We start from the raw sequence: 288358 nt of genomic DNA, 5'->3' as shown, positions 1-288358 counted from the left end.
CATTATAGTAGTTATATTCTTAAACATAAGAGCAGTATTATAGTAGTTATATTCTTGTATATAGGAGCAGTATGATAGTAGTTATATTCTTAAACATAAGAGCAGTATTATATACACTATAGCAAACTGTATTTCCTGCTATAGTTGCGCTTCTTTATGTCCTGTATGACAAACCAAAGAACCAAAGTGTCACAAACTTTCAGCTATGAGAAGTGATAGGGTTATAGTATAGGGTTGCAGCTTGTCAGTATAAATGTTCTTATTCACTTACAGAAAGCTAAACTATTGACACTGATAAGGAACTGAAGAACAAAATCAATTTGAAAGTTGTTCAGCTTATCTTTTTAAAATACATATATTTTAGTTAGGAAAGACTGGGAAAGCCCTGCTATTAGCCTAAAGAGAAACAAATCGCTGATCTCAGGGAGACCAGCCAAACAACAACACTGCCGGCTGCTAGTGAAATCGCTCAATGCAGTGAAGTCCTAGGTGCATTGCCCCCTGGGAAACATGAATATGCAGTGTTGTTGTTTGGCTGGTCAGCGATCTGTTTCTCTTGTGGCTCTACTAGGCATTGCTCCCACCTAGCCAAAATCCTGCTCCACACTGATGAGGGGCAACACCCTGAAACAGCTGTATGTGGATGGATACCTGGCTTTGGTTTTTCCCTTGTCATTACATTGACTTATAGGGCCACTTAATATAGTGGTTTTGGTGGTTTCCCTACAGGAGCCACCCCTTGGCTGGGTCCTTTCCGGAGGGATATCTGGCTACTCATGTGTTTCGAGACTCTTTGTTGAGGCTCTATGGGCTCTTCTTTTGCATATTCAGCTATTAGCCTGTCACTGCCTCTTCCAAAGGTGATGTATAAGTGCAATATATGATAGTTTGCATTCATGAGTCTAGTGCTGAGTACTGCCAGCATTCGTCCTCTCAGGGGGTATGGTATCTTGATACTGTTCATCCAAAGCCTCCTGATTCATGAATTTAATGAGAACTACATTGAAGGCTGGCACAAGGAGAAGAATGCATTGAGCAGGTACAATGATTATGGTAAATCATTAGGTTCTTAGAGAAGACAGACTTCCCATAGAAGCTTGCAATCTAATGGAAAAGAGATTTATATGTAATTGCAATTAGTTGATCCTTGAAGTTTTTGATATTCTTCAGCTCGGTTTCTCAGGGGGAGAGCAGCAATTTCCTCAGATACAAAGCGTCTGACCATATTATCCATCTGCAAGGCTGGAAAATGTCCCCAAGATCTAGAAAGGCAAGAAAACAAGAAATGTCAATGGTGCATTTGTCCCGTTGACCCAATCCTCGGGGACGCCGCTCAGAATGTTATTATAATCCCTAGTTTCTGAATTTTATGTTTGACAAAAGCTGCAGAGGAGTGAAGGCTACAGGCCTGGGGCTCAATGCAGAGACTGGCTGGCTGCAATAACAACCAGCTTTCCACTGACCCTGAATGGTAATGTTATCCAGAGTTATACCACTCCCGCTGCTATTTTGCATACATGTCAGTACTCACTGTGGATCAGCTGAAAACCAGTAATGTTCAGTATATACTGCACCTTATAAAGAAATAAATAGAGTTGCCAAACGGCACTGTGTGGCTCAAGGCTCAGATAGGGTGCTCTGCCCCACGGTTCCAGACCCAGGTCCCGAAGGTAACTCAAAGAAGAAGGCAAGAGGCGGCACTCCAAGATTATAGTGAACAAAACGTGGTTTAGATTTATTCACCCAGTATGCAACGTTTCAATCTACTCAATGAGATCTTTGTCAAGCACAGAAGTGAGCAGTAAGGGGCTGGTATATAACACACCGTAGGACAGCCCACTAATAAAGTGACATCATATCAATCAATAATACATAATAGTAAAAAATACATAAAAATGTGATATAAAGTGATGACCTTAACCATGTGTTATGTGCACATAATACAGGATATAGTGATATTGACCGATCATCCATACAATATTCCGATCCTTCATAAAATAGTCCATACTTTTAAGCAATGGTTTCATTGTTAGTGGAGGGGGCCGGACTCACCAGCATAATAACAAACCGCTGCTCCCTCACGTTGTCTTTCGCCGTCGCTGGCTCGTTTGTACACAAGTCGACTGCGCATGTGTGAAGGAGCGCACCAATGGGGGAATTGTAGGAGTGGCATGGCGTCCGATAGACAAATCATAATGTACCGTAATGGTATAGAGTCCAATGGACCAATCACAGTCTGAGTGCGTCATGAGGTGTAGCGGACCAATCAGGATAGTCATAGGCGGTCCATAGCTTTAAGCGTCCATAGAGTAAGTAGCGCTTGCGTTCAAGCGGCACACCATCCCTCGCCGCCATCTTTGATGTTGGCGAGACAACCGGGCTGCGCAAGATCAGTCGTCTCACCTATGTGGTATCCAAGATTCTTGCGCCTGCGTCCCGTGCTCCGTCTCTGCGCCATCTTTGACATGGGAAGATAGCCCATACTCACTTCTGACAGCATCATCACAATTACCCGGGGGTCCAAGGTACTCTATCTCAGGGTCCTTCTCAGCCAACCCGGGCTGGTTGATCCTCTGGCACTCGGCTCCGCCATATTAAGAGGTCTTCCACAAAGAATTATGAATTATTAACCACATGATCCGCATCTTGTAAGGGAATATCCACGTATATAGTCGTCCTCTATAGAAATGAATATCGGTCGCCACGGCACTCCAAAGTCCCCACTTAAATAAAAGGATAGTAAAAAACTATATAATGGTGAGTCGTTGGCCAAACTCCATTAGCAAATCTAGAAAAAAGGAAAAACAACATAAAATAAATACCAGATCATAAATATCGGTCTCACTATGTGTCATAAGTGAATATACAGAAAAAGTTTTTTATAAAAATATACACACAAAAAAATCTCTTTCAAAGAGAATCTCTTATCTTCTCATTTCATTTTCTATCACATTCCTGTACCACTTTAAAGGGCAGAACATTAAGGAGGGTTCGGGCAAGGTCTACATAAATGCCTTTAGTGAAAAATCAATATTTAAACCAACAGGTTGTAATGAATTCAGCTTAGCTATCCAATAGGCTTCTCTTTGTTTAAGCAACCTCTGGCGGTCCCCGCCTCGTCTAGGTGGGGCAATCCTGTCAATGATACAAAATTTTAATTGTTTAACCGTGTGTCCACACTCTTTAAAGTGTCGTGGTACAGGTAATTCAAGTTTCTCAGTGCGAATTGACGACTTATGGTTATTCAGCCTGATTCTACATTCAGTAGTGGTTTCCCCTACATAAATCCGTGGGCATGGGCACTGTAGTATGTAGATAACGTGGTCCGATTTGCAAGTCAGATGGTATTTGAGTCTATATGGTCTCTGTGTAATTGGGTGAATGTACGTGTCACCTTTCAACATCAGTGAACAATTGTCACACCCCAAACAAGGGAAACTACCAGGTTTCAACTCTGATGGGAGGTCTGTCTTTGTGCGGTAGTTGTCAGCATGTACTATTTTATCACGTATACTAGGGGCTCTTCTGTAAGAGAACAACGGAGGAGATTTAAACAGTACTACATTGGAATGAAATTTGGTGATAATGTCCCAGTGTTTTCTAATGATGCCAGAGATCTGTGGGCTGAGTGCATTGTAGGTTGAAATGAAAGGTATCCTGCTTTGTGGACTATCTTTCCTACTTAATGTGTCCTCCAGATTCAACCGTTTTACATCAGTTATGCTTCTCTTAACCAGTTTAGATGGATAACCCCTACTCTGGAATCTCTGACCCATCTCATACAGTCTCCTCTCCAATGTATTTGGATCCTCAACAATCCTTTTAACACGGAGAAGTTGGCTACGAGGTAGGGATTCCACCATCCTTCTCGGGTGTAAGCTATCAAAGCGTAATAAATTGTTCCTGTCGGTTGGTTTCAAGTAAATGTCAGTGCACAACTTACCACCTTTCACATATACCCAAGTGTCCAAAAATTGTACCACCTTATAAAGTGTTATGCTGGGTTTACACGGAACGATAATTCGCCCAATCGAACGATTAACGATTTTGAAGCAACAATTTGTTTTTTATAACGATCGGAGAAAAATCGTTAGAAGATTCGTAAGAAAAATCGTTACTGTGATCGTTTTTAAGATCGTTTAAGCCCATCTTTTACATAGGGAGAATCTTTGAAAGACTGTTTACGCGAATATTTAGCGAACGACGGACGACAATTTGAGAACATGTTCAAAGATCAAAATAACCGATTTTTCGCTCATCGCTTGATTTACACGGAATGATTATCGCTGAAATGCGATAGTTATAGCGAAAATTCGAATGATAATCGTTCCGTGTAAACCCAGCATTATACTTCTGAGTAATAATCACACAATTTATGTCCCCTAGGGCGTCTATTGGGCAATCATCTGCCAAGTGTCTATACAAGTGCATCTAAATAAGTGAAACTGCCATGTGCCGGGTCTAGCTATGCGGTGCTGTGGCTGCTAGGTGGATGTCGGGTCACTTGGGCACTTGTCAACAGAGAGGATGGCCCAAGTGTAGGTGCAGGTGTGACAAAAATAGGACAGAGTCCAGTACTTAACCAGATGAACAGTTTACTTGAACTCTTCAGTGCAATACAATATAGTGGAAAAAGTGTTAGGTAATTAGAAGTAGTTGTACAGAGAAGAGAGTAGGGATGCGTCTTGGGGGCCTTGTCCAGATAGTAGTGGACTCTGCCGGGATGGTGTTTAGTAGAGGGATAAGTTGAAGAGTGATGCCTTGTACTCGTACTTGTACGTTTAGATGAATGTGCTATCTGACCGTCCTCTGCCCGAACCAATTCACGGAGTGCCAGGTTGGGTAGTATGAGCCTCAGGCCTTTACAACTGAGCTGTCAGGACTGTACGCTGGCGCTCCTCGGTTCGTCTTGCTTGTTATACCATGGCAGCTTGAGGGTTAACCTGCTGCTGTGCAGGTGAGCTGTGTAGAGGATCAGGAGCCGGTCCAGTTCAGCTGCTGGACTGAGTTCCTGATCCTCCATAAATAGTGTGTAAGCCCAGCAGACAGTGCTGGCTATTAGTGTTCCTGCTAGGCTAAGCGTATTCTTGCTGTGACTTGTAGTTCTCCTGACCTTTTTGCTGTTCTTTGACTTCTCTATCTGCCGCCTGCCTTGACTTTTCTGCTTGACTTTTGACTCTTCCTTTGCCTGACTATTTTGTACCTTTGCTAGCCGCCATTGCTGACCCAGACTGTTAACCCTGAATTATTGTGTGTGCTTGTCTGTTCTTGTTTTGTGTTTTTCACTTGTTACAGAGCAGGGACTGCTTTCGTGGTTGTATGCAGCCGCCTAGGGCTGTCCATGGCAAGTAGGCAGGGACAGTGGGTGGGAACAGCAGGGGCTCACTGACTGTGTGTATCTGCCTTACTGCCCTTGCCACCGTCCAGTGCTAAGATGGGCGTAGCAGACTTTCTAAGACTTCTCAGAAGAGACGTCCGCAGACAGTAAGATACACCAGATTTTCTGCTATTTGTCCTACTGAGGTCAGTAACTAGTGGTGGTTACTGAAGAGGGATTCCAGGCGTGGACAAGGTTTCCTCAGAGGACGGCCACCCTTACCAAGGGTTTAGCACTGCATACTAAAGCTGGTTACTTGCATAAGAATCTGTTAAGTCTCTGTGGCCCCGACAAGGGTCCTGGTCCTGGGCCAGGCCCGGCTTCACTGCAGCAGGAACTCTCTCAGTCTGTCTCTTTCTCATAAGCTCACCAACAAAGATCTGAAGACAAAAGACCTCCAACCAGGAACTAACCTCCCTTTTATAGGGGTAACTAAACTGTGTTATGACCAGGCCCAGATTGGTAATCTGGCGGACCGGGCAAATGCCCGCTGGGCCGCCAAGATTACCAATCTGTGGGCTGCTGGTTCCGCTGCACACTTGCACCAGCTGCCCTCTGCAGCCGTTGTGAACAGCGCGGACGGCCGCCGCGCTATTCACACGGCTGTTCTGCCAACACTAAGGGGCCGTTCCGCCCCTTTAAAATCCCCCTTTGCGTAGCAGACGTGCCGCACGAACGAGCAGCGCGTCTGTTACAGCCCACCCCTGCCGGCTGACGTCACTTCTGGGATGCGCCGCAGAGGATGCAGGACTGCAGAGCAGAGGACGCCGCCGGGAGCCAGGAAAGGAAGGAGACGCTGCTGCGGGGGATGTGAAAGGTGAATATGTTTTCTTTTTCTTTTTTTCTTTCTCCACACTGGTGCTGCACATTGTGTATAAGGGTATTACAAGGGGAGTATGGAATCTTTATGGGGATGTTACAATGGATGGGGGGCTATTCTATATGTGCATATAACAAAGGGGGGGTATTCTATATGGGCATATAACAAAGTTGGGGTATTCTATATGGGCATATAACAAAGAGGGGGATATTCTATATGGGCATATAACAAAGGGGGGGTATTCTATATGGGCATATAACAAAGAGGGGGATATTCTATATGGGCATATAACAAAGGGGGGGCTATTCTATATGGGCATATAACAAAGGGGGGGCTATTCTATATGGGCATATAAGAATAGGGGGGACTATTCTATATGGACATATAAGAAAGGGGGGGCTATTCTTAACCTTTTCAAGCAAAAGTCAGTAAATTTACTGACCTGCTTCAGATGCTCACTGTTTAGACAAACAGTGACCGGAAGCTGCAACTAAACTTTCAGCTGATAGCTGACAGTTTAGTGTAACTGCCACTGGACCCCCAAAGGGTCCAGCATCGGCGATTGCTGGCTTTGGTGGATCAGTAACGGTAATTGGTTTTGTAAAAAACACATAGGATTACATTGGAATCTTTGGAAAGAAAATGCAAATTTTAACTTTTCACTCTTACTTTGCAGTTATTCCTGTGAAATGCAGAAAGGGTTAAATAACTAAATGAATGTAAATTTAAATACTTGAAAGAGTGAAGATTTTAAAATGGGTTGAATTGTGGGGGTTTTTTTTATACAGGCCACTAAAATATACTCCAAAACTGAACTGGTGCCTAAAGAATTTCTGAGTTTGAAATTTTCGCGAACATTTTGAAAATTCCTACTAAACATTTACGACCTCTAACATCCCAAATAAGTAAAAGCATGTTCACCAAATGCTTTTAAAATAAAGTAGACATGTTATAGATATGAATTAATAAATAATGAATGTAGTATTACTATTTTCCTTATTGGCAGAGACTTTCAAATGTAGAGAATGCGCTTTTTTTTTTTACATTTTTAACAACATTTTGGAGTTATTCACAAAAAAATTCTAAAGCTATCAACTCAAATTTACCACTAACATAAAGTAGAATATGTCACAAAAAAAGAATCTTGGAATCAGAAGGATTGGTAAAAGCATTCCCAAGTTATTGATGAATAAAGTGACACAGGTCATATTCATAAAATTTGCCTTGGTCCTGAAAGGGTTAATGGGCATAGAACAAAGGGGGGGCTATTCTATATAGACATATAACAAAGGGGGAGGACTATTCTATATGGACATATAACAAAAGGGGGACTATTCTATATGGACATACACTCACAGGCCACTTTATTAGGTACACCTGTCCAACTGCACGTTACCACTTAATTTCTAATCAGCCAATCACATGGCGGCAACTCAGTGCATTTAGGCATGTAGACAAGACAATCTCCTGCAGTTCAAACCGAGCATCAGTATGGGGAAGAAAGGTGATTTGAGTGCCTTTGAACGTGGCATGGTTGTTGGTGCCAGAAGGGCTGGTCTGAGTATTTCAGAAACTGCTGATCTACTGGGATTTTCACGCACAACCATCTCTAGGGTTTACAGAGAATGGTCCGAAAAAGAAAAAACATCCAGTGAGCGGCAGTTCTGTGGGCGGAAATGCCTTGTTGATGCCAGAGGTCTGAGGAGAATGGGCAGACTGGTTTGAGCTGATAGAAAGGCAACAGTGACTCAAATAGCCAACCGTTACAACCAAGGTAGGCAGAAGAGCATATCTGAACGCACAGTACGTCCAACTTTGAGGCAGATGGGCTACAGCAGCAGAAGACCACCCGTTACTAGCATGGTGTACCTAATAAAGTGGCCGGTGAGTGTATAACAAAGGGGGGGCTATTCTATATGGGCATATAAGAATAGGGAGGACTATTCTATATGGACATATAAGAAAGGGTGGGGCTATTCTATATGGGCATATTACAAAGGGGGGAATATTCTATATGGGCATATAACAAAGGGGGAGGACTATTCTATATCGGCATATTACAAAGTGTGGGGGGAATATTATATATGAGGATATTACAAAGAAGAAACTATTCTATATGAGCATCTTACAAATGGGGGGGGGGAACTATTCTATATGGGCATATTACAAAAGGGGGACTATTCTATATGGACATATAACAAAAGGGGGACTATTCTATATGGACATATAACAAAGGGGGGGGGTATTCTATATGGACATATAACAAAGGGTGGGGCTATTCTATATGGGCATATTACAAAGGGGGGAATATTCCATATGGGCATATAGCAAAGGGGGAGGACTATTCTATATCGGCATATTACAAAGTGTGGGGGGAATATTATATATGAGGATATTACAAAGAAGAAACTATTCTATATGGGCATATTACAAAGGGGGGGACTATTCTATTTCGGAATGTTACAAAAGGGGGGCTATTATATATGAAGATATTACAAAGTAGGTTGGGGACTTTTTTTTTTATAAAGGGATGTTACAAAGAAGGACCCTTTGTACGGTAATGTTACAAAGAGGCCTATACTTTATGATGAGGTTACAAAGGGGGGACTACTATTTGGAGGCACAAACTGGGCCTAACTACATATATGGGGGCACAGAGGGTGCAAGGTTACTGAGTGAAGCAATACTCTTGGGGAGTTTTTATATAGATATGGATGATGCTGGAGCAAGGGGCCTAAAATGTTTGTCCGGTAGATCCTGCAGAGAGGAGTCATTGACAGAGAAGTCTTCATGATGGCCGAGCTAGAAAAAGCGACCAACTTCAGCAAAAATGTCAGTTGCAATTCATGAAGAGAAGAAGAGAAGACGCTTTCTGTGAGTATGTGGCTGTAATTGCACCATAATCGCTCCATTTACATTCATTTTTTTCATTACCAGCTTAAGTTTTACAGTGACAGTCGCAGCACTGCCATGTGTGTCACTCAGTCAGAGCAGGAAGGGGCGGGGCAGGAGGTGACACTTCCGCTGGTAATGAAATGGAGGATTATAAAAGTTTGCACTGGACTAAAGGTCCTGCCACTCACAGATTCCCTTTAAGGGCACGTACATACCTAATCTGTTGCGGATTTGGTGCTGCATAAATATGCAACATCAAATCCACAGCAGATTATGTTGTATCTTTATTTTTATGCCTTGATGGTGGGAGTTCACATATTTAAATAGTGAGGAACATGGTCAATTGAAGAAGAATTCGCTACAGAATGTCTAGTACACTGCTATCTTTAATATACCGGCGAGAATATGTTATATGTGGGCTGCGGGCTAAGTGCCAGGGCTGATTTTATGTCCCAGTCTGGCCCTGGTTGTGACTGATGGGGTTGTGGAGAGTGGAGAAGTGTAATAGGTGGGGAAACTGAGGGAAAGCACCTGCACATGTAATACGACAAAACAGAACATGTGACAAACAACAGTTACCCATTACACCATCAGCTGTGCTTCACACATAACATACAATAATAGAGAAAGTTATACATAGTTGGGAAAATACATATAACATCTCTTTCATACCTTTGTCGGTTAGGGGCTAAGTATAAGGGGAGGGATCAGGTCTCAGGAGGGGGGTGGGAAAATGGGAAGGAAAGGGGAAAGTACTCACAAGGGGTTGGGGGAGTGCAGTGTCCCAGAACATGCAGACTACTACTCCTATTATGGCCATTTCTCTTGCTGTGTCAATGCCTGTTCTGTTAAGTGTTTGCACTGCAACTGCTGCTGGTTTTCCCCTAGTATTCTCTGGTATTGTGCATTCTCATGTGTATTCTCATGTATTCCTGTGTATTATTACAGTGTACAGTGGTATGCAAGGCTGTTGATCACGTGACCTGTAACCATGGTTCCTCCAATGGCCGACTAGCTCTGGCCAGGAGCAACCATGTGACCTCCCACTTCCTGCTGACAAGTGAGTCTTCCCCCTGCTTCCAAGCACGGAGGATGTGTGTCGTCCCTCTCCTGCCTCAGAGGAGTTGGGCTTCTTCTCTGCAGCTCCCACTTCACCACTAGAAGTGTGGATCAGGTGCTCTGCAGTATTCAAGTCTTCGGCTGTATCTGCCTGCTCAAGTGTCCGGAGTCTTCTCTCTCATCTGGGTGTCATTCCGTTATCTCTCCTCATCGCTACAAGGAGACACAGCAAGTATTATTCTCAAGCTAATCCACCCAGCAATGCTATTTCTCTCATACTCCTACTCCCATCATCCGGCACGTATTCTCACAGCCTATGCAGCACCACTCCTGCTTTATTTGTCAAAGCTGCTATATACCCGGTTGCATCCGGACAGAACTGTTGCTACTAGTTACCTCATCTATAATAAAACCGCTGTTACTGAACCCTGGCATTGGTGTCCACTAATTGGTGCCCTGACTAGGTGCAGCGAAGAATCGCATGCCCGTCATCACCCGCAGATTCCACAGACCGGCCCTACAGCTGTGCTGCCCTCAGGCCTATACCGTGACAAGTATAACCCCTGCAGCTGCCCCGGTCATTGCCGCTCATAACACCAGCACTGCGGAAGTGGCCCCCAGGGGCCAGGGCATCGCATTTTTGGCGTCACGAACAGGATACAGACTGTGTTGTGCCAACTGTCAGTGTCCCCAGAACTGTACTGCTAATCCCCCCAGAGGCTTTGCTATTGCCGCGCTGCGGCCTGCTAAGGGGTCAAGTCAGCCGGTGACGCACTGTCTTCACGCGCGCGCGCGCTCCGCCCCGGCCCTGCAGTATCCAAGCCTCTGTTGCAGGAGGGAAGGAGATTGTGCCCGGACCGCCGGAAGTGTTGATGCTGACTTCCGCCCTATTCCTCTCCGGTCCCGGACACCCTGCCTATCGGTGCCTGCTGTTCCCGCAAGCTCTCCTCGCTCCTACTTTCTTCCAGGCGCCTTACACCAGAACCCCTCGTCATGTCCACCGGCCATCACAGTGACTCTGACGGGTCCGGCAGTTCGCCGACGGCCCGAAGAAGGCTTCCCGCGGCTCCCGTTGCTATGGCTACCGCAGCGGTCCCATTCTTCATTGGGCCCAACAATCTTCCCAGTTATAAAGGAGAACCCCACACGTTGGCTGATTTCAAGGAAAAAATTTCCCGCACCCTTGAACTTGTCTCACTCTCTCCCACTCAGCAGGTGCAGTTGCTGCTAGGACAACTTGAGGGTCCCGCTGCCGAGGAGGTGCGGTCATGGCCAGCTACGGAGAAAGCTAATGTACAACAGATCCTGACCCGGCTGAGTAAAGAATTTGAGGTACAGTCACCCACGGAGGTCCGCCTTAAGTTTTATGACCGACGACAAAGGCCAGGTGAGACCCTCAGAGACTATGCACTAGCACTCCAATCTGCCTACCGGGCCCTGAGACAGGTTGATACCATAGACCCCTCAGCTGTGGAGAGTATGATCACTGACCGCTTCATAGAGGGGGTGGACTCTAGACTCATCCAGAGCCAACTGCGTATGCTAGCTGCCCAAAACCCTACAATGCCTTTCCTGGACTTCAAGACTCTGGCTCTGAGGGTGGTTGGCATTGACAATCCCTGTGCCGGCTGTACTCCAGATTCGGATTGCCCGGATCCGGTGGGACCTATACCCCCACCTCCAGTGCCCACTATGGTTCCACCAGTTTCCGCTATACAAGCTGCCCAACAGTCTATCCCGGCTAATTCACCAGCGATCCCTGCTCTCCTTACGCAAGTGGTTGACTCTCTCTGCCAAGCCCTAAGGGGGCTACAAGGGGCCTATCCAACACCTCCACCACCACAGGACCCCTGCCCTGAGTATTCAGTTCCCGATCGGCCTCCTCCACCGAGACTTAGATCCCCTGAGCGCCCCTATTGCCGCCACTGTAGGCGACATGGACACTACCGCTCTCAGTGCTATCAGTTAAACGGGCTACCCCTGGGTCCGAGGGCCAACACTCAGGAGGTCGAGATCCAGGCCCGCAGGAAGCACAGTGGTTCTCAAGGTTCCTCTCACAATGCCCGCATGTGACTCTCTGGGTGGACGGAGTCCCCCTGGAGGCTCTGGTAGATACAGGTTCCCAGGTTACCACTATCCCGAGGCATGTGTTTGAAGAACATTGGGATCTGAGAACCCTAGGTCCAGTTGAGAAATACCGTCTGAAACTTATTGCTAGTAATGGTCGTCCTATTGTGCAACTAGGTTACTGGGAACCCACTGTCTGCATAGGGAAGCGGGAGCTAGCGCGTCAGGGTATCATTGTTACTGAGGCTCAGGGAGATAGTGGGACCGTGGTATTAGGCATGAATATTATCCGCCATGTATTCACTGAAGTGTTGGATGCCTTGAATGCCTCTATGTCTTGTGCTATGTCTCCTCAGTACAGGCAAGCCGTTCAGAAGACCATAAAGGTGCTCGCCGCTCAGCGGAAATTTGCCAATCCTCGAGGAGAAATCTGCCGTGTCCGCACTAGAGATGCTCGTCTGATCACCATCCCAGCTAACAGTGAGTTCCTCATCTGGTGCAGGGTCCGTCCAGGCCTCAACAATGCTGATTATGTGGCCCTTCTGGATGCTATTGAAATTGAGGGGCAACCTCTTGTCAGGGCCGCTAGGAGCCTGGTGACCGTCTCCAATGGTCAGGTCCCTGTCCGTCTGGTGAACCTTGGAGACTCCTCAGCTGACCTACCCAAGTTCACCACCGTGGCCATGTTATACCAACTCGATCCTGAGGACATCATCTGTGAGGAGACCATCGCCTATCAGAGTTCCATCCGTGGCACTCAAAGGGACTCAAACAGGGCTCTCACCCCTTGGTGGGATGAACTCCATATTGGCGATGCCAATACCCCACTTGAATACCTCCACGGCATCCTCAAGGTGGCCAAAAGGTATCACGAGGCCTTCAGCAAACACTCCCTCGATTTCGGGAAGACCAACCTGGTCCAGCATCGGATCAACACTGGGGACCATCTGCCTATCAAAGAGAAACATCGGCCAATCCCTCCTGCCAGCTATCAGCAGGTCAAGAAACTGCTCAAGGAGATGAAAGACTCTAACGTTATCCAAGAGAGTCAGAGTCCGTGGGCTGCCCCTATTGTCCTCGTGAGGAAGAAAGACGGTAACATCCGGTTCTGCGTGGACTATAGGAAGATAAACACAATCACCCACAAGGATGCCTATCCTTTGCCCCGGATCGAAGAGTCTATTGCTGCTTTGGGGTCAGCCGCCTACTTCTCCACCTTGGACCTCACCAGTGGGTACTGGCAGGTGCCCATGGCACCCGAAGACCGTGAGAAGACGGCCTTCACCACCCCCATGGGACTATTCGAATTCACCAGCATGCCCTTCGGTCTGTGCAACGCCCCCGCTACCTTCCAGCGGTTGATGGAAAGGTGTCTCGGCCATCTCAACTTTCAGAGTGTCCTGCTCTACCTAGATGATGTGATTGTCTATTCACGTACCTACGAAGATCACGTCCATCATCTGGCTGAAGTGTTCCAGGTCCTAATCGATCACGGCCTGAAAATCAAGCCTTCCAAGTGCCACCTTCTCAAACCCCAAGTGAACTATCTGGGGCACGTTGTGAGTGCTGAGGGGATACGACCCGATCCAGAGAAGATCTCGGCTGTGGAACACTGGGATACCCCTAAGACCGTCAAGGAGGTGAGAAGCTTTCTGGGATTTGCCGGCTATTACCGCCGCTTCATGCCCCACTTTGCCCAAGTGGCCGAGCCCCTCAATGAGTTACTCCGGGGTTGCCCTCGAGAAAGCTACAACCGACGACTCCCCGTCGAGTGGTCCGAACGGCAGGAGGTTGCTTTTCAAACCCTGAAACGCCTGTTGACCACTCCTCCTATCCTGGCCTACCCGGACTATAACCTTCCTTTCCGGCTTTACACAGACGCCAGCTTCCAAGGCCTGGGAGCTGTGCTGTCCCAGGTTCAAGATGGCCAAGAGAGAGTCGTAGCTTATGCCAGCCGGAGTCTTCGGGGTGCTGAAAAGAACGATAACAATTATAGCTCCTTCAAGTTGGAGTTACTAGCCCTAGTGTGGGCCGTCACTGAAAAGTTCAAGGACTACCTGGCTGCCACCCCTGTTACCATCTATACGGATAACAACCCGTTGGCGCATCTCAACACTGCTCGGCTGGGCGCCCTGGAGCAGCGGTGGGCTTCTCGACTGGCCAATTTCCAGTTTGAAATTAAGTACCGCAGTGGCAAGGCTAATGTCAATGCAGACCTTCTGTCCCGACTATCCAAGGGCGAAGAGGCCCCAGAGGACAGCGATTGGGAAGACGTAGAAATGCCTCCCTTCTATCAAAGGTTCGCTACCCAGAGTGCTATTGATGTAGCCGGGCCTGAAACGCCTTCGCCTCCACCTAGGGCCCCGCAAGACTTGGCCAGGTGGCAGACCATCCAGGAAGAGTCCCGTGTCCTGGGGGAGATCTATGACTACCTCTCTACTGGTCGGGTCCCCATGCGGATAAAGAGGCCCTATCCTGATGTCGAGCTAAGGCGACTCTGGAGGCAAAGAAAGAGGCTCTTCTTACAGAAGGGACTGATCCTGCGGAACTCTCTTGATCCGGTCTCTGGGGAGAGGTGCCACCAGATCCTCATTCCCCGACGAGACGCTAAGATGGTGCTAGATGCCTACCATGACCGGTCCGGTCATTTCGGGGTACACAAGACGTAGGCCACTATCCGACAGCGGTTCTACTGGATCGGGATGAGGGCTGACATCGAGAACTGGTGTGCTGAGTGCCCTGCCTGTAATATCTCCAAAGCTGGGGGAAGAGAAGTCAGGGCCCCTTTGCATCCAATCACCTCCCACCGGCCGAATCAGCTAGTCGCCCTGGACCATGTGAAGCTAGCCCCTACAAGATGCGGGTATACCTACGCCCTCACCATGGTTGACCACTACTCCAAGTGGGTAGTCGTGGTACCTGTCAGGGACTTGACCGCCAAGACCACTGCTCTTACTTTTTACAAGGAGTATGTAAAGCACTATGGGTGCCCAGAGTCTCTGCTGACGGACCGGGGTCCGGCCTTCGAGTCGCAACTTTTCCAGGAGCTGTGTGCCTACCATGAATGTAAGAAGCTCCGCACCACGGCCTATCACCCTCAAGGGAATGGTCTGTGTGAAAAAGTTAACCAGGTCTTTATCAACATGCTCCGAACGGCTTCAGTGACCAAGAGAGTAGAGTGGCCCCACTTGTTGGATGAACTAGTGGAGATCTATAACAATACCACTCATTGTTCCACTGGCTACTCCCCGTTCTACCTGATGTTCGGCCGCCAAGGCCAACTTCCTCAGGACCGTGCTCTTGGAGTCCAAGCTCCTGACACCTTCAACCCCCTACCTGAAACGGACTGGGTTCGGGAACATCAGAGGAGAATCCAGGATGCCCGGGAAATTGTTGACCGGAGGATGGGGGAGGCTCAGCAGCGCCAAGAGGATGCCTACAACCTAAGGGCGAATGCCACACCACTACAAGTGGGGGATAAAGTTTGGCTAAAGAAATATCATCGCTCTCACAAACTTGAAAGCCTTTGGGAGCCTGAGCCCTATGTCATCTCCTCTATCCCTTACCCAGAGACTGATGTGTATGAAGTCAAAAAGCCTGGGCTAGCCCCACAGACGGTGCATCGGAATAGGATAAAACGTTGCACTAAGGAGGACCTACAGGGCCTTACAGCACCGTGTCCGGTACCTGCATCCACGCCTCCGGCTCCCCCAGCAGCTCCAGCTAAACCTCTCTCTCTGGAAGAAATGTTCCAAGTTGAACCGTTCCTCATGGCCGTAGGCTATCCAGCGTTCCCTGTACCCGTTTCAGCGGTTTCTCCACTTCCAATTGTGCCTCCAACGACTCCATCTTTACAACCAGACACTGGGGGTGATCTTCCACCGGTACCTGCACCAATCACTGTTGAAGAGGATCCTCCGCTGAGACGGTCTGAGCGCTCTACCAGAGGAATTCCTCCACTTCGCTACAGAGACCAGAGCCCTTAAACTGTTTCTGTTGTCTAACTGTTTTGTTCCAGTTCCTGCAACGTTCAAGGTTCGTGCCTGGTCCTCCTGACCAAGTTCCCTGTACTAACCAGCCATGAGCTGATGGACACTTACAATAACAAAAGGTTCTTTAGTGCCTGTCCCAGAGCCTTTTACATGGACGATGTCTAATTGCCTAAAAGAGACTCTACCTAACAGAGACACTTAATCCATTCCTTCCTAATGCACTTTCCTGTGATTGTGTGTTCCACACAGGGTATTATTGCATTTATTTCATTATTGCACTTTTCCTACCATTGCATTCCAGTATTATCGAAGTCTTTGTATTTCCTCCTCTGAGTAAGCACAAGGTTACATAGATTGCCTCAGAGTAGAGCGCCTCTTTTGTAAAACAGTATATTTTCCAGTGTCTAAGTCAGATAGCTCCTCCTCTGAGTAAGAGAAGTCAGGTTACATATACCTCAGAGAAAGTCCAGTTTATGTAGGAGTGTATTTTCTCATCCAGTCTCAGTATTGTGTATTATTATCGTATCTATAGCTGGAAAGATTTAGTTGAGCCAGTTTGTATTCAGATTTTTTCTCAGATTTTCATTCAGATTTTTCTCAGATTTTCATTCAGATTTCTCTCAGATTTTCATTCAGATTCATGTGAACCAGTTCTCCTCAAGACCTCGCAGTATTTGTTGTCTTTTGTGTTTCCCTTCCTTGTGTTTCCAGTATTTGTTCGCTTCTGTCTTGTTCCAACACAGTAGTTATCACACATAGTCTTACCTAATATTCACACTGGTCCATACATATCGCACCTTGGATACCTTTTCGTGTGTTTGGCCTGTGGAGTGCTTGTGTGTGTGATTGAGTGGTATGAAAGGGAGCTCCCCATGTATGTTTGCTTTTATTATTTTGTTCTTTTCTCTTCCAGGTATCCAAGACACTACTCAGACACGCCAAGGTAGTACACAGGTCTTCACAGTTCTCTTTTCCAGTAGGGTAACGCATTTAACAGAAAACCTACTGTCTAACTGGCTGGAATATTGAGGGTCCCCCGCCAGCAGTTAAGTTGTCCTGGCTTACACGTCAGATGGTTCACGCACTAGCTACCTGGTCGCCAGAGTACGTTAGGCACCCCTAGGTGAAGTCCTGCCACTAGGGTTTCTCATTCTCTCTCTCTTCTCACCTGTGCCTTGGGCGTGGGAAACACACACCTCATCACACTCTCATCATTCATTCCTGTTGTTTGATTGTCCAGTCTATTCATGTTTGCTGCCTTCTAGATTCGCCGAGGTCGGCTCAAATTTGCTAGGGAGGTATGCAGTGTCCCAGAACATGCAGACTACTACTCCTATTATGGCCATTTCTCTTGCTGTGTCAATGCCTGTTCTGGTAAGTGTTTGCACTGCAACTGCTGCTGGTTTTCCCCTAGTATTCTCTGGTATTGTGCATTCTCATGTGTATTCTCATGTATTCCTGTGTATTATTACAGTGTACAGTGGTATGCAAGGCTGTTGATCACGTGACCTGTAACCATGGTTCCTCCAATGGCCGACTAGCTCTGGCCAGGAGCAACCATGTGACCTCCCACTTCCTGCTGACAAGTGAGTCTTCCCCCTGCTTCCAAGCACGGAGGATGTGTGTCGTCCCTCTCCTGCCTCAGAGGAGTTGGGCTTCTTCTCTGCAGCTCCCACTTCACCACTAGAAGTGTGGATCAGGTGCTCTGCAGTATTCAAGTCTTCGGCTGTATCTGCCTGCTCAAGTGTCCGGAGTCTTCTCTCTCATCTGGGTGTCATTCCGTTATCTCTCCTCATCGCTACAAGGAGACACAGCAAGTATTATTCTCAAGCTAATCCACCCAGCAATGCTATTTCTCTCATACTCCTACTCCCATCATCCGGCACGTATTCTCACAGCCTATGCAGCACCACTCCTGCTTTATTTGTCAAAGCTGCTATATACCCGGTTGCATCCGGACAGAACTGTTGCTACTAGTTACCTCATCTATAATAAAACCGCTGTTACTGAACCCTGGCATTGGTGTCCACTAATTGGTGCCCTGACTAGGTGCAGCGAAGAATCGCATGCCCGTCATCACCCGCAGATTCCACAGACCGGCCCTACAGCTGTGCTGCCCTCAGGCCTATACCGTGACAAGTATAACCCCTGCAGCTGCCCCGGTCATTGCCCGCTCATAACACCAGCACTGCGGAAGTGGCCCCCAGGGGCCAGGGCATCGCAGGAGCCTATAAGGTAGAGTCGGAGGTGGATCTTCAATTTCCCACCGGACCTGTTTCAGCCCACCCATGTTCACTCAGTTGACAAAATAGTGGTGAGGGTCAGAGCTTGCTGTACTACTTTGTCATGACAGGCTGTGGTAGAGAAGTCTAGCAGGGCACTCCAAAAGTCATTTTGGTAACAGGGGGCCAATTAGAGGCTTGCTATCCCCCCCTCGTTTATTGGTGGATATGAAGGAAGAATAATGTGTTGTTTCCAACGGGATAGGTCCCAGGGAACAGGGGAGTGATTGGCAGAGCCGTCTGATGTTATTTGTCAGCCCCTCGAGACGGTGAGCTCCAGACATCCCTGTATGTTCAATGGTGATTACTGTTATATGCTGTTGTAATGATATACTGTTAAGCACTGTTAAAAGGCTGTTGTGGCCATTATTCCACTGTCAATCGGAGTCGTGGTATCTTGGAATAGCATGTGGGAGTTAACTGGGAAAGGATGGGGAAGGTTGGCTTATTTAAAGGGGAGAGTGGTAGCTGTAGAGACATCAGCAATACCCAAAGTCAAGAGTCATTACAAACAGAGTGAACTTTTTATTGTATTTAGTTCTGTTAATGTTGATGATTATGGTCTACAGCGTAGGAACAACCAAAAATCAATCATTCCCAGAAAATTAGAATAATTAACCCCAAACATCTGCAAAGGCTTCCTAAGTGTTTAAAAAGGTCCCTTAAGGCTATAGCAATTGTCCGCAGAAACATGTCCATGCACGAACAATGTTCTGAGAAGTGGATCTTGGAGCTCCCAGCATCATGACTAATTATGATGCCAGGAGCTCTGATACTGTTTGAAAGTTAATGCTAGCATACTGACACAGCCGTGTGGCTATGTCGGTACACTAGTGCAAACTTTTAAGCAGTATCGGAGCTCCCAATACATCTGCGAATGTTGTTGACACAATCAACAAAGAGGGTAAAAGACCCAAAAGGTCATTGCTAAAGAAGCTGGCTGTTCACAGAGTGCTGGATCAATGTATATAAATGGAAAGTTGGAAAAAGTATGGTAGAAAAAGGTGCACAAGCAACCAGTAAACCGCAGCCTTGATAGGATTTTTAAGAAAAGGCCATTTTAAAAATTTGGGGGAGATTCACAAGGGATGGACTGCTGCTGGAGTTAGTGCTTCAAGAGCCGCAACACACAGACCTATCCAGGACATGGGCTACAAGGGTTGTGTTCCATGTGTCAAGCCAGAAGCGTCTTACCTGGGCCAAGGAGAGAAAGAAATTGACTGCAGCTCAGTGGCCGTTCAGTGACCACCACCCCCGCAGGCGTGCACAGTCAGGGAAGGGATTTTGCATTTCTCTCCCCTTTCTGGGCAGCTGGCACTCCCCTTTAAAAGACCCATGTGACCTAAGTCAGCAGAGCATATACCTGTGCTCACATGACAGTACCTCCATGTTTTTCCCATTCTGTCTGCAGCAGTTTTGTGAGTGTAATACCATATCCATACTTGTGTTGTTTGGGGGCAGCCTTCTCCGCCGATGGTGCTGGCTGAGACTTTTGGGGGGGCACTTTGGGTTTGGTCCTGTGACATGGGGGTTGCAGGGCCATTCCATGGCCTCCCTTCCCTGCATGTGCACGCTTTGCGGGGGTAGCGGTCACTGACCGACACGGTGTGGAGTTAGCGTAGGGACCGGTGTGAACCAGGAGACCTGCACGTTGGTACACGGGGCGATATAGCTTGATTAATTCATATTCAAACATCCTGAAGTTGGTATTTTTAAAATAGGCTTAGCAGCATTAGTATCAGCCATAGGTTTGATGTGCAGCCGCTCCTCTCTCTCCGTGTCGGATTCTGCATTTCTTTCCCCTTTCTGGGCAGCTGGCACTCCCCTTTATAAGACCCATGTGACCTAAGTAAGCAGAGCATATACCTGTGCTCACATGACAGTACCTCCATGTTTTTCCCATTCTGTCTTCAGCAGTTTTGGTGAGTGTAATACCATATCCATACTTGTGTTGTTTGGGGGCAGCCTTCCCCGCTGGTGGTGCTGGCTGGGACTTTTGGAGGGGCACTTTGGGTTTGGTCCTGTGACATGGGGGTTGCAGGGCCATTCCATGGCCTCCCTTCCCTGCATGTGCACGCTTTGCGGGGGTGGCGGTCACTGACCGACAAGGTTTGAGTTAGCGTAGGGACCCGTGTGAACCAGGAGACCTGCATGTTGGTACACGGGGGGATATGGCTTGATCAATTCATATTCCAACATCCTGAAGTTGGTATTTTTAAATTAGGCTTAGCAGCATTAGTATCAGCCATAGGTTTGATGTGCAGCCGCTCCTCTCTCTCCTTGTCGGATTATAGTAGATATTCTTGTATATAGGAGCAGTATTAAAGTAGTTATATTCTTGTATATAGGAGCAGTATAATAGTACTTATATTCTTGTACATAGGATCAGTATTATAGTAGTTATATTCTTGTATATAGGAGCAGTATTATAGTAGTTATATTCTTGTATATAGGAGCAGTATTATAGTAGTTATATTCTTGTATATAGGAGCAGTATTATAGTAGTTATATTCTTGTATATAGGAGCAGTATTATAGTAGTTATTCAACTGGGGAGGAAGATCTGAGTTAGCACCAAAGTCCAATGTCATGTCATGTGTACCCACGAGCTAGGATATGTAGGGTGAGGATAGTCGGCTTACGGTGTGCAGCATAGGGGTGCAAAGCTATAACAAAGTATACGGGTAATCCAGAAAAGGAGACAAAGTGCTCCTATATAAATACTGCTCCTATATACAAGAATATAACTACTATAATACAGAAAAGGAGACAAAGAAGCTTGCACTCACCAAAAACCGCTGTGGTATAAGTCCGTTTTATTTCGTCTAGATAGACAAGAGTGGGGAGGGGAAGTGAAAGTAGGGGCGTCCAGTGGCTACAGCCGTTTCACGTGACCAGGCCAGAAGAGGCGTGATTAGTCACGTTAAACGGCTGTAGCCACTGGACGCCCTGCTTTCACTTCCCCTCCCCACTCTTGTCTATCTAGACGAAATAAAACTGACTTATACCGCAGCGGTTTTTGGTGAGTGCAAGCTTCTTTGTCTCCTTTTCTGGATTATAGTAGTTATATTCTTGTATATAGGAGCAGTATTATAGTAGTTATATTCTTGTACTGTATATAGGAGCAGTATTATAGTAGTTATATTCTTGTATATAGGAGGCAGTATTATAGTAGTTATATTCTTGTACATAGGAGGCAGTATTAAAGTAGTCATATTCTTGTAATCATTGAATAGCGGCCGCACAAGCCTGACAAGTCACACAATGGTGCATAAAGCTCCGGGTTAATTTGGGATGCGGGCACACACTGATGCGCCCACATCCCAATTCAGCAGAAATGAACATCATCGGTCCGGTACTGATGATCTTCAGAAACACCGGCCGTTCTGTGATCCAGCCGGATCATAGCCTTAAAGGGAATCTGTCTGGTCTTTACCAAGTAGAGCTTCAGACAGGTGTGGCACTTCAGCTTCCAAGGAAAAACACAATTTTATAACTTTGCAAATGGCCATCAGCATCACTACCACCTATCTGCCTGTGTTTGAAGCTCTGTACCTGGTATGGACCTGACAGATTCCCTTTAACATCAACTGCTCTATGTTAAAGGATTTATCTGATGTCTAAAAAGTTTTTAAATATTGCTGCCCTCTTGGTAAACGTAAAATGTGTCATGCTTACCTTTTTTAGCAGAGCTGCAGTCATTGGGGGACACCGGAGAGGCCACATTAAAACACAGGGGGAGCACAGAGAGGTAAGCATGACACGTTTATTATATATATATATATTTGGATGTGACTGGTGGAAAAGATACTGTATTGGCAAATCCCAAATGAGATACAGATAGGAAACAGCCACAGAACAAACATGTGACCTTAATGCAAATCAGAGGAAATGCGGACAGGACAGATTCCCACCAGAGAAGTTTTGCTTACTAGGATCAAATTATTCTGTGAGGAACCATTACTGAGAGATAAAAGAGGAGAGAAGCACAGTGAGAGCAGCTGTCCCTTCTCTCCTCACACCTATGAAGTGCATTGTACAGGGCAACAAGAAGCACAAGGGAAAACTACACCCTGAGGCTGCGTTCACACTACGTATATTTCAGTCAGTATATGTATATTTCAGTCAGTATATTTCAGTCAGTATTGCAACCAAAACCAGGAGTGGATTAAAAACACAGAAAGGATCTGTTCACACAATGTTGAAATTGAGTGGATAGCCGCCATTTAATGGCAAATATTTGCTGTTATTTTAGAACAACGGCTGTTATATTGTAATAATGGCAGTTATTTACTGTTATATGGCGGCCATCCACTCAATTTCACCATTGTGTGAACAGATCCTTTCTGTGTTTTTAATCCACTCCTGGTTTTGGTTGCAATACTGACTGAAATATACGTAGTGTGAATGCAGCCTAAGGCCTCATTCACACCTTCTGTAAATTTACTGCGGATCTTTAATTATGGACAAATTTGGGTGATTCACACTATCCATAGTTTTAGGTATCCACCATCCGCATAGGACATGTCCTAATATATGCCATAATTGCAGCACGGAATCACCTAATTTTTACAGAAGAACCGTCTGTTATATCTGCAAAAAGTACAGATCTGGTCTCATGTGACCAGAACCCCTCCCTCCATACATTTAGGGGTCTCCCATGGGCCTTTTAGCAAACTCAAAATGAGACTTCTTATTCTTAGGTGTAAGTAAAAGCTTTTTTTCTGTCCATTCTTCCATGAAGTCCAGCTCTATGGGGTGTAGGGGATATTTCGGTGGCATAGACAGATCCTTTAGTCTCTGCTCTATGGAGTGTACCCTTATTGTGGTAGTATGGACAGATCCTCCTGTCTCTCCTCTATGGCATGTACGGTTATTGTGGTGGTATGGACAGATCCTCCAGTCTCTGCTCTATGAAGTGTACGGATATTGTGGTGGTATGGATGGATCCTCCAGTGTCTGCTCTATGGTGTGTACGATTATTGTGGAAGTATGGACAGATCCTCCAGTCTCTGCTCTATGGAGTGTACAGGTTATTGTGGTGGTATGGACAGATCCTCCAGTCTCTGCTCTATGGAGAGTACAGGTTATAGTGGTGGTATGGACAGATCCTCCAGTCTCTCCTCTATGGAGTGTACGGTTATTGAGATGGTATGGATAGATCCTCCAGTCTCTGCTCTATGGAGTGTACGGTTATTGAGATGGTATGGATAGATCCTCCAGTCTCTGCTCTATGGAGTGTACAGGTTATTGTGATGGTATGGACAGATACTCCAGTCTCTGCTCTATGGAGTGTACAGGTTATTGTGGTGGTATGGACAGATCCTCCAGTCTCTGCTCTATGGAGAGTACAGGTTATAGTGGTGGTATGGACAGATCCTCCAGTCTCTCCTCTATGGAGTGTACGGTTATTGAGATGGTATGGATAGATCCTCCAGTCTCTGCTCTATGGAGTGTACGGTTATTGAGATGGTATGGATAGATCCTCCAGTCTCTGCTCTATGGAGTGTACAGGTTATTGTGATGGTATGGACAGATACTCCAGTCTCTGCTCTATGGGGTGTACGGTTATTGTGATGGTATGGACAGATCCTCCAGTCTCTGCTCTATGGAGTGTACAGGTTATTGTGATGGTATGGACAGATACTCCAGTCTCTGCTCTATGGCATGTACGGTTATTGTGGTGGTATGGACAGATCCTCCAGTCTCTGCTCTATGGAGTGTATGGGTTATTGTGACGGTATGGACAGATCCTCCAGTCTCTGCTCTATGGTGTGTACAGGTTATTGTGATGGTATGGACAGATACTCCAGTCTCTGCTCTATGGGGTGTACGGTTATTGTGATGGTATGGACAGATCCTCCAGTCTCTGCTCTATGGAGAGTACAGGTTATAGTGGTGGTATGGACAGATCCTCCAGTCTCTCCTCTATGGAGTGTACGGTTATTGAGATGGTATGGATAGATCCTCCAGTCTCTGCTCTATGGAGTGTACAGGTTATTGTGGTGGTATGGACAGATCCTCCAGTCTCTGCTCTGTGAAGTGTACAGGTTATTGTGGTGTTATGGACAGAATCAGTATCTGCTTGGAAACTCTACAGCTCCTTCAGGGTTACCTTTGGTCTCCAAATGGTATGGCCTAACATTAGTAATAGGTGGCACAGCAGAACCTTTGTGTGACTGTGCCCCTAATAAGGACAGTATCTGTAAATCTAGCACTGGCCCAAGAAACATCAATAAGACTTTCCATGACAGTAAATGGATTTTTAACAAAGCAAAGATTTTTTGTAAGCTGAAGAATAAATTCCATGATGCCCCCATGCTCATGAGGCTGGGTTGTTCCATCACTTCATGAAGATGCACGACGGTGGATGATGATGAGTAATAATCTTAGCTCTGGGTGATTCCTGTAATAAGATGAGGCTACAGGCATAATCCCATCTCTTGAGAACCAAGGTGTTTCCTTGTGCTGCTGCCACCGCGGGGAGATGATTCCATGGAAAGATACCTTCCGTGGGGGGCAAGTCACCGAGGAGGAAGAAGAGGGAATGATGTAACCTCCAGCAGTTTACTAAACACAAGATGTTTACATCACTTAATAACTGGATTCACACTATGGGTCATACGGAGAATATTGTTACAACTTTCACACAACTCGAAAATGTCAGTTTTCCATAGCAAAGTTTCTATCCTTTTATGTGATCTTAAGGTTGTTTGCCCTGGGAAAGACTTCATGTTAAAGTCTACCTGTTTTTTAAAAGACATTTACAAATCTACCTAATATTCTTAGATTAACCCTTTAAGGTGATGGCTGATGTTAGTAATGTCACTTCTGTCATTGAGGCCCTAACAGCCCCCCTATTTCTTTCAGGAATCAGAACCAGATCTGAGCTGCTTGCCAGTACAACACGCACAGGTACTTCCTCCCTTATTTCTGTGTCCAATCACAGCACATACTCCTCTCTGCTATGCAATGACACAGTGCTGGAGAAAGTGCAGTGGAAGTTTAAATGTGGGGAGAGATTGGATTACTGATGCACTGGGGTTGCAAGGTGCTGTGTGAGCAGAAAAAAAAGAAACACCAGCACAGCAACAAGTTAATCTAAGCACTGAGCCGATGAGAAACTAAAGGAAGGTGGGTAGTGGAGATTACACTGCAGAACTGTGGACATACACTAGTATTTTCACAAGGGACAGCTGCCCTCAGTTTTATGGGTGGAGAGAGATAAGTGGAAAGCCTTGATTTACCTTTGAGGAACAGTGTGGGTCACCATCAGCTGGCAGACTGACTCAGCTTGCAAGTGCTTAGCCCAAGTTTGCCCCACCCATTTCCTTTAATCTGTCCTGCTCTGTTACTAAAGACACATTTTTTCTGACAACAAGAAGTAAACATCAGATTGCAGAGATGGGAGACACCTAGTGGTCAAGACTTTTCAGCTGCATCTGGGGTAAGAAATTATGTTGGGATATTAATGTGATTCACAAATATGTCATTAATCACACAGGCGATCACATAGAGGGAAGGTGCGTGACCATTTAAGCCTGGCACCTATCAACTGTAATCTGTTAATAAACTGTGTATCTATGGGTGTTCATGGGTGAGGACATAGGGCTTGGCGGACACAGGTACACTGCTAGACGGACTAGGCTCAAGGCCCACATACCAACAAAGCTGGACCCGAAATAAGTTTAAAGACACAGGTACACAATTATGCTTTAAGTAAGCTTTGCCTAGTAACAGGTATTGGATTTGATGCATCATGGGATCTTAAATTGTCAGTGTCATTCTGGGTAAAGAATGTAACTTTATGCGTTTAAAAGAGTTATGCTTTACGAAAGGATATTACATGGTGGCGTTAGTTACCATGACGACTATGTAACAAGTACACTGTTTCCATAGTAACTTAGGCAACTATGTTAAATGGAACAAAACTGATCTGGTGATCTGAGGTTTCAAGCCGCAGATTCCTGGATAGAAGAAATTATACAAGTGATCGCCCTGAGGATGGGAGCAACCAGGGGACCAGGGGATGGGGCCTGAATCAACGAAGTAAGAGTCTCATGTAACAGATCATCCCCACAACCCGTAACAGTTTCATCTACAGACCCCTGATTACAATGCCATCTACAGACCCCCCCATAACAGTGTCATCTACAGACCCCCCCATAACAGTGTCATCTACATATCCCCCCATAACAGTGTCATCTACACATCCCCCATAACAGTGTCATCTACACATCCCCATAAGTGTCTTCTACAGATCCCCAATAACAGTGTCATCTACAGATCCCCCATTACAGTGTCATTTACACATATACAGATCCCCCATAACAGTGTAATCTACACATCCCTCATAACAGTGTTATCTACAGATCCCCTATAACAGTGTCATCTACACATCCTCCATAATGGTGTCATCTACAGATCCCCCATAACAGTGTCATTTACAGACCACCCCATTACAATGTTATCTACAGACCCCCCCATAACAGTGTCATCTACAGATCGCCCATAATGGTGTCATCTATACAGTTACTGGAACACCACGGATAGTGTTTTAACAGCATTTAAATGCCCCTGTCAAGTCTGACTGGCATTTAAAAGGTTAAATAGCTGGCGCAAACAATCAATTCGCATTGACTATTATTAGTCGTGGTCCAGGCTACTCCCTCTTAACGGCATATTGTCATACATTTACATCATATGACGTTAAGAGGTTAATCCCTATTTTGCATTTTACTGTATGAAATGGGTATTTGATCACTGACCAACCAGCAGGGATTCTCTCTCTCACAGACCTGGTAGTTTTTATTTAAAGGAATTATCCAAATATATAAAATTGTGGGGCGCTGAATCTAACATTGCAAATTATATGGGATTGTAATGTGGTGTAGTAATATCTGCAGTATTTGCGTGCAGCCATATGGCACTCACCCCCTGAAGTGATGGAAATGCAGCCACATCCATACTACTCCGTCTCACACTCCTCCTCTCCCAGGAACCCATGATCTCTGTTTCCTAAATGGGCCTGGCTTGCTATGGCTTGTAATAGAAAGTCAGGTTCCCCGCTGATGTCACTGCTCTCAAGGAGATGCGCTGTGTGGAGAGGGCAGTTACCAGAATGTGGCGTAGGCAGCCTGGAGTGCTGGGAGCTGCAGTTTCCTGGTGGCGCCCAATACGGGGAGAAGATACAGCTAAAGAAAAAGTTTACACTGGCCAATGGAGCAGCAGGAAAAGTCCATTTCTGGCACAGACATACAGTATAAGCTGGGTTCACACTATGTATATTTCAGTCAGTATTGTGGTCCTCATATTGCAACCAAAACCAGGAGTGGATTAAAAACACAGAAAGGATCTGTTCACACAATGGTGAAATTGAGTGGATGGCCGCCATTTAATGGCAAATATTTGCTGTTATTTTAAAACAACGGCTGTTGTAATGAAATAATGGCAGTGATTTACTGTTATATGGCGGCCATCCACTCAATTTCACCATTGTGTGAACAGATCCTTTCTGTGTTTTTAATCCACTCCTGGTTTTGGTTGCAATATGAGGACCACAATACTGACTGAAATATACGTAGTGTGAACCCAGCCTAATTAAAGGGTTGGTTAGTGCATCAGTGTGCCTTTGGAATATCTTTTATTTTTTCAGATAACCCCTTTAAGAAGCTCCTCCTACTCTGATTACCTGTATTAGCATCTTAAGGACAGAGCCAATTTTCGTTTTTTTCTCCTTGTGTTTAAAAAACCATAGCACTTGCATTTTTTTCACCTAGAAACCCACATGAGCCCTTTTGTTTTGCATCACTAATTGTAGTTTGCAACGGCAGACTTAATTTTTGCATAAAATATGCTGCGAAACCCGAAAAAAAATTATATGTGCGGTAAAATTGAAAAAAAAAACTATTCTTTTTCTTTGAGGGGGCTTCGTTTTTACGCCTTCATCCTATGGAAAAACTGACATGTTATATATGTTCCTCAAGTCGGTACGATTAAAACGATTTTCAACTTGCATAACTTTCTATATTATTTGATGGCTTTTAAAAAAATAAAACTTTCTACAGAAAAAAAAAAAGTTCCTTAAAATTGCTCTGTTACCATGCTTATACCGCTTTTATCCTTTGGTTTATAGGGATGTGTGTCATTTTTTGCGCCATGATGTGTTCTTTCTATCGGTACCTTGATTGCGTATATGCGACTTTCTGATCGCTTTCATTACAATTTGTCTGGATTTGATGCGACCAAAAATATAAATAATAATAAAATAAATAATAAAAATGTGATAAATTAATAGTTCGCGTGATTACACACGCGGCGATACCAAACATGTTTATTTATTTATTAATTTATTTTTATTTATAAAATGGGAAAAGGGGGGTGATTCTGACGTTTATTAGGGGAGGGTTTTTTTTTTTATTAATGAAAACACTTTTTTTTATAACACATCCACAGTAATTAGAAGTCCCCCTGGGACTTCTCCCCCCTCATGCACATCAGGCGATCTCCGGGCGGTCTGTGAGGAGGGAGACATACTTGTGCTGGACCCCTGGCGGCCACGACCCGGGAATGGTGAGTTGCTGCGCAGGGAAGGCGGGCTCAGTTCAGGACATGCTCTAATGGCAGCACAGGATCTTTTCTTCACATTCTGAACGGGCCAATAATTTACTTTGGCGGGCCAACTGCATAGTAATCAGAGATTTCTTAGGCGGGCCAAAAAAAATGGCTCTGCGGGCCAGATTTGGCCCACGGGCCAGAGTTTGACATGTCTGCTCTTCATCATCATCATCTTTCTCTTCTCTATCATCCTCCTTACCATCATCCTCGACTTCTATAAACTTCATCACTGTCATAATAATCATCACGTTACAGATCCACTACCCTTAGGATCAAATATCCCAAATGAATATAACCCCTTGATTTTTCTCCCCCAGTTTAGGGCTCTGGCACTGTTCTCTGGTATCAGCCGATGCTGTGTAACATTTATTAATCTCAATAAGATTTTGATCATTCTAGTAGGCTATGCCCCCGAATGGTATGATATAGTATGTTTTTGACCCACAATTAAAAAAAAACATAAAAGATTGTTGGCAGAAGGAAAACACCTGATCCTGCTAGTCTAATGGTGCGTTTACACAGGCAGATTTATCTGACCAATTTTGGAAGCCAAAGTCAGGAATGAACTTGAAAAGACAGGCAATCTCAGTCTTTCCTTTATGACCTGCACCCTGTTTATAGTCTGTTCCTGGCTTTGGCTTAAAAAATTTGTCAGATAAATCTCTCTGTGTAAACGCACCATAACCTGTTAGTAGTTGCCTCATCCATCTGTTCGATCCCCACCGGGCAGGTCTCTGTAGTCAGGAGGCAATGTCACAGATAACCACATGGTGGCAGCAGAGATTCAGCAGTACATATAACATTTTCTCCAGCATCTGTACCTTATAATAGCTCAGCAACATTGCATGAGGAGTTCTGCATGACACAGGAGAGGCTTAGATACATGGTAAAGCGGGCAGTATCTGGTCATGTAACAGGTTTAGATACATAGTCAGCAGGTAGTATCACACATGGTTTAGATAACAAGGTAGTAGAGATAGTAAACCAACAGTCTAAGATACACAACTCAGTAGACAATATCACACATGACAGTATTACAAATAATAGGCTTAGATACACAACTCAGCAAACAGTATCACACATGACAGGATTGCAAATGATAAGGCTAGGATAAACCATCTCAGCAGACAGCATCACACCTGATGGTCTATAATACAGTGGCTCAACAGACAGTATAACACATGGTGAGCTTAGATACCTGACTGGGCATACTGTATCACAGAAGACAATCTTAGATGCAACACTTCCAAAGAGCACTATATCAGAGGGTTGTCCAGAACTGTGGTAATAAATAAGTGTCATGATGTAATGCTACAATGTCACCACCAGATGGCTCTGTCACTCAGCTTATAATATTGAGCAGACTCTCCGGACTATGTCAGTAATTTGAAATGTCGCCCTATTTTTGTATTTCTGAGGAAACCATAAAGTTGACAAAAATTTCACTGGAAAATGACAAATTATTCTAGGCTTAAGTTCCAGTAAAAAACATAAATTTTGTAATAAATAAAAAAAATAAAATCGGTAATAAACTAGACTGAAAGAGATCTGCCCTGAACAGAGTACTGAGTAATACCACCGTATAGTGACTGCATGATACCTCCATATAGTGAGTGAATAATATCGTCATATAATTAGGTTTACGCACTGATTATCATTATCATGCTGTTTTTAAAAAAATACTTTGTTTGAAAATGTTAATGAGATTAAGCCATCAATGTACCCCCTAATACCTCCCCTGCCCACCCATTACCACTCCCTCTCCCTTCTCCCTGCTTTTTGTATCTTTCCCTCTGTTCTTTTCCCTCTTATTCCCTTGCTCCCTCTTATTTCGCTCTCTCCCACTTCTTCCCTTCCTCTGAGTCTCCTATCAGTCCCACTCTCCTATACCCTCTCAATTTCCCTTCAAAGCCCTCTAGTATTCTCTCTCACGGCCTTGCTTCCCCTCATTCTTCCTATGCTTCTTCCCTCACAAAGTTTTTACCCTCTTTTCTTTCTCTCTGCTTTTCTTTCTCTTCCTTTCTTGCTCCCTCTAGTACTCTTCTTCTCCTGCCCCCCTTGTACTATCTTCCTTTCTTGTTCCCTCTAGTACTCTTCTTCTCCTGCCCCCCTTGTACTCTCTTCCTTTCTTGCGCCCTATAGTACTCTTCTTCTCCTGCCCCCCTTGTACTCTCTTCCTTTCTTGCTCCCTCTAGTACTCTTCTTCTCCTGCCCCCCTTGTACTCTCTTCCTTTCTTGCGCCCTATAGTACTCTTCTTCTCCTGTTCCCCTTGTACTCTCTTCCTTTCTTGCGCCCTATAGTACTCTTCTTCTCCTGCCCCCCTTGTACTCTCTTCCTTTCTTGCGCCCTATAGTACTTTCATTTTCCTGCCCCATAGTAGTCTCTTCTTTACCTGCTCTCTCTAGTACTCTCTCTTTCTTCCTCCCTCTAGTACTCTCTCTTCTTTCCCTGCTCTCTCTATTACTCTTTCTTCCTTCTTTTCTTCCTTCCCTGTTCCCTCTAGTACTCTCTTTCTTTCATGCTCCATCTAGTAATCTCTTAATTACCTGCTCCCTCTAGTACTCTCTGTCCCTTCCCTGCTCTCTCTAGTACTCTCTCTTCCTTCCCTGTTCCCTCTAGTAATCTCTTTCTTTAATGCTCCATCTAGGACTCTCTTCATTACCTGCTCCCTCTAGTACTCTCTCTTCCTTCCCTGTTCCCTTTAGTACTCTTTTTTTCCAGCTCCATCATAGTCTCTCTTCCTGCCCCGCTCCCTCTCGTACTCTCTTGCTTTCCTGCTCCCTCTCATACTCTCTACCTTCCCTGCTCCCTCCAGTACTCTCTCTTTCTACCTTCCCTGCTCCCTCTAGTACTCTCTCTTTCTATCTTCCCTGCTCCTTCTAGTACTCCTTGTCTCTCTTCCTTTGCTGCTTCCTTTCTTACATGGCCCAATGCAGCTCTGAAAATATGCGCTGATCAGCGTTATTGGCACTCATTTGCAGAGTCTTCACAAAGCTCAACCAATCATGTGTCCGCTCTGCACAAACGAACATGGTTCATACAGTCTATTAACTTCATCTTAGTCGGTCACATATGCCTGTTTACATGTCCTCTCATGCTCCTTCTCCCATCCCTAACTCTTTATACTCTCTCCCCTTCCCACCTCCTTTTATACTCTCTCTCTACCACCTCTAATGATCTCTCTACTTTCCCCACCTCCACTCATAATTTGTTTTCCCTAGTCATCTCCTCTCATACTCTCTCCCCTTCCCACCTCCTATCATACTCTCTCTATACCTTCCCCACTTCCTCAGATGCTCACTCTCTCTCTTTTCTCACTTCCTCTGATCTCTTTTCTCTACCTATCTCCTTTCAAACTGACTCTCCCCTTCCCACCCCTCTCATACTCTCTCCCCTTCCCATCTCCTCTCATACTGTCTCACTCCCTCCCCCACCCTGATCCCATCAGACGAGCTCCAATCAGTGAGATCAGCGCATGTTTGAAGACTTCACAAGACTTAATGATCAATTGCAAAGATTATTTGTGCAGCCATTCAATCAAATGCTTTGTTATGGGCCGCACATCCCTGTCTAGACAGCCAATACCGATAATTTATAAGTCTGCACAAAACAGTCAATCAGCCAACAAACAAGCATTTCATCGTCTGACTGCGGCAGTGACATAGACAGTGAAATGTCTCATACAGAAGACCTCAGACCCTCGCCCCCATCCGTGTATGATCTGTGAGGGGGAATTATGATACCATATACTGCAATGTTCTGGTTGCAATTTTTGTAATAATTTGAGTCTTTACAATTTTGCACCACTAGCAGCACTTTTTGTAAATGTGGGTGGGACATGACACGATGGGTGTGGCCTCCCAGGGCCCAACAGGTTATAGGTTCCACCTCACAATGTCTTAGTTTGTGGTTTGTCGCACTTTACTCCACCAAAGTTTTCATTAGGTCCAATATATGAAGCGCAAATCTTAATAAATTCCCGCGGTGCGTTTAAGGGCTCACTGGACTTTATTGAGGAACCGGAAAACCACAGGTAAAAGCGAGATCACTGCAGTTCTATCAACATTTCCTCAAATTGAAGCTTAATGAAAAATAAACACAATCACAGTCAATTATTCCACCACCACCACCACCACCACCTTCTTCTCTATCCGTCCTTGTTGTGTAGGGGACGGCAAGGAGCGTTACATCCCGATTACCTCACCGGGCCCGATTACGGGGTGCAACAATCTGAGGAGTACGACATCTGTCGTTGCGGGGGGGATCTATGTCACAATTTACCTCAGAGACTAAAATAGAAAGGAAAGAAATAAAATCACAGCAAGAAATAACGTGTTTCCAGAAATAGCAGCGTCTCATCATCAGCCAGCGAGCAGGAGGTGGAAAAACTGAGCAGGAACGCTACGGTTAACCCCATCTGTGCTGTACGCTACCAGCTCCAGGATTACCTGGGATTAATGCTATAGATTCATCAGTGGTTACTGGTGCGTCATCCAACCGTTCTGTGCTGTGTATAGCTCTGCTCATCCTGCGCTCCCTGGTTCCTATAGAGAATACTATAACTAGGGTGAATACAGACACACACTGCAGATTTATTTATACAGAAAGCTGAGTTACAGCTACTCCATGATAGATTAAACACACTCCCATACCTACAAATAGAATGCTTTAATAATGGAATCATTTTGGCTTAAAGGGGTTCTCCAGAAAAACATGGCCACTTTCTTCCAGAGACAGCACCAATCTTGTCTCCAGTCCAGGTGTGGTTTGTAATTAGGCTTCATTCACTTTAATGGAACTGAGTTGCAAAACCTGCACCCAAACTGGAGACAAGAGTCATGTTGTATCTGGAAGAAAGTGGCCGTGTTTTTCTAAAGCGGAATAACCCCTTTAAGACTGCATTCACACGTCCCGTAAAATTGTCCGTGACCACGGACAATTTTTGGAACTATTCAAACAAATTCAGCCGTTTACATGATCTGTGCTGCGACCCCCACCGCAAAATAGTAGTACATGTCCTAGTGAGGATTGCGGCACGGATCCCCCCACCACCCGGCAGAGATGACAGGAGCAAAGAAGACAACTACTCGCCTACTCCCCCTGTGCTGGTGAACATGTGAGCAGGCCAGCACGGAGGGAGTAGGCGAGTAGTTGTCTTCTGCGCTGCTGTCATCTCTGCTGCTGGGCAGCGCTAGGGCTGCATTTTGGGGAATCCATGCCACGATCTTCCTGTGGTCATCGCGGCACAGACTGTGGCACAGATCAAAATTATTCACTGGCCACACATTATGGATTATTTATAGGAGTGAGATGCTAGAGTTTATAGACTAACAGCTATAGGCACTCTAAGCTCCGCCCATACTGCAGCCACTCCTCCTGACACTGCATGTTACTGTCTTACTGTATAGGCCACCAACCTCATAGTAACATAGTAAATAAGGTTGAAAGAGTCCATCAGGTTCAACCTAGGAAAACCGTACTGTGTTGATCCAGGGGAAGGCAACCCCCCCACGAGGCAGACGACAATAGCCCCACCACAGGGAAAAAACTCCCCCCCCCCCCCGACTCCAATGGCAACCAGAATAATCCCTGGATCAACGTATCACTGGAAACCTAATGCCCATAACTTGTAATATTATATTTTTCAAGAAAAGCATCCAGGCCTCCATTGAACTTATTTAATGAATCGGCCATGACAACATCATGTGGCAGAGAGTTCCACAGTCTTACCGCTCGTACAGTAAAGAACCCGCGTTGATGCTGATGGTGAAATCTTCTTTCCTCTAGACGTAGAGGATGTCCCCTTGTCATGGTTACAGACCTAGGAGTAAAAAGGTCCATTCATATATTTGTACATTGTGATCAGATCGCCCCTAAGACGTCTTTTTTCTAGCGTAAATAACCCCAAGCTTGATAACCTGTCCTGGTACTGTAACCCACCCATTCCCTTAATGACCTTTGTTGCCCTCCTCTGCACGTGCTCCAGTTCAGCTGTGTCCTTCTTATATACCGGTGCCCAAAACTGTACACAGTAATCCATATGTGGTCTGACCAGTGATTTATAAAGAGGCAAAACTATGCTCATATCTTTAGCATCTATACCTCTTTTGATGCATCCTATGATGTTATTAGCCTTGGCAGCTGCTGCCTGGCACTGATCACTAAAGTTGAGTTTACTGTCCACCAATACCCCCAGGTCCTTTTCGGAAGTAGTTTTACCCAGTGTTTTATTATTTAGCACATAACTCTACTCATTATTTCTACGGCTCAAATGCATAACTTTACATTTATCCACATTAAACTTCATTTGCCATTTCACCGCCCAAGCCTCTAGCTTCTCCAAATCCCTCTGTAATATGATATTATCCTCATACTACTCATCCTATAGAGGTCAGGCTCAGTTCACACTGCTGTCCGTGACCCCCTGATGGGAAGTGATTCTGCAGTGTACGGGAGGAAACAGTCAGCATTACAACATACTTCCCACCAAAGATTCTTAAGAAACAGTCCTGTAAATCTAAATGTCACCAGGATGTTTATTGAGAATATTCACACCATCTTCTTTATATGAATTACTCCCCATGGACACAGTGGGGGAGATTTATCAAACATGGTGTAAAGTGAAACTGGCAAAGTTGCCCCTAGCACCCAATCAGATTCCACCTTTCATTCCTCACAGACTCTTTGGAAAATGGAAGGTGGAATCTGATTGGTTGCTAGGGGCAACTGAGCCAGTTTCACTTTACACCATGTTTGATAAATCTCCCCCAGGGTGCTTAAATAGGATTTACAGTTTGTTCAGCAGGTATGATGGATAAATCTAACTATATTCTTTAGCTATATTTTTTGGGGGGTACAGCTTACACCCACCACACCCAGGCGTCCGCCAGTTCATCCAACCAGAACTTTGCCATACAACCCTATTACTATATACTGATCTGTAATTGATCTTAAAGGGAACCTGTCACCCCCCCCCCCCTGTGCCGGGACAGAGCCCAGACGACCCCCCGGTAGAGACCCTTATACTTACCCCGGAAAACAAAGTCCCGCTCCTGGAGCCGCTCCCGCTGCCGAGTCCGATACCCATAGAAAATGAACGGAGCTGTCATTGTCTATGGGCATCGGACTCATCTCTGACGCGCGCACGCCGGGCTTCCGACGGTAATATCTCGGCAGAGGGAGCGGCTCCAGGAGCGGGACTTCGTTTTCCAAGTAAGTATAAGGGTCTCTAGCGGGGGGTTGGCCGGGCTCTGCCCTGGCACAGGGGGGTTGACAGGTTCCCTTTAATGTATGACCAGTATCTCCTGAGCGCCTCCTACAGGTGGCTGCAGACAGAGAGACTTTTATCTCTTACCTCTTGTACCTTTCATTTCTATGTTTAAAAATGTAATCCAAATAGATAGAAAAATATTTGTGAACTGGGCCAAACATACAAGGCCTTTCCATTAACCCTTTATGAACATATATGACAAAAACTAAAGGAAATAGAATAACATGAAACAAAAACTTTTCCTACAAGTCCCTGGCTTTATACCTTGCATTTGCCTGTGAAATTCCCAGCTCTTTGGCGTCTGGCTCCATGACGTTCTTATGTAACCAAAGAGGATTATGGGAAGTAACTAAACACTTCCAGACACTTACTTAACCCCCATCACAAGGCGAACCAAGACCACCACCAGCTCCAGGACAATCCAAAAGACTCACATCCAAGTGCAATATACTTCAGTCCCAGTAGATGACGTCAGCACCTACAGTAATGGAGGTCAACAGCCCATAAACATGAGCCCACAGGGTTACCCACATCCTCCACTGATGACATCAGCAACGGTCACATGCCAGATACACCCAGGGAGGAAACTTGGCGGCTTCACTCTACTCTATTTATGCCAGTGTCTACAGAACAGCTACATGTAACAAGAAAGTGAGAAACTGATGGCTGCAAATACTGGAACCATCTGTATAATGAGATAAATCCCAGAGATTCCTGAGTGTATTCCCTAGAATATATAATAAATCTGCCAACAAAGAAAGATTAGTGCACACCTATATAATACCCCAATAACCCAGAATCTGAGAGATGCATATTGTACAGCTGTTGACTAGTTATCTTTGTCATACTCTGAATGTGAGCCAGTATTATATTCTAGTACATGGGAGCAGTATCATAGTAGTTATATTCTTGTACATAGGAGCAGTTTTATAGTAGTAATATTCTTGTACAGTATATAGGGGGCAGTATTATAGTAGTTATATTCTTGTACAAAGGAGCAGTTTTATAGTAGTTATATTCTTGTATATAGGAGCAGTATTATATTAGTTATATTCTTGTATATAGGGGGCAGTATTATAGTAGTTATATTCTTGTATATAGGAGCAGTATTATAGTAGTTATATTCTTGTATACAGGAGCAGTTTTATAGTAGTTATATTCTTGTATATAGGAGCAGTATTATAGTAGTTATATTCTTGTATATAGGGGCAGTATTGTAGTAGTTATATTCTTGTACATAGGAGCAGTATTATAGTAGTTATATTCATCTATATAGGAGCAGTATTATGGTAGTTATATTCTAGTACATGGGAGCAATATTATAGTAGTTATATTCTTGTATATAGGAGGCAGTATTACAGTAGTTGTATTCTTGTATATAGGAGCAGTATTATAGTAGTTATATTCGTCTATATAGGGGACAGTATTATAGCAGTTATATTCCTGTCTTGGGAGGAAGTATTATAGTAATTATATTCTTGTATATAGGAGCAGTATTATAGTAGATATATTTTAGTACATAGAGAGCAGTATTATAGTATTTATATTCTTGTATATAGGAGCAGTATTATAGCAGTTATATTTCTGTCATAGGAGGCAGTATTATAGTAGTCATATGCTTGTACATAGGGGACAGTATTATACTATTTATATTCTTGTATATAGGAGCAGTATTATAGTAGTTATACTCGACATGAAGAGAAAGGAACAGCTGCACATCCCATCTATGGCTGATACTAGTGCCGCTAGGCCTATTTTAAAATTCAACACCAGGGTGTCTCTATATAATTTGATCAAACCATAATAGCCCCGTGTACCACGTGCAGGTCCCCTGGTTCACGCGGGTCCCTACGCTAACTCCACACCGTGTCGGTCAGCGACCGCAGACCCTGCGAAGCGTGCACATGCAGGGAAGGGAGGCCATGGAATGTCATAGGACCAAACCCAAAATGCCCCACCAGAACCCGGCCATAGAGGGGCTATGCGTTGTTTGTTTTTATAAGCACACTCCTTTACCCTAAATATAATATAGAGATAGAATATACTCTGTGATAGCTAGTAGTCTGCAGCTACGTAGCTAGGAGAAATACCCTAAGTGGGATTCACTTAGAACAGGGTTTATAGGAGTGCGTACTTTTTAACTGCACCTTAGATTATATATTTTAGTTTGAGCCAATAAAAGTTATATTTTATTAGTGGGAATCCAGTCCGATGTGGTTTGGGCTTTTGGCCCTTCATTTTTGGATATGGGTATAATTCCATCGGTATGGATTCCTTTTAGGCACATATGGGGTTAGTTATTATTTTAAAATTCAACACCAGGGTGTCAGCCATAGATGGGATATGCAGCCGTTCCTTTTATCTCCATGTCGTGTATTATAGTAGTTATATTTTAGTACATAGGGGCAGTATTATGGTATTTATATTCTTGTATATAGGGGGCAGTATTATAGTAGTTATATTCTTGTATATAGGGGGCAGTATTATAGTAGTTATGCAGCACTTAGAAAAAGAAAACCAGCACCAAGGAGCTATTGTATCTGCGGTATGGAGATGGATACGTCACAGGTAGGAAGTCTATGTACGAAGGTGCCACAATCCAGCGGTGCTTGTAATAGAGACAAAGTATATCCAATGGTACAATGGTAGAAATGTAATCCCGCACTTATCGGGTCTAGTGAAAAAAGGCAGTCCTTTACTGTATCTTCATACAAACAGCGGGGAGGGGATGGAATAGGGTGCTCAGCGTGCCTCTGGCGGCGACAGCCGTTTCTGGCTACTACAGCCTATCTTCTAGCCTAAGAGTACGCTCCCTGCAGGCGGAAGGGGTGTGAAGTTGGGACAAGATAGGTGCAGGTGACATAATTAGCATAAAAACAAGTACATTAGTACAAAATACAAAAAACCTTACAGAAAGACAATAAGATTGTTTCTTTTGCTCAAACCCAGCGGTCCCAGCGGAGAGCGCATGCGCGTGGAGTCCAGGGCGTACGCGTCCTGCTGAGCTCCGAAGTCCCACCAGCCTCTGCTGCGCTTACCAGCGATTACTCGCTCTGGACCGGCTCCTCTTCTCCCCAGGCAGCTGTGCGACAGTCCGGGGAAGCGTATGGCGTCCAAATCGGCCAGAAGGGGCAAGGGTCTCGGCCACACAGTGGCATCACAAATAGCTGCGCAGCGACGGCCCTCCCCACAGCAGGCTCTGAAAGGCTCCATCTTAGCTCAGCGCGCAGCCTCACAGGCTTCTCCCAGGAGTAGTGCGGCATCACAGGCTTCTCCCAGGAAGGAGGTAACACCAGCCCGGTCTCCCATGGCATCCTCCCACCCCAGATCCCCCAGCCCTACATCTGATTTATTTGGGGAACAGGGCACACAGGGCTCATCCTTGGATAAAGTAATGGCGGACATAGCCCTCAGTCAGTCTAGTTCAGATTTTGCACTTAGCCAGCCCAGCCCACAGCAACAAGAAGGGGATGGATTTAACATGGAGGACAGAGACTCTGAACTTATGGCAGACTATTCCCCTGATAAAGTTCTCCTGTCCAGATTTTCATTACTTTTACAACAAGAATTGGGGAAAGCCTGTTCTAAGATTACTGCTGACTTGAAATCCGACTTCCAGGAACTGGGTGTACGTTTGGATGCAATGGAGTCTAAAATAGATGCCACTGTGAATACAGTTAATCAGCATTCATCTTGTTTTGCAAAACTTTATGATCAGCTTGATAAGGTGTATGCAAAGATAGAAGACCTTAAAAATAGGTCTCGCTGCAAAAAATTTCGTATTAGAGGCTTGCCTGAGACTGTTGCAGATCTGGAGGAAATGGTTAAAGAACTCTTTCATCTCCTTATTCCTAAAGGCTATTAAGATTTGGATAGGGTTCACCGGGCTCTGACTGCGCCTAGGGCTGATGGCCTGCCGAGAGACATTGTGGTCAAACCTCACTACTATATGGCAAAGGAGAAATTGCTGAGAGCAGCACGAGATAATCCGGAATTGCTGCTTCGTGAGACCCCCATCCAGATATATGCTGATCTGGCACCCAACACGATTAAAAAACGACGCACATTGAAACCTTTATTACAAATTCTACAGAAAAAGGATATTCGCTATAGATGGGCCTTCCCCTTTCGTTTGGTCTTCAACAGCTTTGCATCTCTGCATGAAGGAGAATCCGTCTTCGTTTCCCTGGGATTTCTGACAAAGGATCCCCCAAGGCTCTCCACCAAGCTCTTCGTCTGCTACCGATTGGAGGAAAAGGCCTCCTCTTTCTCCACTGTGGAAAGGGATGTCAAGATCGTCCCCTAAGTGATGGTTTGATCACACCTTACTTAGTGCGAGATATGCACTGGACTGCTGCTGTGATAATACTGTTTATGTTTTCTAATGTTTTTTATTTTCCTTGATTTATTTTCCTTAAAGGGTTAGTGCGGCGTTAAAGGGGTATTCCCCCCAAGGGCTAAAAAAATGAAATGCTCCCAAACCTAGCTGGTCTTACTTACCAAGCCCCCCTTAGTATTTTGAGCCGTCTCCCATCTTTCTAGCTGCTTCCGTTCCTGAGTTACAAGTTTTTCTAAAAGACGTTCTATATTCAAGATAGGAAACTACATTTCCCATCATGCAATGCTTCTGCCTGATGATGGCGATGTAGCAGAGCTGAGATGGCAATGTAGCAGAACTGAGATGGCAATGTAGCAGAGCTGAGAGAGAAATGTAGCAGAGCTGAGAGAGAGATGTAGCAGAGCTGAGATGGCAATGTAGCAGAGCTGAGATGGCAATGTAGCAGAGCTGAGAGAGAGATGTAGCAGAGCTGAGATGGCAATGTAGCAGAGCTGAGATGGCAATGTAGCAGAGCTGAGAGAGAGATGTAGCAGAGCTGAGATGGCAATGTAGCAGAGCTGAGATGGCAATGTAGCAGAGCTGAGAGAGAGATGTAGCAGAGCTGAGATGGCAATGTAGCAGAGCTGAGATGGCTATGTAGCAGAGCTGAGATGGCAATGTAGCAGAGCTGAGAGGAAGATGTAGCAGAGCTGAGATGGCAATGTAGCAGAGCTGAGATGGCAATGTAGCAGAGCTGAGATGGCAATGTAGCAGAGCTGAGAGAGAGATGTAGCAGAGCTGAGAGAGAGATGTAGCAGAGCTCAGAGGGGGTGCGGATGTCGAGTGGCCCGGCGCTCTACTTGGGGGGGGCTACAGTCACCGGGTGAGCTGCGTGGGGGTGGGGGGGTTTGAGCCGATTTATATTGGTCGGGCCGCCAGGAGATCACGCGGGGGGGCTGTGCTCACCGGGTTAGTTGTGGGCAGGTGGCTGAGCGCCGGCTGCGGTGGGCTCTACAATGGGGGGGACGGGGGGACCGCGGGCAGACAGACAAGAGATCGTTCTGGGGGACGGGGGGAACTTCGCTCACCGGGCGGCTGGCGGCTGCAGGGCCGGGTGGAAGATCGTGCACCTGGGGGCTGGATACGGGGCTGCTGGATACCGGGTGAGCTCTGAGCGGGGGGCGGGCGGCACTGGGAGATCGGGCGGGGGGGCTGCGCTCACTGGGTTAGTTGTGGGCAGGTGGGTGAGCGCTGGCTGCCGTGGGCTCTACAATGGGGGGACGAGGGGACCGCGGGTGGACGGACACGGACAAGAGATCGTGCTGGGGGAAGGGGGGAACTTCGCTCACCGGGCGGGTGGCGGCTGCAGGGCCGGGTGGAAGATCGTGCACCTGGGGGCTGGATACGGGGCTGCTGGATATCGGGTGAGCTCTGAGCGGGGGGCGGGCGGCACTGGGAGATCGAGCGGGGGGGCTGCGCTCACTGGGTTAGTTGTGGGCAGGTGGGTGAGCGCTGGCTGCAGTGGGCTCTACAATGGGGGGACGAGGGGACCGCGGGTGGACGGACACGGACAAGAGATCGTGCTGGGGGAAGGGGGGAACTTCGCTCACTGGGCGGGTGGTGGCTGCGGGGCCGGGCGGAAGATCGTGCACCTGGGGGCTGGATACGGGGCTGCTGGATACCGGGTGAGCCCTGAGCGGGGGGCGGGCGGCACCGGGAGATCTCGCGGTGGCTGCACTCACAGGACTTCCAGGGCGAGCGGGGGGGGGGGGGGGCGAACGCCGCCAAAGGATCGCAGTGGGGGAGGGGGGCTGCACTGACCAGGTGAGCTGTGGCCGGGTGGTGATGGGGGTCAGCTGCAGAGCCCAGAGATCGGGAGGTGGTGCAGCTGCACACTCACGGATGAGCTCCGGGCAGTTGGGGGGGTCATGTGGCTGGGCGGACGGCCACCGGAGATCACAGGGGGCTCGCGGTCAGCCACCGGAGCGTGGGGGATACAGGTTGTGGGGCAGATGAGCTCCAGGGATGAAGGGGGCACACAGTGGGGTGAGCTTGGGGGGGGGTACTCTCTGCTATCAGAGAGGGTGACAGTGCTCAGCAGCAGCAGCTGCTGTCACTGTGTCAGTGTCCTTCCTCTCTTCAGTGTGCTGGGTAGAAGCGCTAACCCAGCCCATTGAAGAGACTGAGGACACGTGATGCCGTCTCGGAGGGTGCGGGCCAGGAGCAGGGAGCGTGTCGGAGTGGACTGAGAGCTGATGATTCTATGCAATCCGTGGGGGTGGATGTACCTAGATAACAGCAAAACTGTGCAGAATCCGTAATAAATTTATATTGGAAAGATGGAAAGCTACGGGTGGGCAACGTATTAATGCAAAAATAATTTTGGGGGGAATACCCCTTTAAACAATTATTCACTAAGTAACACACATTACAAAGTTATACAACTTTACTGGGTTCACACTACGTATATTTCAGTCAGTATTGTGGTCCTCATATTGCAACCAAAACCAGGAGTGGATTAAAAATACAGAAAGGCTCTGTTCACACAATGTTGAAATTGAGTGGATAGCCGCCATTTAATGGCAAATATTTGCTGTTATTTTAGAACAACGGCTGTTATATTGAAATAATGGCCGTTATTTACTGTTATATTGCGGCCATCCACTCAATTTCAACATTGTGTGGACAGAGCCTTTCTGTGTTTTTAATCCACTCCTGGTTTTGGTTGCAATATGAGGACCACAATACTGACTGAAATATACGTAGTGTGAACCCAGCGCTTGGTTCACACACAGTATATTTCAGGCAGTATGTGGTCCTCATGTCAGGTCCTCATAGCAACCAAAACCAGGAGTGGATTGAAAACACAGAAAGGCTCTGTTCACACAATGTTGAAATTGAGTGGATGGCCGCCATATAACAGTAAATAACTTCCATTATTTCAATATAACAGCCATTGTTTTAAAATAACAGCAAATATTTGCCATTGAATGACGGCCATCCACTCAATTACAACATTATGTGAACAGAGCCTTTCTGTGTTTTCAATCCACTCCTTGTTTTGGTTGCTATACAGCCTCAAATATACGTAGTGTGAACATAGCCTTAAATGCATACAAACTCAATACAACACATATAAAACAGCAAGAGAATAATTACCAGATCTTATGTACACCCAGCTCCGTTCGAGACACACGTGCAGCTGCATTGGCGTCTTCCCGATGCTAGTGCGCATGCGTGCGATCAAACCAATCGTAGAGCAACCAGCTGACACGGTCTCGGTCATGTGACCGTTGCCAAGACAGCACGGACGCTCTCCACGGCAAAGGAGGGGGGGGGGGGAGAGCAATCAAAAAAGTAAAAACAATATCAAAACGCCTTCATATTGCCCATGGGATTTCATTGTCAGCAGTCCAGTCCAGTTTTGAACTTTTCGCTCGAACTTTGTAATGTAAGTTATTTTAGTGAATGGCCCCCATTCCCCGTGTTCCCCCCACCCACGCCACCCCCGGAAGTGTAGTACTCTATACTCACCTGATCTGTGTCGAACCCTGTCCGCCATGTTGTGACAATGATGTAATCTTTGGGCGGTCGGCCGAACCGCTCTAACCGTCCCTCGTGCCGGCTCTCTCTGCTGCGTCATCAGCTGCTCAGCGCGATTGGCTGAGCACAGTTATGCTCAGCCAATCGCGGCAGAGCAGCTGATGACACAGCACGCGTCATCAGCTGCTCAGCCGCGATTGGCTGAGCACAGTTATGCTCAGCCAATCGCAGCTGGGCAGCTGATGACCCGGCCGGCACGAGGGACGGTCGGAGCGGTTCGGACAGCCGCCCAAAGATTACATCATTGTCGCAAGATGGCGGACAGTGGTCGACACGGATCAGGTGAGCATAGAGTACTACACTTCCGGGTATAGCGTGGGTGGGGGGAAACACGGGGAAGGGGGCCATTCACTAACATAACATGCATTACAAAGTTGTATAACTTTGTAATCTGTGTTATTTAGTGAATAATTGTTTAGCGCCGCACTACTCCTTTAATGATAGGAGCCCGGCCTCATAAAAGCTCCTGTGAGCTGGTGGGGTTTTGCCCTTGTGCTCTCCCTTACCTTCAGAGTTTGCTTCCCTAATTATGGGGTGGCGATCTCTTAAGGTCCTGTCATGGGGGAATTGGTCCCTTGAAGTGTTTTTCTCTACATCTTTTCCTTTCTTTTCCTTCTTTCTCTCTCTTTCCTTTTGTTTGTTCCTTTGTCCCTCGCTCCTCCTTATTTTGGCCCTAAGAGTGTTTCGGTTTGAACATTATGGCGTCCCATAGATCTGAGCTTAAAGGGGTGCTCCAGCGTGGGGGAACTTTTTTGGGGGGCCCGGGGAGGAGGTGGCTGAAATAAAAGACGTCCACTTACCTCCCCGATTCCAGCGGTGGGTCCCGCATCATGGCACTCTGGTGCCCGGTTCCCGGCCGCTTCCGGGTGTCTGACGCCGCCCGAGACGCTACTTCTCAGGGCCGCTCAGCCACTCATTGAAGGAGGCGGGAGGCGGACTTCAAACGGATGCCGCCTCCTTCACTGAGTGGCTGAGCGGCCCTGAGACGTAGCGTCTCGGGCGGCGTCAGACACGCGGAAACAGCCGGGCACCGGAGCGCCGTGATGTGGGACCCGCCGCTGGAACCGGGGAGGTAAGTGGACGTCTTTTATTTCAGCCACCTCCTCCCCAGTCCCCCCCAAAAAGTGCCCCCACGCTGGAGCACCCCTTTAAGGTGATTACGCACAATGTCCAGGGCCTGAATAGCCAATTAAGAGAAAAAAAGCGTTTCTGTTGTATCACTCTATGAAGGCTGATGTAGTTTTCTTGCAAGAACTTCATTTTTCTGTGCAATCTGCTCCAAAATTTATGCATAAACATTTTCCTGTGTTCTTTCTAGCTCTGGTGGACGAGAAAAAGAAAGGAGTGGGCATCTTTTTCTCCAAATCGGTTGACTTTACGTTGTCCGGTTCTCACAGTGATCCCGAAGGACGTTACCTATTACTGATGGGTACTTTACAAGGTGTCTCTTTCTTATCTTACCCAACACGGGACAGGTACAATTTTTCCAAAACATGCTCAAATCGTTAGCACCTCACTTTATGGGTCATTTGATTTTTGCTGGTGACTCCAATTTGGCCTTGGATGCTTCTCTGGACAAAAAACCTGGAGAACTTTCCAAATCCAGAGCCCCATCTAAACTAGGCCTGTTGCTGGCCAAATTGTTTCATGCATATGATTTGATTGATGCCTGGCGGGCAGCGAACCCAACTGCTAAAGACTACTCATACTTCTCTGTAGCTCATTCATCCTACTCTCACATAGACCACGTACTTCTCTCCTCGCAGCTCTCCTTTAATCTCTCTAAGGCTACTATTTCCGTCTCATGATCCGGTCTCGGTGGTGCTAAATCCCTTTTGGGTAGCTCCTGCATTCTTGCCTTGGAGATTAAATGAGACCTTATTGACCAACCCGATTTCTTGCGCGGAGGTTCTTACTGGCCTTCAAGATTACTTGGCTATCAATTTGCCCCAAGATACCTTTCCAGCTGTCAATTGGGAGGCCCATAAGGCCGCGATCAGGGGTACGCTCATTAAGTTAGCTTCAAGAATAAAAAAAGACAGAGATGCCACCCTGAAGTTAAAAACCGTAGAATATGAACGACTGACCCCCCTGCATAAAAAAACCATGTGCCCTACTACGAGTAAGCAGGGCCGTATTTACCACTAGGCACCCGTGATCCGGTGCCTAGGGCAGCACCTTGTTTTTATTTTTTTAGTTTCCCTCCTCCTGTTCAGACTTGCCAGTAAATCTGGTGTCTTTTCCAGGGGGGTGGGGGGGTATGGTGGTATTGGTCAGGTCTGATATCGCCAATAGGTGCGTGAAGATGGGGCGTCTTCAGGTTTAGTGCCTAGGGCAGCAGCAGCTGTTAATACAGCCCTGCGAGTAAGGTTGTAAATGTACATAGGAGCAGTTTGATGTGAGCTCCATTATCTATGTGTGTAAACAGGCTGCAGCGCACATCTGCCATTGCTGATCTCTCTGTTCTTATGAATGGGCTGAGGCTATTCTAAGCACTGTGTGATGTCATGGAAACACTGGTACCTGCATCCCACACAGTGCAGCTGGGAGCTCAGGATTATTTCCCGGAGTAAAACCAATCTGAGAGAATCCATTGACCTTGTGCCAGAGGTGTCGGTGGTGTCATTGAGAAGTACATATAGAACCAAAAGTACCAGGATAAATTATAGTTTGTGACAAACCCAAGCAGTGCTACATCTCATAAACTCAGCTCTGCTACATTTGTTGCTGCCTTATGTTTTTAGTCACAACTGCCTTCTGTCAATGGGAATTTGGGGAGGATCCCACATGTAGCTCTCAGATCTCACTGTTGCCGACTGATGCAGATGAATTACTAAATTACACCAAGGCTCCCTAGCATCTCAATCCATTGCAGAAATACTCTGTGCTGCTGTGGACAATGCTTCTTCTCACACTGGATCCTTATACTTGTAGTCATATGAGCAATGATTAGTACCCCCTGCAGTACTCTTATCTCCTGAAATACTCTGTGCTGCTGAGTAGATTCTGATTCTCTCATTATATATTTATCAGAAGACTATCACGTTCTTCCCCTCAAATACTCTGTGCGGCCAAGAAAATACTGCTCCATCAGTCTGTGACCTGCCATAAGATGACCAAATTATCCTCCTGAAATACTCTGTGCTGCTAAGAGGACCTTGCTTCTTCCATTACGTACCTATCAGGCTGTAACTTCTCCATAATCAGTACTTATTTCCCCCTTAAGTTCTCTGTGCTGTTGTATGCACCTTCTACTTTTATACAACCCTCAGCCTGGGACCTCTCACCACACTCGTCTACTGAAATACTCTGTGCTGCTTGGAGGACAATGCTTTTCCCATTATGTAACTATCGATCAGTAACCTCCCATAATATCATCAAATTTTTTGCTGAAGTACTCTGTGCTGCTGGGAGGACCCTACTCTGCAAAGCTGCAACCTTCCGCAAGATCAGCAGATCAGATAACAGGGGCACGGCTTTAATTTACCGTAATGACAAGCTGTATACCTGTAGTGCATATCCCTGCATCTATTATTCGTGATACACAAATTTAAAATTCTCAAAGTTCTCCAAAGTGTGAAAATAGGTTGTGGCCCCCAGCTGTGACTGACAGGTGGTGGCTTCCAGGTATGGTTGACAGGTGTTGGCCCCTAGCAGCAGACCTGCCCTTTATTACATGGATATAAATCAATGTTTTCCCATTAATTAAGTGTAATACCCCCTTTAGACTATAGTTGTCACTGTTGCCCTTGTCTATCCCAGTTTTCAGAGATCTGTTTCTCCTCAAGAACCATCAAAAAGTAGGCTAGCTTCAGGCATATTGCTATATCCATGTACATGTTACATATGGTAATTCCTATGTTTTCCCTTATATTCAAGCACTTCTTTATGTTGACAACAGTCATGCAGATTTTACAAGCACTGAATGGATGAACAAGAAAATTTTCGGTCTGTTCCTACGAGACTTCATCAATCCACACGAAAATCTGTGTGATTTCTGCTTCAATATCCACATCTAACTTTGAAAATCGACCCTGATTTCAGAAGCGGATTCAGCGTCTTATTTTTAGCTTGAAAATCAGGAATATAAATACAAGAAGAAGAGCATGAAGAGCAGCCTGTTGACTGTTTCTTCCATTGCGCAGATCCAAAAAAGTCATGGTGCGTTTACACAGATTTATCTGACAGATTTTGAAAGCCAAAACCAGGAATGGATTTGAAAAGAGGTGATATCTCAGTCTTTCCTTTATGACATGTTCTCTGTTTATAGTCTATTCCTGGCTTTGGCTTAAAAAATCTGTGAGATAAATCTCTCTGTGTAAACGCACCATAAGCGAAAACATATATAAAAAAAAAAGATAACAAACTTGATTACTAGATACTAGAATGTTTTTTTTTATATATAATTCTTGGATACGAAGCCCCTATGCAACCAGCGAGGACTTTTTGCAAAGATCATGAAGTCAACTACAACTACAAAGATAAAACGACAGAATTTTGTAGCATTGGGGTTGATCTGTTTCTTCACCTTTTTTTCAGCAGTTTTCCTCTGTGGGGTATGTGAAATTTCATGTAACCCTGTTCTATGCAGTGCCAGATTACTGGGCACCATACTGTATATACAGATAGATAACGTGCTGGAGTTTGAAGGGTTAAAGTTGAGGTTTACACTTTTCCACAGCCCCCGTATAGTATTGCGGCCTGAAGCCGTCATCATTGCTCAGGTTCTTCATTGTGAAACATAAAATGTGATGAAGCAGAAAGAACGAGAAAGAAGGGGGGAATATGCCGGAAAGGTCACCCCCCCCCCCCCCATACGTCAGAGGACGGAGCCCACGAGCTGACTGTTACCACATGCTCCACTATGAGGGAACTGGATGTGCGCTCACTCCATTTACCTTCTCCTTTACTCGCTGTATTCCGTTGAGTGACGTCACAGCTTTGCTGGATCACTTCTCACTTTATGCAGGAGGTGACATCAGATGATGCAAATATCAAGGAAGCGATGAGTCAGCAGCGAGCGCCCATCCCAAGATGAATTCAGCTGTAAGAATGAAAAAAAGACAAATGAGACTAAAGAAAAATATTAAAAGAACACTGAATGAAAAATTACTTTTTTAACCCTTTGGTGACAATTGCCGTACATAGCGTAAGAGTTATTGGGAAAATATGGCGCAGGCTCAGAACATGCATCAAAATTTCAAGCGGAGTCCGCACCTGTCAATTCTTTGGGCAGACACTGGATTGAGCTTCAGAATATCATTGAGTCTATGAGACAGGCGGAACCTCAAATTGCAGTGCTATTTCCGTAGTGAAAAACATACACTTGTGCTGGAACAGAATTGTAGGGAGCTGTTGGGTTGTTTCAGGAGCCGAACCTAGTGACTAGATGCCATGATTATACTCCTATTATACCCTGCCATAGTAGGCTGTGATAGCAGGTCAATGAAAACAGAGGACACAACAATCACTAGTAACCTCTTCCCTCTCCAATGATTTTAATTTTTTCACCCCATTTTTCCCCTCCTTCTTTTACGCTTGATAACGCTTGTATTTTTCTATTAACAGAACCAGATGAGTTGTAGATTTTTAGAGCTTCCTCGATAGAGAATTGCACAAGATAAACAATGGTTGCTCATTTTTAATATAGCTTTATTCATTATTGAGTAATTGACAAGTTTCTTACTGTTACAACCATTGACATGTCGCAGAGGTTAACCAACGAGTAGCGGACAGACATTGTGTTGATGTCTGGTAAACGCAGTACCTGGATCATTGCGGCAGACTTCAAAGCAAGATACCCTACGAGACCACCCATCTCTCATGCCACAGTTAGCAAACTGCTCGCCAAATATTATGCTACTGGTTCGGTGTTTGATAAGCCTAAATCTGGATGTATGAAAACTGTCACCAATGACCAAACATCAGTGGCTGTCCTGGCAGCATTTACCAAGAGCCCACAGCGAAGCACTCGATGTGTGACCAATACCACCATACTGTGACTGGATAACATCTTCATTCCAGACCTGACCAATATTACCATATCCCCCACCCCCCCCTTAAAAAAGACAGCAGATTTACTGCCAAGTCTGGATGGGAGGTGGGAGAATAAGAAAATAAAAACAAAAAAAAGTTCTTTCCTTCCCTCTGCCCCCTGGTGTTGACCCCCTGTAGGGTGCTGCCCTAAGCATCTGATCACGAGTGTCTAGTGGTAAATACAGCCCTGCCTGTGGTAGAATTTCTTCTGTGGTATTGCTCTTGGTGTGTCAAGAGTGGGAGAAGAGAATTACTTTGACAATTCAACACAATGGGCAGCACTTTGAGCACACCCTTTAGTGGGTTACTGTCATTGCTCCATGTCACAAACGTGTCAATAAATCGATAATGAATAAAGCTACAATATAAATGAGCACACCATTGTTTTCTTTGTGCAATTCTTTATGTGTTTGATGTGTTACATGACCCCCTTCCCATTAAAAAAAGGGAATCCAAAATGACGGCTTTGCAGATGACCTGTCATGTAACCACAGCTTATGGAGGATTAAATGATGGGCATCGGACTGCTCTCCTGTGGCGGCCACAGCCATAATGTATTGAGCAGGGCTGAGCTCCTGAGCCTGCTGCATACCTCCTCACCTGACGTGATATGTGTATGGAGCAAATGTCAGGAAGGAGTTAAAGGGGTATTCTCACATCCCCTATCCACAGGTGTAAAATAATAGGGGGGCCGAGTGCTGCCCCCCTGCAATCTCTTGAGTCAGCATACGCTTAATATACATCAATATTGCAATGTCTTGTACAAGCGATCGGTTATCTTCTGGTGTGACGAGAAAACTAATTTAAAGTTTTTAAAAATCAATTAAAAAAAAGAAAAGTTATAGAATTATATTAATATGGTATAGCAGTGTGCAGAAATATCCAAAACTATTCAAATGTGATCTTATAGATTTCAAGAGGTGAACGCCATAAATGGGAGGGAGAAAAACTACAAAAACATGGAAAAAATTGTCAAAATTCTCATCTACTCCGAAGCTAATAAGAATATTCTCGGTCCAATGAAAAGCCCACATCTCTCACTATGATAACCTGCCATGACCTGCAGACATTTTCACCTCTCCCAAAACGCACTTGTTTTCCCTCTTCTCTCTTCCCTCTTGCTCATCTCTTACCTGCAGTTCCCTAAAGCCGCTAGAGGGTAGAGACGTCAGAGATCACCGCCATTTTTCTGTAGACCAGACTCGTATTCTCAGGCTCTGAGAGCTTTGACCCGGAAGTAAAGAGCAGAGAAGTCGGAAGTGACCCGGTGGTGTCTCCTGTCCTTGTGCTGCAGTCGGGATATGCTGAGATGTTTCTCACCTGTGTGAACTGTAAGTGTAATGAGAGGGGGAATGATGTGGGGGCATTAGTAGGGTTATTAGCTAGCTAGTGGGGTATTAGTTTGGTGAGGGGGGATTCAGTGGTGTGTAAGGATGTTAGTGGGATATTAGTGGTCTGTAAGGGTGTATGTAGGGTATTAGTGAGATGTAAGGGTGTATGTGGGGTATTAGTGAGATGTAAGGGTGTATGTGGGATATTAGTGAGATGTAAGGGTGTATGTGGGGTATTAGTGAGATGTAAGGGTGTATGTGGGGTATTAGTGAGATGTAAGGGTGTATGTGGGGTATTAGTGAGATGTAAGGGTGTATGTGGGGTATTAGTGAGATGTAAGGGTGTATGTGGGGTATTAGTGAGATGTAAGGGTGTATGTGGGGTATTAGTGAGATGTAAGGGTGTATGTGGGGTATTAGTGAGGGTGTATGTGGGGTATTAGTGAGATGTAAGGGTGTATGTGGGGTATTAGTGAGATGTAAGGGTGTATGTGGGGTATTAGTGAGGGTGTATGTGGGGTATTAGTGAGATGTAAGGGTGTATGTGGGGTATTAGTGAGATGTGAGGGTGTATGTGGGGTATTAGTGAGATGTGAGGGTGTATGTGGGGTATTAGTGAGATGTGAGGGTGTATGTGGGGTATTAGTGAGATGTGAGGGTGTATGTGGGGTATTAGTGAGATGTGAGGGTGTATGTGGGGTATTAGTGAGATGTAAGGGTGTATGTGGGGTATTAGTGAGATGTAAGGGTGTATGTGGGGTATTAGTGAGATGTAAGGGTGTATGTGGGGTATTAGTGAGATGTAAGGGTGTATGTGGGGTATTAGTGAGATGTAAGGGTGTATGTGGGGTATTAGTGAGATGTGAGGGTGTATGTAGGGTATTAGTGAGATGTAAGGGTGTATGTGGGGTATTAGTGAGATGTAAGGGTGTATGTGGGGTATTAGTGAGATGTGTATGTGGGGTATTAGTGAGGGTGTATGTGGGGTATTAGTGAGATGTAAGGGTGTATGTGGGGTATTAGTGAGATGTAAGGGTGTATGTGGGGTATTAGTGAGATGTAAGGGTGTATGTGGGGTATTAGTGAGGGTGTATGTGGGGTATTAGTGAGATGTAAGGGTGTATGTGGGGTATTAGTGAGATGTAAGGGTGTATGTGGGGTATTAGTGAGATGTAAGGGTGTATGTGGGGTATTAGTGAGATGTAAGGGTGTATGTGGGGTATTAGTGAGATGTAAGGGTGTATGTGGGGTATTAGTGAGATGTAAGGGTGTATGTGGGGTATTAGTGAGATGTAAGGGTGTATGTGGGGTATTAGTGAGATGTAAGGGTGTATGTGGGGTATTAGTGAGATGTAAGGGTGTATGTGGGGTATTAGTGAGATGTAAGGGTGTATGTGGGGTATTAGTGGGCTGTAAGGGTGTATGTGGGGTATTAGTGAGATGTGAGGCTGTAAAGGTGTATGTGGGGTATTAGTGAGATGTAAGGCTGTAAGCGGGGTATTGCTGGGATGTGGGGGTATTATTGTGCAGTCACTTGGGGTATTATATGCTATAGTCATGTTGGGGGCTGGTCACTAACTTACCTGTTGGTAGTAGTAATGTGTAGGCAGCAGTGAGGTTGGGTATGTGAGCCCCTGTGCAGGGTATATGGGACCCTTGTGCTGTAGCTGTGTTCTATATTAACTCTTTTTGTACTTTGTTTTGCAGTTGCCAAGGGAAAATCCAAGTAAGTAGAATCCTGTCCGCACATCTGTCCTTCTATAGCCTTAGTATGGACGATCCCTGGTGCAGCTGACTGATCTGTATAAAAGTCCCATCATCTCCATAGATGAGTGCAGTGACCCCCGATGTCATTATGGTGGGCATCAGTCTGCTACCATGATGATACCAAGCACTCAGTATATCCTGTAATTGTATGGAGAATGTGGCAGTAAGGATTGGTGGTCACTATCTTTCTGGTGCAGAGCAGAGCCCCCTCTGGAATTCTCATGTATCAGATATTCATGGGATTTACAACGGATGTTCCATAAATACCCACGATAGGAAATGATAATAATAATAATTTTTATTTATATAGTGCCAACAGATTCCGCAGCACTTAACAATTCTGGGGTACATACATACACAAAAAATAGACATTACAGAAAGATACATATAACTATCCGTACATGAGGAGTGAGGTCCCTGTTCGCATGCATGAGCTTACACACTATCAGGAGGGGGTGCGAGACAAAATGGCAGAGGGGCAAAGTGCTTCATTGTTCTTATGGTCCGGCCATCTTTATAAATAAGGCAGTGCAGGTAAGGGTGGATGAACCTGTCACCAGCCAATGCCTGCATGCACAGGTCTAAGTGCTTAAATGCTTGGTGTGTGTGTGTGTGTGGCGGAGGTAGGTGTGTGTGTGTGTGTGTGTGTGTGGGGGGGGGGGTTTGAGGGTAGCGGTCAAATTTAGGGAACCTGGTAAGCCTGCTTGAAAAGATGAGTTTTGAGGGCATGTTTAAAACTTTGTGTATTGGAGGTGAGTCTGACAGTCTTGGGTAATGCATTCCATAGAACTGGTGCAGCTCGGGTGAAGTCCTGGAGACAGGAAAAGTCCTTTATTCAACATATCACGTTATACAGATACACCAGCAGAATAGTGAGTGCAGCTCTGGAGTATTGTACAGGGTGTAACTCAGGATCAGTAATGTAATCTACATACACAGTGACTCCACCAGCAGAATAGTGAGTGCAGCTCTGGAGTATAATACAGGATGCAACTCCAGATCAGTACCGGATATGTAATGTAAAATCTGTACATAGTGACCCCACTAGCATAATAGTGAGTGCAGCTCTGGAGTATAATACGGGATGTAAATCAGGAGCAGTACAGGATATGTAATGTATGTACACAGTGACCCCACCAGCAGAACTGTGAGTGCAGCTCTGGAATATAATACAGGATGTAACTCGGGATCAGTAATCTATCTATACAGCGACTGATTTGTGCTTTATCATCTCCTCTCCTGTGTTTTCGGGCAGGGTGCTCTTGGTACAGATGATCAGTGCAGCTGGAACTGGTTATAGCTTTAACACTCGAAGGAATAAACTAAAAGACAAGCTCGTCCTGAGGAAATATGACCCTATTGGTGAGTTTATTTCCTATTTTTATTTATTTGGGGGGGGGATTTCCTTCTTTGGGGTATATTCGCACATAACATATACTTTAGATTACACACAAAGAAATTTCAGTCACTGGACAGTGCATACAATTATATAACGAAGTCTTTAGGGCCCTATTCCACCGGACGATTATTGTTCCTATTATTGTTAAATCGTTCGAATCTACACGATAATCGTTTGGTTGAAATGCAGTTAACGATTAACGACCGAACGAGAAATCGTTGATCGCTTTATAAGGCCTGGACCTATTTTTATCGTTGCTCGTTCGCAAATAGGTCGCATTGACTAAGACATCGTTTGGTCATTTGCAATAGATACGAACGCAATAGCGAAGAAAAACAATTGCAATTACGATCATAAGTAACGATTATCGTTCCATGGAAATGAGTGAACGTTTTCAAGTCTTTCGCAATAGCGGTCGTTTGAGATCGTTAACGATTATGCAAACGATAATCGTCTGGTGGAATAGGGCCCTTAGGGCCCTATTCCACCGGACGATTATCGTTAGCATAATCGTTAACGATTAACGATCTCAAACGACCGCTATTGCGAAAGACCTGAAAACGTTCACTCATTTCCATGGAATGATAATCGTTACTTATGATCGTAATTGCGATCGTTTCTTCTTCCGTATTTATTCGCTATTGCGTTCGTATCTATTGCGAACGACCAAACGATGTCTTATTCAATGCGAACGATTTGCGAACGAGCAACGATAAAAATAGGTCCAGGTCTTATAAAGCGATCAACGATTTCTCGTTCGGTCGTTAATCATTTCTGCATTTCAACCGAACGATTATCGTTTAGATTCGAACGATTTAACGATAATCTGAACGATAATCGTCTGGTGGAATAGGGCCCTTAGACTTGTTGTTGGTTACACATTACCAGGTTATCCACCGTGTATATGTTAAGTGTGAACATACATTTCTAAGGGATCTAGTACTTTCATAAAACTACAGCAGGAACTGACTGTGGTCTTCATCAATAAGATTCTGGTTGTTGGTAACAGCAAGCCAGCGATTTTATCAGCCAGACGGCCATGACCTCATGTTCTGCCTCTAAGGACAGGGGTAACATCCGGAGTCAGGTCTTGGCCTAATAGCATCACTGCATAATCCTTACACTCTTTATTTCTTTCTTACAGTAAAACAACATGTCCTGTTCCATGAAAAGAGGAAAATCCGCAGCATCTAGTGACTGCACTGTAAATGGATGAGTGAAGGGACTCATGGAGGGGGAGGGGCACACTCAGGTGGAGGATGTGTGAGGAGGTGCTACTGGAACATTGCTGAGGACAGGCGGCGATATCCTGTGACTGGGGACCCAGGGCTGCTGTACTGAGCGTGGATCATGATCTTGTAGAAACTGAAAGATACTCGCTGAAAATCCATCAGTGAAAGTTCTGTATTTCGTCTGCAGTTCGTCCTCAATAAAGGAAATGTTTCTACTTTTTTTGTACAGACGTTCCAGGAAATCGTTCTTTTGAAACGTCTTGAGAGTAGGGCTCTGGGTGACTACATATATCTTTCAGTATATTTTAGGCTTGAGGTCATAGGTGTCATGCAATGGTATTACTGTCATTGCATGACACAGTGATGCTGCAATTTACCTAGGCTTGTGAAAACTGTCAGACTGTGGCTACAGGATGGTTTCTACGTTATAACAGCTTTGTGCCTAATGCCTGGGCCATGTTCACACACTGTCAGGATTTGGGCATGAACCCTTCTCTTAAATCCTGACAGTATCTGCTACTTTTCCACCAGCAATGCATGTGAATGGAGTATTGTATGTTTCAGTCACATGCTCTGGAATGTATAATGACATGACACATGCTACTCAGTGGTATCTGCCATACACGATGGTCCCTGTTATGAAAGTATACACAGTACTGCATACATTATTGTACCATGTCCTGCACGATGGAATAGCACAGAACACTGCTGTAATCTGTCCAGCAACCCCTGATGTAAATCCCCCAAACGAAGGCGAAAACAACGCCTATATTGAGGTTCTATGCATACGTTTACCCGGTAGACAGATGCCATCTTATATGCACTGGACTTTTTAAACACCTCCATATTATATGATTGAGAGATACAGTGATAGAAAAGCTTCTGCTTCTCTACATAACGATGGTTCCATCTATGAGCAGTTTTGGGTACGCTTCAATAAAAAATAAAGACAGAAATCCCAGGTGTCAGATCATTTAATCTTAAGTTATACACAGATGTGTCCAAGAAGCTGAGATATGAGCTGCTGTATGAAGAATCTTCACTTGGAGGGCTGCTAAAAAACTGAGCGTCTCTGTGAGGGAATTTATATTGTGATCCCAATGGGACTTATGTGAATGATGCAGTCTCTGCACTGTGTACTTATTATACTGATATGTGGTGTAATACTCAGTATGGCCTTATGGTGTCACTATTACTCCCTCTATATTCTAGGGAAGAAAAGTTTACGTTCCACTATTGTTGTCACCTAGCTTTTCTTGGATTCTCAATGGATTTACTGCAATGATATGATACTTGGCAGGTTTGCAGTCAGTACTGACGACCATATTGTTCACTTTTATTGTATGTTCTTCGGGTCGTGTCAGGGCACCACATTATGGTGGGTTTTATGAGCTTCCTTACATCAGTGTCTGGCGCTTGGTGTGGCTCTCCCGGGATGGCTTCCTTCATGAGAAGATATCCTGAGGAAGGTCCTTCCTATAGGGATAGGATGTCTGTGTCCCCGCAGCCTGGACACTCACTGACGCAATGTGGTTTGACCTCTTCACCATTTCTTCTATGTTGAGCTGAGGATAATGCGCTATGAAGAACGCCAGTGCCCCAATAAAGCTGTCCCCGGCGCCCTAAGAGGAAAGAGACAAAAGGTGTTATCACTGCCAGGGCAATGGAGGGACTGTCTGCTGCCATACAAAGAGGGATAAAAAGCGGCAACCCTGCCCCTGGATACCAGAAACAACATCTATGGCATCTCCCTGACTCCAATTCTGAGCCCCTACTGTACCTACCCGGCCCCAGCTTTCTGATGTCCTCAGTAACTAAAGTTAAATCATGAAAACGTCTGTAACTTTCTAATATATTGTGCATTTCAATTCCTCACCATTTTTACAATCTCTGCTGGTTTTCAGTGAATGGGAACATTTAACCACATACATTCATATGGGAGTATATGTGGCCCTCTTGTTTATAATGGAAACACACCCTGTAGTTCACACTGTACATTTTTTCCACTATGCAGAAAATAAATCGGTGACGTCACTTACTGATGTCTGGGTGGAAAATGTGTTGGGTAACAAAGATGTGAATCGTTCCAGTAGAAGTGGCCTTATCCACAGCGCCACCCTTGTCCTCAGGTTGTGTTCGGTATTACAACTGTGCTTCATTAAATTCAATGGAACAGAGCTGCAATACCACACCTAACCTGATGACAAGAGTGGTGCTGTTTCTGGGAGAAAGAAGCTGTGGTTTTATAAGTCTAAATAAACCTGCTTTATCCCAATAAAAGTGTCACTCTTGTCATCAGATTGGGTGTGGTATTGCAGCTCAGCATCATTAAAATGAATACAGCCCAGTTGTAATACCAAACATGACCCAAGGAAGGGTTTGGTGCCGTTTGTGGATAAAGGAAGCTTAAGGCTATGTTCCCACACAGTATTTTGCAACCAAAACCAGGAGTGGATTGAAAACAGAAGGGCTATGCTCGCACACTTTAAATTTAGTGAATGGCCGCCATTTAATGGCAAATAATTGCTGTTATTATAAAACAACGGCTGTTATCCAGGATTAGAAAAACACAGCAGCTTTCTCCCTAAAACAGCACCACCCCTGTTCTCAGGTGGTATCTGGTATTGCTGTTAAATATGCACTAGCCAAAAAGACAGAAATGGCTGCACATTGCACCCATGGCTGACATGAAAGCTTATTCAGCTACATTTAAAACCAACATCAGAAGTTAGTATATAATTTGGCCAAACCATATTGCCTCATGTACCACGTGCAGGTCTTCTGATACACGAGTCCCTAGCCAAAAAACATCACTTTGCTGTTTGGGGGCGACCTTCTCCACCGGCGGTGCAGGCCGGGTTCTGGTGTGGTGTTTTTGGGTCTGGTCCTGTGGCATGGGGGTTGCAGGGCCGTCCCATGGCCCCCGTTCCCTGACTGTGCACGCCTGCGGGGTTGGTAGCCACTGACTGGCACGGTGTGGACTTAGTGTAGGGACCCATGTGTATCAGATACTTGCACGATGGTACATGGGGCAGTATGGCTTGATCAATTCATACACAAAATTCTGATGTGTTTTTATTTAGCCTAGGGGCACTAGTATCAGCCATAGGTGTGAGGTGCAGCGCTCTTTTTCTTCCCTGAACCGCTGGTATTGCTGTTAGAAGTGAATGAAGCTGAGTTGTAACTCAACCTGAAGACAAGGGTGGAGCTGTTTTGGAAGAAAGCAGCCATGTTTTTCTAATCCTGGATAACCTCTATAAACTTAGTGCTTCTTTGGCTTCCACAATCTAACTGGAGTAATTTTTTTGCTATAATTCATTACAAACTTGTCATAAATTATGGTAATGTGCTGCGCCATGTGAAGCCCTGCCCCCTCTTGCTACGCTCATATTTTTAGGGAAACGTTTACATAAAGCCTAACTGCAAAGAAAACCAGCATATATGGTTCAGTAAATTACCTACAAAATTGTCCATCTTATTAGTGTAGGATGAGGAGGTGCGTCATTCACATGGATAAACTGTCCCTTTAAATATTGCAGGATGGCATTGCATTTTGCGGAAATATTTTAGCTTCTATATTTTGGCCTGGTTGATTCCTGCCGGCCGCCTCTCACGTCCCTGTGATCCTGTTATTCTGACCTCTGAGAGTCGTAGATGGAAAATGACCCAGGTGAGAGGGTAATAACAGGATCTGGGAGCCGTGTCCAGTTCTATCATTAGTATGCACACATATTTTATAAATAGCTGGGAGGCTTGTTCCCGCCTGTCAGTGAATGTCCGTCTAGACCTCCTGCTATGGTTCCACCTTGGAGGCGCACATTTTCCACCAGCCGTGCCATGCCCCCTGGTCTCTGTTGTTGAGCATGGTTTCCTCTTGGCAGCATCATCACTTGCTGAGGTTGGCGTGTTCCTCGCTTTTCTGCTGTGTGATCACTGATTCCTAATCTAATCTGCACTGAAAATTGTCATTGTCTTCTAAGTCGTCAGCCATTGTGCCGTCTATATCCCACCGGGAAATGCGTCTCTATTACCATAAAATAGAACAATGCAGATCCGGATAAGAACAGGCTAGAACCACTAGAGGGGGCTGTTTGCACCTGGGCCCTTAGGGAACCTGTCTGTGCCAAAGTCAGAGGAAGAGCTGGTACAGCGGTTGCATCAAGGTCCAGGAGGATTATCTAAAACCATGGTCCCCAACCTGTGGTGAAACTACAATTCCCATCATGCCCTGTGGCTGTCAAGGCATGCTAGAAATTATAGCTTTGCTTCAGCTGGAGAACCATAGGTTGGGAATCATTGATCTACATATAATCTAAAAATCATCAGCTCTTCCCTTAAGTGTGTCTGGACATGCTGGGAGTTGTAGTTTTCCAATAACCAAGTGCCCTTTAAGGGCAGACATGGCCTATCAGCCAGTTCTGTGGGGTCTTCACATGGTTTGATAAGACTTAGGGTGGGCAGTCCACAGGTGGTCGCCCCTTGTGGGAACCCGAATGTTTCCCTTATTGCTGCCAGTGATCTAATCCTGAGTCACCCTGAGAGTCAGGGTCGGCCATTAACCCCTGCATTCCTATCTCATGACAAAGCAGTCTTAATAATCCCCAGTACGAGGTCTATTCACCATCTCAGGGGAAGATCAAAGCCCCTCGTCCACAGTCACATTCTTTCCCAAAACTCTGCACGGCTTGTGGTTCAGGGAATAGGGGTGAGGGATAAGGTCATGGCTAGAGTTAACCAAAAACACTCTGCTATGTACACATCTGCAGGGCAAATGTGCAGGTACAGCAGCTCGACACAAGAGCTGACACTTCACATGCCAGGATGTGGATGGAGGAGGCTTGTATTCATAGCTATGCAGTGATGAGTCCGGATCTATGTGAACCATGTGTCACCTCCACACCAAGACTGGTGTATAGGAGATTAGGGCCAGTTGTCTCTTTCCCACCAGTCCATCTCTGGAATATTTCATAGACGTCGAATGCATCTGCTCAGCCCGGCCCTGATCATCTCCTTCCTGGACTCCTGTAACCTGCAGCACACAGCGCACATTATCTGCTGATTTTTCTATAATCAGTTATGGATTATTTTGGCAAATTTACTACAAAATCTGCAGACCCAATATAATCACTATAGTTCTTCCATGATTCCAGGTACCCCACCGGTCTCTATACATCTGGCCTCCAGCATTCTTTCACCCTGCAGGTTCCATTCCTATACAGAGCATATTCTGCTGCACTATACTGTGAGAGATGTAATTGTTTTTTTTTCTGCCTAACATCAGAGGTGTACATGGCCTGGTGTACACTACATCTCCCCCAATACATAACAATATAGCTGTATAGACACCGAGCCTGCAAGGAGCACCGCGGAGATGTAAAATCCAGCAGCTAGATAACAGGTAAGTGGCAGAATTATGAATGCAGCTCTACAGCATCAGTATTTGATAGAAATGAAGAGTAACTATTACCAAAGCCTGTCATCTCCCTGGGGGCCTGCACAACACCATGTCCTCCACAGGCCGATATCATTAATGGTTTACAATGAGTAAGTTATTATCGGACTCCTGGCTCAGCTCACGGGGTGACTAATCTGACCAAAAAGTAACTGATCGTTCATAAATGTATCCATGATGTGGATTAAAGAGGCGCTCTGCTTAATATCTCCTCCAGTAATCAGCCAAGATCACTACAGAAACCAGGCAGCTGGCATTCAATTCCCCTACAGTGCCTCCGAGGGCTAAATAAGGCATTACATGCTGGGCCCTCCAGATTGAGATGCTCTTTGTAGCTGTTCTCTGCTCTGTATGACAGATAAGGTTCAAGATGAGGGGTTTCCTAAACCAGATAGCCCCACTATTAGGCCTATGCCCAGCCACACATGGGTCTGCTATCAGGATGCTGACTCTTAAAGGGACACGCATTGTATCTGCACTTTATGATCTGTATAAGATTAGATGCATGCTGGGTGAATGGAACTGAATGTAGTGCACATGTCTATACATATACAGAGCAGGCAGAAGCAACTTCCCTGGCAGGTCCCTGTCTTGTGGCCGCTGTCTCACTTCTTACTCATCGCACCTCCCTGGCTTCATATCATTCCTGGGGGGAGAAAATAATCTGTGAAATGATGAGTCAAATGGTGGGAATTCTGCAATGTGCGTCCGTGCCCAGCTCAGCATCATCTGCCTCACAACCACCAGGGCCTGGAGGTAACGTATCTGATGGATAAGAGCCAGGAGAATGCTGAATGGGCGGAAGTTTCTCATTTATGATTAAAATAGAGGATGAAAATGGATTCTGTTTCCTATTTACTTACATTATTAAAAATAAATGTGTAAAGGTTGTTTCTTGCTGTATGCAATAGATATGCTGTTATGGTATTACTGGTATTACTGGAGGTTACTGGTTCTCATTGAGAAGATCCAACAGGTGTAAGGCAATGATTTTTTGGGGAAAAAAGTATGCAAATTAGCTCTCCAACAGTAGGAAGAAAATGTATCAGTGTCACACCTATAGGTGGCAGTAGAGGGACAGGTTTCTACTTCCTTCAGGAGTGAAGCAGATTTACACATGTCCTTCCTGGATAAAACTGTTCTTACAATAATAATCACAAATGCTGTAAAATCACAGATATCAGGTTCCCGGAAACAATCGTCAAGAAAATAATTTGGCTGCTACGAACATCAAGGATATTTTGTCATTAGGAGTCACTGGTAACCCCCCCCCCCCCCCTCCTAAGAAAAAAAATCACCATAAAAAAATAATACTGAAAAATATCACAAGCAGGATACAAATAATGAAAAAAAAATTGCTGAAAATAAACAAACAGACTGTGGAATGAGAAAAAAAGTAGTTTTTTTTAAACTTGAGCATCAAAAATAAAAATCAGTGATAAAAATGAGGTGGAATAATAATAATAATAATAATTAAAGAACTAATAGAAAAAAAACAATATAAATCAGCATTTCTTCATTGGAAAAAAAGCACTGCAGACGCTACGGTTGCAAAAGAATTAACTTAACACATTCTTACAAATAAAAGTCTGTGGAGCTAAAATGGCGCCACGTTTGTCGTAAGTTGTATGTAGTTTTAAAGCTCAGCTTTATTCACTGCAAAAAAAAAAAAAAAGCGAAGAGTTGCAATACTAGATGCAGCCTGTAGACAACTGTTGCGCTGTTTTGATAGAAAGAAATCATGTTTGTGTAAACCTGTACAACCATTTTAAGTGCTACACACTGCGCAGTGCTGGATGTGGGTAACCATAAGTTATAATTACAGGATATACCCTGATATGATCGGTCACTACATCTCTCTCCGGTAGTGGACGTGTCATCAGGGGAGACTATCCAGGACACAGATGCATTAATGTACTGAAGAATTAACCCTTTCTACATGATAGCTCGGCTGTGTGGCCCATGTTGCTGTGACCACAGGCTGCGTCCTGTGAGGCCTCCTACTAGATTTTAATGAGGCTTTTCATCAGGAAGCAGAAAGTGCACGGAGAGAGGGATCTACAGCAACGAGGGGCTGCCCGGGTGAGGATGAGGCTGCAATTACTTCTGGGTGGTCCTGGGACAACCACCTTTCCTGGAGAGACATCACATTTTATTGCACAGTAAGGAACCCAAGTCCTGCTTCCTTAATAAGTTTCATTTTATTTTGAGACAATTCAACCCGTAAGAGCGTCCTGTGGATACATCACAATTATAACCTCAGTGGAAGATTAACACTCTACCCCCCACATACACAATCATTACTAATAACCATCACAGGGGCAGCCATCATGTCTGACTAACATGGCACAGATAATTTATACAATAGTTCTTATTACAGCTCATGGCCCTCAGTACAGAGAACAGATTTCATACTTGCCCACCCCCATGTACCGCAAGAATATGACTACTATAATACTGCCCCCTATACATAAGAATATAACTACTATAAAACTGCCCCTATATACAAGAATATAACTACTATAATACTGCTCATATGTACAAGAATATAACTACTATAATACTGCCCACCCCATGTTCCACAAGAATATAACTACTTTAAAACACTGCCATCTATGCATAAGAATATAACTACTATAATACTGCTCCTATATACAAGAATATAACTACTATAATACTGCTCCTATATACAAGAATATAACTTCTATAATACTGCCTCCTATGTACAAGAATATAACTACTATAATACTGTTCCTATAAACAAGAATATAACTACTATAATACTGCTCCTATATACAAGAATATAACTACTATAATACTGCTCCCTATATACAAGAATATAACTACTATAATACTGTTCCTATAAACAAGAATATAACTACTATAATACTGCCCCTATATACAAGAATATGACTACTATAATACTGCCTCCTATATACAAGAATATAACTACTATAATACTGCTCCTATGTACAAGAATATAACTACTATAAGGCTATGTTCACACAGCGTAAAAGTACGGCTGTTGTTGCCATCAGCAACAACGGCCATACTTTGTACGGTGTGGAACACTGCCTATTCTTCTATGGGATCCCGGTCAGAGCGTATAAACATAGTATACGCTCCGGACGCGATCTCACGCGGCGCCGCAAAGAACTGACATGTCAGTTTTCTGCGGCCGCAATTCAGTGAATTGCGGCTGCAGAAAGACCTGTCAGTTCACACAATGAAGCGAGCGTGCGCTGATGCGCCCACATCAGACAACTGTGGCCGGAAAGATCATGTACCACGTGCCGGTCTCCTGGTTCACACGGGTCCCTACACTAACTCCACACTGTGTCGGTCAGCGACCGCTAACCCCGCAAAGCGTGCACAAACAGGGAAAGGAGGCCATGGAATGGCCCTGCAACCCCAATGTCACAGGACCAAACCCAAAGTGCCCCCCCAAAAACCAGTTGGCACCACCGGCAGAGAAAGCTGCCGTCAAACAACACAAGTGTGAATAGGCTCTTGTACTCACCATTACTGCTGCAGATAGAATGGGAAAGATAGTAGGTATTGACATGTGAGTACAGGTGTATCCTGCTAATTTGGGTCATGTGGGTCTTACGAAAGGGAGTGCCAACTGTTCAGAAAAGGGAGAAAAATAAAACATGACATGGAGAGAAAGGAACTGCTGCACATAACACTTATGGCTTCCCTGTTTGTGCACGCTTTGCGGGGTTAGCGGTCACTGACCGACACAGTGTGTAGTGTAGGGACCCATGTGAACCAGGAGACCGGCACGTGGTACATGAGGCAATATGGTTTGATCAAATTATACACCAACATCCTGGCGTTGGTTTTTAAATGTAGCCTAGTGGCATTAGTATCAGGCATAGGTGTGATGTGCAGCAGCTCCTTTCTCTCCATGTAGTGTATAACTACTATAATACTGCTCCTATATACAAGAATATAACTACTATAATACTGCTCCGTTGTATAAGAATATGACTACTATAATACTGCTGCTATGTGCATAATATACAGTAACTACTATAATAGTGAGATGTGAGTATTACAGTATTATAATGCCGCGCTATGGACACTGAGTCTATGATGACACTGGTGGAGAACAGATTAGTCATTTGTGTAGTAATAATAGAGTACAGGATGGGTTATAAGGAGCGCAGTTTGTGGTGCGGGGGCAGAAGGATTTTGCTGGTCCTCGTCTTCTCTGGATGTTACACAGAAGCTCCTTTATGTCCGTTGCACAATCGGCTGTAAGGGATGTGATAATTCGGGCTGAACCACAAGCCTGAATCCTGCTGACCGGGAGAAATGATCCATTAGTCAGCGTGTCGGGGGCCGCATACACAGCAATGGCCAACCACAACACTAAGAAAAAGGCAGAAGTGCCCAGTCCCGAAACTTCTCTGCTTTGTTCTGTGACACTAAGCCGACTATTAACTATAAGGAACCACAAGACTTTCACTACTTCTGTTACCATGTAGTGGATGTGTCGCTATATAAACTAGACTGACTTGCCTTTCAGGAACCTAGGAAAGTTGGATCTTTAAGCTCATCTGCCTGTACAGTAGTGGATTATAATAGGGGCGCTCCGGGCGGCAGCCCGGGGCCTGAGCTTCTGGGGGGCCCATGACCACCCAAAAAGACTTATACTTTCAGTGGTGTACTGTCTCCTGGCTACATTTCCGCCATGATTTGCAAAAAAATCACAGTTTTATAATGGCAATTTTGCACAAATCAGGACATCATGACATTATTTGTCCTGTACTAGGAACGCCAGGCTAGTGCTGCCATAGTTACAGTCGGGTGGGGGGGCCCAGGCTTAGTGAACAGTCCGGAGCCTATGGTAAAGTTAATCCGCCCCTGGTGGCGTATGCTAAGATATATTATAGCAATGTCCATTCTTGTGGTCTATAAGGGGTATAACATTACACTGTACAGTCGACCTGTAGTCTGCAACATGTGACACTACAAGTTCCAGTATGCTAGAAAAGGTTCAGATGATCACATATTAAGAATATTGTTTAGACTGGATACAACTGAAGCAAAACCTCAGAAGTATTAGGTCTGTATGTAACTGTGTAGGAAAAGCAGGGTATTTCCATTCACTGACAGCAAGCAGAGATCTTCTAAATGGTGGGATGTGAAACAGAGATTGTGTAAATGGTGGGAAGTGGTAGACAGAGGTGCAGGATTGCTGACGTGGATGCTGCTGAGCAGCCGGCGCCTCGTGTGACCTGTGGGATTCGCTAATTTCAGCAAACTGATTTACGCAGGAACTAAAAATATAGGAGTGAAGTATTTATAGCAAATCTTCCCACGAGAAGGAGGGGGGGAGTCATAGTAATAGCATATTATAACGTCACACGGCTGCACTGCATATATTATCGCACTGACTCAGAGACCGGAGCGGGAGACGCAGAGACCCCTCTGACGGCCCCACTATCAGACCACTCCACTGCGTGGTTGTCATGGGAACACCCCATCACCCTGCCTGGACATTAGTTTCCATATCCTTCTCTGTTTCTAGTTTAAAAATATTAATAGTTTAGAAACATTAATAGTATAAGAGCAGTATGGCTAGGCATTATGGGGGAGATTTATCAAACGTGGTATAAAGTGAAACTGGCTCAGTTGCCCCTAGCAACCAATCAGATTCCACCTTTCATTTTTCAAAGAATCTGTGAGGAATGAAAGGTGGAATCGGATTGGTTGCTAGGGGCAACTGAGCCAGTTTCACTTTACACCATGTCTGATAAATCTCCCCCTATGTTCCCAAAAAAAATTAAAAATAAATAATAATCTTTTTTTTTAAAGATTTTTTGTTTCAGACGCCTCTGATACTATTTTTAAGTCAACATAACGGATGGTGTGACTGCAGTTTATCCCAGCCAGTACTGCGGTATCGGCCGGATAAACCTCAATTCTATTTAGTTGGGATGCGGGCGCATCTGTGTGCGCCCCCATCCCAATTAACCATATCACACAATGTACTGTAGGGTGCGGCTGGAGCTGCGCTCTCCATTGTCCAGTCGGAATCCTGGCCGAAGCGTATACTATGTGTATATGCTCCAAATGTATATTCATTTAAATACAACGCATCTTTTGCATTAATTTTTGCAAATTGCTACAACAGCCGTGATTTATGCAAAAGATATGTTGTGTGAACATGGCCTAATGGTGTTTGAGGCAGAAACTATATCGCTTCACACTGTAACAGTGCTCTCTCTGTGCCCCCATATAAGCAGTTAAGTATAATATTTGCCTCCAAATAGTAGTCAGGGCACTCTGTGCCCCTATATAGTATATACATATAAGTACATCTGTAGGTTGGGTCCTCTCTGTCAATCCCTTTTGACCCCCTTGGTAAAATGTATTTCCCATGTCAGTAATCCTCCTCTGTGTAACTCCTCTGCCTACCAGACCGCCCTGCCCCCATAGGCAATCCCTCATGTAGGTAATCTTCACTGTAGTAAGCCATCCCCCAGGCAATCCCTCCAGTAGGTAATCCTCACTGTAGTAAGCACCCCCTGTAGGTAAACCCTCTTTTAACACCTCCCTTGTAGGTAATTTCCCCCTCTGTTGGCAATCCCCTTTGTACTAAGCCCCTTCCCTTGTAGATAATTTTACCATGTTGGTCTTCCCCTACACCTTGTTAAAAAAATAAATAAAAAATAAATAAATAAACAAAAAACACGCATAGTCACCAGGCTCCTGGGCAGTCTCTGTCTCCTCTTCCAAGGCCTGCAAGCGCAGTCAGGGAGCTAAGGGGAGAGGTTGCCTGGAGGCAGAAAGGTCACAAGGGTCACTGGCAGGGTGGTGGGCCAATGGCTCCTCACTCTGTCAGTGCAGTATATTTACCTATAGTAGCTTCTTAAGAGCTGGGGCGCCGAGCACTTGACTGCCCACACTTTCTGTGCTGTAGCATGAGTAATTAAGCTCTGTATCACTTACATGCTGCAGCACAGAAAAGGTTAAAGAGCAGGCATTATATTTATGTCTCTTCAGATTCTGCTCTGATAACCTTCCCACCAGAGCCCTGCACATTTTGTTACTTTCCTGCAGTTAACTCTTTCTGTGCTGTAGCACTTGATTAATTACTCATGCTGCAGCACAGAAGGGGTTAAAGAGCAGGATGCTACATTTATGTGACATTGGCTCCTGCCACTATGTCCTCTGCACAGGATCACGCACATTTATTATTATTATTTTTTTTTTTTTATTGAATTTGGGATTTTGTAAAAAAATCAAATCCTAAGCCATCGTAATGGTGCGTTTACACAGAGAGATTTATCTGACAGATTTTTAAAGCCAAAGCCAGAAACAGACTATAAACAGGGAACAGGTCATAAATCAAAGACAGATTTTTCCTCTTTTCAAATCCATTCCTGGCTTTGGCTTCCAAAATCTGTCAGATAAATCTCTCTGTGTAAACGCACCATGAGGGCAATTAATCAAATTATTTAACAAATTGCCCATCTGTAATTAGTAGTATAGAAGTATTAGACATTAGGAAGCTGGCACAAAATATATAATGCAGTAGATCTCACCTTTTAATTACATGTACAATGTAACGGACAGCGAGTGCGGACCTGCTGTGATGCTCAAGTGGTTTGGCTTTGGGCCACACCAGGGAGCAAAGTCCAAGGGCCCACTAGGTCTTCACCCTTTATACTGCTCCAGGATGCAGAAGCTGGACTTCTGCAACTAGAAGGACATCAGGCTGCCCTATACCTGTTGTCCCGATGTGAGCAACAGCTGGTTTTCAAGGACCAGACAGAGTCTGTACAAGGCACAGAGGAATAGGCAGAGTATATGTGGTCAGCAGAAGAGTCTAGTACCAAGGATACAACAGGTATTTTAGTCAGACAGGCGAAGGGTCAGGGCAGGTGGCTTCAGAGGCAGGTCAGACAATCCAAGTTGGTCACATGGTACGGATGGTGTTGAGGTAGAAAGTGTAATCTGAAGAACAGGCACAGGGAATTCTTGGGAATTCAGCAGAAACAGCAAAAACCATTGCTAGGTGTGCTGAAATGTAACAATGCTCAGGCAAGGAGGGGCAGGTGGAACTAGTTTAAATAGGTGCAGGTGGCTTTGGATTGTCAGAAGGCAGTAGCAGGTAAAGACAAGCTGCCTGAATAAATCCAGAGCAGTTGGTCACAAGCACACCCTAGAGGCCATAGGCATCATTGCAGCAGGGGCCAGAAGGAGGAATATGAAGCCAGAAGACACAGGGAGGAGCGGCCCCAGGACCAGCATGGAACAGAGCAGATTAGCAGACAGGAGCATGGTGGCAGGGAGCGGAACCCGAATGGCTCAGTGGGTGGTGTAGGGATCTAGCAAAGTTACATGTAAATAGGAAAAAGTGTGACGAATTTGCCAAATCTGTTGCACCCAAACCAAAAATAATGATATATGTGCCCCACTGTCTTTCTGCTGATCCTCTCCTCAAATAGTACTCTCTCCTTGTGTCTACATTATAATGATATAAGCACAGATAGTACTATGTCCCTGTCTCTCCTTGTAAGTTATTTATGTACAGATAGTACTGCCTCCTTTTACTTTTACTGTACATGATGTGGGTACAGATTATACTGCTTCCTGTACATGATGTAGGCACAAATATTACTATCTTCCTGTCTCTCTCTACATGATGTACATTTCTGTGAATTATGTAGCTGCAGATAATATTTATCCCTGTCGCTCTGTATATAATGTAGGTACAGAGAGTTCTGTTTCTTTGTCTTTCCTTATAAATGATGAAGGTACAGGTAGTGCTGCCTCATTGGGCCTCTTCCTGTATATAACATAGACACATAAAGAGCTACCTCCTAGTCTATTTTTGTAAATTTATACACATAGGTAGCAGACTGTGTCCCTGTCATTTCCAGTCCAGACACTGCAGCTGACAGATTATCTACATAACAACAACAACAACTACCCCATATTTCTGAATAATATCCTACCGTGGTGTCCACCGATGTTACTTTGGATGTCGCGATGTGCTTGGGTTCCGGAACTTCTTTGGATACGATTACACATCCCTCTCCTCCTAAGGTTATCAGGACGAGATGACAACCTCTGGCCAGCAGCACAGACCCTGCAGCTCCTGCATCTGAGGGGCTCCTCACCTGCACACCTGTTAGTATCTCTGCCTGGAAATTATAAACGGATATAGTTACCAGGGCCAGAATGGCAGTGAGGTTACGGGATCTGTAATCCCGAATCATTTTGACTTTTGTTGATCAGGGGTACATGGATGATATAGGATCTATAGGGACTGACGTTACATTGGGTGCTGTATGTAGGGAGCTGTCCGCAGTCAGACCCACTGCCATAATCCAGCAGGAGATGGCGTAGGCTTTGGTATAGTAAAGGCTCCATGCATTTTGATGTATGTCCATGGAGTGAGGAAACATTAGTTACAAGAGATCACATAGTGACACATCCTTACCTCGCTCTCATTGCAGCAGAAGATGTCAGAGTGCGTATAAAAGGAGGAGTCTAGATCAGCGATGGCTGGAGCGGGGTTAAAGATCGTTCTTACTACAAAAAAAAAAAAGTAACAAGGCTTTATCAGATTAATCTAGGCATCGATTTTAAAGGGGTTATCCAGCGCTGCAAAAACATGGCCACTTTTCCCCCTACTGTTGTCTCCAGTTCAGGTGCAGTTAGCAATTAAGCTCCATTCACTTCAATGGAACTGAGTTTCAAAACCCCACCCAAACTGGAGACAACAGTAGGGGGAAAGTGGCCATGTTTTTATAGCGCTGGATAATCCCTTTAATACTCATCACCACATGCTGAAATACTTGGGGAGAGGTTAGAGACCTTAGTATCCAGTCAGAATAGCCCCTTGGGGTATAATGGAGCTTATTGCATAAAATTGCTCCTAGTCATTAGGCCCCGTTCCCACTGAGCAAAGGTAGCGGAATTCCGCAACGGAATTGTCCGCCGCGGAATGCCGTTAGCCTCCCGCTCATGTTCATTCTTCAGCGCGTACAGAGCAGCAGCGTGCGCCTCCCATAGACTCCCATTATGAGCGGGAGGCTAACGACATTCCGCGGCGGACAATTCCGTCGCGGAATTCCGCTAGCTTTGCTCAGTGGGAACGGGGCCATAGGCAGTATTAGCCATCCTAAAAAAGACGCCAGATACAATTCTCAAACCTTTTTGATCCCGTGATTGCTCTCTATATCCTGGTGGATGTCTTGTGCTTTATCCAACCATTATAAGTAAATCGAATCTGATCGCATCCTCAAAGGAGCTATGTGTAACTAGAGAGAGGAATGGATACCATAACCAAATCTATCAAAGGTGACCAAGTGGTTCCGCATGTACTTAGCGGGTGGTGACCAGTTTTTAAACCACATTTCACTATTTTGGTTATTTTGTTATTGTGCCATTTTTAAAAGGAAGAATAAAAGTAAAATTTTAACCATTTGGTAAATTAAGGCATTAAGGGATTACAATCCGCCGTGAAAATGTGCCTCCTTATGGACAGTGATCTAGTAGTCTTTATCTAAAGCTTTATCACTTGTTAGGTGAAATGAAAGGGATTTTCTAAGGATAGCCGATGGCTGTACGGCCATGCTGGGAGTTGTAGTTTTGCTGGAAAGCCACTGGCCGAGACTAATACATTCTTCACATTTATGACTCGTATTGTGGCTAAGGTCAAATCTAAGGCACATATGTAAAATGACATCATGTGCACCTATGATGGTGACTGTAGAGTTAGACTAGCCTTTAGGGTAGCTTCACACGTACCGTATCGCTGTGTATTTAACGCTGCATATTTAACGCTGCGTTTTTATCGCTGCGTGTTTGGTGCGATTTTTACATGCGAGTTTTGATTTTCACATGATTTTCATGTGAAAATCAAAACTCGCATGTAAAAATCGCACCAAACACGCAGCAATAAATACGCAGCGTTTAATACGCAGCGATACGGTATATGTGATAACACAAGCTCCTCCAGGAATTGGTGCCCAAGTACATGGACGTGTTGTTTAATATTGATGACATTCCATACTAGAACTAAATTGGTTGTCATCCAGCTTTCCAGGGATAAGAAGAGACTATGATGAAAGTATATTATTCTATCTTTCCACCTGTAACTAAGACTCTTATTACAGAACTGCTGGGGGCAACCATGAGCTGAATATGAGAAGAAATATGAGAAATTCTTTCTAAAAAGTGAGAACGGCTGATATTCTAATGACACATGGAAAACGCAATGAAAATCAGCTTATCTGTATAAGTCGTAGCAGCCGTGTGGCCTGTGGCTCCCTGACAACTTGGCTGCGCCCAACCCTACAGCTGGGGCTAATAATCCAGAGTAAGGGCGGCTGATGTTCCTTATAAACAACCTCCTGACTTCATTATAAATCATAATAAAATACAAATGCCTCCTTGAGCAATGTGAACACAGGCCAAGACCAAAAGACCAGTGGGCATCATAAGGAGACTGTATTATGTGAGAATAACCGCTATACTATGCTCTCTATGTATATTCAGACATCGCACTGTGGTGATGTAACGCCGGTCACTCATTGCTGCAAAGCGCTAGATGAATATTCACGAGAAGGGCGGAGCTTGTCTGTGCACTGAGGGTGAATACCGCCCCCTGGGCACCAAACCACCTAATTAACATATTAACAAAACTCCCATCATTCTCAGCACCTCTGGCCCCATGGGAACATAACAGCAGGCTACAGTCTTCTACCGTGTTGATTTTGCTGTTTTTCTTTACAGACTTATACATTTTAATGCCATCTCACCTCCGCTCTTGTGCGCCATTTTCAGGGCCTCTAGTGAGACTTGGGGGCTGATCTCCAGCTGACAAACCATCACCCGGGCTCCGGTTATAGCTGCTGAGGCTTTGGTAAGATCTTCTGAGTTCAGTAATAGATTCGCCCCAGCAACGATTACGATGGCATTCTGTCCTGTGGGAACACGGTCACTAGGGTCATAACCTCACATAAGAATGTACTCAGCTGTTTATTAGTGAACAATCACCCAGCTTTCCAAGACTCCTGAAAAGTAATCTGATCAATGTAGTGACATCTCTATAACTGGGTCACCTACTGATTGGGACTCCAAAAAAGTTGGTTGGCAGCATACAGGGTTGTACCCAGTGTACTCTGCACAATGTATAATGGGATATAATGGGGTACCACTGGCATGACTGAGAGACAACAGGGGCATGTGCCAAGGGTGCCAACAACCCACTTTGCATTGGCTAGGGTATAAAGATACACAGCTGAACCTGTGCCTCACTTTTTCACCGTTTTCAATAGCTTTGCTTGTTGTCGGTGTGTTGGACCAGACATACAGTAGTACTTCTCACAGCTGAGGGTTGAATACAATTGTATTTACACAATGCTCTGTGACTCCAGACTGATACATTGTACATAGCTAATCTTGCTCTCAGCTGAGAAGTGATACAATTGTATCCAGTGTAGACAATGCTCTGTGAGCTAAACCGCCTGGACTCCAGACTGATACATTGTACATAGCTAATCCTGCTATCAGCTGAGAAGTGATACAATTGTATCCAGTGTAGACAATGCTCTGTGAGCTCTACAACCTGGACTCCAGACTGATACATTGTACATAGCTAGTATTGCTCTCAGCTGAGAAGTGATACAATTGTATCCAGTGTAGACAATGCTATGTGAGCTCTACAGCCTGGACTCCAGACTGCTACATTGTACATAGCTAATCCTGCTCTCAGCTGAGAAGTGATACATCTGTATCTACGCTGGACAATGCTCTGTGAGCTAAACATCCTGGATTTCAGACTAATACATTGTACACAGCTAGTCCTGCTCTCAGCTGAGAAATGGTACAATTGTATCCAGTCTACACAATGCTCTATGAGCTAAACATCATCACACTGTGTGTTACTTTACGTTCTCTTCACCTTCTGCATTTACGATGATGGAAGCAGCTCCAGTGGCGGCTGCTCCGGTCTGATACACATAATCTGAAAGAGAAGAAGAGACGGTGATGGCAGAGTATGCGCCATTGTGATGTGTAACATGGACGCACGGGTTACGGAAAATCACAGGAATAATAAAACCTGCATGTGAGGGAGCTCCAGGAATCTGCAGCCACATCAGACAGGAGCCGCGCCAGCAAAAACTAAAGAATTTCACTTATATTTATAGAGAACAGATGGCAAAAGTGGCGTAGAGGGCGAAATACAGATGGAGGCGCTGAGAGCGGAGGACTGGTCTAAGCTGAGGCACAAAGAGAACTGGGAAATGATGAGGGTTGTAGTCTTCAGCATAATTATATAACTATAAGGTAATTAAGGTATCTGGAATACTTTGGGGGAGATTTATCAGACATGGTGTAAAGTGAAACTGGCTCAGTTGCCCCTAGCAACCAATCAGATTCCACCTTTCATTCCTCACAGACTCTTTGGAAAATGAAAGGTGGGATCTGATTGGTTGCTAGAGGCAACTGAGCCAGTTTCACTTTACACCATGTTTGATATATCTCCCTCTTTGTGTTGCTGTGGAGCCCAATATTTATAATGTAAGTCTGCACACACTTCTGAAATACTCTGCACTGCTAAGGACACAGCTTTATGTACATCTAGGCCTGAAACCTCTAATAAGATCAGAACACTTCTTACCTGAAATACTCTGTGTTGCTGTGGAATCCCACCTTTTCTACAATGTAACTCTCAGATGCTACAAAATCGACACACTCCTTTCCTAAAATACTTTGTGCTGCTGTGGGACCTGCTTCTTCTGCTATGTAACTCTGAGTTCCTGACAAGCTCCACCATTTCTAGTATTGCCGCTGACATGCACCCTGACTGTACACAATGTGTAAGGCTCAGCAAACAGGGGGCGCCTCGGAGGGGCTGAGATCAGCACTTACCTGTGCAGACGTTGTGCTTCTTGAAGTTTTCTATGTAATTGTTCCCAAAAGAATCATCACCTACCTGAAAGCGGAGAAATGTGAATGAGAAGTGGAGAACTAATGCTACGTTTACACGGAACGATAATTTTCCCAAATGTCCGATTAACGACTTCGAAGTAACGATTTTTCTTTTATAACAATCAGCGTTTAGACGGAATGATATATCGTTCGGAAATTTCGTTTTGCAGTCGCTTAAGCCTATCTCGAACATACTGTAGGTAAAATAGGTGAACGACTCTTTACACGGAACGATCTGCGAATTTTTTGAGAACGACGATTTAAGAACATGTTCAAAGATCAAAATGAACAATTTCTCGCTCGTCGTTCGTTGCGTTTACGATTATCGCTTGAATTCGATCGTTATCGTGCAAATTCGCACGATAATCGTTCTGTGTAAATGCAGCATAAGGGTCTGCTCACATATCAACATACTGTGTGGGGACAAGGCCAAAAGTCACATCACCGCTGGGGCATGGAAGGGTTAACTGTACCTGTTGTGGGGGAAAGGGGCACTATATCTACTATACTGGCAGTGTATCTGTTATGCGGTCAATAACTCTTATAGGGCACTACATTTGTTATGGCAGCACAGATCACTGTTATGGGGCATTGTACTTGTTATGAGGGCGCTGGTAAACACCTATTATACTATAGGGGCGGTAGTTGATTCGTATGGGACACTGCATCTCTTATATGGGCACATATACCTTATAAATACAGACTTGAAAGGACAAAAACTCTAATAATACCCCACAATGTGTAAGAGCCCCAATCATTACACCCACTGAAATCTCATCAACACTTCCAGGAACAGAAGAGGCTGCACTGCCTATACTGGAGCCCGTCCAACCTAGCAAGAAGAAACAGTTCTGGGAAGAGCAGCGATGAACCCAGCCAGGTGATAAAAAGAGAGCGCCACACTGTGCCAGGCCTGTGATACCAGACAAGCCGCAGGGCAACAGTGTACAGACATAGGAGAGAACATGATATGTGAGAAATGTGACTGTGCCAGTATCACTGATATATACCGTATAACAGATACATACATTGCTGAAATTCCTAAACAAAGGGGGCAGTATTATACAGTAGTAGTTATATTCTCTTACATAGGAGCAGTTTCTGAACGGCTGGCACTCCCCTTCATAAGACCCATGTGACCCAAATTAGCAGGATATACCTGTGCTCACATGTCAGTACCTCCATGTTTTTCCCATTCTGTCTGCAGCAGTGGTGGTGAGTGTAATACCGGCTGGGTATTGGTGGGGCATTTTGGGTTTGGTCCTGTGACATTGGGGTTGCAGGGCCATTTCATGGCCTCCCTTCCCTGTTTGTGCACGCTTTGCGGGGTTGGCAGTCGCTGACCGACACAGTGTGGAGTAAGCGTAGGGACCCGTGTGAACAAGGAGATCTGCACGTGGTACACAGGGCAGTATGGTTTGATCAAATTATATACAGACATCCTGGCGTTGGTTTTTAAAATTAGCCGAGCGGCATTGGTGTCAGCCATAAGTGTGATGTGCAGTAGCTCCCTTCTCTCCATGTGGCATTATAGTACATGGGAGCAATAATATAGTAGTTATATTCTTGTATATAGGAGCTGTATTATAGTAGTTATATTCTTGTATATAGGAGCACTATTATAGTAGTTATATTCTTGTATATAGGAGCAGTATTATAGTAGTTATATTCTTGTATATAGGAGCAGTATTATAGTAGTTATATTCTTGTATATAGGAGCAGTATTATAGTAGTTATATTCTTGTATATAGGAGCAGTATTATAGTAGTTATCGAAGTGTGGAGAGAAAGAATTCCGCACTCACCGGTCAGGAAAGTAGTGGATTTATTGATTCATACACCGACGGCTTGAGCTGGGAGGGGGAAGATGTTAAGCAGGTGTACTCAGGGCAGCTACAATTGTTTCTAGCCTGCTCGGCGATTCGTCTGGTTGCTCACAGCCAGACGAAGCGCCGAGCAGGCGAGAAACAATTGTAGCTGCCCTGAGTACACCTGCTTAACATCTTCCCCCTCCCAGCTCAAGCCGTCGGTGTATGAATCAATAAATCCACTACTTTCCTGACCGGTGAGTGCGGAATTCTTTCTCTCCACACTTCGATATTTATGACTGTATTTGTTCCTTGCACCCCGACCTGCTGTGGTTTGTCTACACCGCTCTATTACTGCATATCCCCTAGTCCTCAGTCCTTATCTGTGTCTACATCAGCTGGTGCCGGCCGAACTACTCTCACTCGTTTCATTATAGTAGTTATATTCTTGTATATAGGAGCAGTATTATAGTAGTTATAATTCTGTATATAGGAGCAGTATTATAGCAGTTATATTCTTGTATATAGGGGCAGTATTATAGTAGTTATATTCTTGTATATAGGAGCAGTATTATAGTAGTTATATTCTTGTATATAGGAGCAGTATTATAGTAGTTATATTCCTGTATATAGGAGCAGTATTATAGCAGTTATATTCTTGTATATAGGGGCAGTATTAAAGTAGTTATATTCTTGTATATAGGAGCAGTATTATAGTAGTTATATTCTTGTATATAGGAGCAGTATTATAGTAGTTATATTCTTGTATATAGGAGCAGTATTATAGTAGTTATATTCTTGTATATAGGGGCAGTATTATAGTAGTTATATTCTTGTATATAGGAGCAGTATTATAGTAGTTATATTCCTCTACATAGGAGCAGTATTATAGTAGTCATATTCTTGTACTTAGGGGACAGTATTATAGTAGTTATATTCTTGTATATAGGAGCAATATTATAGTAGTTATATTCTTGTACATAGGAGCAGTATTATAGTAGTTATATTCTTGTACTTAGGGGACAGTATTATAGTAGTTATATTCTTGTATATAGGAGCAATATTATAGTAGTTATACGGACAGTGAGAGAAAGGAGCGCTGCACCTCACACCTATGTCTGACACTAATGCCTACATTTAAAAACCAACGCCAGGATGTTGGTATATAATTTGATCAAACCATATTGCCCCATGTACCATGTGCAGGTCCCCTGGTTCACATGAGTTCCTAAGCTAACTCACCACCGTGTCAGTCAGCAACCGCCAACCCCGCAAAGCGAGCACAAACAGGGAAGGGAGGCCATAGAACGGCTTTGCAACCCCACGTTCACAGGACCAATCCCCAAGGGCCCCCCCCCCCCTAAAACCCAGCAGGCACCGGCGGCGGGGAAAAGTGGCCCCAGGTAGCACCAGTGTGAACAAGGTCTAAAACACTCACCATTGCTCCTGCAGGCAGAATAGGAAAAATAGGAGGCACTAGTCATGTGTACACAGGTGTCTCCTGCTGATTGCGGTCACATGGGTCTTACCAGGAGGAGTGCAAAAACTTAGAAAAAGAGAAACGTAAAATACGGACAGGGAGAGAAAGGAGCGCTGCACCTTACACCAATGGCTGACACTAATGCCTACATTTAAAAACCAACGCCAGGATGTTGGTATATAATTTGATCAAACCATATTCTTTCACATTGGTGTTATTTGGTTACAGCTTTCTCTGCCGGCGGTGCCTGCTGGTTTTTGTGGGGGCCCTTGGGGATTAGTCCTGTGACAGTGGGGTTGCAGGGCCGTTCTATGGCCTCCCTTTCCTGTTGGTGCACGCTTTGCTGGGTTGGCGGCCGCTGACTGACACGGTGGTGAGTTATGTAGGGACCCATGTGAACCAGGGGACCTGCACGCGGTACATAGGGCAATATGGTTTGATCAAATTATATACCAACATCCTGGCGTTGGTTTTTAAATGTAGCAGATAGGCATTAGTGTCAGCCATAGGTGTGATATGCAGCAGCTCCTTTCTCTCCTTGTCCCTATTATAGTAGTTATATTTTTGTATACAGGGGCTGTATTATAGTAGTTATATTCTTGTATATAGGAGCACTATTATAGTAGTCATATTCTTGTATATAGGAGCAGTATTATAGTAGTTATATTCTTGTATATAGGAGCAGTATTATAGTAGTTATATTCTTGTATATAGGAGCAGTATTATAGTAGTTATATTCTTTTACTTAGGAGCCAGTATTACAGTTGTCATATTCCTGTACAATCCCAAAATACTTCCGGGGAACAGTACGGAGTAGCCCATGTCTCTTTTTACCTGTCAATCAAATCAAGTGGGGAGAGGATTGTACTGCTGCACCCTCCTTCTGGCTGTATCTTGGGATCACAGTGGGTCTCAGGACATGTTAAAAGTTACTACAAATGACAGCACTGCTTGACAAGCCTTTCTTCTTGTGGATTGGTATGTGTGTTCTATATTTAGTGTCTCACATTCACAGGGTAGTTTAGGACAATGCCAGTTTCTCATACGCCTGACAATACTTTCTTTGTTACAAGAATATGACATTTCTTCTATATGTAAAGAAGCACAAGAATAAACCATGAGGTCAGGACATAAGCGAGAAATGCCGTCAGAGGTCAATAAGCAGCTTAACGATAAATGGTCAGCTATACTGAGGAGATATGGTCACTTCTCTGCTATGTAGACAACTTACACGTCACGGAGGAGCCCACGTGAGGATATCTAATATTTTATAATATATAAGCTAAATAATAGCATGTAACTGCAACATGAATGACATTACTGCCTATCAGCAACATTAACAAAGTGACATCATTATATGTTAATTTTTAACAGAAAGACATCACATCACTCCATATTCAAGTTACATATTACCATGGGGACACAGATCTAATCTGCACATACAGGTTACCACTATAAATAGGTATAAGTGTATACATTCCTGAAAGGGACCCTCACCCTATGTGTATCCTTGTAGTCACTGTTCCAGTCTGGCTTCTACATTGTAGCAGTGTGGTTATTATTCTTATGATGCTCAAACTCCGCCCCTTTTAGATTAGATTAAGATGACCTAAACAAAGGGCGCTCTCTCTAGTGTCTTCTATATTTCGGCTTTTCTGATTGGTCTGTCATAGTAAATACATGTACATTAGAGATCTGCATTGTGCCGTCTCTCTGTTATTCCTCCTGGAAGTGTATGAATAAATTGACATTTGGGTGATACCCCTCCTGTGACAAATAGGTGGAGTCTGTACAGGGTAAAGTGTAAAGACACACCCCCAGCAAGTAATATTCACTTGTCAATGTATTTATACATTTTCAGGAGGAATAACAGAGGAATGGCACAAAGCATTTTCTTTTTTAAGGAAAGCTCCAGAATTGCTATCTCACAAAGAAGGTCAGGAGGAGCCACGGGCCTTATGTAAAAAGGTACAAATCAACCGAAGATAGAAAAAAGTCTGAGGGCACTCGGTAATCAGTGTGAGGTGTTGGCATCTCCAATACGCGTACCCGCTAAGAAGTATTGTATTGTATGAAGCAATAAAGAATATCTACATATCGGTGAGTGCACTCTAAATTTTTTCTTTCTTCTGTTGATTTGTACCATTGGACTTTCATTCACCTGAGTGAGCACCACCAGAAAGGATAAATCAATATCCTTTTTAAGGCTGGGTTCACACTATGTATATTTGAGGCTGTATTTGTGAGGCTGTATAGCAACCAAAACCAGGAGTGGATTGAAAACACAGAAAGGCTCTGTTCACATAATGTTGTAATTGAGTGGATGGCCATCATTTAATGGCAAATATTTGCTGTTATTTTAAAACAACGGCTGTGGTATTGAAATAATGGCCGTTATTTACTGTTATATGGCGGCCATCCACTCAATTTCAACATTATGTGAACAGAGCCTTTCTGTGTTTTCAATCCACTCCTGGTTTTGGTTGCTATACAGCCTCACAAATACAGCCTCAAATATACATAGTGTGAACCCAGCCTAAGGCTGGATTCACACGCTGTAACTGTGCGGCTGTATTTTTTATGCGGCTGTAAATGTGCGGGTGAAACTCCGGCCGTGGGAAAAAATAGACATGCGGCTCAAAACATACGGTCATTTACTTGGAAATCTGGTTCAACTAAAAATATCAAATAAAATGTTAAGAAAGTGATGGAAACACCTCTGGATGCATCTGGGAAAGCAGGGAAACAGTTTACATGAATCGCTATTACCGGGGTTTGCGATCCTCTGCACTATAGCCGATGTCTCTCATGGTTAATATATTGAATTAATAAAACACATTTTCTGTCTAATAAAGTCCCTTTTATTGTTCAATAATTAAATGTAAACGATTCCATCATTTTGCAATTAAATATACTGTTAAAATAAATATATATATAAATAAATGTATATTTATATATATATTTATTTTTTGACAGTATATTTAATTGCACAATGATGGATTCGTTAGAATTAAATTATTGACCAACGAAACTGAATTTATTTAAACGAAAATGTGTTTTCTTAATTAAATATTAATTAGTACAGGAAGCTCCATAAGCCGGTAATTCATATGCCGGCAATAGAGCATTCTGTACTAATCATCACTTAACTTTAATGAAAACATCAAATGTTTCTTCTAATTATGTTATGACAATAGCATTATTAGAAGAAACATTTAGAATTATATGTGCGCTCAGCTGATTGGCTGATCGGCTGAGCGCACATATAATTAGCGGGTCCGCAGCACAGTGACTTCATTGTGCTGCGGACCAGCGAAGAGGACGCATCGGGGTGAGTATAGAGCTCTCCCCACCCCCTCCCCAGCACTGCACCCCTCCCAGCAAGGAAGGGGGGGTCAGTTAACCCCTTCCTTGCTGGGATGGGTGCAGTCTGACATCAGTCTGGCCCCCAGGGGGTTAAGGGGGATGCAATACATCCTCCCTTAACCCCTTGGGGGCCAGACTGTAAGCAGCGATCTGTAAAGATGCTGCATACTGTAAGGTGCACAACACCGCTCACAATGATGGGTGTTGTGCTCCTGTTTGTGTGTTTTTGTGTGTTTCTCCCTTTTTGTTTTTCAGATATCGGTATCCTGGGGATTACGTCGGATTCCATGGACTACGTCGATGACCAGCGTTTTTTTAATGTTTTTTTTAATAAAATGGTCAATGAGGGGTGTGGGGGTGTTTTTATTTGAATAAAAAAATTTGTAAACTTGTGTCTTGTCTTTATTTCTTTACTTTATAGACTTAGTAGTGGAAGCCGTCTAATAGACGGAATCCATTACTAAGTCGGGGCCTAGTGTTAGCCGGTATAAAATGGCTAACACTAACCCCCTATTATTACCCCAGTACCCAATGCCACCAGGGGTACTGGGAAGAGCCGGGTGCCAGTGGTCCTGGAGCGTCAAAATTGGCGCTCCTGGACCGGGCGGCAGCAGGCTGGTAAGATTTAGGCTGGGGAGGGCCTAAACCAATGGCTCTTCCCACCCTGGTGTTACCAGGCTGCTGTCGTTTGGTTTTTAACCCGGCTGGTTATAAAAATAGGGGGGACCCTATGCGGTTTTTTTTTTAAATAAATAAATAATTAAAAAAAACCGCATAGGGTCCCCCCTATTTTTATAACCAGCCGGGTTAAAAACCAAACGACAGCAGCCTGGTAACACCAGGGTGGGAAGAGCCATTGGTTTAGGCCCTCCCCAGCCTAAATCTTACCAGCCTGCTGCCGCCCGGTCCAGGAGCGCCAATTTTGACGCTCCAGGACCACTGGCACCCGGCTCTTCCCAGTACCCCTGGTGGCATTGGGTACTGGGGTAATAATAGGGGGTTAGTGTTAGCCATTTTATACCGGCTAACACTAGGCCCCGACTTAGTAATGGATTCCGTCTATTAGACGGCTTCCACTACTAAGTCTATAAAGTAAAGAAATAAAGATAAGACACAAGTTTACAAATTTTTTTATTCAAATAAAAACACCCCCACACCCCTCATTGACCATTTTATTAAAAAAAACATTAAAAAAACGCTGGTCATCGACGTAGTCCATGGAATCCGACGTAATCCCCAGGATACCGATATCTGAAAAACAAAAAGGGAGAAACACACAAAAACACACAAACAGGAGCACAACACCCATCATTGTGAGCGGTGTTGTGCACCTTACAGTATGCAGCATCTTTACAGATCGCTGCTTACAGTCTGGCCCCCAAGGGGTTAAGGGAGGATGTATTGCATCCCCCTTAACCCCCTGGGGGCCAGACTGATGTCAGACTGCACCCATCCCAGCAAGGAAGGGGTTAACTGACCCCCCCTTCCTTGCTGGGAGGGGTGCAGTGCTGGGGAGGGGGTGGGGAGAGCTCTATACTCACCCCGATGTGTCCTCTTCGCTGGTCCGCAGCACAATGAAGTCACTGTGCTGCGGACCGGCTTATTATATGTGCGCTCAGCCGAACAGCCAATCAGCTGAGCGCACATATAATTCTAAATGTTTCTTCTAATAATGCTATTGTCATAACATAATTAGAAGAAACATTTGATGTTTTCATTAAAGTAAAGTGATGATTAGTACAGAATGCTCTATTGCCGGCATATGAATTACCGGCTTATAGAGCTTCCTGTACTAATTAATATTTAATGAATAAAACACATTTTCGTTGAAATAAATACAGTTTCGTTGGTCAATAATTTATTTCTAACGAATCCATCATTGTGCAATTCAATATACTGTCAAAAAATAAATATATAGATAAATATACATTTATTTATATATCTATTTTTTTTAACAGTATATTTAATTGCAAAATGATGGATTCGTTAGAAATAAATTATTGATCAACGAAAGTGTCTTGATTACAAAGAAAATGTGTTTGATTAATTTAATATATTAACTATTAGAGGCATCGGCATTCGGCATCATTGCCGGTTATTTTTGAAGTACTCCGTACGGACCGCCTGTCAATCCTCGGCCGCATGTTCAGCCGCAAACAATGGTCTTGTTCATTTTTTACGGGTCCGTTTACGATAGGGCCGTAGATTCATACATAGTGTGCACTGTGCAGCCGCATATCCTATACTTCCAAGCATACACACGAACCACCAAAAATACCGCCGCACAATTACAGCCGCAAATACAGCCGCACTCTTACAACGTGTGAATCGAGCCTAAGGGTGCGTGCACACTATGGAATCCGTGCGTATGACCCGCAACGGATTCCGTAGCTCGTACCCGCACACAGCAGCGCGCATCTCCGTCCGTGCCATAGACACTATTCTATGCACGAGCAAATTCCGCATTCCGCCGAAAAAATTGACATGTCAGTTCTTTTGGAGAATGCGCAATCCCTCCGTGCATGGTATAGTGTCTATGGCACGGCGCCGCCGCGTGTGGGTATGAGCGACGGAATCCACTGTGTGTCAAACGCGCGGATTTCGTAGTGTGCACGCACCCAAATGCTCACATAGGGACACAGCCTAAGGCCTGCCAAGTTAGTTTGGCCGACCACTACATGTTTTATTTTACACGTTTATGTAAAGACGTGTAACCTTCATAACATTGCTCCATAGCGAGATGTAAAAAATGTTAACTGGAAATGATGCATCATGGGATATAAGAGAAATAATAAAGACATTTCTTCTACATGTATAGGCTTATTCATAAATGGTGTCCTGCGGAGGGGGTCTTTAGTGTAACATGGGAGTTTGAGTTTTCCTTTAAAAACCAGCGCCGTCCATAGTTTGGGTATGGTATTGCAGCCTTTACATGAATGGGGTGGAGCTGTAATACCAGACACAGCCCATAGAAAGATGTGGCGCTATTTATGGTTAAAAGCAGAGTCTTTCATCAGACGGCAGACAACCCCTGTATAACTCCTGACACTGGACCCTTTCAGCTACATTCCTGACATGACTGCACCATTCCACATGAGGTCACGGCGTAGGAACGCGTCTCCTTCATTAGTCCCTGACGGTGATTTACAGGAATAAAATTTGGATGAGACAGCTACTTATGAGCAAGCTGGGGGGTTTATTTAGTCTCTGAACTCAAGGAATTTCCTATATTTCCTACACTAAGGGTCCCAAGCGGATTTCCTGTTTCATTATTCATAGAGCTCAGCGCTGAGATACAGGATACGTGTTACCTTGCAGACCATGGCGGTGCAGGCCCCAAGTCGAGACGCTTGGATGCACTGATTTGCTCCTTTGCCCCCGAAACCAATGAAGAACTTGCTCCCGTGTATGGTCTCTCCGGCTTTGGGCAGACGAGGGGTTAAACTGCAGAAAAATTAACAGTATTAAGAGTAAACATGTGGACTTTTATCATGCGTCACACCTTGTTTACATATCACAGTATGCTACAGGTATGAGCCTTCTTTCCAGTATGGCCACCCTCACGCCTGAAACAGGAGTGATCGGTCAGATTATTCATAGGGCTGAGTGGTTATACAGTAATACATCCATGCGGCCATATTGGTTGTCACTAAGCGATTTAAGTTTTACAACTTTAAAAACTTTGGATAAAAAAATTGCTGGCGGTCTTAATGTAAAACATACTGTCTAAGAGGTGCAGGCGTCTTAAGAAATGCGGTCTGTATGCCATATATGAAAATTGACATAAATTTTCACTGTAATTTCCAACAATTTTGGACATATAATTTTATAAATAGGTTAGGCTGCAAGAGGCCATGCCCAGTCATGCTAAGCCACACCCACTTAGAATGAAGTAAATGTGGTGCAAAAATGCTAAAAAGTGGCAGTTTTCCTAAATGATATCTGTTCAAAAATGTTAAACTTTTCTAATCCAGTTTCCTTTGTACATTGCTTCATATCAAGTTTCAATTCCTCATCAGTTTCTGCTTCCTGTTTGTGAATATTCCAGCTAACCCATCCACATCCTCTATCTGCCTCCTGGACTGATGGTGCAGGACATTGTATCAGTCTGGAGTCCAGGCTGTTCAGCTCACAGAGCATTGTCTTATATTAAGCTCCGCCTCCTTTTTCTGGCAGCATTCACTAAGAGGTGTACCAGCGCCTGCGAGCATTCATAAATCCTGATAAATGAGGTGCGGGGGGAGGCCACGCCTCCTCCCCGCCTCATCACGCCCCCGCAAGCTCCGCCAGCCCGCCCAACAGGCGAGCGGGGTGCACGGGAGTCGTACGCCGGGGAGAAGGGGTGTCTCCCTGGTGTACACCTCTGCCGTACCGTTTGTAAATCCCCCCCATAGTATACACTCCGGACGGAATCCTTAGCAGCGCCGCAAACAACTGACATGTCAGTTTTCTGCGGCTGCTATTAATTGAATAGCGGCCGCAGAATACCCTGTCAGTGCACACTTTGGAGCGAGCGCCTCTTCGCACGGATGCGCTCACATCAGAACTCTGCGGCCCTAAAGATCATCCGGCTGATGATCTTTTCAGAGACCAACCGTTCCGTGACCTGGACGGGTCACGGAACAGCCTGTCTCTAACGTAGTCTGCACATGGCCTTACAGTTATAGGCCTTATTAACACGTTCCATAAATTTGTCTGTAACTGTGGATCCATTCATTTCTATAAAAGTTAATAGGAGCGTCCATAATTTTTTTTAAACGTCTGTAAAGCTTGCAGAAAATACGGATCATCCTAATTTAACTACCATCTTCCCATTTCTTGCAGATGTGAAAAAATACGGATTGTGGATGTACTAGGGAGGAATTTTTTTGCGTGTGAATGAGGCCATATATTGGTCAGCTGGGATTTTTTTCATCTTTCTACAGTGGGGTCGGGTGTCTGGTCCCATGTGACATTAATTCATCTTGTAAAGTGTCCATGGTTCCAGAATTAAAGGGTGCTCCTTGGTGTCATCACAGAGACAGGATCGGGCAGCGCTGGGAAATCAAGGATTAGGGCCGACTGACTTCATGCTGAATGAATTCCTCTCCTGCAATGACTCACTGTAGGAGAGGAGCGATCCGGCTTCAGGACTAGAGAAGTGGCCTCTGGGGTCTCCTTGTGCTCGCCGTGACCCCGCACTGACCGCAGCTCCTCAGACTCTATACTCCTTTCTCCTGCTCCCAATAAAGGGCTCAGAGCTCCCAGCCTGCACTTCAAGGGGCCTCACCTGCTCCTTGTTTTATAGTTTTTACACTAGAGTAAAGAATCCTGAGAATGTGGGGAGCCTAAAAAGCGAGAACATCAAAGGCTCCAAAACCACATCAGCCCCTCAAAAATATAAGCTCCCTCATATATGATGAGAACTGCCCAATGTACTATAACAATGTGGCATGTGCAGGAACCACATGGATAGCTCTGTGTCCTGACTGTGAATATGGTGGCACCCAGCCTCTCCCCCACAGGAAATCCAAGGCAGCACACGTACAGTACAGACACTGGTCAGCAAATGGAACAAACTAATGTGTCCAAGACTGTATAGACAGTGTATACTGTGCTTCAGGTAGTATATGGCTGGGTGGCAGGGTGTGTCACTGACTCTATATGTGCAAAAAAGGAGTCCGTGGAGCCTCGGTTGCGGGTCTCAAAACACGGGAATAGCCAGATATATCCCTAGCCTATAGCCACGGGGTGTCTGATAGATGACCTTTTAAGTCCCACTCGGTTGCGAGTATTGGAACATAAATAGGGAAACAACAGAGTGGCCCCTTTTGTGTCAAAGTCTAACTCTGTAGCGAGTATTGTGACATGACAAGGGCTTGCCAAGGCAGGCATCCATCCACAGACAGCTATTTCGGGGTATTTGCCCCTCGTCAGTGTGGAGCAGGATTCTGGGTAGTTGGGGCAATGACAAATCAACCAACAAAACACAATAATCACTGAGCTCGAGGAGATCAGTGAAAAAATTCCAATGAAGTACTCAATAAAGTCTCCACTGATGCCCCCGAAAATTGAATATGCAAAAAAGGAGTCCGTGGAGCCTCGGTTGCGAGTCTCAAAACACGGGAATAGCCAGATATCCCTAGCCTGTTGCCACGGGGTGCCTCCAGATGGGGAGGAATTTTTTCCCTGATCTCCTTGAGCTCAGTGACTGCACTGACTGTATACTGTATGTGTCTGTATACCGATTTTGTCCTTGACTATATATGTGTCACTGTATGTGTATATAAAAGGATGAGTGTATGTATGGCACTATATATACTGTATATGTATGTAGATGTATATAAGAAGATGAGTGTATGTATGGCACTATATGTGTGTGTATCACTGTATATGTATGTAGGTGTATATAAGAGGATGAGTGTATGTGTGGCACTATATGTGTGTGTGTGTGTCCCTCTATATGTATGTAGGTGTATATAAGAAGATGAGGGTGTGTGTATCTGTAAGCATATATATATGTGTGTCACAGTAAATGTGTGCATCACTTTATTTATATGTATGTAAGATTATCAGTGTGTATGCATCTATATGACTATATGTGCATTCAGGATTGGGAATAGAATACACTTGATAAGAATAAAGGAGAAGACCAGCAGCCGGGCATGGACAGTATCAGTGATATAAGGCTACAACTATACTGTGACATCTTTCCTCTGGTATTATGTCTGACAAATCATGTACACCACCTTTTCCCAGCATGAACTCTTGTATATTGCATATTGACGCCAGAGCATGACACCTAGACCCAGCAATACCACCTGTATATTACAGTATATACACCAGAGCACAGCACCTATACCCAGTAATACTGCCTGTATATTACAGTATGTACACCAGAGAACAGCACCTATACCCAGTAATACTGCCTGTATATCACAGTATATACAGCAGAGAACAGCACCTATACCCAGTAATACTGCCTGTATATTACAGTATATACACCAGAGAACAGCACCTATACCCAGTAATACTGCCTGTATATTACAGTATGTACATTAGAGCACAACACCTATACCCAGCAATACCACCTGTATATTACAGTATATACACCAGAGAACAGCACCTATATTCAGTAAGGCTATTATCACACTGCGTATGTTTCCGGACGTAGTGAGAACCGCGAATATACGCACATAGTTTTGAGGTTGATGCGTTCGCTTGAAAGTATACAATATACGCCCGCACAGTGCACACTACGTATGAGCTTACGGCCAGATTGTATACGGCGCCGTGAAAAATGAACAAGACCATTGTTTGAGGACGGAAATGTTGAAACTCACGGCCGTGGATTTCCATGCGGTCCCGTACGGAGTACTTATTTCAGCAAAATTGAACTTGATTTTTCGATCCAAAAGGTTCTGTGAGTTTTATTGGGCTGGACGAAGATTTCCAAGTAAATGATGTGTTTCAGATCGCTTCGAAACAAGCTAGGGAAGCATAACTCTACTACGGGCGTATGTTCGCGGTTTGTACGCATCCGTCCGCATGTCGATTTTTCCCACGCCCGTAGTTTCAGCCGCACATGTACGGCAGCATATGAAATGCGGCCGGACTCATATGCAGTGTGAACATAGCCTAATACTGCCTGTATACTACAGTATGTACATCAGAGCACAACACCTATACCCAGTAATACTGCCTGTATACTACAGTATGTACATCAGAGCACAACACCTATACCCAGTAATACTGCCTGCCTGTATACAACAGTATGCACATCAGAGCACAACACCTATACCCAGCAATACCGCCTGTATATTACAGTATGTATACCAGAGCACAGCACCTATACCCAGTAATACTGCCTGTATACTACAGTATGTATATCAGAGCACAGCACCTATACCCAGTAATACCACCTGTATATTACAGCATGCACATCAGAGCACAACACCTTTACCCAGCAATACTGCCTATATATTAGTATGTATACCAGAGCACAGCACCTATACCCAGTAATACTGCCTGTATATTACAGTATGTACACCAGAGCACAGCACCTATACCCAGCAATACCACCTGTATATTACAGTATATACACCAGAGAACAGCACCTATACCCAGTAATACCACCTGTATATTACAGTATGTACACCACAGCACAACACCTATACCCAGCAATACCACCTGTATATTACAGTATATACACCAGAGAACAGCACCTATACCTAGTAATACCACCTGTATATTACAGTATGTACACCAGAGCAGGGCACCTGTATATTGCAGTATGTACACCAGAGCACAGCACCTGTATATTGCAGTATGTACACCAGAGCACAGCACCTATACCACCTGTACATTACAGTATATGACGATTATGTCACCTGCAGTTAGTACATATAAGAGTGAAGATGCGGTAATGGTGATACTCTTTGATTTTCCATTACTGTACTGTGTTAATTCACCTACTAAAGGAGCGGTCTGCTTTAGGAACCGAGTATTTATTACTTGAGTCAGGACCCCAGGAAGTCCCACCCTAACAGGGTTCTGGCTGTTGATGGGAGCGTCAGTGCTGGGAGGGGGACCCTTCACTAGGATGTAGTCCATGTGCCCCTTCCCCATCACTTAGCTGTATACAGAGAGATCTTTCCGTGCTGCTGGATGTGATCTGCAGGCTGAGCTCACTGCTCCTGGCCCAAACTATTTATTTATCCATCTGATGACCTCATAGTCTGTGGCCATGGTGACCGCTGTCACAAACAGCGCTCCACAGTGACCTCACGCCTCCTAGGCTCTTACATAAACTTGTAACACATGGCGAGCAGAAAAAAAGACGGCTGCCTTAAAGGGGTAATCCCTCACTAAACACTAGGGTTCACACAGGGCAGATAAACAGCAGAAACTTTGGATTGTTCCACAGAAAATATGGGAAAATCTGTATGGGAAAAACACATTTGTGGCCTCTGTTTGGCACATGGGGGGAGACCACGATTATCATTATAGATCTGTCTGGGCATCCATAACATGTAGAAAAATTATTTTATTCTCCTGAGCAAATTATCAAAGAGGCGCTCCCAAGCCAAGTGAACACATGACATAATTTGTATGTATGCATATTTTTAGCCTGTTTGCTTTTGTATCCTCCAAAGTAGAAAAAAATTATAAAAAACTTTGCAAAGCAGGCTTAAAAAAAACACCCAAAAGCAGAATTTTTTTTTACAATGAGATTGTGTTTTAGATGAAGAAAAACAGCAAAAAAACACGTGGGAACAGAGCCTAAAGAAGCATACCCACATCCGCAAAATACTGTTGTGACAGTGTTCTGTGGACTGGACCTTGCAGCTATGTCAGTACAGTAGCACAACTTTTTAAACACTTTAGCGGCTCCTTGCATCATAATGAATCATGATGCCGGGAGCTCTGAGGTTTGGTCCACAGAATACAGTCCCTGCACGGCCAGTTTTCTGCAGACAAGTAAATACCCCCTTAGGGTACAGTCAAACCAAATGGATGGCCACAAGCACTGCACTTTTTGCTGCAAAGCCACCACAGACACTGCTTTGCTGGTAAAAGAATAGTTGAAATCCACATCCACCACATGTGGCCCACCTCTCAGTGGAGGATTCAAAAAGATAAGAAAAACACAGCTGCTTTCATTGAATAACAGCACCACCCTGTCCTCAGGTTGGGTGTGATACTACAATTCTCTCCATTCATCTCCATGGAACTGAGATGCAATACCACACACAACCTGAGGACAAGGGTGGTGCTGCTTCTGGAGGAAAGCAGCTAATCCTGGAGAACCCCTTTATAGGGTGAATTTTTTTGTAACCCAGAGCTATACAGGGATGAAAACATAGAGTGTCCATGTGCATGACAGAATTTAAAGGGGTAGTGCGGTGCTACACATTTATTTACTAAATAACACACATTAAAAAGTTATACAACTTTGTAATGTGTGTTATTTAAGTGAATGGCCCCTCTCCCCATGTTCCCCCCAACACCCGGAAGTGTGGTGCATTATACTCAGCGAATTACTGTCGACCCCGGCCCGTCGATCTTGGGTCCATCGCGCCATCTTCAGGAGGCTGGCCGGACTGCTCCAACCGTCCCTCATGCCGACCCCTCGAGTGCGTCATCAACTGCTCAGCCGCCATTGGCTGAGCATAACTATGCTCAGCCAATCGCGGCCGAGCAGCTGATGACGCGCCAGAGGGGGGCCGGCAGGGCTGGAGTGGTCCGCTGGCCTCATGAAGATGACATGTTCGACCCAAGATGGCGGCCCGGGCTGACAGTGATTATGTGAGTATAATGCACCACACTTCCAGGGGTGGGGGGAACATGGGGAAGGGGGCCATTCACTTAAATAACACACATTACAAAGTTGTATAACTTTGTAATGTGTGTTATTTAGTGAATAAATGTGTAGCACCGCACTACCCCTTTAAGTGTAGTGCAGAAAATAAAGCCTGTAAGATGGAAACTGTCACCATGCTGGTGACTTCCTGCTGACAGATCTCTCTTACTAATTCTGTACTGTTTATGTTGTAAGAAGCAGTAGCTCATTCCACGTAGCTCATGCAGTGGGAAAGGATGAGGGATTGTAGCTCTCCAGAAGTTGTTAAGATATAACTTCCAACATGTCCCGGGAGTTGTAGTCTCACAAGAACTGGATGTTGGAGGTCAATGATGTGTGGGTACAGAGTGGACTATATATGGAGCAGGACACTCACCTCACAAGATCAGTCATGCATGAGCCCACCACGACCACCTGAGGTCTATCCGGATCCATTGTGCTGATGGTGTGAGCTGGGGAAAGAGGAAAATGAACAATCAGTAAATATACAGCGGCCAGAACAAAGGTCAAAGGTATAAAGAGTACTGAGAGCAGCTTCTGTGAGCCAGCCAAGAGGCACAATAAAACTGCTACAAGTGTACATGTCCCGCTATACTGATTCCTATTATAGGAGGAGGAATTAGCTACAGTCTCACTACTGAACTACACTTCCCAACATGCCATCTTGTTCACATTTTGTGTGTCAAACCTAAGACTCTCCAGCTGTTCACACAGAGAGATTTATCTGACAGATTTTTGAAGCCAAAGCCAGGAATGGATTTGAAAAGAAGAGAAATCTCAGTCTTTCTTGTATGACATGTTCTTTGTTGGTAGTCTATTCCTGACTTTGGCTTCAAAAACCTGTCAGATAAATCTGTGTGTGTGAAACACACCATTTGACCATGATTTTGATTGCATGGCATGAAGATGGCAATGTTGAATTATGATGCTGCATGTAATATTAGTGAATAGTGTTGCAAAGTTTTGGTCGCATGTAATAGGTAAAATAAGACTTTGCTATCAGTGATCTCATTGCAAGTCGCATGTACTTGCAACCTGCTTGTGACTAATATCTGACAGACTGTTGAAGCCAAAGCCAGGAACAGACTATAAACAGAGAACAGGTCATAAGGAACAGACTGAGATTTCTCTTCTTTTTGAGCCAATTCCTGGCTTTGGCTTCAAAAATCTGTCAGATAAATCTCTGTGTGTAAACGCACTATAAGGGTAGCTTCACACGTACTGTATCGCTGTGTTTTTGGTGCGATTTTTACATGCCAGTTTTTATTTTCACATAAAAATCATGTGAAAATCAAAATGCGCATGTGAAAAACGCACCAAAAACGCTGCGATAAAAACGCAGCGTTAAATACGCAGCGTTGAAAACGCAGCGATACGGTATGTGTGAAGGCACCCTAATGGTGCGTTCACACCTACAGGATTTGCAGCTGATTTTCTGCTGTGGATCCGCAGCAGATTTCATTTAAATAACTGAACACAGCATCAAATCTGCACCATCAAATCTGCTGCAGATCTGCTGCGGATCCTGTAGGTGTGAACGCACCCTAAAGGTGGGTTCATACTGAGGAATTCTCGCAGATGACATCCGCGCGGCTTTCCGCCGGCTCCATAGACACCATTCTATGGGCCGGCGTATTCCGCTATCCACCGAAAGAAGTGACAAGAGTGAATTACAATACTGGTCTGAACTTTTTACAGCACATATCATGGTGTGTATTACATGCAGAAAAACACCAGGATCTTGCCCTATGCTGCATTCACTTTAGTGGGTCTCCATCTTTCCTCACAAGCAGACCTAATACTTCTCACAGCTGAGGGCTTGCTGCAGACTTTACCAACAATCGGAATATTTTTGCAGCCTTTGGATGTAACCTTCGGCCCTCCAGCTGTGGCAAAACTACAATTCCCATCATGCCTGGACAGCCAAAGCCGATTGTAGTTTTGCCACAGCTGGAGGGCCGAAGGTTACCCATCTCTGATGTAAGCAATGGTCTCGATGTTGAAGTTTTCATGTATCTTTATTCACATAAAGCTCAAGAGTTATAAAGATTTTACTGCTAGGAGACTTTATTTACTGTGAAACTCCCAACAAGCTGTGTCCTCGGAGTCAATGACCTCTAAGCCAAGATAAACTACAATTCCCATCATGCCTGAACAGCCAAAGCTATTGCTTTGGCTTTCCAGGCATGATGGGAATTGTAGTTTTATAACAGCTGGAGGGCCGCAGTTTGACCTGTGCTCCAAGAAGCGGCAGTTTCTCAGCTGTTCCAAAACTACAACTCCCAGCGTGCCGGAAGTCGTAGTTTCAGAACAGCTGGAGGTAAATGGATTAGAAAACACCGCTAACTAAAAACTGAACTCCTAGAGCGCCATGTTCACCACTCCCCCGCCATTCACATCACTTACTGTCCCCGCAGCCAGCTCGTAGATGGCTGCCGGGAACACCTCGTGACTGCCACCAACCAATCACATCGCCTTCTAGTTCCCACGTGTTTCCAAACGCGGAAACACAAGCGCCGCACCGGGAGCTGTCTCCATGGAAACGTTCTCTCACTGGTTATGGCTGTCCTACATTATGCCTGACAGAAACATATACGTGGAGACTACTTATAATGTGAAGACAAGAAAATTTGGTTATAGCTATGTTTTAGCATGTATTTTAATGTAAAAAAAAGTTTATTGAAGTGTAAAAAATTAGTCCGTTACAATTATTATAACAGGCATTGTAAAGGCACATCAGCGTTGGGTCCTGACAGAAGGACCCTGAGTTTCCTGCTGGTAGGGCTCGGCTTCTGCAGGGGGTGAGTGACAGCGAGGGCTGTGTTGTTATTAGGATGGAGACCGCGATGTGGGCGGAATAGATGGTGCAGCTAATTGTTGGTTTTATACATCGGGTCTTCAAAATAAAACATAATGTCCAACATGTATTAGTAATGTAATGTATGTACATAGTGACCCCACCAGCAGAATAGTGAGTGCAGCTCTGCAGTATAATAAAAGAGGTAACTCAGGATCAGTGCAGGGTAAGTAATGTAATGTATGTACACAGTGAGCCCACCAGCAGAATAGTGAGTGCAGCTCTGGGGAATAATACAGGATGTAACTCAGGATCAGTAATGTAATGTATGTACACAGTGACCCCACCAGCAGAATAGTGAGTGCAGCTCTGCAGTATAATACAAGAGGTAACTCAGGATCAGTGCAGGATAAGTAATGTAATGTATGTACACAGTGACTCCACCAGCAGAATAGTGAGTGCAGCTCTGGAATATAATACAGGATGTAACTCAGGATCAGTGCAGGATAAGTAATGTAATGTATGCACACAGTGACCCCACCAGCAGAATAGTGAGTGCAGCTCTGGAGTATAATACAGGATATAACTCAGGATCAGTACAGGATAAGTAATGTAGTGTATGTACACAGTGACCCCACCAGCAGAATAGTGAGTGCAGCTCTGGACTATAATACAGGATGTAACTCAGGATCAGTAATGTAATGTATTTATACGGTCATCCTACCAGCAGAATAGTGAGTACAGCTCTTGAGTTTAAGGCTATAACTCAGGATCAGTATAGGATAAGTAATTTAATTGATGTATAGTCCGCTATTTGGCCGCTATGGATCGCCCCGTGGAATAGGAGGCAACAATCAGCCAACATCGTTCATGTCAGCTGATCGTTGAAGTCGTTTGTCTTTCAGCATATTGAAAGACAAACGACTTATACAGCAGCAATCTGCTGCCATGGCTCCATACAATAGGAGCAGCGGCAGCCGACCGCCACTATATCCTATGGGTTGCTCGGACTCGCTCACTGCTGCTGCGAGCAATAGCGGCGGCAGCGAGCGGGGAATGAGGAGCAAACGAGTGCTAACAGCGCTCGTTTGCTCCTCACTGTTGGCCCGTGTAATCGGGCCTTAACTCAGGATCAGTATTGTATATATTCAGTGAGTCTGTTATTATGATAGATTTATAATAGACATTTTAGATAATATTTAGGATTTTCTTTGATCTCTCTCCAGGTTGTGATTTGCAGGATGTCCCCTGAGGTCACTCTAAACCGTATAGCCCCCGCGCTCTCCCCATTCATATCCAGCGTTGTCAGAAATGGAAAGGTTGGTCTGGATTCTACGAGCTGCCTGCGGATCACTGACCTGAAGTCTGGGTACGTGAATGACGTCTGTCAATGAAGTTCTTTTAAAAGAACAGCAGGCTAGACAAATCTAACCTGGCAATAGCCCCATATAGCGCCTGAAATGCTTAGGGGGAAGTTTTATGTGTCACCTTCCTCCTCTGCGCCAGTTTGCGCTGTTAGTCAGAGTAATCATCGCTCCAATGCACTGTTAGGAGCACCTTCGTATCATCGGCCCGCCCCCTCCATTGATTACCATTAGAAGGAGTGGGCTGATGATGCGGCACGGCTCCTGGCAGTGCATCGGAGCGAAGATTACTCCAACTAACAGCGTGCGACCAGTGCCAAGGAGGGAGGTAACACACAATTTTCTCCTCAGCTTCCCGGGCGCTATAAGGGGCTATCGGCAGGTTAGATTAATCTAATCTGCTGATAGTTCCCCTTTAATCTGGCATCCGATAATTCACTAAAAGGAGTTTGTAAGAAGAGATACGATATAGGCCTAGATTTATCAAAGGGTGTAAACTGCCCATAGCAACCAATCACAGTTCTGCTCTTATTTTACCAGAGCAGTATAAGAAATGAAAGCTGAGCTGTGATTGGTTGTTGTGGGCAGTTTACCCCCTTTATTAAATCTGGGCCATAGGGCCTGAAAATCTGCACCAAATAAAGTTATTCTATTCTAATAGTAACCCGGAGCTGTGCTGTGGGCAGTGGTTATACAGACAGCATTGAGGGCTGAATCCTGTCCTGAACCTTTTTTTTTCTTTATTACACTCTTTATAATAAAGTTGCCTGAACCTGACGCTAGTGTATAGAATAGAACGAATGCGGAATTACCACAAATGATTTTTCGATCGTTGCCTACAATTACACAGGGCGATTATCGTATAAATTTGGACGGTATAACAATTTTCCGCACGATAATAGTCCAGTGTAATAGGGCCCTAAGGCTGCCTTTACACAGAGAGATTTATCTGACAGATAATTGAAGCCAAAGCAAGGAATGGATTTGAAAAGAGGAGAAATCTCAGTCTTTCCTTTAAGACCTGTTCTCTGTGTATAGTCTGTTCGTGGCTTTGGCTTCAAAGATCGGTCAGATAAATCTCTCTGTGTAAAGGCACCCTTAGGGTATGTGCACACTGAGGAATTCTCGAGGAATTGAAGCAGAAAGTTTTCAGGCAGAATTCAAGCAGAATTTTATCCTTCCATTCACTTCTATAGGATTCCTCTAGCAGATCTACAGCAGAAAATACTGCTCGAAAATTCTGCAGTGTGAACAACAGAGCAGAAAACCCATTGAACACAATGGGACTTTGCTCTGTACATATTTTACAGGAAGAATTTCAAGCTGAATTCCTCGCCTTTTCCTCAGTGTGCACATAGCCTTAGGGTGGTATTACACGGGCCGAGCAGAGCCCAATAATACCTGTAAACGAGCAGCGATCTGCTAGATCGTTGCTCGTTTACTGGGCCTATTACACGGCCCGATAATCGTTTGACAAGAGCTGCAAGGACATCGTTACCGATTTCCTTGCAGCCCTTGCTAAACTGGCATACATTACCCATCCACGTTCCAGGGCTGCTCCTGCCGGCCGCTTCTCCTGCCGGCTGCTTCTCCCGGGGTCCCGTGTGCGCTCTAGCTTCACAGCGGCCTGTCAGCTGGTAGGCCGCTCAGCCAATCAGAGGCCTGGACCGCCGCGGCCTGTGATTGGCTGAGCGGCCTATCAGCTGACAGCGCGCGCGGGACCCCGGGAGAAGCGGACGGCAGGAGCAGCCCTGGAACGTGGATGGATAATGTATATCGTTAGTCGCCGGCCACGCACCGCTATTACACGCAGCGGTGCGCGGTCGGCGCCCAACGAAAATAGGGTCTAACCTATATCAACGATCAGCCGATGATCGTTGTCATCGGCTGATCGTTGCATTTATTACACGGAGCGATAATCGGCCGAATCGGGCCAATTCGGCCAATTATCGTTCCGTGTAATGGTACCCTTAGTCTGTGGAGGTTTGATGCCATTTCTCTCCATGTCTGTGTGTTTGGATTGCGCAGATTTTGCTATCATTGAATTTTTCTTTCACTTTCTTTTCAGCTGCACATCCCTTACCCCTGGACCCAGCTGTGACCGCTTCAAGCTTCACATCCCATACGCCGGGGAGACCCTGAAATGTAAGCATCAGCTTTATGTGCTTATTATGGATGCACTGTTTCCTGGCTCAGCATTGGTGAGATCTATTGTGCTAATCACAGCAGTCATGGATGTCTCATCTAAGTGAAGCTTCTGTATATAAGAGAGACATCCAGGGCATGGTGCTGTATTGCATCTGTCAATCATTAGATTTGTGGAGATGGACCACCATTTCATTAAATGTAAACTATCATCACATTCCTGCTGCCTGATTTATAAATCGTCAGAACGATAGCGGTCCCCAGCAGTTTCCTCCCATCAAACCGTGGCTGGTTTGATGGGAGGAAATTGCTCATATACTTGCCCATAAACTTGCCTTTATAGTATTTGGGTATGGGGGAGCGATCTATGAATCAAGCCAATGGGAACCACCCTGATGCCTCATGGTTTAAGAAGCAAAAAAAGTAATGACAGGTTAACTTTAACCCCTTAAGGTCCAAGCCAATTTTCGTTTTTGCGCTTTTGCTTTTTCCATTTTATGTTTAAAAGTCCATAGCGCTTGCATTTTTTCACCTAGAGACTTATATGAGTGCTTATTTTTTGCGAAACCAATTGTACTTTGCAATTACAGGCATAATTTTTCCATAAAATATGTTGTGAAACCGGAAAAAAATAATTTGCGCTGTCAAATTGAAAAAAGTTTTGCATTTACGCCGTTCGCCCTATGGTAAAACTGACTTGTTTTGCATGTTCCTCAAGTCGTTACGATTACTATGATATATAACATGTATAACTTATATTGTATCGGATGGCCTGTAAAAAATTCAAACCATTGTTAACAAATATATGTCACTTAAAATCGCTCCATTCCCAGGCTTATAGCGCTTTTATCCTTTGGTCTATGGGGCTGTGTGAGGTGTCAGTTTTTGCGCCATGATGCGTTCTTTCTACCGGTACCTTGATTGCGCATATACGACTTTTTGATCGCTTTTTATTACATTTTTTCTGGATTTGATGCGACCAAAAATGCGCAATTTTGCACTTTGGGATTTTTTTGCGCTTACGCCGTTTACCGTGCGAGATCAGGAATGTGATTAATTAATAGTTCGGGCGATTACGTGTGCGGCGATACTAAATATGTTTATTTATTTATTAATTTATATTTATAAAATGGGAAAAGGGGGGTGATTTGGACTTTTATTAGGGGAGGGGATTTTTTATTAATAAAAACACTTTTTTACTTTTTTTTTTTACATGGACTAGAAGCCCCCCTGGGGGGCTTGTATATACATAGCACTGATCTCTCATAGAGATCAATGCTGTGTATATACACAGCAAAGATCCATGAGATCGGTCATAGATTGCTATGGCCTGCTGTAGGCCATAGCAATCTACTGCCGAGCCGGGATCAGCGTCATTCCGACGCTGAGGCCCGGCACGGCCAGAAGAACGGATCTCCCCCCCGCGATCGCATCGCGGGGGGGAGATCCGACCCACTAGACACCAGGGATGTTGTGTATAAAGCACTTCAATGCAGCTGTCAGGTTTGACAGCTGCATTGAAGTGCTTAATTAGCCGGCGCGGCAACGGGACCCGCGCCGGCTAACAGAGGCACTGCCCGGCTGCACGTGTCAGCCGGGATCAGCGCCGTTCAGAGCGGGGTCCCGGCGGGACCCCGCTCTGAACACCACCCGCGGCGCCATGACGTATCAGATACGTCATGGGTTGCTAAGGGGTTAAAGTGTATAATCGTCTAAATGGAGGTGGGAACAAGGAGCTAAAAAACCCTGACAGCGCTCGTTTGTTCCTCAATATCACCCCGTGTAATAGGGGCTTAAGGGTTTTTTTTCTTCACAGGTTGATTATCTTTAACAAGTGGCCATAATGCTGCGTTTACATGGAACGATTATCGTGCAAATTTGCACGATAACGATCGAATTCGAACGATAATTGTACGTGTAACGCAGCGAACGATCAAACGACGAGCGAGAAATCGTTCATTTTGATCTTACAACATGTTCTAAAATCATCGTTCGCAAAAAATTCGCAGATCGTTCCGTGTAAACAGTCGTTCACCGATTTTTCCTATGTGCGAGATAGGCTTAAGCGATCGCAAAACGAATTTTCCGTACGATATATCGTTCCGTCTAAACGCTGATCGTTATAAAAAATTGTTACTTCGAAATTGTTAATCGTATGATCAGGCGAATTATTGTTCCGTGTAAACGCAGCATAAGAATGCTCATTTACCTGTGTATAGGCTTGTCTAATTCTGCGTTTACACGGAACGATTATTGTGCGAATTTGCACGATAACGATCAAATTCGAACGATAATCGTACATGTAAACGCAGCGAACGATCAAACGACGAGCGAGAAATCGTTCATTTTGATCTTTCAACAAGGTCTCAAATCGTCGTTGATTGTTCGCAAAAAATTCGCAGATCGTTCCGTGTGAATAGTCCATCGCCGATTCAACCAATGTGTGAGATAGGCTGTAAGTGATCGCACAACGCTCGCAAAACGAATTTCCATACGATATATCATACCGTCTAAACGATGATCGTTATGAAAAAAAAATCGTTACTCGTACGATCGGGCGAATTATCGTTCCGTGTAAACATAGCATAAGGGTCCATTTACACAGAAAGATTATTTGACAGATTATCTGCCAAAGATTTGAAGCCAAAGCCAGGAATGGATTTGAAAAGAGGAGAAATCTCAGGCTTTAATTTATGACCTGATCTTCGTTTATAGTCTGTTCTGACTTTGGCTTCAAATCTTTGGCAGATAATCCTTCTGTGTAAATGGACCCTAAAAGGGCCAGCGACCAGTCGACAAACAAGCAAATACTTGCTCAATGGCTGATTAAATTTTTGTGCAGCCATATAAATTATCATTATCGTGCACACATCTGATTGTCTAAACAGGGCATGTGTGGGCGATAATAATACATTTAAAGTGCCCTTTGCTTACTGAAATTTTTTTTATACTAGCTGGTCAATACCAGAACATAGATCCCGGTGGAGAGGTGCATTTTTGCCGCCATCTGCGCTGGTTTCCCATTCGGCCTGCTCTATGCATTGGTGGTGGGCCCAGCGCCCCCAGTTCCCCGATGTCCCCTCCCCTCTGTGACATGGCCAGACTGACTGATGGAGGCGCATCATCCAGAGACGGAGATAACAGTGCTCTGAGGTCGCCGTGCCCGGCTTTAGTACATAGAGTGGAACGAATTGCAGTTCAGGAAACTGGTGCAGAAGGCAGGAACCCAATGGTGTTTAAAAAAATATGCGATCCCATTAGGATTTACGTATTGCGGCGACTAGTATGATTTTTTTTTTCATAGTAATTGAAGTGGTACGTTCGCTTTAAAGAAGACCTGTAGCCATCCCCTTAAAAGTCAGATGTTACCATCGGGAAATAGCTGAGATTGCCCTGATTTCACACCTTTTCACAGTTCCTGGATCTGCCTTTCCATTCCCAAGATGTGTAGGCTCATATGTGAAATGAAAACAAGGAAAAAAGGTCAGCTCACCATGTGAATGTGTCCCAATATGTAATGGTAACCCTCTTGTAATGGAGCAGGTGATATAGCGTGGGCCGTTCACCCAGGTCTGGATCCAAAATGAGAAAAGCATATTTAAAAAACACACAGGTTAAAAATCAACACGTGTTGATTTTAACCTGTGTGTTTTTTAAATATGCTTCGGAAATAAAGAATTTTTGATATTTTTTTCTACTTTTGCTGGAGCTTTGATTCTTTTCTCATTTTGGGTGTAGGTTCATAATTTTCCTGACAATTTAGTTGTCAAATGTGCGTTAATTTTAACATTGGAAGTGGCTATCAGGGGATGGGCGTGATTATACAGTTGGGAAAAGGGGTTAATGTCTTACACTTAGGACCAACCCCCCCCCCCCCCCCCCCCCCCCGACTGTATATTGATGCCCATCACCTGATCAACCCCCTGTTGTAAAAATTAAGTTTACACCTATCTGACTATTAACAGAATTGTCATAGAAACTGTAAAGCCACATATCTCGGAAAGGAAGGGCATGTGGAGAAACTGTAAAAAGGTGCATTGTCAGGACACCCTTTGCCATCTAGTGATAGTAACATATATTTTTTTTTAGGGTTTGACTACAGGTCCACTTTAAGTGGCCCTACAATTGATCGAGTCTTGTAAAGGCTTTTTAAACTAGTGCCAATCTATGATTGCTGCCTCCCATGTAGAACCGACCCTAGACTAGACTATGTGCACACTCAAATATCTGCCGCAGTTAGGGTATGTTCACACTGAGTACATCAGGCAGAATTGTCCGCTATGAAATCTTGCCTGCCTCAGTGTGCCATAGCCTGTCTATGGGAGAGCTCGCGCGTCTCTGCTGCCGCTGATCTCCGATCAAAGAAGTGACTGAGGCAGGCAGGATTCCGCTGTGGGATTCCGCTTGAACATACCCTTATGCTGAGGCTATGCTGAAGACTTTTCAAGTCACATGCTGCAAGGGCTTGGCTGGGTCCTTCCCGGAGGGATATCTGGCTAGTCCTGTGTTTTGAGACTCTTCAATGAGGCTCCACGGGCTCCTCTTTTGCATATTCATGTTTCCCAGGGGGCAATGCACCTAGGACTTCACTGCATTGAGCGCTTTCACTAGCAGCCGGCAGTGTTGTCGTTTGGCTGGTCTCCCTGAGTTCAGCAATCTGTTTCTCTTATGGCTCTACTAGGCATTGCTCCCACCTAGCCAGAATCCTGCTCCACACTGATGAGGGGCAACACCCCGAAACAGCTGTATGTGGATGGTAACCTAGCCTTGGTTTATCCCTTGTCATTACTTGACTTATAGGGCCACTTAATATGGTGGTTTTGGTGGTTTCCTAACAGGAGCTGCCCCTTGGCTGGGTCCTTCTCGGAGGGATATCTGGCTAGTCCTGTGTTTTGAGACTCTTCAATGAGGCTCCACGGGCTCCTCTTTTGCATAAAATAGTCATTGTCACATCTGATATCTGGTTATTGTGTTATTTATAGAAAAATGAGACTTTGTAATAAAGTTTAGCAGCCTCTGCCGCATTAAACGGCTGGACCTCACTGTGGGTACAATATCGCTGAGATCTACAACAATATGGCAGTGAGGTCATGTGACACCATGCGTCATAGATGCCGGGTGTAGACAAAAGAATGTAAGGGATTTAGAAGAACTATAAAGGTTTTTTGTTTGTTTCTCTTACCTATAAAGGTTAAGTAGAATTTTTACAAGGTTTCTTTTTAGTTTGCGGACAGTTTCTGTGCAGCAATCTCACAGCTGATCTGCTGGTCTGGATGAGCTAGTCATGACTCCTCAGCTCAGGGCTCATTTATAGTAAAGTTCCTGAATGTTTAGCCAGAGTTTATCCAGGATTAGAAAAAAACATGGCTCCTTTCTTCCAGAAACAGCGTCACTCTTCCCCTCAGGTTGCATGTGGTACTGCAGCTCAGTTCCATTGAAGTAAATGGAGACGAATTGTAATACCACAGACAACCTGAAGACAGGTGCTGTTTTTGTAAGAGAGCGGCTATGTTATTTCTAATCTTGGATAACCCTATTGCAGACCCCAATCTTTTGCAGTATGGTGCGGATTACAGTCTATTCAGTGCACTTTTTCCCTATATTCTTTGTGTGTTTTTTGGTGCCATGCCCTAGTCCAGTCTGTTCCTAGTTCTTGGTTCATCCTTGTTCATTTACCTTTGTCTCTGGGTCCTAGTGCCTGCTTGTTGCTTTTCTAGAATTTGAAGACCAGGGTTATAAAGGGGGTATTTGCAGGGATGGTGAGCATTGTTTAATAGGTGTTCTACATTCTATCTCCGTACTTGTACATTTCAGAATTTGAGAGCAAAAGGTATAATAAACACATTATAAGTATGGCTCAAGCTCAGAGATTGAGGTTTTTAGTTAAAGCAGTTGTCCTGCATATCATGTGAATAGAGATTTATAAAGTAGAGGCAGGCATGAAAAGGGCAGTCAGGTCGTGGCCTGTATTACCATGCCCGGCCCCCCAGTGCCCCTCAGAATGGCACAGTAACGGCCTGTTTGTTCTGCAGATTAGCGCATTGTCCGTTCCTGGTAATTTGCTTGCAGTCACCTAATAACCATGTTACCTGTCTCCAGCGCGGAGCCTTCAGTATGTGACCCTGGCCGATGGTGAGAGGGTGGAGGTTTTCTGATGTATGTGAGGCGGTGTGTACAGGGTGACAGGACCTTATTCATGGTAATGCTACACAATGTCATGTTCTCTGGATGTAATGTAATGTCGGCCTCCTGTGAAGCTCTTATGTTCTGGCAGCCGCTGACGGCTCTGGCTAAACTTAGTGCAGCCAAGAATAGCTGTAATAACCAGGCACACAATGAGCGTGCTATTAACCAGCTGCGTCTGACATTTCTGCCGTTCCTGGTGAGCTCTGCTTCCTGGTAAATGCCACTTGCTCTATTTAGCTTTGTGTATAGATTATGGAGCGCTGCGCCAACTACTACTCTCATCATTCTCCTCACTCCTGTCTTCAGGGACCTCAAGAATGGGGATTATTCTCCTCTAAAGCATTAATAATTCTTACATAAAATATTCTACAATCTGAGTCTATTATAGTGAACATACACAGAGCTATCGTTTTATGTTATATTATCATATATGACATATCATAATATATCATGATACATATGTATATACATACAAACAATCATATTTTTTCTATTTAAGTAGTTTACATTGAAGGTCCTACTTTACATCCTGTATTATACTCCAGAGCGGGGGTCATTGTGTACATATATTACATTACTTATCCTGTACTGATCCTGAGTTACATCCTGTATTATACTCCAGAGCTGCACCCACTATTCTTCTGGTGGAGTCACTGTGTACATACATTACATGACTTATCCTGTACTGATCCTGAGTTACATCCTGTATTATACTCCAGAGCTGCACTCACTATGCTGCTGGTGGGCTCACTGTGTATATACATTACATGACTTATCCTGTACTGATCCTGAGTTACATCCTTTTCTATACTCCAGAGCTGCAGCACTAATGCTTCAGGGCTGATATCTCCCAGCCTCCTAGTTTGTTCTGTATAGTTATATTATGAGGTGTGATCTTTATTCTGTGCCTGTGCCCTGTTCTTATATATGGAAGAACTCTCTGCCCCCTGCAGCCCTGTGCAGCTGTAGACCCTGGTGTAGTGGTGCTGGTTTGGTGTTGCTCTGTAGCTATCGGCTTCCTCCGTTGTGTGGTTATGCATCCTGTGGTCCGGTGCCTGTGAGTGCGGTCAGTCCCATCATGTGCGTCCGCAGCTTCCTGTGCGGTTTCCTTGTACTATAACGCTCGCTCCGGCAGTCACTGCCACAGCTGTATATTTGACATCAACCTTACATTACTGTTATCTACATGGGATCAGCCACAGGAAATCATCTGCTGCCTGCTGATTGTCAGCGCCCGACAGCACCACACGGCACAGTAGAGAGGTAGTATAGAGAAGAGCGTCCACCGCTCAGAGGATGGTGGCCTGGTTAGCGGAAGTATGGACTGAGATAATATAAAAATAAAGTACGCAGTCTTACTGTGTTGTTTCTGTTGATAAGAAGATTACTTTTTAGAATTTTTTATAGGACTCAGGGTATGACGGATGTCCACCATACAACTGTGCCCCGCAATCCCCGAACCTCTAGAGTCCGATGAGGGGCATTGGTAATACATCTCATACGCACATAGCAGCGCCACCTGCTTCTCTACATTTGCCTTCCAGCCCATAGCTGCATCACTGAAACTTCCCCCATGGTAGCACAATCCTGTACCTCTTTTTTCAAAGCAATGTCACCCATGCAAAACCCTCCCCTCACTATTTTAGTGTCACCCATACCTCCCTTCCCCATAGCTGTGTCACCCATTCCTCCCTTCTCCATAGCGGTGTCACCCTTACCCACTTTCTCCTTAGCATTCTCACCAATGCCTTCCTTCCCCATTGCGGTGTCACCCATACCTTCCTTTCCCCATGGTGGTGTCACCAATTCCTCCGTTCCTCATAGCGGTGTCACCAATTCCTCCGTTCCTCACAGCGGTGTCACCCATTCCTCCCTTCTCTATAGCAGTGTCACCCATTCCTCCCTTCTCTATAGCGGTGTCACCTATTCCTCCCTTCTCTATAGCGGTGTCACCCATTCCTCCCTTCTCTATAGCAGTGTCACCCATTCCTTCCTTTTCTATAGCAGTGTCACCCATTCCTCCCTTCTCTATAGCGTTGTCACCCATTCCTCTCTTCTCTATAGCAGTGTCACCCATTCCTCCCTTCTCTATAGCGGTGTCACCCATTCCTCCCTTCTCTGTAGTAGTGTCACCCATTTCTCTGTTCCTCATAGCGGTGTGTCATCCATTCCTCCCTTCTCTGTAGCGGTGTCACCCATTCCTCCCTTCTCTATAGCGGTGTGTCACCCATTCCTCCCTTCTCTGTAGCGGTGTCACTCATGCGTCCCTTCTCTGTAGCGGTGTCACTCATTCGTCCCTTCTCTGTAGCGGTGTCACCCATTCCTCCCTTCTCTGTAGCGGTGTCACCCATTCCTCCCTTCTCTATAGCGGTGTGTCACCCATTCCTCCCTTCTCTGTAGCGGTGTCACCCATTCCTCCCTTCTCTGTAGCGGTGTCACCCATTCCTCCCTTCTCTGTAGCGGTGTCACCCATTCCTCCCTTCTCTATAGCGGTGTCACCCATTCCTCCCTTCTCTATAGCGGTGTGTCACCCATTCCTCCCTTCTCTGTAGCGGTGTCACCCATTCCTCCCTTCTCTGTAGCGGTGTCACCCATTCGTCCCTTCTCTGTAGCGGTGTCACCCATTCCTCCCTTCTCTATAGCGGTGTCACCCATTCCTCCCTTCTCTGTAGCGGTGTCAGCCATTCCTCCCTTCTCTATAGTGGTGTCACCCATTCCTCCCTTCTCTATAGCGGTGTCACCCACACCTCTCTAAAATAGTGCCGTTTTTAAAAATGCAGCAAATGAAGCGTCACCCTTACATCACACAGTTACCCCAAGATGAGATCATACAATATGAAGAACAAAGGCCTATAACATAGACCCTTCATAAAAAGAAGATTCCCAAAATCCCAGATGGTTGTCACATTGATCACTATAGGGGGCAGTATGAAGTCCTCACTATTGTTTATGCTGATCAGATGTCGTTTTCCTGTATTATAGGGGACATCATGTTTAATGCACAATACCCAGAATTACCTCCGGATTTCATCTTTGGAGAAGACGCTGAATTTCTACCTGAACCTTCTGCTCTCCCGGTAAGTTTTGTTAGAGAACAGGCCATGAATATGAGATCAGTGGAGCGCTCGCTCCCAGCACCCCCAGCATCAACTGGCGACAGGCCCGTATGTGCAGGTGCTGTTACCTCCTCATCACCTACCGTGCTCGGTTTTGTACATCTATACATCTTTGTTGCACCTATACCTGGTGCTGAAGTTTACTGTAAACAGGCCTTTAGGCAATGGCAGGTACAGCCCTGGCCCAGTGTACAGAGCTGAGCTGTTTTTCAGAGGCAGGCCCTTCAGTCAGCCGGACCCCCCAGATCTGATATCCTGAGGACAGGCCATCAACATGAACGGTGCATCACACGTAACGCATCCGCAGCGGATTTCACTCTGCAAGATCCGCAGCGAAATACGCTGCGGTATACGGTACAGTTATTCCCTATGGTCACTCCATTCTTGCAGCGGATTTTCAATCCGCTGTGAGAATGCAGCCCCTCTGCCAAAATAAACTAATTGTCTGCTGCATGTCGGGCGCTTGAAGTGGTACATACGTTACCTGCCTACTCTCCGGCTTGTTTCTCCAGCTCCTGAGTTAATGACAACACTATGCCAATCAGTACGTTGCGGTGGGACAGTGCACTGATTGGCTGAGCACCATCAGTAACCCTGGAGCTGGAGAAACAAAATATTATAAAAAATATTTAACATCCCTGTAAAGGATATCTCATTTTAACAAAGTCTGGCATTTTTAATAGGGAGGGGAAGACATTGGGAGCTCAGATCTTGATTGGTTGTTAAAATTTCTGCTTTGCTTGTAGTATATGGATTTATAAAAAGCCACATGGGTTTATTGTTGCAATGAAAAAAGTTTTGATTGGTCAGGGTTTGTCCAGACCGTCAGTGATCCCTGAAAACAAATGAGTAGAAGTGCTCTGCTAAGCACAGCCCTCCCCATCTTCCTGCAGAAGACTGGTTCTAAAGTAAGACCATGTAAGTAAGTCTGTGTAGTCTCCTGGTGCAAGATGGAGACTTCCTATAGACATCTTAAAGGGGTTATTTGGCCTTTAGACAATTGTGTATATACTGCAAAGCTGCCTTGCTAAAGAACATAATAATCATGTTATGCTTACCTCTCTGCGCTTCCTCAGTGTCCCCTGCTGACTGCAGCCCTGACACTTCCGAGACTAACTCATCTTGTCATCTTGGGGTGACAGCCCGCTCAGCTAATCACTGTTCGCAACGATATCCTGCCTCGGCCAATATTGGCTAAGCGGGCTGTTACTTCCAAGATGAGTTAGTCTCGGAAGTGAAGGGGCTGCAGTCAGTTGGGGACATAGCGGGAGCATAGGGTAAGCATAACATGTTTATTCTGTTTTTTTAATAGGGCTTCATTATATACAAAATTGACTAACACTAGATAACCCATATGAGAGTCTGACCCAGACCCCAAACTTCATTTATTTTTAAGTGAAAGGACACTTTAAAGTGTCATGGTCGGTATAACTTTCAAAATTTGAATCAGCAGGAAATGTGATATAAAGCAAGTTTGCAATTTACATTATTATTATTTTTTAGTTATCATGCTTTAAAACAAAGCTATACTTACTGTATCCAGGTCCAGTCTCCTGAAGGCAGCTTAGTAACAGCTATACTTACTGTATCCAGGTCCAGTCTCCTGAAGGCAGCTATATAACAGCTATACTTACTGTATCCAGGTCCAGTCTCCTGAAGGCAGCTTAGTAACAGCTATACTTACTGTATCCAGGTCCAGTCTCCTGAAGGCATCTATATAACAAAGCTATACCTACTGTATCCAGGTCCAGTCTCCTGAAGGCAGCTATATAAAAGCTATACTTACTGTATCCAGGTCAAGTCTCCTGAAGACAGTTATACTTACTTGTATCCAGGTCCAGTCTCCTGAAGGCAGCTATATAACAGCTATACTTACTTGTATCCAGATCCAGTCTCCTGAAGGCAGCTATATAACAGCTATACATACTGTATCCAGGTCCAGTCTTCTGACGGCAGCTATATAACAGCTATACTTACTTGTATCCAGGTCCAGTCTTTGAAGGTAGCTTTTTAGTCTTGTGCTGGTTAAAAAAAAAAAAAAAGTAGTGCCATCTTTTCTATGATAAAATAAAATTAGCAATTTACATTCATTTTTTGTCATCACATCTACTGATGATTTAGATTGTAAAAGTTATAACAAAAGTGACACTTTAAGAAACAAAGCGTTATTGTTGCTATTACCTCCTGCAGATTCATAACTTTTTGTTTTCTTGTTAGTAGTTTTTGTTGGGTTTTAAGACAAAACATTTTTTTTCCCTCAATATGTATAATGAGATTGCTATACAAGGTTCTATGAAAGGTTGTCATAAGCAACCCTCCTCCAACAACTACAACAGAAAAAGAGTAGTAAAAATAAAAAGATTGTCCTATACTTCAGTCTGGCATCGCCACTGCTTCTGCTTTAAGCATGGTCACATTGTGGAGACGCCTTGGATCTCAGTTACAGATTTGGTAATAGCGATTCTCTGTGTATGATTTATTTTTACTTCAATAAACTTTCAGTAATGTTTTTGCAATATTTTGGAGCAAGAATTTTATACAGTAAGCCGTAGCCACTATTCTACCACTGGGATACATAGCTGTTTCTCAGTGCAGATAGGGTTAATAAACAGGAACATTGCTCACAGTGTCACAAGCTTCCCTATTAGAGTCCTAGTAGGTACTATACCTGCTCAGCGGGCAACTTCCTCATTGTCACCTCTGGCTGGTGCTGGGAAAGTCACAGGAAAATGAGACTGAGCAGTATTTCCTGGTAGAGGAATAAGTGATGTAGTAATAGGCGTCCAGCACGTGACCCTTACCTGAGGTTGTTACAGTGACAGACAGATAATCCCTGCAGGACCACAGTGTAGCAGCCGGAGGGGCTGGTCTCCATGGCATGCACTTACCTGCTCCATACGGCACCAACCAAGAACGTCAGACAGAAAGAATGAGGGAGCAGAGTGTGAGACGTGTTCACATGTGTGCGTCATTGCCTCTGCCAAGTGCCAACACCACACATTCTATCTTTTTTTTTTTTTTTACATCTCCGTAGCATCAATGTATAAGTCAATGGGGTCCATCATGCAATAGATTCATCGCTTTGTTGTTACTCTGAAGAGACCTAGCCATCAGCCCTTCTCCCCTTTTTATACGTTCTCCCTTCAAGGCCTGGAAACTGTATAGAGACATGTGTGCAGTGTTACCTTTCTACCTTATAATCAGTACACTAGAGCAGAAGCTGGTCCTGTTCTGCAGAGCCTGCCCAGCATGACAGTGGTTGTCACTAAATGTTGTGTTACTTCTCTACCCGTTGTCACTGGGAATTTACTCGAGAGGAAACGGTGTACGTTCTGTTTGGCATAGCCTGCACAGCATCACAGAGGATATTGGTTTATCAGGAGTGTGAGCTCCCCCTGTGCTTATTTGATTATTCGAAGTCCCTGTCTTTTGTTCCTATACACCTTCCACAACTGTCAGCTCACCCAACCATTCCCTTTATCAACATCATCTGTCGCTGGAGAGTCAGGATGCCCCAATACACTTTATACTTTCAGCAGAACCCACTGCAAGTCTACGGGATCCTTTTATAGGGGTACTCCGAAGAAGAAAAAAACTTTCAATCAACTTGTGTCAGAACGTTATATAGATTTTTAAATTACTTCTGTTTAAAAATCTCAAGTCTTCCAGTGTTTCCTGCAGAGAAACAGAGACGCCCATCTGGTTGCTTCCCGGAGGGATATCTGGCTAGTCCTGTGTTTCGAGACTCTTCAATGAGGCTCCACTGACTCTTCTTTTGCATATATATGTTTCCCAGGGGGCAATGCACCTAGGACTTCACTGCATTGAACGCTTTTACTAGCAAGCGGCAGTTTGGCTGGTCTCCCTGAGATCAGTGATCTGTTTCTCTTATGGCTCTACTAGGCATTGCTCCCACCTAGCCAGAATTCTGCTCCACATAGATGAGGGGCAACACCCCGAAACAGCTGTATGTGAATGGATATCTGGCCTTGGTTTTTCCCTTGCCATTACATTGACTTATAGGGCCACTTAATATGGTGGTTTTGGTGGTTTCCCTACAGGTCCCCCCCTTGGCTGGGTCCTTCCCGGAGGGATATCTGGCTAGTCTTTGTTTCGAGACTCTCCAATAAGGCGCCACAGGCTCTTCTTTTGCATAGTATGTCCTGCAGGAAGTGGTGTATTATTTTCAGTCTGAGACAATGCTCTCTGCTGCCTCGTCTGTCCATAGCAGTAGCAATTCCCCTTAGAAAACCTTTTCCTGCTCTGGACAGTTCCTGACATGGACAGAGGTGGTAGCAGAGGGCACTGTGTCAGACTGGAGAAAATACACCACTTGCTGCAGGACATACATCAACTGAAAAGTACTGGAAGACTGGAGATTTTTAAAAGGAAGAAATTTACATATCTGTATAAAGTTCAGACACCAGTTAATTTAAAAACATTTTTTTTACTCTTGAATACCCCTTTAAAAGGTATGAGCATACAGTGGCATTACCCCAAACAATCTGCTTAGTGTCAGGAAGCCTCACATCACAAAGGGCTTTGTACTGATATACTGTTACCCTCTGTAATGCTGGGCAGGCTCTGTAGAACAGGACTTGCCCTGCTCAGCTTCTTGCTCAGTCAACTCACAGGTGGAGAATTCATATAGTAGACACATAGTATAGTACATATAGTACAGTATACACATCATCTGACATGACCCTGATAGTTGCATCATATGTGATGGTGTGTATGCTGTGTTTCTTCCCTGTGTGTAATGACTGGGAGTGCACCAGTGGACAGGCTGGGCAGGACAAGTCCTGTTCTGCAGAGCCTGCGCAGCATTACAGTTTGCTGTATATCAGAGCAGTGATCTTTATAGTGTGATTCCGATATCAGTCTGATTGTTTGGGGGCCGTCTTCTGGATAGCCTGAACAATGATTGGTTAATAGGGCGGCTGTAAGCATGAAAACAGTAGTATTACATAAAGCCCATTAAAAGTGCTTAAAGGGATGACTGTTGCCTTATTTTACGCTAGCATCTGTTTACCTGACTATGTATTTCCCACCGTATATATTTGCAATATGAACCTTTAATATAACTATTTATATTTAAATGTAATAACAAAATAAGTATGCATGAAACAGAGGACGCTGTGTTCCCTTTAAGAAATGAGACAAGTCAGTTTCCTTATTTACTGTACATATTGGTGATGTGGGCAATGTACAATGTCATCATCTATGGGGTTAATGATCCTCTGTCCCTGTGACTCATGGGCTGATGACATCACTGCTGGATGACTCACCCCTTGTGTAATTGTGATAGCACTTACTGAGAACACAAGCGGCACTACTACAAATAGACAGATGTCACAGTGACGTGCGCGTCCCTGGTTGCAGGAAATGGCACTTTTATTATCTGACTGAATGGAAAAGAGACTTTGCCATTCTTCAATACATTCCAGGCTTTCTATGCAATACACCCCCAGTGAGCCTGTAAGAGATTGTGATCCCACTCACCCATCTCTGCACCATCCACTCCGGTAACTGCAGTTACATCATCCAGAGATGACATTGTGTAGGAATCACTGAACACACAGAGCATCATAACGTCTATTACACTGCATCATGTCCTGTATATCCAACATGTGATTTTTCTTATATGCAGGTAATGTAAGATGTCCTCAGTTACATAACATAGAAAAATAATACTGAATAATTCCTATCTGCCTCAGTGAAGGACATTTTTTCTGTGTTTATTGTCACCCATAATACTGCCTGCTATGTACAAGAATATAACTACTATAATACTGCCCCCTATATACAGGAAAATAACTACTATAATACTGCTACTATATGCAAGAATATAACTACTATAATACTGCTACTATATGCAAGAATATAACTACTATAATACTGCTCCTATATGCAAGAATATAACTACTATAATACTGCTCCTATATACAAGAATATAACTACTTTAATACCGCTCCTCTATACAAGAATATAACTACTATAATACTGCTCCTATATACAAGAATATAACTACTATAATGCGGTTCAGGGAAGAAACAGAGTGCTGCACCTCACACCTATGGCTGATACTAGTGCCGCTAGGCTAAATAAAAAAACACATCAGAATTTTGTGTATGAATTGATCAAGCCATACTGCCCCATGTACCTCGTGCCGGTATCTGATACACATGGGTCCCTACACTAAGTCCACACCGTGCCAGTCAGTGGCCACCAACCCCGCAGGCGTGCACAGCCAGGGAACAGGGGCCATGAGACGGCCCTGCGACCCCAATGCCACAGGACCAGACCCAAAAACACCACACCAGAACCCGGCCAGCATCGCCGGCGGAGAAGGTCGCCCCCAAACAGCACAAGTCTGGATAAGGAATTACACTCACCATAGCTGCAGCAAACAGAATGGGAAAAAACAGGAGGGATTAAAACCATGTGCACTCAGGTGTCTCCTGCTAATTGCGGTCATGTGGGTCTCACCAGGAGGAGTGCAATACACGGAGAAGAGAGAGAAACAAAATGCGGTTCAGGGAAGAAACAGAGTGCTGCACCTCACACCTATGGCTGATACTAGTGCCCCTAGGCTAAATAAAAAACACATCAGAATTTTGTGTATGAATTGATCAAGCCATACTGCCCCATGTACCTCGTGCCGGTATCTGATACACATGGGTCCCTACACTAAGTCCACACCGTGCCAGTCAGTGGCCACCAACCCCGCAGGCGTGCACAGTCAGGGAACGGGGGTCATGGGACAGCCCTGCGACCCCCATGTCACAGGACCAGACCCAAAAACACCACACCATAACTACTATAATACTGCTCCTATATACAAGAATATAACTACTATAATACTACTCCTATGTACAGGAATATAACTACTATAATACTGCTCCTATATACAAGAATATAACTACTATAATACTGCTCCTATATACAAGAATATAACTACTATAATACTGCCCCTATATACAAGAATATAACTACTATAATACTGCCTCCTATATACAAGAATATAACTACTATTGTTACATTATATATATAAAAAAAATAATAATAATAATAATAATAATAATAATAATAATAATAATAATAATAAAAAGTGATAAAAACGTCCGAGCTACACAGAGATGGTATTAATAAAAAAAAAAAGAGATCATGGTGCAAAAAATGACACCTAATACAGCCCTGTAGGTGAAAAACTAAAACCGTTATAAGCGTCACAATTGGCCCATTTTTTATTAATAATGAATTGCAGAAGAAAAAAGGATTTAATTAAAAAAATATAACATAAGAGAATCTGTGTAAACCTACATATGGTGGTGTTCTGAATGACCTGTAGAATAATGGTATCATGTCGCTTTTACCGTATAGTATATTACATAGCCACAGGAACCCCCCTAAAGTTACCATATTGCATTCTTTTTTACGTTTTCAACAATTTTTATTTTCATAAATGATATTTTTGGGGTTCCATCATACATGTTATGGTAGAATAAAAGACGCCATTACAAAGTACACCTATTCCTGAAAAAACAAGCCCTTACATGGGTCTGTAGATAGAAAAATGAAAGTGCTAGACCTTTTAGAAGGGGAGGAGGAAAAAACACTTCAAAGGGTTAAGCTGTGAGTTACAGTAATATCTATAAGGTGTGTGTGTGTTTGTGTAATATAAATAAATAAACAAATAAATATATATATATATATATATATATATATATATATATATATATATATATATACACACATACATACATATACAGTGGTGCCTTGGATTACGAGCATAATCCGTTACGGACTGTGCTTGTAATTAAACCAGAGCAAATTTTCCCATAAGAAATCACTGATATGCAGACAATTGGTTCTACACCCCAAAAATAATTATTTATTATTCTAAATAACATGTAGAACAGATGAAACAAACAATGAGAAACAGCTGAATATGTGATATTATAATTTACTGTACAGTATAGCAATTAGCATGTGGAGTATAATGTACAGTGACTGCATAAACCAGGAAAAATAGCAGCAGTTTGTAGATACAGAATGGAGGTGCAGATCCCCATAATGCAGTAGCGTAGTGCAACAAGCTAGAATAGAGAAGCAGGGCTGCTGGCAGAGGTCTGTGTGGTCACATGACAGAAGGGGAAGGGGTGTGTGCTCAGCATGCACCAATCAGGGAGTGAGAATCACAGAGCTGTGCAGGAGGACAGTGACAGAAACTTTTCTATGCAACATTGTGAGTGTTTGTGCAGGCAGATTATAGCAGCAGTGTGTATAGCTGAGTGTAAGTGCAGGCACATTATAGGGTATTATAGGATTATAGGGCACATTATAGGATGGGAAACAAGGGCTGACAGAGACTGCAGGAAGAAATGAGCAGGACATATGTGGTCACAGCATAGCAGCACTTTCTGTGCAGGGAGAGAGGGGTTACAGCTATGGAGAGATTACCTCCACAGTCCTGTCCCCTGATGCAAGCCTTAGCCTGAAGAGGATCTGCCATGATTTAGAAGGTGAGGGAGACTTCCTGGGTCAGAGTACAGAGCTGTAGACCCCGCTATGCAGACCATGTCCCTCCCCCTCTCACCCAGTACAGGGAGCTCTTACACCAAAGAAATGCTTTAATCCAAGTTACAATTTTGAAAAACTGTGAGCTCTTCTTGCAAAACGCTCCTAATCCAAGTTACTCTTAAACCATATATACACATATAGTTGAAGAAGTCATTGACCGGTCATATGTGTCTGCTTGCAGAGTCTGGCAGAGTGGGACCCCTCGGATCCGGAGTGCCTCCTACAGGTGGTGAAGGAGCTGGTCCAGCAGTATCACCAGTACCAGTGTAGCCGCCTAAATGAGAGCTCGCGCCTCATGTTTGAGTATCAGACTCTGCTGGAGGAGCCGCAGTACGGGGAGAACATGGAAATATACGCCGGGAAGAAGAACAATTGGGTAAGAGGACAACTCGTTTGTATTATCTGCTGTGTATTGCACAATGTTCATTTATGGTTAATAGGCTGATTCTGTCACCTGCAAGGGGCGTTATACCTTATCATTTGCAGATTGGCGTTATACCTGATAAGAGTCTGGCAGATTGTTTTCCTCTATGGTTCTTGTCTACTCAGGGTAGCCGCAATGATCATGACTCAGCAGTGCCAGGCTTGTTGGACATATGGTTGATGCCATGTTTAGACTTACTGAGCCTATAGAAATGTTACATGGGACTGACAAAATCGTTCTTCATTAGGACTTCCATCCACGCAAAGATTTTCTTCATGGTCTCTCGCTCTGCATGTGGTATTATAGGCCATGGATTGCAATGCGCTCCATGTAATTTTCCCTCTGGGTTTGCTGCAGTTGGGTAGAACACTCTCTCCTGCTGGTTTCAGTCTATGGCCGGGTTTTCACCTTGCAGTCAGAATATTTTTGACCCCTGGTCTGTACTTCATTTGTATATTCGGGTATGAGTGCTGAATATCTTAGGGCCCTATTCCACCGGACGATTATCGTTCAGATTATCGTTAAATCGTTCAATTCTAAACGATAATCGTTTGGTTGAAATGCAGTTAACAATTAACGACCGAACAAGAAATCGTTGATCGCTTTATAAGACCTGGACCTATTTTTATCGTTGCTCGTTCGCAAAACGTTTGCAAATCGTTCGCATTGAATAAGACATTGTTCGGTGGTTCGCAAAAGATACGAACGCAATAGCGAAGAAAAAACTATCGCAATTACGATCATAAGTAACGATTATCGTTCCATGGAAATGACTGAACGTTTTCAGGTCTTTCGCAATAGCGGTCGTTTGAGATCGTTAATCGTTAACGATTATGCAAACGATAATCGTGCGGTGGAATAGGGCCCTAAGGTTCTCTAGTGATGAGTTCAGCTCTGTACCCCACACACTTCAGCTCCTCGGCCATATATCTCCTCCAGGATACACAGATCTTCTCCTTTGTCTAGTATGTAGATTCTGAGGATCTGTGGTGACTGCAGGAAGTACCCGCCTCATCCGCCAGGGCGCACTTTGTCGGGGCTTCCCCAGAACCTTTTCCTTTTTTGTATCTACAGGAAGTAAGCAATTTCCTAATTTCAGAAGTGTGTAATCTCTGTCCTGGGATGTCTTGTGTAGTCCATGATGGAAGGTGCTGCACGTGCGGCTTCCTGGTCCTCAGCTCTGCTGATGTCATGTGATGGGGAAATCTTGGGCTAATATTATACCAGTAAACAGGACCTCTATAGTTTTTGGTAAATGAAACCTAAAGAAGTCTGGGCTCTGACTTTTTTTTTCTCTCAAAAGAGCCAGGGAGGAGGTGGCTGAACATAAGAACTTGCACCTACCACCCCGGCTCTAGGGTTGGGGTCCGCTCTCCTCCGCTCTGTTTCCCGGTCCCCTAGCCGCTTCCTGTTCTGAGTGGGGACCTGGGTCGTGACGTGTCAGGCCCCCTCAGTAGCCTTAGCGTGGTCTCTGCCACTGACTGGCTGAACGTGTCTGACATGTTACCATTGGAATAGACATAACACTGGGGGAAGCTGTCTGTGTCACTAGTGCTGCAGCCTCCCCTGATGTCTATATATTATATGTTATCATTAGAATAGACATTATACTTGGGAAAGCTGTTTGTGTCACTAGTACTGCAGTCTCGACTGATGTCTGTATAACACATTATGGTCAGGATAGACATTACACTGGGGTAGCTGTCTGTGTCACTAGTTCTGCAGCCTCCCCTGATCTCTATGTAGCACAAGTTACTATTGGAATAGACATTACACTGAGGGGAGCTGTCTGTCACTGGTGCTGCAGCCTCCCCTGATGTCTATATAGCACATTTTACCTTTGGAATAGACATTACACTGGGGGAGCTGTCTGTGTCACTAGTGCTGCAGCTTAGTGGCACAGTTTAGCAGAATGAGCAGGGATAGCTGTCAGTCTGCACTGTGCTTTGGCCACTGAATTATATAACTTTATACCCCTTTCAAGAAATGTTCTGGTTTCAGGAACATATCCACTAGATGCATATATTTAAAATCTCTACATCGTTTTATCCACTAGGAGTAGTGTTGAGCGAACACTCGAAAACCTGGGTGCTTGGCTCAAATAACAAACTATTCTGAAATCAATAGGACACTTGGGCATTTAACTAGGCGCCCTCTGCTTTGCAGAGCAGAATGTGCCTGGTTTACCTCAAAGTAACCTATTGCATTTTTTCTTTCTAATTTTTGTGTATTTCGTCCCTTGAAGGGATGTGTAAAGGAAATATACAAAAATTCAAAAAAAAAAATGCAATAGGTTTCTGCAAGACACATACTGACAGACTTCCTATGTGTCTTGCAGAAACATCTTGTAAAACCTAAGCTATAGTGAAAAAACAATAAAGCAGCAGTACTTACCTGTCTACGCTCCTCCCGATGCCTTCTGGCTTCAGTCCCCCACTCAGTGACTACCCACTAGAGCCAATCACTGCGCTGTCCTGCCACAGCGCAGTGGTTGGCTGAGCAGGCTGTCACTGAGTGGGTAACTGGAGCCAGACAGCAGTGAGAAGAGCGGGGACAGGTAAGTATGGCTGCTTTATTGTTTTTGACTGTGATGGCACCCGTAAACAGTTACAGAACTATAATAAATGATGATGCCAGGAGCTCAGAAACTGTTAAAATATTAGTGTGAATATTTAAAAAGTGTCCAGAGGTACTTGAACGAGTATCAGACTCGATTGAGCAACCCAATGCAGTATGCCCGGCCAAGTATACTCATCCAATAATTTGGAAATTTGGATGCACGCGCATTCAAGTTCAGCAACAGTGAGGATAATCCGGCCGGTACTGCAGTACCGGCCGGGATGATCTTCACAAACACCGGCCGTTCTGTGATCTGGCCGATGTTGAACATAGCCTTAAAAGGGAATCTGTCTGGTCACGGAACGGCCGGTGTCTTACTACATGTGAACATAGCCTTAGTGCATTCACTCTTAGGGGTGGTTCACACTGAGCAAAGGTCATGACACTGACATGTCAATTCATTGAGAGCAGAGTGGCTGAAGCGGATGTGCGCGAGCCCTTCCATTGAGACAGACAGCAGGCAGGAGCTCTCTGCTGCAGAATTCTGAGAATTTTATTCTGTGTGAACAGCCCCTTATGCAGATTTTCTACAGTAATAAGATTCCAGGTTTTTTTCTCTTTGTCCAGTTGTCCACTTCTGTGATCATCACTTGGGAAACAATCTCTAACATTTCGCTATATACCTTCCCATCCTTTTTTCACCAGCTTCATTATGTCGGCTTGCAGTCAGTGAATGGAAACATTTTTCCCCTGATCATGTTGACATGGCAGAGCTACATGGCTGCGTATAAAGGAGAAAGAAAGCTGATACGCTGTCCTGAGCCCTGTATACATAGACATAGCCTTATACATCCTACAGCAAGCAGAGGACATGATCTGACAAATTGTACACGATCCTGACCCCAGACCACGTCTCCTCTAAGGTGGTAACCAATATGGCAGCTATTACATCTTCATCAGGAGAGCTCATGTGAGGCAAACCCATTTCACCACCTAGTTTTGGTGATACTCTTGGGTATAACTTGGTTGGTGCCTGACCTGATCTTGTCTTGTTCTTGTCTCACAGACTGGGGAGTTTTCTGCTCGATTCCTCTTGAAGCTTCCGGTGGACTTCAGTAACATCCCCATCTACCTGCTGAAGGTGAGTGTCTATGTTCATGTGTGTGATGTGCAACTGATGCTTAGTGCAAGCGTGATGATGTGTTGGGCTCAACAAGTGGGGGAGGATTGTGGGTGCAACATCATGCTCCAAAATTACATTGACACCTCATAGGGGTTCCAAACATATACTACACAGTCTGACAATACACCAGCGGCTCAGGCTGTTTGATAAATGTCACACATCTATACACAGTCTAGCTGTAAAGTGTTACTGGCGTTAAATTTTTTTTTGCAGAAATCAATAGTACAGGCTATTTTAAGAAACTTTGTATTTGGGTTTATTAGCCGAAAAATGCATTTTTATCATGAAAAAGCAGTTTGAAGCTCTCCCCCTGTCTTCATGGTTCTCTTATGGAGAGGGGAGGAGTGGAGAGAGATGAGGCACCAAAACAGGTCAACAAACAATTAATTTACAGCTACATCACTGGGCTATCTCCTCTGAAGTCAGCACTGACCTCTCTGACCTCTGAATAGAGGCTTTCCCATAGCTCTCGCTGTGTAATCCTATGTTCTCTGCTCTCTGCTGCCGACTAATCTTCCCCCTCCCCTCTCCATAGGTTACACAGGGCTCGACTGATGTAAAAGAGTCAAGATTTCCTGATAATGAGCAGTCAATGAGAGAGAGGAAGGTGGTGGTGGTGGGGGGGTACCTGGCGAAAGTCTTTTTGAATGCAGATAATGGCATATTTGCCTAATAAACCCAATTACAAAGTTACTTAAAATCGCCTGTACTATTGATTTCTGCAAAAAAATAAAAAATACAACAGTGACACTTTAAGAGCATGATGATGTAATTAAAGTGAATGTACTGTCAGGTACATCATGTTAAGATTTTTACATCAATAGACCTACCACTGGTGCTGGAATGCCGCAGCTGCGATCCTTTTTTTGAACAGCAGCCTTGTTCCCACACACAGCGCCAGTCTATTCCTGGGCACCGCCCCTGCCTTAAGCAGTGGATGCAGGCCTTCCCTCCCCCAGTGTGACAAACCCCCTTCCCTCTGTGATGCTGCTCCATTGGTTCTATTGGAGCTGCGTCACAGAGGGGAAGGCAGGCCTGCCTTCAATGCTTCAGGCCAGGCCAGGACCTGGGAATAGACCGGCACTGTGCATGGGAACTAGGCCGCTGTTCAAAAAAATGCCACACCCACTTGTCAAACAAACCACATAAGTGTCTAACAAATAAATCTGGTATCTGGCCTCTACTCCTTATAGAATGAAAATCTAATAAATCTGCGGTGTACATAGATCATAACTTTTTTTTTTCATATTACGCTTTATTAAGGCATTTTTAAAGACATTAGGGGATACAGAAAGAAAAAGGGGGACATAGATCATAACTTGACCACTTTTTTTTTTTTTTTTTTTTTTTTTTTCTTGTTAATCCCAATCTGTGGGTACAGTTACAAAACATTCCTCGTTAATTACAAATTTTACCTTTTCCTCCATGTGGTAAAACCAGCAGGGCGCCCCGTTATTCTCTACACCTATCCTACCTATCCCACCACCCACCCTATACTTATTTTAAAACACTCAACCCACCAGGCTGCGGAGTAGCCACACCCCCGCCGCGCCGAGGCCAGGGGAGACGGGCAGACAAGACCAGGGCCCACCCCCTCCACCTCTACACAGTGCCGGCTGCAGACATCAGCTTGCTCAGATAACCACAACCAATCTCAACTCCTTATCTTGCCAATCCAGCCCCGGTGAGGGCTATACTGACCACAGACGGAGGAGAAAAAAAAAAAAAAAAACCCATTCATACCAGTTATCCACGGACCCTGCGCGCCGGATCCTATGGACAACTGCCCTGTCCAATCCAACGGCTTCCACCATCCATCTATTATGGACTGCAGTCCCCACCAAACGACCGGGTTCATTTCATATATTTTCCACTCAAACTTTGATAACAGAACAGTGGTCAGTGATCCGAATAAATTCCAGCCTGTTCACTTGACCCTCTCACGGCCAACTTCCCAGTCTGCCTCCAAACACTATGTTGGCGGGCCGGTACGCCCAAAGCCGCCCGCCCCCTCCCCCCAACCCGGCAAGCGTGCGGCCACCCCGCCGCCCCATTCACACACCAGACATCCACTATAGTGCTATATCCACCGGGCGCCCTGAAAGTACCTCACAGGTTACATTCCTTACTCATCCTCAAGAAGACAGATTTATCTATATATTCCCTATATAATCCCTTCCTCCCCTCCCCCAACCCCTCCCCATCCCAACAGAGAACATGCACAGAGAAAGAAAAAGGAAAGAAAGAAAGAAAAAAAAAAAAAAAAAAAAAAAAAAAAACAACCCCTCATCCTCTTACTTCACACACTCATATCGCTTCACACATTGACCCCATTCCGCTAAACTGGGTGGCTGAGGGGATATCCACCTTCTCATGATCACTAATTTCGCACAGAACAGCATTTTCAACAAACATTTCCTCTGCTTCCTGTTTGTCCCCACAGGTAGTCCCGATGTATCCCCCAGAACGAACAGACGAAGGTCCTCCCCTATGGACAGGCCTATAGCCTTAGTTATCTCCCGAGAAACTCCGGACCAAAGCTGACCCAGCTGCTCACACGACCAGAGCATATGCACCAGATCTCCCACCTCCTTTTTACATCTAGGGCAAAGATTATTAGTTCGTTTTTTAATTTTACTAAGGAAAGAAGGAGTATAATATAACCTATGGACGATATTGAACTGGATGAGTTGATGATTCACCGAGGGCGCTACTTTTTTGATGTTACCATAAACTGATAGCCAGTTCACCTTCATCCCAACATCCCTTTCCCAGGAGCTCTGGCTCCCAAAAACCCATTCTTTTTCTAACATAAAACATTTATACAGTATTGAGACCCCTTTAGATCTACTACCCAGCCCTCTTAATTTATTCAGCGTTATATTTGCTCCAAGCCTGTACTCCGTTCTTCTGAGATCCATCCTTAACGCCCTAGAAAGACGCAGATAATCAAACCAGCGGGAATCTGCAAAACCATATTCTACCCTGACCTGTTCCCAAGTTTTAACCTTCCCCATAACCACTAAATCAGTTATCAACCTCAGGTCGCGCCCAAATACTCCATAAAGAGCCTCTAACTTCTTAACCTCCACCAGCTCCCGATGGTCCCAAAGAGGAGAGAGACTCAAGAAACCCTCCAGCCCCAGACATTTTTTTACTTCCCGCCAAGTTCTAACCAAGGCGACCACCATCGGCCAGTCAGCTCTTGCTCCCCTCTCTAATATTCCGGCATCAAGGATCTGAAAGATATCTAAAGAGACGTCCCTTGCCCCCTCTCCTAATCGGGAAAAAAAAGGATTATCTTTCCAGTTCAGAAGCCAGAAGGCCTGAGAGGCCAATGAATACAACTCCATAGACGGAAGGCCAAGCCCGCCCTTATTCTTAGGTGCTGTCAATAGTTCTAGTTTGATACGAACACGTTTGCGCCCCCAAATCAAAAAATTCCAAATATTCCTTATCCTCTTAAAGACCTTCTGGCCTACCCAAACCGGGGCAGCCCCGAAGATATACAGAAATTTGGGCAGCAGGACCGCCTTTAGTAACACCAACCGGTCCGCTCTAGAGAGAGGCAAGTTATGCCATACCTTCACCTTATCCTCTGTCTCTTTAATCAGCGGAGCTAGATTAAGGTCACTGAAGGCTGCCAGGTTCTGACAGATCCGTATCCCCAGATATCTAAATGATTCACCCCTTCCCAGGACCTGCAGCTGTGGAAAGGACAGATCGCCCTCCAAAGCCAGTTGCATTAAAACCGATTTTTTCCAATTAATCCCAAGGCCCGAGTACCTCCCCACCTGCTGTATCAACTCAATGACTCTGGGGACAGCCGTTGCGGGGTCCCGTAAAAACAAAAGCATATCATCTGCGTAGAGGGACACCCTGTCCCCCTCACCCCTCGCCCCAAAGCCAACTATACTCTGATCTAATCTGATTAAATTGGCTACTGGCTCTATACTAAGGGCGAAGAGTGAGGGGGAGAGAGGGCAACCCTGCCTAGTCCCCCTACCCAGCTCAAAAACAGCAGAGTGCAATCCATTAACAGCAACAGTCGCCCTCGCATCTCTATATAGCAGTTTGACCAACTCAATAAAACCCCTCCCCAGACCAAATCTCTCCATCACTGCCCAGAGGTATCCCCACTCCACCCTATCAAAGGCCTTAACCGCATCCAATGACAGGATGGAGTGGGGGCCCTCCCCGCCCGCTAACTGCATATTTACAAATAATCTCCTCAAGTTAGACTTAATCTGGCGCCCTGGGATGAAACCGGTCTGGTCCTCCCCAATCAGACCCCCCACTACTTTATTAAGCCGCGCGGCCAACACTCCAGCAAAAAGCTTCACATCTACATTGAGTAGAGATATCGGCCTATAGGATTCTCTTTCCAGGGGGTCCTTCCCCTCCTTCAAAATCAATATGACTTCAGCCTCACTCATGGACCTGGGGAGTGACCCCCCGGAAATCGAACCCCCCAAAACCTGAAGGAGCGCCGGGAGCAGGACCCTTCTATGCCTTTTGTAGACTTCAAATGGGATGCCATCCTGACCTGGAGAGGACCCATTCGGAGATTTCGCCAAGACACCCTCCAGCTCTTCCAGTGAAATAGGGGCCCCTAACAATTCACCTTGATCTTGTGTTAACCTAGGCAGGAGAGCAGACTCGAGTAATTCCTCCAGATGCTCATCCTGCGCTTTGCCACTGGAACTATATATGTCCTGAAAGTAACTCCCAAATGCCTTCAGAATATCCCCCGAGGAGTTTACAACAGACTTATCAGGCAACCGTAAGGCATGGACTTCCCCACTATCTCTCTGATTCCTGATGACCCCCATGAGCCCCCTATTGAGGGTTCCAGACTCAAGATAATTTTTCCTGGCCACGAACCCCATTTGAGACCGTGCCTTCTCCAACAGATAGCTATCCAACTTTTCCTGGCCCTGAGTTAAGTTATACTGTGCCACCGGTGACGGGTCCCCTCTAAATATCTCTTCCAGAGATTTAACATTATCTTTAAGTTCTATTTACTTGACCACTTTCACATCTCATCCACTTTGCTGCTACAGTAAAGGCTGCAGGTGTTCAGCATCATAGAACACTATATAGTCACTGCGTAGCAATTACTGTATGGTGGTATTGCTGGTTGATAGTGTGTATTATGTAATGGAGGTTACTATGCACAGTACTCATACAGCAGAAATATTACTTATGTGTTGTATGGTGGCGTTAAATCACTATGTGGCGGTTTTTATTTGTGACTGTATGTGACTTAATTGTTCATTTAGGGTCCTGTAAAGCCCCCATTACACAGGGCGACTGTGAGGAGCACAGTCAGGGCGACTATAAGGAGTTTGCTCCTCGTTCCTTGCTCGCTGCCGCCGCTATAACACTTGGCGGCATCGAGCGGGTAAGTGCAGGAGGGGGCACGGGGAGGTGCGAAGGGGCTGCCTGGATGATCGCTAGATCGCCCGGGCGGCCCATAGGGGATAGCGGCGGTCTGCTGCTGCCGCTCCTATTTCACAGAGCGATGGCAGCAGATCGCTGCTATCATTGTTGTTTGTCTTTCAACATGTTCAAAGACAAACGACTGCAACGATCGGCCGATATCGTTCTTGTCGGCTGATTGTTGCCTTCTACGGCTGATAATCGTTACATGTAATAGGGCCTTTAGGCGAAGTGATCTACAGGATGAAGCGTGTGCCAACCTGTCAGGTCAGTGCTTTCTTCCTCCTCATTCCACGCTGCCTTGACAATCTTTAGATAGTATTATATAGTACTGTGTGGTAATATTATTGGATCACTGCCTGGCTGTAGTATATGGTGACTGTATAGAGGTATAATTTCAGTGTATAGTCACTGTGGTGGTAATGTTTAGTCACTGTATAATGCTTTTACTATATGGCTGCATTATTTTGTGGCGTTATGATGTTATTGTGTAGTCTTTCTATAAGAGTATTAGTTAAGCATAGTATCGTTATATTACCTGTATGATATAAGGCAGTATTAATTGGTCACTGTGTGACTGTATTAGTTTGTTTAGCATAGTATAGTTATAGTACCTGTACGCAGATGGCGGTATTATATAGTCACTGTTTGACACTGATAGAATGCTGTAGTATGCCAGTCTGTTTAGTGGACAGCTTTTACATCATGTGTGGTACGGAACAGTACAGAACGTCAGGCTATCACATTAGTTGTGAGTCCTTTAGCCGGAACCCCCATGAGTTCACTTTGATTTAAAGCTGTGGAGATTTCCTTCCTCTTGGTGCCAGTGACACAGCTTCCTTCTCCTAACCTGAGTGACATATCAGAAGATACAAAAAGGTGTGCAATCCCTTTAAATCCCTGTTCTTCCGCTTGACAGCCCTTAGGCTTTCTTATAAAACCTGCAGTGAAATCTCTGGAATAAGACAGACATGTGTGAGCGGTGGTGACCCGGAGCTTGGCAGCGTCACGTGGCACTAGCCGGCTATACATGAGTGCAGTGATGGATCTGGTGTGTATCTTCGCCGCAGGCACATCCCTGGGATTTCCTATCAGGACCAGTTCTGGCAGCTTACACATCTGGCCCAGATCCTGCCGATCGCTGAGTGGAAACCGGTGCACGTGACTCATCTCCTCTATCTGTGCTCTGGGACCAGACTCCTCTCTCCTCTCTTTTTGGGACTCTTTTTGGTTTGGGGCATTTTGCCCAATTGCTTTTGTCTAGACATCATGCTAAAGGCAAATGAGTTCCTCCTGTTTCTTGCTCAGTCTCTCGGTGTAACAGCAGGATCTTCTCTTGTCTGTTTCCTGTCTTCCTCCCCAGCACTGTTAAAGTCATCCTGGTGCTGTATCTGAGACTTTCTGGCACATAACCGGGAGGGGGGGGGGGGGGTAAGATACACAGCAGATTCTCTTGTTATAAGATGCAGGGTAGTCGAACCCTCTACATATATAAGGCATTGGGACCTGCACCTATATGGGACCCATATGGTCCGCCTATATGTGCGGCTATGTCCATTCACTTTTGAGGGAAATATGGAAAAAGGCAGGTAGGTCTGGGGCCTCTGTTCTTGCCACAGATGCAAACCTGTCATCATTTTATTCTGCCTGAACCTCGAGGATAATCCCAAGTGGCTTCTCCTCACCAGCCTTTGTTGATGGATGCTTTCTTATGAATGGATAGGCTGTATTCTAATCTAAGTGATGTCACTCCTGATCTCTACTGATGGATAGGCTGTATTCTCAGTGATGTCACCACTGATCTCTACTGATGGATAGGCTGTATTCTCAGTGATGTCACCGCTGATCTCTAGTGATGGATAGACTATATTCTCAGTGATGTCACTGCTGAGCTCTAGTGATGGATAGGCTGTATTCTAAGTAATGTCACTCCTATATTCTCACTGATATCACCGCTGATCTCTACTGATGGATAGGCTGTATTCTCAGTGATGTCACCACTGATCTCTAGTTAGTGGATATTCCTTAGGTTCAGGCTTTCTTTACCTATGTAACATAGATCTCGGTTTATCACCTTTTCTGCGGTCATAGTCTCATCTGAGGTTGGATCTGATCTTTAGGCCTCTGTATTTTTCTCCTGTGGTTATTAGTTCTTTGTTGGAGAATATAACCTGAGCGGATCAGAAGTGAAATCGCTCAGGAGTCATCTAAGGAAGCCGTATTAATTCTGTGCGGTGACATGGTAATGATGTGCGTCAAAAGTGGCTGGAAAATGTGTTTGTAATGAATTCCTTGTGCTGTGCTGCCTGGCAGCGCCCGAGATCGGCTCTGCAGAGCAGAAGAGATAATTGGATGTTATTTATATGTGATTCACGGGCAAACTAGTGGCAGTGCAGACTGCTGGCAACGCCGGCCGCCCGGCAAACCTGTCACTGACTACAGGAACTGAGATAAAGAGTATCAGAACTAATGACAGAGATTTAACAGTGTTTGTTTTACAGTTAGGTTCTGTAAGTTCTTGTAATGATCTGGTCAACATGACTCAAAGTTACAGAAACCTGATGTTATTCCTACAGAAAAATGCCAGATCTGACCTTTTACCCATTACTTCTACTCTAAATTCTGCATGCTAACACCTCAGTGTAATCTGACATGTGCCATTCTCCATGGCTATGATCTGAACCATGATGCTTTGTGGTAAATGGCAGCTTTTGTACATAATATGGGTTCTACGATTAATGATGTCACTACTTATGACTGGTGAATGGATAGGGGGATTTTCTGAACACTTTCAGTACGCTACTACGTATGACAATGCTTTTTTCCCTGCCCTAATTCATGGTGTAAGCATCGGAACTAAGGCGTCATTCACTCAATACGTGCCACGATGACCAGAGGAGGATTGCGGCACGAATCCCCTACCAGTGCAGCCCCCCCCCCCCCACCGCCTGGTATATTGTGCGCTCTTGTCATCACATCTGACTACTCACCTACTCCCCCATGCCGGCCGGCTTACACACGCTCCCCGGAAGTGGCCTGGACTACTCTGCCAGGAGAAGAAGGCAGCATAGTCCACGCCCCTTCTGGAGAATATGTAAGCTGGCCAGCACGGGGGAGTAGGTGAGTAGTCAGATGCGATGACAGGAACGGACATCATGCGTCCCTGTCATCTCTGCTGCTGGACAGCGGCACGGATTATGTGAATGGCTGTATTCACTTGAATATTTCCTAAAATTGTCCGAGATCGCGGATCCGTGACCGCGGACAATTTTACGGGATATGTGAAAGCAAGCAACAAGCAGTACCTCAAAGGGTACTATTACACAAAACGATTCAGCTGATTATTACTCAGTTAATAAATACAACGATCAGCCGATGACAACGATCATCAGCTGATCGTTGACATAGGTTTGAACCTTTAATGTGGAATAGCGGTGCGTGGCCGGCGCCTGACGATATACATTACCTATCCAGGCTGCAGGACTTCTCTTGAGGTCTTCTCCCCGGTAAATGAGCGCCGATCTAGCAGATCGGCGCTCGTTTACAGTTGTTATCAGGCCCCCATTGGCCCTTGTAATAACACCCAAACAAATAGTATAATAACAGAGAAACGTTCTATACTGCCACACAACACTATACCATGGGTCACACCTCTCTCTGTAGGCGAGCGCTCTGGAAACTTTTTTCTGCTCCGTTCTCAGGTTGCAGCTTAGGTCCCATTCTTAGAATTATATGGGAAAATATAGATAACTAAAAAAAAAAGGTGTATATGCCTATGGTGGACAGTTGGGGCCGGGGCATGGTCACATGTCGGCCATCTTATGGACAGACTCACCACAGGGCAGGGCAGCCCAGCCTGGAGGAGGGAAGTCTGATGTCAGTACAGCATAGGGATCTGACGTCAGTACAGCATATACAGTGAGTACACTTACGGACATGGAGAGAAAGGAGCTGCTGCACCTCACACCTATGGCTGACACTGATGCCTCTCGGCTACATTTACAAACCAACGCCAGGATGTTGGTATATAATTTGATCAAACCATATTGTCTCATGTACCACGTGAAGGTCCCCTGGCTCACTTGAGTCCCTACACTAAATTAACACTGTGTCGGTCAGCGATCGCCAACCCTGCAAAGCGAGCGCAAGCAGAGAAGGGAGACCACGGAATGGCCCTGCAACCCCGCTGTCACAGGACCAATCCCCAAGGGCCCCCCCAAGCCCAGCAGGCGCCAACGGCGAAGAAATCGGCCACCAAGCAACACACGTGAGAACAAGGTCTAACCACTTACCACTGCTCTTGCAGATAGAATGGGAAGAATAGGAGGTATTTGCCATGTGTGCATAGATGCTTCCTGCTAATTGGGGTCACATTGGTCTTACCAGGAGGAGTGCTAGCGACTCAGAAAAGGGGAGAAAAGTAAAATACGAACATGGAGAGAGGAGCTGCTGCACCTCACTCCTATGGCGCAGGTCTCAAACCAATTTGATGTCTAATTGTCTAATTTGATCAAACCATATTGCCTCAGGTACCAAGTGCAGGTCCCCTGGCAAACAAGAGCTATTTAAAAATCGTTCACCATATTACACTGAACGATAGTTATTACGATCATTACTACAATTGATTACTCCATCTGATCAATAGAGCGATGGATTACCAATGATTTTAGGCTCAACTCAAATTTTGCCATCAATGACACGTGAACGATTTTTTTTATTGTTGCCTGCATTCACATATCATTTAAATTTGAACGATGTAACGATTTTTGCACAATATTCGTCCCATGTAATAGGGCCCTCACAGCCGTTTCATATGTGATGAGCTCAGTGACACCTGCGTCCCTGGGCCCCACAGCTGGACTGCATCCATTGATCCTCCCCACCATCCACAGCTTGGATTTTGACAACTAAATGACATTGCGTGACTGGTTCCAGTTTCTTCGCCTGCTGTGGCTTGTAATCTGTATCATTACTGTAATATAGGGCCATAAGATTGGATAAACCGCAAGGAATGTCGCTGAATAATTGAAGGGTAGCGTCATCTCTCTGCTCTTTCATCCTTTCCTTGGCAATGGAAAGCCACATTGTCACCGCTGGACTCCTGGAATTACAAGGAAGTTACAACCAAAAGCCAGTGTCTAACTGGTACTAACTCTATGAGGCTAAAAAGTTTACATGAGCTGTCAGTTTCCCATTGTGCTACAGTACAGCTCCCTGTGTAAAATAATACAATTTCTATAATACTGCTATGTACTCCTATGTATAAAAATATAACTACTATGATACTGCTTCTATACACAATAATATAACTACTATAATACTGCTCCTATTTACAAGAATATAACTACTATAATACTGCTCCTCTGTACAAGAATATAACTACTATAATACTGCTCCTATGTAAAAGAATATAACTACTATAATACTGCTCCTATATACAAGAATATAACTACTATAATACTACTCATGTATACAAGAATATAACTACTATAATACTGCTCCTATATACAAGATTATAACTACTATAATACTACTCCTATGTACAAGAATATAACTACTATAATACTGCTCCTATATACAAGAATATAACTACTATAATACACAAACTGGAGAGAATGGAACGGCTGCACATCCCATCTATGGCTGATACTAATGCCGCTTGGCCTATATTAAAAATCAACACCAGAGTGTCTGTATATGAATTGATCAAGCCATATTGCCCCGTGTACCACCGCGCATGTCCTCTGGTCCACACGGGTCCCTATGCTAACTCCACACCGTGTCGGTCAGCGACCACCACCCCCACAAAGCGTGCCCGTGCAGGGGAGGGAGGCCATAGAACAGCCCTGCAACCCCAATGTCACAGGACCAGACCCAAAAAGCCCCACCAAAACCCGGCCGACCAGTGTGAGATGCAACACTCTTTTTCTTCCCTGAACCGTATTTTGTTTCTCTCTTTTCTCCGTGTTTTGCACTCCTCCTGGTGAGACCCACATGACCGCAATTAGCAGGAGACACCTGAGTGCTCATAGTTTTAATCCCTCCTGTCTGTCCCATTCTATCTTTGATAGCTATGGTGAGTGCAATACCTTATCCAGACTTGTGCTGTTTGGGGGAAGCTTCCTCCGCCGGTGGTGCTGGCTGGGTTTTGGTGTGGCATTTTTGGGTCTGGTCCTGTGGCATGGGGGTTACAGGGCCGTTCCATGGCCTCCCTTCCCTGACTGTGCACGCCTGCGGGGGTGGTGGTCGCTGACTGGCACAGTGTGGACTTAGTGTAGGGACCCATGTGTATCAGATACCTGCACGAGGTACATGGGGCAGTGTGGCTTGATCAATTCACATACAGAATTCTGATGTTTTTTATGCTGCCGAGAGGTACTAGTATCAGCCATAGGTGTGAGGTGCAGCACTCTTTTTCTTCCCTGAACCATAACTACTATAATACTGCTCCTATATACAAGAATATAACTACTATAATACACGGAAACTGGAGAGAAAGTAACGGCTGCACATCCCATCTATGGCTGATACTAATGCCGCTTGGCCTATATTAAAAATCAACACCAGAGTGTCTGTATATGAATTGATCAAGCCATATTGCCCCGTGTACCACCGTGCAGGTCCTCTGGTCCACACAGGTCCCTACGCTAACTCCACACCGTGTCGGTCAGCGACCGCCAACCCCGCAAAGCGTGCACATGCAGGGAAGGGAGGCCACGGAACGGCCCTGCAACCCCAATGCCACAGGACCAGACCCAAAAAGCCCCACCAAAACCCAGCCAGCACCACCGGCGGGGAAGGCTGCCCCCAAACGACACAAGTATGGATATGGTATTACACTTACCATTGCTGCTCTCACAGAATGGGGAAGACATAAGGTCCAGACATGTGAGCAGAGGCATATCCCGCTAATTTTGGTCATGTGGGTCTTATAAAGGAGTGCTAGCTGTTCAGAGAGGGAGAACTGTAAGACACGGAAACTGGAGAGAAAGGAACGGCTGCACATCCCATCTATGGCTGATACTAATGGCGCTAGGCCTATATTAAAAATCAACACCAGAGTGTCTGTATATAGGCCTAGCGGCATTAGTGTCAGCCATAGATGGGATGTACAGCCGTTCCTTTCTCTCCAGTTTCCGTGTCTTACAGTTCTCCCTCTCTGAACAGCTAGCACTCCTTTATAAGACCCACATGACCAAAATTAGCGGGATATGCCTGTGCTCACATGTCTGGACCTTATGTCTTCCCCATTCTGTGAGAGCAGCAATGGTAAGTGTAATACCATATCCATACTTGTGTCGTTTGGGGGCAGCCTTCCCCGCCGGTGGTGCTGGCTGGGTTTTGGTGGGGCTTTTTGGGTCTGGTCCTGTGACATTGGGGTTGCAGGGCCGTTCCGTGGCCTCCCTTCCCTGCATGTGCACGCTTTGCGGGGTTGGCGGTCGCTGACCGACACGGTGTGGAGTTAGCGTAGGGACCCGTGTGGACCAGAGGACCTGCACGGTGATACACGGGGCAATATGGCTTGATCAATTCATATACAGACAATCTGGTGTTGATTTTTAATATAGGCCAAGCGGCATTAGTGTCAGCCATAGATGGGATGTGCAGCCGTTCCTTTCTCTCCAGTTTCCATAACTACTATAATACTGCTCCTACTGTATATACAAGAATATAACTACTATAATACTGTTCCTATATACAAGAATATAACTACTATAATACTGCTCCTATATACAAGACTATAACTACTACGGTATAATAGTGCCCCTATCTACAAGAAAAGAAGTGACATTGATACCTATAGGGGGCAGTACTATGTTAGATATCTTCTAGAAGTGGTGTACACAGTCCTTATCTTTTAGTCTTCAGTCACTGTGGGTCTTTGTTATGATTTATAGTCGGGCTGATTTGCTTTTTAATGTAACTTTTTCACCTTTCTGGATACATAATAAGAGTACACACGACTTTCGGACTCTTGCCCATTGTTTGTTTCCCACCATTCATCTTCCTGAAGCACTCTCCGCCATTTGAGTACATCTGGTACACTGTGAGTGGGGATGAGGAGCGCTCGGTGTTGATCTCATGGTTATAGTGAAGTATTAGTATCCCGCATTGTTTGAGTAACCCGTCCGGGGCGGCCGCTCATTTGCTGACTTGCGGCGCTCGGTAATTGTCTCAGTATGTGCGGCTTTATTACCAGGGTAAACATCAATGTCTCCTCTCTGCAGTCACTATTGTTTACAGACTTGAAAAGAAGTGGCGGTATAATAACCCTTTCATAGTGAACTTTTGACATGCTTGAGGCGTGATAATGCACTGCCTGTGTCATACAGTGCAGTGGCCTGTAGTTACCTACTATCAGATGGAAATAGAAACCTAGAAGATTGTCGGCAGAAAAAGACCACTGGGTCAGTCTAGTCTGCCCGTAAGTTAGGGGTCTCACCATTACTGAACATGGAAGTTTATGTAAAAAACTGGGTAGTCCCTTTTAAGCTTTATTTTTAGTGATGTCACCGCTGATCTCTAGTGAATTGCTGCCTTTTTTATTGATGTCACTGCTGATCTCTAGTGATGGATAGGCTGTATTCTCAGTGATGTCACCGCTGATCTCTAGTGATGGATAGGCTGTATTCTCAGTGATGTCACCGCTGATCTCTAGTGATGGATAGGCTGTATTCTCAGTGATGTCCCTGCTGATCTCTACTGATGGATAGGCTGTATTCTCAGTGATGTCACCGCTGATCTCTAGTGATGGATAGGCTGTATTCTCAGTGATGTCCCTGCTGATCTCTACTGATGGATAGGCTGTATTCTCAGTGATGTCACCGCTGATCTCTAGTGGTGGATAGGCTGTATTCTCAGTGATGTCACCACTAATCTCTAGTGATGGATAGGCTGTATTCTCAGTAATGTGACTGCTGATCTCCAGTGATGGATACGCTGTATTCTCAGTGATGTCACCGCTGATCTCGAGTGATGGATTGGCTGTATTCTCAGTGATGTCACCGCTGATCTCTAGTGGTGGATAGGCTGTATTCTCAGTGATGTCACCGCTGATCTCGAGTGATGGATAGGCTGTATTCTCAGTGATGTCACCGCTGATCTCTAGTGATGGATAGGCTGTATTCTCAGTGATGTCACTGCTGATCTCCAGTGATGGATAGGCTGTATTCTTAGTGATGTCACTGCTGATCTCCAGTGATGGACACTTACCACCAGCTTAATAAAAAAAAAATATGGTGAAAATTCATTGTGAACATGAATTCACAGTGATCGTTTCAGAACTGTATAAAAGCCCCTGACCTCTGATAATGTGTTCACTGTCCTCGTCCCCGCTCAGGTAAGTGTCTGTGTCTCCTGCTGATCAGGTGATGTGAGACAGAAAGCAGACATTGTGTAACCGGAGGAATATCTGATCTGAAAGGCTCCCAAAATTCCCCTTCCCCTTGTTACTTATAGGGAAACCTATCCTCATCATACATACTGTTACTTCCTCCTCATGTCTCTGTTTGGGTAAATGAAGCTTAGCAGCCTGGGTGGTAAAGATGACATCACGTCGCTATTTCACAGGGCTGTAATATTTGCCGATCATCGCATTTCACTATAATTTCCCAGGTGGGTTTAAAGGGGAACAACCATTAATGGATATTCAGATCTGAAATGTTTCTGTTATAGTTTCTTGCAGTGATATCTTTCTCATTAGTTTGTATTTAGTGATGTCACAGATCTGGTAAATGAATAGGCTGAGTGATGTCACTGCTGGTGAATGGATAGGTTACATCCATAGGTATTTCCATCACTGATCTTATAAAATTATTCTCAGTGATGTCACCGCTGATCTCTAGTGGTGGATAGGCTGTATTCTCAGTGATGTCACTGATCTCTAGTGATGGATAGGCTGTATTCTCAGTGATGTCACCGCTGATCTCTAGTGATGGATATGCTGTATTCTCAGTGATGTCACCTCTGATCTCTAGTGGTGGATAGACTGTATTCTCAGTAATGTCTCTGATCTCTAGTGATGGATAGGCTGTATTCTCAGTCATATCACCGCTGATCTCTAGTGGTGGATAGGCTATATTCTCAGTGATGTCACTGCTGATCTCTAGTGGTGGATAGGCTATATTCTCAGTGATGTCACTGATCTCTAGTGAGGGATAGGCTGTATTCTCAGTGATGTCATCGCTGATCTCTAGTGATGGATAGGCTGTATTCTCAGTGATGTCATCGCTGATCTCTAGTGGTGGATAGGCTGTATTCTCAGTGACGTCATCGCTGATCTCTAGTGATGGATAGGCTGTATTCTCAGTCATATCACCACTGATCTCTAGTGATGGATAGGCTGTATTCTCAGTCATATCACCACTGATCTCTAGTGATGGATAGGCTGTATTCTCAGTGATGTCACTGATCTCTAGTGATGGATAGGCTGTATTCTCAGTGACGTCATCGCTGATCTCTAGTGATGGATAGGCTGTATTCAAGATACATCTCTTGTACAGATACATTTGCATTTCACACATTTGATAACTAAGTCCGTCTTTATGTCACGTGGCAGAATATACCAGCATCCCCTAAGGTATCTCCACTGACCTTGTCTCTCAATGACATCATGGCGGCTCCATTCTCAGGCTGAGATACGTACATAGCCCCGCCTTATGTAACTTTTGTAATGTACACAGGTATATTTATCCAGGCTCCACTGATAAGCTTAGTGGAATTTTCCATTAATAACCTATAGGGAACGATTGTGTGTAGTAATAAAACACAAGGTCTGCTATCAGATAGAGAAATCCCCTTGATTCATTTCCTATAAGTTAAGAGTCTTTTTCTCTCCACCATTTGGGTCTTTTTCTTTCTACCATATTGTTCTGTACATCAATAAATCATACATTTACTTTTCAGGGTATTCACCATAAAGCCCCTCTGCTCACTCTGTGGACATTCTCTTGACTATCCCAGATGTCGGACTCCAAACCATCAGTTCTTTATCCCCTTTCCTGTGGATAAAGTCTATGTATTAATCTTGGGATAACCCATTTTAAGCGGCCATATACATTGCATGACTAGCTTCCTAACCTAGTGATTTAGGCAGGATTGGTCAACCATGTAATAGAAAATGCAATACCACTCACAACCTGAGGACAGGGGTGGCGCTGTTTCTTGAAGAATGCAACTTTACTGAACAATGTTTCTTTGCTGAAGATCCCAAAGTGTGAACAATGGTGTAGATTCCCATTGAATACGAATAATTTGGGCACTTTTCCTAGGGTTCCCATGTGTTCCCACCGCCTCCCATGACCTAATATTTTGTTAAAAAATTGTATCTTATGTCCTCAAAGAAAGCTGAAGAGGTCATTGTTTTCTGAAGGATTTTCTCTGGTTTCAGTAGAGGCATAGCAAACACTCGGCTCCGGCCGTCCTTACAGATTACAGGGTGGGTCCCGGAGATGCCTGTCCCGACACGAGGAATATTATTCAAGAGACATAACCCCAGAGAGATCCATTAAATGTATCAATGATTGACTGTGGAGGCTGCTACAAGGCGGTCACGTCTGGGAGCTCCTGACTAACTTGTCTCTGCTTATTGCGGAGGAGCAGGGTTTAAGGTTTTTATTAAAGGGGTACTCCTTTTATATAAAAATCTCCAGTCTTCCAGTACTTCTCAGCAGCTATATGCCCTGCAGGAAGTGGTGTATTCTTTCCAGTCTGGCACACTGCTTTCTGCTGCCACCTCTGTCCATGTCAGGAACTGTCCAGAGCTGGAGAGGTTTTCTATGGGGATTTGCTACTGCTCTGGACAGTTCCTGACATGGACAGAGGTGGCAGCAGAGAGTACTGTGTCAGACTGGAAAGAATACACCACTTCCTGCAGGGCATACAGTAGCTGAAGACTGGAAGACTGGAGATTTTTATATAGAAGTAATTTACAAATCTGTACAGTAAGTATATCTGTAAGTGAATGGGGTTTAGTGTATGACTAAACCAGAAGTGCATCAGTAGAAACCCATGTGAACAGCGTGCTATTCCCCTCTTCTGTCCCCCTGGAAAAAGGGTTAACTGGTAGCAACACTTAAGCACAGGGTTTATCGCTGCACTTTGCTCATGTGCTGCACATAAAAATCTGCTCCTATCAGTCAGATACAATCACAGAGCAGATTATTATCCCGCCGTTGCCGCTGTCCTCAGATGACAGACAACTGGAGACAAGCTCCTCCCAGTGTCTTAAAGGAGCCGAACGGAAGAAAATGCGAGAGAGACAGTTTAAAGGACAATCACTCCACTTTTCCCTGATCATGGGATATCCTCCACATCAGCTGTGATTTGTGGGGAAACCTGGCAGTTTGGTTCCCTGCAGCGCCACCACAGGTGAAATGGAGCATTACACGTGCCCATTGACATCACTGCCTGTGTAATACTACAGGATAGGTCCTACATAGAAACAGATGATCTCTGCAACTTCTCTCCACTCTGACCTATGGATGAGGATCCTGAACAGAGGACCCCCTAATAGGTTGTATGACATTGGGTCTTCTCACCTGGACTGCCCCTTTTATTGTATGTTGTAGACTTCGTTTTAATTTCTTACTGTAGGAAACTGCAGGGTGTAAGCACTACTGCACTACTGAGAGAAGATGCACTACTAGGAGAGGCTGATGACTTTGTGCCTTTCTGAATTCTGTAACATACGGTGTTTTCATGAGGGGGGCGTTTGAAGATCCAGAAGCATGCTTTGGGGATATCCAGCCTGTTTCTAGCTAAGGTCCTTATTCTGACATTTCTACGGATCAGGGATTTCAGGGGCTTGGTGCCTCTTCACTGTTTACTTGTGCTGGTCCATGTGTTCCCCTACTGTCCCTAGTGACAGTGCAAGGTACTGCAGCCTTTTACTTGAATGGGACCTGCCCACTTAGACAGCTAATGTGAAGTGAGTCAGGTGCTGCTCACCCTCAAATCTAATATTGATAGCCTATCTTGAGGGTAGGCCATAGGTTTTTGTAGGGTAGATGACTCCTTCAAAGTGTTTTGGCATGTCGTCCAGATTGCATTGGGTCCTGAGATCTGCCATGATCTGGTAAGTTGCGCAGTCACGAGCTTCCAAGTCAGATATGGTGTCCAGCCGGGAATTGAAGCTTGTGGCCACATGCTTTCTCTGGTTATAACACTCAGGACTGGGACACATCATGTGCACATATCACAAGTTTAGACTGCACTGGGTTTAAGACCTCTCAAATGACTTTAACTTAAGACCCTATTACACAGAACGATTATCGTCCGTATTCGGCTGATCGTTGTAGTCATTTGTCTTTCGAAATTGTTGAAAGACAAACGACTCATAAAGCAACGATCTGCTGCCGTCGCTCAATGGAATAGGGGCAGCGGCAGCAGACCGCTGCTATATGCTATGGGCTGCCCGGATGATCAAGCGATCACCCAGGCAGCCCGCAGCTCCCTGTGAACCCCAGCCCCCCCCCACACACAGGCTTCGTAGTCGCCCCGTGGAATAGGGGCTTTAGAAGAGTTGTTGTCTTGACGGATGTGCAGGTGGGGGGTCCTATATGAACCTGTTCTCGGTGTTCCCCACAATCACAGCTAAGCTAATGTGCAAATGCAGCAGTGCTGAACTTACTATCTAGCTTGTGTCCACTCAGATGGGGTCGATGGGAGTCACAGATAATACTCCATCAGCTCTAGTACATCCGTCATCACTGAGAAGGTTACCAACTTGATGTTTTCAGCTTCAATTTCTCTATCAAAGGAGCCACAAGCAGTCAGGGTTAAAGCCAGAGGATGATGGCAGAGGGACACTGAGGGACACAAGGCACTGGAGTGACACTGAGCATCCCTCTGCCATCATCCTCTCCTGCAGCCACAGCCCACACAGCTCTGGGAGTCTGGTCGTGACATCATCATGTTATCCAGAAAGTGAAGCCTTGATGCAGTAGTAAGTGCAGGGAAAGAAGCATTTCCCATAATAAGTGTATATTGGGGATTTGTATAACTAAAAATTTTCTTTAGACTTCTCCTTTAATCACTTTTTTTTTTTTTTGCTACATTTTGTATAAAAAGTGACAAAACCCCCCATAAAAGTCCTGATGTAAGGATGTCCCATAGAGCGAGAACACCTGTGACCTATAACAGTGAGGAAATCCTGAAAACCTGACCCAGGGCATCCCCTCTTTCCATCTGGCCTGTCCCCCACCGTCATTCATGGCGAGCCCCGTCAGGTAGCGTAACTCCACATAACCCCATCCAAGCTGTAACCACAAACCGACGCGCTGCCAAGTCTAAATATAGAGAAGGTGGGAAATGTGTCAGGACTCTAATAAGTAAATAAATCCTCCGCCCGGTTTGGCCGCACACTTGTTTTTAATGCTGAGAATGTTGAAATATCACCCAGCGCGCTGTTTATTGCTATTTCAGCAAATGTCCCTCCCCCACGCAGTCAACTTTACCACTAGCTCATATGCCAGTGTGTATACAGCCCAGACATCACTCCTTAAAGGGAACCATTCACCCCGTGGCCCCCGGCAGAAACTGACATACAGTGACAGAAAGGTCAATATACTTACCACATCGCTCCCAGTCCCGTCCCGGATCCCGTTGTTGATACTGAGAAATTGCCGATTCTTCTTCTCCCGCCCATTATGGTAATGAGCTGAGATGAGTCCAACGTCCATAGGAAACGACGGACGAGTCCAACTTATTCATGAGGTCCTCTTCTCGTCGCCGCCCATCCACGCCTCCTGGAACTTGATTGACGTCTTCAGTCTTCTGACGAATTCCCGCGCAGGCGCCGCTGCGATGGTCTTGTCACCTCTTCTGCGCCTGCGCGGTAAACAGGATACGTGTTCGAGACAATCGGCGCACGCACAGTAAACAGTGAGGCTGCGGAGCGGCTTCAATTGTGAACTGCGCATGCGCCGAAAACAACTGTCACGGCGCCTGCGCGGGATCCGGCGAAAAGAAAGAAGACGAAGAAGAAGAGGACCCGGCGTCAATCAAGTGTCGGAGGCGGGAGAAGGCTGGACTTCGGACCCGGCGGCGCTCATTACCATAATGGGCACGAGAAGAAGAATCGGCGATTTCTCCGTGTCAACAACGGGATCCGGGACGGCATCGGGAGCGATGTGGTAAGTATATTGACCTTTATGTCAGTTTCTGCCCGGGCCACGGGGTGAATGGTTCCCTTTAAAGGAGTAGTCCAAGTCATAATCAGCTTTCAGGTACCAGTCCCACCTCTGCGAATGAGGGTCGCCTCAGATCACACAGGACATGGCAGCTTGCAGTGTGTTGCACCCGTGAGACCAGTCAGAACCCAAGTAACCCCTGTCCACCCCCAAAAGTGTCTAGAGTGGGCATCAGAATGCAGTATAGAGCAACGGAGGAAGGCATCTGGTCTGATGGATCATGTTCTCTATCACAGTGATTTTCAACCTTTTTTGAGCCGCGGCACACTTTTTATACTTAAAAAATCCCGGGGCACACCACCAACCAAAATGGCACAAAATAACACTAAAACAGTACATATTATACATATAGTTAATAATATAGATTCTAAATGTATTTATACTCACTCAGTGTGAAACCTGGGCCTGTTTTCTTCTCCCCCCTGTGCTTCTCTCCTGTGCTTCTCTCCACCATACTTCTCCCCGCTACTTCTCTCCTGTGCTTCTCTCCACCATACTTTTCCCCGCTACTTCTCTCCTGTGCTTCTCTCCACCATACTTCTCCCCCCTACTTCTCTCCTGTGCTTCTCTCCACCATACTTCTCCCCCCTACTTCTCTCCTGTGCTTCTCTCCACCATACTTCTCCCCCCTACTTCTCTCCTGTGCTTCTCTCCCCCCTGCTTCTCTCTTGTGCTTCTCTCCACCATACTTCTCCCCCCTGCTTCTCCTGTGCTTCTCTCCCCCCTGCTTCTCTCCACCAAACTTCTCTCCCCCCTGCTTCTCTCCCCCATTGTTTTCTCCTGTTTCACAGGGGCACCATAGTTTGGGGAGCTTTCCCCGCGGCACACCTGACCATGTGTCGCGGCACACTAGTTGAAAATCACTGCTCTATCATGTGGCCTGGGGATGGGATGGCATCAGGATGCACTATGGAAAGAAAACAAAATGGCAACCGTGATGGAAACCTTGTATCCTGGCATGTCAATCCAGTTGATCTTCTGTGAGATATGCTGGAAAAACAAGTCCCATCCATGTAGGCCGCACCTCACACCTTACAAGTTCTGCTGCTGGTTAGTGTACAGCGAACTTCAGAAAAGTGTCCATGTTGAACCTCAATGCTTAGCATTCAACTCCCGGCATCTGGAGAAGTTGGATGCTGCTCTAGGGAGTTCTAGAAAACATGGATACAGCCTATGGTCTCCTGGCAGCCTTAGGGCAGCATCCAACTTCTTCAGATGCCGAGAGTTAAAGGGGTACTCCGGCGAAAATCTTTTCCCCAGTAATTGAAACACATTACAAAGTTATATAACTTTGTAATATGCTTCAATCACCTATCTTTTCCCCCCTCAACCCGCCACCAGGAAGTGAAGTAAACTCATTCTTACCTAATGACTGTTGTCACCAGGCTGCTCTGTGGCAGCCATTTTGTGACAATGATGTCATCAAGAGGGAGGCGGGTCTAAACCCTGTTAGGCCAGCCTCCCTTTGTCAGATGGCTCAGGTTGCTTAGGTCTGATTGGCTGAGCAAGCTGTAAGCCATCTAACAGTTCTACAGAGTCATAGACATCACAGGAGACAAAGTGCATCATGAGAAAGCCCAAACCAGGAAGTGAAAAAAAAAAAGAAGCCACCAACCGGAGCTTTAGTTCAGGTTTTTTTTTTTTTTTAATCAGCGCCGGAGTTTTCCTTTAATTGCCAAGCTGTCATATATGGGGATTGGGGTGGCGGGGGATTTGGTGGACACACCACAGCTAGGGGAGTTCTGGGCCGAAGGAGGACAAATAACAACCAATCACAGCTCAGCTTTTATGGACTGTGATATCAGACCGCACTGTGTAATACTACATCACTCCTATGGTGGCGCATCAGGGAGACTGCCAGGTTTCCCCACAAATTACAGATGATCGCTGAAGATCACAGCATGGGGGTTTGCGGGAGGTGGACTCTTTTTGATCATTTTATATTTAAAGGGGTTATCCAGCGAAAAAACTTTTTCTTTCATATCAACTTGTTTTAGAATTTTATATAGATTTTTCATTTACTTCTATTTAAAAATCTTAAGCCTTTACATACTTATTAGCTGCTGTATGTCCTGTAGGAAGTGGTGTTTTCTTTCCAGTCTGACACAGTGCTCTCTGCTGCCACCTCTGTCCAAGTCAGAGACTGTTTGAAGTAGTGGCAAATCTCCATAGAAAACCTCTCTTGCTCTGGACAGTTCCTGTCTCTCAGACAGAGGTGGCAGCAGAGTTCACAGTGTCAGACTGAAAAGAAAACACCACTTCCTGCAGGACATACAGCAGCTAATAAGTATGGGAAGACTTGAGATTTTTAAATAGAAGTAAATTGAAAATCTGTATAACTTTCTGAAACCAGTTAATTTAAAAGAAAAAGATTTTTGCCAGAGTACCCCTTTAAGGGATCTTCCAAGAAACAGTGATTGTCCAGTGTGGTGACTCCTCTAAAGGTGTAAAGTCTTTTGTATGTGTCAGCCCTGCAGCAGTGTGAGCTGTGGTGTTATGTCAGTGTGTATACAGGATTTGGTCAGTGTCCACACTCGGGGGTCCTCATCCCGCTGACGGTCATGCTCTTTTGTGTCAGGGATGGATTTAGAGCTATTGTGACTGTGTGGAGCAGATGTTTTAGCTCTATGCCCGGGAGCAGGCGCCGCTGTCAGTAATCCCCGCTTCCAGTAAGTGAGGAGCAATCTTCCAGTAGGTGGGATTTTGTCCTGTGACCTGCGCTGCACAATATACAGGTCACCAGGGGTTCACTCACTTTGTGGGGCTTTATCGTATACAACACCCCATAGATATGAGACAAATATAAGATGGATAGATAGATAGATAGATAGATAGATAGATAGATAGAAGATAGATAGATGATCGATAGATAGATAGATAGATAGAAGATCGATAGATAGATAGATGAGTCAAATCATCATATCTTTTCTTTTGCCTTTATTTAGCAGTCACCAGAACACAGTGCGCAGCTTTAGATGTGACTGGAGTAGATGACCTGATGTTTTTGGACTTCTATCCTCCTCAGTGATATTTCCCTGTACATTACAGCGGCTGTGTGGGATTAGCCAGTTATGCAGCGTCTGTCTGTCTGGCCGGCACTGCTGGGAATGTGCGGATGCATTCCACAAGCCCACCATATCGCATCAGCAGTCATATACATCCTATACCTGCCTGTCTTTGCCGTCATAATTTCCTGGCATTGACGTTGTCGTCTTCAGCAAGTGGCATATGTTCCAGGATTTATGTCAAATGGTTTGACAGCATCTCCTCTGACGCAGGATCTGTCACCAGTTGTCTCTTGATTTCTTACACGTAAAGGCTATGGACACCATTGCAATTAAATTTTTTTTTTTCTACTTTTTATTTGCTTCCTAAATAACTTTACATGTAGGACTTTATATATATATATATATATATATATATATATATATATATATATATATATATATATATATATAGACAATCTGGGGGTTACTCACTTGCTGGGATCGCCATCTCCTGGGCCTGAGACGGTTGGCACATCACAAATTGCAGTCCAGTCAGCGCTGTATGCTTTATACTGACCTCAGTCAGCTTTATTTATCAGTTCAAAGAAAACACAAGACATAGGCAACACTGCCAATAAAATAAAGCCTAGGCCGTCTAGCCACTGACTAACACCACAGCTTCCCTAGCTGTCACTTATGAGCCTAATGCTCAATATCACCAGCTCCACTGGTCTCACCCAGACTTGTCTGCAGCTCCCACAGGCCTAGCACTGCCTGTGTTCTCCCACCCTGGGAGTCTTCACCTGGGAGCCATCACCTGGAAAGCTCTTGAGTCTCTAATAGAGCTCCACCAGGTGGTTTCAGAGCCTCATTAGCTCTAGGGCTGGAGTGGAGTATCTGGACCAGGAGCTCCACCTTAACTCCAATTCCCACTCCAGAGGCATAGAACTGCCTGTTACAGCCCCACCATGCCACAAAATTTTATATATATATATATATATATATATATATATATATATATTTTTTTTTATTATTATTATTATTATTATTATTATTTTTTATTTTTTTTTTATTATTTTTTTTACTGTTGTAGAAAATGTGTAACACCTTAACATAGCTGCTCCTAGCCGTCTCTCTCTGCTGTACCGCTCCCTTCTCTTATTGTTAGAGGTAGCAGCGGGGGGGGGGGGGGGGGGGATATACAAAGCAGATCAGCAAATGAAAAGGGAAATGCATCCAAGTTATCAGGGAGGGCAGATCACAAAGTCTATAGATTAGGGAGGAAAGCTCAGATAAGTCTAGATAGAGGAGGGCACCTACATAAGACTCTGTGGAGGAGAGGGGAGGGTCCGTAGACCCCGCAGCACCATTACACACTGATTTCTATAGGAGAGTGTTATAGGCATGCTCTGTGACCTGTGAGGTAAGCTGTGCCTGTCAACAGCTGACCTCTATGCAAGAGTGTTGGAGGTGTGCTATATGATTTACTCTAATTACCTGTTGTCAATAATGGATCCTGTGTTATCTATCCACAGCTTTATAATTGAGATATTACTTTAATTGTAATCCAGATGAGATTTAAGCAGTGGTTGAAAAAAGTCTCATTGACAGAGCTGAAACGTTGCACTGTTGTTTCATGAGCAAATAAAAACCCACTACCTTTTTTTCACCATTCTTTGGATGGATGGATATGTGAGATAGATAGATAGTCGTATATGTGAGATAGGAGATAGATAGATATATAGATAGACAGGTATATAAAATAACAGACATGATGCATTCTGTGTGACGTTCTGTATCTTTCCCTCCTCAGGACGCTAATGAAGATCCTGGAGAGGATGTGGCGTTGTTGTCTGTTAGCTTTGAAGATGCAGAAGCGACACAAGTGTTTCCTAAACTCTACCTGTCCCCCCGAGTAGAACAGTAAGTGCATCCACCACCCGGCACTGAGCTGAGTGATTTTCTATCTCTGACTGGTTTATTATCCGTTACCCTGAGGTGACTTCTCCTTTATGTTTGCATTTAACGATGTTTCACAGGAAACCCCAATACTCAGCCCTGTGCCACCCATATACTTACCAGTGTAGTGCCACGTCCCCAGCCCTACAGCTGGTATATCTTCTGGTCCTGTGTTAATCTGTCTTTTTCAAAAGATTTCCAGGTTCTCAACTGCTGTATAATGTCCTCTGTGCTGCTGCCACTAAGGGTGTGTATAGAGCTATAGAAGAGCAGGCTCTCCCCTATGTGTGCAATTGGCTAAGCAGGACGTTGTCAGAAGTGCAACACAGCAACGCCAATTGGTAGATGTGACAACTGAACTGTGGTTTATTCCACTCGGAGCTGTAGGGCAAAGTATTGGTATTTCCTAGAAAATCCATATAATTAAAGAAATATGTCATCAGAAAATGAACTGTTGTTTAAATGGTCAATTGTTTTGACAAAGGTCATGTAAATCAGTAGTGTAAGCAAATAAAAGAAACAGTAATTTATCTTATCAGAAAAAAATGCCTCTTTCTCCTCCTATTAAGATACTTTAATCCTCTCTCCCCTACATGCTAAACTTTTCTTTATATTAGTAGTATGGGGAGTAGTAGCAGCAGTAGTGGTGGGAGCGGGAGTAGTAATATCAGGAGTGGGTAAAGTGGGCATAAGGGACAGAGCTGCGTCTGATGACAGTCCTAGCAGAACTGCAGTATAAAGCATGGCAGACAGAGAGACATCTGATAAGAGTCTTAGCATGTCTAGTCAGAGATGTCTGATGAGACAGTCCTAGCAGAAAGACATCTGATGAAACATTCCTAGCAGAGAGACATCTGATGAGACAGTCCTAGCAGAGCGGCATCTGATGAGACAGTCCTAGCAGAAAGACATCTGATGAGAGAGTCCTAGCAAAGCTGCAGTATAAAGCATGGGGGGGCAGAGAGACATCCGATGAGACAGTCCTAGTAAAGCTGCAGTATAAAGCATGGGGGCAGGGAGACATCTGATGAGACAGTCCTAGTAGAGGGGCATCTGATGACACAGTCCTAGCAGGGAGACAGCTGATGAGACAGTCCTAGCAGAGAGACATCCGATGAAACATTCCTAGCAGAGAGACATATGATGAGAGTCCTAGCAGAGGGGCATCTGATGAGACAGTCCTAGCAGAGAGACATCTGATGAGAACAGTAGCCTCCCCCCCCCCCCCCCCGGTGGTCAGTGACTTACCTATGTGGCTGCTCTGTGGCTCGGTGTACGGTTGCCCCGGTTGCCGGCGGGGCTATAAATCTCAGGTTTTACAGGCCTCCAGCTCCTCCATAATCACAGGAGACATAATGTTCAGCGATTTTATGAAGATTGTAATAAATCCTTCTCCAACCGCAGAGAACAAAGGGCGCTCTTGTGTAACGCTCCTGTTTACGTGTTCTTCACAGGCCGGGGTTATATGTTCGGGGAAATGAGCCGCATTACACGCCAGTCCCATCTATTTTTCACAGCCACCGGTTAACTCTTCCCATGCTGGTGTCTGCTGATGGGGGGTTACAGGCTGGGCCTTTACTTGTACTGTATGGAGGGGTCTGGGGGGGTTAGGAGGGTGGCCATGGTGGCACTCCAGGTGTTACAAGTCCCATCATGACCCCAAGCCCCAACATTACAAGCCCCATCATGATACAACAGCTGGCGAACCACTTACTGGGGAACGCTAGAATAATAAATTGGACATGCTGAGAGTTGTAGTTTCACAACATCTGGGAATAGGTTGGGGGAAAGGGGGTAACGGTGGAATGCACCGCCTTCTATATACATGATATATATGCCACCGATATACAGTAGGGCTACACTACTTGACACAGGGCATACTGGGAGTTGTAGTTTTGCGTTATGAAATGTTTTCCCACTTTCTATTATACTTTGCTTAATTTTCAATACCCATGCTTGCTGCAGGTGAATAGAGACAATGTTTGCCAGAGTGTGTCGGAGTTGGAGTGTGGAACTACGATTTCAGCTCCTGGATCTATATAAACTTTATAAAGATAGGGGGTGTATGAGGATGGATCTCCGTGTAGTTTGCAGTAGTCACGTGTCCTCGGGTGACCCAGAGCAGGGTGTAACTTTCATTCCTCTCTGTATTTGTTTCACTTCTCTGGGGACTGTGTTATATACAGATCCTCACAAGGTGACTGCTGGACGGACGCACACACCAGGTGTGCACACTCCCCACTGCCTCATAGTGGCTGCACTTCATGTTTTTTTTTTTTTTTATCCCTCTAATCCCTATATTATATAGTTATTTTGCATAGACATGAAGATCAGTATAAAATCGCCTTAAGTACTCTGTGCTGCTTCCGCTGTGTAACTGACTGTCTGATCCTGCTGCTGTGTACCTCTTTCTGTCTTCTTACCTTTCTGTTCTGTATGCTCCAGGCTAAATCATTTTTGCACAGGTCCCTGTCTCCTAGAACATCTGCACACACTATTCCTGAAATCCTCTGTACTGCTGGAGACCCTGCTTCTTCCACTATGTACCTCACTCAGTGTAGTCTGTGTCTATCCGCTGTTTTCTCAGCCTCTAGCATGGAGTGGTCGATCGGTTTATAGATGGTGTATGTGTCAGGTGACCGTAGCAGGTGACCTGGTAGGGGAGAAGTGTTGTTAGGTACAGCATGGTGACTAACTAGATAAATCAAGACTTTTGTGTGGGGAAGACACAAGTCCTCAGTGTTATGGGGGTACAGGAGACGTATATAGCATATACGCATTGTTTTGTGTGTATCCAGTCCTGTCCCCTACAAGGTGCTCTCACTATACTAACTACTACGACTCCCAAAGTGCATTGCTATCCATCATTGTTTTCCTGCCAGTTCCCTGCCCAGGGCTGCTGCAGAACGGTGAGCAACAGCTGTATTCATCCCCTGTCTGCTCCTCTGCCTGTGGTATTGTTCAGCACAAGGCAGTAAGCTGTACACAAATGTTATTCTTTGTATTTTAGCCAATGAGAGTAAGGCTATATTTACACATCTGTAGAGCAGCCTGTGACTGCGGCCCTGCGGCCGCGGCCCGCACTACAAATGTGCATCTGTAGTGCTCTGTACCTCACGGAGCACTGCATTGCCACTTCATTAGTGTAGCGATCCGTACACACATGGCCCCGTACACACGTACAGATGTGTCAACGGGGCCATTGAATACAATTGGTTCTATGTTCTGTCCGCAATTGCGTGCCCGCATTTGCGGACAGAACAACAGACTTTTGCAGTGGTGACCGTAAGTGGTCACCACTGCAGCCCCACAATTCCTCCAAAGTGGCAACATGACCCTATTCTCTTTTATTAGCTGCAATTATTGTGACATGGTAATAGTCTCTGTGTAGACCTGGCCTATGTCTCTGTTCACACCTGTTATGTCATAAATGATGAGGGCAGTGCTAGACCGCCACCATAGACTTATGTTGGATTTCAGTGTGGTTTCCATAGTTGTTTGTCCCCTACCACAGACCAGACTAATGCAAATCTGGTGGTACAGATAGGAGTATGACGGGCAGGTTGGTGTCAGCTTTCAGATGCCACATTGCATTGTTACAGATGCTGCTATACTCACTTTTGTTTTCGGAGGCCATTTCCCAGGCCCCATCACCCACCTCGGCATTACGGCATTAAGGTCACACAAGCAGCGTCTGGGGCTCGTGAATTCTTCTGGCACCAGGACTTTACGCTTTGCACATTTATGCGGAGATCAAAGTGTAACCACAAGAGATGCATTCCTTCCATCCATCGCAAAGGAAAGTAAACAGAAATAATTCAGGGAGACTGATCACAGCAACCGGGAAATAAAATGGGAATCTGGCAGCGTTCACGCACTTGTGTTCGTCTTTTACGGGATTTAGAGAGATAATTGTATAATAAATATTGTCATGCTTGAGGGGGGATGGATATACAGCCGTCCACAGGACCATCTGGAAAATTGGGGGGGGGGGGGCTTGTGTTTCTGCTTTATCGAAATCAACACTGTCAGATAGGCCTGCGGGGCCCGGGACGTGCCACGCTCCCCGCCTGGGACGCCATCCAGAAATGGTTTTCAGAAAGTACACTCAGCAGTTTTCTTCCCTGTCCTACAAGCTGGGAAACACAAAACACCACACCTTAAAATGTTCAGCTCTGCAGCGAGCTCCCACCTCTCTCCTGGCAGTTGTTATAGCGCCCTCACCCAGTATCTCAGGAAATCTTAGCAGGATGGTGGCTAATGAAACAGCAGGTCCTGTGCCCCACTGCCATCATGGGTCCTTTGCCCCACTCCCATCATGCGTCCTGTGCCCCACTGTGATCATGCATCCTGTGCCCCACTGTGATCATGCATCCTGTGCCCCTCACTCCCATCATGCGTCCTGTGCCCCACTGTGATCATGCATCCTGTGCCCCTCACTCCCATCATGCATCCTGTGCCCCTCACTCCAATCATGCATCCTGTGCCCCTCACTCCAATCATGCATCCTGTGCCCCTCACTCCAATCATGCATCCTGTGCCCCTCACTCCAATCATGCATCCTGTGCCCCTCACTCCAATCATGCATCCTGTGCCCCTCACTCCAATCATGCATCCTGTGCCCCTCACTCCAATCATGCATCCTGTGCCCCTCACTCCAATCATGCATCCTGTGCCCCTCACTCCAATCATGCATCCTGTGCCCCTCACTCCCATCATGCATCCTGTGCCCCCCATTCCCATCATGCATCCTGTGCCCCCCATTCCTATCATGCATCCTGTGCCCCCCACTTCCATCATGGGTCCTGTGCCCCACTGCCATCATGCGTCCTGTGCCCCACTCCCATCATGTGGCCATGCACATATAGCTATCAGAAGGTCCCCAAATTTTACCCTCCTCCAGGCCTCTCTGCCCACTTTTTCAGACTCCTTAGTCCCTACCTCCAGGTGTTTTTTAGTCGTCTTCTGCAGACTCCTCTATCCCCTCTCCTGACTTTTCTGTCATTCTTCCAGACTCCTCTGTCTCCTTCATATTCCTCTAATCCCCTCCTCCAGACTCCTCTGTCCCCTTCTTCATATTCCTATATCCCCTCCTCCAGACTCCTGTCTCCTTCATATTCCTCTAATCCCCTCCTCCAGACTCCTCTGTCCCCTTCTTCATATTCCTATATCCCCTCCTCCAGACTCCTCTGTCTCCTTCATATTCCTCTAATCCCCTCCTCCAGACTCCTCTGTCCCCTTCTTCATATTCCTATATCCCCTCCTCCAGACTCCTCTGTCCCCTTCTTTGTATTCCTATATCCCCTCCTCCAGACTCCTCTGTTCCCTTCTTCATATTCCTATATCCCCTCCTCCAGACTCCTCTGTTCCCTTCTTCATATTCCTGTAATCCCCTCCTCCAGACTCCTCTGTTTCCTTCTTCGTATTCCTATATCCCCTCCTCCAGACTCCTCTGTCCCCTTCTTCGTATTCCTATATCCCCTCCTTCAGACTCCACTGTCTCTTCTTCGTATTCCTATATCCCCTCCTCCAGACTCCTCTGTCCCCTTCTTCGTATTCCTATATCCCCTCCTTCAGACTCCACTGTCCCCTTCTTCGTATTCCTATATCCCCTCCTCCAGACTCCTCTGTCCCCTTCTTCGTATTCCTATATACCCTCCTCCAGACTCCTCTGTCCCCTTCTTCGTATTCCTATATCCCCTCCTCCAGACTCCTCTGTCCCCTTCTTCGTATTCCTATATCCCCTCCTCCAGACTCCTCTGTCCCCTTCTTCGTTTTCCTATATCCCCTTCTTCGTATTCCTATATCCCCTCCTCCAGACTCCTCTGTCCCCTTCTTCATATTCCTATATCCCCTCCTCCAGACTCCTCTGTTCCCTTCTTCATATTCCTGTAATCCCCTCCTCCAGACTCCTCTGTTTCCTTCTACGTATTCCTATATCCCCTCCTCCAGACTCCTCTGTCCCCTTCTTCGTATTCCTATATCCCCTCCTTCAGACTCCACTGTCCCCTTCTTCGTATTCCTATATCCCCTCCTCCAGACTCCTCTGTCCCCTTCTTCGTATTCCTATATCCCCTCCTTCAGACTCCACTGTCCCCTTCTTCGTATTCCTATATCCCCTCCTCCAGACTCCTCTGTCCCCTTCTTCGTATTCCTATATCCCCTCCTCCAGACTCCTCTGTCCCCTTCTTCGTATTCCTATATCCCCTCCTCTTGTATAGACCAGGGTGGTCACTTTCCATGAGAGGAATCCACTAGTAGTGCATATTACTCACTGACTCCCAGCAGTTCTGCGCCCTATAATGCTGCAGTCCCCATCACAGGTATATATCATATGTATGTTGTATCTATGGTGGTTTAGAACATAGTGATAGAGACCAGCAGATGCCCCCCAATCCTGTGTGAGCACGCCCAGCCCTAGGACAAGCCGAGTATCTCAGGGATGCCCAGCATAGAAGGAGTTAATAAGGAAAGGGAAGAGAATGTTTCTTGGACCTGGGATCACACACTGGATATTTTCTGTGGTGTTTAGTTGCTGGGAAATCCCAGCAAAGCTCCAGACAAAGCGTCCGCTGTGTATACAAGAGGAGTCTGCTGGAAGCCAGGCCGCCCTTTACTGGAAGGAGCTCATTCTCCGCCACCGGGTGATACCCAACATTCATTGTTGTTTCTAACTCCTAGACTGGCGCTGACCATCCGCCCATCCAGAGAGCCTGCCAGATGGAGGACACCAGCTCCTGCCATGTCTCAGGAACCTTCTACAATCTGCCCCTTACTGTAACGGTGTATGCGGCAATGATCCCCAACCTGAGGGGCTCAAGCTGCTACAAAATTACAACTCCCATCATGTGATTCAATCATCAGATGTCCCAAGTGAATAATGGATAGGTTTTGCAGCTGCTTCTCTGGGTTCAGGGGGGGACAGAGGATCCCATTGTGTGCAGGGTAGTAGTCACTCGCCCAGGCTCTTTTGATGCTGTGCCGGCTATTACATTATGGTGTGTGAGGTACTTAGCAAGGTTTGGCTGATGCCTGTCGATGGCACGCGGCTTTCTCATAGCTATTAGTCCATGCCACACAGCAGCTGCTCCATCAGTGCCACAGCTCTATTAGACGGCCAAATGCCTCCTGTAAGATCAGCACTTGCTTTCCAAGCCTATTACACAAATCAATAATCGTTTAGTAAGGGCTCCACGTATATCATTAGCGATGTCCATGCAACCCTTGCTCTTAAAGTGTATACATTACCTCTCCACAGTCCCTGGTCTTCTGCCCTCTGCTGGCTTCCCAGTGCTGCTGCTGTAGCTTCAGAGCTGGTCCCCGCCAGTGATTGGCTGAGCAGCCTGTCAGTTCAGAGACCGCTCTGAAGCTACAACAGCGGCTCTGGGAAGCTAGCAGAGAGCAGAAGACCAGGGACTGTGGAGAGGTATGTATATGGTTATATATAATCGGCTATGCATCCTCTATTACACGTAGCGAAGCACAGTCGGCAGGTGATAATTTTAGGTCAGAACCAAAAGACACGATCAGTCGATGATCATTGTCGTCAATTTATCGTTGTCTCTATTACACGGATCGTTAATCTGCCGGGTTCGGCCGATTATCCCTATGTGTAAAGGGGCCCTTATAGTTATTGATCTTTTATCTAGAAAGCTACAGTGGACACCACAACACAGCGCTTAAAGGGCATCTACAAAAAAAAAAACAGTGTCTGCCCAGGCAGCTGTTCACATCCTTTGTTTGGTATATATCATGGTAGAGGCTCCTGGTTTATATACATCACCTGTATCCTTAGAGTTTCATTTACCCCACAGATTTTTTTTTTGGTATGTATCACACCCCTAGGATTATTTGAATCCAAGCTCCCTCAATTCATTAATTCAGACTGGTAATCCCTGTCATCTAGTGGGCTAATAGTAATATCCCTGGTGTCTAGTGGGCTAATAGTAATATTCCTGATGTTTAGTGGGCTACTAATAATAATAATATCCCTGGTATCTAGTGGGCTAAAAATAATATCCCTGGTGTCTAGTGGGCTAAAAATAATATCCCTGGTGTCTAGTGGGCTAAAAATAATATTCCTGGTGTCTAGTGGGCTAAAAATAATATCCCGGGTGTCTAGTGGGCTAAAAATAATATCCCTGGTGTCTAGTGGGCTAATAATAATATCCCTGGTATCAGGGGCCAAAAATAATATCCCTGTTGCCTAGTGGGCTAACAGTAATAATTATATTCCTGGTGTCTAGTGGGCAGGGCCGTTTCTAGGTAATTTTAACTGCAGAGAGGCACAAGGGCAGGTGATGGGGCGAGCGAGCCGCCGGGCAGCCGGGGGCGCGCGCAGCTCAGTGGAGTCCGGGAGGTGCCACCAGCTGTTGGCGCCCCGTGCAGTCGCCCAGCCCGCCTGCCTGCCTGTAGAAACGGCCCTGCTAGTGGGCTAATAATAATATCATTCCTGGTGTCTAGTGATCTAATAATAATATCATCCCTGGTATCTAGTGGACTAATAATAATATCCCTGGTATCTAGTGGACTAATAATATCCCTGGTATCTAGTGGACTAATAATATCCCTGGTGTCTAGTGGACTAATAATAATATCCCTGGTATCTAGTGGACTAATAATATCCCTGGTATCTAGTGGACTAATAATAATATCCCTGGTATCTAGTAAACTAATAATAATAATATCCATTGTGTCTGATAAGCTAATAATACCCCTCGTGTCGTGCGATAATAAGATTATATACTGGTATAGCAGCCAATAGTGGTTGTCACCCCCCAGAATGGCCGAATCAGTAAGGTCCAGCAGAGCTGGGGGACAGAATGCAGGGACTAATCCTGCTGTTTTTCCTATACCGTCACTTCTTTCTCCACTATTAGTCAGCTATAAAGCTCCAGCCAAGCAATGCTCTCCTGACTCATCTGTAATAATGAACAGGCTGATAATAAGTGACACATTTAACCCCTTCATCTACCTTCGTCCTGCAGCGTGCCAAGAGGACACGAGACAATGACACATTGTGTACAGCATCACAATTCACACAGCGAGCCAGAGCTAATATGTCATTGTTTTTGTGACCCTCCAGCTGTTACAAAACTACAATTCCCAGCATGCTCTGACAGAAAAAGGCTGTATTCCTGGTCAGCCAAAAGCTGTCAGGGCATGCAGCGGCTGGAGAGCCACAGGCTTGGGAACACTGTTGTAAATCATTGATACAGAGGAAGCAAAAAATTGTTTATTTCAATACAATGTATCCGTTTTCTTCCCACATCTATGATCTATTTGCCATAAGCCCTGACTGTTCCTTGGCTTGTGGTCTGGTCTTGTAGTAAGGGTGTGGCCGTGTTTTTTGCCCCCGTGAGGTCATTGCATGGAATGGATATTTGTATGGTAACCTCCTATCCACCTACAACACTGCAAATACAACTTGATCCACCAACACTCGGGGAGTAGATTTGACTAACTTTGCCCAACCCAAACCTAAAGCCCATAATGGGACAGAGCATTACTGCATGTAAGCTCAGCCCCTGCCCCGACACTATAGTCTAAGGATTAACTATTTCATCATCCAGCCTTCACAATGTCACTGCAGGATGAGCCAATATATATATATATATCTACATGTATTACACTATATACAGGAGATACCCAGGTTACACCAGCATGCTCCATATCACTATATACAGGAGATGTATAACTTATACCAGCTGTACATATATAATTATATACAGGAGATACCCAGGTTATACCAGTTATACATATATAATTATATACAGGAGATACCCAGGTTATACCAGATGTACATATATAATTATATACTGGAGATACCCAGGTTATACCAGTTATACTTATATAATTATATATGGGAGATACCCAGGTTATACCAGCTGTACATATATAATTATATACAGGAGGTACCCAGGTTATACCAGCTATACATATATAATTATATACGGGAGATACCAGGGTTATACCAGCTGTACATATATAATTATATACAGGAGATACCCTTGTTATACCAGCTGTACATATATAATTATATAATGGAGATACCAGGGTTATACCAGCTGTACATATATAATTATATACAGGAGATACCCAGGTTATACCAGCTGTACATATATAATTATGTACGGGAGATACCAGGGTTATACCAGCTCTACATATATAATTATATACAGGAGATACCCAGGTTATACCAGCTGTACATATATAATTATATACAGTAGATAGCCAGGTTATACCAGCTGTATTTATAATTATATAAAGGAGATACCCAGGTTATACCAGCATCCTCCATATCCCTACATACAGGAAGATGCCCATGTTATACCAGCTGTAGTATGTACTAGTAGACGTATGTAGTTCCTGGTGTCGGTAATGCTACATTCTGTCAGTAGGGGGTGATATAACAATCTGGGCAGTTAAGTGAGATTGGATTACTTTTGACTCCACATTTTTATTGCTTGTAATTGGGTTTTTCAGCCTCTCGCTCTGTTTCTTCTGGAGCGACCGGATGGTACATGGAGTCTGTAGTGTAGTTCAGCAGACTCTATTGTGTCATTGTATTTAGGACTTTTCAGCTGTTCATTGAAGTTCTGCAGCTTTCTTATAGAACTTCTCAGTTTCTCACTTATTTTTTTATATCTCTGCTGGCTGGCCCTGAATGGAGACCTTTCTATGTGCGGTGTGTCGGAGCTTACAATCATAGATGAGCGAATCTCCAGCATGCTCAGGTCTGTCCGAACCCGGGTGTGCGACATTTGCTTACCGGTGGCTGCAGAATTTGGAAAACATGGATATAGCCATAGGCTGTATACAGATGCACTTAACAGCATGTTAAGCTTTTGGGGCTGCCGTTCACTCACCTTAGCGCGTTTTTTGGATGACACATGCGGATCTTCAGGGTTTATCTGACACCGTGAAGCATCTTCATGCTGATTAGATACATGATCTGTGGTCAGGTTGGGGTTAATTTTCAGGTTTACTTGTAGGTGAGAGGGTGGGTGTGTCAAGGAATGGAGAGCAGGAAGAGCGAGTCCCCCCCCCCCTCCTCTGCTGTCAGGTGGGATTAGCTGGATGGATGGGTAAGTGCTCCCCGGGCTGAGTGCCGATATCACTCACACTTATTGTTGTGTATTACAGGGGTCTTCGGCCTTGTGTCTGTAGGTAACACAGGTAAGGTCGGTGTACCCCCATGTACTGAAGACCCCTCTTTCTGTACATCTGATACAAGGTATGGGATCTGTGACCAGTGTGAGGGCTATACAGGTCGTGGCCATACAGAGTATCACCAATTGCTTCTGGATACATTGATTTCTCCCCTTATGAAGTCAAATCTGTCTTTGCCATGTCCGAGGCCCTGCAGACCTGTCAGAGGGGTCATGTGTCCCCCGTCCGTCCAGCCCCAAAACTGTCTACAGTGGACATCAGAACTGGAGCATGGAGCAATAGAAGAAGTCATCTGGATAGGTGTTCTGGTTAATGGGATCCCACTGATTAGAAAAGTGAAGGGTCTGTGTGTCCCTGTTTGACAGGTCGGTGGTCAGGCATGTGCACTCCTGCAGCCTTTGTAGGACTGTGTACGTCCTATAGGGGTTGTATCGAGTAGAGGTGAACATGCAACACCACCTTAGATTTAGCCTTGGAAATACAAAGCTTAACTTTAAAGGGGTTGTCCAGCGAAAATCTTTTTCTTTCAAATCAACTGATATCAGAAAGTAATAAAGATTTGTAATTTACTTCTATTAAAAAAATCTCAAGTCTTCCCATACTTATTAGCTGCTTTATGTCCTGCAGGAAATGTTTTATTTTCAGTCTGACACAGTGCTCTCTGCGGCCACCTCTGGCCAAGACAGGAACTCTGTCTCGGTTTTTTATGAATCCCCATAGAAAACCTCTCCTGCTCTGGACAGTTCCTGTCTCGGCCAGAGATGTCAGCAGAGAGCACTGTGTCAGACTTAAAATAAAACAACATTTCCTGCAGGACATACAGCAGCTAATAAGTATAGGAAGACATTAGATTTTTTAATAGAAGTGAATTACAAATCTACATAACTTTCTGACACCAGTTTATTTGAAAGAAAAAGATTTTTGCTAGAAAACCCCTTTAACTTTTGCATCCAGCGTGTCATTGAAGCCCAGCGGTTGATGTCATCTTTAGGGGTCTGTGAACCCTGCAGAAACCATCATGGGACTACACTGCAATGTTTTCCATGGCCTCCCCCCTCCTCCTCTCATACAATCCAGCATCCAGAATTATTGACACAGTTGGGTGGACTCCACTTTATCCAGGGTGGGGCCTGTTTGTTGCCAGCTTGGCATGCCTGGCTGTGGAGGAGCTCAGCCCCGCTCGTGCCCCCAGGTGCCCGTGCCCGGCATTCCTCACTAATGCTCTCCTTTGACGTGTAAATCTGTCCTGCTGTTTTTAGATCCCGCAGCCTCGGCTTGTTTGCTTTAGTGTTGTAGCAAATCAAGAACCGTGTCTGTTATCTGCGTCTCCGGCAAACACGCAGGGAGTCATTTCAGGTCAAGACTGCACCGAGAACAGGATCTGCTTCACATTTCACGTCCAGCTCGTCTGTCAGGGTATACAGCGAAGCAGTCGGCTCTGTTCACATCTGCCTTCTGTTTTATACTGGAACCCAAATGACTTTACCAATCTGTCACAGCAGAGACCAGCGGTAAACACCATTGACCTTAGGCCGCATTGATATGTGCGTTACGTATCAGGTCAAAAATGTCAATGTGAAATCCCAACAAACCCCATTCTAGTTGGTAGGGCGATCAGTGTCCGGCATTTAGCTGACCCACTGCTGGTGTCGCTTTCCATTGTTCTGTTCCTATGACTGAGCAGAACAGCAGAAACCCGGAACGCGGATATGATCTGAACATGCATTTTCCAATCAAATATGATAGAATCTGTGACAAAGACTCAGATGTGAACAGAGCCTTACCAGACACAGCGCTCAGACACGTACGGCACACATAACCCAGTTCATCCAAAAAGCAGGGTTGTGACAATATGCAAGAACTCCGAATGATTGACAGGAAGGAGTAGAGTTCTGGGACATGTAGAGGTGAAGGTGACCTGAAGACCTAGACTGCAGCCTCCAAGATATCCAGCCAGTTATTGTACCAGGATTGTGACAGGGTGCCGGCCTCATACTAAATAACAGGAATACAAAAAGGAGGAAGAAGGAACCGAGTCCTGGATCTAATAGATATCATTACTAAAGCTTGAGATGTGGAAACCTAGACTGCGTTCCCATGATATATGTAACCTGTCCTGCTTGCAGGGTTGTGATATAGTATACTAGCACACATAATGACTGACTGGGACAGAGATTGAGGAAAGAATCCTTGGACATGCAGATATCATCACACAGAATTGTGAGGTAGAGAAGCTGACCGGGAGACCTAGATTTACATATCTATTCTGACACATCCTGCTGAATGGTTGTGACAATGTGTTAGCCTCATATTGACTGATAGGGATGGGTGAGAAGAAGGAGCAGAGGCCTGGAACATTTAAATGTCAATGCGTCGGCTTTTGTTGTGAGGTGGTGATCGGGAGACCTAGGGCCGTATTACATGGGACGATTATCGTTAGATCATTTGGATTTAAACAATAATCATTTTGTGTAATAGCAGACAACGATTAAACAAGCAACGAGAAATCATTGGTCATTTGATAGAATTCGGACCTATTTTTATTGTTTAATCGTTCGTGAATTGTTCGCACATTGTTCGGTTGAATAAAATGCGACATGGAGAGAAGGGAGCTACTGCACATCACACCTATGGCTGATACTAATGCCGCTCGGCTAATTTTAATAACCAACACCAGGATGTTGGTATATAATTTGATCAAACCATACTGCCCCGTGTACCACGTGCAGGTCCCCTGGTTCACACGGGTCCCTACGCTAACTCCACACTGTGTCAGTCAGCGACTGCCAACCCCGCAAAGCGTGCACATGCAGTGAAGGAAGGCCATGGAATGGCCCTGCAACCCCAATGTCACAGGACCAAACCCAAAATGCCCCACCAATACCCAGCCGGTATTACACTCACCATTACTGCTGCAGACAGAATGGGAAAAACATGGAGGTACTGACATGTGAGCACAGGTATATCCTGCTAATTTGGGTCACATGGGTCGGTGGAATAAGCTGAAACGTATGCAATAGCGATGACAAAACGACCCCAAGAACGATCATAAGTAACGATCATCATTCTGTGTAATTCTCTGAACAATTTCGGGTCGTTTGAGATGGTGTGGTGTGATAGTACCCCTAGACTGCAGTCCCATAATATATCTGGACAGACACACATCCACAGCAGGTTGTGTCTGTGAGCTAGCACTCAGAATGACTAATGGAGGGGAGGAAGAAGCAGTCACAAAGCGTGAGATGATGACCAGGAGATCCTGACTACAACCCCATGATATATCTTGTCTGGCAAATACCCTGCTGTCGAAAGCACAGCCATTGATGTTCATTTTAACTTTTCAGCTGGAGATGACGCTGTACGTCTCCTGGTTTTACATGGCAGGATCAGAATCTCCCCTCCCCTGTATTACCCACTCTCTATAGGAACAATTCCAGTAATAGATAAGGCAATTGCTGTCTATGCAGATAAAGTGGAGTTGCCCTTTAAATTTACCCTCGGCCATGTGCACTTAGCGCACATTACTAATAATTACTGATGCTCGATAATTCCGATGTTCAGAACAGCGACATCTGATTAACGATTTGTTATTTCAGGTTTTTTTTTTCCGCCTAGTGCCAAATCGACACGTTCTGCTGCCAGCTTATCCCGAGCGCTTCAGTAGCCGGGGCCATGAGAGTGTAATGAGAGGATTGTGGCGCTGCGCTCTGGCTGTGGGCGTATTTTTATGTTCCTGATTAAGTCGATCATCTCCAGTAGTGGGAGAAAAATAGCTGCAGATTACAGAACATACGGTCCGGTGCTGACACACGCCAAGGCGAAGGGGACATGGAAAAACGCTGAGTACTGCGGCTTAAAGAGACAGCGATGGCGGTTATAGATGTGTATGGGGAGAACTTGCTTTACTGCATGCTGCTCCTAGGAGTGTTAGTTTTATGGCTGCACAATGCTTTCATTCTATTTATTATCCTATGCTATATGTTACATCACCCAGGAACAGATAAATCCAAGACACTGACCATAGACTTTATAATAAACTTGAGGATGTGATATTTGTAAATTAAAGGAATAAGTAACTACCCCCCCCCCCCCCCCCCCCTTCCCCATACAAGTCATCCAATAAGAGAATCCTTCATTACTGGATCCAACCATAAGTCTGTGCAAGGATATAATAATGATAATCATCTCCTTTTGACATATAATTATCCATGAAGGATGTCATTATCTATTGCGGCCGACGTCACCACTGAGCAATGCCCCGTACCTGTATAACCTGTGTGCGGAGAGGACGGGGGTGCATCACATGACAGGCAGCTGATTCACAAGGCACAAAGGTGTTCTCAAAGAGCATGGCCGCACCATGTAAAGTTTGTATGTAATTTAATGTACCGGAGATTCTGTACGTATCTGTTACATCCTGTATTATACTCCAGAGCTGCACTCACCATTCTGCTGGTGGGGTCACTGTGTACATACACTACATTACTTATCCTGTACTGATCCTGAGTTATATCCTGTATTATACTCCAGAGCTGCACTCACCATTCTGCTGGTTGGGTCACTGTGTACATACATTATATTACTTATCCTGTACTGATCCTGAGTTACATCCTGTATTATACTCCAGAGCTGCACTCACCATTCTGCTGGTGGGGTCACTGTGTACATACATTACTTATCCTGTACTGATCCTGTATTTCTTTTATTAAAATTTTAAACATAACAATAAATAAATACAGAAATAACACACCATATCTAACCAAAACAAAATAAAACCATAACATTAACCACCGGTCCATCCCCACACTCATTCTTCCACACAGACAACCCATATACCTATATACAATATATACACACAATATAAACAATTTTAGCTAAACATATTATTAAACTATTAACACTACTATATACAAACCTATATACACTGCTATATACAATATACCACGACATACTATACACCTATATACACTACTATATACAATACACCACAACATACTATACACCTATATAAATAACTAAATGTGAACTCCCCGGCCCAGTTACATCCTGTATTATACTCCAGAGCTGCGCTCACTATTCTGCTGGTGGAGTCACTGTGTACATACATTACTTTACATATGTAATGCTGGATGATTTCAGCTCTGAAGCCTCCACCCCCAGCAGTGCAGTCTGAGTTTTGGGGGGCCTGTTACTGGCTCAGCCTGCTGACATGCCGGCCCAGGCCCTGGACCCTGCTCCTTCCTGTGCTTGCTGTGGTTTCCTTTCCAGTTATTTTAGGCCTGAAGTGTATGACAGAATACAAGGAAGAACCAATATGATGACAGAGAAGACTGTGATACCATTGAGATCTGTCACCAGTCTTTGATCCCTGGCATCAGGTGATATAACTCAGTTATACCTGGCATCAGCTTTGATACTTGGCACAGTTTCCTTATAGTTATAGACTCTATACAGTGTCCAGTTATAGTTGGGGGCAATAAACCCAAAAGAATGACTGGGGATCAGAAATACATCCGTTCGGCACACTGAAGTTTTCTCTAATTTATTTCTATTTTGCATCACAATAAAAAGAAAACAAAATGCTCAGACTTGTCGGTGGCGGCATGTTCTTTACAGCTGCAAATATCCATTTTATTTCTAAGTTGTGAGGCAGCAAAATGTGAAAATGCCAAGGGGGGTAAATACTTTCACAAGTCACTGCATAGTCAGCCGATTGGCTTCTGTATAATGCTCTGTCTGCTTGGCATAGCTGAGCTCACCCTACGCTGCCGCTGAGTTCCATTCAGGGGAACTTTATTAAAGAGGAGAGCTTTATTAGGGTAGGTCCACACTGGTTTTGCAGTCCATTTAGTGTATCAGTTTTTAAAGGGTTAGGCTGGTTCACTCTGCGTTTCTGCAATCTGTTTTTCGTCCGTTTTATGCAAAAAGATGATGAAAACACTGATCCATTTTCGTGCATCCATTTAAAAAAAAAAAAAAAAAAAGGATCAAAAGACGGGTCAAAATGCACCTGTTTTTTTTTTTGTTTTTTTTTAGCATACACAAAAACGTGGTCGACCATATTTTTGTGATCCTTTTTTTATAATGGAAGTCCATGGAAAAACAGATCAAGACAGAAGCACACAAATGCATCAATTTTTTTCATTGTTTTTTTGCATAAACTAATGGGGGGGGAAAACGGATTGCAAAAAACACGGTGTGAACCCAGCCTTACTTTTAACGTACTAAAAAACGTGGTCAACCGCATTTTTGTGTATGCTAAAAAAAGAATCTTCCAACAGATAGAAGGATAAGGCACTCACCAGTCCATAAATAGTTGATAAATTATTTCATATCATGATACAACAGGGGATTCGGAGGTGGATGAGTGAACGGGCGACAGCCTGTTTCGCGTGCTGACGTGCACGGTTCCTCTCGGCCCTGGACTTGTGTGGATGATTGAGCACCACTGATTCCAGAGGGTGGACTAGTAGCAGAGCACGACAGCATACACATTTACTTCAGTGGTGCCGAGGTAGTTCTTGTTTGGACACATTGCAAAAAAAAAAAAAAGAAAATTAAGCATCCATTTTGATCTGGGTTTTTTTTTTTTTTTTTTTCCATAATGGAAGTCGAAAAATTGATCCAAACAGACTGCACACATTTACATCTATTCTTGTATCCACTTTTTTATCCATTTTTATTCATAAAAACCTATATGTTAAATAGCTTGCAAAAATGCTGTGTGAATTCTGCCTTAAAGGAATTTTTTTTTTTGGTCGGAATATACTTTGCAAATGGATATATGTCTAAGACGTGTGGTTTTCCAAATTGTGTCTGCCTCACCTTACATGTGTATTTGTGTGAATCCTGATGATTGCAGAACGGCCTCTGCTTTGTAATCATTGAGATGACAACTAGAGGGCTGCTCATCCTGAGCCTCCTGATTCATGATCCGAATTCCAGAGCTGACACTAGAGAGTGTGAGAGATGTACACGTACCTATGTAAATGGCTGACAGCCCCCATGGGCATTATAACTAGTGGTGGTTGTCTCCCGGCATCTGTTACTTACATAGGAAATTCTGTATAATCAGAATAGTCCTAATCCTGGACCCTCACATATCACAAGTATGGCTCAGGGAGAGCCCGCCCTCCATTACACGGCCATGCTCGTGATGTCTTATTCTGTGTAACCTGTAATTTGACAAGAATTCTGACCTCATCTATATGTCGCTCCGCGCCCTTCTAAAAAACATATTTGCCGGTTGAGTCAGCGGCCTGTCCACACCCCGCACTATAAACATATGTATAAATGCAGATAAGCGGCCGCCCGGCGTATAATGAGCGGGTGGCTCCTCCGCAGGAACAGCCTGACATTGTGCCCATGAATGGGGAATGTTATTCCAGACGGGCCGGGCCTACATCTCATAAAATGCATCATGTCAGGGGCAAGTGAGGTCATAGGGACACCCCCTGACCCTCAATACGATAGGACTGAAATACTTTATACCCTGCAATAGTCACAAATGGTGTTCATATAGGGGGGGTCTACTAGTCCTCAGGGGTCTTGCCCCATGACACATTAGGTGCTGGACTACTGTTCCATCCTCCTCCTTAGAGCTGCTTCAATTATCCTGATCTTATGGAATAACCTACAGTGGCACTCCGCTTTCCCCAGACCCAGAGAAGTGTTAGGATTTATGGGTCTGAGATGACAAAAATAATGTGCAACAGATGACTGAGGAGGTGGAGGAGTCCTCAGGACACATCACACACCTATGAGTCAGCCATGTTTGTAAACACTGACTAATCCACGTGGTGAAGAGTAATGAGCTGAGGCAGGACGCCTTCATCCAACAAGATGACATCATGGATCCTGAACACCCCCCCCCCCCAAAAAAAAAAAAACATTGCAGGAGAGATGCTGAGCCCACCCAAACACTGCAGGAGAGATGCTGAGCCCACCCAAACACTGCAGGAGAGATGCTGAGCCCACCCGAACACTGCAGAGAGGATGCTTAACCCACCCAAACACTGCAGGAGAGATGCTGAGCCCACCCAAACACTGCAGGAGAGATGCTGAACCCACCCAAACACTGCAGAGAGGATGCTGAACCCACCTAAACACTGCAGGAGAGATGCTGAGCCCACCCAAACACTGCAGGAGAGATGCTGAACCCACCCAAACACTGCAGAGAGGATGCTGAACCCACCTAAACACTGCAGGAGAGATGCTGAACCCACCCAAACAGTGCAGAGAGGATGCTGAACCCACCTAAACACTGCATGAGAGATGCTGAGCCCACCCAAACACTGCAGAGAGGATGCTGAACCCACCTAAACACTGCATGAGAGATGCTGAGCCCACCCAAACACTGCAGAGAGGATGCTGAACCCACCTAAACACTGCAGGAGAGATGCTGAGCCCACCCAAACACTGCAGGAGAGATGCTGAGCCCACCCGAACACTGCAGAGAGGATGCTTAACCCACCCAAACACTGCAGGAGAGATGCTGAGCCCACCCAAACACTGCAGGAGAGATGCTGAACCCACCCAAACACTGCAGAGAGGATGCTGAACCCACCTAAACACTGCAGGAGAGATGCTGAGCCCACCCAAACACTGCAGGAGAGATGCTGAGCCCACCCAAACACTGCAGGAGAGATGCTGAACCCACCCAAACACTGCAGAGAGGATGCTGAGCCCACCCAAACACTGCAGAGAGGATGCTGAGCCCACCCAAACACTGCAGAGAGGATGCTGAACCCACCTAAACACTGCATGAGAGATGCTGAGCCCACCCAAACACTGCATGAGAGATGCTGAGCCCACCCAAACACTGCAGAGAGGATGCTGAGCCCACCCAAACACTGCAGAGAGGATGCTGAACCCACCTAAACACTGCGGGAGAGATGCTGAGCCCACCCAAACACTGCATATAAGACACCAAGCCCACCCAAACATTGCATATAGGATGCCGAGCCAATCCAAACATTGCAGGAGGGACACTGAGCCCACCCAAACACTGCAGAAGAGGGGCACAAAACCTTAAGCTTTATCATTGTATATTGTAAATTTCTTCCCCTGTAATACAGTACCCCTCATCCTGTTGCTCTCCAGCTGTTGCAAAACTACAACTCTCATCATTCCAGGTCAGGTCATGATGGAATTTTTGGTTAGGGAGTGTGGGTTGTGTGGATGTATTCGCTCCACACTATGATCGCTGTTGTGGTTTTATTAGTTTTCTCAGCGATTGTATATCTGCTGTATATAATGTCTGTACATTGTGTCTCCCTGCAGCGCTCTTGGTGGCTCTTCCGCTCTTCACATCCCGGCGTTCCCCAGCGGCGGCTGCCTGATAGACTACGTGCCGCAGATCTGTCAGCTACTAACCAATAAGGTATGGGGGAGGACAAGGAAAAATACCAGAGGAACTTAAAGGGAGTCTGTCAGCTGCAATGCAGGTTCCAGACTGCTGACATTGTTAGATGCTGATAAGACATGGAGACACATGGTACCTTTCATATATCCATATGTGCTTCCAGAAGAAATATGCTTTTGTTCTCCAGTACAAAGTGTCAAAGAGGAGTTCCCAAGCCCCTGAAGTTCTGAGAGCCTCCTTGCTCCCCCTCCAATCCCAATTCCTGCTTGTGTGACAGTCAGCTGGAAGTCCAGCCCTGTTTCTAAAGCTTGCACCAAGCTCTGCTTCCAAATCTTGTTCCTGCGCTGTGCATAAAAATCCAGGTACAAGTATTGAAAATAGGGCTGGGCTTCCAGCTGACTGTCACTCAAGCAGGGTCAGGGATGGGAGGGGGAGCAAGGAGGCGTTGGATCAGCACAGGGACTTTTTGGTGATTTAGGGGGGTTTTGCACACATGACATTCATCCCTTTGTGGGTAAACCCCTTTTAAGTCTTTGTTAACTGGAAAATGTGGCTCACAGTTGAACATCTGCTTTACATTGTCTCATCAAGTTTATTCGGATTCCTCTTGACCACATGGATATTCCTTCTTGTGTTTGGGTCACCAGAAGCCTCTGTGATTGTCTTCATCTGACCTCATGTGCATTCACAGCACCATTTTGTGATTAGGTGGTGTCCATAGGTTTGTACTTTGAATAGTCTGCTTTGGATCCACTGATGGCCTCCAGGGGACAAGTTATCATTACTGTGTTTCAGTAGTGCAGCCTCAGCCTTTTGGTAGTTATTTTTCGGTATAAGTTTTAGAGTATTTTTTCTATTAGGTAGTATATACCTTTTATTGTTTCAATGCAAAATAGATCAACTTTATAAAAATCTCTTATGTTTCTCCATGGTAACAGACTACATACTGTCCCTATGTAGTGTGATCCTACAGTCATGCCTTCTTGCATTTGATCTCTACTTCTTACTAGCCTATTGAGTATACAGTATGTAAATAGTGGTAAAAAAGGAGCTTACTGCTGGCTCTGACTACACAGGTCTTGTTTGCAGTCTGTTACCATGGAGACATAGAAGGCTTCATACCAGTTTGTGGATTTTTAATAAGACTGTAAATTTGCCTCATTTTTTTTCTTTTATATATATTGAAATGGGAAAAAGTGCTTTTGCGTTTCTACCTCTGCAACTGTCTTCTATATTAACAACATTATGAGAATTGCGCCCCGCCACCACTCTCCACCATCCGGCAGATTACAGGATTATTCAGACATGCCTTGCCATGGTTTTAATTTATTCTGTACAATATCCGCGCAGCTGAGGAAATCCAGTGGTCCGCTGCCAGAAAAAACACATGACTTGGTCTTCCCCATTGCTTGCCAAGTTCACAGAGAACGTCTTAAGAAAGAATCTGGGTCAGACCGTGGCCTTGAAATGGAAAACTGAGCAATGAAGTCCCCGGGATTTACTGTTCCTCGCTACATTGTAGTCGGTGTTTCCACTCTTTAATGTGTATGTGGCTTTCATTGTCACCAACATTGTGACACCTGCCTGGCAATGGCAGCCAGGACCCTGTACACTAGCTTCATGGGATCCTCCTGGGTGCAGCTTTGTCACAGTGTGTAATAATGTGTAAAATAATGCGGCGATTCTCCGTCTTTTGATTGTCTTCAGGTTGTTTACAAAGTATATGCCACTGGTTCGAGGAAAGCTCCATGACTAACATTAAGGTCCACCAAGTTTTCCAGACTCCTGTTCAAGCTGTCTATTTTCTGTAAATAAACTGGAGTCTCCCTTTAAATATCTAGTGTCGGCCTGTGGTGTGTTGAGAATGATCACTTCATGTTTCTTCTGATTTGTTCTGTAGGTGCAGTATGTCATCCAGGGATACCACAAAAGAAGGGAATACATTGCTGCATTTCTCAGCCATTTTGGAACGTGAGTATATTAAAATAATGTTTTCCCCGTTCTGCCAGATGTTCCCTATATTTAGTGGGGAAGAGGGGGGTAGTACTATCTGTGCTTACCTTATTTACAGATAGAGACAGGGAGGCAGTATCATCTGTGCATACATCATATACAGAGAGAGAGACAGGGAGGCAGTACAGTACTGTGTGTCTACATCATGTACATGAAGAGACATTAGACAGTACCATCTGTACCTACATCATTTACAGATAGGTGCAGACTACCATACCTACCTAACATTTACAGGAAGAGGAAGGGAGAACGTACTGTCTTCACCTACATTGTTTACAGGGAGAAACAGAGAAGCAGCGCTGTCTGTATCTACAGTACTGTCTCTACCAATATAATTTACAGGGGAAAATAGAGAGAGTACTATTTGCATGTACATCATTTACAGAGAGAGAAAGGAGACAATATTCTCTGTACCTACATTATTTATAGGAAGAGACAGGGAGACAGACTATGCTTTGGGCAGTACTATTTGTGTTTTCATTCTTTTTAGGGAAAAACTGGAAGGCAGTACTATTTGTACCTATAACATTTACAGAGAGAGACAGGGAAGCAGTGCTATCTGTACTCAGGGCCGGATTAAGTTTGGTGGAGGCCCCGGGCGACAATCCCCCCCCCCACACACACACACACACAAAAAAATAAATAAATAAATAAACTATACCATGATTTATACAGATGGCTGCTTACTGTAGGTGAATTAGCACAGACCCCCTCCTGGCTGTATGGGTCAGCATTATCTTCTGTTATGCACGTGGTCACTAGAGGCTGCAGTACAGGGGAAGATGCCAGGCCCTAGAGACAGGAGCAGAGGGGGGGGGGGTGGACTAAGTATCACAGTGTATTCCCACATTGTGTTTGTGTTAATAACGCAATGTGAGAACACAGCACTTTATGTGTGCTGTTGCCCACTGTGTTAGGGCCCCATTACATGGCCTGATATCCTGGGTAAGCAACACCGTTTTGCTAGGGTTCGAGCTGGTGGGCGCCCCTAAGTGGTGGAGGCCCCGGCACGTGCCCCTGGTGCCCTCCCTTTAATCCGGCCCTGTCTGTACTTGCATCATTTAAAGAGAGACAGGCAAGCAGTACTATCTGTACCTGCATCATTTACTAGGAGAGACAGGAAACCATGTTATCCAGGAAGTGACATCACCATTTTATCCAGGAAGTGAAGCCTTAATGCAGTAGTAAGTGCAGGAAAAAAGCACTTTATGTGCATTTCTCATAATAAGTGTATATTGGTGATTTGTATAACTTTTGGGGGGCAATACAATACTTTAATAAAATATTTCACCGGACTTCTCCTTTTACAGGGAGAGACAGGGAGGCAGTACTATCTTTACCTGCATCATTTACAGGGAGAGACAGGGAGGCAGTACTATCTGTACCTGCATCATTTACAGGGAGAGACAGGGAGGCAGTACTATTTGTACATGCAGCATTTGCAGGGAGAGACAGGGAAGCAGTACTATCTGTACCTGCATTATTTAGAGGGAGAGACAGAGAAGCAGTACTAGTTGTACCTGCATCATTTACTAGGAGAGACAAGGAAGCAGTACTATCTGTACCTGCATCATTTACAGGAAGAGACAGAGAGGTAGTACTATCTGGACATGCATCATTTACAGGGAGAGACAGGGAGGTTGTACTATCTGGACATGCATCATTTACAGGGAGAGACAGTGAAGCAGTACTATTTGTAGCTGCATCATTTACTAGGAGAGACAAGGAAGCAGTACTATCTGTACTTGCATCATTTACTAGGAGAGACAAGGAAGCAGTACTATCTGTACTTGCATCATTTACAGGGAGAGACAGGGAGGCAGTACTATCTGTACCTGCGTCATTTGCCAGGGGTCAGGGGAGTAGAGCTTGGGGAAACATTTATGATAGTTAATCATACAAACTATAAGCTGCCAGTGGATGAAGCTCAGTGCACCCCTATACAGTTCACTATTGACCCCTTGCTCTCTGTCTCGGCAGGGGGGTGGTGGAATACGATGCTGAGGGCTTCACAAAGCTCACCCTGCTGCTGACATGGAAGGACTTCTGTTTTCTGGTGCACAGTAAGTAAGAGGCTCCAGGCAGTGCTGAGTGTGACGGCGGGGGACAGCGTCCGTGTTATCTGCGGGAAAACCTAAATCACGTATTACCATAATGTCTGCTGTCTGTCTGTACATTCCCCATGGCCCTGCCATCAGTCCCCCATCACTAGGGCAGGACACAACCATGGTGCCAGGTCCAGAGACACCGCCACCTCCATAGTGTTATATATCATGCCTGACTGCTGTAGTGTAATACATGTCATGTAACCATCCCCACCCAGGCGCCCTGCATGCCCCATAAATACACGGCTGAACATGACGGCTCCCCTATATTTACGGCCGCTCTTCCTGCAGACGCTTGATGGATGATCTACATGTTTCCATTCCCAAGCACCGGGGTTGTGGGATGTGGAGCTGGTGTTTTGGTGTGTTAGTTGTCATGGAGACCTCAGAATCCTGAATGCGCCTTTGGAAAAGAGGAGGTGATTGAGGCCAGAGCCTGCTGCTTGTATAGCTGCATGATGTATATATTCTGTATACATTAATAGTGTATGTGTTCTGCACAGCACCCCACAGGCGTGCCCACTGACACTGGCCCCCCCACAGGTGTGCCCACAGACACCGCCCCCCCAAGGGTGTGCCCACAGACACCGGCCCCCCACGGGTGTGCCCACAGACACCAGCCCCCCCACGGGTGTGCCCACAGACACCGGCCCCCCACGGGTGTGCCCACAGACACCGGCCCCCCACGGGTGTGCCCACAGACACCGGCCCCCCACGGGTGTGCCCACAGACACCGGCCCCCCACGGGTGTGCCCACAGACACCGGCCCCCCACGGGTGTGCCCACAGACACCGGCCCCCCACAGTTGTGCCCACAGACACTGGCCCCCCCACAGGCGTGCCAAGAGACACTAGCACCCCACAGACACCACCCCCCCAGGCATGCCCACAGACATTGGCCCCCCACAGGCATGCACACAGACAAGGCCCCCCCCCCCCTCCTCTGGCATGCCCACAGACACTGGCCCCTGGCCCCCTACAGGTGTGCCGAGAGACTCTAGCACCCCACAGCAGTGCACACAGACACCGCCCCCCCCCCCCCCCCCCCAGGCATGCCCACAGACATTGGCCCCCCACAGGCGTGCACATAGACACTGGCCCCCCCACAGGCATGCACACAGACAACACCCCCTCCCCCCCCCCCCTCCTTCGGCATGCCCACAGACACTGGCCCCTTCACAGGCGTGCCAACAGACACTAGCACCCCACAGCCATGCACACAGACACCGTCCCCCCCCCAGGCGTGCACATAGACACTGGCCCCCCACAGGTGTGCACACAGACACTGCCCCCCCCAGGCATGCCCACAGACACTGGCCCCTCACAGGCGTGCATACACAGACACTGGCCCCCCCGCAGGTGTGCACACAGACACTGGCCCCCCCACAGGCATGCATACTCAGACACTGGCCCCCCCACAGGCATGCATACACAGACACTGGCCCCCCCACAGGCATGCATACACAGACACTGGCCCCTCACAGGCATGCATACACAGACACTGGCCCCTCACAGGCATGCTTACAGACACTGGCCCCTCACAGGCATGCATACACAGACACTGGTCCCCCCACAGGCATGCCCACAGACACTGGCATCCCACGGGCGTGCACACAGACACCACTTCACCACTCTAAACCACCAGGGAAGTCAACAAGTGTCAACTTACGCCACCAAGGAAGAATCTCTCCAATAACCTAGACAACTAGGAGTGTAGTCCTTAACTCCTCCACAACCCTTGACCTCCAGGGACTCCACCATAACTCTCTTACTGCTCTAGACCACTAGAATATTTCCTTAACCCCCCTACTGCCATAGAGGCTAGCCTAAGCTTGTGACAGACAAGCTGAACAGAATGATGTTGCACTACCCTAGACTACCAGAAACTGTACCACAACATCCTTACTGCTCTACATCACCAGGATATTTCCCATAACACCTTCACTACCCTAGATTACTAGCATATGATCCCTAACTCCTCCACTACCCAAGACCACCAGGATATTATCCTTAACTTCTCCATTACCCTAGATTACCATGATATTATCTATTACCTTAGACCACCAGGATATTATTCTTAACTCCTCCACCACCCTGGACCACCAGATATTATTCTTAAACTCCTCTGCTATCCTAGATCACCAGGATATTGTTCTTAACTCCTCCACTGTACTAGACCACCAGGATATTATCCTTAACTCCTCCACTACCCTGGGCCACCAGGATATTCTCCTTAACTCCCCCATTACCCCAGATCACCAAGATATTGTCCTTAACTCCTCCACTATCCTAGACCACCAGGATATTATTCTTATTTCCTCTACTACCCCAGATCACCAGGATATTGTCCTTAACTCCTCCACTACCCTAGACGGCTGGGATTTTATCCTTAAAGGGGTTGTCCAGCGAAAATCTTTTTCTTTCAAATCAACTGGTGTCAGAAAGTTATATAGATTTGTAATTTACTTCAATTAAAAGATCTCAAGTTTTCCCATACTTATTAGCTGCTGTATGTCCTACAGGAAATGTTTTATTTTCAGGCTGACATAGTGCTCTCTACTGACATCTCTGGCCGAGACAGGAACTGTCCAGAGCAGGAGAGGTTACCTGTGGAGATTCATAGAAAACCGAGACAAAATTCCTGTCTGGGCCAGAGATGTCAGCAGAGAGCAGTGCCAGACTGAAAATAAAACAACATTTCCTGCAGGACATACAGCAGTTCATAAGTATGGGAAGATTTAAGATTTTTTAATAGAAGTAAATTACAAATCTATATAACTTTCTGATATCAGTTAATTTGAGAGAAAACGATTTTTGCTGGAAAACCCCTTTAACTTCTGAACTACCCACTACCACCAGGGACCCGGCATTTGTTTGTAAAGATTGCAGCACTTTAACCATACATAGACTGACCTCTTACAGTGTCACATTTGGTGTAAACACTATTACAGCATGCAGGACTATTTTTCCATCAGGGCAGAACCTGACAGATCCTGTTGTAAATCAGTAAGGCCTGTTTTTCGCCTCCTGTGATGGAACAGTAATATTGAATTCACAGCATAGATGTAAGCACAGCCTCAGCCATCAGCAGGAGGCACACAGCACCTCACACCTCAGCCGGCTGCATTCTGAGTGTCATTCACCTTCCTTGCACCTCTCTTCTTACAAAATAATATGACAGTTCATGTCACGGTTATATAAACATATAGTGCGCCGGCGGCTGGTGATAGGGGTGAATCACCACTACGGCTTGTGCTATTTTTAGGCCCTGAAGTGTTGTGTTGTGCCATAAAAAGACGCAGCACAGATAAAAGCATTGTAATCGCTTACAGAAGCAACAGCCGCCATGCAGAGCTGGATGAGTAAGCGCGGGGTCTGCTGGCACTCTCCCTCCGAGCTGTATACAGACATTAGTCATCAGTCATTGTCTATAGAGGAGTGAGTCAGCGAGGTGATGACACAGGCCATGCACTGTGGTACCCCCAAGCTTGGCACACGCCTACTTAAAGGGCTCCTTAACGAAGAGGTAGCGGAAAGGTTTGTGCAGACACTGAACCAGCAGGAAATGCTGAGAGATTTCTGCAGCAGTGGCATTCCTCCTGTGGCTATCTAGCTATCAAGACATGCTAGAAGTTGTAGTTTTTAAACAGAATAAGAGGTTGGAGAAGTCTTTGTGCAGACACTGAACCAACAGGGAATGCTGGAAGATTTTGGTTGCCATGTCATTGATCAGGTGGCTCTCTACCCATCAAGGCATGGTGAAAGTTGTAGCATTGGAACAGCAGAGGAGCTTTAGGCAAGCTGTAAGAGAGGAGGGAGAAAACTTTGTGCAGACACTGAACCAGCAGGGATTATGATTAGATTTTAGTAAGAAATGGCATTCATCCTGTGGCTCTGTAGCTATTTCTGTAGCAGTGGTCTTAATCTTGTGGCCTGCCAGCTATCAGGGCTTCCTGGGAGTTGTTGGAGGAGAGGTCGGAGCAAGCTTTCTTACAGTAGGAAAGATTTGTGCAAGGTTTGTGCAGACACTGAACCAGAAGGAAGTTCTGGGAGTCTTCAAGTCTTGTAGGCTCAGTGACTCCAGCTTAGCTGCTTTGTCTGTTGGTTGCCTAATGAAGGCATTGCTGCCATGCTCTTTCACCATGCTTTACCCTGCAGCTCTGCTTGTTCAGGTTATCTGCTTCTGCAGGGGTCAGCACAGAGAGTTGATTTCCATTGCAGAATGAATTAAAAGCAGCTGAATCATCCATCATTTAAAGACTATGATCAGGGCTGCGCGTGACCGAGAAGAGATCTACTTCCTGCTATATCTGTCAGATCTGCAGAAAGAAGACTGTAAGGGCCCTATTACACAGGACGATTATCGCACGAAAAATCATTATATTGTTCGAATTTAAAACACTAATCGTTCTGTGTAGTTGCAGGCAACGATTGAAAAATCTTTGTGTGTTGCTAATCTAAAATTATCGTTAATCGTTTGCTGTAATTCCACGTTCCGCGTTAGTTCCGCATTTGTTCACTAATCGTTCAGTGTAATTGCACATTGTTCATTGTTTTGCTGGGATCAGAAGGAATAAACGATCATAGTAATGATCGTAATGGTGCGTTTACATAGAACGATTTTCGTTCTAATTTTCTCAATAACATTTGAGCGATAATCGTTCCGTGTAAACACAGCGAACGATCAAGCGACGAGCAAGAAATCTTTTATTGTGATCTTTCAACAGGATCTCAAATTGTTGTTGGTTGTTCGCTAAAAATTTGCAGATCGCTTCGTGTAGTCTTTCACCAAATCACCCTATGTGTGAGATGGGCTTAAGCAATCTTAAAAACGATTGCAATAAGGATTTTTTCTAACGATTAATTCGTCTAAACGCTGATCTTTTTAAAAACCAAATTGTTGCTGCAAAATCATTAAACGAATGAATTATTGCTTCGTGTAAATGCACCGTAACTAACGACTATCGTTCTGTGTAATATGGTGACCGATTTCAGGTTAACGATAAACAGGTTTGCGAACGTTTATCGTTAGTCGTTAATCGTTTAAAATCGCTCCATGTAATAGTACCCTAAGGCAGGGATGGGAAACCTTCCGCCCTCTAGTTGTTGCAGAACTACAACTCCCAGCATGCCCTGACAACCAAAGGTATCCTATTATAGGGATCCTATAACTATATATCTTACTGAGCAGCCCTTGTGTCAGTCTTTGCTGCTGTTCTGTAGTTTTGCTTTGTTCAGGTAAGTCAGTACACCGTACAGTATACATGGCTCCTGCCCTATATATTAGAGATAGAGAACCTTTGACCCTCCAGCTATTGCAAAACTAAAGCCCCTATTACTAGGGGCAATCTCTGAGCGCAAGCAAGTGCTGACCTGTCGAGTGGACTCCCTAGATCATGAGTCCGGGGAGCCCATAGGAGATAGCGGCGGTCTGCTGCCTCCGCTTCTGTTTGACAGGGCGACGGCAGGAGATCATTGTTCTCTTCGTCGTCTCTACGTCGTTTGTCTTTCAACATGTTGAAAGACAATGGAAGACAACGATCAACTGACAATCATTCATGTCGGCTAATCATTGCCTCCTATTACATGAAGTGATTATCACCCATAATGGCCGATAATCAGCCAAATATATGGGCGATAATCGCTTTGTGTAATAGGGCCTTAAAGGTAAAGCTTCGGCTGTCCAGGCATAATGGGAACTACAGTTTTGCAACAGCTGGAGGGCCGAGGATGCAGATGCAGCGTGTGAACAGTGCCCTGAGGGCTGTAACCTTATCAGATATGATGACCGCCGCCTCTGTGGGAATCTATGGAGCAGGATGCTGCTTTTCTCCGTTCCTTGTTGTCCCACCAGAACCAACAAAGACCCCCTATTCTGCAGGGCATTAATAAATAACTATGGGGTTAACTGCTGGGGCCCACGATGTGGCCCATCCTGTCTGTGTCCCTATTGTCTCTGGAAGATCTCAGACTCATCAGAGGGATATTACTCCCAGCAACCAGGAAGTCACATCCAGCCAATATGTCCTAGGCAGGATTTGGCACCCAGCTTTCCCAGACACCTGCAGGGATACATCCAGCACCTTCATTCAACTCCAGGACTAGGATTGGATCCTCCAATGCCGGCTACCTGTGACTGTAATGTATAGACAACCCGCAGTGTGTTGTCCTTGGGCTGCTTGAAACCTCAGTTTCTAAGGCCGAAAGATTCTGTGTGGTGCAGGCCCTGGGCAGATGCATGGACATTGGCTCATAGAATACAATAGGTCCAATGCTATCTGCAGTTGTGGACTGTATACGGACATAAGGGGAGATTTATCAAACATGGTGTAAAGTGAAACTGGCCCAGTTGCCCCTAGCAACCAATCAGATTCCATCTTTTCTTTTTCAAAGAGTCTGAGGAATGAAAGGTGGAATCTGATTGGTTGCTAGGGGCAACTGAGCCAGTTTCACTTTACACCATGTTTTATAAATCTCCCCCTTTGTTTTACACCGTGTGCAAGGTGTTTTAGCCGCAGTGTCTGAAATGCAGCCATGCTTTACACTGCAAATCTGCTCCATACCCAGTGACTCCATCTTAGCTGCAATGTGTTCTGGTATCTGCTTGTCTCTCCCTCCTCCATGCTTTACACTGCAGCTCAGCTTGTTCCTATTGGTCTCTGTGTATAGTCATGAACAGTGACAGTAAGCTGTGAGGATACTATCAGTAAGTAGATGGAGTGACAGCTGTTTGGTGGCTCTGTTCCTCATGTGTGCTCCAGATGTGGTGGTCACCTGCACCTACAGGAAACGCTGCCGCTTCCCAGCAATGACCACCATACGTTTCCTCATCGCTCATCGGCATTTCCTGGTTCACATTTCACTCCTCTTCTGACAGTTTTCAGCTTTCCTATCCCGAGTGATCAGTCTGATTAGATAGTCAGGAATATGTACTATAGAGAGTGGTTTTCTGTTCGGAACTCTAGGAAAGCTGGGTAACAGCCAGTATAGCAGCCCAGTCCAGGATCTCATAGATGACTCTAGTGAGCTCCCCCATAGGCGTCCATATTGTTCACGTGCCTGGTAGCGCCTGTATTCTGGGGGAGCTGGATAAGATTTCTTAGTGTTTGGTGGTTTCCTTATCTGTTTTCAGGGCTGAGTCCCGTAACTATTTGCTCTGGTTTTCTTCTAAATAAAGAAACAGGAGACGCTGCCAGGAACAGTTAAGGTGGAGATAAAGGAGAGCGGTCTGCCCAGACCACCTGAGTGCCCACCACCGTCTATACAATATATAGGTCAGGCCTGGGCCAGGGTCTAAAATGTACAGAGAATAACAAAGTCTCAAAAATCCAGAATCCAGTCCAGAAAGATTATCACTCCTTTGAAAGAAGATAACAATAGTAAAGCATCATGGGTGTATGATAAAGTATCTGAAAAACCCCCAATATATATATATATAATAGGTCCTAACAAAAACAGACTCTGGGGCCATGGTAAATCTTTATGATCGGTGCTCAGCTTTGAGCAGTTGGATTGCTGGATTACTTGCAAGCAGTCTTATCTATCTATCCATCTATCTATCTATCTATCTATCTATCTATCTATCTATCTATGTGTCTATCCAAGAATTTTGCGGCACATCCGTGTGGTGAAAAAAAACAAAATTCTTGGACTTTATCTAGTTGGAGACCTTTATCCAATCTCCGTTGCTTGGCACTCCAGCACTGGAACTGGGAGTGCGCTCTATTGTTGAAAGTATGTGTCTATCCAGCTTTCTATCGATAGCTACCAATTGTTAACTTACTATTTAAAAAAATAAAATAAAAAAACTATAGTAAATTCTCACAGCTTTAGCAGTATGCAAAAGCATAGATTGCCCCCCCCCCCCCCCCCCCCCAAAAAAAAAAATCCAAATTAAATGGTTTGAACAGTACCCACCTGCCTTTTCCTTACCTACCTACCTTATTGGCTGCCTGGCTGCAACTACAGTGTCTGTCTGCCTGGCATTTATATATGACATCACAGCCTTGATGACATCATCACGGAATACTTTTCTGTGTATGCTAGATGTAAACAACTTTTGCTCCATTAACATATGGTAAATGTATAGCCTTTTGTGCACTCACCTGACAAGGTGCTTACAACACGCAGGGTGGTATAAATGTCTACTACGCACCCTGTGGCAGTTTTTTTTTATTGGAAACGCACTTGGGGTGCAGCTGTGCGCCCTGTGGGGGTTTATTTTTTGGAAACGCATTCAGAAGTGCATGGAACCAGGAAGCTTTGCAATAGCAGGTCAATGCTTGGAGAGGTCATTTTCAGTCTCCCTGTTTTAAAAATCCGTTTTAAATACAATATACACTTGATCTTAGCCAAAAGGCCACAAGGGAGCAGCCTCTGAGGGGACGCCACACAAGCCAAATCAGACAACACACGTCATATATGTCTGAGCACCTACAGCGGCGGCGGGTTTACCATGGACAACATACATACATTTATCTCTCTCTGTTACTGTCTATCTATCTATGTGTCTATCTAATATTTATTTATCATTTATCTCATACCTATGTAGTCCAAAGGTAAGTTGCACTAAAACCAAAAATAAAGGGTTCAATCTTAAAAATGGCGGTGTGGTGCTCTTGAAACATTGTACCGGTTGATTGTGTTGCACCTGTTTGGTTATTTTTTACCTTGTATGATGGATTAAGTCCACCACTTTTTTGCACAATCTTTCTGTCTGTCTTTCTTTCTTTCCCATTCCTTACATAGCACCAACATATTCCACAGTGCTGTACAGATATGGTACCATCTGATTCCATACTTATCCAATGCTCCAGTTAGTGTACTGTTTCCCCACCCTACCCCACTCCTTTACCCCACTTTGTCCCCTCCTCATTCCTTAGTTTTGCCCCCTGTGCTCAGACCTCAGGTCCTCCATGTTCTCGCCCAGCAGTGTGGAGCAGGATAATATCATGTCGGATGCTTTGTCCTGTATTCCCCTCCCGGCTTCTTCCTCTGTCCTCTGGTAACCCTGCAGTAATGTACAATGAAGCGGCACAGAGCCTTCCTTGCAGTGACCTGGAAACACCCCGGCCATTGCTCATTGCACAACCCCAGCCTCTCCTCTGGTATTGTAAACAGCACGGTATAGAATGTACTATATGGCATGTGAGCCGCTGCCAGGCACCGGGTGATCTCAGGTGACTTCCTGTCTGAAGTACAGGCACAAATAATAATAACTCATTGCTGCTGTGATAGAGAGATGGCTGCCTGCAGCCCCCTGTCACTCCCAGACTGGGGCAGTACAGACATAGCTGTCCCCGGTGTCCTGCTATAGGAGAAAATAGTCCCTATAAGTCAAACTATAGAGAGCAGCAAATCCCAATGTGCAGGGCCTTGGAGGGACAGCATCCGGCACTTCTATGCTTTAATCAGCAGTGCTGTCAAAAAGTATTTTCCCCATTCCAAACCATTAACCACCCCCATAAACTTAGACAGTACCTGAAGAGAAGAGAGCAGTGCTGCCTTCCCTCTTCATTAGTCTTTCACACAGGCAGGGACTGCTTCTGCATTTTTCTCCTTCCTCCCTTCTCATACACAGGTGGAGACTGCAGCTGCATCCCCCTCTTACCTCTCTTCTTACACAGAGACTGCAGCTGCATCCCCCTCCTCCCTCTCTTCTTGCACACAGACATAGACTGCAGCAGCATCCCCCTCCTTCCTCTCTTCTTACACACAGAGACTGCATTTGCCTCCTCCTCCTTCCACCCTTCGTACACCTAAGCAGAGACTGCAGCTGCATTCCTCTCTTCTGTCTCTCTTACACACAGACAGAGACTGCAGCTCCAATTCCCCTGCTCCCTCATTGTATACACACAGGCAGAGACTGCAGCTGCATCCCCCTTCCCCCCTCTCTTCTTTCACACAGGCAGAGACTGCAGCTGCATTACCCTCCTCCCTATCTTCTTACACACAGGCAGAGACTGCAGCTGCATCCCCCTCCTCCCTCTCTTCTTACACACAGGCAGAGACTGCAGCTGCATCCCCCTCCTCCCTCTCTTCTTACACACAGGCAGAGATTGCAGCTGCATCCCCCTCCTCCCTCTCTTCTTGCACACAGACATAGACTGCAGCAGCATCCCCCTCCTTCCTCTCTTCTTACACACAGAGACTGCATTTGCCTCCTCCTCCTTCCACCCTTCGTACACCTAAGCAGAGACTGCAGCTGCATTCCTCTCTTCTGTCTCTTCTTACACACAGACAGAGACTGCAGCCCCAATTCCCCTGCTCCCTCATTGTATACACACAGGCAGAGACTGCAGCTGCATCCCCCTTCCCCCCTCTCTTCTTTCACACAGGCAGAGACTGCACCCGCATTACCCTCCTCCCTATCTTCTTACACACAGGCAGAGACTGCAGCTGCATCCCCCTCCTCCCTCTCTTCTTACACACAGGCAGAGACTGCAGCTGCATCCCCCTCCTCCCTCTCTTCTTACACACAGGCAGAGATTGCAGCTGCCTCCCCCTCCTCCCTCTCTTCTTACACACAGGCAGAGACTGCAGCTGCATTTGCCTCCTTCCTCTCTTCTTACACACAGGCAGATGCTGCAGATGCATCCCTCACCTGCCTCTCCTGCCTCTGCCTATTTTAATGTAAAAAAAAATAAATAGACAATAGGTCATGGTTTGTTTTGGTATACAGTCTTTTCCTTAAAAGAAATGGATATAGGTGGATGAGGCCCTTTATACCTGCATATAGGCCCCTCTAGTGTTTGCTATGGCGTCACTCTCTCCTGTGTATGGACACTCACACCATCTTCCATCATATTGAGGGTAGAGTTCCCCTATAAGATGTCATTTGGGCCTGGTGTTTGCAGCCTCTGGGTAACATCTTGTCCCTGACGTTCTGCTTCAGGAGATTTTGGTAATTATCTGTACAGAATTATTCATTAATACACAGGACTGTTTAATGCGGCCCCCGTAACTGTGACTGAAGAGCGTATGTGAAGGTCAGGAGGAGGACGCCACGTCCCTGCCAGAGACGGTCACCTTGCCCTTGCCTGGTAACTGGGGCGGGGGGAAGATTACAGTATTTTTCCAACTAAATTGATGCAGAACATTTAATTTGGTTTGTATCCTGTCTTCTACTACAATCACATCCAAAGCTGCTTCCAGGATTCTGTTATCTTTCTGGCAGTGGTCCCTGCTGGTTCAGTGTCTTTGCACATTGCATATTATCACTCTCTGTTTGCATCTCTGTTTATTACCATTACCTTACATGTTGTTTTTGTGTCTTTGCAGTCGACCTGCCTCTGTATTTTCCCCGGGATCAGCCCATGCTGACCTTTCAGTCCGTCTACCATTTCACCAACAGTGGGCAACTGTATTCACAGGCCCAGAAGAACTACCCCTACAGCCCTCGCTGGGACGGCAACGAGATGGCAAAGCGAGCAAAGTAAGATCTTCTGTTGGCTCTGTACCAAGAATGTTCCAGACTCGTCCTCTCTTCACATTGTTAAAGGGGTACTCTAGTTTTCTTTCAATTCAATGGTTTCAGAAAGTTATATAGATTTGTAATTCTATTCTATTTAAAAATCTCAAGTCTTCCCATACTTATAAGCTGCTATATGTCCTGCAGGAAGTGGTGTTGTCTTTTCAGTCTGACACAGTGCTCTTTGTTGCCACCTCTGTCCAAGACAGGAACAGGAACAGAGCCGTAATGGTTTTCTATGGGGATTTGCTGCTGCTCTGGACAGTTCCTGTCTCAGACAGAGGTGGCAGTAGAGAGCACTGTATCAAACTGAAAAGAAAACAACTGCAGGACATACAGCTTTTGGTAAATACAGGAAGAGATTTTTAAATAAAAGTAAACTACAAATCTATATAACTTTATGAAACCTGCTGATTTGAAAGAAAAATACTTTTGCCGGAATACCCCTTTAAGTTTTACGCATTAGTTCCCTAGTTATCCGTTCCACATAACTGCTGCATGGGGTATCACCCTATATAGTGTGTAACATATACCCCCTTTATATAATATAACTGACTATACAATGCTCAGCATAACTGGGTGAATATAGGATTGGATAAAACTAAGGAATAGCTGGGATTCCCAGGAATACATGATTTCATGTCCTTAGGATAAGTGGTTGCTCTGTGGTTGGTAGGATCTGACCCATCGCAATATATAGGGAGTTTCAATGCTGTGTTTTATGCAGACATTGCACCGCAGCTCAGACCCATACAAGTCAGTAGGGTGAGCTTCATTCATTGCTATGCAGGAACTCGAAGGGCGCACCAACAATAATCAGTGATAAGTGTGTGCCCCTTTAAGATTTCCTATTTACTAAGTGTTTCCTTTCTATCATGTGTAATTACTCTTTATGGTTTATTAACCATCCTTCGTGCGGAGAAGCATCTGCATGTAATTTCATGCACCAGGGATCGCTGTATGGAGGGTCCTCTGCCAGCTAGCTCTGTTCTGGGTCTATGGGTTAATTCACTAACAGATGACATAGTGAGGGGGTAAATGGGAGCCAACGTCTTCAGACATCACATGATGTTAATTTGGAGCGGTTGGCTTCAGCGGGGCAGGCGTGCGAGAGCCTGTACACACCCAGCCTAGAAATGCCCACTTAATTCTATGTTACAGCAATTACACTATAAAGGGCACAGAGTGCCAGGAGCTACAGCGTGACCTTATACCTTCATAACACAGAGGATTTACCCTTTCTGCCCCAGGAGAGGAATCTGGAGATCAGTGATTGCACCTGCTTTATATCTGCCAGGATCTGTCCATTGGTTTGATGTTTATTAGATGCTCAGCCAGTCTGGAAAGATGTAATTTCTCCTCTAATATCCGCATCTCCTCTGTGGTTATCCAACTCAGTGCTGGATTATAAAGTGAGCAGATCCATAGGCACCCTGCACTCTGTTACCTGCACTGCACTTACCTATATAATCATAAAGAGAACTATGTGTTCATACAGTTACAGCTGGACAGTCCTCTCTATCTCCTTCCTGCACTTACCTATATAATCATAAAGAGAACTGTGTGTTCATACAGTTACAGCTGCACAGTCCTCTCTATCTCCTTCCTGCACTTACCTATATAATCATAAAGAGAACTATGTGTTCATACAGTTACAGCTGCACAGTCCTCTCTATCTCCTTCCTGCACTTACCTATATAATCATAAAGAGAACTATGTGTTCATACAGTTACAGCTGCACAGTCCTCTCTATCTCCTTCCTGCACTAACCTATATAATCATAAAGAGAACTATGTGGTCATACAGTTACAGCTGCACAGTCCTCTCTATCTCCTTCCTGCACTTACCTATATAATCATAAAGAGAACTATGTGGTCATACAGTTACAGCTGCACAGTTTTTTCTTTCCCCTCCCTGCATTCATCTCTATGATCATAAAGAGAACTGTGTTGTCATATAGTTACAGCTGCACAGTCCTCTCTTTCTCCTCCCTGCTTTCATCTCTATGATCATAGAGAGAACTGTGTTGTCATATAGTTACAGCTGCACAGTCCTCTCTTTCTCCTCCCTGCTTTCATCTCTATGATCATAGAGAGAACTGTGTGGTCATACAGTTACAGCTGCACATTCATCTCTATCTCCTACCTGCACTTGCCTGTATGATCATAGAGAGAACTGTGTGGCCATACAATTACAGCTGCACAGTCCTCTTTAGCCCCTCCCTGCATTTAGCTCTAATAGTCGTAGAGAGACCTGTGTGGCAATACAGTTACCACCTGGAGGACCCAGAATGAAATCTGCAACATACTGTATTGTCAGATTCAGCTCTGTCCTGAAGGGGTTAAGGCTTCGGCCTGATGAGACCCTAGAGGCAGACACATGTTACATTCAGGTTGACGGATTCTTCTCCAGCAGATGCAGAACTTTAAACCTCTCCAAAAAGAAAAAAAAAAGTCCTCGCAAGTTGCGTCTCGTTCCTCTGGTGCCTGCGAAGCGTGTAATTACACTGCGCTCTGACAGCGCTATTTTAGAAGCAGCCTTCAGCAGCCTCTTAATGGGGGCATTACTTTCACTTCCAAAAAGCAGCGAGAGAATAGGATTATGCCTTAATTATATCTTCTTCATTGTAACACTGATAGCCTTCACCCATAATCCTCCACTTTACATGACACTAATACCGGCTGTGTGTGCGCTCTCTCGCCCCCGCGCCTCATCTTCTGTCTTTCCCAGTAAATACTGCAAAAAAACAAAGTTTCTAAGTGAAAAGAATTAGAGAAGTTTTTGTTCATTGTCTTTTATACTTTAGGTTTTTGCTTTTTTTTTTTTTATATATATATATTTTTCTGTAGATCTCCTGGGCAAAAAAAGCAATGCCTTACGTGACTGTTACCACGTTAATTACGTGGTTTGCACATAATAGAAAAGGGGCGTGGTCAAGTGTATAAGGGGTTGGGATGTAGCTATATTGCAGACCAGTATTTGAGTCACGCTGATCATTCAGAGTAAGGGCCCTATTCCACCGGACGATTATCGTTTGCATAATCGTTAATGATTAACAATCTCAAACGACCGCTATTGCGAAAGACCTGAAAATGTTCACTCATTTCCATGGAACGATAATCGTTACTTATGATCGTAATTGCGATCGTTTTTTCTTGCTATTTCTTCGCTATTGCGTTCGTATCTATTGCAAACGACCGAACGATGTCTTATTCAATGCGAACGTTTTGCGAACGAGCAACGATAAAAATAGGTCCAGGTCTTATAAAGCGATCAACGATTTCTAGTTCGGTCGTTAATCGTTAACTGCATTTCAACCGCACGATTATCGTTTAAATTCGAACGATTTAACGATAATCTGAACGATAATCGTCCGGTGGAATAGGGCCCTTAGGCTCTGTTCACACCAGCTTTTATTTTTTACAATAGGAATAGTATAGTATGGTTGTACAGGATTGATAAAACATGGCGGCATTCTTCTAGACACAGCGCCACCCCTGTCCACAGGTCGCGTATGGTATTGCAGCTCAGCCTCATTCATTTCAATCAGAGCTGCTCTGTAGTACCCCAATATGACCACTACACAATGGATGGAGCTGAGGTTTCCGGCTCTGTACACTGTTTACATCCAAGTGCAGAGCATCTGATCACCGGTCCTATCCTGCACTGCAGACATGATCTATTAATGTAAATTAAAGCTTAGTTTCTTCTATAGGGGCATTGTAGGAAAGTTGAACACTTACCGCCTGGATTCATCACAGATGACAGCTGATCAGTGGGATCTCATTTTTTGATTAGCCTAGTGCGAACAGAGGAAAGATATGAGAATTTTGTGGCAGATTTCACAATCAGCGAAATTCACTTCAAGACATGCTGATTTAGTATAGGATTCATCCATGGCATACAGTTGTGAATCCACCAGTAGTCTAAGCGATGGTGAGACTACAACTCCCAGCATTCCCAGCTGCTGTCAGGATGCTGAGCATTGTAGTTTCATCTCCTTCAGTGGTTATGTATATTTTTCCTTTTTGGTTACTTTTTACCTTCTTGCACTGACTTGTCCCAGGACCTGGAAAACTTGTTTGTGATTATACCTGACACCCAAAACAACCTGTTCTTGGCCGCCTGACAGCAGGGTTTGCCCTGTCCCGGGCCGTGGATGCCTTGTTTATCACAACTGGTTTTATGGGCTGTTTGTTTGTATTCTACTCCCAAGAAGTAACCTTTAGACTCGGTTTGGGAGCCCCTCCCTGCGCGCTCCGTAATGACAGGTCAGGGTCATTGGATTTCTCAGAAACTTCGGAAGAAGAGAGAAAATAACTTTGCTTAAAGGTGGAGAGAGACCTCTGCTGCGGCTGTTCACTGATTCTGATTTTCAATAAAGTTTGTAAAACATAAAGGAGCTCTCTACCTAAAAAATCCCTTGCTCAGGACATTTCAGTTGTTATCAACTTTCTTAGTAAAGCAAACTTTGCCCTCATTTGTGATATTTTTTTTCTATTAATTCAACATTACACAATCCGCCACGGCCGCCATTCTATATATAAACTTCGTAAATTTTCTGATTATTATGTATCCAGGTTACATTACAAAACACTGTTTGTTAGCAAACCTGTAATCTGCTGAACAAGTTCATCCAATCACCATCCCAAAGTCTGGCAGCCTGTGCCATGTTAGCTGTGCAGAGAGCAGCGCCAAAGATTATCTTATGTAGCATTGGAGGGATGGTCCATGCTACAGGGAGAACAGGCACATGTTAAGAAGAGACCATAACAGGGATAAAAACTACTACAAAGTTTTCATTGATAACATAAAGAATCACTGAAAACACAACAAACTATAGACAGCCCACTAGGCCTGTACCATAGATAGACAGGGTCGGGCCATACTAGGCTTGGACTACAGCAAGCATAGAAAGTGGCATGAAGGTACCAGACCATACAATTCCTCTGACAATCCATATATAGAAAGGACCATACTATATATCTGCAGGAATAAGCTATACAATGAGTAGACTATGCAAGGATTAGACCATATGAAGGTACCATAAAAAGGCCACAATACAGATAGACTAGACTAAAGCAAGACTGTCATACATAGACCTAATCAAGAATGAAAAGTTCTACAAAACACTAGAACAACGAGCCAATGTTAGAAAAAGACCACATCAACAATATACAACACAATGAAACTACTATACCATAAAAAGTCCATAGCAGGTCATACATAGAGCTAAAGGGACAGACCCCACAGATCGAAATACAGAAAGATCTCATTAGGAAGCAACAATGTCAAGGACAACAGTATGTAAGACAGAATGGCTCGATCCAGACCTATCGTGCCACTTGATCCTCTATGAAATCCCAAGCGCAGGTGAATGGTTACCACAGTCCGTGATAGATGCAGTAGAATTGGACCATCAATTCAGGAGTACAAATAATTTATTAATAAGCGCAAGGCGTTTCAGCACCCACATATAACTAAGCCTTTCTCAAGCATGTCATAACAAAGTACAACAGTATAGAACGGGTACCAGAAAAAAGCCATATCAAGAACACAACAAAAACTTTATACTATAGAACGTCCATACTGGGACCATACTAAGACAGACCATATCAAGGACTAAAGGTACCATGAAAATACCATAATATGGAGTCCATGGGAAACAAGCTTCTGCTGTTGACCCAAATAAAATGGAGGATTGGATACATGTAAGGATTTTCTGTTCCTCACCATTCACATACAACAGTCCTAATCTAGAACTAACACAGTATAATTCCATAACTGACCATGTGGAAAGCTGGCTAATCCGACAAATGTTGAAAAAAAACCCTCCTAGACCAGATCAGCAGTGATTTATTCCCTCATCACATCCATGACATGTAGCAGAAGCTTCTCACCAGCACTTGCCCATTCATGATCATGTAGTAATTCAGGAATAACAAGGATGCCGGATTATTGGAATTTTAACCTCCAGAGCTGTCCACACTGAACGGTCACTGCCTGTGGACCGCCGGCTCAATGGGCCATCATAACTAGAGATGATCGAAATTCGTGATTTTGCAGGTTCGCGCGAACTCGCACCTTCTCGAACCTGCAGCATTTGATTCCCAGTGCCTTCCCAGTCCGTCGGGAAGGAGGAGACAGCCTGGGTACCGCCTGAAATTCTGGGATACGGCCTATTACCTAGGCTGTATCCCGGAATTCCAGGTGGTACTCGGGCTGTCTCCTCCTTCCCCACGGACTGGGAAGACTGCGGGAGTCAAATGGTGCAGGTTCGAGAAGGTGCGAATTCGCTCGAACCTGCAAAATCCCAGTGTTCGATCATCTCTAATCTAACTTGCAGAGGTTAAGGAGTAGATTCCACAAGATAGTGAACATCCTCCAAGCTCAACCCATGCCAGCTACAGCAGCTCCACAGTAGGAACAGATCTCACAGCCCTTTCCAGAATATTCCAGACAAGTCAATGGGTAACGGTGGATTTGGGGGCCAAAGCCGCGTGGAAAATCATCAATGTGTTCCTCCAACCACTCCCTGGTAGACCAAGCCTCATGACACGGACCATATTCCTGCTGTAACATGGAATTGTCATTGTGGAAGACCTAAATATATGGGGCAGGTGGTCAACTATACAGGTCCCTATAGTGTTCACCATTCAGGGTTGTGGTATGATCACCAATAGTCCTCACACATTTCCCTGACCATGACACAGCCAACACCAGCTTATTGAGCCCCAGTGGTGCACCCACAGGATATGGACAGATATAGACCTGGTAGTCATACCCATTCATATGGTTCAGCGGGAAATGGTGCTCATCACTCCAGACTATATATGCCATATATCCAAGCTGCATTGATCTCTTTCCTTGTGAGAAGTCGTTTGCAATGATGCGGGGTTATTAGGGACACCTTATTAATCTTTCAGCTATTGAAGCCAAGTTGACACTATATACCCAACATAGAACAACTTGTCTGACATTGCAGACAAGTTGATCTAGTTTGGTACATTGTAGCCTAGATAGCAAATATGTCACCTGATTTTTACCTCTTGGATCACCCAAACATGGCCTGCCGCTCTATTATCCTCTGTCATGTCTGTCCTGGATTCATCCATTCACAACAGATGTGGCGGTTTCAGAAACACTGGAACCAACACTCTCCATGCAATCAAAGTCACTACGTTTACCCATCATGCCTACTGATCTGCAAAGAAGAAAAGAATATGTAACTGAGAGCTGAATGTGGCAGAACTTTATGTGGTTTCATATGATTGGTCACGAGATGTCAGTCGCCAGCTGTACCTGATACAGCGATCATTCATGTCTGTAACATCCCGTAAACTGAGCAGCACCGCTTATTGCAGAAACATCTACAGTTAGGATCAATATACATAAGACCTAAAAGTGAGGAGGAGAAGCTGAAGGGAAAATCAGACTAAAAGGCAGAAAAGAAAAAGTGCTCTAATCTTTAAATTAGGAAAGAAATAGCTACAGTATGGTACTCTATTAGGTGAAACAAACCCAGTGACGTCGGCCATGATGGATCTGCTTGAAGACACTTTTACGCAGCTTAGACAGATCTGTTACCATTAACAGTGCAGGAATTACTACTGTAACACTGCTTCCTGTGTACACTATTTACTGTTATACTGTGCCATATACTGCCACCTATGTACAGAAATATAAATACAGCTCGCTGTGTAAAATACAACTTCTATTATACTGCTCCTATGTATTAAAATATAACTAATATAATACTGCTTCTATGTACAAGAATATAACTATTATAATACTGCCCCTATGTACAAGATTATAACTACTATAATACTGCTCCCTATATACAAGAATATAACTACTATAATACTGCTTTTTATATATAAGAATATAACTACTATAATACTGCTCCTATATACAGTAATATAACTACTATAATACTGCCCCCTGTATACAAGAATATAACTACTATAACACTGCTCCTATGTACAGGAATATAACTATTATAATACTGCTCCTATATACAAGAATATAACTACTATAATACTGCCCCTATATACAAGAATATAACTACTATAATACTGCCCCTATATACAAGATTATAACTACTATAATACTGCTCCTATGTACAAGAATATAACTACAATAATACTGCTTTTTATATATAAGAATATAACTACTATAATACTGCTCCTATATACAGTAATATAACTACTATAATACTGCCCCCTGTATACAAGAATATAACTACTATAATACTGCTCCTATGTACAAGAATATAACTACTATAATACTGCTTTTTATATATAAGAATATAACTACTATAATACTGCTCCTATATACAAGAATATAACTACTATAATACTACTCCTGTATAAAAGAATATAACTACTATAATACTGCTTTTTATATATAAGAATATACCTATTATAAAGCTATATTTTGGCAGTTTTTGTGTTTGGTAGTGACATTACTTGCAGTATAAGGTGCGGGTATCGCCAGTATTTAGGGTGGTACTCGGGCGAGATGACTCCCTATTTCAGGTGCTGCGGGGATTACTGCTCCTAATCCTGTTATTACGAGGTGGAAATGCTCTTGTCTCACAAATCTGTAATTCTCCTTATTAATGTGACACTGAACTCTGTTACCCTGATGAGCAGGTGGAAGACGTTTCCACAGTATGGGGTGTATGTAAGGTGTAGGGTTTTTATAGGATTAAGGCTTGGGCTGTGCAGTCAGGTGATGGCGCTTTAAGTACCGCCTTGCTTACTCCCTGTCAGTATAATAGGATGCTTCTCCTGCCAGTTCACCTTAACCTTATCATTGCTTTAGTTCACAGGACTGGGATTTCAGTGTATGCTATCGAACTTCATAGTGCATCCTACAGTGTAGCCTTCATCCATCTTTTTTTAGTCATTTTTTTTTCCAGTCTTTTCTTTTAACCTATTATAATTGTCATTGAGTTTTGATTATTGTATTGTATTATTGAGTCTTGATTATTATAACTATTCTGAACAATGGTGGAAGTGCAGCCACCTGAAGTGCCTCACCGATGACCTCTAGTGCACTATAAATACATATTCACTAAGCAGGGGTGGGCCTAGCAATTGGTTTTGCTTTGTGACCAAACATGTTAAAGGTTTTTTTGACCTATGTTCCACCTAACCATGTACACTGAAAAAATCATAGTGACAGTTACTCCTCACTATTCCCCACCCTCTTCCATGATCACATCCAAATTTTCTTTTGATACCGTCTCTCTAAGCAGGGGCGGGCCTGGCAATTGGTTTACTTTATTGCCTGTCAGCTAAGAGGTCTACAGACCCCTGGTTCACTCAGTGCTGTTCTTTGATCTGAGGATGTTAGTAGAGCAGATTACTTGTTTCACCACCATGCCCAATGCTCTGTTGATACCGTTTCTCTAAGCGGGGGGTGGGGCTAGCTATATGTATATATGAGGCGGTTTTACTCGGTGGTGTACCTTTGTTTAAAGCAGTCAGGGGTGGGGCTAGCATTAGGTTATATTGTGTAGCCTAGCAGCTTAGAGGACTGCAGACCACCATTCCAACCAGTGAAAAAGTCAGATTAGTTTTAATCCCCACATCCATTACGATGCCCTAATTTCTGTTGACATAGTTTCCCTAAGCAGGGGCAGGGTTTAGCAGTAGGTTTTGCCAAATAACCAGCTCACTTAGAGGAATGGAGATCCCTTTTTAACCAGGTCTAAAGAAATCAGTAGAGCAGATTATTCTTCACTGTGCCCTAATGTTCTGTTGATGCCGTTTCTGTAAGAAGGGGTGGGCTTAGCAACTAGTTTTGGCAATGGCCCTCAGAACCCTCTAGACTATCTGTGGGTGCACCCTGCTCTACAGAAGTTAGTAGAGCAGATCACTCCTCATCCTGTGCTTTCATGACAGTGTTGAAGGTTATGACTTCTCTAGGCCCGGCTGTAGTTCAGCTTAGCACCTCCTGTATTATATTCTGATCAATAACCCTCCATTTGTTTCTTTTCAGGGCTTATTTTAGAAGTTTTGTTCCTCAGTTCCAAGAAGCCGCATTCGCCAATGGAAAGCTGTAACCAATCACATACCAGGAACTGAACTACTCCAGGGGTCTTCAGCCCAAGCCTAAAAACAGTTTTGGAGGGGGATGAAAAAAAAACAACAACCTCCCTATCTATATATTTCTGTTTTTCTGCAATATGAGCCCCCTCCCTGTTGCGTCATCAACAACCCCTGTACCCCGATCCCTTCTGAGACTGCCCACCCCCCTGGACACGGTCCAAGCATTTGGTGGTGGCCGGGGTCCCACAATATAAATCAGTTTTTAGCTGTAATGCTTTGTAAATGTATGAAGTCTCCAGGACATTATTTCTGTTTAATCATTTGCAGGAAATTCCATCAAAATAGAAAAAGAACGACCAAAGCGATGGAACAAGCTACTCAGATGTAGCAGAGCTGAGTGTGTTGTGTTTTGTATCTCTACATTCACACTGGCGCAGCAGGATTGCAGGGCCGGTATTTGGTTTCCAGGAATATCTGTGAGTTACATGATTAAATTTGCTTAAATTTCTGTGGAATTTGTGGCGATGCCCATGCTGCAATCCTGCTAGAAAGAAAAGGAGTCACTGATCATTTTTTTACAGCAATAAAATGTAAACTTTTTGAATTGTAATTTTATTTTTTTGTATTTATTTTATTACAATTGTAGGACAATGACAGCGCAGGCCAAAGCCCCGTACATGCTGGAGTTTATCACAGTCAGGTCAGATGACGTGATCTCTTAAGGCTGTCTTTAGCTAATGGCTGCTGTTTATTGCAGAAACAGCGCCACTCTTGTCTTCAGGTTGCGTCTGGTATTGCAGTTTTATTAAAGTGAATAGAGCTGAGCTGTAAAAAAAAAAAAATAAATAAAGCAGCTATGTTTTTTTTAATCCTGGACAACCCCTTTAGTGTCAGGTTAGTGAGTATCATGTATTCACACATAAAAAAATAACAAAGATCAGTTACCATGCTTGTTGATGGTTTCTAGGTAGTTACATATTTTATACTACACTACAGAGTAATAAATGAAACAAATAATTGAATCCGATGAGGATGTTGGCTGTTCCATGAAGGTCATTGATTGTTAGCGACAGAGCGTTCCTATAACACCCATCCTCCGCTATCTGTCATGTATCAGTTGTACTGTCCTGATGTGTAATTACGCTTTGTAGAAAATAATATACGGTATATACCCATAGTCCCTGCCCTGTCCTCTGACAACATCTCAGCCATTAAACCATATTGACAGTTCCTTTAATTACCGAGGTCATTACCTGCCTGTAATGTAAGATAATGCGGCTTTCACGCCCGGCGACATGCACCATAATGAATCCACTTTAATGTTCTTCTCAGATCTTTCCTGGACTGTTGGAAGGATCCAGATCCCCATCATCCCAACTATATTCCTGACCGACAAAATGTGTAGAGAGACACGTTTTAGAACAGGGTTGAGGAACCTGCGGACCTCCAGCTGTTGCAAAACTGTAATTCCCATCATGCCTGGATAGCTGTGCAGACATGATGGGAGATGTGATCTTGCAGCAGCTGGAGGTCCGCAGGTTCCCTAGATCCCGGTCCTAGTATATAGCAGTTCTACGGCATCTTATGTGTTCCTAGGAAAGCTGGGTACTCACTGTGACCTCCATTACAGCTCCTACCCAGCTTTCCTAGAGTCCTAAATAGCCTTATTATGTTGCTATAAATTCCCATATTACTGAGATTCAAGAGCCTAGCATAGATTAGTACAGAGATATCCCTTTGAGTAAGTTATCACCCAGCTTTTCTAGAACCCTAAAGGTCTTATGTATTGGCAAATCTCTTGACCACATGTAAGTGTAACTTGCCATTCAGTCTAGGAGGTGCCATACAATGATTTTCAGAAATAGGAGAGTCATTTAGCTTTCCTGAGAACCATTAAACATGGAACACAAGGATATCTACATTTGGGAATTGTTGTACTGTCCCTTTAAGAGAATGTATAATATATTATTTAATCTCTATAGGCTCAGCATTCTTTATATATAATCTTTATAAGGATTACAGCTCCAGGTTCTGATAAAAGTTAATATTATATATTAAAATTGCACTTCCTGCCGCCACCACTGGGGGAGCTAAAGAATAACACAGTATGCAGTAAGCTCCTGAGCTCCCCTAGTGGTGGCTGAGGGTAGAGGATTTGGAGTTTTGTACCAGATCCTGGAGTTCTGACCTCTGTTAAGATCATCTATAATCCTGCGGCCCATCAGTCACCATTGTAAATGTCACTCCAGGAGGTCGCGCACCCCTTTACGAGCGCCGCGTGATTTACACAGTAATGCTCGTATTTTGTTTACAGCCTGCAAATAAAACAAGGTGACGTCTCCTGATTTCACTTACTATGAGCCTCCCGAAGCCGCCCCAGTATCCAAATCCTGACTCTCCAGTCTTCTTATTTCTTCCATCTATCCATCTTATCAGGGCTCATCTGCTTTTCTCTTTAAAGGGGTAAATCAGTTGTAGAAAAACATGGCTTCCAAAAACAGCGCCAGTCTTGTCCTTGTTCTTTGGTATTACAACTAGGCTCTTTTAAATGAAACTGAGCTGCAATAATATAGTGAAACTGACGATAAGAATAGCGCTGTTTCTAGAAGAAAGAACCTAAGCTTTCTTATTAAGGATAGCCCCTTTTAATCTTCTAATAATGACAACCAATATGATTTGGTATCTACTAACAGATACAGTGGTTGTCACCTAGCATGATACTTTAACACTTAGCTCAGTGATCATGAATGTACCTATTTCTACTGAGTAATATTCATACTTAAATGAACTTTCCATTTTTTGCCGACAGACTCCCATATTAGGCGGTTATTAACCAACAAGTCACCTAGACGCCCCTAAGTCGTATTCTTTTAGCAAGTGTTTAGTTATAGCTTGCTTTGTGACAACCATGATGGCCACCATTATAGCTGTCATGCAGCTGTAGGGTAATGTTGATACTTAAAGGGTATAGAATGTGCTACAGTTCATCATATACAAGTACACATTAAGATTGTTATAGAGTAATTAAAAAATTAAAGAGTCACCGTTGGGGTTTTTTTCCCCCAGAAATCAATAGTCCAAGTGATTTTAAGAATTTTTGTAATAGGGTTTATTAGGCAAATATGCCATTATCTGCATTCAAAAAGAGGTTCCCCCCTATCCTCTTCTTTCTCATTCACTGCTCATTATCAGGAAATCTCGACTCTTTTACATCAGTCGAGCCCTGTCTGTTCTATGGAGAGGGGAGGAGGGAGATTAGTCACCAGCAGAGAACAAAGGATTGCACAGTGGGAGCTGTGTAAAAGCCTGTATTCAGAAATGGTATTCAGTTCTGACTTCAGAGGAGATAGCCTGGTGATGTAGCTGTAAATGAACTCTTTGTTGTCCTATTTTGGTGCCTCATCTCCCTCCACCCCTCCCTTCTCCATAGAAAACCATAAAGACAGAGAGCTTCAAACTGCTTTTCATGATAAAAATGCATTTTTTCGGCTAATAAACCCAATTACAAAGTTTCTTAAAATCACCTGTACTATTGATATCTGCAAAAAAAAAAAAAAAAATTTAAAACGACAGTGACACTTTAAGCTTGAAATATAGCAGAGCTGTTCTTGTCACCTGGCACAACACATACAGATATTTCAAAATTAAATTTGAGGTATAGCAGAGCTGTGCTGGTCATGTGGCACCATGCATTATCAGTCGTTTCACTCTACACAATCCTGTTGTATTGTTTTAATTCATAGAAAGTTTTACGATGCACAAAACAAAAGCTGCCGCTGCTCATTTACTGTGTTATGTGTCTTTAGTGCTATGAGTAATCCAAAGAGTTAACAAATTCAGCTCTGCTACATCATGTATATTTGCTAAAGCAGATTTACTTCAATAGGATGAATCGTAGGTCAACTGACTAACTTGCCTTAAGCCGTGTGGGTAGAATCAGATGAGAGTACTAGAACATACATTGACATAACCAGCCCACAATGGTTGCGTGACTAGCAAAGTCACATGATCATTCGCCACCGCTTATGGCGCAATCTTCATGTGGCTACCACAATAGTAGAACAAATCCTTAAACACACAGCAAAACATTACATGTCAGCCGTATGTGTTAATAGCACTAAATACAGGCACTTATAAAAAAGATCCATCAACAGCAGCTTGTTAATTGTTGCCTTGAAGCAAAAGGATCCTATTGCTTTATATTTCAGAGTAAAACAAACAAGCGTGAAATGAAGAAGAGAGAAGCAAAGATGCATAGGGCTGTTTACATGTAGCAGAGCTGAAAGTGTCATCTCTGTCTCATTGCATCATCGATGTCACTGTGTTACAGAACGTTGGAGATGATGGGAGTTGTACTGCAAAGTTCCTTGACACCTGAAGGCTGTCAGGACATAATATGAGTTGTAATTATGTAACAGGTTGGGGAACATTGAACTCTGTATTGTGTCACCTCAGATCCTAATCAGATATCCAAAGTGACAAACTCATCTCTGCTACATGTAACAATCTCAGCTCTCTGTATACACACAGACTCTTTCTTTTCCCTGATTTCAGGTCACATTGGGACAATGCGCCCTCCTCATAAATGTCACATCTGTCTCCATTAATGGTGACGCGGGAGTCACTGCACTCAGCGCAGAAGCGGCGCCGGATTTTTGGTTTTCGCATCTCTGGTAATTACGGCTCCATTAGTCTGATGATAATTCTTCCTTGTTGCTGTAGATTTATTAGCGGATGGCAGGATAGTTATGTGCGCCGGTTATGCCTCCTGACATAAATTACATAGAAATGTAGCTGACATTGTCCAATGTAGCAGAGCTGAGTTTGTCTCAATATGATCAACTTCTGTAGCTATGGAAGGTGATTTACTATATGATCCTCCTCCAAGAATTATCACAATGTGCAGATGATGCAGAATAGGGTGCAGTCAGCTCTGCTACATCTGAGGCCCCCTTCACATGTAAAATCTGTCCGGACCCATAGGCTTACATTAGTGACAGACACCCTTCAGGATTTTTCCCAAAGGGTGTCCGTTCCGGAAAAAATTAGAATCAGAATTTTTAGATCCTGTCCTATTTTCATCCGGAATTCTGGAACGGACGCCCCCATAGAAGTCTATGGGAGCGCTGGAATCACAGGCACTTTCCTGATGTACATCAGGAAAGTGACCGGGATTCCAGATTGGTTGAGAGCCGGCACCCCCGCAACCTCAGCACACCTCTCTACCCGCCACCCAGACCTCAGCACAGGGCTGCCCGCTGCCCCCGGACCTCACCACAGGGCTGCCCGCCGCCCGATCACACCGCCTCTGCCCCCCCTCAACCCAGACCTCACCACAGGGCTGCCCGCCGCCCCCCTTACCCCCCCCCCCCCCCCACGGACCTCAACACTAAAATCTGCCCGGCTCCGTGACCTCACCACAGGGCTGTCTGCCGCCCGATTCCCCCCTCCACCCCCTGGCCCTCAGCTTAACGCGGCCCGCCTGGGTGGCCGAGCACCCCAAACCCTGCCCCAATCAACCCCTGCTCTCCCCGGACCTTGCCAGCCCAATCCCCCCCAACCTCCCTCACGAGAAACTGGATGATGTACATGAGGGGGAGTGGGTGGCACGGTACACGAGGAGGAGAGGATGGCACTGTACATGAAGGGGATATGGTGGTATAATACTCTATAGAGGGATCAGGAAATAGTGAAGGCTTTTCCTGATGGTTTCCTGAAGGTAAAAACAAATTACTGTCAAATTACTTTAAAAACAAATTTCTTTTACTCTACTCTTACATGGTGACAACCAACAAGCAAGCTGCTCAGTCCCAAAATGCCAGTGTTCAGTGGAAACCATCTGCTGTTGACGGATCCATCCATCACAAAACTCCACTGCTACTTGGAAAACCTCAACAAACTGCTGTTGATGGATCCATCAATCAAAAATCCATCACAAAAATGAAAAACCTTGACAGGCAGCTGTTGATGGGTCTGTCTTTTTTTAAATTATGCTTCTTCCTTTTTTTTTGTAACTAAACAACTTTATTCATAACTCACAATTTACTGTAATCCAATAGCAGCGTCTCTGTATCGTGCACAGTTCGCCATCAGGCATGTTTCATACATAATAGTTACGTTGGGAAAACTTTTTTTATCCTCCAAACTCAGATCAGAGACAAAGTCCTGTCAATCATCTGAAGAATGTGACAGAGACCATAGTGACTGCGCCGAGCCCGAGATCTGACGCTTGCCGGTTCTATCACCGCCTCCGGCCGCAGGATTGACGGGCGGATTAGGTGAAAGCTGCGCTTCTGAAGAACAAGTTTTTCCAGCGGACTGACAAGTTGTGACAAAGAGACAAAGTAAATCCAACGTTCCAGACACAAAAGACCAAAAGAGGCTTCTCCCTGAAGTGAAGGATTTACAGCTTTAAGTCAAGAAAGAATTTCGAGTGTAGCAGCAGCCTGTGGTCTGTGCACCGAAGGCGGCCATGATGGAGGAGATGACAACCGTGCCTTATATCAGCCTGACCTGTAATAAAGTGTAATCCGCCTATAAGGACAAGATCTGCATCTTAGGGGACCTTACGCGAAAAAATATCAGTAGGCGCACTGGCCTTGATGAAACTTGCAGTTTTTTTGGCTAAAGCAACTTAACTAAAAACTATGGCAGGCTAGGAGTGGAGTACTGCTGTGCAATGTGTTGCGTAAAAACGAAAAATAATTACACATGAATCTGATTAATAAATTAGCTAAAAGAAAAACCTCAGTTGAGAAGTGATACAATTGTATCCAGTGTAGACAATGCTCTGTGAGCTAAATATCTTGGACACTAATACATTGTACATGACTAGTCCTGCTATCTGCTGAAAAGTGATACAGTTTTATCCAGTGTAGGCAATGCTCTGTGAGCTAAACAGCCTGGACCCAAGACTGATACATTGTACATAGCTAGTCCTGCTCTCAGCTGAGAAGTGATACAATTGTATCCAGTGTAGATAATGCTCTGTGAGCTAAATATCCTGGACACTAATACATTGTACATAGCTAGTCCTGCTCTCTGCTGAAAAGTAATACAATTGTATCCAGTGTAGACAATGCTCTGTGAGCTCTGCAGCCTTGTCTCCAGACTGATACATTGTACATAGCTAGTCCTGCTCTCAGCTGAGAAGTGATACAGTTGTTGCCAGTGTAGACAATGCTCTGTGAGTTCTACAGCCTTGTCTCCAGACTGATACATTGAACACAGCTAGTCCTGCTCTCAGCTGAAAGGTGATACAGTCATATCCTGTGTAGACAATGCTCTGTAAGCTAAACAGCCTGGACCTCAGACTTATACATTGTACATAGCTAGTCCTGCTCTCAGCTGAGAAGTGATACAATTGTATCCAGTGTAGACAATGCTCTGTGAGCTGTGCAGGCTTTTCTCCTGACAGATACATTGTATATAGCTAGTCCTGCTCTCAGCTGAGAAGTGATACAGTCGTATCCAGTGTAGACAATGCTCTGTGAGCTACACATTCACCTGTTATCTGTAGGTTTCTAAACCCCATTCAGAGCTGCAATCAGTTTTATAGTATAGTTGGATGCAGGACAGGAGTAGTTCTGTTTTTCATGTATATCTGTGCTCTGTGAGCCTTGTAGTTACAGTCCTGACCTGTCCTCTATCCTCCCCTCTAATAATACTAGATGAAGGCCGCCATTAAGTCTTTGATGTAAAATTACGCAGCCGCATCACAGTTCCCCTCTAATAAATCCTGGTGTAAGAATCAAAGGAACAATTGTGAAACCCCCAAAGGAAAGAGGAAGGAAGATGTCCAGGAGCCGGTCCTGTCAGGGACTTTACTGCACAGCGGCCATATGCAAAACCGACTCATTGTAATCAGCCCAGGGGTGCCAGCTGTATCCATGTGAGATGCTAACAGGTGTAGCGCAGATGAGTATGTCATTCACCTATGGGGCTGCACGGTGTGTGTATTGTGTTACCTGCAGTCCCGTGTAAGAACGTACACCATGGGCTGTCCAATGTCAAAACATGTGGTTGGAAGGGAACTCAATTAATTTATTCTCTTTACTGAATTTTCACCCATCCATAGTGGAGAAATGGAGGGCTATGGCTTCAACTATTCTGAGTAGGATAATTTCCCATGAGGGTGCGTGCACACTACGGAATTCCCACGTATGATCCACGGCGGATTCCGTCGCTTGTACCCGAATGCTGCAGCGCGCATCTCTGTCCGTGCCATAGACACTATTCTCTGCACGGGCGGATTCCGCATTCCACCTAAAGAATTGACATGCCACGTCTTACGGCGGAATGTGGAATCCGCCCGGGCATAGAACAGTGTCTACGGCAAGAGCGGAGATGCGCGCTGCTGCGTGCGGGTACGAACAACGTAATACGCCACGGATCATACGCGGGAATTCCGTAGTGTGCACGGACCCTAATTCAGAGGGTTAGCCCCCCCCCCCCCCACACACACACACACCCACCTAACTGAACCAGGTCTCTGCACTCATAGGGCCAGTTCACACTGAGCAAGATCGTCGGAATTCCCGCCGTGCTCAGTGTGCGGGGGTAAGTGAATGGAGAGGGCGCGCTTGTCCTTTGCCGCCACTCTCCACTCAAAGAACTAACATGTTAGTTCTTTGAGCGGAGAGGAGAGGGTGCGGACGAGCACGCGCCCTCTCAATTCACTTACGGCAGCACACTGCGCACGGTGGGATTCCAACGATCTTGCTCAGTGTGAACTGGCCCTTAGGCTGCATTCACAAGTTCCGTGTTCCGCGCAAAACACGGACGTGGAATGCCTGTAACGGACTTTCCCCTGCCCGGGCAGCATCTGTGATAAGACGCTGGGAGCGGGGGAACTGTACAGATATGCGCCGCGCTGTAATGCACCGCACGGCTGATTCATTACAGCACGGCGCATATGAGTACAGTTCCCCCGCTCCCAGCGTCTTACCATAGATGCTGCCCGGGCAGGGAGAGTCCGTTACAGGCATTCCACGTCCGTGTTTTACGCGGAACACGAAACTTGTGAATGCAGCCTAAGAGGGAGATTCATCAAAGAGGTGTAAAGTAGAATTAACTCAGTTGCCCCTAGCAACTAATCAGGTTCCACTTTTCATCCCTCACAGATTCCTTGGAAAATGAAAGGTGGAATCTGATTGGTTGCTAGGGGCAACTAAGCCAATTCTACTTTACACCAATTTGATAAATCTCCCCCTAAGTATCCAGGGGTGCTGGGATGTGAGTCACATGACAGGCGACATTTCACCCTCTGATGTTTAGGAAGCTGGATAATAGGTGAAGTGTTGGCACAAATATTGGTGTGGCACTGGGTGCCGATCCTGCTCTTACTCATTGTTTCTATTAAAAGTCCCAGAATATTCTTTCCTCTGATATAAAACCTGGTACTTTCCAGCAGACGCCAGACACATCAGGGCGTTATTAATCACAGCAGTTCCCTATTTTATCATGAGCCATCTGTGCTGGATGTGGTGCCTGCATGTGCTGGGGGGGGGGGGGATGTGCCTATAGTGCCAGGAAGCCTTGGCCTGGGTACTAAGACATAGGGCTAAGGCAGGGAACTGTGGGATGCTGTTATATTGATCCATATAACAGCAATATCTGCCTTCTTTATAGTACTGATATGTAGACAAGGGATAGAGAACCTAAAGCTTTGTCCGTCCAGGCATGATGAGAATTGTTCTTTAACAACAGCTGGAGGGCAGTAGGTTCCCCATCCCTGATGTAGATGATGTGTTGCAGTAATATGTAAGTACTGTATGGCAGTCTTATTGGCTGAATAATGGTACCATCTGCACTGTCTATGGTAACATTATCTGACACTAGTGGTATTATTTGTACGCTGTTATGGTAGTGCAGTTATGTGGGGTTTTTTTTGGCTTTATTACGTGTGCACTCTATGGCAGTATTATTTGCCGGTTGTGTGGTACCTATCCTGCTAGTATTATTTGGGCCCTTTGGAGTGGTGTTGTACTACATTATTAAATGCCCTTCATATACTTTGTATGTATTCAAGCAGTATAATGACAGTGTTATAAGAACATTATAGCAGATTATAGCAGTATTAATAACCACATAATGGCAGTATCGTAGCAGTATTATAACCACATTATGGCAGTATTAGAACAATAAATACTGGTAAATACAGAAGTGGCACTCACCGCTTCGGAGAATTATCTTTATTGGGAACGTGGAATACTCAGCATGGAAGGGGGAAGATGGAAAAGGCAAGTAGCGTCACTGATTAACTAACGTTTTCCCAATCAGCCGCGCTTCGTCAGGTTTTGTCCTCAACCTGACGAAGTGTGGCTGATCGCGAAAACGTTCGTTGATCAGTAACCCTACCTGCTTTTTCCATCTCATGCTGAGTGTTCCACATTCCCAATAAAGATGATTTTCGACCGGAAGCGGTGAGTGCCACTTCTGTATTTACCAGTATTTATACCGTACGTCTTTGCTGCGTTTCCTGCTGTGCACCTCCCTGGGTCTAATTTTTGGTTTGTGGCAGCTGCAAGTGATTGGACTGTACCCGTTTGCCTGTGTTAGGCTAGGTTCACACTGCGTTTTCAGCATCCGTTTAATTGATCCGTTTTTGCAAAATACGGATTGCAAAAAACTGATGCATTTGTGTGCATCCGTTTTTGATCCATTGACTTCCATTATTAAAAAAAAAAAACACAATAAAGTACTGTTGACACTACTTTTTTGACCGTTAAAAAAAACGGATCCGTTAAACGGATGCTGAAATCGCAGTGTGAACCCAGCCTTACCCATAGTGCTGGCTACCCATTGCCTCCCTCTCTAGTATTATAACAATATTATAGCAGTATCGTAGCAGTATTATAACCACATTATGGCTTAATCATGGCAGTATAATGTTAATGATATTATACATCAGTATAATATTGATACTGAGCCACTCACAGCTCAGTGCAGTCACCATCTCAGGGTGATCAGAAATGGCGTCCTCCGGTGTCTGTAGGCGACAATGACGGTAAATATTCCTCCTGCCAATCTATAGCTCTGTGTATTACACATCATTATGAATCACAGGACAAGATTTACATGTATGAAATGTCAGCCAGCTCATTCATGCGGCTGCCGTGACCTTTCCTATCGATCACTCGCCCATGCGGGATTATTAATATTAGTAGTGGTGAGAACAGTGACTGCTGCTGCAGCACCTCTTGGGTGACGATATAATAATCTGTCACTATGCAGACAATTGGTGAACAGTCTTGACTCTGAATACAAACTAAGGTGCAGCATCACATATCTCTTATCACTGCTATTTGGCAAGGTATGTGATTTCTCCCTAGAAGCATACAATCACAATATATATCTATAGCAGCTACACACCAAGCAGGAGGAACCTTGAGCAGTTATTACATCAACAGCCTCTAATTTCACTGGGTACATTATCTATCTTGTTCTGATGAGTTACATTATACTCCAGAGCTGCACTCACTGTTCTGCTGGTGGGGTCACTATGTACATACATTACATTACTTATCCTGCACTGATCCTGAGTTACATCCTGTATTATACTCCAGAGCTGCGCTCACTATTCTGTTGGTAGTGTCACTGTGTACATACATTACTTTACTTATGCTGCACTGATCCTGAGTTACATCCTGTATTATACTCCAGAGCTGCACTCACTATTCACCATAATTATTTTTATTCGTAGATAATGCAGCTCAGCAGAAGACACTGGGGTAACCTGTATACCCCACTCCATTAAAGTCTTCTTTTGTGTTTCCAGAGGGTCCGTCAACAGCAGTTTGATGATAGTTGTCTTTGTATATGTAAAATAAGTTATTACAGCAAACAGTACAGTGAATATGTATGAGGCGGGTTCCCTGGGGGCAGAACACTCTGTGATCACAGGTTTTGTAGGCTGTTTGGCTTCCTGCCTGTGTTCTCCTCAGATCCTCTTCCTCTATGCCGTGTGCTTGACGGTGTTTTGCTCCCAGGAAGGAACGAGCCAACAAGGGGCCCCCGGGGCTCTGGGCTCAGGATAAGAAGATGTAGGGACAGGCCCACAGACAAGAACTGGATGTCTTCCTCCCTTTTTCTATTTGTCTGACAACACCCTGAGATGATCAAGTTACAGCGTTACTGGAGATCAAGCTGATTCCTCTATGTTGAGCTTATTGCCTCGGCTGTGACATAGTGCTGAGGCCATGGCTAAGACGTGAGATCAGTCAAGACTATAACCGTATACAAAATGGAAGGGCTGACAACTTCAGGACACTGATGGGGCTGACAACATCCAGGTGCCTGTTCAGAGCACTGCACAAGAATCGGCAGAGTGCACTGTGCTGTGGGTTGATTTGCACAGAACACTACTATAGATGGCATGTGGGGGAGAAAGGGTTACTGATGCACTGAGTCTGCAAGGGGCTATGTGTGCAAAAAGGAAAGAAACAGCAGCAGCAATGGCAGGGTTACCCTGAGCACTGAGCTGCTGCTTCTGAGACGCTAAAGTGTTGAAAGGGAAGATTACACTGCAACACTATGGACTTACAGCAGTAAATACACTGCTATTTACACAATGGACAGCTGCCCTGAGCTTTCTGGGTGGTCAGAGATGAGAGGGAAGCCTTGATTTACCTTTGTGGATCATATGCAGCAGGCAGACTGGCTCAGCTTGCAGATAAACAGCTCAGGCTTTCTTTCCCTCTCTTGCACACAGCACATGCTCAGCTCTGTCCTCTTGATGTAATCTGTCCTGCTCTGCTTGTCACTAGAGACAGAAATCCCCTGATAACAGGCAGTGGAGAGTAGATTGCAGAGATTGGTGACACATAATGGTCAAGGGATGCTTTTCACTTTTGGTAAATGGGATGAAGTATGTTGAAGATCGCATGGAAGTTATCGACCATTTAAAGGTGTTTTCCAAGAAAAAAATAACTTGTTCCGAATCCACAGGACAGGGGACAAGTAAGAGATAGCGGGGGATCCGACCTCCGTACCCCCCAGCGATCTCTGAACCCCCCCACGCCTATCTTCTCCATTCATTCTCATTAGAGGAATCCAGGAGAGAAGCGAGTGCTGTACTCGGCTCTCTCCGATTGCTCCATAGGAATGAACAGAGCTGCAGGTCTCATGCCGTTCCCACAGCTCTATTTCAAAACAAAGGAGCCGGGGGGCAGTACAAAGATTGCCGGCGGGTATGGAGGTCGGATCCCCTGCAATCTCTTACTTGTCCCCTATCCTGTTATTTTTTATTGGAATACCCCTTTAACTAACAACCACCACGGGGGCAAAGGAAGGGGCCAAGAACTAATGACACACCAGAGAGTACACTGACAGCTGACGAGTGGTATCAAACAATCAAAGGAAGGGGGCGGGGCTGACTACGTATACCTCCTTTTTTTTTATCAATTAATATGTATGTCCAGGGAAATGTATTATTCTTCCCGGATACAGAGGATCGCGGATATACACGGGGGTCAGTCTGGTCTGAGCCCCCAGTGGGGCTTGGCTACTCTCCTGCTTATATCTTGGCGTCCTGTCCTCACTTCCTCTGTCACAATCCTTGACACTTTACGGTTAAGACCTTATGTAAGACCCATAGTAACAGCAAAACATAATGGGAAATAACAGCGTCCCCATTATCACCCTGCAGCCTCCGCGCTGTCACACTGATGGTGACGTCTGTGCAGCTGCTACGAGCACCGGAATTATCACCATAGCCTGATGTAGCAGAGCAGAGTTTGTCAAGGCTGCAATGATATTTGAGTGTAGTAACCCCCTGAGGCACTAGATTGGTGACCTATGGTGACCCAACCTATGACTAGGTTACATTAGATATACAGGCCAGCTGGACATGATGGGAGGTAAAGTTTTGTTGTAAGCTGTGGGGATGATGGGAGTTGAAGTTTTGGTGTACGCTGTCAGGATGATGGGAGTTGAAGTTTTGGTGTACGCTGTCGGGATGATGGGAGTTGAAGTTTTGGTGTAAGCTGTGGGGATGATGGGAGTTGAAGTTTTGGTGTAAGCTGTGGGGATGATGGGAGTTGAAGTTTTGGTGTACGCTGTCAGGATGATGGGAGTTGAAGTTTTGGTGTAAGCTGTGGGGATGATGGGAGTTGAAGTTTTGGTGTACGCTGTCGGGATGATGGGAGTTGAAGTTTTGGTGTAAGCTGTGGGGATGATGGGAGTTGAAGTTTTGGTGTACGCTGTCGGGATGATGGGAGTTGAAGTTTTGGTGTAAGCTGTCGGGATGATGGGAGTTGAAGTTTTGGTGTGGGCTGTCAGGATGATGGGATTGAAGTTTTGCAACTGTTAAGGCGCCACACATCAGGGGATGATGGGTGTTGTAGTTAACAATGGACAGAAAGCCACAGGTTGGAGAACACTGCAGTAGTCACAATGAGAGTGTAGTGTTGCAACACTAGACCTGTGGGCCAGGATCTTACCATATTACGCTCCTCTGAGGCCGGCTTTGTCACCATATTAATTCATCTCTATGGAATTGCTGATATTTCCGCAACAAATATGCTGCATGTGAATTCGCCTTACACTTAATTTTACAGGAAATTTCTAGCAATGACCCAGAGCGGTGCCCAGTACACCGGCCTGGCCGGTAATTATAGTCAGCTTATATAATAGTCACCTGACAGGTCTGGCCCAGCTATAATGGGGTCACCGCCATAATTATTGGGTTTATCTCATCATCTATAATAACAATAACAGATCATCTTCCAGGTCATAAACTTCTCGCTGACCTAGATTTTGGGCCGTATAATAATAATATGATATATGGAGAGGCCAGGATATTATAAAGCTTATAATGTACAGGACCAAACCCCACTGAAAAGCTGCACATTCAGGGGGAGTGGATGAGAGCACACTGTGTTGCAGCATACTGATTATGTATATAGCGCTATATACTTGCACCAGTGTTGTTGACGATCAGTATTATACCAGTCTGGGACGTTTTTGCACCTTGGCACACACTAAGCAGTATACATGTCTGGGCAGCTCAGGATCACTGTAGTGTAATAGTCTATAATATAACATTTAGTGATAACCCGTCCTAGGGAATATGTACTCTGATGCTTGTGCACTGCAGAGGCGGGGGCTAGAGCATTGGGGGTGCAGTGCCTCCAGTGTCCGCTCTGCAGTGCATGCAGCCTCTGTTATTGCAGAAGTTGTGGTCTTCACTGATGCAGGGTTACCGTGTGGGGCTTGGACTGTTACAGTGTTTGTGGTCCCCAGATTGCAGTGCATTTGGCCACAGTTGTGATACTTGTGATCTGAAGGCTGCAGTGCGTGGGGTCCTCATGTTGCAGTGCTTGGGGGTCTTCGTGTTGCAGTGCTTGGGGGTCTTCATGTTGCAGGGTTTGGGGTCCTCATGTTGCAGTGCTTGGGGTCTTCATGTTGCAGTGCTTGAGGGGGTCCTCATGTTGCAGTGCTTGGGGTTTTCATGTTGCAGGGTTTGCAGTTCTTAAGGTTCTCATGTTGCAGGGTTTGGAGTCCTCATGTTGAAGGGTTTGGAGTCCTCATGTTGCAGGGCTTGGGGTTCTCATGTTTCTGGGTTTGGAGTCCTCATGTTGCAGTGCTTGGGGTTCTCATGTTGCAGGGTTTGGAGTCCTCATGTTGCAGTGCTTGGGGTTCTCATGTTGCAGGGTTTGGAGTCCTCATGTTGCAGTGCTTGGGGTTCTCATGTTGCAGGGTTTGGGGTTCTCATGTTTCAGGGTTTGGAGTCCTCATGTTGCAGTGCTTGGGGTTCTCATGTTGCAGGGTTTGGAGTCCTCATGTTGCAGGGCTTGGGGTTCTCATGTTTCTGGGCTTGGGGTTCTCATGTTTCAGGGTTTGGAGTCCTCATGTTGCAGTGCATGGGGTTCTCATGTTGCAGGGTTTGGAGTCCTCATGTTGCAGTGCATGGGGTTCTCATGTTGCAGGGTTTGGAGTCCTCATGTTGCAGGGCTTGCCCTCCTCATGTTGCCAGTGTAGTGTTAGTACATTGCTCCCTTTTAGGTTCAGCACTGCATTGAACCCCCTTCCCCGTAGACCCTGCATGTGGCAGGTGCATTGTGTTTACATCAGATGGGGGAGCCGCAGGTGCAGAACTGACAGGAAACAACACAATACAAGGAAACAGCAACAAAAGACAAACTGGACGCCTGCAGTGAATAAACATGTATGTAGCGATGGGATGACTGGTCGCGCCAAACCTGACACAATCATGGCAAGATTTATAGTATCAATGCCGCTGATCCAGATAACATGCGGAAGTGACGGCATCACATACTGATCTCCGATCTCTGTGGTGTCCTTTAACTGTGTGGCCCTAGGCAGATGCCTCACTTGCCTGTTCTAAGGGTACACACATAGTGGTCAGGCTCCTGCGCTCACTTTTGCTGCCCTGCTGGGAAGTGAAGTGTTTTTCTGACAGGGAGAGGAGCTTTCAGCCTTCTTTATACCATATCTATCTATACTTCTACGCACCATAATTGCCATTCTGGGGACCCTGAAGAGTTAATGCTATATATATATATATATATATATATATATATATATATATATATATATATATATATATATATATATATATATATATATATATCAGTGTACATGGTGATCCAGCAGAGCTGTGATGAGTGCGCACGTGTTTGTTATAAGCCACCTACATGAGCGCCCCACACACACTGCTTCATCATCCAGAATACATGGAAATGAACAAAGCTGCTAAACTGGAACCCGGTGCAGAAATCCGATAAACATCAGATAACGTCAGCGCGCCAAATGTATCCGCTGTATCCAGGGCCTGTGTCATATCAAGCCTGATGATGGGAATGGCACAACAGGGTACATGGGGTGTTAGCTGTGACGCCACTTCTATGGTGGTTGGTAGTGCAGTACAGCCCTGCCAGTGATGGTAATGTTGTGACGCCAGTGCTAGTTCAGCACACAGGTTGGGTGGTATACCTACTTTTATGTTAGGGTTGGCTGTACTGTTCCCCAATGGTCGGTGACCTGCCGGGCTGGAATGGGTCCCTTGGGCTCTTGTCACAGTGGTCCAGAGTGGAGAGATGGCCCACCCGGACTGTCGGTACCGCCACCCACAGAAAGGGGAAAATGATCCAAGGAGAATATAGCCGATAGGTGTAGGTGCTAGTGCAATCATGACTGAGTCCCAGTAAAATAAATATAATGGCTTTACTAACAGTCTCTTAGGATACAGGATATCTTGGCAATAGATAACTTCTTTAGTACAGACTTGTGTTCACGGAATCTGTGCTGGGAGATACTTTAAGTGCTGAGGTAGAGTAGCAATGTTTGTGTAGCTTAGTGTTGAGCAGTGAAGAGAAGAGGAGAGGAGTTTGTCATGAGAATCCCAACCCAGGGAAACTTGAGAGAGAGAGATAATTGAGAGAAGAATACTTGTGTCCATGTTTCACTCAACCACCTTCTGCCCTGCAGTGTCGGGGTACCCGTCCTATCAGGGTGAGTGTCGATATTATCCGGTGTCACCTGCGCTGCGAGATAGAGTATGTAGACCTTCGTATGGTTGCTTTGATCTATCCGGGTCAGTTCCTCTGTTGCTAGGAGACTGCCCTGCACTGTTAAGAGTGGTTCACAGCGTGGGTTGGGATGAGCTCCAACTTATCCTTCTGTTGGGGTCTAGCACTGCATGGTGAATAGAGTTAGTATAGAAGAAGTGAAAGTGTCTGGCTGCTCCATACACGTGTCTTTACTCCACTAACACTGGATCACACTATGGACTGTCCTGGCAGAGTCAGGCCCTGGTTAACTTCAGCAGGGATGTCTGTTCTGTGTGTCCTCCTCCCTAGAGAACCAGAGGGAAACTGAGGCTACACTTCCTTCCACCAAGTGACTACTTCCTATCAGGGTGTGTAAGAGCCCCTGTGAGTGGTGGTGAAGAGAAAGAAGCATAGATATAGGTAGAAAGGATAATAAATAATAAATAATAAATGTACAATAAAACAGTAACCCTCTGTTTACTACAGCTGTGCAACATATATATGGCAGCTTAAATACAAAATACTGACATCTGGTGGCGAAACCAATAAATATCTTCATCACCACCTGACTTTGGAGCGAAAAGGCTTTTTTGACAGGTTCCATATAAGGAACACCCGTGGTGGGACAGCACATATGGTCACTATGTAGCATCATTTATATGGTCACTGTGTAGTATTATATATATCAGTGGTCTTCAACTGGCGGTCCGCGGTCCAAACACGGACCACGAAGGCCAGCTGTCCGGACCCCTGCAGGGTCTCCCCCCCCCCCCCCACCACCACCCACGCGGTTAAGCTCTGCACAGTAAATATGAGCGCTCATAGTTACCGTGCAGCAGCACTGACAAAGAGGGAGCCATTGACTTCCTCTCTGTCAGTCACTCTTGTGGCCGCAGCATTCACAAGAGGCTGCTTTGGTGCCAGCACTCAAGTGACGTCACTGGAGTGCCGGTCCCAGGACAAGGGTAGAGCGGCCTCTTGTGGGGGCTATATGGGAGGGGGAGGGCACAAGTGGTCTATATACTACTGGGGAGCACAAAGCGGGGGTCTATATACTACTGGGGGAGCGCAAAGGGGGGCTATATGGGAGGGGTGGGAGGGGGAGCACATAGGGGGCTATATACTACTGGGGAGCACAAAGCGGGGGTCTATATACTACTGGGGAAGCGCACAGGGGGGTTATATACTACTGGGGAGTACACACGGTGCTATATACTACTGAGAGAGTGCACAGGGGGGCTATATACTTCTGGGGGAGCACACGGGGGCTATATACCACTGGGGGAGCGCACAGGGTGGCTATATACTACTGGAGGAGCGCACAGGGGGATATATACTACTGGGGGAGCACACAGGGGGACTATATAACTGGGGGAGCACACAGGGAGGCTATATACTACTGGGGGAGTGCACGGGGAGGCTATATACTACTGGGGGAGCGCACAGGGTGGCTATACACTACTGGAGGAGCGCACAGGGTGGCTTTATACTACTGGAGGAGCATACAGGGGGATATATACTACTGGGAGAGCGCACAGGGGGACTATATACTACTGGGGGAGCACACAGGGGTCTATATACTACTGGGGGAGCACGCAGGGGTTCTATTTACTACTGGAGGAGCACACAGAGGGGCTATATACTACTGGGGGAGTGCACAGGGGGGCTATATACTACTGGGGGAGCGCACAGAGGCTATATACTTATGGGGAGAGCACAGGGGGACTATGTAAGGGCCGGTGAGATAGAAAAAATGCCAGTTTTCCCATTAATAAGCATCAATTCTGTATGTAAATAGTTCAACAATGTTTGTGAAAAATTAACAAAACAACACGTTAACTACTGATGTTCAGCTCGGACCTTCACCAGACAATAGTACCCCTGATATATATGGCCACTATGTAGCATGATTTATATGGTCACTATGAGGCATCATTTATATGGTCACTATGTGTCCTTTGTTTCCTATCCTTCAAACATATGCTGATTGTGCACATATATAAATACATTTTAGGGTGGAGTTGCCCTTTAATCGGCCTGACTCCTAATTCTAAATTTAATCGGCCTGACTACTGACAGCTAATTCTGTCACCTCTGATGTAACAATTCACTTGTAGTTCTTATAATAATCTGGCAGGAAATGTGTGGAAAGAATTTTTCTTTAGAAATTACATTGTAACAGCTGTGGAGGTCACATGGGATTTGATGTGAGAGTGGCGGAGGCACCGGGTCATGTGACATCACACCTATCATTCTCCTAAACGACCCACAATTGTGTTCAGGAGAAATTGTGGCTTTAGGTGGGAGCAGCGATAATGGGAAAGCGGTCACACCTAGACGGAAGCAAGAATTAAAGGGGAAGGGACCTAAATAACGTCTAATAGCCTAATGTCATTAACTCATCGGGTGCTAGAGATGGCTTAAAGGGGCAGTCCACTTTTTTATGTGATATATGCATGGTAAATGGATGAGACAGGGTAGACAGGGGAAAATGAAAGAGGACAATTCCTTTAAAAGACTTTAACTTCTATGCCCAACAACACAGCTGTCCAGTATTATCCTGTGTCACCTGCGCTGCGAGTATGTAGACCTTCGTACGGTTGCTTTGATCTATCCGGGTCAGTTCCTCTGTAGCTAGGAGACTGCCCTGCACTGTTAAGAGTGGTTCACAGCGTGGGCTGGGATGATCTCCTCCTGTTGGGATCTAGCACTGCATGGTAGATAGAGTTAGTATAGAAGAAGTGAAAGTCTCTGGCTGCTATATACACATATGTCTTTATACTTTATACTGCTATATACACATATGGAGACTAACACTGGATCACACTACGGACTGTCCCAGACTGGGGTCCTGGCAGAGCCAGGCCCTGGCTACTTTCAGCAGGGATGCCTGTTCTGTGTGTCCTCCTCCCTAGAGAACCAGAGGGAAACTGACGCTACACTTCCTCCCACCAAGTGACTACTTCCTATCAGGGTGTGTAAAAGCCCCTGTGAGTGGTGAAGAGAAAGAAACATAGAGATAGGTAGAAAGGTAGATAGGTAGACCCTGAATGGTAGATAAATCTTCTGTTATGTAGAATATACACCCAAGAAGTATTTGCACCCGTGCTGAGTAGCAGGTCGTACCATGTCGCATGGAGATGTTTCCAGTTCTGCATTTCCAGTGTGATCTGTATTTTCCAGCACGTTTCTGGCCTTGAAAGGAACAAGATGAACGTCTGATGACACTGATCTGTGTCACCGCCAAACCTTGTGCCCTCCATAGTCCCTCACTGTGCCACAGAATGATGCACACATCACATGATAAGCAAAAGTGCAGGGTCTATAGCGGGAGCCCCACAGGGCTGATAGGGCAGTGTGTGGCACTATATGGGCATTGTATGGTCCTATTTATATGGTACCTTTGTGGCACTATATGGGCAGTGTGTGGCACTATATAAATGATCATTATGTGGCATTATATGGGCTGTCTGTTGCACTATATATGACCACTATGTGGCACTATATGGGCAGTGTGTCGCTGTGTATGGGCATTGTATGGTCCTATTTATATGCTAGTTTTGCGGCACTATATGATCACTATGTGGCACTATATGGGCAGTGTGTCACTGTGCCACACACTGCCCATTTAGTGCCAGTGTGTCACAGTTCCACACACTGCCCATATAGTGCCACAAAACTAGCATATAAATAGGACCATACAAAACCCATACACAGTGTATGACCCTATTTATATGCTAGTTTTGTGGAACTATATGGGCAGTGTGTGGCACTGTATATGCATTGTATGGTCCTATCTATATGCTAGTTTTGTGGCACTATATGGGCAGTTTGTGGTACATTATGTATACCAGCACTGTATTGTATATCATTATAAGACCACCTCTCTAAAGAGACTTTCTGGGCAGTAGGAAAGCTGTGTGATGCTCCCCCGTAGATGTGATGACACCAGAGATAACTCTGCAGCCTGGAAACCTTCCTAGAAGAGACTGCGGCTGCCCCGGGCACTGTCTGCGCTGCCTGTGTGATGCAGAGCTTTGTGTGTCCTGGGTGTTGTGTCTGCACAGACGTGTTACCATCCTCATCCTCCTGCCGACTCAGCAGATCTGAAGGTTCTCAGGGCACTTGTTGTGTGTAAACCCCAGGACGTGTGTGCACTGGCTCCATGGAGCTCCCAGGGCGGCTGTCACTGCAGGTTGGTGCCTGCTCCTCTACCAGGCCCAGTGCTCCCTGCCTGCAACCCAAATGTCTATAAGAGATCGCAGTATAGAGACTATCATGTAATCATACTTCCCTCTCCTGCCCAGTCCTTCTGTGCAGTCTCTAGGTGAAGTTCCTCTGTGCAGTCTCTTCCTTTGTGTAGTCACTGCATGCATTCTCTTTTTTCTGTGGTTTCTAGTGCAGTCTATTCTTCTGAGCAGTCTCTAGTTGCAGTTTCTTCTTCTGCACAGTCTCTAGGCACAGTCTCTTCTTCTGTGCAGTCTCTAGCTGCAGTCTCTTTCTCTGTGCAGTCTCTAGGTGCATTCTCTTCCATTGTGTAGTCTCTAGGTGCAGTCTCTTCCTCGCTGCAGTCTCTTCCTCTGTGCACTCTATAGTTGCAGTCTCTTCCTCAGTGCAGTCCCTAGGCACAGTCTCTTCTTCTGTGCAATCTCTAGCTGCAGGCTCTTTCTCATTGCAGTCTCTTCTTCTCTGCTGTCACCGTGTGCTATTAAACAGATGACAGATATATATATATACAGTGGTACCTTGGTTTAAGAGTAACTTGGATTGAGAGCATTTTGGTTTAAGAGCTCACAGGTTTTCAAAATTGTAACTTGGATTAAGAGCATTGCTTTGGTTTAAGAGCTCCCTGTACTGGGTGGGAGGGGGAATGGGGGAGGGGCATGGTCTGCATAGCAGGGTCTACAGCACTGTACTCTGACCCAGGAAGTCTCCCTCACCTTCCAAATCATAGCAGATACACTTCAGGCTGGGGCTTACATCAGGGGACAGGACTGTGGAGGTAATCTCTCCATAGCTGTAACCCCTCTCTCCCTGCACAGAGAGTGCTGCATGTATGTGCCCACATCTGCCCCGCTCATTCCTTCACACTCACAGCTCTGTGATTCTCACTTCCTGATTGGTCCATGCTGAACACACCCCTTCCCCATTGCTGTCATGTGACTACACAGACCTCTGACAGCAGCCCTGCTTCTCTATTCTAGCCTGTTGTACTACGCTACTGCATTATGGGGATCTGCAGCTCCATCCTGTATCTACAATCTGCAGCTGTGTTATCAGGTTTATGCAGTTATACATTATACACCACATGCTGATTGCTATACTGTACAGTGACTTATAATATCACATATGCATCTGTTTCTAAATGTTTGTTTCATCTGTTCTACGTGTTATTCAAAATATAAAATCATCATATGTGGAACCAATTGTCTGTATGTCAGTGATTTCTTATGGGAAAAATTTGCTTTGGTTTAAGAGTGGATTCGGATTACAAGCGCGGTCCCGGAACAAATTTTGCTCGTAATCTAAGGCACCACTGTATGTATATTAGCTCAGATGTGGATTCTGTGGGGAATTAGCTTTAATTCTATAATAATGGATCAGCTCCTGAATCATTGTAATCATCAGTATAATATTACTGTAGACTTGGAGCTGAGATTATCAGGAGGTGAGCGCTGCTCTGCAGGTGATGACAGAATTAACCTTTGTGATCTGTAAACCTCCAGCGTGCTGTAATGGACGTTCCCTCTCATAACAGAAACACAAGTAGTGTCAACTATTATTACCTAATGTTGTGTAATATCCTGTCCCGGTGTCACTGCTGGTAAGAGTGCAGCACAGGATGTCACCACCGGGAAAGGAAGGGGGGTACAAACACTTCCCAACATAGAGGGAATGGCTCCAGAGAGAACAAAACTCTGGGAAGTCTTACCTCTCTTTTCTTGCAGTTATGCTGCATATGGATTCATGGAGGAGAAGTTAGCTACTTCATCTCTCACCTGTCAATTATACTTCCCAGAATTCCCTGCTTTTTGTTCATCTTCATGAGAAATTAGCTACATCCTCCATTACTGGCACATTACACCTTCTATGATTTTCTGTTTTTGTGTTTAACTGATTGAAAACATAAGAGGAACCCTACAGAAAGGTACACATACAGTTGTATTAATTTCTATTGGAATCCATAGGGGTGTTTCTCCTTGAGGAGTGCACCAAAAAAGTCTTGGGAGACTTACAGGCAGAAGACTTACATGGTCCACAGGGAATTCTGGGAAGAAGTATATGCAAAGTGTGCAAAAATGTTTTCCAGCTGATTGGCTACACAAATAAGATTCCTATAGAATCCTAGTTATAGATGCCTAAGGAAATCCATGTAGGAGGAGAAGTTAGCTACTTCCTACTAGCTAATTCCTTGTCTTTTAGCTTAAAAGAACATTGTTAAGCTGGTTGAAAACAGGAATGGGAGCCCTATACAGAGTTAGGCCCTATTGCTATTAAAATCAACAAAAAAAAAGAAGTTAGCTACTTCCTCCATCACTGGTGAATGACACCTCCCAGCATTCTTTGTTTTTTTTTAAACTATACTTGTACAACTGGTTATAAATATAAATGACAACCTTATATGGAGTTAAATCTTAGGCTGGAGTTATAGTGAATTCTATTGAGATCCTTGTAGGAGAAGTTAGCTACTTCCGCCATCACCAAGGAATTACACTTTCCAGCAATCTTTGTTTTTCAAGATAGAAAAAACTTGTTTAATTTGTTGAAAACAATAAACGGGAACCCTATAAGACATCTCAGGCCTCACTAAAATTGATTTCTGTTAAAATCCCTGTAAGAGGGGAAGATAGCTACTTCCTCCCTCTATTAAATATTGACTTTTCAGCATTCTTTGTTTTTTACCTTACAGCTTTATACGTTAAACATTGTGGTGAGGCTTCTTGTCTGTTGGACAGATCCCATCTGGCTATGGATACTGGAGTATATCTGTAAAGGCAGTGCTCAGTTCCAGATGTCTCTGCACAGTGTGAGGGATGGGCAGGGGAGGGTTCTATGTGAATAACAGCCAATAGGATTTGAGAGTGGAAAAAGAAGGAGTCTTTGGGTGACATTAAAGTTAACCCCAGAGGGAGTAACATGGCTGACAGTGGTGTCAAGCAGCTACTTCCTATCTAAGAAACTACATATTGTGTGGGAAATGCAGAAGGCCTGGGATCAGTGAGCTAGGTTCGCCAATAATCAATAGGGTCAACAATACTCAATAATTATTTTAGGGATTTAAAGTGATGGAGGTGAATTGGGTTCCGGTGGTCTGCAGAACGATGTGGATATTTAGAAGATGACTTTAGGTGGAATTCCCCTTTAAAAGCTGAATGTTACATTAATATTGTGCCAATGGGTCATACCTGTATGTAATACCCAGAGAATAATAGTGTCCACACTTCAAGGGGTTAACATATTCTAATACATGATCAATTATCATTCCTGAGTGATGCACACAATCTCCAATCTGGACACCAGAATTGCTGCCTTTCTGGCATGACGCACATGGATGGCTCCACCTTCAGAACAGAAATCATGGCTGCTTATTATGCACTTCTTGATTCACACATGCTGAGTAATTGCAAAATCATTTTTATATGATGATTAATGGGAACAAAAAACCATAATATTCCCAATATCTCCCCCAGGCCATAACTAATGGAGACGATTATGATCTACAGAATGGTAATTAAAGGGGCGTCAGATGATCACATGACTGTTAGGGACTCTAATGCTGCTTGGTAAGTGAGCCCCAAATATCAGTCAGTGGGCAGAAAACCTTATAACTGCTCAGCATAGGTGTGACTTGTTGATCCTGGGCCCTGATCTGTAATAGGGACACACCAAATAGCGCATCAAGGCATGATGGGAACTGTAGTTTTGCAACAACTGGAGGCTGCAGGTTGCCCTTCCCTGCTCTGTAGCTATACCCTGTGCCCTAAATTCCATGGCATAAGGAGCTTACCTGCCTCCTCCCGTTATGTAGGATCTCATCCCACCACCACCCCTGCACTAAAACTCTGCCACAAGCACCTTACCTCTGGATCTATCGCTCCACACCCTTCCCCCCTTTCCCCAGTTTTGTTTAACCCAGCCTTTTCTCCTGGAAAGGATGATACTGCATTTCGAAAATGGTCTAAGGCTGGTAATTTCAGAGCTATGACCTTCCTCCAAGCCTCCACATGGTTTTCCCTCTTGGCTCTAAAGCATCTCTTGGATCCCTGCACTTTAGGATTCTGAAGAGCCCTGCAATTACATCACTTCCTTCTTTCTCTTCCTTCTCTCTCTTCCTTTGCACTCACTCTAACGTGGTTTGAATCCTTCTGTCTAGGCTCTGGCCCTCTTCAACACTCCCTCTCTCTTATCTATGCCATGTTGATGTCCCCATTAGGGCAGCATGAGAGTCTGATCTTGGGCTCTCCCAGCGGTTCAGATCTCAAGCATGTTTACCTTTACACACTCCTCTTCCATCTCCTCTCATTTACAGGTGGAGGATTACAAGGTTCTTTCAAAATGGTACCCTACCCGTCTTTATAGGATTTTCCCCGGAGGTCTCGCCAATGTGCTAGAGGACCTGCAATGATGAAGGCTCCTTACTGCACATTTTCTGGAGCTGTCCCAAATTGGCTCCTTTTTGGAAGGGGGTATGGCGAATTGTGTATTCCTTTACCCTCCACTATGGCCCTCTTCCTCTTGCACATTTCCGAGATTTCCGTTAAGACCTACCGGCACTCCATCCTGAGACACCTGGTCTATGCTGCCAGAGACTGCATACCGGCCATGTGGCACAGTCCAGACCGTCCTCCGATCTCTATGTGGCTGTGAAAAGTCGAGTACATCGGGCGTATGGAAGACCTCTCAGCACAGCTATACGATTGCTCTGCTCGCCTTTTTTGCTTGTGGTACTACTGGGACCAATTTATGGAATCCTATGAATACAATACTCTTGTGGCTTGGTGAGCGGGTACTACCCCATCCCTACCCCAATACTCACCCATCCCTTTCCCTCGCCTCCCCCCCCCTTTTCTTTCTTCTTATTTCCTTTCTTCTTGCTTCTTCTTTTTCTTCTCTCCTCTCTAACAGCTCTTTTCCTTTCTATAGCAACCAAAGTGGGTAATCGGCCCTGGATCGCTACAGTATGCTTCCCTGGCGCAATGTTTTGCCCTATTGCTGGTTATTATTTGCACTTTTGCAGGTGCTGTTTGTAATTTCTTTATTTGGAAAATGTAATAAAACTCAGAATTTAAAAAAAAAAAAGTATGCTTCCCTGGCGCAATGTTTTGCCCTATTGCTGGTTATTATTTGCACCTTTGCAGGTGCTGTTTGTAATATGAGGAGCTGTTTCCCAGTCCACCCTACAGCTCTTTGACCTTGTTTTCTTAGTGTGGGAAAATAATGGTCTCTACCTGTCACAGGCAGGAGAGTTACTTAAACATCTACACAGTGTAAGGAGCCTGCAAACAGCCCCCCATATCTCAGCTTCCTGCAAGTGTAAAAAGGTAGAAGGACATTTGGGTCGATTGTGTCTGAATTTGCAGGTTTTGTAATAAACGTGACCCTTTCCCCCCAGCTGACTGGCTCTGAGCGCAGTGGCGTGCTGCTTCTTGTCGTGTTTTTCTTTTTGTACTCGAGCCGTATGATTTCCCAGATGCTATATTGCACAAGAGCAGATAATGGTGGCGGGATATTTCACCTTGACAGCTGATCTATATCTGAGGCAGACTAGAATTCAAGGAATGAGAGGAGCAAGGCCTCAGGGTATCTGCTCTGCTGTCTGTCTGACCCCTACCGCGGCTCCTGGCTGATTCCTGTCACTTGTGAGGCAGTAGCGGGGTTAATAACAGGCCCGTACCGCCCTACACCCCAGACCCAACCAGTGTCAGGGAGTTTCTACCCTGATGAGGTCTCTGATACCATTGGGCTCTTAGGTTTACATACCCTAAGCACAATCTGTAGGGCCTTCCTGTGGTTAGTAAAGGAAAATGGGCAGATAGCGATTTATTATCAGAGAAACCTGTGGATTCTTAGGCTGCGTTCACACCTGTCAGCCCATAGCAAATCCAAACACAGAGATGGCAAAACAGCTGCTACAAATAATGTGTCGCGATGAGACCAGAGGGGATGGCCAGTGACTACCCCCAGCCTTAGCGTAGCTTTCTGTGTTATGCTTTGAGATATTGCAAATCCGACGGGAGCAATCAATGTCTGAGACAATTCTGGTCTTCTATGATCTGCTACGTGACCACCTTTTCTTTGGAAAAACTTGCCCTTGATCCAAGATGGCGGCTTTCAAGATCCCCACCTACTTGCCAGACTTGCACTAGGCCGCAAGCAAGTGTCAACTTCATGTCAGTCCCTAAGCTGGGTAAGTTGAAACACAGAATGAGACAAGACGGACAAACACAACAAAGAATAGTCTGGCAGATCGTGTGAAACCAGAGATAGTAGAATGGTACAAGAGCAAAAGACACGTCAATTCCCGGTCCAGAGCGTGATTTGACCATCCCTCTGACATCCAGATCACTCGGAGCAAAGACTGACAAGGAATAGTGGTGAAGGTTCATTACCACTCAACTGGCCGATAAATGGCCCGTGTAAAAGACCCTTAAGACAGAGTTCAGACTGCTGCAGAGGAAACAAACAATTCAGGCACTGAATCAGGGCCAAAAGTGCAGTCTCAGCTGTATTATATGGGCAAAGGACTGCTAAGGGCCCTATTACACCAATAGATTATCTGACAGATTTTTTGGAGCCAAAGCCAGGAATGCACTATAAACTGTGAACAGGTAACAATGGAGAGACTGAGATTCCTCATCTTTTAAAATCCACTCCTGGCTTTGGCTTCCAAAAATCTGTCAGATAATCTGTTGGTGTAATAGGTCCCTAAGGGCTGAACAGGCACAGACATGACAAGTATATAATTTTTAGGAACTGTACTATCTGAGCAGTTTAGAATAGTATTATTGGGCACTATATGGCTGTATTATTTGGGTAGAGTATAATAGTGTTATCAAGCACTGTATGGCTGTAGTATTTACACTATATAGCTATTACTATAGTTCCTTGAGCCGTCTTTGTATTAATATGAAATTGATAATAACTAAAGGCAGAATAATTGTGTCCATGGGTGTGTGTGGAATAAACCGCAATGGCCATTACTCTGTATTATTACATGTCCTGATTAAGTTACCTAAAGTCCTGGCCAAAAGATTTGAGACTTCATTCCCCAATCCTTGCAGCTTCTCAGTCGGAGGTTTCTATGGTAACTGAAGGATAATTAGAAACATTTCAGAAGTTTTTCTTTTAACCTTTTTGACAAAACCATCAAGTTTACGCAGGGCAGGGTGTCAGCTCCTGGGCCAAACCCTGACTGGTAGACCCCATTCCTAAGTGGAGCCCTATTCCATGGTGAGTGACTTGCTGCCCCTAGTCTCAGGACTCATGGAAGCGCTCACCTTTTCTTCTCGAATTGTTCTACCAGATGTCCAAAACAATTTGCAGGAGGCGCCATCAGAGAAAATGACTTTACCACAGTCCCAGGCAGCATAATGTCATCTTGTTCCTGCTTGTGCACCGACACCTGCCTGCCACTATCCCTAAGGTCCTATTACACCAAGCAATTATTAACCGTTGTGGCCGATAATTGTTTGGTGTAATAGCTCCTGTTAAAAGGCAACAATCAACCGACCCCCGCTTTTACCCGCTCGCTGGCACATGTAATAGTGCCAGGAGTGAGTGGGGAACAAGGAGAAACTGAGTGCTCACCTGACAGCTTAGTGCTCGCTTGCACGTCACCATCGTCCTGTGTAATAGGGCCTTTAGCCTCCTCTACCCTAGGGCTGAACCCATCCTATAGATCAGGGGTGGGGAACCTTTTCCATGTCGAGGGCCAGTCGGGTATTTATAAAATCATTTGAGGGCTGCATGCTGTGAGCTGCAGTTAGTAGCGTGGATTTGCAGCACCCGGGGCAAGGCAAAGTATTGTTCCCCTAGTGCCCCTGCTGTTGTAGTAAACCCTCTGTGATGCCCCTTGTACCCTGTGTGAATCCTTAGTGATGCCCTGTAGCCAGAGTTAACCTCCAGTGATGCCCCTGGTAGCTGTAGTTAACCTGATACTGATGCCCCTTGTAGTCTAGTTAACCCCCAGTGATGCCCCTTGTAGTCTAGTTAACCCCCAGTGATGCCTCTGGTTGGCCTAGTTAACCCCAAAATAAAAAAATAAACATCCCACTCACCTTTCCTCTGCTCCCACGCTGCCCAGGTCCTCTTCTCTCCCCTCTAGCCTGTGCCGGTCATCGCACGCGGCCTGCAGTAGAAGGAAGACATGCACCGCTCTGGTGGGGAAGGAGCCGGCACAGACAGCATCCTCCTGTGCCTGGCAGCTGTCACAGAGACAGGAGGATGCTGTGTATGCTGGTTCCTTCCCCACCAGAGTGGCGCACATCACAGGGGAGCCGCTGGCCGCATCGGGAGGTCTCAGGAACTGGATGCGGCCCACGGGCTGGAGGTTCCCCACCCCTGCTATAGATAAATTTTCCTTAGGGGTCGGTCCTAGCACTTGCTGGGTGGCCTAAACAATCCTCTCTCCTTAATTCTGATAAACAGATGATTTAGAGGCAGCCTGTTCTCACCTGTGAAACTCTTTTGATGCAAAGCAATAATATCTGCAGTGATGGCTGCTTCTGCCTCCTTGGAGGTAGCAGAAGACAATGATATTAAGCAGCGTCCTCTCTTACAGCAGCCAGTCTACTCCTATAATACAGTCACCCGCCTCGTCCTCATTAACACTTCTCCTGAGCTAATAAGTAGCTGATCATGTTAAAATTGCCCATTTAAAGTTAAATAAGGCAATAAGCCCAGATGGTGTCCACTCCATCGTTCCTTAAAGGGAACCTGTCACCCCCGTGCCGGGGTGACAGGCTCCCGACCCCCCGCTACAGCCCCTATACTCACCTGATCCCGCCGGGTCCCGCTTCTGGATCCGGTCGGGTTACGGAGATCTCAGACGCTGCAGCCCGGCGCGCACTGAGAGATGAGTCCAACGCTCATAGAGAATGACGGAGCGCTGGACTCTACGTCATTCTCTATGAGCGTTGAACTCATCTCTCAGTGATCTGTGATTGCTGCCCCCCAACAGATCTGTATAACTAATGCCTCCTAACAGGAAATGTTCCTGGTTATTGGAGAATGGCCAATGTTATACCAATCCACAAGAAGGGTAATAGGGAAGAGCCCAGTAACTACAGGCCAGTTAGCATAAAGAAGCAGTTCCCTTTTTATTTTTTTCGCCCCCCCCGGTTAGCCGCTGTCAAGTATACTTACAAAAGATGATCGGTGTCCCGTTCCCGTCGGTCAGTTCCGTCCCGCGGTTCCGTTCACATCGGGCGCGCGCTCACTTCCACCGGCGCTGTGACTCCTCTTCTCTCCCTTGTCATTTGAACGCCGGAAGTCACGCGCTACCATAGAGAATGCATGGAAGCAAGTGACTTCCGGCGTATAATCACTGGGCAGAGAAGAGGACTCGCAGCAGCCGGCGGAAGTGAGCGCGCGCCCGATGTGAACGGCACCGCGGGACGGAACTGACCGACGGGAACGGGACACCGATCATCTTCTGTAAGTATACTTGACAGAGGCTACCCGGGGGGGGCGAAAAAAATAAAAAGTGAACTGCTTCTTTAACATCTGTAGCAGTAAAAACTATGGAAACAATTCTAAAAAGAAGATAATGATCACGTAAGAATCAACAATTTGATGATTCCAAATCAGCATGGCTTTACTGCGGGCCGATCATGTCAGACTAATCTCATCCATTTCTTTGATTATGTCACAAAAGTGCTGGATGCTGGTGGTGCTGTGGATATCGCCTATCTGGACTATCTGGCAAAGCCTTTCATACAGTTCCCCATAAAGAGCTGATAGAGAAGATATTTCACTGGATTTGTTGTTGGCTGAAGGCTGAGCAGAGATTAGTTACAAGTGGTGGCCACAAGGGCCCATCCTGGGTCCTATTCTTTGTAATATGTTTGTGAGTGACATAGGAGAAGGTTTGGTAGGTAAGGATAGTGATATAGGAGAAGGTTTGGTAGGTAAGATTAGTGATGTAGTAGAAGGTTTGGTAAGTAAGGTAAGTGACATAGAAGAAGGGTTGGTAGGTAAGTATAGTGATATAGGAGAAGGTTTGGTAGGTAAGGATAGTGACATAGGGGAAGGTTTGGTAGGTAAGGATAGTGACATAGGGGAAGGTTTGGTAGGTAAGGATAGTGACATAGGAGAAGGTTTGGTAGATTAGGATAGTGACCAAGGAGAAGCTTTGGTAGGTAAGGATAGTGACATAGGAGAAGGTTTGTTAGATTAGGATAGTGACATAGGAGAAGGTTTGGTAGGTAAGGTTAGTGACATAGGAGAAGGTTTGGTAGGTAAGGTTAGTGATATAAGAGAAGGTTTGGTAGGTAAGCATAGTGACATAGGAGAAGGTTTGGTAGATAAGGTTTGTCTATTTGCTCATGACACAAAAGTGTGCAATGGGGTTGATAGTCCTGTAGGTGTCAGTAAGGCTACGTTCACATGTAGCAAAAGTGGCGGAATTCTCCGCCGTGGAATGCCGCCAGCCTCCCTGTCATAATGACAGTCTATGGGAGGCTCCTCCTCTCTCGGTGCTGAAGAATGAACATGTTCTCCGCCGGGGAATTCCGCCACTTTTGCTACGTGTGAATGTAGCCCAATATGGAAAATAATTTAGCTTTGCTAGATAAGTGATCCAACCAATGGAAACTGCAGTTCAATGTTTTCAAATGTAAAATAATGCTATTGGGGAGAAGATATCCTCTATTCTAGTATCATATCGGCAGTTCTGGAAAAGACTTCAGAAGAAAAGGATTTAGGGGTAGTGATTTCTGACAGCCTTAAATTGAGTCACCAGTGCAACCAGGTGGTAGGAAAAGCTAATTGTATGCTGGGCTGTACAGCTAGAGGTATAACCAGTAGGAAGAGTGTGATCCTGCTGTATATCGCTCTATTCAGACCACATCTTGAATACTGTATCCAGTTCTGGAGACCTCACCTTAAAAAGGATATTGATAAAATAGGAACAGGTCCAAAACGAGGTACAAAAATGGTGGAGGGTGTCAGGCATAAAACATATCAGGAAAGACTTTAGAATTTTTATCTGTATAGTCTGGAGGAAAGAAGAGAAAGGGGAGGACATGACCGAAACCTTTAAGGGCCCTATTATTATTTGACAGATCTGACCGATTTTTTTGAGCCAAAGCCAGGAATGGACTATAAACATGGAACAGGTAATAAAGGAAAGGCTGAGATTTCTCCTCTTTTCAAATTCACTCCTGGCTTTGGCTTAAAAAAATCTGTCAGATAATCTGTTGGTGTAATAGGGCCGTAAGTAGGTTAAAGAACTAAGGGCCCTATTCCACCAGACGATTATCGTTCGCATAATCGTTAACGATCTCAAATGACCGCTATTGCGAAAGACCTGAAAACGTTCACTCATTTCCATGGAACGATAATCGTTACATATGATCGTATTTGCAAATGTTTTTTCTTCGCTATTTCTTCGCTATTGCGTTCGTATCTACTGCGAACAACCGAACGATGTCTTATTCAATGCGAACGATTTGCGAATGTTTTGCAAACGAGCAACAATAAAAATAGGTCCAGGTTTTATAAAGCGATCAACGATTTCTCATTCGGTCGTTAATCGTTAACTGCATTTCAACCGAACGATTATCGTTTAGATTTGAACGATTTAACAATAATCTGAACGATAATCGTCCGGTGGAATAGGGCCCTAAATAAGGTTCAGGAGGGAAGTATTTTTAGAGTAAAACTGAACTCAAGAACAAGGGGACACAGTGAGAGGTTAGCTGGGGAAAAGATCAGAAGCAACGTGAGAAAATTTACTTTACTGAATGAGTAGTAGATACCTGGAACAAACTTACAAAGGTACTATAACTACATTTAAACATACAGTGGTACCTTGGTTTAAGAGTAACTTGGTTTAAGAGCGTTTTGGTTTAAGAGCTCACAGTTTTTATAAATTGTGACTTGGTTTAAGAGCATTGCTTTGGTTTAAGAGCTCCCTGTACTAAGTGGGAGGGTGAGAGGAGGAGGGACATGGTCTGCATAACGTGGTCTACAGCACTGTACTCTGACCCAGGAAGTCTCCCTCACCTTCCAAAACATAGCAAATTCACCTCAGGCAGGGGCTTACATCAGGGGACGGGAGTGTGGAAGTAATCTCTTCATAGCTGTAACCCCTCTCTCCCCGAACAGAGAGTACATCATGTATATGCCGACATCTGTCCTGCTCATTCCTTCATGCCCCCTGCAGTCTCTGTCAGCCCTTGTGTTTCCCATCCTCCATTACTGTACAGTAACTTATAATATCACCGGTGGTGCTGGCTGGGTTTTGGTGGGGCTTTTTGGGTTTGGTCCTGTGACATTGGGGTTGCAGGGCCGTTCCATGGCCTCCCTTCCCTGCATGTGCACGCTTTGCGGGGTTGGCGGTCGCTGACCGACACGGTGTGGAGTTAGCGTAGGGACCCGTGTGGACCAGAGGACCTGCGCGGTGGTACACGGGGCAATATGGCTTGATCAATTCATATACACACTCTGGTGTTGATTTTTAATATAGGCCTAGCGGCATTAGTATCAGCCATAGATGGGATGTGCAGCCGTTCCATTCTCTCCAGTTCGTATAATATCACATATTCTGCTGTTTCTGAATGTTTTTTTCATCTGTTTTACGTGTTGTTCAGAATAATAAATCATTATTTTTGGGGTGTGGTACCATTTGTCTGCATTTCTATGATTTCTTATGGGAAAATTTGCTTTGGAACAAATTATGCTCGTAATCTAAGGCACCACTGTATATATTTATTCTAAGATAAGAAAATAAATACTAAAAGGGCAGACTAGATGGACAAGGGGGGCTTTTTCTGCCGACACTCTTCCATGCTTCTATGTTGTGATCGGGCTAAAATTCAGTGGATTTATTTTTCCATCTGTTACTGTGTAACAATACTCATTGACTTCAGGGCATTGTATTCATGATTTCTGTAGTTTGGAGGGGTGGGAGGCTGTAGTGACTATTAGGAGGTCTCAGCAGAGGTGTGGTGGTGGGGTTGCTTGGGCATGGAAAGAGAGTTTCGCACAGTGAACCATCTACCCTAAGGCCGACCCTGCTGCTGCGCATAATGATCATGCTGAGGTCTGTGCACTTGTCTCTGTTTCTCCTATCTCTGTCTGACGTCACTCAGTAAGGCAAAGTGGAGGCTGCAGAAAGGTGAGCGGGTTCAGGGCAGGTAACACTGATTCATCTCTTACTATCAGAGGAGCCTCGAGGCTCAGACAGGAGGTTCACACATCATCCTCTTCATCATCATCATCATCATCATCATCATCATCATCCAGTATAAACAAACCTCTCACCCAGAGTCTGATCCACAGGAGTAGTCACATACTGCCCCAAACCTGCAGAGAACCAAACCACAGGAGGCAACAACATCTGAACCTTACATTGTACAAATGCAAGGGGATGAATCTACTAATCCATCTATCTATCCTCTGTCTATCTATCTATCTATCTATCTATCTATCATAGCATAATTTTTTCCGGGACCGTGCTTGTAATCCAAATCCACTCTTAAACCAAAGCAAGTTTTCCCATAAGAAATTATAGAAATGCAGACAATTGGATCCACACCCTAAATATAATTATTTATTACTTTGAATAACATGTAAAACAAAAGAAACAAACATTCAGAAACAGCAGAATATGTGATATTATAAGTTACTGTAGAGGATAGGAAACACAAGGGCGGACAGAGACTGCAGGGAGCATGAAGGAATGAGCAGGGCAGATGTGGGCACATAGATGCAGCACTCTCTGTCCGGGGAGAGAGGGGTTACAGCTATGAAGAGATTACCTGCACAGTCTTGTCCCCTGATGTAAGCCCCAGCCTTAAGTGGTTCTGCTATGATTTGGAAGGTGAGGGAGACTTCCATGGTCAGAGTGAAGTGCTGTAGACCCCGGTATGCAGACCATGCCCCTCCTCCACTTGTGCTTCCACCCAGTACAGGGAGCTCTTAAACCAAAGCAATGCTCTTACACCAAGTCACAATTTTGAAAAACTGTGAGCTCTTAAACCAAAACGCTCTTAATCCAGGTTACTCTTAAACCAAGGTACCGCTGTGTCTATCTTTCTCCTGTCTGTCTGTCTGTCTATCTATCTATCTATCTATCTATCTATCTATCTATCTATCTATCTCCTATCTGTCTCTCTGTCACTATCTATCTATCTATCTATCTCCTATCTTTCTCTCTGTCACTATCTATCTATCTATCTATCTATCTATCTATCTATCTATCTATCTATCTATCTATCTATCTATCTATCTATCTATCTATCTATCTATCTATCCATTTCTATATAAGGTTTTATTCTCCAGATTTTGGGGGATATTGTGTAATAAAAGAATATTTCCACCTCTGTTCTATAAATTTCTTCATATGACATAACTGTGTGATGGGCCACATACTATAAATACCCTGGACCCCTCGTCACATCCTCAAGTTTTGGGTTCTTGCTTTTTATCTTCAGGAGAAGACCTTGTGATTGCAGTTCTGTGGCTTTGGTGCAATGTGTCATGCCTGGTCTGGTCACATCTGCTGCAGATGTCAGGGTCACATAGCTGTAGGTGGGAGTGGAGGGATGATGGCGATGATGGTTGAGGAAGGTCAGCGGGGGCGCAGATGGAGGGTCACACAGGACGTCTTATACCAGAATAAATCACTATACAGTCATCTCACAAGACAGATCTGGAGATCCTGTAATCCAGAAACCGATAGTCTGGAAACCTCCATCATCTCCCGTCTAGTTTTATTCATTGACTGATAGGATTAGAGCCCAGACATGGAGGACACTTTGTTACAATGTATCAGTGCAGGCAAATTGTAACAACATGTGGCTGTTTATTTCTATGGCAACTATTATTCCATGTGACTAAAACTCCACCCACAGTGACTAAGCTCCACCCACAGTCCGGAGATGCCCCACTGTAACTTGTATTGACCCCAACATAACCATCCAGCCGAATCCACAGCATACAGAATACAGACGCCTCCATCTATATATCTTCATCTCACCTCCATACATCCTATATTGCAAGAAAGTATGTGCCCCCTCCCCATAGGGCTGCCCCAGGCAAAGGCTTAGGAGAGGAATGTGACTTCTTTGGAATGATCAGGTATCGCTAGAAATGAGAAAGCAGGGCCGAGGGCGGAGAGCGGGGGCAGCAACAGCATGTAATACATAGAATGATGACATCATCAGGCAACAACATGTATATGTAATAAGATCCACATGTACTGTTACTGTCCTTTTAAGAAAGTTTAGCTAGACTTAATTGATTGATACCAGGGCCCCACAGATCAGGACAATAAAAGAGACATTCTTCAGTGTATACACTAGTACAGCGGCATATATATCAGTGTGGCGCTATCTGGTACTATAGCTCAGTCCCATTCTTCCAGAAAAAGGACCACATCTATCAATGATTTGTTACTGATACTGCTACTTGGTTTTATTAACATGAGTTGCAAACTGTGCACAGGACTCGAACTGTTAAAAAAAAAAAGTTCTTCAAATCCTGGTCAACCAATAAAGGACCAGTCTCTGTAAAGTAGCTTAGTTACTAAATATTAGGGGGAAACAGGAAGAAAGGAAGGTGACAATAGACTCTGACTACACAGGGTTGGTTTGTAGTCTGTTACTATGGCGACATACAGATTTGCATAGGGGCTGTAAACACAAAATGGAAGTAAGACTAGTTTTATTCCTATATATATATATATATATATATATATATATATAAAATCCTAAAATTGGTTGCAATGGGTAAAAAAAGGAATTAAGGATTTGATGGTTTTACAAAATGTATGATATTCTATATTGATAGCTTAGAAGTTTGTGTATCGCCCTGGGGGCCACATGTAGAGGCCATTACACAATGATTCTGGTTGTCACTCAGCTTTCCCAGGCTCCTGTATAGATTTGCAGTGCTATATACCCAATACTTGAAGATGAAAATTCCCTCTCTCATTCAGAGTTCATGTTGCTTGTCTCCCAGCTTTCCCAGGTATGGATGAGTATAATTTTTGCATTACAAGCTATGCTGGTGATGAAAGGTTCTGACACCTTCCCAGCTTTTCCCTGTACCTTGTGTGGTGTCAGGATCCAGTTCATCTTGTTCATCCAAGCATCAGGCAGAATGTTAATGAAGGTATTCAGAGGAAATGCATCCGGTCTATAGGGCTGAGGTATGTGATGTGGGTGGGGAGCCCCGCCAGTCACTGCTCTGGTATACAAACTATGCTGCAGGTATGTAATAACCCTAATTGGGTTCTCCTCCTCACGTTTCTACACGTTTATCTACTATATCAGAAGCAGATGTGGTGAAAGTGTATCCCAGCCATGTCTGATGATGGGTAGTAGGTACAAACATATCCAGGTATCTTACCAGGGCATGACAGGTGTGCCCCCATAAGAGCCCAGCCTTAGATAACCCTATAAACATACCAGCCTCCAATTTTCCCATTAGTGCCCTACCCTCTAATGTTCTGATGTTCCTATAGGTGCCTTACCAGCCAATGTTCCTGTAGGTGCCTTACCCGCCAATGTTCCTATAGGTGCCTTACCCGCCAATGTTGCTATAGGTGCCTCAGTTTCCAATGTCCAATATCTCCACAAATGTCTCTGCCTCCAATGTTCCTATAGGTGACTTACCCTCCAATGGTATAAAACAAACCAAGGACCAGTGGGCACCACTAATAACTCCACTGGATTTACCCTCCAATGGTCTTATAGGTGCTTTGGCATCCGATGTCTTAGTGGGTGCCTTAACTTCCAGTGCCTTAGGGTGCGTTTACACAGAAAGATTTATCTGACAGATTTTGGAAGCCAAAGCCAGGAATGGATTTGAAAAGAGGATAGATCCCAGTCTTTCCTTTCTGACCTGATCCCTGTTTATAGTCTGTTCCTGGTTTTGGCTTCAAAGATCTGTCAGATAAATCTGTCTGTGTAAACACACCATTAGCCTCCAATCTTCCTATGTGTGTGACAGTGTCCTCAGAAGTACCTCAGTCTCCAATGTCCCCATAGGTGCTTCCATGTTTAGGTAAGAAAAAGGTAAATATCCTGTTGGTCTGGTGTGGGGAAGTGTTATTGGAATCTCCCCTGGCTGAATAGGTTAATACTAATAATCCTGATGATCTAGATGTTTAAAGGAGTTGATTGTAATTATTGATCCTGGTAGTCTAGGATAGCAAAGGACTTAGGGTCCATTTACACAGAAAGATTATCTGGCAGGTTATCTGCCAAAGATTTGAAGCCAAAGCCAGGAATGGATTTCAAAAGAGGAGAAATCTCAGGCTTTACTTTATGACCTGATCTCTGTTTATAGTCTGTTCGTGGCTTTGGCTTCAAATCTTTGGCAGATAACCTGTAAGATAATCTTTCTGTGTAAATGGATCCTTAGCGGTAATAATCACAGTTGTTTAGAGCATCAATTTAGTTACTTGTAACATCCCTGGTGGTCTAGGGGAGTGAAGGAGTGGATCATAATAATCCATTAACTGTAATTAATAATCCCAGTATTCTAGGACAGTAAAGGGGATTAGAGATGAGCCATAGGCTGTATCCATGTCTTCCAGGACTCCCTAGGGATGCATCCAACTTCTTCAGCTGTGGTATTCAAATGTCGAACAATGTGACTTGAGCATGTTCGAGTCACACTCATCTCTAGTAATAATCCCAGTGGTATAGGGCAATGACTGAGTTTACTGGTAACATCCCTGGTGGTATAGGGTACGGATGGGGTGAACAGTAATAGTCCTGGTGGTCTAAAGTGGGGGTGAGGGGTGAGGGGGTGCACACATTAGGTGACCTAGATTTCAGGATTCTTACTGATTGATATAGTCCTGCACAGTCCTCTGATCTCCATGGTGAGAACATGGATCACCTCTGTAGCCCCTTATCCCATGAAGAATTAGGGAATTGCTGCCCCTCCGTTACATGTCTGGGATTGCATTCATACCTCAGGAGCAGTTGAGGTCACCGGGAAGGAGTTTTCCTTCAATGAGAGGAAACAGTAATAACAAATCCCACTATGAAAACAAACGATTCTGTATGAAATAATCTGTTCTTCACGTGAAACCAAAATGTAAGGACGCTATGTACTGGCCTCCTGCCATCTCCTCTGTGCTGCGCCACATTCAGCGCCCTCCTTCTCCAGACATCATCGTGTTTCTTGTCCTCAGATGGAATCGTGTAGACAGTGCAAGGAAATGCTGAAAGTGTGACTTCTGTCAACTCTCAGTACAATGTGAGCTATACTGAGATGATCTCAGGTCCAGAGTGGTGCTGAGCCATGTATCTAAGCCTATACTGGGTTATACTGTCTACTGAGCCATGTATCTAAGCCTATACTGTGTGATACTGTCTGATGAGTTGGTGTATTTAACCTACCAGGTGTGATGCTCTCAGATAACACACATAGATCACATATCCCATATACATTTCTATACAAAATAGTTGTCATTACATCTAATATACAGCAAGAATCCTGATTTCTTTCCTGTTAAGCTGATGGTGTGTTAGAGACAGTGTAAGTGGCGGAAGTGTGTACATGGTAGTGTGTAAGAGGTGGTATGTATAATGGTAGAGTGTAAAAGGTGGTGTGCAAGGTGTTGTGGAAGTGGTGTTGGTATATATACCAAGGTTTTATTAAAGTGGAAGTGTGTAAGAGGTGTGCATGTAAAATGGTGGTCAGTGGCGTAGCTACCATGCAGGCAGGGAAGGCAGTTGCTATGGGCCCCCGCCGCACGGGGCCCGGGCCCCACCTGTCTCCCCTGTCTTCATGGTGCTACAGCACTGACAGTAAAGCACCCTATCAAATCGCTGAAGGGAGTGTCTGCAATCCCCTCTAAAGCACCTCCGCATCTCCCCCTGACACAGACTCAGAGCGTCCTGCACCAGTGTTCCCCCTCTCCACAAGAGGCAAGAGTCCCGGGTAGGTTCCTCTAAGCCCCGCCCCCCATCGCGACAAGCCCCTTCCCCCCCAGCGCCCACCGCGGGTGGGATATTAGCTCATGGCAGAGTGCACAGCGCCTGAGGAGGAGAGACACAGCAGGAAGGATGGTAACTATCACTGCCAGCCGGAAGTCACCAGCTTCCCTAGCATCCTGTATAATGGGGTCACCCAGCCTCCCTAGCATCCTGTATAATGGGGTCACTCAGCTTCCCTAACATCTTATATAATGGGGTCACCCAGCTTCCCTGGCATCCTGTATAATGGGGTCACTCAGCTTCCCTGGCATCCTGTATAATGGGGTCACTCATCTTCCTTAGCATCCTGTATAATGGGGGTCACTCAGCTTCCCTGGCATCCTGTATAATGGGGTCACTCAGCTTTCTCATCATCCTGTATAATAGGGTCACTCAGCTTCCCTGGCATCCTGTAAAATGGGGTCTTTCAGCTTCCCTAGCATCCTGTATAATGGGGTCACTCAGCTTCCCTAGCATCCTGTATAATGGGGTCACTCATCTTCCCTAGCATCTTATATAATGGGATCATCCAGGTTCCCTAGCATCTTGTATAGTAGTCAATATAATGGAGGTCACCCAGCTTTCCCAGCATCTTATATAATGGGGTCATCCAGCTTCCCTAGCATCTTGTATAGTAGTTGATATAATGGAGGTCTACCCTACCCCCCTTTGAACTCAGAGCTGCCATGACCAGCAGGGACACCAAGCGGCCTGCAATGTGCACTTTAACAAAGAAAGGGTTGATTGTTGCAGGTGTGAGTGTTGGTGGACACCATTAATATTGTGTGTAAATCACAGTGCCCACTCAGGATGAGCGCGCAAGGTACTTGACAATACAAGGAGGGATCGGGGGATGGGGGCGGACAGGGAGCAGTTCAGGCGTTATCCACCATCATAAAGGTTGTGTCCACGCCTAATCCATGCCAAACCCTGTCCACCCAGCCGCTGCCTCATGTATATAAACAAATAATGGCTCCCACACGGCTCCTATGTGTATTACAGGATTGGGGAGGGGTCTCCGCAGCTATAACATGTAACAGAATACAACACAGCCCGGACACCTACTTCCCATGTCTCCTCAGGACACCACAGACTATGAGGGTCTATAAATGATATCTGCTTCTGGGAAAGCTGGGTGACTGCTGATTATCACTATGGCTGCAACCCCCACTGAGCATGCCACCCAATTCTCTTTCAATCCAGAAGAGAAAATCTGTCTGTTTGTGCCAGTATGACCCCATAACTAGGCAGCATTGCCATTCAGAACTATAGGAAAGATGGGTGACAAGTATTTCTCTAAAGAAGTGCTATGTAGTTTTCCAAGACTGTATCCCACAGATTAGACTTAGATACACAGGCTGAATAGAAAGTATCAAACATAACTTTAGATATATACATTCATTAGTACTACGATTTATTGATTTAGATACATAGGCTCATTAGAGAGGATGATGCATAATATGCTTAGATACATCAGCACAGCAGACAGTATGACACATGATAGGCTCAGATACAGCAGCTCATGAGACAGTAACAAAGATAACAGGATTAGATACTGCAATGCAGAAGAGAGAATTACAAGACTGAGCAGAAAGTATTACACATAATAAGCTTATCAGTATAGATCTCTATAGCAGCTCCCCAGCATACAAGCTGCAGCGGTATTATTACATGGGGGAAGAAGGTGTTTTATTCCTGTGCGTGAGGTTGGAGAAGGGGAGCAACTAGTCATCTGGATGGGGAGCTGCTCATGACTAGTCACGACTCTCTGCCTGTCAGTGCTTGACTAGTTACAGGCAGCTCCCCACCCTGGCCACTCAGATGACTAGTTGTCGCCCCTCTCCCGGCCTTGCACGACGTAATAAAACACCTTTTTCCTGCTGTAGAGATATTGCTACTGACGCAGCTTGTATGCTTGGTGAGCTTCTATAGAGAATTATACTGTGCCGCTGGGAACCATATCAGCACAATCTGTTTCCCAAACTTTTTCTTTCAAATCAACAGGTCCCAGCATGAGCCAGTGATTTGTAGTCTTCTTCAATTAAAAAATCTCAAGTTTTCCAGCACTTATCAGCTGCTGTATGTCCTGTAGGAAGTGGTGTATTCTGACATGCTCTCTGCTGCCACCTCTGTCCATGTCAGGAACTTTCAGCCTTTCCTGTGAATACATTACTTCCTGCAGGACACACAGTAGCTGATAAATATTGGAAGACTTGAGTTATTTTAATAGAAGTAAATTAAAAATCTCTGTCACTTTCTGGCACCAGTTGATATAAAAGATTTTTTTTTTGTGAATTACCCGTTTAAGGCTGCATTCACACGTCTGTATATTTTGTGGACCTACAGATGGTGAATGGCTATCCTGGATTGTTGCCCTGGAGACTAAAACATTTTCTCCACAGCTGACATGATGTTGATACATCATGCCGGGCAGGGAAACCATCCAGGACGGCCATTCACTGTCCGTAGGTCCGCAAAATATACAGACATGTGAATACAGCCTAACGTATGATAGATGCAACTGTTGAGCATACTTTATCAGACATACGATTAGATACACTGGTTCAACCTATAGTATCACACATATTAGGCCTAGATAATGTGGCACAACAAACTGTATCATACATGTTGGGCTTAGATACATTATCTCCATACAGGAGATTGTATTGGATATTATTACAAGATAATACTTAGTAACATCAAATGACAGTGCTTAGATACACTGCATTGAATCAAACGTCATGGGCTTACAGTGAACAGTATGACACATCATAGGTTTCAATACACTTGACTAAAACATACAGGACTGGTTTAGATACACTGGACAGTGTTGTTTTTAATGGTCCTAGTTTAATAGGATGGTATCTCACATGGCAGGCTTAGATACTCTAGACAGTCATCCACCGTCAGTGAATGAGAGGCGCGTGCTCCTCCACAGCTGCCGCTCTCCGCTGTACTTACTCAGTGTGAACATACCCTTAGGGTCTGTGATATACCTAAGAGTATCACACATGACTGTAAGGCGGCCATGGCAGTTGTCGCCCAGCTTTCTAAATAAAAGAGCGACTTACAGAGATTTTTCTTCTTAAAGGGGTTATCCAGTATTAGAAAAACATGAAAAAAATTAAAATAAAAACTGTGCCACTCCTGTACTTAGGTTATATGTGGTATTACAATTTATCTCCATTCACTTAATTGGAAATGAGATACAGAACCAAGCAGAAACTGAGGACAAGAGTGGCGCTGTTTCTGGAAGAAGGCGGTCATGTTTTTCTAATCTTTAAAACTCCTTTATAATAAATTGTTCTTGTAGAAGTTGATGGGGGGGGGGGGGGGGGGGGGGGTAGGCTTAGGGCGCTGTCTTATAATAAGGTTCTTCTTGTTGCCCATAGCGACCAACCACAGCTCAGCTGTCATTTTACCAGAGCAATGTGAGACTGTGGTTGTCACTGTTGTGCAGGCGGTTGCAATGTAGTCGACAGCAGCACGTAAAACAAAACCAACTATAAGAAATCTGCTGCATTTTGCAAAATGGCTGAAAGATTCATATATTAATTGCTCAATCGCATACTAATAAAGTTTTAGTTGTTGAATGAGTGTAGTATTTCTATGAGGTCAGAGGTGCTGCTTTTGGATATTATACATGTATAATCCACAGGGGCAGGAAAATCATTGCAGGGCTGAGACGGCAAATTCTTAAAGGTTAAACATACCCGTGACGGCGAAATTCAGCTGAAAAGAGGGGATGGAGAGGGAACGGGCTGCACGCCGCGTGCGGCAGCGAGAAGCATTTCACAGAAGATGAACAAAAAGAAAGGGAAGTGGCGTCTCTATATTTAGATGGAGAGATTGCGGGGGAGAAGAAGCCGCAGAAGGCTTCTCATCTACTTTCCAGTAATAAGGGTTAAATCTACGCACAGGTTCACCCTCCGATGGAACGTGGCGAATATTCAGAAATGTCTATGAAATAATAGCCGATAATGACAAATCTGCTCCACGTAGCCTGGGCAAATATCATACAGCACACGTTCCACTATGACATCACACAGTCATCGGGTTATTGTCATACAAACAGTTGTCATAGATTTATCTAAAATCTACTGTGAAAACGCGGAAACATACCGCAATGTAGTGACTTACCTCGAAGTAAGGAGTGATCGACAATACGGCATAAATGAATGGTATCTTATAATAAGTAGTGTTGAGGAGACTTGCCAGACTGTTCGGGTTCTGCAACATTCTGTTGATAGTACTTATAGCAGTATTCCTGGGGAGTACCTATAGCAGTATCTGTGGATAGTACCTATACCAGTATCTGTAGATGGTACCTATAGCATTATACCTGGATGGTACCTATAGCAGTATCTGTAAATGATACCTATACTAGTGGCTGTGGATGATACCTATAGCCATTTCTGTGGATGGTACTTATAGCAGTATTCCTGAATGATACTTATAGCATTATCTGGGGATGATACCTATAGCAGTATCTGTGGATAGTACCCATGCAGTATTCCTGGATAGTACCTATAGCAGTATCTGTGGATAGTACCTAAACCAGTATCTGTAGATGGAAAGATTGCTGTAATGCTTATAGCATTATTTGTATGGGGTGTGGGGTATTTCTAGAATTTGGGGGTGGAGTAGGGATGATTTTGGAGAGAGCTGAAATCTCCTGTATATAAAACCAATCTGGAGTGATATCCAGTCACCTGCAATATGATCTGCACCAGAAGAGGCTAAACATCTGGAAGCATAAATAGACGGCCCATGTTGCCCCTTTTACACTTATCTGGATATCTTAATAAGACATGAAACACAACCCCATTACTGTACCCTAACATGGGGGCCTGAGGCAAAATTCAAACTTCCCCTTTTTTACTGTACCCCTCTATCTTAGGAACAGAAGCCCGATGCTTGGCCTACATAATTCCCATCAATATAATGAATGGATGCATTTTGTATTATAGGGATGTTACCCCATCAAAAAAGAAGGAAGCATGAAGAACAACCCCATTACAGTACCTTGCCTTGAACAGAGGGAACAAAAAAGGGGCCTGTATTCTTCTACCCCTTTGTGTTGGGACCAGAGGATTTAGTCTTCTCCCATAACTAACGGGATGGTGTGGCCCTTGGTTCTTTCCCCCTTGTTGGGTAAGGCCATAGTATCTGTAAAGAGGGAGCTGAGACCTCTCTCCTTGTGGCCCCAGAGGGAACATATGGGTGTCCATAGCGGTCCATTGCTCCCCTCTAGACATGTGACCGATTCCACATGACATTTGCTGATTTGTGCATTTTTCTATTTTGATATCGTATGGCTGACTTATTACGTGTTGCACATCCTTGTGCTGTTTTTTCTTTTTGATGACTTATTGAGTTGTGGTTGTTTTGCGGTCTCCATTAATAGTACATTGGAACGTATTCAATAATAATAATGTTACATGCTTATTGTGAAATATCTGATCCACCATCTCCGGGTCCCGAGGTTTCAGTATCTAAAATTAGCAACAAGTTGATGATATATTTAGTTATGTGGTTTCTGATCTATGAAATAGAACTTTGCCCCTTCTCTGCCATAACTGAAATGAACTGAATTTACCATCCACATCAACGTCCATATACAGTACAAATTACAATTATTCAAGCTATCCAGTATGTGGATGGTGATTTACACTCACACAACATCCCTATGATGCAAAGGACAGGAAGTGTTTTCATAGGGACACTGGAGCAAAGGAGATGCAGGTATCTTACCAGTGAGACCTAGCAAAGTTTTTGTTTGGAGGCATGCCCGTCGTCCCCTACATTCACCGTCTGTTGCAGAGCGTCTGCATGCAGGACATGAAGACCATCACCTGCCGCCAACCGCAATGTTCCTTTCTGCGGTCGTCATTTGTAAATGTGCAGGCAAGGCATTAAGAGGCCCACCGCCTGCTGCCATCCCCATTGTCCCCTACCACAAGATGTAGAGCTGCACACTGTCTGCCTTTATCCTGTCGCCTCTGGTGGCCAGAAGCCGCCATACCAAATACTCTGGTGCTGCTGTGAAGGTGACCTGTCAATTCTTCTTCATGGAAAAATAAGACATCCCATGAAAATAAGACCTAGAGCATCTTTGAGAGCAAAAATTAATATAAGACACTGTCTTATTTTTGGGGATACACGGTATAATAAGCACCTGCTATAGATAAGCTCATAAGCACTTACTACAGATTCCCCCCATATGTATCTGTTACTGTTATTTTTTATTTGTATAGCGCACACAGATTCCGCAGCACTTCACCTATCTGTATGTTTTTGGGTGTGGGAGGAAACCGGAGTACCCGGAGGAAATCCATGCAAACTCTTTGCAGATGTTGCCCTTGGTGGGGTTTAAACCCAGGACCCCAGCGTTGCAAGGCTACAGCGCTAACCACTGAGTCACTGTGCTTTAGATACGCTTATAAGCACCTGGCATAGGCACCCCATAGGTTTCTGTTATAGATAACCACCATTACCTGCTGTAGATACCCTCATAAGCACCTGCTATAAATACCCCATAGGTTCTTGCTATAGATACCTTATAAGCACTTTCTATAGATACCCCATAAGCAGCTGCTATAGTTATTCTTGCAAGTACTTGCTACAGATACCCCATAAGCACCTGCTATACATTCCCCTATAAGTTCCTGCTATACATTCCCCTATAAGCACCTGCTATAGCTATCCCCATAAGTATCTACTATAGATACAACCAGAGGTGCCATTCACATATTTCCCATAAGTACTTCTCACTCAAACCCCTATATGTACCTACAAAAGATACCTCATAGGTACCTGCTGCAGATATTCCTAAAAGTCACATGAGACAGAGCCCCCAACAATCCTCTGATACTAATAGCCCCCTATAGCTCTGGCTGTGGTGTCTCTTATAGTAATAGTTTCCTATAGCTCTGGCCGGGGTGTCTCTTATAATAATGGCCCCCTATAGCTCTGGCCGGGGTGTCCCTTATAATAATGGCCCGCTATAGTTCTGGCCAGGGCGTTTATTATAATAATGGCCCGCTATAGTTCTGGCCGGGGCGTCTATTGTAATAATGGCCCCCTATAGCTCTGGCCAGGGTGTCTATTATAATAATGGCCCCCTATAGCTGTGGCCGGGGTGTCTATTGTAATAATGGCCCCCTATAGCTCTGGCCAGGGTGTCTATTATAATAATGGCCCCCTATAGCTCTGGCCGGGGCGTCTCTTATAATAATGGCCCCCTATAGCTCTGGCCGGGGTGTCCCTTATAATAATGGCCCCCTATAGTTCTGGCCAGGGCGTCTATTATTATAATTTGCCCGCTATAGTTCTGGCCGGGTTGTCTATTATAATAATGGCCCCCTATAGCTCTGGCCGGGGCGTCTATTGTAATAATGGCCCCTATAGCTGTGGCCAGGGTGTCCCTTATAATAATGGCCCCCTATAGCTCAAGCCGGGGTGTCTATTGTAATAATGGCCCCCTATAGCTCTGGCCGGGGTGTCTATTGTAATAATGGCCCCTATAGCTCTGGCCAGGGTGTCTATTATAATAATGGCCCCCTATAGCTCTGGGTGGGGCGTCTATTATAATAATGGCCTCCTATAACTCTGGCCGGGGTGTCTATTATAATAATGGCCCTCTATAGCTCTTGCCGGGGTGTCTATTATAATAATGACCCCCTATAACTCTGGCCGGGGTGTCTATTATAATAATGGCTCTCTATAGCTCTGGCAGGGGTGTCTCTTATAGTAATAGTTTCCTATAGCTCTGGCCGGGGTGTCTCTTATAATAATGGCCCCCTATAGCTCTGGCCGGGGTGTCCCTTATAATAATGGCCCGCTATAGTTCTGGCCAGGGCGTCTATTATAATAATGGCCCGCTATAGTTCTGGCCGGGGCGTCTATTGTAATAATGGCCCCCTATAGCTCTGGCCAGGGTGTCTATTATAATAATGGCCCCCTATAGCTGTGGCCGGGGTGTCTATTGTAATAATGGCCCCCTATAGCTCTGGCCAGGGTGTCTATTATAATAATGGCCCCCTATAGCTCTGGCCGGGGCGTCTCTTATAATAATGGCCCCCTATAGCTCTGGCCGGGGTGTCCCTTATAATAATGGCCCCCTATAGTTCTGGCCAGGGCGTCTATTATTATAATTTGCCCGCTATAGTTCTGGCCGGGTTGTCTATTATAATAATGGCCCCCTATAGCTCTGGCCGGGGCGTCTATTGTAATAATGGCCCCTATAGCTGTGGCCAGGGTGTCCCTTATAATAATGGCCCCCTATAGCTCTGGCCGGGGTGTCTATTGTAATAATGGCCCCCTATAGCTCTGGCCGGGGTGTCTATTGTAATAATGGCCCCTATAGCTCTGGCCAGGGTGTCTATTATAATAATGGCCCCCTATAGCTCTGGGTGGGGCGTCTATTATAATAATGGCCTCCTATAACTCTGGCCGGGGTGTCTATTATAATAATGGCCCTCTATAGCTCTTGCCGGGGTGTCTATTATAATAATGACCCCCTATAACTCTGGCCGGGGTGTCTATTATAATAATGGCTCTCTATAGCTCTGGCAGGGGTGTCTCTTATAGTAATAGTTTCCTATAGCTCTGGCCGGGGCGTCTCTTATAATAATGGCCCCTTATAGCTCTGGCCGGGGTGTCTATTATAATAATGGCCCCCTATAACTCTGGCTGGGGTGTCTATTATAATAATGGCCCCCTATAACTCTGGCCGGGGTGTCTATTATAATAATGGCCCCCTATAACTCGGGCCGGGGTGTCTATTATAATAATGACCCCCTATAACTCTGGCCGGGGTGTCTATTATAATAATGGCTCTCTATAGCTCTGGCAGGGGTGTCTCTTATAGTAATAGTTTCCTATAGCTCTGTCCAGGGTGTCTCTTATACTAATAGCTCCTTATAGCTCTGTCCGGGGTGTCTCTTATACTAATAGCTCCCTATATAGCTCTGTCCGGGGTGTCTCTTATAGTAAAGGCCCCCTATAGCTCTGCATAAATCTTTCACTGAGAGGCTGACCATTTTGGATTTCATGGCCCTTTCAGAAGATATTCCTTTCCATACTACAACTCCCAAGATGCTCTCCCAGCCTGCTGGAGAGGATGTGTGCAGATTGCAGTAGTTCCTCTGGAGGCGGCCAGGCTCGTCTTACATCATCACTTACTGAGAACTTACAGAGAAAGAAGAGAGAATTTCTTGTTTCCTTTACAAGTTAATGTTCACCCGCATTATCCACCTAGATAACATACAGCGCACTAATACAGCTCAGCTGTGCGGACAGACAGCGCCCCTTATTATCTCATACAGATCTGCTACAACATGAGGACCTCTGATTATATCACTATAGCCACTTGTGTGCAGTGCGGGCAACATGGCTGATAACATGGAGAGATAGCTGTACCTTATTCTACAGAAGAGCAGAGGCTGAGATCAGCTATATATATATATATATATATATATATATATATATGTATATGTGGTGATTCCATAGACTGAGCTGTCCTCAGACTTCTCCTCCCAACCACTCTGTCCCTTTCAGGTTCCACTGTCCCATCTACACTCCTCTCATCCTCCAGACCCCTCTCTTTCCTCCATACTCCTCTAGTACCTTCACATGTCACTGTCTCCTCCAGACTCCTCTGTCCCTTTCAGACCTCTGTGTCTCCTTCAGCTACTCTGTCCCCTCCAGACTCCTCTGTCCCCGATCCAGGTTCCTCTATTCCCTCCAGATGCTGCTGTTTTCTCCAGACTCCTTTGTCCTCTCCAGACCCCTCTGTCTGCTTCAGACTCCTCTGTCCCCTCCAGACTCCTCTGTCCCGCTCTAGAACTCTCTGTTTCCTCCAGACTCCTCATTTGGACTCCTAGTTTCCTTGAGAACAAAAGGATCAGGCATGTTGAAATCTAACAGCCTAATCCTTCAGCCCCCTAATATCTGCCTTCGAGTGTAGTCAGGACACCCCCAGACCCATCACAGGCTCCAGCAGGACCTCAGGCCGCAGCAGCCCATGTCCTATCACAAGGTGACACCAATCTGCAACCCACTGTGTAATATGTCACAATCACATTCCTGAGAAGCCAATGGAATCTTATGCAACGGTCGGTAACGTCTCTACTAGAAGTTGCACAACTTAGATCATGTGACCTGAGTGCAGGTACCGGATTACAGTCACTGATTCTAACATATCCCCAATAAACACCTGACAAGTCAGAGACATGTGACAGGGGTCATTTATATTCAGGTAAAAATAGCTATACACATATATATACATACGCTATACTTACAGTACACACACTGTGTCTCACACATCTATATCTATACACACATATATACATACAGTATACAAACAGTTCACACACATATATATCTATACGCACGTATATATCTATACACACATATATACATACGGTACACGCACCGTGTCACACACACATACACATATATCTACACACACACGTTTTTTAAATAAATAAAAGACACTTTTGCTGCAATTATCTCCAAGATATACACACATATATACATACAGTACATGCACAGTATTACACACATATATATCTATACACACATATATATATACAGTACACACACCGTGTCACACACACATACACATATATACATACAGTACACACACAGTATCACACACATACACACATATATATCTATACACACATATATACATACAGTACACACACACAGTATCACACACATACACACAGATATATCTATGTACACATATATACATACAGTACAGCAAAGTATCAAACACATACACACATATATCTATACACACATATACATACAGTACACACACATACTGTACACATCTATATCTATACACACATATATACATACATTACACGCACAGCGGCACAATATCACACACATACACATCTATATCTATACACACATATATACATACAGTAAACGCACAGCACCACACATCTATATACACATATACACACACACAGAACGGTGCCTGTTGCAACAATCTATGTAAATATTGATATACAGCAGATTTGCCTGTGGTTTCTTCCTATTCAGTGTGGCTATAACACATTATGGCAAGCTGAGAGGTTGGCTGCCCGGACGATCTTTACATGGAGTGACGGCCAGCAGACTGTCGTTGTAGTTTTTTTTCAGCATGTTGAATGACAACGGTCAGCTGACATCATGCACGTCCTAATGTCAAATAATAAGCAATACCAATAAGGGTGTTATTACACAGGCCGATGGGGGCCCGATAATAACGTTAAACGAGCACCAATGTGCTAGATCGGCGCTCATTTACTGGGCCTATTACACGACCCGATTATTGTTTAACAAGGGCTGCATGGACATCGTTACCAATGTCCTTGCAGCCCTTGCTTAACTCTATACAACTGGCCGAGGCGGTCCCGGCCTGTGATTGGCTGAGTGGCCTGTCAGCTGAGACAGGCCGCTCTAAAGCTGGAGCGTGCGGGATTCGGGGAGAAGCGGACAGCAGGAGCAACCCTGGAGCCTGAATAGGTAAAGTAATCTGTTTGCATATCGTCAGCCGCTGGCCGCGCACCGCTATTACATGTAGCGATGCGCGGTCGGCGCCTGACAATTATAGCTCCAAACCTATATCAATATCGGCGAATGACAACGATCATCGGCTGATCTTTGTGTTTATTACAAGGAAAGATAATCGGCCGGATAGGGCCGATTCAGCCGATTATCGTTCCGTGTACTATTCCACGGGCTGACAGTGAGGAACAAACGAGCGCTGTCAGCGCTCGTTTGCTCCTCATTCCCCGCTCGCTGCCGCCGCTATTCCTCGTGGCAGCAGCGAGCGGGTGAGTTCGGGGGGTGGGGGGGGGGGGGCGGTGAGCTGCTGGGGGGCTGCTAAGGTGATCGCTAGATCGTCCGGGCAGCCCATAGAGGATAGTGGTGGTCTGCAGCCGCGGCTCGTAATCCACGCAGCGGCAGCGAAGATCGCTGCTATCATTGTCGTTTGTCTTTCAACATGTTTGAAAGACAAACAACACAACGATCAGCCATCATGAACGATGTTGGCTGATCGTTGCCTTCTATTCCATGGGACGATTATTGCCCGTAGCGCCCGATAATCGTTCCGCGGAATAGGGCCTTAAGACAATGGGGAGGAACAAGCAGCATCCTGCGAGAAACATCCATAGGACATCATGACAACGTACTAGTAAAATAACTGGAGTCTCTTATACAACCTGTGATGTCTGCCCTCTATGGGGGTATGATGGATCCGTTGTGTAGTAAATGGAGCCACCTGGACGTTGCTTTACTGCAGTGTGATCTCAGCTTCACTCGCCGCAGCTTCTGCATGAAACATACACAATGTGACCACAGGCTGGGAACCTTCAGAGAGCCAGCACTTCTCACAGCTGAGGGTTTGTTTCAGTAGTGTCCAGTGTAGTAACCTACAGCAGCAGCACAAATCCCTCCTGTCCAGATGGTTTTGTTACAATGTGTCAGTGCAGGTAAAGGTATAAGTCTGGAATCAATGGTCACAGAGGATTCTCTGATATGTGTTGCAAAACTACAACTCCCATCCTGCACTGACAGTCTGAGGCAGATATATCTGCTATGGCCCTCCAGCTGCTGCAAAACTACAACTCCCATAATGCCTTACCACCATTTACCATCACTCTCCCAATAATGCTTCATGATTTATATTATAACCCCCTCCCTAATAACTAGTAATAATGGTACAGTCCCCAGGGTCGTGGACTCCCCTATTATTAGTTATAATGGTGCACTCCTCTGGGTGCTGCTCTCCCTTTTTTATTAATGATAATGGTACAGTCCTCAGGGTCCTACTCCCCCCTCTAAGTAATGCGCACAGCTCGATCAGCCAGAGAGGGAATCCCTGCCCGCAGACGTCACCAGAACCAAGGAAACCCTTGGACGTCACCGCACGCAAATGACCATATATGGCAACATGCGTCAATGGACGAAACCAAGCGCTCCTCAGAAGTGGGGGAGGTCGCGCTTAGCTTGTTGCCCCTTGCAGTTCCTGTAGGTAAAGCAGCAGCTACAGGCCGGCGCTGGGGTAATTGCATAAGAGTGGCCCGGGCAGCCCGGAGCTTCCTGCCGTGCTGGGGGCCGTGCACCGTGCTGGAACCTCCCATTTTCAGGCTAGAGGGGAGGAGAGAGTGACATCAATCCTGTAAGAGAGCTCAGTAGATATTGTGAGTGGGTTTGATCTAATGCCATTACACTGACTCACCCAGAGAGAGCACAGGAATAGCAGAGCGCAGCAGCCTGACTCATCCAGCACAGTAACCTGGAGGTGAGCACCACACTCAGCTGCTCCATTATAACCTTATTACAGACGCCCCTCCATCCATGTCTCTCCTTTTCACAGCCCATAGGGAGTTCTGCTGAAACTTTTTTTTTTTAATACAAAGTTGCACTTGTTGTTCTTGCTGGAACTTTTTCCCCTTTTGATACAATGTTGCACTATTAGCACTAGAAGGGCTAGAGCTGTGTTCACACTGGAAGCAGCGGGAAGCAGCACTGGATCTGGAGAGGTGTGGTGGCCGCTGTGACATAGCCCAGTGTCAGGAAGGAGGCTACAGCTCTGTGAGGCTTCAAAAGACGGCATAGACGGACACACACCTCTCCCCCCTGGGTGTATACAGGCCGGATCATGTACCAGGATTATCCGGGGAGTTTCGACAGTTCCTCCCGTGGTAGCAGCAGCTCTCCGGCTCAGCCAGACGGATACCCGGGCAGCTCCCTATCTACCTCAATACGACAGGTGAGGATCTGACGTCAGGAAGCATAGACTATGGGCATGGCGGGTTGGATGGTCCGCTATGGGCTGATATGTGTGTGTTTTGCTCGGGTTAAGCGAATCGGTTCTGTACTGAGTTAGTTGACCAGTTCTGTATTGGGTTAAGTTGACCAATTCTGGTTGGGCAGACCGGTTCGGTTGAGTTGACCAATTATAGTTGGATTGAGTTGATCGGTTCTGTATCGGATTGAGTTGACCTATTCTGGTTGAGTTGAGTTGACCGGTTCTGTATCGGGTTGAGTTGACCAATTCTTGTTGGGCTGATCGGTACTGGTTGGGTTGAGTTGACCTGTTCTGGTTGGGCTGAGAGTTTCTGGTTGGGTTGAGTTGACCAGTTCTGTATTGGGTCGAGCTGACCAATTCTGGTTGGGTTGACCGGTTCTGGTTGGATTGCGTTGACCGGTTCTGTTCTGGATTTACTTGACCAGTCCTGGTTTGGGATGAGTTATCTAGTTTTGTATTAGTTTAAGTTGACCAGTTCTGGGTTGAGTTGACCAGTTCCTTATTGGGTTGGGTTCTGGTTTGCATTTAGTTGACCACTTCTGTATTGGGTTGAGTTGACTGGTTCTGGGTGACTGACTATAGCCTGTATATGGGTTCACTGGTCTTTCATTACCTTTTGACCCAGTGCTCAGCTGCCTTATACTGGTGTTTGCAGGGATGACCACCTTGTGTCTAGTGACTTCACCAGTATAGGTGACCGATTCTGGAGTCTGTGGTTCTTCCTCATGTATTACAAACCCCTTTGTGCGTCACAAAGAGTTCTGTATTCTGTGATGCTCCATGTGTTGTGCTCAGTATCTGGAGAAGACTAAATGGTGACTTTAATAACCAGAAAGTCTGTAAGACCTGAGAAGGTGGACATGTCTTGAAAATATCTTCAAAGCTGACCTGGTCACTGTTATAGCCCCAGCTCCTATAGATCCCCCTTCCTCCCTTCCGGCTACACATGGCCTTCACATCTTCTTGCCCCACCACTGGGGGAGGCTTTGGACCCCTGTATTCTGCATCTGCATTTGAATTTGGTCCTAGCCCCTCTGGTTCTTCCTTATTGGGTTCTGTCTCAGGCTCCTGTGTGTGTCATTGGCTGTGGTGGGAGCCCAGGTCCCTGAGCTGTGCTCTCCATGATTCACTGGTGCAAATGTCTTGTATACTAGAGCACATGGTGGCTTAACCCCTTATGGCATGGGGGAAAACAGGCATAAAAGCATGCGGTGTGTGGATGTGTAGGTATGTTAGTGGGATCATACTTACTGGTAGAACCTGTCACTATGTTACCAGGTTATGACTTTTTTTGATAGATTGTAGCACTGGAAGAATTGGTTGAGTGGAGTCACGGAGCCCTGTATATATCAGTGGAAACATTCATAGGGATATGAAGCACCGTATATATCAGTGTATAAGGGACGTTCATAGAGATATAGAGCCCCTATTTATCAGTGTATAAGGGACATTCATAAAGATATAGAGCCCCCTATATATAAATGTATAAGGGACATTCATAGGGATATAGAGCCCCTATATATCAGTGTATAAGGGACATTCATAGGGATATTTATCCCCTGTATATCAGTATATAAGGGACATTCATAGGGATATTTATCCCCTGTATATCAGTATATAAGGGACATTCATAGGGATATTTATCCCCTGTATATCAGTGTATAAGGGACATTCATAGGGATATTTATCCCCTGTATATCAGTGTATAAGGGACATTCATAGGGATATTTATCCCCTGTATATCAGTGTATAAGGGACATTTATAGGGATATAGAGTACCCTATATAACAGTGTATAAGGGACATTCATAGGGATATGGAGCCCCTATATATTAGTGTATAAGGGACATTCATAGGGATATGGAGCCCCTATAAATTAGTGTATAAGGGACATTCACAGGGATATGGAGCACCCTATATAACAGTGTATAAGAGACATTCATAGGTATATTTATCCCTTATATATGAGTGTATAAGGGGCATTTAAAGGGATATAGAACCCCCTATATATCAGTGTATAAAGGACATTCATAGGTATATTTAGCCCATATATATCAGTGTATAAGGAACTTTCAAAGGAGATGGAGTCCCCTATATATCAGTGTATAACAGACATTCATAAGGATATGGAGCCCCCTATATATCAGTGTATAAGAGATATTCATAAGAGATGGAGTCCCCTATATATCGGTGTATAAAAGATATTTATAGGGATATGGAGCCCCCTTTATATCAGTGTATAAAAGATATTTATAGGGATATCGAGCCCCCTTTATATCAGTGTATAAAAGATATTTATAGGGATATGGAGCCCCCTTTATATCAGTGTATAAAAGATATTTATAGGGATATGGAGCCCCCTATATATCAGTATTAGTTCACCATTTTGGGGGCATCTCGGGCCCTTTTGAATCACTGACTTCATCTACAACTTGTTGCACTCTAGTTATTAAAAAACAACAACTCCCAGCATGCTGAGAGTTGTAGTTTTGCCACCGTCAAAGCATGCCACTCGGCAGTCTTCAGACAATGTCCGCTGTGTATCTTCTTTGTATCTCTGGTGTCAGGACAACCGCTGTAGATCTGACTCTGCCGTCATGGCAGAACCTTCACTCCTTAACCGCACGCCAGCGACTTCAGAGAACTACGGTGACTTCTTGAAGCTTCCTGGCCGCAAAACTATCTGATACCATCGCAGCCCCATCAGTATTGAGGTCTCACGTATCTGACTTTACATGGGGCTGCAGGGGAGGACGGGAGTCCACGTCTCCTCCACCCTCTGTACTTTGTGTTATCGATTATCGGTGCTTACACAAATAGTAAAGTTCACTCTGCAGACACACCCGGCCCACCCTGTGCCCCCGCAGGGTGCTGCTCCCACTCGGTGTGTAGACCACAAGGCTCAAGGGTCTCATTGTGTCTGTATGGAGCGGCCCTGGTCCAGTGGGGGAGGGCTTGTGTCTTTGTTCTGTAGTCACGTTAAAAAAGAGGAGGTTCTGCTAAAAGATTTCACCGGCATCTACCACCGTGGTTAACCCTGTCGCTGCCACGACCAATGCTGCCACGACCAATCTATAGCTCGATTCCGGATTAAGTCGACCACATCCTCCTCGCTGCTGGTAGTATTCTACACGATCTGTGCCAGTGATATCCGCCTTGCGTCCGTGGGCACCCCTGAACCACAAAGGCCCAAAATATTTAGAGATCTGAGCATGGCTTAGTCACCAAGAATAAAGAAACTGACACATTGTAACAAACTAGCAGCGCTCGAGAGGGATTTCATGCATTGGATGCAGTTTTAACAAACTATCAAAAAACTACAACTCCCATCATGCCCTGACAGCCAATAATGGGTATATTTGTTGCAGTTTTTCCAAACGTGTTACAAAACTACAACTCCCATCATGCCCTACAGCCAGTGGCAGCTATATCTGCTGAAGTGTTCCCAACCTGTAGCTCTGCAGTGGTTGCAAAACTACAACTCCCAGCATGCCCTGACAGCCTTCAGGAATTGTGGCTTTGCAACAGGTTGTGGGGCACTGTCATTGGGTTTTGTTCAGACTAGATACAAGTGTAACAAACCCTCAGCTATGAGAATTAAAAGCTCTGTATTAGGGTTTAAAGCAAATATTCTCATTCACTGACAGCAAACGGGAACATGAAAGGAGCTGAAATACAATGGATATGATCACTCTATACTATGAATGTAGGAAGCTGATAGATCTGCTGTAGATAGGGGTGTTCTTCATGTAGAGGTGGTCTCCAATGAGCAGCCAGGCTCCCTATTCCTGTAGGTAAGCTCTCTGCTGACCCCTAGTGGTGACAGCTGCTCATTGCTACACATGGCTGCAGGGATTGTATAGAGTGCATTCATTGTCTGGGATGTCTCAGTACATGGGTGCTCATCCCAGGGCACATACAAGTCTACAGTACAGGCCCGGTGTAGTGATTTGTCGATGACCTTTTTCGATAAGCTTTTTCAGAGATGACCTTATTAGATAGTAACAAAATCCACTGATCTACAGATGAGATACTTGGTTGATAGGATAAAACCGTCCAGGTATCACAGGGTTGTTGGAACTTTTTGGGGGCTTTGGCGCTATACAATCAGGATCCAGAAGGGGGATTGATCCTTGAGACAATCTGACTGGTTTACAGTTAAGCATTGGTTTAAAGGGGTTATCCAGCTCTACAAAAGCATGGCCACTTTTCCCTCTCTCTAGTCTCCAGTTCAGGTGTGGTTTGCAATTAAGCTTCATTTACTTCAATGGAACTCAGTTTCAAACCCCACCCAATTTGGAGACAAGAGTGGGGCAAAAGTGGCCATGTTTTTGTCGCGCTGGATAACCCCTTTAAGTGATCTGATTGTTGTTTCTGGAAAAGCAAATATGGCCGCCTGTACCAGGGTTTTCTTCCAGTTTGTAGACTTCAAAAAGACAGAGCCACCTAGAAAAGCAGCGATCAGTCCCTTACCACGGCATGGAAAATTAGGTTTGTCATTCAGGACTCTGATAAAGCTGGGTCACAACAAAAAAGGCCGTCATAACAAGGGTTCTCACCCAGCTTTCCCAGACTTCTAAAAAGCAAAGCTTCCTAGGTGGACAATGATGCCATGGAATATTAGATTTGCTGTTTAGGTCTCTGGAAAAGTTGGGTGACCACAAATACAGCTGCCATGAGTAGGGTTATTATTCAGCTTTCCCAAACTTCTAAATGATCAAGCTTCCTAGGTAGTGATACAGATTCACTCCATTATGATGGCAGGGGACACTAAGGTTCCATTTACACAGAAAGATTATCTGACAGATTATCTGACAAAGATTTGAAGCCAAAGCCAGGAACAGACTATAATCGGAGATCAGGTCATAAAGGAAAGCCTGAGATTTCTCCTGTTTTCAAATCCATTCCTGGCTTTGGCTTCAAATCTTTGGCAGATAATCTGTCAGATAATCTTTCTGTGTAAATAGACCCTAAGAAGCTGTGCTATTCAGGACTATAGAAGAGCTGGGTGACCACAACCCCTCAAAGGCAAATCCTCCTAGACAGGCAGTGATCTGCATCAATCCCTTAGCCTGATATGGGAAACTAGATTTGCTATTCAGGTCTCTGGAAAAGCTGGATGACAACAAATACAGCTGCCATGACAAGGGTTTTTATCCAGCTTTCCCAGGTTCTTTAATGGCAAATCTTGGTAAAATTGTAAAATTCCAACAAATCTTGGAAAATTAGATTTGTTATTCAGGTTTATTTTAAAGTTGGGTGATAACAATGACAAAGAACATTTCTGAATGGCAATTCCTCTTACACAGGCAGTGGTTTCTCCACTTGGGTAGGAAAAGTAAATTAGCCATTCAGGGCTCTGGAAAAGCTGGGTGACAGCATAGGTTGATGCTATAATGGCAGTCACATTGCTGGTCACCCAGCTTTCCCAGGAACAGATGAGACTATGGAATGTATAGCTTTTATAACATGTTTGTTGACCGTGTTCATTAGGATAAGCTCCAGCAAAGTTCCTTTATTTCGGAATAACTGGGCATTGATGTCAGAGATTGGATTACAGTGCTGTCCCAGTGCCGGACCATCAGACAATCCCATTCCGGATTACAGGACTTATCCTGCTCCCCATCTCTGCTCTCATGGGGGATGTATTGATCCCCAGTAGTTTGTGTATGGAGGTGATGCAGTCTGTGCCCCCCCCCAGCCCCCACTCCCGGAGGCTTTGGGTGTATTCCTGTTGTGACAGCAGATGGGAAGGAATTTGGCAATGGACAGGGACACACCCAGCGGGGAATAGCTCAGAAGTTAACCCTGGAGAGTAAAGATGCAGCAGCTCCTGTGCTCCCTGTTATCAGCCAGTTATTTCTTCTCCTATAAGGGGGGATTTAAAGGGACATGACCCAGCTTTTCCAGACTCCTAAATGGTATAGTTAGTAATAAAGCAGGATAATGGGAAAGTTGGGTCAGCTATAGTGTCAGCCATATTGCTTGCCAACCAGAAAGGATTTAGGTCTAAGGTTGTACTTTTAAGGTAAGCGTGCACCTTGGCTGGGGGAGCGTCCACACGTCTGCCCTCCATGGCCTTCATGTCAGCAGCGTCTGGGTATGTGCAGAATTTCCTGTTTGTTCTGAACTGTTGCCCAAGCGAGCCTGAAGCTGCAATCCCCCCCCAACCTCTGTGGTTTGTCCGGAGATTCAGCACTGTATTCCCCCTGTCTGTATGAGGCATGAGGTGCAAGGGTGGCTCACCTCCTAATCAGCATTGTGGGGGCAATACCCTGGTCATAGTCATCACCGCAGCAGCCAGCCCTGCACCATAGCAACATACAGAGAAACCCCCAGGAATCAGGTCCATACAGCTACGCCAAATTATCGCCTTGCGTAAAATGGTAGCTGACAATTGTATTGGACAACTATGGGTATCCATGTTCCCCAACCAGGGGCTCTCCAGCTGTAGCAAACCCGCAACTCCCATCATCACTGTCATCCTGGGAGTTGTAGTTTTGGAACAGCTGGAGAGACACAGGATAAGGATACACTGTAGAAGATACCTCAGGCTGTCAGGGTATGCTGGGAGTTGTAGTTTCGCAATAGCTGCAAATCCACCTGTTGGGATACACTGCAGGAGGGATTTGTGCAGCTCCTTTAAGTATTTAGGGTACTGTAACAAACCCTCAGCTGTGGAAAGTTACGTCTGTACAAGATTTATGTTCAGGTGTGAGGTGCCTGATGCCTCCTCAATGCATCAGGTTCCTATAGGATTGCTGGGATGTATTATAGTTGTATGTGACCGGTTTCCGGTTCGTGCTCGCAGCGTCCTCGCCATCACATGTTCTGACCACATTTCATGAATTCCATTCACTCCCAGGAGATAAAGTTTTTTTCTATTTATTGCAGAATGATTGCAGAATGTGCGGATTTATAGAGAGAACCTCCCGTAAAGGAATCATACACCGCGATAAGGGGGGGAATGGCTGGAGGCTTGTGAAATTCCTCACACTTCAAAGGAGACTTTCCCAGAAATCAGAGAATTCCCAGTCTCCCCTATACAGAACATAATGCACTGCTGCCCCCTGGAGGTCCCTGGTTTGCGATGGCGGCTTCCTGAGATTGTGTCGGAAGGGAAAATAATGTTCCTGATTCCAGTAATAGGAGGGGGATGTGTGGGAGACTCCGGGATGGGAAAGGGGCCGAATTGATACTTAGTTTCTTGGCCGCCTCCATACGATAAACAGACAGGAATGTGCCGGATCACTGAGTCATAGGATCTGGGTTACATCATCCTGGGATGAATGAGCGGGAAAGGGGTCAACTTTTTAGGGACGATGCAACATTTTGAAATAGAGGAAGATTCTTGTTAACCAAGAGGTCCAAGGGACATTTACTGGGTGTTCTGAGGGACTATTGCGAAGAAAGAGCAGGGGACGGGTAAGATCAATAGTCAGACTAGTCGGAGAAAAATTTCTTATAACATTTATAGAAATGCCGAGAAGGGTATTGGGCATTATGCTCTGCTGTTTTAAAACTACATCTCACAACATGTCTGAAGACTAGGTACAGTATACTGTACATGCCATAGAGGTGGCTGAAAGAAGTGGAGCCTCATGGTCTAGTTGGCCCTAACCCAGCATTGATGGCAAAGTTGGCGGGCATAATCCTATAGGGCTGTGGCTTGCTAGCTGTTGTGCTCTAAAACTAGGGTTTGCATACTGTAGAAGTGACTCATGGAAGTAGAGAATTAAACACCAGACACTAGTCTCCTTTCCTATTGCATAAGTAGCCATAACTTCTAAAAGTTTGGTCTTTAACCTATCGTCTCTATTCTGTGGCTTCAACTGTTCCAAAACTGCAGCTACCAACATGCCCAAAGACTGGGGGATGTCACATCACATAGATTAGGGGTGTCAAACTCAAATACACAGTGGGACAAAATAAAAAAAAATGGACAGAGTCGCGGGCCAACCTTGATAATTATTGAAGTGCGAATGCGGCGTTGCTGGCATTGTCAGAGGCAGCGTGTCAGTGGTGTGCATCTCCCAGCCCCGTGCACTATGATAAATTGCTATAACATGAATAAACCCCAACCCATATAATAACCAATCCCCCAAGAATTGCCCCACATATTATTCAGCCCTTTCAATAGTGCCAAAATAGTAGCCATCCCCCAAGTTTCCCATTTAGTAGCCAGCCCTCCCCAATAGTCTCATATAATAGCCAGTTCTCCCAAATAGTCTCATATAGTAGCCAGTTCTCCCCCATAGTCTCATATAGTAGCCAGCTCTCCCCATAGTCTCTTATATAGTAGCCAGCCCTCCCCAGTAGTCTCATATAGTAGCCAGCCCTCTCCAATAGTCTCATATAGTAGCCAACCCTCCCCCATAGTCTCTTATAAAGTATCCATGGCTGGCCAGATGTAATTAGGACTCCGAATTGCCTGGCGGGCCAAAAATATTGGTACCACGGGCCAGATTTGGCCCGGGGGCCAGAGTTTGACATGACTGATATAGATAGTCATTGGAAGTGGGACCACAGGCCCATTTTGATTGTGTCTGAGGAACACAACACTGACGTATGAAGTATGAATATATAAAGAGTCAAAAGCTGCAGTAATAATGTTAACAGATAACACAAAAAAGTAATTGTGGAATCTGTACCCTCTAAACACCATCAATAGTATTAAAAGTTTCTTTGTGCTGTATGGAAAAAAACGTCAGATCTAAGGAGACTAGAGCATGCATACCCTCCTAGTTTCACAAAGAACCTTTCACCTTCTTGGTCCGAGGATTGAGGGGATCAACTTGAACTTTTGAGTGTAGAGAGTGCAGATGCCTTCACACCCCCTATGTGTTAGATGCACCCACTAACCTCTCTGCTCTTACACTTGCATTTGTGGTGTACATGAACCCTCTAAGTAACACCCTCAATACTGCATTTAGACCCTCCTAGTTGCAAACAGAAACTTTCAGCTTCCTGATCAGAGGACTGAGCGGATCAACTTGTGAGTGCAGATGTCCTCATCATTTATGGGGGAATCTGTACCCACTAAGTAACATCCCCCATTACTCCCCTAATTGGGAACGGCGATGGGACCCTCTCAGATGCACTCAGCACATTTAAACTCCCTGATCAGAAGATTGGGGGAGATCATTCTATAGGTGCAGTGTGCGCAGATTCTCCCACTAACTCCCCTATGTTAGCTGTAGCCCCTATCTTCTTCGCTGACAGATCCCCCCTATCACTCTCACATGACTATCCACTCTTCTAAAGAGCAATGAATTGTGTTAAATTGTGAGAAAAAGTTTCTTCAGTTTTCCCACTTCTCCCTGCACAATGAGAACGCTCTTTGTCTGTGGTTAGGGAAGGGTTAAGTGTCCTAGCCCTGGGAGTGACTGCGACCACACCTGGGCATTAAGTAAATGGAGCTGTGTAAAAAGGGAAGGAGATGAGGGGAAGTTCGTTTTACAGTGGGAGGCGATTATGCAATCGAGATTTCCTGCCTCTCCCTCCCGAGCTCCTTTATGTCTGGACAAGGAAGTTTCCACTGAGCTGGATGAGCCAGGAGTGATTGACAGCCTTCGGTAACTATAGCGTGTGTCGTGTATGATCTCCTATTGTCAGGGGAATGACAGGTGTCTCCTGTACGGCTGAGTTCCTATAGACTACACCTCATTTTTGTGCAACCTGTTAATGGGGTTCTGGAATGTTTTGGGGGTCCATGATTATTGATTAGGTGATAGTTTCCTAAAGAAATGATGGTCGCAATTAGTACTTGATCTTAAAGGGCCAATCCACCCTAGGAGGACTGTCAGAATACAGATATTTTTTTAAGGGAGAGACATAGTATGGCCCGATGTGGAAAGTTATACATGGGTAGAAGAAACATTTATTGGTTGCCATCCAGCTTTTCCTGACAATAAAGGACTAACTCCATGACTTGAGTAAAGGCTCAGTCCTAGGAACCAGCAGTCACTTTACACCTGCTTCTGTTTCTGTTCATAGTATTTGGCTATTTTGGCCCGAGGGATGTGAAAGGGTTAAGAGCTCAGGTGTCAGAGTTAGTGTGGTATTGGCTGAAGCAGATGCTTTCTACACGGTGGTGATCTAGCCCGCGGCGGATCCTTGTTTTGTCGCTGAGCGGGTGTTGTTCACACAATGTACCTTCATTCACAGCCAGGTGCAGAGGAAACTGTGACCTCACTCCAGTGAGTTCTCTAATGTGGTCTCTGTCTAGACAGAAAGGACAACGTTTTTGCTCTCTGGGACTCCTTCACCCATAATAATAAGAACTGAACATCTTTCTGTCTCCTTCAAACCTTGTGTGAGTCCAGAGAGTGGTAGGAAGCACTCCATCATACTTTGTTGTAGGACTTTGTCTGTGAGATGTAAATGATCATGTCCTCTGGCCTACAGGGGAGGCTTCTGCTTCCTTATGCCTTTAGACCAGACCTACACAATGACTTCATGCTGATAGGAATGCAGTGATCGCACAATAAATGCAAGTTATTGCAACACCAGCATTGGATTGTAACTCCAAAATTGATGGTGGGACAGGCTTAGACTCAGAGTAGAACAATGTGTGCTCTGGTAAGCTTGGGTGATATATGAGCATTTAGCCTTGCCTCTTGTCCCATTGTTGGACTTTGCTGCTTGGCTTGGCAGTGGACCTTGGTTTGGTGGTGGGCCCAGGATAGACTTTAGCTCGGTGGTGAGCTTTTTCTTTTTGGCTCAGCACTGGGCCTTGCCTCTTGTCTTGGTAATTGGCCTTGGCTCTATGGTTGGCCTTGTCTCCTGGCCTAGAACTAGGCTTTACCTGTTGGCTCAACAGTAGCCCTTGCTAGTGGGTCTTCACTCTTGGGACGGCACTAGGACATACTTCTTGACTTGTCAGTAGCCCTTTTTTTTTTTACTCTTCTTCCCCAATATCAATGACCCTACTCTTGAATGGTGTGCACACATGAGTGACAAGCCAAACCAAGTGGTAATAAGGCAAACTGAGAACATTTACTGCCATAATATCTTTGATTAGTTCCTCAGAATCCCTCTTAACCAAACTTTCTTTTCTATTTCCAGCAGAAATACATAAACGATATGCCAGGATCCAGCAGTGCCTTTATTCCCACCATAAACGCCATCACCACCAGCCAGGACTTACAGTGGATGGTTCAACCAACTGTGATCACCTCCATGTCCAATCCCTATGGCAGAGCACATCCATATGGACATCCAGTACAGAATCACCCATCATTAGGAGGACATGCAGCCCTACAACGACCGGGAGTCATCAAAAGCATTGGTACCACCGCTGGCCGGAGGAGAAGAGATGAGCAGGTATGTGATGGTGGGAAGGATAGATGTCTCCACTTCACTACATTAATTGTACCTAAAATATTTCTGGTATTTTAATTGGTACTTTAATAATAGAAATACATAATGTATGTCGCCATTAGTCACAAACATTATAATTCCACATAATTATAATTCCATTTAATGTTTCACTACCCCCGAAACCTGTACTCAGGAAGCCTCAAAGTCCAATGTACTGACATACTGTTTATAATCCCTACTGAGTAATGCAGAGCCTGTGATCTGCACAGAGATATGAGGAAAAGAAACTGAGTGCTGATAAGACGTCTTTTACCAGTCACTATAAAACTGCCCTCTATGTATAGGAATACATCTATAAACTTGCCCCCTATTTTGAGACTATTACTTTTATCATACTGCCCCCCCATTTAAAAGAATATAACTACTATAATACTGCCTCTTATGTCAAGAATATAACTACTATAATACTTCCCCATAGTCAGCTGTATATCCTTCCCTAGCCTCTTTCTTTACTCAGCAGATCCAGCACTTTTCTGCTTATTCCTGGGGGTCATGAAGGACAGTGGGTACGGAGCAGCTGACTATATTTACATTCCCATTCCTTGTATCACTCGGAGGCCATGTTCCTCCCTTGATCTTTACACTCACAGCTGTGGTTTTAACTTTTATAACATAAATCCTGTTTCCTTTTGACGTCAGGATTGCAGGATTACAACTGATAAGCAGATTGTGAAATGTTTGGTTCTAACCACAGACCTTCTCCGCTCTCCTGCCCCGGCTCGTACACTCCTTACACTTGCTCAATTTCAGGACACCGCAGCTTCCTACAGAGCCAACGACTTTTCACATTTTGTGGTTTTTTTGTTGACCGCAATAAGCTGCCTGTTCATTTATTTTAATTTTTTTTTTCTTTGTCTTTCTCCACAGCTGTCACCCGAAGAAGAGGAAAAGAGGAGAATCCGGAGAGAAAGGAACAAGCTGGCTGCCGCAAAGTGTCGCAACAGGAGGCGAGAGTTAACGGACAAGCTCCAAGCTGTACGTAACCAATCTGTTTCCTTCATTTACAGCTGACTCGGACTGAATTTGGGGACAGGCGTTCCTTATTTCATCATCTTACTGTATAAAGTCCAATATTATAGAGTAATTCTACTGTGTATCCAAGTCAGAGGTCAGGGCATTGTGTTGTGTTTTGCATAATGGTGTAAGTTATCAATGAACATCTAAGAAAACATAAAAAAGCTTATCAAAAAAAAATAAAAAGTAACACAAAAAAAAACACATCAAAGACTTTAATATCACAGAATCGTCTCAGTGAGACTTATAACAGAATTTCCTTACCTCATATACAGTATTTCTCATGGAGTCAATGAACCTTAATGGAGTCACCTTTTGGATGATGTTATAAAAACCAGCACCAATACTAGGAGAACAGCCTCTTTGCTGGGACAGATTTGTACCCAATATCCTGATAACCACTGAGACACTTTTCCAAAATTGCTGGAGGACCAGCATACAAACTATGGCAGGGTTGTCATTGGATTCAATGGACCTCCACTGTTTTTATTAGTTATCTGCAAAGCTAGTGGTTAATATTGGTTGGGGTTAACATGGAACTATTTGCTAGATTGGTCCAAATAAACCTATAGAATGTAGGCTGTCCCAGGCTAGGCGGGACGAGTGGGTGCTCCAGGCGCATGGGGAAGGCCCCAAATGCTCTAAACCTACTAATTAGCATATCAGGAATTATCAGAAAACGCCACCATACCGGACCCCCCAGCAATAAGAAGTACAGCCTGGGAATCCTAAAGAGAAAGAGCGGCTGGCTCATATCAGCACTGGCCCAAACCTGCTGATAGTGCCGCTTAAAAAAAAAAAGTTTGAATCATGGGTTTCTGACTTCAATCACAGAAGAGATGTGTGCTTGTTGGAGAATGGTTGCTCATGTTATGTCTTAAGCTTTTGGGATCACTGGGGGTCCCAACAGCTAAAACCTCGTTCAAACTTTTATGATGTTTGTTATATGTTAATATTTCACTATATAATATATATGTTAATATTTCACATCCCAAGCTCCAATCTTTCTATTAGCTTTATTTAAGGGTCAGCTCTAGAGACTTGGAGCTTTTTGTTCTACCCATTAGTTGATGACCATCAAACCCTCATGCGCTGGGGGAAAAAAGACTTTATTAAATTCCATTCTTCTTATTTTTGTTTTTAGGAAACTGAGAAACTGGAACAAGAAAAATCTGGCCTACAAAAAGAGATTGCCGAGTTGCAAAAGGAGAAAGATAAACTGGAGTTCATGCTGGTCGCCCACTCACCCATGTGTAAAATACAGGGTGAGGATCGGATCGCTCCCACCCATAACACCCTTGCTGCCCGTTCCATGATGGGAAGCCGAGTGGTCGTCAAACAGGAACCCATGGATGAGGACAACGGGCTGTCCTCGGTCGCCCGCACTGACAAAACACAGAGGTCTGTGATTAAACCGATCAACATTGGTGGAAACTTCTTCAACGAGGAACCTCTCAACACACCTGTTGTGATGTCTTCTACACCTCCGAGCACTCCCAGCGCCCCTAACCTTGTCTTCACCTACCCAAGCGTGTTGGATCAAGAGTCATCAACTTCTCCTTCAGAGTCTTGCTCTAAGGCTCACCGTCGCAGCAGCAGCAGCGGGGACCAATCTTCTGATTCCTTGAACTCCCCCACTCTGCTGGCCTTGTAACATTTGCTACAACGGAGTGACTTTACCGTACATATCAGGCAATGTCTAGGAGGGTAGATAGCTGGTGGCAGGCACTTCCCAACCACAGACATGCATACCTTTGAAATCTCATAACTGGATCTTACACTTCAGACGCTTTGGTAGCTTTGACTTTCTTGGGTTGTTGGAAGAGGCTGCCTACAAGCACAAGTTCATCCTCCATTGTTGGGTTGCGTCAAATCTTGGATGGGCCCAGACGGAGTTAAATTATTTCCAGCCTCGAGGCTCCCAGGACATTTCATCTAATCTTGATGGTCGATGATTACTGTCTATATCTCCTAATCCCCCCCCCCCCCCCCCGCCCCCGACACACAAACACACTCCTTTTTATTCTGGGCACTTTAAGGGTTTATCTATTTAAGGAATTTGGTCTTCACTGGATGAAGGTACAGAAATGTTTTTGTCTTTTTTTTTTTGGATATATTTTTTTTGTTGCCTTTTGTTGAAGCCGTTCCTAGGCCTTTCTGATGTAACTCAAATAATAATAATAAAAAAAAATAATAAAAAAATAAAGGAACAAAACAGCCATGGAAAAAATGTTGGGTGCACCCAGTCATTATCGGAGAAGACGACGTTACCAGCAGATCTTAAACGCCACGCCAAAGACAGTCCCAGGACGCCCAGTTCTGGTAATTTCTGTGAAACTGCTTGGATAATAGGGATTTGGCAGCACGTGATATAAAAATGGTCTAAGAGGGAAAAAAATATAAAAAACTTGGCAATACAACAAGCCCTTGTGCCTTTCCGAATGAGCAAGTTCTTCTGCAAGAACAGCGCCCAGCTAACTCTCTATTTTGGGATTTGATGTCATGTATGTGTATTCGCAGTCTGAATGGTCGTAGCCTGTAACATAATTTCTTCTCTTAAGACCTTATTCAGTATCGTGTAAATGTTCAACTGTGTGAAAAAGTTATTGGTATCTGAACTATTCAGGGTACAGAGGTAGTAGTCACAGGCCTGGCCCTGGTGCCAAAGGGGACCCATAATAGGCCCTTCTTATGTATAAAATGACACCAGTATTAAAAATGGCACATAGTAAGTTAGGGTTTAGGGGGGGTGATAGAAATTTTGCACTTGGGTTCAGCCTCTGTTTCACAAAAAATGGCTACCTTCATGGGTTAAAGTCTCCTCAATTTTTTTGATTGATTAGATTGATTCTGGTGCCTGATAAAGGGAACCCTAATTTTCTCTGGAACTTATTGCAGTTGCCTTGATGCATATCCACCTTGTCTTAAAGGTGTTGCACAGGACATGGCTTCCTTTTTATACAAACAGCATCACTCCTCTACAGGCTGTATGTGGTATTACAATCCAGTCCATTCCCTTCTATGGAGCTGAGCAGCTACACCAGACACGACCTGTGGACAGTGGTCATGGCGCTGTTCTTGGTAGTAAGCAGCCATGTTTATTTTATTTGTGGACAGCCCCTTTAAACACCCAGAAATGTTTACAGTAGGAAGTTGTGTCTTTTCGTGTCCCTGTCCCTACATTCCATGGTGGAAGATATTTTTCCTATTATTATAATTTGTAAAACGCCTTCACGATACAGTTTGTGTTTTTATCATAAGCATGGGGTCACAGAAACTTGATGAAAATACGATTTGTTGTGTTTGCTGTTTATGGAGTCTAGTTAGGCTGTGTGAGTCTTCCTAGCAAGGCCTAACCAGCGATGTTCAGCACTGAATTCAGCGTTATTGGTGACCATGATGTATTTTATTTTAGGTAAAATACATTCTTATTTGCCCACTAGATTTTTAGTAAATGTCGCTGTTCATGATCCCTATGTTCAGTAGATTCTGGCAGTAAAGCACTTAAGGCCTACATGGTTGCCGTGGAGACACAGCCTGGCAGCCTTAGAAGCCTAGTCCAGGCTAAGAGTCATTCCTACTTGCCTATACAAAGAATTTGCTCTTGGTTGTCCACACTTGGGGTCTCTTTCTTGTGACTTCATTCAGACTCCAATAATGCCGCCTCATTTTACAAAAAATATGGCTGTCACAACCGATGCCACCGCGGTTAAGTTGACCTCATTTTCTATAGTAAACTAAATTGGGTTCAGTTTAGCTGTTGGGGTGTAAATTAGGCCTAATACCATGTTTGAGGAAAGATGTGTTGTTAATAGCAACCAAAGTCGGCTTATATCTCTTATGGCATGCTGCAGATGAACTCTAAAAAATGCAAATCGGCCCAATGGTGACAGCACCAAGAAATGTTTTCTGTAAAAAAATAAGGGCCAATTCCTTTGTAATATTCTATTTATTCCTATAAATAAATTATATTCTATTTTTCAGACTTCTCTCTGCACTATCTATACCATATCTAAGGTACTGAAATCCCACCCACATTAGAAACTACACCATGTGAGCCGTGGCAGCCATTTTGTGCCCTGCACTTCCAGCAGACAGTGGATTCAGCCCTTTTAGGTCCCGCTTTATTAGCTCATCCTCACACCTTTTGCCTCCATTTTGTGCCTTGGTGAAGGCTGTGCTAGGAATTATCTATACAATAATCTATACAAAACAAAGCCATAAATATTTATTAGGAAGAGTCGCCGCATTGCGTATAATTATAAAGTGGCCAAATGACTGAAAGCACGTGGGCTGGTCCTGACGGTTCAATTGACGTGATTTTTTACGTCACTGAATATTTTCCACTGGACAGAAACATTTAAAATTTTTCAAAACTGGTAAATTTTGAATTTTTACATTTTGTATTTGACAACTTGGGAGTAAAAACACTACATTATTGAAATTGTAAAAAAAAAAAAAAAAAAAAAAAAAAATGAAAATTGGAATGACAGGTTCACACCGGATGACCGATGCTGTTTTCCCCCACCAATATTTATGATTCTGCTATGCGGTGAAGATCTAGCCGGTATTTATTAACCCTCATCTATCACATTTTCTTATCTAAACAGAATCACTGCAGTAAAAAGCAGAAGCGACCTGTCTCCCCTTCCCCTCCCTCAAACTTTTACTCAAAAGGCTTTTTGGTTTTTATTTCCATCATTCCTAGTGTTTCTATTTCCATATATCAAAAATATATCAAAAAGTGTCCAGATCCCCCCGACATCTTTGCTTTATTCCCATCCCTCAGTATAATAATACACAGGATAAACCATAAAACAAGCATTAAATACTCAACTGCAATAACAATGAAAAGGAGAAAAAAAAAATATCTTGCGTTGCACGCAGACGACCTTTCATCACCCACCTCTCCATATACATATATATATACATTCAATGTTTTGGGAGCCTTTTTCATTGCAATATATCTTATTTATTTAAAAATGTTTACAAGTTTGGAATGTTTCAGTCAAGCATTACAAAAAAAAACAAAAACAAACACAAAAATTCCACAATGGTGCCCACAACGTGTGAGGTGGAAACATCATGGCGTCTTACATGGACCATATAAACCAAAGGCGCAACGTAGTTGGAAACTTTCTCTGAATATTGTTTCTGATCTGAGAGCAACGTGTAATAGAGCAAGAAGAGCTGAGAAGATTGATAGATTTAAGGGACAAAAATATATATTAACTGCATCTCATTCATCTCTGCTCATTCTTGGTTAGGAGTCAAGTGGGCAGTTCTAATTAGTGGCTGTCAATGATTGCGTGACACCGCCCACTGGACTAAGCCTAGAACGATTTCTATCAATAAATTACAAGTTCTCCTAAATCTTTTACCATAAACCTATATATTAATCTTCTCAGCTCTTCCCGCTTTATAACATAATGGTGGTAGATTGGACAATATTTCCATTGTGGCAGGCTCCCTTTAACTTAAAGGAATTGTACAGATGAAATCTATTTTTGACACGTTTACCATTTTAAGTACACTAGATTCCCGAGGCGTTTGGCGCCCTCGATGTCTGCTGCACTGATATTCGTCTTTAGTAACAGTTTCTGCAAGTGACCATCAGCAGGTCCTATCAATCACACGGCAGACCTCACCTCTCTAGCACACTGACAGGATAAGCTTGGTGTCAAAACCATGTCGGGTTATCATTAGAGATGAGCGAACCTCGAGTATGCTCGAGTCGATCCGAACCCGAACTTTCGGCATTTGATTAGTGGTGGCTGCTGAACTTGGATAAAGCCCTAAGGCTATGTGGAAATCATGGATATAGTCATTGGCTGTATACATGTTTTTTAGACAACCTTAAGAGCTTTATCCAAGTTCAGCAGCACCAGCTAATCAAATAACGAACGTTCAGGTTTGGATCGACTTGAACCCGAACTCGATTCGCTCATCTCTAGTTATGATATGTGTTTGTACAATTTATAGTTATATTTATATAACTGCCCCTTCTACCTTATTTCCCAGGTACCTGAGCTATTTAAAGGGCACTTCCAGCCAAATACAACCATTGTCCCTAGGGGGCAGTATTACATTTTCTCCAGTTCATTCAAAGGCTAAATGGCTTTTGAAAGTGGCAACCACATTAGTGGCCAAAATTACCTCAGTGCAGTTGTCACCCCCTTTACCCCCTACTATTTTTGATAGCTATTACAAAGTGTGTTACTCTACATAAGGGCGACAATGCACACAGAAGAACACTCCTCCCACGGTAAGGAAAAAGATCCTGCCACTGCCTGAAATATGATGGGAAGGAGATTCATAATTAAAGGGATTTTTTATATCCAGATTAATAAAATGAAGCTGCATGTCCGACGCTTGTATCAAGTGCGCCTGGAACTGCCCTTTAAGTCAAGGAGAATGGACATACTGCCAGTGTGTGCTGACATTACTACAATAGTCTGATGGGTTTAGTAAGTCTAAGTTTAGATCTGTGGGTGTGGGAAGGCCTGACTACTGATGAGTAGCCATGATGTCACTAAGGGACCCACAAAGGGTTTTGGGGGGTCAGATCAATGGCTTGATCTTGTAAGTTGCAATTGGTTGGTGTTTTTACAGTATCTGCTTACCATACAACACTGCAAATGCTTCACAGTATAAGATGTGTGTACAGTTGTTTTGAGTACTGTGCGTTTTCTGCCATATTGGATAAAAGCCTTCGACATTCCTAGAAGGGGTGTTTTGCGCCAGCGCGAGCTAACGTACTGCAGGTCAGTGTGTGCCCCACATATAAAATGTACAGAGCTCACGTCCAATGAAGTGCCAGCTTTCTTGTGTACATATATTTTTATACCTAGATGTTCGATGACACTGGTAGTGCTGCCCCCTAGAGGATGACTAGAGCTGTGTACATGGAGCAATTGTCTTATCTTTTGTAACCCCCTCCCCCTTTGCCCCCTTTTTCGTGAACAGGAAAAGGGCTGAGACTCCCGTTTTGTGTGAGCAGATAATCTGTAGTATTTCTCATTCAATGGATTGTGTGGGTTCGTTCACTGCTTGCAGTTTTGCAGATATATTTTTTTTCTTTTATTTATCGGATGTTAAAAATAATAAAATGTATTTAAAAAAAATCTAAAGAATTGTCGTTTTTAAAATAAATCTCGTTGAGCGTCACAACAAAGAGGCTTAAATACCAGTATCAAAAATCATAGGTTAAAATGGTTTATCCAGGATTAAAATCCATAACAGCGCCACTCCTGTCTTCAGGTTGTGTGTGGTATTACAGCTATGCTCCATTTACCTCAAACTGAGAACAAGAATTGCGCTGGTTTTTTTTTTTTTTTTTGAAGAAAGCAGCTATCGTTTTCTAATCATTTTCTAAAGTTTGGGAAACACGTAGTCACTAGTGAGCTGCATAAACTGAACGGTTACTACATGGTATATGTTATAATACATTTTTGTTGGTACTTTAGATCTAGCTCCAACATATAACATATACACATATCTATAATACGGTGGACAGCTGCTTGTTTAACCCCCCCCCCCCCCCCCCAGGCTTGGCCAAGTGCTTACGTATGTGTTCTTATTAGAAAGGTAAGTAACGGCCAGAGTCCATTGGTGACAAATTGTACCCCCGTAAAAAAAGAATGGGACAGTTCTGTAGGGGGATAGTCTGGAGGTCCCCTACACACCAGATGGTAAACAAATATCTATAGGTTCAGAAGGATCAGTCAGGGGTGCGGCGGTCCAGCATCAAAGAATGGTACGTGCAGCATTTCATGATCTGCTGTCCATTTAATCCTATTGGGGATGCTGGATGCAGAGCATCCAGCTTCATTCATATGGCATTCCCATCCAAGGTGCCAGGACCCTTAGAGATGTTCCTCTTAGGATGCCTGGACATACTGTGGCTGGGGCAGCCCATAGTTTACCACTTAAAGCAAAAACCACAAATACAAGTAAAGCTAAAAGTTGCAAGATGAAGCACGGCAAATAGTGGTAAAATCTATGCAGTCACCATGGCTCAACCATTGTGTACAATCAACCTAAGCACCTCCATCAAATTTCTGCTCTTACACATGAGTGAGTGCACCAAGGATATTGCAGTGATCAGGTGAAGTCACGTATAACCACGGTATCTCACTGTATTCCTATTTCATGACAGACTGTATCAAACAGGATAGGTTTAGATACATTGTTCACCTGACGGTATCAAACATAATTATCTATGGTATAGAACTCAACAGACAATATCACACATGATATGTGTAGCTAGATGGCCTCAGCAGACAGTTTTATACATGCTTTAGGCTTATATACATTAGTAAAGCAGAGAGCAGGGGCGTAACTACCACTGTAGCAGCCATAGCGGGTGCTAGGGGGCCCACCACATTAGAGGGCCCCATTGCCTGCTCTTGCAATATGCTGAGCCCCCTGAGCTGTCTGCAATACACAGAACCTTCTGAACTGTCCTCATTTGTAGCACCAGGTGGCCAAGCGGGCTTCCAAGGTTCTGCAAATGTCCCTTTAACTGCAAGCACTCCTGATCAAAAGTTTGCTATGGGGCCCAGCCATTTCTAGTGACGCCCCTGGCAGAGAGTATCACACAGGATAGACTTAGATGCGTCAGCTCAGCAGAAAGTATCACAAATGATGTTAGATATATGCCTCACCAGACAGTATCACACATGATAAGTCTAGATGTATTAGCCCAGTGGACTGTATCACACATAATAGGCTTAGATACATTCTTTGAACAGCCAGTATCTCATACCACAGCCCTAGAAGCAGCTTTCCAAGTGATAAGTTTAGATACCTTTGGATTCATTATTTCATTGGTTTCACCATTCAGGATGACACCCGCTGTGGTGGTGGTGGTGTTAGTTTTTACGTAGCCACAGTGCTAAAAAAAATTTAATTCATAAGAAGATGATTTAACATGTTAAAAAAGGGCTACCCAAAAAATGAACTCCTCACACGTTGTCCTGCTGCCGGAACCCCCAGCGATCAGTTATGATCTGCAGGATCACCTCCAGCGATTGTTCAGTTTTCCTGCAGCACCACCACAGGTGAAAGTAAGTATTACACAGTTCTTAATTAATTAAATGGGCAGTCTATGAAATGCTTGAACTTGCTGGGTCTTTTTAGCTGCTCCTCACTCAGTGTAATAGATGAGGGTCCTGAATGGAAATATAGGGTTCCTAAACCAAACACCTCCTTTAAGGACAACTCTTTAGTCTGTTGTGGATTGTAAATGTCCCATAAACTTTTCACTGGCGTTCTTGTTTTTGGCATCATCCCTCCCATAAATTATATAGGATACCATAATAATATTTAGCAGCGCCCACACTGCTCATTATATGTGCTGCTGCTGCGGGGTGTGCAGGAAGGGCCTGGTTTTTACTGGCAGGATGGGTCTGAACCGGGTGACCCCAGAGCCAGCACCGTCCCCATTTATCTCCCATCTCTGTAGAAGTGGAAGAGGTTTTAACATGATTACAACACAGGATGTCAACGTGACAAAAGTTCCAGGAAAGAGACGCTGAGGCCTGTCATCCGCTGCCATGGAGGCCAAGCACGATGAAGTTTCTTAGGAAACACAGCACGCTTCCTCCATACTCTTTATACGGTGATTCATAGCTTTATTGCTAATGATGTGGAAACACAAGTAATGGTAACTGTGCTGAGCGCCTCCACCCTGCACACAGTTATATGGAGCTGCAGTCAACAATGTGGCCTCTTAAAGGGACACTCCAGTCATCATATATAATCCTATGCTCAGCGGCCAAGCTCTACATCCTGTATTATACTCCAGAGCTGCTCTCACTATTCTGCTGGTGGGATCACTGTGTAAATACATTACATTACTGATCCTGTACTGATCCTGAGTTACATCCTGTATTATTCCCCAGAGCTGCAGTGACTATTCTGCTGGTGGGGTCACAGTGTACATACATTACATTACTTATCCTGTATGGATCCTGAGTTACATCCTGTATTATACTGTAGAGCAGTAATCACCATTCTGCTGGTGGGGTCACTGTGTACATATATTACATTACTTATCCTGTACTGATCCTGAGTTACATCTTGTATTTTACCCAGGAGCTGCAGCTCTCAAGGCATGCTGGGAATTGTAGTTCAGCATTAGCTTGGGAGGGAGGCATGGGATGGGAATCAATTCTTTGTACCATGAAAAAATCTGCCCTTATATGCCCTTGCCAGCCCTTATATCTCAGAAATCCATAGCTATAATCTCACACATAATGTATACAATCAGCTTTGTGACATATAGTAATTGTATGCTTTCTTCTTCATGTGTACACATCGCCCTCTAGTGTTACAATCCTAAAACAGCATATGTAAAAGTCTGTACCCTCTATAGAAACTGGTCAATTTATAACGTCCTTCTCCCAACATATTGCATATTAAATTAAAAACCATATATTATACATATTATATCAATTACATTTAGACACTACAAATATATTTGTATGCTGCACAAGAAATATAAATCTTTTTAAATCATCCGGTGTCAGAAAGCTATATAGATGTCTAAATTACTTCTATTTATCTCAAGTTTTCAAGTACTTATCCATACCTCCCAACTTTTTGGATGGCCAAAGAGGGACATTTGTTCTGCGCTCTAGGAAATTTTGCAGACATTTCTATACTTTTTAATTCAAGGATTATTTCACTTATACAGAATCTGCTGCAGATTGACGTATTTAGTTACATTTGTGGTGTCCCACCACTGGTGTTTTTGTCTCTCATGTGCACCTGTCAAAAAGCCTTTTCTCTCAGGTTAAAGTGGTGATGAGGTATCCTAAAGTTTCACCACTAGGTGTCAGTGTTTTATATTTATACGTGTTGCACAGCTGAAGGTAGCAATGGGTTAATGTTTCTGTTGTGCCATGTGTTCTGTGCTAACCAATAGGAGGTGCTCTCTCTCTTTCTACCAATCCCTGCTCTCTACACACTCACCCCCTGTAGGAGAAGTTAGTTGCCTCCATGTGGGAGGAAGTAAGTCAGTCAGTTGAGTCTAGTTACGACAGTGTACAGATGCAGTTAGTTCAGTATGCAAAGCTAAGCACCTTAAAGGGAGAAATCACCAAGGAACACCCTAACCCACGCCAGGAACACATCAGAACAGAGCAGGGCAGTATCCTGAACCAAAAGGAACTAGCCTCGATAGTACAAAGTTACTGTTAAGAAGGTCTACGTATCCCATCGTGCAGTGCAGGTAACTGGGACACCTGGGACACCTAGCTAGACCCTGATAACTACGGCTGGGGCTTGTACTACCCAACTGGGACATTTTCGACGATACTAGGGGGCAGAAGGTGGTCAGACTAAATCTATTTAAGTAACTATTCACTACAAAGATATCTTCAGGTTCCGGCAGAGTACATTGCTACACTGGGTTGGGGCTCCTCTCCTGTACTTTGCTCCTCTCCATCTTACAAGCACCGCTACAATTACCTCTTACTTCTTCTCAAGCACCTCTTCAAGCAAAAAAGGTCAAGCACTAAAGTCTACGAGACAATTTATCTATTCTGAGAAACGTGTATTGTTATATTGAACAACATTGAACTTGACAGTAAAGTTCTTTTTTTATACTTCTATACACATCGGCACCTATACACACAGCATTGTACACCTTGGGTCATTCTTCCCCTTTCTGTGGGTGGCGGAACAGACAGCCCGGGTGGGTCAGTTGCCACTCAGGAATATAAAGACAAGAGCCCAAGGGACCCGTAACTAAAAAATAGATAATGAATGTAAGTTGCAAACTTGCTTTATATCACATTTACTGATGATTTAGATTTTGAAAATTATAACCACAGTGACACTTAAACCTCTTTAGGACGGAGCCAATTTTCGTTTTTTCCTCCTTGTGCTTCAAAGGCCATAGCACTTGCATTTTTTCACCTAGAAACCCACATGAGCCCTTAGCAATGGCAGACTTAATTTTTGCATTAAATATGCTGCGAAACCAGAAAAAAAATTATATGACCTGTGAAATTGAAAAAAAAACAAACCACAATTCTTTTTCTTTGCAGGGTTTTAGTTTTTACTTAATTTGACCTATGGAAAAACTGACATATATGCTCCTCAAGTCGGTACGATTAAAACGATACTTTTATATTATTTGATGGCTTTTAAAAAAATAAAACCTTCTACAGAAAAAAAACGTTCCCTAAAATCGCTCCATTCCCAGGCTTATAACGCTTTTATCCTTTGGTCTATGGGGATGATTGAGGTGTAATTTTTTGCGCCATGATGTGTTCTTTCTATCGGTACCTTGATTGTGTATATGCGACTTTTTGATCACTTTTCATTAAAATGCTTCTGGATTTTAAACCACCAAAAATGCACAATTTTGCATTTTGGGAGGTCTTTGCGCTTACACCGTTTACCATGCAAGATCAGGAATGTGATAATTTAATATTTCAAGCGATTACGCACGCGTCAATACCAAACATGTTTATTTATTTATATTTTTTAAATGGGAAAAGGGGGGTGATTTAGACTTTTATTAGGGGAGTTTTTTTTTTATTAAGACACCACCTCCCACACTTTTACATCGCATTGCGGGGGGGGGGGGGGGGGGGGGGGGGGGGGGGGATCCCGCCACTCGACACCAGGGATGGGCTGCAAATAAGACTGTTACCACTCCTCCTCATCCCCCCAAATGTATAATTGTAGAAGGGATTTATATGGGATTTATATGTTTTTTATGTGGAATAGCTTTGGCTTATATGGACAAGTTTATTTTTTACTAATACTAAGAAGAGATAGGTAACACTTTTTTTTTGCTCAGTTACCTGTTCATACATCCAGCAGGTGGCGCCCTAAGTCCTCAGGAAAAAAAATCTCTTCATGAGATTATTGTATTTTCTGTTTACTCTGCAAATAAGATATTTACTCATATTGATCACACTGCGCATGACCGGATATAATCACATGACTTCATCTATGGAAAATACCTAAAGATTCTGTGTTAATGTTTAATGAAGTGTACACCCCGCAAGGGGTATAAAAGAAGATGACTTTGTTGCAATAAACATGCTGCTACTCAGAACCATCTCGAGTTGTCTGCATCCTTCTCGGCCGAGTTGCCCCTCCAATCTGGCTACCATCCAATATACCTGAAGGTCTTACCTGAAGACCACCCTAACAGCCTCAATAAAGTTTCAGCAATCGTATTATGTAAAGTTCTGCAACTTTTTAATATACTTTTAGTTTTCTTCCTAATTTTCTAGATCTCTGGTTGCTGTCAGTAAATGGGAACATTCTTGGTTACATCCAGAGACCGTACTGAGGGAATGTCTCACATGGCAGAGGGATTGCTACAACTCCATAAAACAGTGCCAAAGACCTAACTGACCCCAATATTGCAGTCATGTGTTTTGCAGCCATTAGTGTTTCAATGTACACGTAGACACTTCAAGGAGGTTTCCAGGACATTTTCTTTACTGATGGATTAATGTTAGGATTGTAGGAGGACTGACTCCAAACACGGATCAGCTGATTGACGGAGATGCTGCCCTGTGGTCTTCACATCTCACTAAGCACAGTGCCATACACTGGGTAATGGCTGTACCTGGTACTGCAGCATAGAGCAAGAACCAACCCATTGGATACTTAACATTAATATTACTAGTATAATTTAAGTATAATTAATATAATTAAAGATATAATTGTATCATAAGGAGCAGTATTATAATATTATTAGTATCACTATGGGGCTATGTTCACACTATGTATAAACATGTTTGATATGTTTCTGAGGCTGATATTACCAGATTGGCCACAGAAACATCATTTTATTTTAATTGGAATGTGGGCACGTTTGGTTGTGCCTGCAGTCCACTTATCCATTGAAGTCTATGCAACTACCATACATTGTGTCAATGAAATGGAAACAACGAGTGTTGTTCCTACTCTAGTGGCTGAAAATTATTGACATGTCAATTATTTGTGTGGCCTTATTAAACAACAACGTCCATTGTTCCCCATAGACTTCGATGCAGTGCAGAAAATAGAAAAGTTATACATACCAGTCCCCTTACCTCCGTTGCACTGCTCCCAGGTCTTGCTGATGGCCACCAGCTTCATTTTCAGCTGGAATTCGGGTATGTCACATACCCAGCTCTTCCAGCTTCAACGTCCACCCTAGGCGGGAAGAAGCGTCACTGGACACGAAAACGGTCATTTGCTTGGACGCACCTGCACACACCTCCCTCCCCATATTCATGTGAATATTTGTCTACAATAAATTGGATTGTTTCTTCAGGTAACACAGTGAGTGCACAGTACCCCCCCCCCCAGTATACGTATGAACTTTCTGCTCCTAAGGTGCACCTCCGCAGCTAATGACATCCACCTTCTGAACTGTCTGAGTGCTGCATACATCCTAGCTCATAGTGCTTCTATTTGGACTATTATTGTAGTGCCAGCCCAACATAATTTTCAGTTATTTTATCAGTTTTATTCTTGTACATAGAAGGCAGCAATATAGTAGTTATATTCTTGTATAAAGGGGGGCAGTATTATAGTAGTTATATTCTTGTATAAAGGGGGGCAGTATTATAGTAGTTATATTCTTGTATATAGGAGCAGTATTATAGTAGTTATATTCTTGTACATAGGAGCAGTATTATAGTAGTTATATTCTTGTATATAGGAGCAGTATTATAGTAGTTATATTCTTGTACATAGAAGCAAAAATTATTATGTTAATTTGTTTTCCCTGAGACCCATTGGCATCACAACATATGGGGTATTATCGCCCCTGCGAGCCCCTGGGACGAAGGAATATTTTAATGAAATGATAAAAGTAAACTTTTATTCCCCTCCTCCAGGAAGTATAAATAAGCCCCACCTTCCCACACACCTCAGTCAATTATAACGAACATAAATAGGGAGGGTGTCTTGTGATGCCAATGGGTCTCAGGGAAAACAAATTAACATAATAATTTTTGCTTCCCTATCGTCCCATTGGCATCACAACATATGGGGAATTAGCACGAATGCTCCTCATTGGGTGGGTTTTCAATCACAGCTGCAGATAGCACTGATCTTGCGAAAGCTGTTCTGGTTGACAGTATAGATTCCAATCTGTAATGGTTTACAAACGTTGAGAGAGACGACCAGGTTGCCGCCTGGCATATATCCTCTAAAGGTACCGAGGCACGCTCGGCCCAACTAGAAGCTACTGCCCTAGTTGAATGGGCCTTAGTGAACTCCGGAGGAGTTAGGTCGGCCAAAGAGTAACATAAATCGATGGTATCACAGATCCATCTTGATATGGTTGGTTTGGAAGCCCTCTTCCCTTTGTTCTGTCCTGCGAAGAGAACAAAAAAGTTTTCCTGCTTGCGGAAGGCGGCCACTCTGTTCAGATAGATCCTGATAGATCTTGACACGTCGAGGCTGGAAAGATCCAGATTTTCTTCATCTGCTCCGACAGGAGAAAAAACAGGTAATATGATCTGCTGATTAATATTAGCAAAGGATGCTACTTTAGGAAGGAACCCTGGAAGAAACCGTAAAATAACCCTATCTTGAGTGAAAATCACATAAGGGGGGGAGGATCCTAACCAGGGGCGGGCTGGGCCGGGGGGCAGGGTGGCATATGCCCCCCGGGCCGGTCCCCCCCAGGACACTTAAGGGCCGCAGAGGCCGGATATTAATTTGGCCGCTCTGCCTCTTTAAGGCTCCCGGAAGTAGCGGCCGCTGACACTGTGACTGTCTCTCTCTCACACTTCTCTTCACTTCATTGGTGGTGCAGGCAGCCTGCTGCATCAGGGAGTGAAGAGAAGTGCACTGCCCATGAAGGAGGGAGAGGAGGACGCCGGCCGGGAGAGGAGCCGCCCACTGTGCTGACAGGTATCTGGGGAGGGGGTCTGGGGGGGTTACTGTATAGTACTGGGGTCTGTAAGCTGTAAGACACCACCACTATACAGTAGCCTAGGGCTGGCTGGAGCAGAGGACACTCACCTCCCTGTCCGGCCAGCCAGCTGATTCTGCAGTGTGATTAGCACTGCCTGCTCCTCTCTGCTCTGGTCAGACCTGATTAGAAGAGGCCAGAACAGAAGAGAAGCATGGACCTGCTAGTGAGTATATTGGGGAGGTAAGGAGGCATTGTGCTTTGTTCTGTAACATGTGACTCTCCAGTTCTTGCATGACTACAACTCCCATTATACCTTGGTGACAGGACATGATGAGAGTTGTAGTTTGGTAACAGCTGAGGAGCCACATGTTAGGAAGCAATCATTTAGGGGTACAGTTTATTTAGTAGTGTTCTCCAACATGTGACTCCTCAGTGCAAAACTATAACTCCCATCATGCCCTGGTGGCAGGAGATAATAGGGATGGTAGTTTAGGAACAGCAGGAGGGTCACATGTTGGAGAACACTTCACTAAATAAACTGTACCCCTAAATGATTGCTTCCTAACAGTGGCTCCTCAGCTCTTACCAAACTACAACTCCCACCATGCCCTGCTGGCCAGATATAATGGGGGTTCTAGTTTAGGAACAACAGGAGAGTCACATATTGGAAAACACCACACTAAATAAACAGTACCCATAAATCATTGCTTCCCAACCAGTGGCTCCTCAGCTGTTACTAAACTACAACTCTCATCATGCCTTGCCACCAGGGTACAATGGGAGGTGTAGTTTTGCCACTGGTAGGGAAACAATAATTTAGCGAGGGGGGGGGGGCAGTTTAATTAGTATAGTGTTCTCCAACATGTGACCCTCCAGCCGCTACAAGAATAGAACTCCCATCATGTCCTGCTGACATAATGGAGGTTGTAGTTTAGGAACAGCTGAGGGGCCACTGGTTGGAAAACAATGATTTAGGGGGGACAGTGGTACAGTACATTAGAGAGGACAGTGGTACAGTACATTAGAGAGGACAGTGGTACAGTACATTAGAGGGGACAGTGGTACAGTACATTAGAGGGGACATTGGTACAGTACATTAGAGGGGACATTGGTACAGTACATTAGAGGGGGCAGTGGTACAGTACATTAGAGAGGACAGTGGTACAGTACATTAGAGGGGACATTGGTACAGTACATTAGAGAGGATAGTGGTACAGTACATTAGAGAGGACATTGGTACAGTACATTAGAGGACAGTGGTACAGTACATTAGAGGGGACAGTGGTACAGTACATTAGAGAGGACAGTGGTACAGTACATTAGAGGAGGCAGTGGTACAGTACATTAGAGGAGGCAGTGGTACAGTACATTAGAGGGGACAGTGGTACAGTACATTAGAGGGGACAGTGGTACAGTACATTAGAGAGGACATTGGTACAGTACATTAGAGAGCACATTGGTACAGTACATTAGAGGGGGCAGTGGCACAGTGCATTAGAGAGGACAGTGGTACAGTACATTAGAGAGGACAGTGGTACAGTACATTAGAGGGGACAGTGGTACAGTACATTAGAGGGGTCAGTGGTACAGTACATTAGAGAGGACAGTGGTACAGTACATTAGAGGAGGCAGTGGTACAGTACATTAGAGGAGGCAGTGGTACAGTACATTAGAGGGGACAGTGGTACAGTACATTAGAGGGGACAGTGGTACAGTACATTAGAGGGGACAGTGGTACAGTACATTAGAGAGCACATTGGTACAGTACATTAGAGGGGCAGTGGCACAGTACATTAGAGAGGACATTGGTACAGTACATTAGAGAGGACAGTAGTACAGTACATTAGAGAGGACAGTGGTACAGTACATTAGAGGGGACAGTGGTGCAGTACATTAGAGAGGACAGTGGTACAGTACATTAGAGAGGACAGTGGTACAGGACATTAGAGGGGACAGTGGTACAGTACATTAGAGGGGACAGTGGTACAGTACATTAGAGATGACAGTGGTACAGTACATTAGAGGGGTCAGTGGTACAGTACATTAGAGAGGACAGTGGTACAGTACATTAGAGAGGACAGTGGTACAGTACATTAGAGGGGACAGTGGTACAGTACATTAGAGAGGATAGTGGTACAGTACATTAGAGGGGACATTGGTACAGTACATTAGAGGGGGCAGTGGTACAGTACATTAGAGAGGACAGTGGTACAGTATATTAGAGAGGACAGTGGTACAGTACATTAGAGGGGACAGTGGTACAGTACATTAGAGAGGACATTGGTACAGTACATTAGAGGACATTGGTGCAGTACATTAGAGGACAGTGGTACAGTACATTAGAGAGCGCAGTGGTACAGTACATTAGAGAGGACAGTGGTACAGTACATTAGGGAGGACAGTGGTACAGTACATTAGAGGGGACAGTGGTACAGTACATTAGAGAGGATAGTGGTACAGTACATTAGAGGGGACAGTGGTACAGTACATTAGAGAGGATAGTGGTACAGTACATTAGAGAGGACAGCGGTACAGTACATTAGAGAGGACAGTGGTACAGTACATTAGAGAGGACAGTGGCACAGTACATTAGAGGGGACAGTGGAACAGTACATTGGAGGGCATAGGTTATATAGTTTATTAAGTAAGCAGTGGCAAACTACATTGTGGGCACAGAATAACACGGGGACAGTGGCACTATTTAATATAAACACAGTTAATAAGAGGCACAGTTTATCCAAGGGGGCGGTGGTACAGTTCATTAGGACAAAGGGGTACCATTTATTTAACTGCAGATGGAAGCACAAAGTGAGGGCAAAAAGGGAGGGCACAACTACAGAGGGCAAAGAGAGGGAGCACAACTACAGATGGGGCACAAAGAGGGGGTCTCATTACAGATGAGGGCACAAAGAAGGGGTCTTACTACAGATGAGGACACAATGATGGATCCTAACTACAGATACAGGCATAAAGAAGGGATCTAAGTATAGAAAGAAGCACAGAAAAGGGAAACGACTACAGATTGGTCTTCAAAGAAGTCTCTTCTACTGTTTAAGGGCACTATGATAGAGAGTTTGTATAGAGGTGGTTAAAGGTGCTGTAAAAGTAAGGTCCTGAAGATGTTTGTCTGGCAGATGATGCTGTGATGATTTGTGGTTGGAAGAAGTCTTCATGATGGAAAAGAAAAGGAAACCTGACCGACTCTGATCAGAGAAGACGTCACCTGTGAGTCACTGGATGTGTCTGCACTGTACTTACACCTCTATTTGTTTGGGGGAATATTGGCCCCTGTGTGGTGAAGTGTAGTACCAGTATAGTAGTAATGCTTGTGGAGTGACGGTATTATTAAGGAACCATTTATAATGTAGTTACTGTGTGATTATAGTATGTGGTCATGGTGTGGGGGTATTATTGGTCCCTTTTATAGTAGTATTATTGGTTATATTAGTATACAGGGTTTGGTCAGTAATAGTATGATGTCCATGTCCATACCAGGTACAATCCAATCCAGAGCAGATTGAACTCTGGCCTTATATAAAAATCCTGGGCCAGGGGAACATAAAAAAGAATCTATACTTACTCAACCCCGTGCCCCTGCAGCACAGGGTCACCAGCTCTCTCACAGCTGCTGTTATCCTGTTCCTCACGTTCCTGCATTGTCATGTTCCGGCGGAAAGTACCCACTTGCCCCAGTGCGTGACATTGCAGAACCAGGAGCTGCAGGAGGCCGGTCTGTGAGCAGAGACGCTGTACTGCGGGGGCACAGGGACAGGTAAATATGGATTCTTTATTATGTTCCCCTCACCCCCTGCCTGCTTGGGATGTTTAGGTTCAGCAACAGTTCTCCTTTAAGTATATGTGCCCTGACGATTGTCCGCTACTCATGGGCCACTGCTGTGTGCTTGCCCCCCAGGCCAAAGTTTGCCAGCCAGCCCCTGATCCTAACGCTTGAAGCTCCCCCACCCTCTTGGCAGATGTAATTGGCAACAAAAAGGCAACCTTAAAAGAAAGGTATTTATAATCTACGTCTTCCAGAGGTTCAAACGGAGGGAGGCATAGGCGTCTCAACACCAAAGACAGGTCCCAAGTATCTACTTGTCTAACCAAGTTGGGTCTTAACCTGGTTACTGCTTTAACAAAATTCTTGATTTCCATCACCTGAAAAAGGCGCCAATTTAGGTGCGCCGAAAGGGCAGCTATTTGCACCTTTAAAGAAGCAGGTTTGAGGCCCCTATCAAACCCCTCTTGGAGAAAATCCAGGATCTGTGGAATAGATGGTTGAGATGGATTAATTTGCTTTGAGGAACACCAAGCACAAAAAATCCTCCATCTTATTTGTGGCAGAACTGCGTGCATGGGAAAGAGTTTGTAATACTCTTTCTGACAGTTCGGATTCTAATAAGGGCCCTCCAGTCTCCAGGCTGTTAGATTGAGACTGGCTAAGTCCCTGCAGAGATGATGGCCCTGGGATATTAGATCCACCTCCTGCGGAAGCTTCCAAAGGTTCCCCCTGCTCATGTTCATGAGCAGGGCAAACCATGACCTCTTGGGCCAGAATGGCGCTATCATGATTACTGAGGATTGATCCATCCTGATCTTCGTCAGAACTCTGGGAATCATGGCGATTGGAGGAAAAATGTACGCTAGTTGAAAATTCCACTGAATTGTCATAGCGTCTACCACCGTCGGGTTGTCCGACGTGTACAGGGAGCAAAATTGCCTCAGTTTGGCATTGCTTGCTGACGCCATGAGATCTATCTGAGGAGGTCCCCACCTGAATGTTATCTGAGTGAACACTTTCCTTGAGAGTGACCACTCTCCCGGGACTCTAAGACCTTGACTCAGTCGATCCGCTAGAGTGTTGTGTATACCTCTGATATGAATTGCAGATAACCTGGAAATCCTGGTTTCTGCCCATCTGAATATCTTCTCCACCTCCTTGAGAAGCAAAGGAGATCTGGTACCTCCCTGCTTGTTCAGGTAGGCTACACATGCCATATTGTCTGTTCTGATTCTCACCGCTCTGTGAATTAACACAGGGGTGAAATGTAGCAGAGCTAGATGGATTGCTCTGAGCTCTCGGAGATTTGAAGGAAGGAGAGATTCTTGTGGACTCTACACTCCTGAGACTGTATTGTCTAAAAGGTGGGCCCCCCATCCTGTACCTGAGGCGTCTGTCATAATGGTCACCCATTGCGGCTCTGAAATTGATGCTCCATGATTCACTTGTCTCCACCACATTAGGGACTGTCTTGTTAGAGTAGACAGGACATGTGTTGCATCTAGATCTTCTAACCTCCGATTCCAGGCTGCCAAAACTTCCGTCTGGAGGAATCTCATGTGCCATAGTGCCCATGGAACGGCTTCTGCTGTTGAGGTCAGAAGGCCCAGGAATCTCATCAAAGTTCTTATTGTGACCTGTCGAGGAGGAATAAGGAATTGTGCTCCTGCCTGGATACGTTCCACTCTGGGAGACGACAGAAACAGTTTCATTTGTGTGGAGTCTATGAGAAATCCTAGGAAAACCTTGGTCCTGGAAGGAACCAAGTCCGACTTCTCGTGGTTGATGAGCCATCCCAGCTGTTGAAGTATGTCCTGGACATAACTCAACTGCAGGCTCAGAAGACTCTGAGTCTGAGCCATAATCAACCAGTCGTCGAGGTACGGGATGATTTTTATTCCCTGCAAACGGAATAACACCATCATGGAGGACACTATCTTCGTGAAGATAAAGGGAGCAGAGGTTACTCCGAACGGGAGCACCTTGAATTGTAAGTGTCTTACTCTCCCTTGGAGGTGTATAGAGATCCTTAGGTATTTTCTGTGACCTTGTAGGATCGGAACATGGAGATATGCATCCTGCAAGTCTATGGATGCCATGAAATCCTTCTCTTGAAGGACAGACCTTACCGCTCTTATATTCTCCATGCAAAATTTCGTTTTTATTATATATCTGTTTAGATACCGCAGATCTATAATAAGCCTCCACTTTCCTGATGGCTTGGGCACGATAAATACTGGAGAGTACACTCCCAGCCCTCTCTCTGCCAGAGGAACCTCCTCCAGAGCCTCTATGGACAGAAGGTGAATTTCTCTTTCTAGAATGATTTTCCTTTCTGGTTTTACACTTCTTGATTGGAGAAACCTTGGGGGAGGAAGAGAAGAAAAATGAAGCGCATAACCCTGGCGAATAATATTTACAATCCAGAGATCTTTTATTAGATTTTCCCAGGCTGGAAGAAACAGACTTAGTCTCCCCCCTACCGGGACACTTCTGGCGTCAGAAGTCAGGCTTTTTTGTATCTTTATTCTGCTTGCCGGATGTTCTTCTATTATAACCTCTTCCTTTCCCCCTATATTGGTATCTGCCTCTACCACGCTGAGGCGATCTGGTCTTCCGAAAGGACTCACGGGACTTATGTGACAGTGGCAAGGATTTCCCTTTTTTGTCCGATAATTCTTCCATCAATTTATCTAATTCTGGTCCGAACAGCCTCCCAGGTTGGAACTCCATGTTGCATAACTGGAATTTTGAGTTTGCGTCGCCAAACCAAGGCTTCAGCCACAAAGCCCTTCTACCAGCGGTAGAGAGGGCCATAGTTTTGGACGCCAATCTAGTTCCCTGGGATGCTGCATCACAGAGGAAATCGATTGCCATGTTCACCTTCTTGAAGGAGCGAAGGACCTTGTCCCTGCTAACTCCAGATTCCAGGTTTTCCTGGACTTTGGCCAACCATCGCCTGAGGCTTCTAGAAACCTCGAATGAGGAGATTGAAACTGCCCCCTGGGCAGCGCCCGCAGTATATGCTCTTTTAAGGGCAACCTCAACTCTCATGTCCATAGGGTCCTTAAGATTTGACCCATCCTCCACAGGTAAAACCGTGCGCTTGGACAACTTGGCTATTGCCGTGTCCACCTTGGGAGGTTCTATCCAATCCTTACATTGTTCCTCATTAAGAAGATATAAGGTTTTGAACCTCTTACTTAAAACCGGAGCCTTTTCCGGTTTCTTCCATTCTGTATGTAACATCTCCATAGAAGTCTCTCCAACATAAAAAGCCCTAGGCTTTTTTGCGGAGGAGGTACCTTCTTCTAAGTCCTCTGGATGAATCTCCGCCTGAACCGCCTTGCGGAGTTTGTAAATTCTATCCTGAGTGAAATAACCCTTAAATAACTCCTTTTCATCTTCCGAGGTGGAAGATGACTCAGAGGATGATGATGAAGATTTTCTTCCACCGACTATCTTCAATTCAGACCCCTAGGGTTTAATATAAATAATAGTTTATTTAACCATTGCCTTATAGTGTACTCTCCACTATAGGAGTTTTACTTACAGGCTGAGAAGTGGAAGGAGAGATACTTCGTTTACACTTTTTCTTGCTAACATGGCGGCTCTCTTTTTCAGCAAGGGTCTTTTGGACATAGTCCTTTACCCAAATTACGACGTCCTGTACGTCAGGCTCCCCTTCATTGGGTTTAGGGCGACATGAGACACATCGTACTGTAACACATATTTACACATAAATATGTAGAAAATAGGGAAAATTCAGTTCTTATCTGATTCAGACGTTCCACGTACGATATTCATATCCATCTGGAAGAGGAGTTTCACATTCAGCGCAGATGAAGTGTTTCCTCTTTGTAGATCTTTTGCTAGCAGGGCTAGTATCCATTTCAGACATCTGAAATAAAATTTTCCATTAATCCAATAGACCTAGTCTATAGGAATGCAGTGTGTTAATACACCACTAGATGGCAGCAAAGCTCCACTTACTTTGGTAATGCTTTCAACAGGTCTGTATACACAGGTTTTGCTAATCAAGGCAAAGCAGGATTCCAACACAGCAGGCAGCAATCCTAGATCTCCCAAGCTGAGAGACCTACATGCTGCCAGCACAGCAGACCTTTTTAAACTGCTGGAGGCAAGCGTGCGCCGTTGCGCCGCCCCCACGCCGCCGGAAACACGTCAAAATGACGTGGAACGCATCTGCGTTCCACGGCGCGTCACTTCCGCCCAGAGGGCCGCGACCGGAAGTGACGTTCAGCTTGGTGGAACGCATCTGCGCTCCACCGCCCGGCCGAGCCGGGATGCGGTCTTTAAATCTTAAAATAGACGTGGAACAGCGCTCCACGTCTGAAGAGGCTGAGGCACAAGTTAATGCCTCCGGATACTGGCCTGAGAAAGGCTCCAGCGATGATCTGTCTGCAGCCTAAGGAGGAGGGATAGGGTCCCATGGGGCTGCAAGGAAACGAAGAAAAAAAGACTGAGGTGTGTGGGAAGGTGGGGCTTATTTATACTTCCTGGAGGAGGGGAATAAAAGTTTACTTTTATCATTTCATTAAAATATTCCTTCGTCCCAGGGGCTCGCAGGGGCGATAATACCCCATCTGTTGTGATGCCAATGGGACGATAGGGAAGGCAGCAATATAGTAGTTATATTCTTGAATATAGGGGGGATTATAGTAGTTATATTCTTGAATATAGGGGGGATTATAGTAGTTATATTCTTGAATATAGGGGGGATTATAGTAGTTATATTCTTGTATATAGGAACAGTATTATAGTAGTTATATTCTTGTATATACAGTAGGAGCAGTATTATAGTAGTTATGGAAACTGGAGAGAGTGGAACGGCTGCACATCCCATCTATGGCTGATACTAATGCCGCTAGGCCTATGTTAAAAATTAACACCAGAGTGTCTGTATATGAATTGATCAAGCCATATGGCCCCGTGTACCACCGCGCAGGTCCTCTGGTCCACACGGGTCCCTACGCTAACTCCACACCGTGTCGGTCAGCAACCGACAACCCCGCAAAGCGTGCACACGCAGGGAAGGGAGGCCATGGAACGGCCCTGCAACCCCAATGTCACAGGAGCAGACCCAAAAAGCCCCACCAAAACCCAGCCAGCACCACCGGCGGGGAAGGCTGCCCCCAAACGACACAAGTATGGATATGGTATTACACTTACCATTGCTGCTCTCACAGAATGGGAAAGACATAAGGTCCAGACATGTGAGCACAGGCATATCCTGCTAATTTTGGTCATGTGGGTCTTATAAAGGAGTGCGAGCTGTTCAGAGAGGGAGAACTGTGAAACACGAACTGGAGAGAATGGAACGGCTGCACATCCCATCTATGGCTGATACTAATGCCGCTAGGCCTATATTAAAAATCAACACCAGAGTGTCTGTATATGAATTGATCAAGCCATATTGCCCCGTGTACCACCGTGCAGGTCCTCTGGTCCACACGGGTCCCCACGCTAACTCCACACCGTGTCGGTCAGCGACCGCCAACCCCGCAAAGCGTGCACACGCAGGGAAGGGAGGCCATGGAACGGCCCTGCAACCCCAATGTCACAGGAGCAGACCCAAAAAGCCCCACCAAAACCCAGCCAGCACCACCGGCGGGGAAGGCTGCCCCCAAACGACACCAGTATGGATATGGTATTACACTTACCATTGCTGCTCTCACAGAATGGGAAAGACAAGGTCCAGACATGTGAGCACAGGCATATCCTGCTAATTTTGGTCATGTGCTGTTCAGAGAGGGAGAACTGTGAAGTATGGCTTGATCAATTCATACACAAAATTCTGATGTGTTTTTTATTTAGCCTAGGGGCACTAGTATCAGCCATAGGTGTGAGGTGCAGCACTCTTTTTCTTCCCTGAACCGCATTTTGTTTCTCTCTTTTCTCCGTGTATTGCACTCCTCCTGGTGAGACCCACATGACCGCAATTAGCAGGAGACACCTGAGTGCACATGGTTTTAATCCCTCCTGTTTTTTTCCCATTCTGTTTGCCACAGCTATGGTGAGTGCAACACCTCATCCAGACTTGTGCTGTTTGGGGGCGACCTTCTCCGCCGGCGGTGCTGGCCGGGTTCTGGTGTGGTGTTTTTGGGTCTGGTCCTGTGACATGGGGGTCGCAGGGCCATCCCATGGCCCCCGTTCCCTAACTGTGCGTGCCTGCGGGGTTGGTGGCCACTGACTAGCACGGTGTGGACTTAGTGTAGGGACCCATGTGTATCAGATACCGGCACGAGGTACATGGGGCAGTATGGCTTGATCAATTCATACACAAAATTCTGATGTGTTTTTTATTTAGCCTAGGGGCACTAGTATCAGCCATAGGTGTGAGGTGCAGCACTCTTTTTCTTCCCTGAACCGCATTATAGTAGTTATATTCTTGTATATAGGAGCAGTATTATAGTAGTTATATTCTTGTATATATGAGCAGTATTATAGTAGTTATACACGAGATGGAGAGAGAGGAGCGGCTGCACATCACACCTATGGCTGATACTAATGCTGCTAAGCCTATTTTAAAAACCAACGTCAGGATGTTGGAATATTATTTGATCAAACCATACCGCCCCGTGTACCACGTGCAGGTCTCCTGGTTCACACGGGTCCCTACGCTAACTTCACACCGTGTCGGTCAGTGACTGCCAACCCCACAAAGCGTGCACAAACAGGGAAGGGAGGCCATGGAATGGTCCTGCAACCCCAATGTCACAGGACCAAACCCAAAATGCCCCACCAAAACCCAGCCAGCACCACCAGCGGAGAAGGCTGCCCCCAAACAACACAAAATGAATATGGTATTGCGCTCACCACCACTGCTGCAGACAGAATGGGAAAAACATGGAGGTACTGACATGTGAGCACAGGTATATTCTGCTGATTTGGGGACCCGAGTGAACCAGGAGACCTGCACGTGGTACACGGGGTGGTATGGTTTGATCAAATTATATGCCAACATCCTGACATTGTTTTTTAAAATAGGCTTAGCAGCACTAGTATCAGCCATAGGTGTGATGTGCAGCCGCTCCTCTCTCTCCATGTCGTGTTTTACATTTCTCCCTTTTCTGGGCAGCTGGCACTCCCCTTTATAAGACCCACGTGACCCAAATTAGCAGAATATACCTGTGCTCACATGTCAGTACCTCCATGTTTTTCCTATTCTGTTTGCAACAGTGGTGGTGAGTGCAATACCATATTCATGCTTGTGTTGTTTGGGGGCAGCCTTCTCCGCCGGTGGTGCTGGCTGGGTATTGGTGGGGCATTTTGGGTTTGGTCCTGTGACATGGGGGTTGCAGGGCCATTCCATGGCCTCCCTTCCCTGCATGTGCACACTTTGCGGGGTTGGCGGCCAAAGACCGACACAGTGTGGAGTTAGCGGAGGGACCCGTGTGAACCAGGAGACCTGCATGTGGTACACAGGGCGATATGGTTTGATTAAATTATATGCCAACATCCTGACGTTGGTTTTTAAAATAAGCTTAGCAGCATTAGTATCAGCCATAGGTGTGATGTGCGGCCACTCCTCTCTCTCCATGTCGTATTATAGTAGTTATATTCTTGTATATAGGAGCAGTATTATAGTAGTTATATGCACAAGCCAAAAAGACAGAAATAGCTGCACATCGCACCCATGGCTGACACGAAAGCTTATTCAGCTACATTTAAAACCAACATCAGAAGTTAGTATATAATTTGGCCAAACCATATTGCCTCATGTACCACGTGCAGGTCTTCTGATACACATGAGTCCCTAACCAAAAAACATCACTGTGTCGGTCAGCGACCACAATCCCCGCAAAACGTGCGCAAGCAGAGAAGGGGGGGCACGGAATGGCCCTGCAACCCCATTGTCACAGGACCAGACCCTAAAGGGCCCCCCCGGACCCCGCAGGCGCCACCGGCGGAAAAAGTGGACGCCAAGCAACACAAGTGTGAACAAGCTCTTACCTCTCTCCATTCCTCTGCAGGTAGAATGGAAGAATACTAGGAGATCCTCCCCTTATGTACACAGGTGCTTCCTGCTAATTTGGATCACATGGGTCTTACAAAGCACGAGTGCTAGCCACAATGAAAAAAGGGACAGAATACATAAAATATGCACAAGCCAAAAAGACAGAAATGGCTGCACATCGCACCCATGGCTGACACGAAAGCTTATTCAGCTACATTTAAAACCAACATCAGAAGTTAGTATATAATTTGGCCAAACCATATTGCCTCATGTACCACGTGCAGGTCTTCTGATACACATGAGTCCCTAACCAAAAAACATCACTGTGTCGGTCAGCGACCACAATCCCCGCAAAACGTGCGCAAGCAGAGAAGGGGGGGCACGGAATGGCCCTGCAACCCCATTGTCACAGGACCAGACCCTAAAGGGCCCCCCAGACCCCGCAGGCGCCACCGGCGGAAAAAGTGGACGCCAAGCAACACAAGTGTGAAAAAGCTCTTACCTCTCTCCATTCCTCTGCAGGTAGAATGGAAGAATACTAGGAGATCCTCCCCTTATGTACACAGGTGCTTCCTGCTAATTTGGATTACATGGGTCTTACAAAGCACGAGTGCTAGCCACAATGAAAAAAGGGACAGAATACATAAAATATGCACAAGCCAAAAAGACAGAAATGGCTGCACATCGCACCCATGGCTGACACGAAAGCTTATTCAGCTACATTTAAAACCAACATCAGAAGTTAGTATATAATTTGGCCAAACCATATTGCCTCATGTACCACGTGCAGGTCTTCTGATACACATGAGTCCCTAACCAAAAAACATCACTGTGTCGGTCAGCGACCACAATCCCCGCAAAACGTGCGCAAGCAGAGAAGGGGGGGCACGGAATGGCCCTGCAACCCCATTGTCACAGGACCAGACCCTAAAGGGCCCCCCCGGACCCCGCAGGCGCCACCGGCGGAAAAAGTGGACGCCAAGCAACACAAGTGTGAACAAGCTCTTACCTCTCTCCATTCCTCTGCAGGTAGAATTGAAGAATACTAGGAGATCCTCCCCTTATGTACACAGGTGCTTCCTGCTAATTTGGATCACATGGGTCTTACACAGCACGAGTGCTAGCCACAATGAAAAAAGGGACAGAATACATAAAATATGCACAAGCCAAAAAGACAGAAATGGCTGCACATCGCACCCATGGCTGACACGAAAGCTTATTCAG

The 288358-nt window shown here is 44.9% G+C and overlaps 3 protein-coding genes, 1 long non-coding RNA gene and 1 pseudogene across 10 annotated transcripts; 2 read left to right on the top strand and 3 right to left on the bottom strand.

Annotated features, from left to right (window-relative positions):
* Positions 1–57023: 57023 nt before the first annotated feature.
* Positions 57024–110994, bottom strand: RBKS (ribokinase). Of its 3 annotated transcripts, none has more exons than XM_069955278.1 (9): positions 110974–110994; positions 92854–92929; positions 85447–85579; positions 75423–75486; positions 74452–74514; positions 73307–73471; positions 70981–71072; positions 70493–70681; positions 57024–57687 (listed from the first exon to the last, which is right to left on the bottom strand). In XM_069955278.1, the coding sequence occupies exons 2-9, from the start codon at positions 92910–92912 to the stop codon at positions 57511–57513; spliced, it is 942 nt and encodes a 313-aa protein (XP_069811379.1). In that variant the 5' UTR covers positions 92913–92929; positions 110974–110994; the 3' UTR covers positions 57024–57510. The 3 variants fall into 3 exon arrangements, with proteins under 3 accessions (XP_069811379.1, XP_069811377.1, XP_069811378.1); XM_069955276.1 differs by lacking the exon at positions 110974–110994 and adding an exon at positions 95000–95040; XM_069955277.1 differs by lacking the exon at positions 110974–110994 and adding an exon at positions 94884–94971.
* BABAM2 (BRISC and BRCA1 A complex member 2) lies at positions 95431–193204 on the top strand. Its single transcript, XM_069955275.1, has 12 exons — positions 95431–95500; positions 96501–96643; positions 98707–98783; positions 107952–108046; positions 116850–117044; positions 120718–120792; positions 146268–146377; positions 166868–166967; positions 168850–168920; positions 170943–171025; positions 182347–182500; positions 192545–193204. The coding sequence occupies exons 2-12, from the start codon at positions 96516–96518 to the stop codon at positions 192606–192608; spliced, it is 1152 nt and encodes a 383-aa protein (XP_069811376.1). The 5' UTR covers positions 95431–95500; positions 96501–96515; the 3' UTR covers positions 192609–193204.
* LOC138774621 (U2 spliceosomal RNA) lies at positions 179304–179436 on the bottom strand (annotated as a pseudogene).
* On the bottom strand, positions 185162–273650 carry LOC138774426 (uncharacterized). The gene is made up of 3 exons (XR_011360312.1): positions 273553–273650; positions 186280–186335; positions 185162–185272 (listed from the first exon to the last, which is right to left on the bottom strand). It is a non-coding gene; the product is annotated as an uncharacterized lncRNA (long non-coding RNA).
* FOSL2 (FOS like 2, AP-1 transcription factor subunit) lies at positions 246480–266592 on the top strand. Of its 5 annotated transcripts, none has more exons than XM_069955484.1 (4): positions 246480–246578; positions 258158–258412; positions 259337–259444; positions 260628–266592. In XM_069955484.1, the coding sequence occupies exons 2-4, from the start codon at positions 258173–258175 to the stop codon at positions 261135–261137; spliced, it is 858 nt and encodes a 285-aa protein (XP_069811585.1). In that variant the 5' UTR covers positions 246480–246578; positions 258158–258172; the 3' UTR covers positions 261138–266592. The 5 variants fall into 5 exon arrangements, with proteins under 5 accessions (XP_069811585.1, XP_069811584.1, XP_069811583.1 ...); XM_069955483.1 differs by having other exon boundaries at positions 246481–246578; positions 258155–258412; XM_069955482.1 differs by having other exon boundaries at positions 246494–247049.
* Positions 273651–288358: the final 14708 nt, after the last annotated feature.

Source organism: Dendropsophus ebraccatus, chromosome 15, assembly GCF_027789765.1.
Source record: "Dendropsophus ebraccatus isolate aDenEbr1 chromosome 15, aDenEbr1.pat, whole genome shotgun sequence".
NCBI classification, from domain to species: domain Eukaryota; kingdom Metazoa; phylum Chordata; class Amphibia; order Anura; family Hylidae; genus Dendropsophus; species Dendropsophus ebraccatus.
The sequence above is the reverse complement of the archived record's forward strand: the minus strand, read 5'-3'. Positions and strand labels throughout refer to the sequence as shown.

Coding starts and splice junctions, on each gene's coding strand:
- RBKS (XM_069955276.1), bottom strand. Junction 85,580..92,853: donor TGCATGACTGATCTTGTGAG/GTGAGTGTCCTG, acceptor ATTTTTCTGCAG/TTTAACCCCTCGTCTGCCCA. Junction 57,688..70,492: donor TAACATCGGTGGACACCACG/GTAGGATATTAT, acceptor CTTTCCTCTTAG/GGCGCCGGGGACAGCTTTAT.
- BABAM2 (XM_069955275.1), top strand. CDS start 96,516: ATGTCCCCTGAGGTCACTCTAAACCGTATAGCCCCCGCGCTCTCCCCA. Junction 120,793..146,267: donor TCCCCATCTACCTGCTGAAG/GTGAGTGTCTAT, acceptor TTCCCTCCTCAG/GACGCTAATGAAGATCCTGG. Junction 166,968..168,849: donor GTCAGCTACTAACCAATAAG/GTATGGGGGAGG, acceptor TTTGTTCTGTAG/GTGCAGTATGTCATCCAGGG.
- FOSL2 (XM_069955481.1), top strand. CDS start 246,939: ATGTACCAGGATTATCCGGGGAGTTTCGACAGTTCCTCCCGTGGTAGC. Junction 247,050..258,154: donor TATCTACCTCAATACGACAG/GTGAGGATCTGA, acceptor TTCTATTTCCAG/CAGAAATACATAAACGATAT. Junction 258,413..259,336: donor GGAGGAGAAGAGATGAGCAG/GTATGTGATGGT, acceptor CTTTCTCCACAG/CTGTCACCCGAAGAAGAGGA.